We start from the raw sequence: 229851 nt of genomic DNA, 5'->3' as shown, positions 1-229851 counted from the left end.
TGGGGGAGTGGTTCATAAACGCACACAAAGTCATTTGAAATAAAATTGTTAATCAAGGTGTGGCGGTAACTGTGACAAAAGTCTGATATGAAGGTCAATATATTTTGAGTTAGTTTACAGGCAGTTTGCGGAGTGGCGGTGAATTTTGCTACACTTATGGACAGTCTTGAGTTTGCGGCATTTGAAGACAGTGTCCAGTTTGAGATAGTAAAAGCAGGTAGTGGGTCAAACCCGATCTAAAATTCCAATCGAATAACCATAAACTACATCCAGTAATGAAGCCCCAAATTGAGAGCTGGGGTGGGTTGTGTGGTGTCAGACTCTTTCTTCAGTTGCTATTTCTTCCCAAGTGCATTCTGACCTGAAGTGGTAGTTACATCTCTATAGATTAAATACAATCTATTGCTTGCAAACTGTTTATTTACAAAGTATACGTTTATAAATTGAATTAATCTATAAATATTGGAAGAGATTAAGAGATTAAAGCATGAAAAGTTTCACGAAAAGATTGAATTCAGCATTAAATGTCCCAAAGGAGGTTGATATTAGTGATGGGACGATTCCAATATTTTCCTCCCGGTTCCGATACAATTACAGACGCTTTTCAAATATTATGATTCTGTTAAACTATTTAAGTATATAACAACAGAGATTTTGGGGGGTTACTGTAAAAAAAAAAAATTTTTAAACGTAATCTGTGCATTTGCTTTCATAAACATAATAATGGGCATAAAAAAAAAATCGATATATTTAGAGTTAGTTTGAGGAGTAGGAGTGAGATTTGCCACAGTTACGAAAAGTTTTGAGTTTGCAACAGTTGCAGACAGTTTCCCATTTGAAAAAATAGAAAGGAAGGTTGTAGCTCAAAGCGGATCGAGATGAGCTAACGTCAATCGGCGACAAATTAACCTTCACAGATTACGTAGATGTGGACCTTAGCAGTCAGAGTTGTTTTGCGCAATGGTGTCCCACACACAGCCAGAGCATAGCCAGTATCCAGGAAATGTGTCAGAGTTTGTGTTTCCTGTATTTTCATTGACGTTGTTTTATGTTTTTATACTTGTGAGCCACTGTGTCTGCGCACCCCTTCATTTCCAATTTGAGAGATAACGACACGGCCAGAATAGTAGATAAAAGAGAAGACAGCCATAGAAACAACGTTGGTTCCGGCGATGGTTGTCAGGATGTAGATGACGTGGTCACACAAATTATCCAATTCTCCGACTGAGTTGCATCAATTCCAAAGTTCCGTGGATCTTTTAAACGCAGAAGGTAACTCAGTTGAAACGCACTTGGATTTTGTAGAATGAGACCACAGACCCCTCAAAGTCGACCGTCTTCTCCCCCCACCCGCTTTACAAAGAGCCACAAAATGTTTTACTCCCGTGGACACGGGTGCACTTTTTGATGCACTTGTGTTCACAATGCCTTAATGGTATTTATTTGCCATCAGAAAAATGCCGAACGTGAGAAAATGTCGGTTTTAATGCAGCTTCTGCAGGTGTACGAACAAATAAAAGATCTGCCACGAATTTATTTTTGGTGTTTTACGTCTTTTAATCTCATTGGAGGATGAGGATGGTCTGCTTCACAACTTGCATCTTTATGGCACAATTCATGTGTGCCATGTGTTGCTTAATTACAAAAAAATAAAAAAAAGGCTTATCTCCCGTTCTGGCATTCAAACCCACATGTAATATATATGTATATATATGTGTGTGTGTGTGTGTGTGTGTGTGTGTGTGTGTGTGTGTGTGTGTGTGTGTGCGCGCGCGTGTATGTGTAAAAAAATGGAATAAATATAGTCTGCATAATTCAAATATGGATATGTAATTGAAATGAAATGAGTGTATCTTTGTTTTGCTATTTATTGACTGATCTTATATATTTTTCATCTTTCCATCTCGTCGGAATATTATTTTCATTTCTCATCATATATATATATATATATATATATATATATATATATATATAGTCATCCACATACAGTACTGTTTCGTTGTATCACAACTCATCAGTGCGGTTAGACTAGCACCTCTCCCAAGCCGACGATGTAACCTAAAACTATCACCTTGACAGTCGGCTGTTCTACCCATCGACCCACGGAAGTGACGCTCGTAAATAACCTCAATAAATGTCCATTTTAAACAAACATTCTTTCACCACTTTTTTAGTGCTCAAACCGCTTGTTTACAAACAAATAGCGAGCCTCGCATTTTTTAGCCAATTAGGATGCGGGTGAGATTATTTACGACAGTGCTCTACCTAAAGGGGGGGGCTGAAAATATATTTGCAGTTATCCACATACAGTTCTGTTTCGTTGTATCACAATTCATCAATGCAGCTGGACCAGCACCTCTCCCAAGCCGAGGGTTGAACCTAGAACCATCGCGTTGACAGTCGGCAGTTCTACCCATCGACCCACATCCCTATCCACTCATCAACACATGCGTACGAACCAATCTCTGGCAACTTTCTATTTAGAAAGCCATTATTAACATGGGAAAAGCGAGGATTATCATGTTGACATAATTTTGTTGTTCCCTTAAATATTAGTTTTGCCAATCAAGAATGAGATTTGAGAATCAAGCAACAAACTAATAACCTGGGTAACAATATTCGGTACTTATCCAGTTTACGACCCAATCGTCAGCAATTTCACGTTGGCATCTTACGGCAACTTAGGTAAGCAGTCGAAAGATGCTGACGTGATTAGCCAATCAACCAATCAGAAGACGACAATTTTCAACGGAAACATGAAATTGATTAATTAAAGAAAAAATGTTTGAACCGAAAATGACTTTTAACAAATTATATCAACGAGAAAATTCCCTTCTATCTACAAACTGCCCAGTCGATTACTGTATTATAGCCTTCAAGTCCAATGTAAACAAGTTCTTGTTGAGCCATCCTCTTAGTCATTTTCTACTAAATTTCTACCACTATTGATCAATTACGGCGTTGTCACTTACATTAAAGTTTGTACTAGAGTGGCCTTCTGGCCTTGATAAGTGGTAAATCCCATGTAAATACAAAAATAAATTTAGAACAGGTGTTTTTGTGTGAAATGATGGAGTACTGTTGCTACTGTCTGTATTTTTGAGATGAGGTGTTTTCATTTATTGAGATTGTCGCACTGACTTCCTCATTTTGGTTGTTATAGTCACAATGTTTCGACCGTTTTGCCCTCCGGCCTTCATCAGGTGTTTTGTATCGTGTATTGTTAGGAGTCTCGAACCCAACCCTTTATTATTATTACGGGGGTACCGTGTTCGGACTCCAGCTAGGCTCTGGGACATAGTTGCTAATTCTCTATGTCCCAGTTCGATACAAAACACCTGATGAAGGCCGGAGGGCAAAATGGCTGAAACGTTGTGACTATAACAACCAAGATGAGGAAGTCAGTCCGACAATCTCAATAAATACTGTTGCTACATTTAGGGAAAAGCTGCTCAGAACACTCTTTCCTGCCTTGAGAAGGTTCAAAACTGGCTTCAAAACATAGTAGGCGATGTCATCTTTTTTTCCTGTTGCAACTTTTTTCTCGCAGAAGAGACGTTACGAGTCTATCTTTGCTTTGTCATTATTTCCATGGCAAGTGCTCCACGAAGCTTCAATCTATGCCTCCTCCTTGCAAAATATCCACATCAAACACTTGTCTAGCTACAACCACTGTCAACAATTTCCCCTGCTCTCTATGTGTGCCTAAAGCTAAACGTAAATTCCATGAACAACGTTTCTTCCTTAAAACTGCCTACCTGTGGAACTCTGTACCGTGGGGATGCTTTCCTGCCAACTACAACCTGGTCGTTTTCAAGTCCAATGTAAACAAGTTCTTTGTTGGGCCATCCTCTTAAATCATCAAATTCTACCCGATCTCCATCACTACAGTGTTGTTTCACTGACCACCTTGCATTCATTAACCCTTATCCTTGAGTAGCATTGGGCCTTGATAAGTGGTGAACCCCTTATAAAATAATGTACATATATTTTCATATTTTATTTGTTTATTTTTATTTCTTATCTTTTTAGGTTTTCAACGTCAGCAAGATCTGGTGTTATCGAATTACGTCAGCGATGTTGGCTCTGCCGTTGGCCGTGCTGTGCGGCATTAATTTCGCTTGCATGAGTTTCTGCAACATCTGGTTGGCCAATCCGCTCGTCCGTTGCTTAGCAATGGAGTGTCACGTGGTACGCCAACTGTGGGAATTACTCTTGGACGTCCTTCTGAAACCCTTCTGCATCTCCGTCGGCCAATGCCTGGCTTCCATTAAAATGACAGTGATGGGCGATTGACCCGTAGTGGGTGCGCTTTCGCAGCGTACCCACAAGAAGGAGTCCGAAGGGAAAAACAAGATCAGCAAGGCAGGCCAGAAGAAAAGCCCCAAACCGGATATTGAAGACGCCGAGGAAGACTACTTCCTGAATTGAAACGAATTGAGAAAAAAAAAAAAAGAAAGAGAAAAATAAAAAAGAAACAAAGAAAGAGAGAAATATTAAGATTAAAGTTAAAATTTATTCGGAGAACATTGACACACATACAGACACACATATAGACACATACATAGCTATATGCATACATGCACACACGCACGATGAATGTCAACTCCATAAAAGGGCATAACCATCGCTGATAGGTTTAATCTAACTTATTCGCGCTAAGATTATAGTTGAATGCGGGGTGTATAAATCTGCAGCGGCTTTCGACGACACTAAGATATGCAAATGCGAAACACACACACGCGCACACACACACGTATGCGTATACATATTTACACAAACACGGACATACATACACGCGATGGCTTAAACGAATATAACCATCGCTGACAAGTTCAATTCATAATGTCACTCCAAAGATGTACTTAGGTTATAATCCTACACATAGAGCTTGCAGAAGACTGCAGCGATACGCACTACAAATAAATCACACACACACACACACACACACACACACACACACACACACACACACACACACACACACACAGATACATAAACAGTAAACACATTCACGGACACAAACCGACACATACCCACAATTAAACACGACGGCTGTCACCTCGCTAAACGGGCATGACCACTGCTGACGAGTTCGATTCGCAGTTCATTCATAAAACGCTACCAGCTTCCGTGCTAAGAGTATTCCTCGAGCACATACATCCCACATGACGTAACTCTCATCGACAATTCTAAAAACACACACACACGCACAAAAAAAACACAAAGAAAAACACACATATTCAGATGTACACATACACACTCGTGGACACACATACATAGACACATACACGCGAACTTACACACGGAGACACACACATGCGTACACACATACACAGAGAAACGAACACACATGCGGACACACGCACATACATGCATACATACACTCGACGACTATTAACTAGCTACACGAGCATAACAATGGCTGAAATGTTCAATCTATGATTTCAATCATAAGTAGGGCTATGACAACAGCATATTCTTTTCATTGTTTTTACTCTCGAGTATATATCCGACACAGTTAGACACAATTAATCAACCAAAGATCACATCACTCTACATAAAAACATATAAGATATCAATGGATATATATCTGAGAATCAAAACTAGGAAAAGAATATGCTGTTGTCATGGCCATAGTCATAAGACACCAGCAATCCCCATGCTTGTAATACAGTCGCATACAGCTAGCACAACGGTGCAGCGACTTATATCGACAGAGTTGGCCAAATGCGAGACACACGAACACACACTCGTGTACACATACATACATACATACATACATACATACATACATAGACACGCGCGCGCATACAGATATAAAAAAGAAAGTAAATCTTGTTATATTTTGTTGAAATCAGTACACGTGTACCCAGCAACATTTCGTGCGTTAATGTTGTCTTCATTAATAAAAAAAAAAATTGTTGTTGCTCTTCGTTGAATATTTTTGATGGAAAAAAAAACTTTTCTGTGATTTGTTGTTGAAAAGTTTCTTCGTACTTTGCCCACCATCGAATAATTACGATGACCTTTTGACCTTTTTGACGTTTACCCACCAAAGATGTTTCCAAAATTGACCCCCCCCTCCTTTCATTATCGATTCAATTTTTGCATTTATTATTTTTTGTTAATAAAAATTGTCATTGTTTGTTTCATGGACTCATTTGTTTGTTTTTCATTACAAAAAAAAAAAAATATTTAAACGTTGTTCAAGATTCCACAAAATCGTTTGAACTTTAGTTTAAACTTGTTATTGACTTCAAATCCGCTGAATCTCGAACTGTTGAAGTAAATTGCTAGAGCATTAGAAAATCTACAAAATCGATTTTTGATTCTACTTAGGCAGTGATTTACGGTATTTTTAATCTGTGTTCTTTACATTAAAAAGAAATTTCAATCGATTTCAACAATTACACATTCTATCTAACGCGGGAATTATTGAAATAATTCCTGTGTTAGATAACACTTCGCGAGATTCACCAGCTATTTTTATTGGACAAACAACAGCGATAAAATCGCTGTGAATTTACTGATAGAAAATTCAACAGGACGTCCAGAATTGTTGTGCACCTATTTATTCATTTCTTTTTAATTTTGTTTACATTGCGATTACGTTTTGAGAATTAAATTAAAAGAAAAACTTAAATATAAGTTTACTTATTTACGATTTCCTGATTATTCTCTCCTACAAAGAGTAAAAACGTAAAAACTACGTCAATAATGCCGGTGGATTGTGAACAGATTATATTTATTTCAATATGTTCGTGCCCCCCCATATATATATATATATATATATATATATATATATATATATATATATATATATATATATAAGGTCCTGGATATGACCTTAAACTATATCCGAAACTACAAACTAACCCAATAACATTAACTAACCACGCGGGGTCGCAGAAATACCTGGATTAGAACCCAGGCGCGGAGCAAACCCTCTCAGTGGTGACGGACCCAGTAGATCTTTCCAGATCATCCGTCTAGGAGAAGGAAAACTCTGAAACCAAACCAGAGAGGAGGGAGGCCTCTTCAGTCTTGGATGACAACCTTCCTAGAGCTGGTGACTCAATCAAATTACCGGTTTGCAAACCTAAAATGCTTAAGGAGTAGATAGGTCCTGCCTATCGCCCGGCTTCCATACTCCTTCTTTGCCTATTAGTCAGGCGCAGAGATACTATCACAGTGATTCGACAGAAACACCCAGTGGTAGATCTTGTTTCTTGTCTAGGGCAATGAACGCCGTTTCCCCACTCCCGACACACCCCACCCCTAAAGCTGGGCACTTGAGAATGCTTGAGTACCACATATGCCTGAGCAATTAGATTGGGTTGACCTTCCTCCGATGGGTTGAGGGTACCGGATTGACAGTTACTGGCTGCTGTTTCCGACTGGTAGTACAGGAGCCCTAACTCTTTGGTAGCGCTTAGAGCGGCTGCTCCATCAACAGTTGAATAATATCGGGATGTTTGCAGTGCCATGGCGCGCATGGAAAGGGACCCTGCACTCATCCCCGGTGGGCTTTCCTGAGGCCACAGTCCTAGTTGATGGAGGGTCAGCTGATGGTCTACTTGTGATGCATGTGTGATATTCTGCATAACCTCCTGTTCGGCTTCCCCTAACCCAACTGAAACTCGTTAAAAAAAACATGATGACAGTACAATCTAAAAATAAGCTTAAACCAGGCTTAGGGTCAAACAAATCCAACTTGCCTCCTCCCTTGAGGCTTGCATTCACAAATATCCGTGGGCTTAGAACTAATTTAGCTGATGTTGAAGCATTTCTCCTAACAAATACCCCGGATATCTTAGCACTAAGTGAGACTAACCTACACTCCTCCATCCCCTCTAACTACTTTAACATGCCTGGATATCTCCCACTCTGCCGTAAGGATTCTGACAGACATATGCACGGACTTGGAGTTTACATTCGTAATACCCTTCCTTTGACTAGAGAAACAAACCTAGAAACGGATGATCAAGCCTTTATGTGCTTTAGACTAATCATGCAACACAACATTAGCTACTTTTACTTTCTCTACCGCTCTCCCTCGACCCAAGACTGCACCATAATAAACAAAGTATCTGACAGCATAGACACAACACTCTCCTTCGACACTAGCGCCCAAGTACATGTATTTGGCGACTTTAATGTCCATCACAAAAACTGGCTTGGATTCTCTACTTACACAGATGCAGCAGGCAGCACAACTCATAGCTTCTCTGTATCTCACTCCCTAGCGCAAATTGTTACTTTTCCAACCCGCTTCCCTGATCAGGAAGAACAACACGCATCACTATTAGATCTGTTTTTGACCACAGTTCCTGATGATTGTGTAACGAAAGCCGACAGCCCACTTGGGAACGCTGATCATGCGGTGATAATGGTTGAAATCGCCCTAAACTCTAGACCCAAAACTGAAGAGCCAGTGCTCAAAACAACGAGATATTATAAAAAGGCTGACTGGGAAGCTATCAGAGATCTTATCAGAGACGCCCCATGGGGAAATATTTTTTCTCTTCCTGCTGAACAGTGTGCAACCGAGACCACCGAATGGTTCAAAACTGCAATCGAAGCGCATGTTCCCATGCGGAAATTCTATAGCAAGCCCCACTCTCCCCAATGGTTTACTTCGACTTGCGCAACTGCCATTGCTCAAAGGCAGCATGCATTCCGCAGGTTTAATCGACATAAGTCCAGTTCAAACAGACAGAAGTACATAGAAGCTAGAAGTAACGTTAAGAAAGAAATAGCGACAGCTAAGAGGGAATTTACGGAAACCACGAAAAAACGCATCGAAGCACAAAAATTAGGAACTCGTGACTTCTGGAAAATCTACAACAGTGTAGTAAATAATGGGCAATCAACAATTCCCCCACTAACCAACAATCACGAGGTTCTTTGCTCAGCAACCGAGAAGGCTAACATGCTTGCCAGTCGGTTTGCCTCAAACTCCACACTGGACCCTCTAAACCACCCCCTACCTCAATTTCCTATGCGGACAGACGCCACGCTAGACGACCTGAAAATCACCCCTGCTCAGGTGCATGCTATCATAAAAAACCTTGACACTTCCAAAGCATGTGGACCCGACCTCATCCCAGCTGTGCTATTAAAAAAGTGCTCAGCCGAAGTAGCTCCAGTTCTCTCCAAACTCTACAACAAATGCCTTAATGAATCTTGCTTTCCGAGCTGTTGGAAAACTGCTTCTGTTGTACCAGTATTCAAGAATTCTGGCGAAAGAACTGACCCATTAAATTATCGCCCTATTAGCCTCCTCCCACTTTTTGCCAAAATATTTGAGACCTTAATTAACCATGCTCTAGTCCAGCACCTTACAGATGCTAAACTTCTGACCGACCGTCAATATGGATTTAGACAAGCCCGTTCCACGGCAGACATCCTCACTGTAATCTCTGAACGCATATACCATTCACTGGACAAAGCGGGAGAGGGAAGAGCGGTAGCTCTAGATATATCTAAGGCTTTTTACAGGGTATGGCATGAGGGTCTCCTCAGGAAGATTAGATCTTACGGTATCACTGGTAGAATAATTAACGTAATTAAATCCTTCTTAGATAAGAGAAAAATCCAGGTTGTCCTCGACGGTCGTACATCTAAACAATATGATATAAATGCGGGAGTGCCCCAAGGATCTATCCTGGGACCTCTGCTGTTCCTGATATTCATAAATGACCTCCCCGACAAGATTGCCTCTGAGATGGGGATATATGCTGATGACACCACACTCTATAGCAGGCACGACAGGAAAACAAACGAACATATATCTAAAGTAATGGCAGAAACACTAGAGGATGACCTCCAATCAGTAGTGGAATGGGGACAAAAATGGATGGTCACGTTCAATGCCACCAAGACAAAACTGGTTTCATTCAATAATTACAAGAAACCCTCTCTACCACCTATAGCAATGGCCAACGACTCTTTATCTGAGAGTACGTCTCTCAAGCTCCTTGGCCTAACGTTCACTGGAAACATGAGTTGGAACAGTTACATCGAGGGCATTGCCCTAATCCCTACATAAGGAAGGTGGGCTCTCTCTACCGTGCTAGAAAACTTTTAACACCCGAAAGTATCCTGTACCTCTACAAGGCCACTATTCGCCCATGTATGGAGTATTGCTGTCATATTTGGGCCGGTGCATCGGCTACTAGTCTCTCGCTCCTTGACAGGGTTCAAAAGAGAGTCGCAAATCTGATAGGCCCTAAACTGGCATCAAAACTTCAGCCTCTGTCCCATCGTCGAAACGTTGCATCCCTCTGCCTGTTCTACAAGTATTATAATGGTGAATGCTCTGAAGAACTGCAAGCACTTGTGCCCCCACGACGTGAACACCCTCGACAGACCCGACAAGCTGCAAAATCCCACCCCCACACTGTAGAGATCCCTAGATGTAAAAGATCCTTCTACTCCAGTAGTTTCTTCCCCAGAACTGCTAGACTTTGGAATTCCATTCCGGGTCACTGCTTCCCCAACTGTACTGACATGCATAAGTTCAAGTGCAACGTGAACCAACATCTCGCTGCCCTAATCCCTACATAGTACCCCAGTAGATGTTTCCCCTGATAGTAGCCCCCTACACCAAAGTGGCAATGTGCCTTGTTTGGGGTGAAAATGTAATAAAAAAAAAATTTAAAAAAAAAAAAAATGAGGCCCCGGCTTGTGGGCTTTGGAGAGTGTGGAGCCACCCTTTAATTGCCATTGCTCCCAGGTCCACTCTGACTGTTAGGGTCCCAACTATGGATTAATTAGAAACCGACTTTAAAAAAAATATATATTCTATTAAAAAACTTTTTCTTCAAAATCACTGGATTCGGCATAAATAACCTGAAAAGTGTTGATATGCCGTAAAACAAAAACAACCGACCAACCAACCACATATATATATATATATATATATATATATATATATATATATATATATATACCCATTCGCATACACCTTTCACGATAAAGCTAGAACCCAGAATTAGATAGAATCGAGCAATTGCATCGACAACGGACAACACCAGACCCAAAGTGGGTTTCGATGTACTGCATCTCATCAGTGGCGTGCTCCGACATAGGCGCGAACCCAGGTCGTCGCACTCATGAAGTGTGCAATACTGACGACCTAACCATATGGGCCACTGCGCAATCTATTCGGCCGATGTAATCTCCGGTCTTCTTCAGGTGTTTCTTGTCGAACTCGGAAATCTTTCTGCCGAATCCGAAAATCTGCTCTGAATATGGAATGGAATCCGGGGAGGGGGGTAACATGTTCTCGTCCCGTCAGCCATAACTGTGTAGAAGTCTTGAGTAATTATTTTGAGTGTCGCCTGCACTGAGGATTGAACCATCAACCTCCAGAAGATTGTAACTTCACGATCGAGTTTTATCAATACTTTATCTATTACGCCACGGATCATTGCGGGAAGGGAAAAAACGTTGTAGTAAAACTAAGAAAGCTCTTTAACCAATTTACGAAATTCAAAATGTATCAACTGATCATTTTAAACCTTTGATCACATGAAAAAATGTAAGAAAAAAATTCAGCATATATCCAAATATGAACACTGTTACCACAGTGAAACGAGCCATTGAGACATTTTGAATTTCTCAAATTGGATAACGCAAGAAACTTCTATAAACAAAGTAAACACGAATACGAAAACCTAATTAACCAGAACCTAACAAAGAATTATTAAAAATAATAATAACACAAACCTAAATAATTTACACATGAAGTAAAATAATTACCAATTAATTACACGCGAGGGGTTAGGTAAATTTAAAAAAAAAAATAAGCGTATGAAAAGAAAACCCAATTGTGTATTTTCATATGCGTTACAACTGTTTCATAACCATTCGGCCAATTTCACATAAGATGTTTTCATTTTATATTTTGTTGTCTTCATTTTTGCGAAAATATTATATGCTTGCTCGATTATGAAAACTGATAATTAGGTAAGGGCAATTATAATGGCTGCTTAGATATAGAACCTGGTTTTGAACGCCGACTAATCGTAACATTTTTTTTAATTTTCGGTTACTTTTTTATTATGTTTAAAAGATTACAGCTTAAAGTTAATTTCTCAAAGAAAAAATAGCGTGTAAAATAAAAAAATACATGGAATAATTTTATCTCAAACCTGAAAAACCGTATATTTCACGTAAAAATTTATTATGACAAATATCGTGTTTACATTTTTCTGGCAAGAGAAATATAAGTTTTCTGGAATTATTTCCAAGTGAAGTATTAAGTTATAGTCTTAAAATAATTAATTAATACAATAAATGTACTTAACTTTTACTAAAAAGGGTAATAATTATCCCAAAATGTGGGCATGGTAGCAACAAGATTAGTTTCGTGTCCAAAAAAAAAAAAAAAAAAAAAAAAGACTGGCGGCGAAATTCAAAGAAGTACGGAAGCACATTAATGACATAATGTCATTATTATTTTATAATGTTCCGGAATATCGAGCATTTTTTTTCCTTTTCTATTCAAGAATATGCATCCGTACTTACCAACATGAAACGTTTGTATAATTCTTTCGATTTTTTAATTTAATTATTTTTGTATGTTCCTGTTTTTCAATTTAATTTTTTTAATTTCCTTTCCGAGATTATATGACAATTATCTTACATTGATGATTATACGTTCTTGCGTGCAATATGAATATCAGAATCTTACATGTAAAGATTACGTTAAAAATGTAACCGTAAAAAAAATAAAAATAATTTTTGCAATTAAATTTTTTGTTTGCGAGAAAATATTAAATAAGCGATGCTTAATTCAATGATAATATCGGTAGTTCGAGAAATTAATTTTTCTCCGAGTTATATAGATTTCGTTAATACGAACTTTAGGTGCTTTTTTCCTTATGTTCCTGTAAAAATTAATTTATTTTTTTTTAATTTTTATAATTTACGATGCTTTATTTTCATAAAAAAAAAAGCCGACATAAATTCTTGCATTTTTTTTTTTTACTACAGAAGACCATAACTTTAGTAAAGGTGTTTTTTGTTGTAAAAAATAATTCATTTTCCCTGAGATTCAAATAAAAATAATTAGTTCATTATATTCCGCGATCATTAGTTGATAAATACTGAAAATTTCATTAAAATTAGTTAATTTCCTGATTTTTTGTGGATTTTTAAGTAAAAGGAGGGGTCAAAATGTTTATACATTTTGAGCATCGGCATTCATTTTGCACGTATCTACTGATAATCATGAAGCTTAACTAATCAAGTCAATTAATTTTGAATTTGATTTTATTGGTATATGAATATTACCGGAATTTTAATATATTAAAATTTTGGTTAAAAAATATTAATAATAATAATAATAATAATAATGATAATAATAATAATAATAATAATAATAATATATGTATATATATATATATATATATATATATATATATATATATATATATATATATATATAGAGAGAGAGAGAGAGAGAGAGAGAGAGAGAGAGAGAGGAGAGATGTAATTCTTGGTTCGTTCAAAGTGAATAAAACCATATTTCTACGTTACCAATTTAATTGAAATTTTCAGAAAATTTATCTGTAAAGTCAAGGAATGTTTGCATGTTATTAAAATAAATTAAGATCGCAAATTATAAAAAATATATTAAATAAAATAAAAATATTTTTCGTAACTGCGAGACTGTCCGCTATTTCAATGAGCCTTTCACGTGCACCACACGTTGACGACTTTCGAATTACAACATTTAACTATCTATTTAATAGATGGGTAAAAAAAAAATTCCCTATTTTTTAAATTATATATATATATATTGTACTTTAACCTTACAATTGAATAAAATATATCATAAAACTTTAATTAAACTTTGAAATACGATTTAAAAAATAGTGCCGATCGGTAAGTGCACTAGCACCATTTTTTTATCTTAATTTTTTATTTTTAAAAGCTTTCCTGGCGAAGCCTACCTAAAATAAATTTGTCTTATTCTTAATTTCTTATGTTATTGGAAAAAAAAAAGAAGGTAAATATGAAAAAAAAAAAAAAAATATAGCATCCCGGAATTTTGATAAAATTTTCCATTTTCTCACGTTCGTATATAACAAAATACTTTTTTGGGTGTCGGTTGAGTTCCATGGCGACCAGCAGACTTATCCGCTCATGTAAATTAAAAATGTTTGTAAGTGAGAAATTATCAATAATCGGTTTAGTTACTATTTTTTTTTTATATAATTCATGAAAAGAGTTAAGCCAACGTAAATAAATAAATGAATAAATGTTTGTACACGTGACAAATTATCAATAAATGGTTTAGTTACTTTATTTTATTATTTATGAAAAGAGTTACGCCAACGTAAGTAATGTTTGTAAAAGTGCCAAAGGCAACGTAAGTAAATAAATAACGAAAATATTACGTGCATGCGTTAGCCTTGACTGAGGGAGGGAATAAGGAACCACCATTAAATAAGTCGCCATGGAACTCAACGCCCAAGGAGTACCGAAAATAGTTTTCATGATATGAAGAAATTTCTTTTCCGAAAAGTGGGTGATCACTTTTCCATGTAAATTTAGCTAAAAATGGGCACCCACTTTCTGGCCACCTGAGGAAGGGGAGCATTTATTTTCGTGTTCATTGGCTTAAAGGTTTTTTGACAAAGCAGTTTGGTATGCGAGTGCATATTTAACAGCCTTCGTTTATGCTCGCATGTAGCGTAAACAAAGGCTACGCTTGTGAAATGGAAAATAGTCCCAGAATTACCATGCAAAAGAAATCAAACAAAAAACTTTTTAGCCAAGAAACACACAGAAAAATGCCCCTCTCTCAGGTGGCCAGAAAGTGGGTGCTCATTCTAAGTTAAATTTACATTGAAAAGTGATCACCCACTTTTCGAAAATGTAATTTCTTCATATCATGAAAACTTTCTTTTTGCGACGGAAACGGTTTGCAGATTCGTTTTTAGTACACTGAAATCTACAATAAAATATTTCGTTATATACGAATATGAGACGGGCCTTAAAGTAAAATAATACCGGATTTTTGGGGCAGATTTGTCGTTTAGTTGTATAATATCCTCAAACCAGGTAATCACTAAAAGGGACTCTTAAAAGTCGTCACCTGTATCGAGCAAAAGTTTAAAACCACTGATTATATGTCAGTCTACGTCACAGTAACATATATTGAGTGAATTCCTAACAGTATTTTGTATAGTTTTTTTAGTTTAAACTCATTTTCCCAAAATTTCCCCAAACTTAACGTGTTCAATACAGTCTGCCGCCATTAGTATTTTTCAAATATACTGATAAACACTGCATGTTTTTGAACCGAGTAAACATTATACATTACATAAAAACACTACAATCTTATCCAGTTAGGTAGAACATTTACTTTTCTTGCCTTTGATAACATTTATTTGTTATATATTTATTTTTTGACAACTTCTTTGTATCTGTGCTTAGTAATATAAACCCTTTTCATTTAATGTAACGTTTAGTCGGCTCGAAAAACAGTGTTAATCGGTGTATTTGAAAGATACAAATGGTGGCGGACACTGTTGATTATGTTAAGTTTGAGAAAGTGAGTTAAAACTAAAAATCTATACAAAATACTGTGACAAACCCACCGATTATGTCAGCCTATGTCATGGTAACATATATTCGGTGGGTTTTTGACACTGTATTGTATAGTTTTAGTTTTCAACTTACTTTCCCAAACTTAACGTATTCAACAGAGTCTGCAACCATTTCTGTTTTTCCAGCCGATTAAACATTTTACATTACATAAAAACACTAAACAATTATCCAGTTAGGTAGAAACATAACTTATCTTACCTTTGCTTTCATTTATTTGTTTTTGGACAACTTTTTTGAATCTGTGTATAGTAATCCCCCCCCCCATCACTCAAATATTAATTACTAACCCACATTTTTGTATACAGAAAAAAAAACAAAAAAAAAACATTTAGCGTTTCAACATTTTTGTTACGTTCAGCTTTATCCACTGATTGTTAGTTGAGCCCAATATATATATATATGACTATTTCATTTAATCACATAAATTAGTATACGAAAATATAATTTTACTAGCAAAAGTACCCCTCGTTGACTGGGTTCAAAAACAGCCTACAGAAAATGGACTCTGATTTATGAAATTATGATAGGTTATGAAAAGGAAGGGTTGTAAAGAGATAGCTTCGAATTTGGGCGTATCAAAACCAAAGCAAAATATGATGAAAGTAAAAATAAAATAGATAAACCCCATAATTTATTATACCATACCTGTTCATACTGAAACACTTATCACAATATTCTGTGGATCTATATTAAAAAACCTTGTTAAACTTTGTGACATATTTCCATTCTATGGAGGTCAGGCGCGAACGAACACCATATTTCTTCAAACTGAAACATAATTATCAAAGTATACTTACGCAGATAGATATGAAAAGTCTTTATTAAAGTTTGTGCCTATTTCCATTCTATGGAGGCCAGGCGCGAACACAGACCCCACAATTTTATTATACTATCCCTATTTAAGTTAAAACATACTTTTTTTTTCTTTTTTTTTACACAGCGGTCACCACTTATCAAGGCCCGGAAGCCACTCAGGGATAAGGGTTATTGCAAGTACATTACGTTAGTGTGGAGATTTGATGAAGTGTTTACTTAAGGGGGCGGTTCATTAGGAATTTGTTAATGTTGGACTTGAAGACATCCAAGTTGTAGTCCGGTGGGAAGCAGGCAGACGGAACAGAGTTTCACAGGCATGCACTTCTAAGAAAGAAGCTTTGTTCATGGAATCCACGTTTTGATTTAGGCACAGATAAAGAGTGGGGAAAATTTTTCACAGTGGATTCAGCTAGACGGGTGTTTTTCATGAAAGATTGGTGAGGGGGTACCAGAGATTGGAGTTCAGACGAACACCTGCCATAGAAATAACGATAAAACAAGGATAGGCTCGCAACGTCTCTTCTGTGGGAGAGAGGTTGCAGAGAAGAGAAAAGGGCATCCCCAACTAAGCCACAAAGTCTATTTTGTACTCTGTCAAGGCAGGATAGGCTGTTTTTAGCAGCTCCTGCCCAGATATGGCAGCAGTATTCCATCCTTGGACATACTTGGCTTTTATATAGATAGAGAATTACATCAGTAGTGAGATATTTTCTGGAGCGGTAGAAGGATCCCACCATCTTTCCAGTGACCTTGGCAACAGACTTGATGTACATGTTCCATTTCAGATCAGGAGTAAAGGTCAAACCCAGAAGCTTGTCAAAACACAGGGCCTCACCCAGACGAGAGCCATCCATCCCAATTGATGCCAGATGGGGATCAGAGTGTTGAAAGTATTATTATATACATCTATATCAAAAACACTTGTAAACGTTTTTTTTTTAATTTTTTATTTCCATACTTTGTGGACCAGGCGTGTACGCAGACCCCACAATTTGAATGAATTATCATTATGCCAGATCAAAAATACCTATTCCTGTGTCTCGATACATCTTCTATCATTATATGTGATCAGTTTTCTATAATAGTCAACCATATAGGAGCCTATTCGTAACCAGACACACACACACACAGACGTTCAGCTTTATATTATAGATGTGTAAGTTTTCAGTATTTACTTCAACAGTGTTCAATACATAAGTAGAGCTAGGTACAAAGGTATGGAAATATATATATATATATATATATATATATATATATATATATATATATATATATATATATATATATATATAAGCATGACGAATTCTCACGAGAATGAAATGCGGAATATTATTTGTAGCTTAATCGCCATATATATTTTCATAACTTACTATATATATATATATATATATATATACACCAATCCTTATTTAAGAAGCTCAATGAAATTACAGAGCAATATAGTGAATAAATGACAAAAGACTATATTCCAAAGTCTATGATGTTGACCATCTTATAATTTAGTTGACGTTTACAATTCTTGACAGTATCTGTTTCGTAGTGCAAAATCAATCACTTAATTATTATATCAATCAGTAAATCTATTATGCCCTTAACTCATCTGAAGAAATAGCAACAATCAATGTGTCAAAAGGAAATAAAGTGCGTTTTGACATGATTAAAATCCGACAAATTGGAAGAGAAGTTGTAAATACCTTTTAATATGTTTACATTACGCCATTTTGAATTTCGCTGATTGATATGATAATTAAGTGATTGATTTTGTGCTACGAAACAGATACTGTCATCTCCAATCAAGAAAGAAACCAAAACCAAGGTCTTTAAAGCCTGCATAGATTCAATCCTTCTGTACGGCTCAGAGTCATGGACGCCAAGCATATCACACCGAAACATCTTGATAGTAAATATACAATAATGCTTTGACTAGCCTACAACATAACCTGGAAAAATCACCCAACAAACAAGTCATTGTATGGTTCACTATCTCGTGTATCTAATATTGTGAGACAGAGACGTCTAACACTCACCGGTCATAGTAGTCGCCATGATGAACTGGCATACAAGTTCCTACTTTAGACTCCAGATGCTAAAAGGAGAGTTAGACGTCCATATGTAACACTGAAATCCATTATTGAAGAGGAAACTGGTCTGGCAGGAACTGAGCTGGTTGCTGCAATGGCTGATCGAGAAATCTAGCAGTCGGAATTTGTTTACGTTTCACCTGTGCCTACTGGCATTGGATGAAACAACAACGACAACAACATTTGATCCCTAGAATCTTTGTATACCACTTGGAATCAAACGCATCTAATCTATTCTCTTGGATGATTTTGAGATGCCAAGTTTCACTTCCATATAGCAGTGTGAACAAAAGGTTGCCGTTATAAAATCTCTATTCAGATTTGAAGGTGAATTTTTTGTTTTGCCAGATTTTGCAAAACTGATTTCAAATGCTGCTGAGGCCTTTCCCACATTGTTTACCGAGCTTCTTAAGTAGGTGGACTTATCAACTATATCTGTTTCTTTTTGGTTGATAAAAACGTTTGTAGACCAGAGGCGACTCAGTACTTTAATATTCCCTAGAGACTTCCTTCTTCAGGGAAAGCTGGTTCAACCCACTTATTCTGCATGATATCAGGTATCCCAGACAAAAAAATAAATAAATAAATAAATGGCATTGTTAAAAAAAAAGAAAAAAAAAAGAAAAAAAAGAAAAAGAAAAAATTCTGGCAAGCGGAATTTGTTCACGTTTCACCTGCACCTACTGGCATTGGGTGAAACAACAACAACAACAATTCTAGATGCAATATTCTACCGATATATGAGACAAATATGCCTCAAGATGAAGTATTTGTTGTCACGTCTGGAAAAGTGCCACTCAGAGAATTCTTCATTGATTTTTCAAAATTCAGAATCGACTTTGAAATCTAGTGAGGAATGATCTCTTTCTCACAGAAGACATTGCTAGTCATTCTTTATGCTATCCTCTATCGTTATTTCCGTAGAAAAGTGCTCAACTGAACTCAAATATGCGGTTTCCTCTTATAAAACATTACCTCCAAAAACTCGTCTTTCTACCACAAAAAAGACAAAATTTTTTTCTACCTCAGTGTGCCCAACATCAATCTAAACTTCTACAACCAGAGTTTTTTCACAAAGACTTCCTACCTGCTTCCTTCTGAATTACAACTTGGTTGTCTTCAAAGCCAATGTCGACAGATTTCTATCTAGAACCAAACTGCCACCCAAAAATATTCGGACTTGTTTCTGAAAAACACTTCATCTCATTATCTCTTATCCTCGAGTCGCATCTGGCCTTGATAAGTTGTTACTTCTTTTTTAGTAGAAAAGAAAACAAAAATTTTATTTGATAATTATTTTAATTTTAATATAAATATATACTTCAATTTACAAATATATTTTAAAGTGTGGATATATGCTTCGCATTATAGATGAAAAAAAGGTATTTCCTGTCTTTTCCAGTCTTTTCCAGGCAATTTACTTCTAGGGGTTGCGATTATAGGTTTCCGTAATTTTCCCAGGCAACGCTGAGATACTGGTTTTCTAGTAAAAAAAAATAAAATAAATGTGCGCATTTCATCAAGTAACTTATTCTAGAGGAAAGTTAGACACAAGGACAGGTGTGGTTTTGAGAAACGAGCACATTAGGATAAGAACACTCTGGTTCCTCCTTGTAAGACATTTATAGCAAGAACTCGTTTTCTACTACAACACTTTACCATAGGACTGCTTCCCTGCGGGTTACAACATGGTTGTCTTCAAAGCCAATGTCAACAGTTTTCTGTCTAGAACCTGTTAGGACTTAATTCTAAAAAAAACACTCCATCTCATTATCCCTTATCCGCGAGTGAGATTTGGCCTTGATAATTGTTTTAATCTGTTATACAAAGGGCAAATGTCGGTTTGTATGTCCAGCTAAAACTTGAAAATTACACAACAAACAGTCACAAAGTTGGTAGTATTTTTTAATCAGCTCAAATTTGGATTGGATTCTCACAATCATTTCATCTCATTAGCCCTTATCCTCGATTGGCATCTAACCTTGATAATTGATGACTTCTTTTTTAGTAGAAAAAAAAAGTAAAGAGACTAAAATATGTAAGTGAACACTAATCAAAAGAGGGGAAAAAATCCTACAGTTTACAGAGTGTTCCAAAAATAATCATCTATTTTGATGCAAATTTCTACTATGGGTGTTCCAAAAGTAATGCCTCCTATTTTTTATTCCGCCCGAATGGATCAGAGGGGATTGCAAATTGCATTACTATGATGACTGAATTTCTGCATTCATGACCTTTTTTTTACATAGAAGTCACAGAGGCCACTCGAGGATAAGGGTTAAAGAGTGTATAGTAGTCAAAGGGACAATATAGTAATCGTTAGTGTAAATTTGGTAAATTGGATTACTTAAGGGGAACGGACATTGGACTTACATTGGACTTGAAGACGACCATATTGTAGTCAGCTGGAAAGCAGGCAAACGGAAGACAGTTCCACATGTGTGCAGTTCTAAGAACTAAGAAGATGTTGATGGTGTGAGACTCTAAGAAAGCAACCCCTGTCATAGACGTGCATCAGAAGCAGAGATGCATCATTGAATTACTAGCAAAAGTGCATGGATAATGGTGGTGACTATGTAGAAAAATAACTTCCTGGAGCACAAAGTGTCACTCGTTTTAATGATACTTAGCTTCCATAGTTCTTAAACTTAAAAAAAAAAAACAGTTTTTGAAAAAAAATAGAAGGCTTTACTGTTGAAACGACCCTTGTATTTCCAAATAAATGGTTAATTTTGGGACATATGAAAGTATTACTTATGCAAATATTAGAAAATAGCGTCCAAAATTAAAGCTTCATCTAGTTGGATGCACAAATTTAGGAGGCTGAAAAATCTTGGAATCCACTTTGGGTCCGGACGTCCACCAACAGACAAGATTTTACTTATAATTTGAGGATATATAATTACACAAAGTAAAAAATAATACTATGGGTTTCAGAGGTGGAAAATAGTTTTTTGAGTTCTTAATTTTCTCGTGCAACCTCGGGATATGGGTCTCACTACTTATTTATAAAATAAAGCTGGCTTTAGGTTTGATCATCCGGGATAATGCTTGGTCAGGAGAGTTAATAAGATATATATATACAGGGTGGCCACAAAGTCTGGCTACATAATCTACATTTGACCAACCAACTCTGGTGTTCTGACTTCCTTACTTCTCCCATATCTCTCACCATCCCTCAAAGACTCTCTGCCTTCCTTGAATCTCTTATGCCACTCAAAAACTGATGCTTGATTCATGTAAGATAATCCAAATCCTGTAGATAACTTTTTCATGATGATGATGATGCTCATCATCATCATCATCAGTTTAACTCTGTTGGACGCTCTTAGGAAGTTGATTTTCAGACTAATCTATCTCTTTTTTTTTTTTACAAAGGAGTTACCATTTATCATGGGCCAAAGGCCACTCAAGGATAAGGGTTAATGAGTGTTAGGTGGTCACTAAGACAACAGCTTAGTGATCATTAGTGGAGGAAGTTAGGCTGAATATGATTATTTAAGGGGCCGAGATATTAAAAACTTGTTTATATTGGACTTGAAGACGACCATGTTGTAGTCAGCTGGAAAGCATGTCAGCAGAACCGAGTTCAACAGGTGGACAGTTCTAGGAAAGAAGCTTTGTTCATGAAATCTACGTTCAGATATAGAGTCGGGGGAAATGTAGGTAGTGGTTGTAGCTAGGTGAGTGCTTTTTTTGAAAGTTTGGTGTGGAGAAGGGACCATCGATTAAAACTCAGATAAGCACTTGCCATGAAAATAACAATAGAGAATAGACAGGCTCACAACGTGTGTAGGAAAAAGGTTTCAGAAAAGGGAAAAGGGCATCACTCATCAGGCTTAAAAGCCGGTTCTGAACTCTGTCAAGACAGGATAGGGTGCTCTGAACAGCTCCTGCCTAAATGTGGCGACTGTACTCTATTTTAGGGTGGATTTAGCTCTTATACTGGTAGAAGATTGCGTCAGGAATAAGATACCTTCTGAAGCGGTTCCTCTCTTTTTCAACTTCATTTTTATCGCTTCCTCTGATATTTTCCTGACCCCCACCTCCTATGAACTGGACCTGCTGCCTCAACTGTTCTATATCTACTAACTCAAGAACTCTCATTCATTCTTTCAATGTTCCTATACAATCGAAATCTCCTGTACTTCCTTTCCATTTGTTTTTGCAATCTCTCCCTCTTCCTGTCCCTCTTGTCTCTTGCTCTCGCTTCGCCCCTCTCTCTCTCTCTCTCTCTTTCTCTCTCTCTCTCTCTCTCTCTCTCTCTCTCTCTCTCTCATTCATATAAAATGAAATCTGTCCATTTTGTTACCAACTTTTGGAATGTATGGTTAATGTAATTCTTATTTCTCTTGCCATAATTAATTCAGTGTCTGGCTAACTCAAAATTCTCTTGGCAATTTGGACTGCACTTTCCAATTCTCTGTTGACGACTTTGACATTATGTGCTCAAATCAACAACAGTCTGCAAATTCTTGAAAAACTTTGCTTCCATTATTGTTAACAATTCCCTGCCTTGAATGTTATATTCCTTGTGGAATCAATTCAATCAATAAAATCAGATAGACAATAAAATGGAGGAAAGCAAAAATGTAAAACATTTTATTAATGCACAACTAAATAATATACCCGCCACCCGACGGATATTAATGTAACTCTTGATATTCTTTTTACTTAACATATCTTTATTATAAATTTATTGTAAAATTTAAAAAAATAAAAGCATATTTCATTTGAATTACCTCCCCTGAAAATTAATGAAAATAATATTTTAAAAAAGACTTTAGTAATTTATTTTCTTTCTTTGAATAAATTACCTTAATTAATTTCTGCTAATAGCAACGAAATTATTGTATATATATATATATATATATATATATATATGATGAGCCTGGTTAATACCAGATGGGTGACCATTTGACAATTCTAGGAGTTGTATGTGCTCTCCGCTTATCTCAACATTTGTTTCCAGTCTTCTTGTATATACACTTCACTTGCCACTGGTATTTAACTATGTCGACTCAAGAGAGGTGTGGTTGGAGATTGCGCACCTCCTGTGACAAAAATTTCACACACAGGAACCACTTCATGGGTATCCATAGTCTGTCAGACTGAAGAAGGAGCCCATTTATATATATATATATATATATATATATATATATATATATATATATATATATATATATATATATATATATTTCTTTCAAAAAACTTTTTCTTGACTGTTTTTAAAAATTGAGCTAACCTACAAAAAATAGATACTTACGTTTTGCTCACGTTTTTCCCTCTGAGGAAAAGGGCTTTTCTTTGAAACTCCATGGAATAAGGAACCTTTCACCTTTATTTCGTAATCCTTGTTTTGAATAAAATATTGTGAATTCAATTCTACAATACGTTGATGCTTTATATATATATATATATATATATATATATATATATATATATATATATATATATATATATATATGTATATATATATATATATATATATATATATATGTTGTTTTTGTTTTGGTTTTAGCGATATGTTTTGAATGAATTCAATTATTTACGAAAGTGCATTTTTACCTAAATGCGAGTTGGGAATAATTTTCCCTTTTAACCAATTTGGTACTCCCACATGGGGAGCGGTATACATATATTATTTTTAAAATGTAATTATCTACTGACACATGTTTCGTCGTCTACGACTCACCAGAGTGGGTGTATCTAGCCACTCTGATGAGTCGTAGACGACGAAACATGTGTCAGTAGATAATTACATTTTAAAAATAATATATATATATATATATATATATATATATATATATATATATATATATATTCAATAAGGATGGAGTACTGTTGCCACATCTGGGCAGTAGCTGCAAGAAGCAGCTTATCCTGCCTCGACAGAGTTCAAGATAGACTTTGTAGCCTAATAGGGAGAGGGTGCTCTTTTCTCTTCCCTGCAACCTCTTTCCCACAGAAGAGCCATTGCGAACCTGTCTATACTTTATCCTTATTTTCATGGCAAGTGTTCGTCTGAGCTTCAATCTACGGTCACTCCTAAGCGAACTTTCACAAAAAACACTCGTCTAGCTGAAACCACTATCAATAATATAAATTCCATGAGCAAAGCTTCTTTCTTAGAACTGCATGCCTGTGAAATTCTGTTCCATTTTCCTGCTTGCCAATTGACTATAATATGGTCGTCTTCAAGACTACTGTGAACAAGTTATTGATGAGCTATCTCCTTAAATAATCCAATTTACCAAATTTCCACTACTAACGATTATTATGATATTGTCCGATTGACCACTGTACACTCATTAACCCTTATCCTTGACTGGCCTCCGGGCCTTGATAAGTGGTAACTCTTTTGCAAAAAAAAAAAATTTTTTTTTTTATCTGCAACTTTCCCTAATTGATGAGTAAGATAAATAATAGACATGTGTGAAAAACACATCCAAGGCAAAAATCCTAGAAAACGACCTTCAATCAGTAGTGGAATGGTAACATTTAATGCTACTAAGACGAAGCTGCTTTCTTTTAACAACTGCAAAAAAAAATATTCTCAACCACCAGTTGCTATGACAAAAAAACTCTACCTGAGAGCTCATCCTTCAGACTCCTCCGAGGTGAGCGTATTTGTTGATGACACTGTGTTCTATAACAGACTCGAGGGGAAAGCAAATGAACACATATCTAAGAAAATGGCTAGAACCTTAGAGGAAGATTTTCAGTCTGTAGTGGAATGGGGCCGTAAATCGATGGGAACGTTGAATACTACTAAGACTAAGCTTCTTTCTTTTAATAACTACAGGAAACCTTCCCAAACACCAACTGCTATGACTAATCAAAGTACTTCATTCAAACTCCTAGGCTTAACATTCATAGGCAACATAAACAGGAACAAATACATTGAGGACGTTGCGAATGCTGCTGCAAATAAGGTAGCCTCCCTCTACCATGCTAGAAAATTACTCACACCAGAGAGCATCCTATATCTTTACAAAGTCATAATTCACCTATGCATGGAATATTGTTGCCACATCTGGGATGGAGAATCTGACACTAGTCTTTTACTCTTAGACATGGTCCAAAAAAGAATCTCAAATCTAATAGGTTCCACACTATCGTCCAAGTTCCAGCCCCTGTCCTATAACTTCATTGTTACATCTCTGTGCATGCTTTATAAGTACTTTAATGGAATGTGCTCTGATGAACTCTCAGCACTTGTGCCCCCTGGACATATATACTCCCGATTAACCCAACAAGCAGCAAAAGCCCATCTCTTCACTGTTGAGGTCACTAGATGCCAGAAAGTTTCTTCCCTTGGAATTCCCTCCTTGTTTCCTACTTCCCAGACTGTACTAACCTGCAAAAGTTTAAATGTAATGTGAATAAGCATCTTACTGCTCAACTCCCGTCAGTCCCCTGCTTGACACAATCCCAAATAGTAGCCTCCTATGTTTTAAGTGGCAATTTGATTTGTGTGGAGTGAAAATGAGTAAAAAAAATAAATAAATAAAAGACAAAATAATTTTTGTAATTTGGAAGGAAAACTGATGTGTGGGAAGGGGTACAGGCGTCGTTGTTTATGTATTTTTAATAACGGTCACTCCCCACCCCCCAAGGGAAAATCCGTATGCAATGTCTATTGGAGATAGGTGAATACCAACGACAAACAGAAGGAAAGAGAAAGCGATTGATCCATTTCAATGGCTTGATGAGTATCCCTACCCTACTGATATTTTTATCTTTACATTTGTTTTCCATCCACTTCCACTGTGTGTGTTGAAATAGGTTTTTTGAATATGAAATTTGACACTTAAAGTTAGATTTGTGGTGTGGTCCATGGCTTTAATCCCCCCCCATGCTTCAGTTCAGTCTTGAAAGACAAAGGATACCCCTTAGGGGCAGTAGCGCATGTAATTGTGAGGCAAGGATCGCGCAATCTCCAACTACACATCTCCTGAATTGGCACTGTTTAGGTCCATTGGCAAGGAGAAGACCAGGACGACTGGAAACTATGCCGAGATAAGCGGAGAGCACATACAGCACCTGAAAGTCCTAAATGGTCACTCATTTAGTACTGACCAGGTTCAACGTTGCTTAACTTTGGTGATCCAGCGGGAACCGGTGTGTCAACGTGATTATACAGTATCTGGCTTTATTAGTGGTAATCTGAGAGTGTATTTGTGTATAGTCAAGAACCACACCGACACTTAATATAATTTGCACATAAAAAGTTATATTCCTTGGCAACATTCACTCTCAGACATTTTTACTTTCCATAGAATTCCTCAAAGTCTTGAACCTAACATGTAGAACTTCTGTTATGCTTTTTATTAACATACTAGCAAAATATACCTGCATTCTGGGCTGGACTTTGCTGTACGCTCGGGTCCCTGCTTTGTGGGCAGTAAGTGGATGTTGTAAGAGCGGCACCAAATCTGACCTTAACCTTGAAAAATAGTGCGCATCATCTCTAGGTCAGAGACCATCAACATGTTAGGTTTGGTCATGATCGTTCCAGTGGTGTGTGCTCTAGGATAGTTGTAAACCCAGACACACACACGAACGCTACTACTTTATATATATATATATACTCGCGAGTTTTTATGGTCCTTGTCTGACAATGCTACTTTTCTTCATCATTGCAGTTTCGTCAAGTAGTTGCCATGTAAATAAAGCTTCTTTTTGTGCCGATAAAGACAAAATGAGGCGTTCACGGGGAGTTTGTAGAGAATTGACTCACAAAGACGAGAAAGAGACTAATGTTCTCTCAGCTAATTACTTAATTAATTTCTTAATTTAACTGAAATGAGTAACAGTTCGTAGCGATTAGCAAAGTTTTTTTACATGTACTTACTTCTACACACAGACTTATATGAAAATCAACAAACGTGACGTCATTCATTATCTCGCCTCATACCTGTTTTGTCTCATGCCCCCCTCGTTTTCTTTTAACCCCAGATGTTAGTTATCCTTGATTTTGTTTTGTAGATTTGGGTCATAATGACATGCACTCAATATGACTCCTGCCAAACTTCATACTAGATGATTTAATCGCCATTGATACAGACTCCCTCGTAGGCGACACTTCTATTGTTTCATGGGTAAATACCAGTGATAGGGCGATTCCAATATTTTTACCGATTCTGATACAATTACCGAATCTACTCTAAACTTGTGCTTATTCTCCAATGCCAAAAATGATTTTTTTTTAAATTTCTTTCCCACTTTTCAATAGCTGGTATTGATGATACAATGATAAATATTTAGTGATTTTTTACTTGTAGTGGAAAAAAAATCACTAAATATTTATCATTGTACTGAAATCGCTATCTTAACCTCTATAAGTGTAATTTTACGTTTGTGAAAATATGTATTACACCGGTTGTATGGTAATCAAAATTATATAGAAATTTTATAATAATCAGAATGAGGAATTTCTCTGCTGTCCATTTGGTTAGATAATTAAACATGGTTAAGTGGACAAGATAGCCATTCTTAACAAGTTGAAAGTTGGGTAGGGCGTTCACATTGTCTGAGAGGACTATAATCATTAAGCAAAAGGGACTATATCTTGATTTTCACTGTGATCCCATCTATGATGCAGAGTTCCTTAGTCAAAAAGAGTACAGAATCTTACCTATAATCAAGTTACTAATTCCATTAGATATTAAGTTAGAAATTTTGTACAGGAATTTTGTTGTTTTAAACGAAACTTCTTCAATAAATGTTTCTAAGACACAAATGACAAGAAACAAATTCAAAGATCACCAGACAACATCTCTTGGCACTCTTGTGAAAAGCTTTCTCCAAATACATAAAAGCAAAATACATATTCTTATTATAAGTAAGATACTTTTCTTGTATTTGTCTTAGGAAAAATACAGTATTGAGTCGAGAGCCATTCTTGTAATAAAAAAATGGTTCAAAAGAAATAAGTCTATCGTAGAAAAAAGAAAATTATGTAATTGCGAGTAAAATAGTCGCATTTGCGAGTGATTTTTCAAAATGGCGACTAGAAATATTGAAACGTTTATGTTTTGGCGATTGTATTTCTTTCACCGACAATCTTTCAAAGCTAAATGAAAAATATCTTTTCAACCTTTTTTTTTTTGTTGTTGTTATAAAACGAACAAAGTTAAATTATTTAAACAATAAATGTTTAATAGAACAATATAACCTTTTTTTTTTAAAAAAGGATGTTTAAAAAAATATCTGAAGAAATTAGAATGTTTATACCTACAAGTATCAACATAAAGTTTGTTGTATATTTAGAATCACACTTATTAAAAAAAACACAGAAAAATCTTTATGATGTACATACTCGTCACAGAACTAAGATGTCATATTCTGAAAATCATGTGGGTTTTGCTAGTAACTTTTCTATTTGGCTAGTAAACGAAAATATTTAGTTGTCAAAGGTCAATTAAAGATAAGTTTGTCCGTAGAGTCCTGAATTATGAATATTAAATGTAGTTGCTCCAAGCAAAGATTACCAGTATCAATCCAGTCTTTAAATTATAAATTATAAAGAATTAGCAGGGTGACCTGACATTGCCGGGTTTGAATGTTGATCAATGAATGTGGCACACTCCCATATTTTTATTGCCATCAAAAGCCCAATTTTCAATCAAATCGATTGCTCTAATTAGGGACCAATCACGATGCATCTGGAGGAAGCTTCACATACCTCTCGCAGTGACTTAGTTCACAATACATTGTAGTCTATATTGCACTGTAGAGAATCTACTGTTGATTTAATGAAACAATTTTTTTTTTTTTATTAAAGTTTAAAATGCAAAATTCAAGTATTATGTTTCAATTGTGCTCTAAACAGAAACATTCATTTCAAACGCGTCCTTGTCATACCAAACGACCAACTGTTGATTTTTATATGACTGGTTTTGCGGGTGTAATGGCTTGCATTTAAGTTTAAAATGAAAAGGACAAGTTTTTTTTTTTTGTTTTCGGTTTTAACTCACGTTCACCCCTAACAAGGCATATCACTACTTAGATGTAAGGGGTTACTAATTGGGACTATGCCTAGGAAAGATTAACAAGATGTCGGTTTACATTACATTTGAACTTCTGCATATCAGTACAGTCAGGGAAGTAGGTAGCAGGAAGGGAATTCCAAAGTCCAGCTGTTCGAGGGAAGAATTTAGGGACCTTAACAATGAAGGAGTGTGATTTTGCTGCTAAGCGGATTTCTCGGAGATATGTACATCGAGGAAGCCCGAGTATCATTGTGAAATTTTGCCTTAAACAGGAACATTCATTTCGAATGCGCCCATCATATCAAAGAACCTAATATTGATCTTATATGTTTGGTTTGTGTAGCAATAAAACTTCTCAAATGCACTTGTGATGTTGTGTAAGATGTTAAATTTGGTCAAAATCGCCTGTTCCTTCTTTCATCGCATTATTTCGATTATCAATTATCGCTACTTACAAAGCCTATCTAAAAACACTGCCAGACTCATAAAGTAACTTCATCTGAAATTTCATAAAAATCGATCTGGCCGTTTTGGAGTTCATAAGAAACGAACAAAATTCCTTTTATACAGAGAGATTCCAGGTAAAAAAAAATGGGTGCATTAATCCAGTCAGAATCAGCAGTGGTTCTCTTGTGTCAAGATGAAAAGTTCTGACTGAAAAGTTCAGAGATTCAATAGGTTTTATACAGTGATTCTGGTTGCTGATTGGTTCGTTATCACCCCTGGCTATAAATATAACGGTTCAAAACGATGTCCCGATCCGGCACCATTTATAATGTTACCGATGTGGAAGGTGTCCTTTGATCGTACCTTGTCTCGTTACAAGTTGGCCTGTTGATCGTCCTTACCCACAGTGTTTTCATGGAGGGGCGCTTTTCCTCTCGATCGAATCGTCTTTCTTTCCATGTGTAGGTAGTCTCTAGGTACATCAACCACTCCGCTGGTCCTTGCGGCTTGCTGCAAAATCAAGAGTCCTCACCACAAACAAACAGAACTCCGGTTTATAACAGTAACAAACTATTTATTGTTTCCATTACTTCATAACAACTACTGTCTAATCTGAGGTGACTGACTATAGCAGTGAACGATGTAAGACCAGACCAGTAAAGTCACAGAGTTCCCATTAACACAGGCTACTTCCCATCATAACATCAGGCCCTGAAGGGCTCCCAAATTGGGAGCGCTTGACTAGCCCAGCCGTTCGGTTTACTGGCTACGATTCTTCTTTTTTTAGAATTCCTTTTTCTAAATCCAACCCCCTTTTTCCCCCACCTCTCCTTAAGAGAGTGGTTACAAACACCTTTCTTTCTTCCTCTTAGAGCTTATCTCTACCAAACCTCAACCCCCATTTCCACTGACGTGTTTCTACTAATCAAATTAGGAGTGATTAGTCATTCCAAGTCGAACAATGCCTGGCGCCGACTCCTACTCTTGACCCCCATTCTTCATCTCGCTCAACAGAGATTTTAAAAACAACCTTTCCGTTGTTAACGGATATACAATAGCATTAAGATAAGAACAATTATCATTTGTTTTTCTCTTTCTGACAAAATCCCATAGACATTTCTCTTTAAACAACATCAAACCATCATCATCATCATCATTAGAATTCAGCCGTGCGAATTCCTCTGAATTCGTGTCGATTAGCAAGGTCAATCTGCATCGCCCGGTTCCCATCAGGTCACATCTCGCCCCCTACCTGTTTTGTCCTTTACTTTGTAAATGACACCCGAGCCCCAACCAGACATCAACACCCCCCACTCTTCTGCCATTCCTCTATTTGAAAAACAAGACCATCTCTTTTTTTTTTTTTCATTTTCAATTTTTTTTTTTATTTCGGTCCTTCTCTACGACTTGGTCTATATGCATGCAAAACAATCTCTCTTTTTTTTTTTCTTAGATTTTCGTTTTCAGTCCTAGTTCAACCATAATTTTGTTCAGTAACTTGGAAGGCTCAGCCCATCTCCAATCGCCATTTGCTATCCCAAAATACTGTGTCACCTGAGATCTCAATTGGTTCTAGGCCTTTCTGCCTATTTAATTCTACTCTAAAATTGTTTGCTGGGGGATTATTTTTACACACATCCAATTTTTCAACCTATTTTTGTATTTTATTTTATTTATTTATTATTATCTTTTTTTTTCACTCGATTCTTTACACGAAGAGAAAGAACTCACTTTCTCAGTTCATGCACACCTCTTGGCATAGAGGCACATTTCCCAATATTTCATACTTTTACAATTTCAAAGCCTTCTCAACGACTGCATATTTAATTTTTTCAAAACAGAATACTATCAGCACCATCAGTTTCTTTAAGTCATTCTACTTGACAGTTTAAATGCTTCAAAGCTATTTACCAGGCGATTGATTTAATTTTTTATGTAATTTCCCAGGCTAAATGATTTTTTTCTTTGACAACCTAAATGTTTTAATGCCACTTCCAACCAATTTCCCACCTCACACCCTGTAAAAACTCTCAGACCAAATGACTTACTATTCGGCAGTTTAAATGCCTTAAAATCACTTCCAACAATCTATTATTCACCTTTCATGAAAGTTTTCACACTAACTGATTTTCTATTCAAAGCAGGTGAGAATGCGACACAACAATTACACACGTTATCAGTCCGCATCTAAAAAAAATTTTTTTTTTTTTTTTCAAAAAAAAAATTAGTACATTTCAATACAAATATTAAAATAGACGAAACAGTTCCCTTTATTTATTTATTTTTTCTTCAATCAAATCACGGTTCTATCAATTTTCATTTGTTCTCTTTAATTTTAATAAAATTCTCCAACCAAACGTCCCTTTATTTGACAGTCTAAATGTCTCACAGCTAATCTCAGGCAAATCATTACTTCATCTTTAATTTATTCTTATGAGAGCTTCTATTCGTTACAAAATCAGAACGGCATCGATACCGCCGGTTTCTATTTCTCTAAGGATCGGTATACTTCTCTCAATCCCTGTTTGGTTTCCCTTTTCACAACCATTCTTCAGATTATCTCGGCATGAGCGTCTCTCTCTCTCTCTCTCTCTCTCTCTCTCTCTCTCTCTCTCTCTCTCTCTCACTTATTAACCATTCTATCCCATGGTGCGTTATCCTCAAGAGTTTTCCCGTTCATCAGTGGTGCACAGTGTCTGTCACTGCGGACCGGGCGGAGAGATCACATATCCATGATATTCGTATTCTCATATGCCTCTTCCATGGCATCTCACGCAGACACACCAAGTGCCTCGTTAAATCTACCGTCAAACTCCATGTATTACACACCGTGCAAATCAACACTTTTTCATACACCCTCTGCGGTGTATGCATCACATTTGGGACAATTCTCTTCGGCTGCCTCGCCGCATTTTCCCATTACGTTTCCTCATGCCTTTTTCCTCTGCCACCTCATGCAGACATACCCTGTGTCTCATTAAACCTTTGGCCACTCACTTCTTCATGCCTTTAAGACTAGTGCACATTGCACAATTCTCAACCTCAATTTTCTAGCACTCCGCACTTCTTCACATCCCTCCCACGGGGATCACATCGTATTTAATTAATTCTTTCTGGCTTCCTCGACGCATTTTTCCATTACATCTCAATCCACCGCCCACACGACACCACCGACTATGCATTTTCCCAATCAACTGGTAACTTCGTGAAATTCCTTATTTCTCACTATCTCCTTACAGTCCATGCCTATAAACTATGGTTTAAGATATACAAACAAAATCACACATTTCGTTTGTTTTTTTTTTCACAAAACCAATTCAATTTCAGAAATTACAAAAACGATCGCATTTTTTTTTCTTCTAAAACTATCAACTGTCGCAGTCTTATTTCTTTTCTTCACTCATCTCTACTTCGTCTTTTCTTTTCTTTTTCTCATTTCTCTATCTCTCTGCCCACTCTCTCTCTCTCTCTCTCTCTCTCTCGCTCGCTCGCTTGTACAATGACAACATATGCGCGTACGTGCGGCGACATATCAACCCGTTTCCTGTCTATATCCCCATATCTATTCCTATGGATACAACTATTTTTAGACTCATGATTCAGACAAATACACATTTCCTTCGAAGGGTGGGGAAGAAAATCAACAATACATTACATATTACAAATATGTCTCAACCAATACAACAACTTAACCTATCCAGGTGACACTGAGACAGACAAAAGGAGAAAATGAACTGTCCTTACCTTCCGCCATCTTTCTTCGTCTTCGTTTCATGTTCGAGATTTTTGTTGTTATTCTTTTTGAGTTCGTTTCTTTCCTTTGCAAAGTCTATCATTCTTTGTGTCTAGTTTTCAGCATTTTCTTTTGTTTTTGTTTTATTTTGTTGAAACAGCCCATATCTTCTCAGGGGTTTACTCTGGCTTAATGGCACCATTTATATATGCGTTCGTGGTAACTCGCCCGTGGACATCTCATAGAGATGTGATATCTTGGCTCACGGCACCATTTATAACGATGTCCCGATCCGGCACCATTTATAATGTTACCGATGATCGTACCTTGTCTCGTTACAAGTTGGCCTGTTGATCGTCCTTACCCACTGTGTTTTCATGGAGGGGCGCTTTTCCTCTCGATCGAATCGTCTTTCTTTCCACTCCACTTGCTGCAAAATCAAGAGTCCTCACCACAAACAAACAGAACTCCGGTTTATAACAGTAGCAAACTATTTATTGTTTCCATTACTTCATAACAACTACTGTCTAATCTGAGGTGACTGACTATAGCAGTGAACGATGTAAGACCAGACCAGTAAAGTCACAGAGTTCCCATTAACACAGGCTACTTCCCATCATAACATCAGGCCCTGAAGGGCTCCCAAATTGGGAGCGCTTGACTAGCCCAGCCGTTCGGTTTACTGGCTACGATTCTTCATTTTTTAGAATTCCTTTTTCTAAATCCAACCCTTTTTTCCCCCACCTCTCCTTAAGAGAGTGGTTACAAACACCTTTCTTTCTTTCTCTTAGAGCTTATCTCTACCAAACCTCAACCCCATTTCCACTGACGTGTTTCTACTAATCAAAGGAGTGATTAGTCATTCCAAGTCGAACAATGCCTGGCGCCGACTCCTACTCTTGACCCCCATTCTTCATCTCGCTCAACAGAGATTTTAAAAACAACCTTTCCGTTGTTAACAGATATATAACAGCAATAAGATAAGAACAATTATCATTTGTTTTTTCTCTTTCTGACAAAATCCCATAGACATTTCTCTTTAAACAACATCCCATCATCATCATTAGAATTCAGCCGTGCGAATTCCTCTGAATTCGTGTCGACTAGCAAGGTCAATCGGCATCGCCCGGTTCCCATCGGGTCACAGTACTGTTATGCCAAAAATATTGCAATATTATAGCATCAGTGATCATTTTGCAAACATAGAATTTTACATTAAGGGTTAAGTTAGAGTAACTGACATGCACAGGAATTTTGCAGTTCTTGGGGCCGAGATCACAGTGTAGTATCTGTTCTTCAGATGCAGCACTTCAATTTCTTGTTCTCTCAGTGGAGGAGAAGTCCTTCACGACTGAGACAATTTTTAATTTTTGTTCCTTTTCTCCATGTTAAAAAAAAAAAAGGCCCTAGTGTCTGTCCCGTGGGAAGGCATTGTAAATAGGAGCACTCAAACATTGACAACAGATAAAATGTAGATCTTGATATTTTCATTAAGCCTCTCTACCTTATTACTGGGACAACAGCATATTCTTTTCATTGTTTTGACTCTAGTGTGTATCCACTGATATCTTATATGCTTTTATATAGTGATGTGGTTCTCGGTTGATTAACTGTGTCAGATATGTACTCGAGAGTCAAAACAATGAAAAGAATATGCTGTTGTCATAGCCCTACTTATTAGTAATGATCAAATAGCTAGTTATCTGGTTGCAAGCAACAAAACATAAAACGTACACAGACAGAAATAAATACTGAATAAACGATAAAATATGTTGATTTAAGATTTTTATTTTATTACAAAAAATAATTCAATCCATATTGTCTGATTTATATATAGAAAATCAGAATAAAAATAAAATGGTTTTGTATTTGATATTTTTTCTGTCTTTGACACACAAAGAAATTTTCTCATCTCTACAAAAAAAAAAAAAAAAAAAAAAATCGGAGGCAGTTTATATAGAAAACAAAAATAGCATGAGAAACATTAAAAATATGTTGAGAATTTCGTTTTCTTTTAAAATATTTTATTGTGTGTTTGGATCATTTATGGCATTATCCAGCATCAAATTATTATAATGGACAATTCAAACTATTCCACAACTCAGTGGAAATTGTATTGTCTAAAAATCTACAGCAGTAAAATTAGAGGTAAAAAAATTATATAGTAGATGCATTAATTCTCAAAAATAAGAAAGAAAAGAAAAAAAGAAAACAGTAAATAAAATGAGAAAAAAAAAGAAAAAGTAAAAAATGAAAAATGGAAAAAAAAAATGGAAAAATTAATAAAAAGGAAAGAAAAATGAAATAAAAAATAAGTCACAAAATTTTGAATGGAGAAAATTTTAGAACAAAAATTTATTTGAAACCGAAATATATTGCACAAGCAGGAACTTTTTAAAAAAATTTTGGCTAGTTCTACTGGTTTCCTTTTGCTCAACACTGACGAAAAACCCATTGTTTATTTATACAATGTGCCCCCACTCAAAAAAAAAAAAAAAAAAAAAAAACACTTGCCCTGTGCATATTTTTTGTCATATGTACTTCAATAATTTACGAGTCATCCTTATTTTTTCGAACAAAACCTGCAATCACAACTAAATTTTAACAAAGAGTATACCATGTCAAACATTACTACACGACAGGCTCATTCAAGAAAGTGCAGGACTCGTTCACGTGTCAGTTCAAATGCAAAAAAGACGAGCATTTAAGTCTGAATGGATCACGCCAAGGACAGTACGACCAATGACAAATGTCCAAGTCATTCTGGATGCCCATAAATAGTATTATAAGCGAATCAGTTCAGTGATCCGAAACTGTGTGTAACTGACTCTATAGTTACTCACATAGAGATTAATGCAGATTTCTTATAAAAAGAAATACCATAAGTATTAAACGTATGTAAAATTCCTTTAAAAAAAAAAAGTAAAAAACTGAGACATGTGCAATTAGTATTGTTTTTTTAAAAAAACAGTTCATTATTCGTAAGTAAAAAAAAAAACAGTTCATTATTCGTAAGTAAAAAAAAACAAAAAAAAAAACAACAAAAAATACTCCAGCTGATATCAAAACCAAAACCTAAATACAGTGAGTCAAGTACGATAGCTATTAGGCCAGCATGACACGTTCTTTAAAATGTGTTTTCAAACCTACTCATCATTAACATAACCAATCTGTCACATGAACGATTCACACATGTGCATTTATGAAACAGTTGACAAACAGATAAAAATCTGATGTCCCCCATGTACCAATTTTTCAATTCATTTAGCAGCCATTTTTCTAGATAAAAAACAAATTAAAAAGTTTTTCACATGTCTGAATACCCTATATACCAAATTTCAAATCTGTAGATAAAAAATTTGTAAAGTATAAAGGTTGAAAAGTGTCTTCACACACACATTCTCACTTTTGTAGATATATAGTTTATAATAAAGTCCTATTCGTGTCTGTTTGTTCACAATCATTATGTACAAAAAGCACACTGTTTCAATACTGAAAACAGAATTCTATACACATTTTTATTCCAGCATGATTTCTCTATATATATATACTATGTATTCAAAGGAAATCTACATTCAAGGAATAACCTCATTTGCATATTACATTAAAAAAAGTCTATTTCAATAATTATCTCAATGTTATCAATTGTTAGTAATGGAATTGTTTTAATTGTTCTATTTAGAAATATTATTTAATATTGATTTATTTATTTAAAATTTATTTGTAATCATTATTAGTTGCATTTAAAAACGGAAGTAAGCTTTAATTATTAAAGCATAGAGAGTTATTTCCCCCCCCCTTGATTTTCATAGATCATGATGGATGCGTTTTATGCTTCCATAAATCCAACGTGGTCCACTTTCAGAAAAATCGTAACAAGTTAGGATATTCAGTGTATTTTAAATATTATGTGATTCAGTCCTCCCGGCAAACCAAGTATATACAGCTAGTATATATATATTATATAATTAACTGAACTTTCGAAATATTTTCAGATTACAGCTTGTATAATAGTGTAAAATTTAAGTCCCTATAAATATTAGTATCAATATTTATAAGGCAATCCCAATCAGACAAAGGTGTTCAATATACAAGATAGTGCAATATTATATTTTACCTTATCACATTTTATGGATTGCCTCATGCATACATTTGAACATTAAAAACTCTTCATTGCCTTGGAATTTACGATTGTACATTTGTATTTCTGCATCTAACCTAAACACAGCATGGAATATCCTTTTTTAATCTTGGGTTCTTTTGGGCCTTACAGAAAAACTTTTTAGTTTTTCAACCTATATGTTAAATAGCAAAACTTCTGACTCCTTATAAACATTATTTTGCTAAAAACATCTGATAAAATGAGCCATTTATTGAAAATCCATGGATTAAGAAAAAAAAAAAAACCTTTAAATTTTCTGTCTTCCTTGTTGAATAATAAATTTGTCATAATTTTTTTAATTTACTGAATTTAATTCATTCATTCATATATATATATATATATATATATTGCGTGGTTTGCACAGTATCTAAGATGGCTAACTTGTAACAACATTGGGATGGAATTTCCTTTCCTCAAACGAAAACACCAGGTTTATCATGAACAAAATTAGCTTTTTGTTGGTTATATTGAATGGAAATAACATGACGAACTGATGAGAATTGGAAACTTTTATGAAAACATAAAATCATAAAATTGCCATCCCATTAACGAAACGGCTGTAATGAAGAAATCCAAGATGAAAGAAACAAAAGTTACAAAAAAGAAAAAATGTAAGTTTTTGAATTTCAACAAAGTTTTGTACTATATATATATATATATATATATATATATATATATATATATATATAAAATGTGTGTGTGTTGAAATAGAGGCATATGATTGATTCTAATTATACCTGATGTGCCAACTTTAACAGCTGTAAAATAGCTATAAAACAATCTACCATGAGCGAGTCAGTTAAGTGATCCGAAATTGTGTGTAAATTGAACTACAGATCCTATGCCCATCATTTATTGGTTCGAACCTTAATTGCTGAATTTGATTTCCAAAAAGGAAATTTGCTGCTCCATTAAACATCATATTATATTTTTGAAAATTTAACATTCAACTAAACTCTCATTTGATCAATCATTGACAATTTTTAAACGCAATCAAAGATGTTGATGTATTTAATCAACACTGCAAAAATTCTATGAGTTGATGAAATTATTGAAGTAGTCATGCCAAAAATGGTTAAGAAAATGTTAAATTAGGGTTACAGAGTCAGAATGTATAAAGCCCAACTGACACCTACAATTTAAAAAAATCCATACGTCTCAGATTCCAAAATATCCAACTTTGACTCCTAGGATTCCACGATAAAGTCCAATATTCAGATGTTTATTTTTCAGAGATTAAAAAATCCTACCCCAACTTTTCGCATTCTTATAAGTTGTGCTGACTCTTTCCCAAACCTCTAGGCTTACCAGATCAGGCTGTCTGAAAATACTGTCTTCCTGACCAAAACTGCACAAACATTGAGGTCATTGTTTTTTCTTCCCCTTTGCAAAAAAAATCATGTTATACAAAGTGAAAAACAAAAACAATTTTCTCCTACAAAACAACCAAACCAAACACTATGAATAAATATTTAAGGATATAAAGAATTTGAAGCATAAAAACTTTTTCCAAAATTACTTGATTTGGCATTAAATGACCTAAAAAGTGTTGATCTTAAAACAACCAAATCAATCATATCCTTTCCAAACCTCTGACTCTGCAACCCTGTATACTATAACTAATTTTTTAAACAGGATAACTGACAAAATGTCACACAAAAGTCTATAAAATCTAATATATAAAAGGCTATAGGTCTGTCTGTCCCCATATTTTCAAACTATCTCCTCCAAAGCTAAAACTTGCAGAGCAATGCTATTGGCCTCAAATGATTGAATTTTTTATGGATTATTCTTTTATGGGTCTTTAGCCAGTTAAAATATTTTTTTAAAGGGTCAAAATTGAAAAAATCGTTATACATTTTGTACATTCATCTTAGTTTATTTTTTATTTTTAATCAGGTCATATGGGTGTCACGTTAGTACAGTGGTAACGTCACCAGCTTTGAATGCTAGAGTTTTGATTCTAGCTGATAGCACCCAAATACGTTTTTTTTTTCTTTTTTTTTTTTCCTTTTGAAATCACGACTATAATAACATATACGAAATCTGGACAAATTAAAATATCAATATTAAGTATTTTATGTGCCGTCTCCTCCTTGAACAATTGTTTTAATTTTTTCGGTTTATGAAGAACAATTAAAATAGTTCAAGATTATTCAGATAACTGCTTTTATCTTGGATGTTATTCTCACACGTTTTGGATGATGGAATCTCCAATCTTCTTCAAATGTATCTTGTGAAAACTTAGTAATCTTTCTTGTGGAACTTGGCAATCTCTATGCAATTTTTATTTAGTGCTCAGGGTTAGCCCAGCTTAGTAGAAGTTTTAAGTAAGGTACTGTCTGTAAATAAAACAATTTGAACAATTGCTTTAATATTTCTGTCAAACTCCACAATCTCTACAGAATTAATGCGTTAATATTTCAGATTACTGGACGAGAATCATTATAAGAAAATAGTTTCAAAAATGTCTGCGACTGTCCAAGAAAAGGCAAAATGGCGATTTAAATGTTAATGTGTCAGAGTTAAGGCCAAAAAGTTCACGCTGCTTCCTTTTCCATTTGTAACAATGGGGCTTTGTGAAACGACTACACAATCTGAATGTTATTTCACTTGCGTACTCAGCGACTTGTATTTTTATTTATATAGTGTATAATATTTCTAAGGTTAATCCGATATTGTTTTAATATTTGTGCTCACCAGTCAGGTATAAAGCTGTTGTCTCTGTGATGCACTATTTCAAGTCAGCAAAATGACTTTCAGTTTCAAGATAAAAAATGCATCAGAATTATTTGCATATATTGCATATCCAGGTGTGCTTGCCATGCAGAACCGCACATTAAACAGCAATAAAAATTAAATTCGTATTAGTTGAATTATTGTGATTACGATTCCTAATCTAGTTGTTATTTTTACATCTCGGTCGATGAAACCCCTGACCTTTTGCATGTGTATCTTTCCAAATTTGTGAACTTCAGGAACCTATATAGAATTTTGAACTGAGCCCATTATTTTGAGGAGTAGATTGTTTTCATTCCATCAGCCATGGTAAAGTAGAAGTGTTAATTCTTATGTTATTCTTAGTTATTATCAGCTGCAGTAAGGATTGAACCTTCAACCTCCAGACTACTATCATTTAGAACTGATTGTTAATTAACGACTTTATCCATTGTTCTACGGGTCTGATCCATCCGCTTTCTTTCCATTTCATAAAAAAAAAAAAATGAAATAGAAAATTGCCAGGATCCTAGTTATGCTAAATTATTTTTGTAAACAGATTTTTCATCAAATTTGGAGATTTATTTCTGAAGAATTAAAAAAGAATTCAGTAATAAAAGAAATTTTAATTTACAGAAAATAATACAATGCATAGGTGAAACGAATTGACATAACCTTAAGATATAACGGTAGAATAAGCTATGCTGATTCACATTTATTAATACAATATTATTTCTTTAATATTTTACCTGCATCAACACAATTACATAGGGGATCCGTATTGTAATATTTCAGGAAATTTCCCTTCATCAAACATATATTTGACTTTCAAATGTGCATATTATGGCTATTGTAAAAAGGAGCAAGTTCCATAGAAATTGGAAATTAATTTTTTTTAAATCTATCATTTATTTTATTTTTAATAAAATATATTATTTATTTTTCTTGTATTTATAAGTAATTTTCGTTTGTCCAAGGTTTTATTTATTTTCTGCAATCTTATTAAAACAGTTGATGTTTAAATTTAACTATTAAAAGGGAGACAATTATTATAATTAATTACACATTAATACAAATATGCATGCTGCGCACCCACACACTGTAATTAAAATTTTGTTTTAAAATTGCAAAAATGAATAAATAAAATAGATAAGTTTTCAAGTTTATTGGAAGTTCATTTTTTCAAAATTCTAAATAAAAAATGGTCAAAATATTTCAGCATAATTATTTGATAGAAAAAGTTCAAACCTAAAATGGGTAAAAATAGAGAACCGAGTAAAAAACAGAATTTTTTCACACTGTTACCGGCAAAGAAATAAATTCAAACTTCAAAATCATCCCAGAATTTGACGACAGAATAATTTAAATAAATTTAAGATTAGAATTATGTTTTGTTTTTTTTATCGGATAAATATTTTCATAAAATTTGTTTTTAAGGATTTAATTTTTTTTGTCATTAAAAATTCTCAACATTGGAAAAAAAAAAATTTGAATAAAATATAATCAAAAGAAAATTGCATAATTAAAATTTTTTTTTTAGTTTTTTTTTTTTCTAATTTGCATAAAAAATGCAAAAGAATTATTACCTGAAAGTTTGAAAATGGTTTGTGGACAAGACAAATCAAAGCTATCTCGTTTTTTTTTTCTTTTTTGTTTTGTTTTGTTTTTTAATTTATGGCCATGATGGATTAATCATAAGGTCACATGGGTGTATAAAACAATGCACAGAATATGTTAGTGAATTAATTGCAGAAGGGGGGGGGGAGAAGAAAAAGGAAGAGGAGAAGAAAAGAAGCAAGGAGTAAAAAAGAAGAAAAGCAAGGAGTAAAAGGAGAAAATGAAATAAAAAGGAGAAAATGGAATAAAGGAAGGAAGAGGACGAATGGAAAAACACAAATGAAAGAATCAAGGCGCTGAAAAAGGAGTAAGACAAAAGGAATGGAGAGAAGGAAGAAGAAAAGAAGGAAGAGGAGTCCAAAAAAAGAAGTACAAAAGAGTAAAAGTAAAAGAAAGAAGGAGGAAGAAGAAAAAAGGAAGAGGATGATGACAAAAAAGGAAAGGAAGGAGGAAGATGAAGAAAGGAAAAAAGAAAAAATGGAGTTAAGAAAAAGAAGCAGAAAAGAGAAAAAAAGAGAGAAAACTAAGGAGGAGGGAGATAAAAAGGAAGAAGGTAGAAAAGAATGGAGGGTGAAGACAGGAAAAGGAAAAAAGGAGGAAAAGGAAAAAAGGAGTTAAAGAAAAGAAGTAGAAAGGAGAAAGAGAGGGAAAAGGAAGAAAATTAAGAAACAGAAGAAGAAGAAGAAAAATACAAAAAGGGGGAGGATAAGGAGGAGGAGGCGGAATCATTTGGTGCTGAGGAAAGTGGAGGACATGTTGTAATTCTTTCTGAACCAGAAATCAAAGTTCACCCGAAATGCGAGTGCTGTGCGTGTGTATATGCATGCCAAGCATAAGAGTCAGTGAAGAACTCCTTTTAGGGACACAGAGGGGTTCGAGGCTACTCCAAAAGAGCCGCAGATAAACAGGCTTAGTTGTGTTATATATAAAGACGTAGCCAATGCAATGCATTTGGCGTGTCAGGTGCATACACAGATAAAAACGACCAGGTTCTTAAAATGACAGCAAAAAGTCAAGGGTTATGTTTGTTTGTTTTTTTTTTATCACAGACAGAAATTACAAAATGCATTGATTTTTTTTTGCTTGTAATTCACAAAATCAAAGTTTGAAAAAACAAAATGACAATTTTTCAAGATTCAGACACCATTTGTTGTTTTATGAGGATTTAACAAATATATGGAAAAAAAACTCAGGGTGTAAAAATTAGGGATGTAACAAATATTTTGACAAATTTTTTTCACAGAAAAACAAAGTTAGTAAATGAAAAAACATATTTGATATTAAACTTTGAAGTTTCTACAAAAAACAAAAAATCAAATCTTCAATAAAAAGTTGTAAATGATGTAGTGGTTGATGTAAAATTTTATATGAGAACATGGAAAAGGAGGGATGTCTGCATTTATACATGTAAATGGCATCTGGACATGTAAGAGGGGAAGAAACCTTGGCGTCTGAACATGTAAGAGGGGAAGACACCTTGGCGTCTGGACATTTAAGAGATGAGGACACTTTTGCATATGGACATGTGAGAGGGGAGGACACCTTTGCATATGGATATGCTAAGGTGGACGGAGCAGAAAAGTAACTGAAAGCCATCTGGAAAAATAGAGTAAAAAAAAAGAAAGAAAAAGAAAAAAGTTGTGGACAAAAAGAAAGGATAACACCAAACAGAAAGCATCTATGAGACGGATGAATGAAGGAGCAAGAAAAGTTTTTATTGTTCCGATGCAGGCAAGGACGTGATGGAAGAAATAGTCTGTTGTCTTAAAAGGGGCGGCTTCGGCTGGACATTGTGCTTCCTCATGTAAGACAAGAATTGCTCTGGAATTTCTTCAAGAACTTCTTTTGCCAAACGGGCTTGAAGTGTCAAAGAACTGTCACCTTGGTTACCAAGCATAAAATTTCGCATTGGCACAAACTGAAATAAATAAAAATCGATAAAAGATGAGAATAAATACAAATGAGAAAAAAATTAACAACTGAGGCAATTTGCTCAGAATTGTTTGAAGCATGGAACATGTTTTGACAAGCTTTGGGTTTGACCTTTACTTCTGATCTGAAATGGAACACGTACATCAAATCTGTTGCCAGGGACGCTGGGAAAATGGTGGGATCCTTCTACCGCTCCAGAAGATATCTCACTACTGATGCAATTCTCTATCTGTATAAAAGCCAAGTACGTCCCAGGATGGAGTACTGCTGCCACATCTGGGCAGGAGCTGCTAAAAACAGCCTATCATGCCTTGACAGAATACAAAATAGACTTCGTGGTTTAGTGGGGAATGCCCTTTTTTTCTTCCCTGCAACAGAAGAGACGTTGTGAGCCTGTCTTTGTTTTATCGTTATTTCCATGGCAAGTGCTCGTTTGAGCTCCAATCTCTGGTCCCCCCTCGCTAATCTTTCACGAGAAACACCCGTCTGGCTGAAACCACTGTCGATAATTTTCCCCACTCTTTATCTGTGCCTAAATCAAAACGTAGATTCCATGAGCAGAGCTTCTTTCTCAGAAGTGCACGATTGTGGAACTCTCTTCCATTCGCCTGTTTCCCACCTGACTACAACTTGAATGTCTTCAAATCCAACATAAACAAATTCCTGACAAACCGCCCCCTTAAGTAAGACACTATCAAATCTCCAATACTAATGATTACTACAATACTATCTCATTGATTACTGTACACGCAATAACCCTTATCCCTGAGTGGCCTGCAGGCCTTGATAAGTAGCGACCCCCATGTAAAAAAAAAAAAAAATATTGTGTATTAGTCGTTGGCTGTTGAAACACTGCGTCCTTTAAAACATTATCCTATGCTTTTATTTTATTCATTTGCAAACTATCATCCTCATCTTTATAATTGTTGTTTTACGACGTTTCAGCCAACTATTCCTCTGGCTCTCGTCAGGTAGTTAACTGCGAATGCTGAATCTCTTAACTGTATCTTCAGCAATTACTGCCTTTCATAGTTGTTGTAGTTTCACCATGTTTTGGCCAACTAATCCTTTGGTCAACTTTGGGTAGTAATGAACCCACTATCTTCAGACAATGCTCACCTGGAACTATAGAGATTCAACGTCCATCCACTGTGATCAAGGTTGCATTTTTTGGTCTTATAAATCCAAGTTTTATTTTTATGTTATCTAATCTTCCATTGTCAGGTCTGTAATGAATTATTTATTGGAATTCTTTAGAGATGAGTAATTTGCATATTTTATTTATTTATTTGTAAACTATTATCCTCATCTTTATAGTTGTTGTATCACGACGTTCCGGCCAACTATTCCTATGCATTACACATGCACTTTGGAGGACTTGTAGAGCATCTGAGCACTCTACACAATGATTTCATTAATACTATGATTGGCAGCTTAGTTAATCATGAATATCTTCTTGGAGGCCATATGTTCCGGGGGGGGGGGTCACAAAATTAAAATGCACCATCTCTTCTTTTTGCATCCGCTTCAAAAATAGACTTCTATTAAAATAACAGTATTTTTTTTTTTTTTTTTTACAAGAGTACCCAGCATAGTATGAACACCTCCAATCTCCCCAGGTTAAGAACAGCTTTCGAAGTTGGGGGTGTTTATTCCGAAAGCTGTTTTTAACATGGGGAGGTTGGGGGTGTTTATACTACGCTGGGTAAGGTCATAAAAAATACCAAAATAACTAACTGACTCTAACTTCATACTACATAAAATGAACAGAAATACTAGATCAGTTATCTTCTTTGGAAATATATTTGGTTTTAGTATGAGAGAGAGTTTCTTGCACAAGAGTTTGTCATCTTATTTTATCCGTATATTAGGAAATTTAAAACAAGATTATCACTTATTTGGCGTGACATGCATATTGGTCAAATGTGTCAGGATCAGCTCTGATATTTGAGCAAATTTTTAAAATCCTAACAGCTTTACAATTTTTTTAATGGTTTTGGTTTGGTTGTTTTATAACATATCAATCCTCTTCGGATTATTTAATGCCGAATCCAGTAATTTTGGAAAAGGCTGTTAATGCTTCAAGTTCGTTATATCTTTAAATATTTAAAAGTATTTTTTTAAATATTTAAAATATTTATTCATCCTGTGGTTTAATTTGTACAGAAAAATTGTTGTTTTTAATTTTGCAGAACATGATTGAGTTTTGTAAAGGGAAAGGAAAAAAAAACCATAAAATTTATGTTTAATGCAGTTTAAGTCAGAAAGTCAGTATCTTCAGACAGTCTGATCTGGTAGCACAGATTTTCTGATACTTCCAGGCTATGATCAAAGAACCAAATTATGCCATCTTATATTCTCTGCATGGCGTCACCATCACTGAAATTTTCATGCAAGTAAAATTTATATATTCCTCACATTCAGTATTGCACTAATTTTGGCCTATGCAACACATTTTTTTTTTCATGGGAATAATTATACTCCTTGTTTAAAACTCATTTTCATTGTGTACTCTTTGTTTTATTACATATATTTTAATATTTATCCTAGACAAACTGTTAATGAATGTCATTTTTATTCTGCGGTTTCTAAATTATTTTTTATTTTCTGATGCATATATTGTATATTTGTCGATGAAACTGTATCCTCCACATTTGTGCAGCTAAGAATGACGCATATCAGAGATTCTGCCTTCATCAATTGTTCGTTGTTGAGAAACAGCATCCTTTAAAAGTTTTGTGCCTCAAAAATTCACCTAAACTATACGTGATATTCCGCCTTTATATACACGTGTATCAATGATTATTTCATGATCATAGAACTACAGATGCGAGATCTCATGGTCTCCCGCTTGACAACAAATGCTGACCCCAATATTGTTTTGGTGATATTCTACTCCTTTGTCTTCCCTTTTGGTCGTGTCATCTATCACATTGACAGCTGCCGAGGAGGGCACACATGGGTTTGTAAGTATGAAAAATAAAACAAACTCGAACACGTTTTGCAAATATCAGACCTAACAGCAGTTGTCTGCTGAGGCCATGTTCGTCAACTGATGTTAGCTCATTTTGATCTGCTCCAAGTCACAACCTGCATTGTACAGTCTCAAACTGGAAACTGCCCTCATCTCAAAACTGTCCTCAACCATTGTGAATCCAAGATTGTCGTAAACTCACCACCACTCCCAAAACAGTTTGTAAACTAACTCTAAATATGTTGACCATCATTGTTCTGTCCTTTGTTCTCATCCCTAACATTATTTTAACCCAATCCCCCCCTTCTAAATATTTCCACTCTGGTAAGGTTCACAAGATTTGCATACGCAACAAGAAAAAAAGAACTTCAAGTTTGTAAAACTTATTACCTGGACAATATCACGTTCAGCATAACGGCCTCTTGATGACACTCGGACGTCATCTCCATCGAGTATTTCCATTGCTATGGGGAAAAAAAAAGCAAAAAAAAATATTCAAGGTTTGAAAGTAATGTCAGACATAATTACAGTAAACAAATTATATAATTTATGCAACAAAAAAGCTCTATGACAGTTTGCATCCAATTTTTTTTTAATGGAAATCACGAGAGATGAGATATGAAGCCACTGATGTAAGAAGCTAATGAGAACGAAAGATGATTCTATTGGCCTTAAGTCTTGAAAAGTCTGCAGGTAGGAGGAAAACTGGGCAGGACGAGAGTTCCACAATCTTGCAGTTCTTGGAAAGACACTATTAGATTAAGAAAGAAGAGATGTTACGAGTTTGTCTCTGCTTTATCATTATTTTCATGGCAAGTGCTCGATTGAGCTCCAATCTATGGCCCCCCCCCTCGCCAAACTTTCACAAGAAACACTTGTCTAGCTGAAAACACTATCAATAATTCCCCCCCACTCTTTACCTGTGCCTAAACCTAAACGTAGATTCCATGAAAAAAAGTTTCTTTCTTAAAACTGCACGCCTGTGGAACTGTCTTTTGTTTTCCTGCTTTCCAGTTGACTACAATATGGTTGTCTTCAAGTCCAACGTAAACAAGTTTTTAATGAGCTGTTCCACTTAAGTTAACAAATTTACCAAATTTCCATTACTAACGATTAATGTATTGTCCAATTGACTACTGTACACTCTTTAACCCTTATCCTCGAGTGGCCTCTGGGCCTTGATAAGTGGTGATGCCTATGTAAAAAAAAAAAAAAAAAAGAAATTGTATTTCAATGAGGTATCAAAACAGCGAATTAATGAGGATTTCTAGACCAACGAGTGAAAGGAGCTGGAACAAAGGAAGTGGAAAATAAATCAGACAATTCCGAATAACACATGCCGTAATAATATTTATAAAAAAGACTGAGACTAGCAACATCACGCCTGTAAGAGGTTGCAATGAAAAATAAAGGTACAGACTCACAGTAGACACCGCTTTTTCAAATACTATTTTTCACGCTGCAGTTTCTCATTCAACTTCATTAATAATCATTTTTTGCTGCATCGTCACTTGTTAGTCTTACATCGTAATCGTATTCAGGTTAACGTGCATCTTACATGCTAACATGTATTTGATGACTTTAAGAAACTGCCTTTTTTTTTTTTTAATTACATTTTCACCCCAAATAAGGTACATTGCCACTTTGGTGTAGGGGGCTACTATCAGGGGCAGCAACTACTGGGGTACTATGTAAGGATTTGGGCAGCAAGATGTCGGTTCACGTTACACTTGAACTTCTGCATGTCAGTACAGTTAGGGAAGCAGGGACCTGGAATGGAATTCCAGAGTCTAGCGGTTCTGGGGAAGAAACTACTGGAGTAGAAAGATCTTTTACATCTAGGAATCTCTACTGTGTGGGGGTGGGATTTAGCTGCCTGTCGGGTTTGTCAAGAGTGTCTATGTCGTGGGAGCACAAGTGTCTGCAGTTCGTCAGAGCATTCACCATTAAAATATTTGTAGAATAGGCAGAGGGATGCAACGTTTCGTCGATGGGACAGAGGCTGAAGCTTAGATGCCAGTTCAGGGCCTATCAGATTAGCAACTCTCTTTTGAACCTTGTCTAGGAGCGAGAGACTAGCAGCAGATACACCAGCCCAAATGTGACAACAATAATCCATACATGGGCGAATAGTGGCCTTATAGTACAGGATACTTTCAGGTGTCAGTAGTTTTCTAGTATGGTAGAGAGAGCCTACCTTCTTCGCAGCGGCCCTGGCAATGTTTTCAATGTAATTGTTCCAACTCGTGTTTCCTGTGAACGTTAGGCCAAGCAGTTTGAAAGATGTACTCTTAGATAGAGAGTCACTGGCCATTGCTATTAGTGGCAGAGAAGGTTTCTTGTAATTATTGAAGAAAAACCTATCTTTGGCCATGTCTTTAACTCTCTTTCTCCCATTTTTTGCCAGACCTGTTTCAGTAATCTGAACCTGTTATCTCAACTGTTTCACATCCACTAACCCAAGAACTCATCCATCCTTTCAACGTGGCCATACCATCAAAGTCTCCTGTTTTATACATATCTCCAGATACAACCAATTAATGCAATCGTATGCATGAAAAATTGTTTAAACTCAAATTTGTCCAAATAAATAATAAAACACTTTATAGAACTTGATGAACATAAAATTAGAATTTTATGTTGAAATAGATCCAATGAATTTCAATGTAAATTACATTCAATTATTTCCTTTCCATGACTTGACTTTTTGTTTTGATTGTTAATGTATCCTTTTTTTTTTTATCTCTATAATAGAGTAAAGCAACTATGATTTTTAAATGTTTGTGATTTTTTATTCTGATTCGTTAGTTTCTTTTGTTGATCCTTAGTCTATGTTCTTAAAAATGAAAAAAATTATTTTGATTTCATTTCTTTCAAAATAGATTTTATCTGCCTACGAATAGTTTTCAAATGGATCCCATATAATTAAATAGAAACAGAAGCAGACAAGTCAGGGATGCCAGATCATATTCACATAGTGCCTTAGCCACTGTGGCATTGTTATATTCACCTAGTGCCTTAGCCACTGTGGCATTGTTATATTCATCTAGTGCCTTAGCCACTGTGGCATTGTTAGCAATGAGTTAGCAGACACTGAAGTCAAAGAAGGGACCTCCTCCAACCAATCAGAGGTTGACCACTACTACAATAAAGTAAAGGCAGCTATCTGGAGAACAACCAGCAGCATGACGAATTTATGGCAACAGAGGCGAGAAGCTGAACCAGCAGAAGAAAATACTGACTTACAGAAACGATCAAATATTACGGAGTCAATTGTACAACCCTGACCTTAAGTACTGGCTCATCAAAATCAACAGGGCACCCAATGTGGCACAATAAGCTTCCTTTTGGGGAGCTGGGGCTTCCTCATTAATAAACCTTGTATGAGACTTGTCTTGTACTCATAGGGAGATATCTGTGCCAACCTGTCACCGCATATTTCAAAATGTCAGTGCATATCAACTGGGTCCAGACTGACAGGTGATGACTGTCGAGCCAATTTGTTTATGTAACTGGGTGTACAGTGGTAAAGGTCAAACTTGCTTGCTGACATCAGAGTATTTTTTAAAACAATGGCAATATTTCACTGGCTTTGTTTTTAACATGTATGCATGTCTATTTCTCTCTCTCTCTCTTCCTTTCTTCTCTCTTTCTTATGACCTTTACTCTCTCTTCCAAAAAGAAAAGAATTGTATTGAATATTTGCAGGTAGTGCAGCTTCGGTAAAAAAAGTGCAGAGCACGTAGTCTATGACTGCACACGCATCCACTGCCCCCCAGCAAATAGCCTCGCCTACAATCCCGTATTTACTCTATCCATCATGGAGAAATGAAAAGTAATGCAAGATCTTCCGGACGTCTTCCTCCCATCGCAAATATAACTCATCCCTAATCCCCTTTTCTATTTTCTTGCTCAACAACAACAACAGCAGCTGCCTTAATCCAGTACAAGAATAAAAATCTGAGGGTTTAAGGTGAGTGTGGAGTTCATCCAAGATTACATCTCTTACTGATGAAACAATCACCAAAGTGTGCCCAATTATCATTGAACAATGAAAAAACAAAAACAGTCGAACATTCACAACTGAAACTTTGTAGGCAAGTCAATCACAGACTCAAGTTTATTTATAAGCAAATATGGTTGGATTTCAGACAAGATTTTCAATTTTTATCAATAGTTGAATTAGTGGCATTTACTTTTCTTTACCCAAACACGTGTTCGTATTATAAACATTTACTAACATGAAAGTAACTTTTTATATTCTTGTATCTTGTATAAAAATGTTTTGTTATAAATTTCATTCTTCTCAATTTCTCTTTCACAAAAAATTGTTTATGCTTTAGGTAGCACTTACTAACTGGTGACCCGTCTATTATTTCAATGTTTCCCTTATTGTCCACTTTATTAAGCATATTCCAGATAAATATCCTCCATTTTCTTCCTTCAGTAAAACAATAACTTTTATACACAATTTATATTAAATATCAACGTGGTTCTTGGCTATACAACACAAAAGATGCTATTGTCACCCAAAATGACTACTACCAAGACCAGGTACCATACCACACAATCAAGGAATGATCTAAACTTCCCATACTATTACTAATTGGTATGTAAAATTATATTACTATTGCTACTACTGCTACAATTTTTGTAGGAACGGCCAATAAAAATTAAAGCAATTAACCAAAAACAATGAAATCCTCTGATTAAAAAAGATCCACTAAAATCGGTGAATTATCTGATTTTAATAAAATTTTGAATCTATATATATATATATATATATATATATATATATATAGAGAGAGAGAGAGAGAGATAATTCTCTGATTTTAGTGCATTTTTGTAATCAGAGAATTTCATTGTTTTGTTGTTAATTGCTTTAATTTTCATTGGCTGTTCCTACAGAAATTGTAATAGTAGCAATAGTAGTTTAAAGTTAATATAAAAGGTATTCGGACCTGTGGAATAAATTCAATTTGATTTTTTAATGGATAAAAATAGCTGCTAAAGGGTCAAAATTGACACAAAATTGGAACTTGGCAGGCATAAGTCAACGAAATGTGTACCTTTTATGCATGCAAAAATATTCATTCATACAGTAAATTTGATTAATTTTTAAACTTCTGATATCTCTTTGTTGTTTCTCAGCAATAAATAAGGCTGGAGAGTGTCAGGTTTTAGTTTCGATTCTAGCTGATGACACCTAAGTCATTTTTTTTTTTAACTTTTGAAATCGCTATTATATATTGGGTACAATATAATAATCAATAGATTATTGGCTTTATAATAATGAATACAAAATCTGCACAAATAAAAATATCATATTTAAGCATATTTTACAACCAGGCAATACCGGGGGAGGGGTACTACTATATATTAGGTACAATATAATATTCAATAGAGAATTGACTATAATAATGAATATGAAATCTGCTTGAATTAAAATATAATTAAACATATTTTACAAATGGGTAACATCGAGAAGCCTGCGAGTTAATAGATATTAACAAAGTACATATTTCGTAATTGAATGCCTACTAGACACTATCCTCGAGTGTCTAAGGTTTCTCTGTACAAGAGTTTATCAGAAGAACCTGGCACGAGGATACTTTTCCCTGCAAGTAAATCCTGACCAAATATTCAAAATCACATTTTGTATTCACTGACCAAATAAGATATCCACACTATGGCTAACTTACACGAGCTTTTACGAGGAATGGTGCACCTCGTCCAAGTAATGTTACCTCAAGTAACACGAAGCTGAATGCTCCACAAGCCTAGATGAATTCTTGTCCTCGAATCCACTAAGACCAAGAGACTAAAACGAAAGATAAACTACAACATATAAAAATGGTTAATTTGGGAGAAGGAAAATTATGTTCTCAATTTCTTTACTAACTCAGTGTCTGAGAGATAAAGAATTTTAATGGGACATTTGAATATCTACGTATCTCATATAGACTTCAACTGTTAGCCCCAGGTAGTGAGCCCCTTGATTTCTGAGAACTTTGACTAAAGTAAAATAAATATATATATATATATATATATATATATATATATATTTGGTAATTTTAATTACTTTACTCCTGTCACCTTCATTTCAAGGACAACAAAATATATGTATGTATCTTTATTATATGGATAGTTAAAACTTGTTGACCACATTCACAAAAGAGATAAAAAAATATGGGTGTTTATTTTAAATTAATTATAAAATTTGAGAAAAATTCTTTCATTCCGAATAGAATCAGCATTTATAATTTATGGAATATGTTATGGAGGTCGTTTTCTAAGGATTCTGTCATTGTCTTTGATTATGTGTACATCCGTTTTTTTTTTTCTTCGTGCATGTTATAGAGCAATGTTATTATCAGAAAATATACCCATCTCGAATACAATGTTATCATGGAGTTCGTTTATGAACATCAGGAATAATGTGGTCCGAAGATCGACCTGAGGCACTCCCACATTAATATTATGCTGTTTGGATGTATGTTCATCAAAGACAACTTGGATGGTCCTCCTGTCTAAGAAGGATCTATAATTGATATCATTGTCTAATATGATTCTATAGAATGATTATTTTAGAATAAACTCCTCTCAGAATATATTGGATTACTTACAGAACATATTACTCCTAGAAGGAAATGTTTACAGCAAGTGTGCCACCATTTCTCTCAAAATAAAAAGCAAACAAGCAAAAACATTAAATGTCTTGAGAATTTTAAATAGAAAATCTAAATATAATTGTTTGAATTTTTCCAGCAGCAAAAGTACAATTACGTGAGGGAAGTAAATTTTGAAAAAAGGCTTTCACTCCCACTGCTTATTTGCACAATGGGAAGACCTTTTATAAAGCTGAGCTCCAATCTATTGTCCCCCCTCGCCAATCTTTCACGGAAAACACCAGTCTATCTGAAACCACTGTCAATCATTTTCCCCACTCCTTATCTGTGCCTAAATCAAAACGTAGATTCCATGAACAAAGCTTCTTTCTTAGAACTGCACGTCTGTGGAACTCTCCGCAACTTTCCTGTTTCCCTCTTGACTTGAACTTGGGTGTCTTCAAGTCCAACATAAACAAATTCCTGATGAACCGCCCCCTTAAGTAATGACACTTTATCAAATCTCCAATACTAATGAATAATACAACACTACCTCATTGATTACTATACACAGAATAACCCTTATCCCCGAGTGGCTTCTGGGCCTTGATAAGTTGTGATCTCCATTTAAAAAAAAAAAAAAAAATTAAAAAAAGGAATATATACCTTTTATTTAAGAATGACGTGAATGACGTGACATGACGCAAAAAAAAAAAAAAAAAAAAAAAAAATCAGGAACAGGACGAAAACAAAAAAAAATTCTAGGATATGATGGAAATAAAATAAAAAATATCTAGGACATGATGGAAATAAAATAAAAAAAATCTAGGACATGATGGAAATAAAATTAAAAAAAATCTAGAACATGATGGAAATAAAATAAAAAAAAAATCTAGGACATGATGGAAATAAAATAAAAAAATATCTAGGACATGATGGAAATAAAATTAAAAAAATCTAGGACATGATGGAAATAAAATTAAAAAAATCTAGGACATGATGGAAATAAAATTAAAAAAATCTAGGACATGATGGAAATAAAATTTAAAAAATCTAGGACATGATGGAAATAACAATAAAAAAATATCTAGGACATGATGGAAATAACAATAAAAAAATATCTAGGACATGATGGAAATAAAATAAAAAAATATCTAGGACATGATGGAAATAACAAAAAAAAAAATCTAGGACATGATGGAAATAAAATTAAAAAAATCTAGGACATGATGGAAATAAAATTAAAAAAATCTAGGACATGATGGAAATAAAATTAAAAAAATCTAGAACATGATGGAAATAAAATTAAAAAAATCTAGGACATGATGGAAATAAAATTAAAAAAATCTAGGACATGATGGAAATAAAATTAAAAAAATCTAGGACATGATGGAAATAAAATTAAAAAAATCTAGGACATGATGGAAATAAAATTAAAAAAATCTAGGACATGATGGAAATAACAATAAAAAATATCTAGGACATGATGGAAATAAAATAAAAAAAATCTAGGACATGATGGAAATAACAATAAAAAATATCTAGGACATGATGGAAATAAAATTAAAAAAATCTAGGACATGATGGAAATAAAATTAAAAAAATCTAGGACATGATGGAAATAACAAAAAAAATATCTAGGACATGATGGAAATAAAATAAAAAAAATCTAGGACATGATGGAAATAAAATTAAAAAAATCTAGGACATGATGGAAATAAAATTAAAAAAATCTAGGACATGATGGAAATAAAATTAAAAAAATCTAGGACATGATGGAAATAAAAATAAAAAATATCTAGGACATGATGGAAATAAAATAAAAAAATCTAGGACATGATGGAAATAAAAAAAAAATCTAGGACATGATGGAAATAAAAAAAAAATCTAGGACATGATGGAAATAAAAAAAAAAATCTGGGACATGATGGAAATAAAAAATTTGTAAAAAGGAAAATTTCGAAAAAAATGTTTTTACAAGATCCCTTGAACTTTGATTTTCACAGAGAAAATAAAGAAAAAAGTAATCATCAACAGCAACATTCATCAACAAAAAGTATGAAATCCAAAATTAATGGAGAAACGTTTATTACTAAATTTTACTTTAATTTCCATCACAAGGCAGGCGTGAAATGTTGGCTGGTGTTGCCCATCCCAGAGTCAGAGACTCTTGTGGCATCCTAAATGCCAAAAAATGGATGAAGAAAAATAATGCTGGTTTCTGAAATGCAATTCAGTCGAAAGTGAAAGAAATCCAGTGTATTAGGTGCAAAAATAATGGCTTTTTTTGATGTTCAACTTCAAGTCAAAAGCGACATTATTTTTGCACCAACCTAATATTTTGAAATGGCTAAAAAGCAAGCATTAATGGGGGGGGGGTAATTATATCTACTATTTACTCTATGTCAAAAGTTTGACTATTTCATGCAGAACACGGCAAAGTGGTGTGGAGGTGTGTGCTACTGACGGTCAGTTTAAGTGAGTACAACAGAATACGTTTACCATTATTCAAAAAGATTTAATGCCAGCAAATCCAGGAGGTTCTTTCCTAAAATTATTCAAATAAGTTTCCATTAAACGAAAAGAATAGACGAATTGAAAAGAGAAAATAAGACTTTCTTCAAATCACAATATTCGGAACAGGACCAAGTTTACTAAAATTCATTGTTTTTTTTTTAATAAAAGTCCAGTATTTCATCATAATAGTCTTGTCATGAAAAAAAAAATGCCTAATTTTTAAAATAATTCAATTTTTAGTGTGTGTATTCAACTAGAACATTTGTAACATGTATTTAAAAAAAAGATAGTAATTTATTTTCCTCTCTTTCCCTGGGGACCTGATTGAATTCAGGTGTCTTTTTTGAAGCTCTACCCCCCTCCCTGAGGAGAAAGAAGTGACTTATAATATTAGAGTTCATTTTTAACTTGAAGGGGCAAGTTAAAAATAAGACCGGTTTTAATGTGTGGGAAAATACAGCTCATCAGAAAGTAGTCCTTTGGATTAGAAAATGAAAGATATATATATATAGACCTAAAGATGTATTTAGATAATTCCTATTTCAGTCATGTAAATTATTTTGGGTTGAAAAGAGAACACACATTCGAGACTGATTATTTTGTATTCTTTTTCCTACCATGAAGACATTGGCTACTCAGATAACCAGTAACAGTCCTTTACTTCTTTTTTTTCTCTAACTAATAACAAAATCACATGCGATCGAGCTGGCATTCAAAAAACCAAAAGTCCACTGTCAAGTAAAAAATCCATCCTTTATTCTGCCATCTCGGACTCCCAACAGTGCCTAAATCTGCAAGTTGTATTATTCTTATATCTGAAGGCTTTCAGGTTCAAGTCTGACTACTTCCTTACAGCAGGCACATGCCAATCATGGCCATTTATTTCTATGCTTCTCCACACTTACTACAGAACGAAAATAAAAATTATCTCAGTCTAAAAAGATTTTTCCTTCAATAACTGATGATAGAAAAGATGAAATGTAATATCAAAACAGATACTACACTTTGTCCATAGTAAAAAGGCCATTCTTTTTACCATTATAAATAGCTGGCCAGCATTGTGTTGTTAACAGAAACAGCTGTAGCGTCGTTGACACATTTTTTGTAGTCTGCTCAATGGATAGTAATATTTTATCTTATTCATCGTTTTTCACAGTTGCCATCGTTGCCATATTAAAGATATAGCAGCAAAAGCTTCTCTTCCCTTGGATTTTGTCATTAAAATTAAAATATTAGGCTGAGAAGAAAGTTCTTGTAGAATTTTTAATTTTGATTTCAAATGATGTATTTTTAAATAAGTTTTCGTTATAATAACTTTACTTTATATATCATTTTAAAGAGCGTTTTCGCTCTATCTAATCGTTTAAATTACGATTGTTTTAAAACAAGTATGTCTGCTTTTCAGAATGTCGAATACAAAATGGAAAAAAAAGCAAATTTGCATAGTTTTCTTATTTTAATTTAAGCTAAGCTGAAAAGCTGCTGAAACAGCTTGTGATATCAACGAACCACTACCAAATGCACAGCATAATGGTGGTTTAAGAAATTTCATGGTGGTGACAAGATTCTTGAAGATGATGAGTGTAGTAGTTGGCCATCGGATGTTGACAACGATCAATTATGAGTTTTAGTTGGAGGCAATCCACACACAAGTGTTCGGGAACTTGCTTCTGAATTAGACGTAACATATACAATGATTTCCAACTACTTGAGAGACTGGGAAGACAAAAAACTTGATAAATTCGTGCCTCACAAATTGAACAACCACCAAAAGAAATGCCGTTATGAAGTGTCATCTTCCCTTCATTTATGCAACAAGAAGGACCCATTTCTCGACCGGGTTGTGACTTGCAATGAAAAGTGGGTTATCTGGCAGCACTCAGCTCAGTGGTTAGATGCCGACGAAGCTCCACAACACTTCCTGAAGCCAGAGTTGCACCCAAAAGAAGGTCATGCTGATTGTTTGGTGGTCTGCAACCGGTTTCATCCATTAGTTTTTTTTAATGCAGGCAAAACGATTACAGCAGAGAAGTACTGTCAACAAATGGATGAAATGCATCAGAAACTTCGATAACAACACCCAACATTAGTCAAGAGAAAAGGCTGAATTCTTCATGACAATGCTTGACCACACATTGCTAAACCGACCCTGCAGAAGTTGAATGAATTGGGTTATGAAACTGCCTCATCCGTCATAATCTCCAGACTTCTTACCTACCGACTACCACTTTTTCAAGCATTTCAAAAACTTCCTGCATGAGAAATGCTTCAAAAACCTAAGCGATATCACCACCAGAACACAAGATTTTTACATTACACACGTTTTACGTTAGCAAATGTGTGTTGATTCTGATGACGCTTATTTCGATCAAGAAATTTTTGTTTGAGCCGAGATATGTTCATCTGAATTAAACGTTAAAAACCGCAAGAACTTTCTTGTCAACCTGATAATACGAACAACATGCTCATGTTCTTTCTTTTGCTTTAGTCTATTTGATGTTGATCTATTGGAACAACGAGGACTATCTAATCATCCTGGAGGGATGATGGATAACACTCACTGAATTGTGAAGCAAGGGTTGCATAATCTCTAACCACTCCTTTCCTAAGTTGGCTCTGTCTGATTCCAGTGGCAAGCAGAAGTCTATGGCAACTAGAAACAATGCTGAAATAAGTGGAAAACACATACAACACCTGACATTCCCAAATGGTTACTCATTTTAGTATTGACCAGGCTCAATTAAGCTTATTGACCAGGCTCAATTAAGCTTAACTTTGGTGATTTAAAAGAAACCAGTGTGCCAACATGACCATGCTGTCTTTACATCATCAATGCTCTGATCCCCATCTGGCATCAATTGAAATGGATGGCTCTCGTCTTGGGGAGGCTCCATGTTTTGACAAGCTTCTAGGATTGACCTTTACTCCCGATCTGAAATGGAACACATCAAATCCGTTGACAAGGTCGCTGGAAAAATGGTGGGATCCTTCTATCGATCCATAAAATATCTCACTGCTGATGCAATTCTCTATTTATATAAAAGCCAAGTACGTCCAAGGATGGAGTACTGTTACCACATCTGGGCAGGAGCTGCTAAAAACAGCCTATCCTGCCTTGACGGAGTACAAAATAGACTTCATAGCTTAGTGGGGGATGCCCTTTTCTCTTCCCTGCAACCTCTCCCACAGAAGAGACGTTGCGAGCCTGTCTTTGTTTAATGGTTATTTCCATGGCAGGTGCTCGTCTGAGCTCCAATCTCTGGTCCCCCCCTCGCCAATCTTTCACAAAAAACACCCGTCTGGCTGAAACCACTGTCAATAATTTTCCCTATTCTTTATCTGTGCCTAAATCAAAACAGATTCCATGAACAAAGCTTCTTTCTTAGAAGTGTATGCCTGTGGAACTGTTCCGTCTGCCTGTTTCCCACCTGACCACAACAATCCAACATAAACAAGTTCCTGATAAATCGCCCCCTTAAGTAAGACACTTTATCAAATCTCCATTACTAGCGGTTACTACGATATTATCCCATTGATTACTGTACACGCAATAACCCTTATCCCTGAGTAGCCTCCGGGCCGTGATAAATATTGACTACGCCGTAAAAAAAAAAAAAAAAAAAAAGATTTGTCTATTGCAGCATTGGAAAATTACAATTCTTGAGTTGAAGTACAATGATACTCTGCTCTTTCTTTTCTTTTCCTTTTAAACTCTTTCCTTTCTTTCTTTTTTTTCCTGGGATTTTTACTGTCTGCTCGCTCGTGTCTCTTTGCTCACTCAGTATAATCTGGCAGTTTCCGTCGGTCGCCAGACGTTGCCGAGCAAGACTCATGGATAAATGGGCTTTATAAACTGCAGAAGTACTAAACATGTTGATCTTACCTCGATTCCACCCAGCTTAATAGTAAGAGGTTTAAAAGAAATAAAAATTCTCAAAAATTTAAAGCTAGATGAAAATACTACAAAAATAAAAAAAATCAAGGGAGATAAATTATGTAGAGAAAGTTTTATTAATTACCTCCTTTGAATATTTTGATCTGATATTTTGTTATACTTTTTATAACTTATAGTAAACTACATAGCCCAAGAAATAAATGAAAAAAAAACATTCTGATAAGTAGCTTGAATGAATTGTCACTGCTTTACATAAAAAAACATCTAATCTCTTTGAGAGGAATTTGGAAATCTTTAAACTGTTGAATAGACAATCTAGCTCAAGTATCAAAAGATTGAAAGCTGATTTACATCCAATAATTTTTATAAATAGACGCTAAAACATTACCTTAACAATAATACAAGTTTTATAACAATTTTTTCCAATTAATAATTTAATGATCAAATGATACCATAATTAAATCGCCCTTTTAAAAGTGTGTGTGTATATATATATATATACTAGCAAAAGTACCCGCCGTTGACTGGGTTCAAAAACAGCCAACAGAAAATGGACTCTGATTTATGAAATTATGATAGGTTATGAAAAGGAAGGGTTGTAAAGAGATAGCTTCGAATTTGGGGGTATCAAAACCAAAGCAAAATATGATGAAAGTAAAAATAAAATAGATAAACCCCATAATTTATTATACCATACAGGTTCACACTGAAACACTTATCACAATATTCTGTGGATCTATATTAAAAAACCTTGTTAAACTTTGTGACATATTTCCATTCTATGCAGGTTAAGCATGAACGAACACCCCATAATTTTATTATACTATATTTCTTCAAACTGAAACATAATTATCAAAGTATACATACACAGATAGATAGGAAAAGTCTTTATTAAAGTTTGTGCCTATTTCCATTCTATGGAGGCCAGGCGCGAACACAGACTCTACAATTTTATTATATCATCCCTATTTAAGTTAAAACATACTTATCAAAGTATTATGTACATCTATATCAAAAACACTTGTAAACGTTTTTTCTTTAATTTTTTATTTCCATACTTTGGGGGCCAGGCGCAAACGCAGACCCCACAATTTTAATGAACCACCGTTCTGCCAGATAAAACATACCCATTCGTGTGTCTCGATACATCTTCTATCATTATATGTAATCAGTTTTCTATAATAGTCAACCATATAGGAACCTATTCGTGACCAGACACACACACACAATATATATATATATATATATACACACATACATACACACACACACACACGCACTATAAGCATAAATAAAAACTGTAAATCGAAAATTTACATGTAAAGATTTATTTTTCGAAAGAATATCTCCAATAGAGAAAGACAATAAAATATCCTTATTCTGTGGAGTTTCATAAAAATGAAGAATCCTTTTCTTGCGAGGAAAGAAATTAGTTAGCAAATCATAAATAGCGGGGTTAAAAGATTTGCTAGTTTTAGCATTTTCTGAAACTAATATTTTATGATGGTGGTCATAGAATGTAAAAGTAATGTTTGCATAAAATAATGTTTGGATAGGGTCTGTCCCGGGGATTAAACCAAAACAAACAAAAACCGTCCTCTCATGACGACGACCAGTTCTACGCATGCGCCAGAGGACATCATGACCTGATTTAGTTTAAATAGTTGAAGAACTGACTAAATTTCATGTACGTCGTGTTAGGTCAGTTGGTTAGTGCGTTGGTTCATTATCTAAACGTTTTGGGTTCGAATCGTGGTGTGAGATTTTTTTTTTTCTCGATTTTTTAAATTTAAATATTGAAGCAGGGTTATTTAAGCTATTTTTCATGTAACGTTCGTTTTTCTGTTTTTTTGTTTTTATTTTTACTTCACTTATTCTTAGGTTTTCATTAACACCCCTGACTGACCACACACACCCAAAAACACCCGGGTACCCACCGATTTTTTAAATTTTAATATTGAAACAGGCTTATTTAAGCCATTTTTCACATGTTTTTTGGGGGGATTTTAACGTTCGTTTTTCTGTTTTCTTTTTTCGATTTTTACATTTAACATCGTTCGTTTGCCTTACGTTAGTTTTTTTTTTTTTTTTTTCGATGTTATGATTACTCCCCCCCCCTCCGGGTACCCCTCCACCCACACACTTTCTGTTTTCTTTTTTTACTTTGATTATTCTTAGGTTTTCATTAACACCCCCACCCGCTCCAAACACTCAGCCAATGCCGGGTAACTAAGCAGGGTTTTTTTTTTTCTTATTCTTAGGTTTTCATTAACACCCCCACCCTGCCCGACCACACCTACCGAAAAACACCCGGGCAACGCCGGGTACCCCTTGCTAGTCTATTTATAAAAATGTAAATTTGCTTTCAATCTTTTTGATACTCTGATCTATATAATTTTGTTCCCGGTTAAAAGTATCAAAAAAACAATGAATTTAATACGGTTATTGATAGTGCTCAATGGAAAAAGCGAAACATGCTTTATTTACTGTTAGGTAAATAAGTTTTATGGTCACGACAAAAACAAAAGCTACTGTTTCGGTCCAATAATGACCACCATCAAGTGACCTAAACTTCCAATTTCATAGAAATTGGATCTTACTCATAGAAATTAAAATTGACAACTTTATTTAGCAACTATCGGTTATTTGAGTTCAGCTTGGTTTGACAATTCATCATGAAGAAACTGACATCTGAGCAGCGTTCGCAAATGATACAATCAATTTACTGAGAAAAACATTTGATGAACGAATAATTTAACAAAATGGGCCTGTCAACTGGACACTTCATTCGTGTGATTTAACCCCATTAGATTGCTTTCTTTGGGGGATATGTCTATACTGATACACCAGACACAATAGACCACTTGAAAGACAAAATTCATTATTACTGAAATACAGCCTAATTTAATGCATAAAGTTTGTGAAAATTGGACTTCTAGATTACACATAAACATGCCAGTCACGGGGCTATATGCCTAAAATTGTATTTAAATTATAAATGCAAAAATAATTAATCTTTGAAATAAACCAAATATTTGTATAATAAAAATATTTTTCTGTGATTTATTTTAATTTAAAGTTCAACTCTAAAATAAAAAACACCCTATATCTATATAATTATAAAACTGAACCTTGCTTGTTTGCTTGCATCTTGTCTTCAACAATTGGCCGATTCCATTTAAGAAAAATAAAACAGAAAAAAAATGACACATGAATTGCGAGATAAGATTTATTTTTCTTTTCAAAAAAGCCAAATTGCATTTGTTTTAATTAATCAATGCTATTTGACATTTTCATAAACGATTAAAAAGAATTGATTGTTGTTATGCAAAATAAGAAAACAGTGTAGGAACAGAATAGTTAACAAATCCTGTTTCCATGTCAAGAATGAGTTTCTACATAATAATGTTACTATTTTTTAAAAAAATTCTTAACATTGGGAGGGATCTCTATCAACTTTTTTCTACCTTGCCGCTATGAAAAAAAGATCATATTTTGTCTTGCAATTATAAAGATTTGGTTGGTTATTAAATTGACTTGCGTGAGTGTAAAAAGAAAAAAAAGATACATCTAATAATAATTGTAATAACAATGGGAAATAGATTAACACCTTCAGCTAAATCACTCCCGTAAAATGAGATTATTTTTTTAGCTGATTATGTGATGGAAAGAAAATAAAAACAATTATTTTAGAATTTCAAGTAGAAGAGCAGTTTCAAACATTAAAGTAAAATGATAATCATTTCAAGCTCATTTTAAGTTTTTGTCTAATCACTCAAAAATTGAAAATAAAACAAAACTATTTTCATTCAACAGATTGAACAACAAGTTTGCTTTGAACTAAAAACATGCTTTAAAATAAGTTTAAACACAAACTTATTCAGGTAAGTAAAAGAGTCTTGCCTTTGGTAACATTAATTCATCACATATTTGTAACAAATGCTCAAATCTCATTCTTCTTTTGTTTGGGGGGGTGTATATAAGTTTGTGTTGTATATAAGTTTGTGTTGTATATAAGTTTGTGTTGTATATAAGTTTGTGTTGTATATAAGTTTGTGTTTAGATTTAGATATAATTTCCTTCATAATTTGGAAAATTTCTAAATGTTTCTTCTTTATGTATTTTTATCTAAGATTTCGATAAACTTGATGTGAGATTTTCATCTATTTTTTCAGTTGTGTCCAGAGCAAAAGAATTGTTCTTAATTTTTGTTTATTCTGGACAAGAACCGATAAAATTTGTCACCAAAACAGGAGTAAATGTAATAAAATATAAGAAATTTAGCACTAGTTTTTTTTTGTTTTGGATCATTTTGGAAACTAGAAATATTTTCAATGTTTCTCTATAAAAACAATTTTTTTTCTTTCAAATTTCTTAAGTTTCCAAGTATTTATTTGTTGTATAATTGTTTTTATACAATGCGACTTACCTTACTTTCATCATCCACTTTTGGCACTGATTTTGGCTATGATAATCCTCCTTAGTTCAGGAATAATAAAGGGACTTTTTGATAGGTGTATTGTCTTTGAGAAAACCCTACTGATAAACACAGGCAGAGGAGGTTAAGGTCTGGTGAGTTGGAAGCTGATTCAGAATCAGAATTCCTACAAATGAGACGATCACTAAAGTATCCTCATGAAACAAAAATGTAGTAGGCAAAAAAAAATAAATGTTCTGTCAGCAACAGTACAACTTCAAAATAGTCAATATCGCCCACCTCCAGAAGAGAGGGAATTCCTGTCCGTGATAACCGTGGTAAAAGAAGACACATTCCAATCGCCAGAAACACCCACACACACAATCTGCAGGACACTGCTGACTCGTCTCTAGCCTCCTGCTTTTATAGTGGCCGGGAATTATCCATTTGCATAATCACATGAGAAAGAAACGTGATTTTCCGAGAGTTGCATGGGGTAAACGCTAATAAAAACCCCCGGACGCCATCTTGGAATTCTCTTTTCCCCCCAACCAGTGACACAACAGACGTACCCGAGGTAAGCTCTTTTTCCCCTCATTTTAGTTATTGCTACTTCTGCTACACCTCACAGCCAAGATATCATATAAAGTGTGAGGAGTTACCCCATCTATTATATAAAGGACAAACATCTGTGTGCGTGTTCGTATGTCCACTAAAAACTTTTGACGGGTACCAAAGTAGCATTGTTAGAAAGAGCAATCGCTCAGATGAAAAAAATATCGAAGAAATGGAAAAAATCGTTCATTATTTTGTGGAAAAATATCGTTTTGTTAGAAGGGGGTCAGATAAAAATCTTGCTTTCGACACGATTTGTAAATCGTGCATGCGCAAATCGTTGATATGTTCTTTTGTTTTAAATAGCTCAATTTGTGACATTATAGCCTCTGTGTTCTCGTAGGCCCATCGATAAAAGCGTTCAGTTATTAACTTCAGTTATGTGAGTTCGTGACTGTCAGAGTCATTTTTTTCTATTTGTTTTGCTTACAAAATTTTGCTTTCGGTTCTGGCTGATGGTACCAGAGTCCCTTTTTTATTATTTTTTTACGACCAGGAAATATAGCTCATCCCCCCCACCCATTGTCACAATTTTATTTTCCCTCACAAAAATTTTTTTTTATATTTTTACAGTAACAAATTGTTTCTCCCTTTGAAATACAATTTTTAATCATTTTATTCGATACAACTGACACAATAATAGGTTTGCTTGTTTAGTTTTACAGCATATCAACCCTTTTCCGAATTTGAATCTAGTAATTTAGAAAAAAAGATGCTATGTTTTAAGTTGTTTATATCTTCACGGTATTTTGTTGTTTTGTAGAGAAAAAAATATTTGTTTTTGATTTTGTAGAACATGATTGAATTTTGCAAAGGGAAAGGAAAAAAACATCAATGTCTGGTGCATTTAAGTCAGGAAGCTAAGATCTTCAGACAGCCTAATCTAGTAGCACCAGATGCAAAATAGGATTACGAGATTTAAATTGATCATTAAAATTTTCTGAAGCTGAAATAAATTTTGAAGAAAAAAAATTGTGAGAAATGGATGTACCTACCTTCAAAATCAGCATCACCAATACCAACGATGATTATTGACATTGGAAGTTTGGATGCCTATTTAAAAAAAAAAAAAAAAAAAAAAAAAAAACAGAAAAAAAATGGGATTTTAGTTGTAGGAGTAAACTCAAAATTAAAGTATTTAACAATCAATTATCTTTGTTTGAAAACCGTCTGCAAAATAATTCTTCCAGTGGAAATAATTGTTAATAAATTTTTTTTTTTTTTTTGTTGATCTCCCTAGAATAGTTTTCATCCAATTTCTTTTTCATATTTATGTCTTACCATTCATAAGCTACCTCACAACAACCCCACCATTTTTTTCTTTATTCATTATAAAAAAAAATGTAATATTATAGTTAAGGGTTGCATCCTCACCGTTTCCAGGCAGCCAATATTTTTTATCACTGATTAAGATCATTGTTAAGAATATAAACAACAAAAATAATGAACTAATTATCAAAACGATTTAAGCATTAAATAATTAGATATTGTTTAGCAGGTTCTTAATTGTGTTCTGGACAACACATATTTAAATGTAGAAAGCCTATTGATGATTATGTCAATCATACACAGCCATAAAAGTTTCTAGTCTCTAATGCGGCAAGTATTTAGTAAAGGGAGGTAATTAAAAGAGTCTGTAATAAGACAAGCATTTAATAGTAATTGTACAAGGGAGGTAATTAGGCCAGTCTCTAATAAGATAAGTATTGAAGAATATCACATAACGAGTAAAAAAAGCTGAGTGGAAAAGTTTAAAGGTCAAGGGGCAGAGATGACATCAGATGAACGTCACAAAACCATGTAATTTTTTAGTTGTTGAAATTTCAAGAGGAATGACATGTCCAACTACTGTCCTCGATGGAAACAACACAGATAGCATGGCCGGGTGTAGTGAAATGGACTGTCTATGTCTGTCCTGCTCTCATCCTCTCATGCATATACAAGTTGTCTGTTTTTCTGTGGCTTATATACACCAACAGTTAAGCTAAACACATGGGGTCTATAAATGCCTTGAAGAAAGCTATTAAACATTTAAGGCCAAAACTTGAAATTTAAGCAGTGATTTTCCCATTGCACAAAAGTAGGAGTAGCAGATTTATTGCTTGTTGCCTGAGGAACCCTCACTTGTAAATGTTTACCATACCTTTTGTGCAGATATGGCATTAACTGGTAATAAACTAAACCTTGTCCCATATCTTTCTAAAAATAAAAAACTATTCGTCTGTCTCTCTCACACACACACACACACACACACGTGTATACACCTTAATAGAAATGCTGGATAAATTCATGCTATGTTAATATGTATGTTTATTTGCTGTGTTTAGTTCTGATACAATAGAAGTATTTTATGGGCATTAAAACTAGTCTGTCTACAACAGGGATCTTCAAAATAGTAAATACCAAGTAGCATGATATCATAGGGCTATCCACATCTTACATAAGAAGGGCCCTGTTCAAGAGTGACACTTCTAAAGGTCGAGGGTTATCAGAGGAGAACTCAACAAAACCACTTGAATTCTCTCTCTTACTGGTGAGATTCCAAGAAGGAAGGACATGCTTGACTGCCGTTCCCAATGAGCAATGTGAATAATGTGGTTGGGTGTAGAGAGACAGGCTATTCATCCCTTTCTTTCTCTCATGCATATACAAGTTGTCTCTTAATGTTTTCCTGTAATTGTTCTTTTAAATATATTATAAAAACATTGAGAAAAATAAAATAAAATAAATAAGTGATTGCATCCCACAGACGATCAACAACCTGGGTTCACAACAATGATGATAACTCATGATCTATATGTGAAAATACAACAAAAGTACCTATTTACAATGCCTCCCCACGGGACAGAGTTAGACACCAGGGTCGTTTTTTAACGTGGAGAAAAGGTACAAAAATAAAAAATTGTCTCAGTCGTGAAGGACTGATCCTCCACTGAAAGAGAACAAGAAATGGAAGTGCAGCATCTGAAGAACAGATGCTACACTTTGATCTTAGCCAAAAGGCCAAGGAAAGAATCTTATGGGTAACAACAATGGAAAGAAGAGCGGATAATTAGGTACTTATGCAGAATAAGGACTGTACTATCATCGGAATTTTCAGGGCAGTTTATGTAAAATGCTGGAAGATGCTGAACGAAAATTTAATTTTTTTGTGTGTAAACGCGGGGCAATTTTTTCCATTGAAAAATTCATTATTTCTGTTTATTACAAAGATAATTCAATGAAAAATTTCTTGAAAATATGAAAACAATATTTTTGTTGTTACGAAAAAAATACAATGAATAATTATTGGAAAATTTTTACGAAATTTTAAGAAAATTAAAATAACATTAAAATGGCACTCCTTCATTATAATACTGAAATTCAAAAATTTAAATATTGAATCCCAAGTAAAATCGATGGTAATTATGTCGTAGTAACGAACATATCCAAAAATTACAAAAATCGACAAGATAGAAAATTAATTATTAATGAAAATAATTTTCCAAGACAATTAGCGAAAATTGAGTTTTAGAAATACAAAGTGGAGAGTTTGAATCTTAACAAGGGAGGTAATTTTCTGAAAATTGAGAATATTTGGCCAATTTAGCAAAACTTAATTTTCACTAATTGTCTTCAGAAACTGTTTTCATTAATAATTTTCTACCTTATTGTTTTTCATAATTTTTTTATATGTTCATTACTGCGACATGACAAAAAAGTAAATACCATTGATCTTATTTGAAATTCAATAATCGAATTTTGCTATTATAATGAAAAGCACCTAAAAAATGTTTTTTTTTATGACTTTATTTTGTTCAAATCAAAATAAATATTTTTATTAAAAAGCAATGATAACAAATAAATGTTTTCATATGTTGGCTGTTATGATTTCATTGGCTCAACATTTTGGCACCTACACAAACCTCCTGGTAAACTCAATGATAGCATGTTGAAATTGTCCGTGGCTCTTTACAAACACTTTTCTTTCTCCAACATTACAAGAAAGAAAAAGGATAAAAAAAGAAAGAAAACATACTGAGGATGGAGTTTAGCTCCGAAATATATTTATGTGATAAATTTCAAACAAGTAAAATATTTGTTTATTTTCCTAAGATTATGTTGTGATTTGGCTTTCAAGCGCACTTGATGCGTATTTTATTTTATTCAAATTAAATCAACGTTTCTATATGGAACTCACCCCATTGATTTCAAATATTGTTTTTATTCATCCTCTTTTACCATTCTTTATATTCATTTTTATATTCTTTGATTGTCTTTCACCATTCCAGTGCCTTCATAATTACACTTTTTTTTTGTTTTATTTTACTTCAGCCGAAGTTTTCAGAAATCAAGGGGCCCATTTCCTGGGACTTACACTTGATCATTATACGAAATACGCATATTAAAATATCCCATTAAAGTTCTCCTTTATCTCTTAAATACGAAGTTGAGAATATAAGTTTTTTCCTCTCCCTAATTGACCATTTTAATATCTTTCTTGTGGTCCCTTCATCTTACTGAATTCCAGGATAAGAATTTATCTAGTCTGAGGGAGTATCCAGTTTTGTGTTGAAACATGAGGTAACATCACTCGGAGAAGGTGCACCATTCCTCGTAAAAGCCAGAGTGGATTATCCATACGAAGGAGATCTTAATACTATGCGATTTTGAACATTTAATCAGTTTACTTGTCTAGAAAAAAGTATCGTTACGCCAGGTTATCCTGACAAACCCCTACACAAAAGAGACCTTAGACACTTGAGGATAGTATCTACTAGGTATTCAAGTTCTCTCCAGTAAGCATTCAAGTTCTATCATATACATAAACTAGCCTGGGTGCCTGGCGTTGCCCAGGTGTTTAGAGGTGTGTGTTAAGCAAAAAAAATAGTGGTAGGAGGCAGGCAGGCTAGAACCCATACCGCGAAGGAGGGAAAAAACATGAAATAAAAAAAACATGGCACCTTTGCCGTTGCATTCATCGCCAAACCAGATGTGGCAAAGGTATAAATTAAGGCTAGTGAATCGAAAAGAGGAGAGGACTTTCAAAAATATTGGTGAAAAAAGTGACCCCTCCCTGTAGAAAAGTGCCCAGTTGAGGGTGAAGGAATTAATGTTTTTAACCAATTTTTCGATATGTCGTCCGAAGGGTCGAGCTTCAAAACGATACCAATCTCATGAAAATCCGTCGCCTCCGTTGAAAGTTTTAGGCAGACATACAAACAGACAGGTGAGATTTATATTATAGATGTCTTTGTGCTGTGTGTGTGTGTGTGGAGACACACATTCCTAGGCAACATTACAAGATGACGGCTGGTGGCGATGTTGCAAAGTAAAATGCCAAGTCACTGACTGATATGATTTGCACATGCATGACGGCAAGAGAGACTAAAATGTTAATGGCAGATCAAGGAATGCATTTGTGTCAAAAGGGAATCAACATATTGCAACTATTTTTGAGACAGCAAAAAAACAGAAGTGAGAAAGAAAACATTTACTATTTATGAGTTGCATTATTTTTTAGACTGTGACAACAACAACCATGCCAAATTATCTTTTTCATTTCTTTTTTTTTTTTTTAATCATTTCATCTTGTGTTGGATGTAATCAAGTTAAAATAATAAGTATTTAAACCACTTACATTCACAATAGCCTCCATAGTCTGTGGCATATCCGTTATGATTCCGTCTGTTAGGATGAGTAAGATGAAGTAATCATTCCCATCTCGCTTTAAGGCAGCAAATCTTTTTTAAAAAAATAAAAAACAATGCTTAAATTATTTATATGCAAAATAAAATTCGATAAAATTTAGAATTTGTAAAAGCTTTAAAATGATTGATTTTAACATTATTTCAACTTTGATGGCCATTTCATGCCGAAAACTGTTCAAAGTGATAAGTATTATATATATATATATATATATATATATAGTGCCGCTAAAAAGAAAGTCCACACTTATTTTTTTCAAAAACTTCAAATTTAAGCTAAATTGAATGTAACTGTTTAAACATTTACCGCATTTGATTCACCTTTTATTTTTCTATAATTTTACATGTTCATATTTAACTTTTAATTGAAGTATCCTAGTGTTCACGTTTATTTAAAAAATTAATATCCAATCGAGAAGGCAAAAAGAAACTCAGCATAGAAAATTGTTATTTAAATGTAACTTCAATGCAACGCAAATACAACAAGAACACAATGAAGTAGTTATTATTTAATAGCATAGTCCTTCTGCAATTTGACAGCCTGCAAATTTTGGACCATTCTCTTGAATTAGTCTGCAGCAATACTCCAGTGAAAGGGCATCCCACTTCTCTCTAATTTTTGTCGAAAGTTCTTCCAGATTAAAAATTTTATCACTGTGTCGCTGTTGCTTAATGTAATGCCATATGTTTTCGATAGGATTGAGGTCTGGAAACTGTGTAGACCAATCCAAACACAGAATATCATACTCTTCAAGAAACCTCTTGACATTGACAGCTATGTGAATGAAAGCATTATCCTGCAGGAAGATGGGATTATCATCCAAATTCTGGCCAAAGTAGGGTAGAAAATGCTCAGTCAACATATTAATGTGCTTGGTCGAATTAATTAGACCTTGCAAGCAACCTATAGACCCTGGACCATTGGCACTAATAACGTCCCACACAAAAACTGAACCTCCACCACCTTACAGCATTGAAACTGCACCTAGGATTTAATTCTCCGTCCTCCTTTGATGGATGTAGTGCCTACCATAACTGCCTAGCCTATTGAAGTTTCGACCAATATGAAGAGTCATGATCTTCATTGCATCTGATGAAGTTCAGACAGCGCTTTCTGTTTTTTACATAAATCATTGGCTTGTGTCTTGCAACACAGCCTCACAAATTAAATTCCTTCAATCTGTTCTTAACTGTAGAAAGAAAGCACTTTTTAACAAGATTACACTGCTGTTAAATTTAGGGAGTTGTTTTAAATCTGTTTCTGAGGCTGCAGATATTGATAGCATTGTCTTCCCGATAAGAAGTAACTTTAGGAAGACCAGATATAAAGGCCTCATGAACACTGCTGGTGTTTTGATGCTTTTGTGCAGTCATTCCTACTATTTTCTCATCACATTTCTATCTGTGGCTGATTTCTCGATTGGATAAACTAGAAAGGTAGAGATTAATGAGCTGCTGACGATCACTAAAAGAGACTCGAGGTATATGGACTAAATGTGACGTTATATAACCTGGAACAACAACAATTATAAGGGAAACCCAGCGGACCTGCAGGAATGGATTTCCGCTATCCAAAAGAAGCAAGTGATCTATGACTTGAAAGATCAAGAAATGGTACTCTTCGCTTACGATGCTGCGGCAGGGAAAGGGTCTAAGTTCATAGGAACATGGTATAAAGAAAATCCAACCTCAACGTGGACAGAGCTAAAATCTGCTATGGTACGGATTTGTACATGGCCCAAGCATTGGCGCCCATGAGGTTCTCCATAAACGAGACAACAAATTTCTCTCCTTATTACTTAGTATATGGCAGAGATGTAGTCTAACCTAGAGACAATGCAACCTAGAAGGAAGTAGGAGAGAACCATCACCGAATGGTTCTAGATCAACACAAAATGTTTGTACAAGTAAGAAGGATTTGAAGAGTTCAAAAGAGAAGAAACGATAGAATAAACAATAAACAAGGGCAAAGAGGAAGTCTCCTTCCAGATCGGGGACTCAGTATTAAATTATAAAGTGCATGTAGGAGAGGGTAGGAGTCGCTACTATAGGAGAGTAGAACAGACGTGTCCAGTTTCCTTTGTGATATGGGATCAATTGACCAGAAGAGTAAAGAGAGTGCACACGTATGACATAAAACTTACAGAAATGGGGGAGTGGGATAAAGCCAAAGCAAGAACTAAACAGAAGGGTGCGAGGAGAACCACGTTAGTAGAGCTAGAAGAGTTAGAAACGGAAAGTGAAAGCAAAGGGAGGGAAGGTATTGGGACTAGCCCACTTACTCTTTGAAGGCTGGGGCAGACAAAATGAACTCCAGCGGGATGCACAGAGGGAGACAAAATTCAACCTAGCCTTAGGAACAAAGAACTGACTGAATGGGAGGAAGAGGATGAGATCCCGTTAGCACAGTTACATGGTAAACTGCGGGCTGACAAGGCGCTAGGCGTTGAGAATGAATTACCACTAAAATTGCAATTAAGGGGAGCAGTGCAGCCAAGCCAGGTAAGCAAGTGAAACTAGTGTAGTAGTGGTGCCGAATGAGTGATCATCTGCGGCTGGCTGGGTATTATCCTCGGTGTTGTGACCTGTATGGAAAGGTCCCCATGCTTGCGTAGCACTGTTGGTGGTGAGAGTCAGTGCGTGATGTGTTACTCTAGGGTATACCCAATTAACTGAAACCAAGGTGGAATGATAGAGAAAAACAAAACAACAAAAGAATTCTCCCCATATCATTGCAGACATAGACAAGAGGAGCGTCACCGTGCTGATAATGCTGATCATGGTAACTTATACCTGGAAACATAGCAGGAATACGATATTCAAGACAAGCAAAGTAGTTATAACCAGATCAGAGTAGTTAGTAATTTTGGTGATACACCTACGACCGTATGAGCAGTTGTTGGGGCAATTAAAGGTTGAGGTAAGAAAACAATATAAACCCAGGACACAAGATGCCAGAATACCATTGAATATTGCACCCTTTTGTTCAGGAATCCGAGATACTTAAGAGACAATGGAGGGATATGAGTTACTATCTGCAGGAAATAAGGTTGTTACGGACCAGACAGAGGGGGGCAGTACTACCTATAATGGGAAAGGTATTAAACGTGTTGTTTGGTACGGTCTCCGAAGATGAAACGAAAGTGATTAGAAAGAACAAAGTGATAAAGTAGAAAAAATAAATCATATCTCAGTTGGTTGAAGAAAGTATCGATACTCGAGGTAACTAGGTTAGAATTGGTTAAAAATAGAGGGAGTATAAATTGGTTGATTACGCATCTGCAAGAATTTTGAGAAGAAATGTTAAATGTCACTGCATCTATAATTACCAAATTCCAAGAGTTAGAGGGTTTTTTGCAAAGGTACTTCCAATTATGAACTATCAGGAGTCCGGTATGCCAGACAAGTCATTCCTTAATAGTACTGTTGAAAAGTAAGGGCACAATTGGATATGCTGTTACTAGGACACCTGTTTCTGAGTATAATAATTCCAGAACGATTAAAACGGGTACTGCTAGAAATACAAGCCAAGCTACCACATCACATTCGACTACCGGTAGATCCCACCCAACAGTTATGGAGATATTATAATGCTTTGGGGTGTACCACCTTGTTGGAGGACAGGAAATTATTAATACTTGTGTCAGTGCCATTACTAGATAGAAATAGTACCTTTGAAATTTACCAGGTAATAAATCTCTCCTTTCCCTATCCGAAGCTAGAACCTAAGATAAGAGCAGTCGTTTACAAAATAGATGATATTTGTCGCTTTAAATCTGGCCAGAACAAAGTTTATGCTATTAACTCGAGGAGAGGTGGAAAAATGCAAGAATGACGCCTTAAGCACCTGCGGGTCTGTAAGTCTAATTTATGTGACAGGTAGGGACGATCTGTGTGTATTGGATTTGTTTAGAGGAAGTAAGAAAGGAATTAAGACAAATTGTCAGGTAGAAGTGTTGACCAGAGTGCTGCTGTCTATGGCTATCAATGTCTATCGAAATTTGGGTAGTGGTCACGCAAGAAGAGATTGAATTATCTAAAGTTTGTGAGGGGAAGCCCACGAATACAATAAGAGTTACTCCACCTTTGTTTTTTATGGAGTTACCCATCAGTTATAGAGCTCATGGCCCCTCTATTTCCTTACCTCCCTATCATCGAGAAGAGATACCTGAAGAAAATGAAAATTTATTGGGGTTAGTGAAAATGAATGTCAGTGAATGGACGGGATTATGGGAGCCCATTGTAAGAGAGATTCCTCAGATGTCCCTAGAAAGGATACCCGCGCTGTTGAAGCCAACTGATAAAATTGATTTTGGCCGATTGAAGTCACAGTTAAGATAAATATACCGAGTTCTGGCTGGGGAGAGAACTTGGTTGAGACAATAACCTGGCCGACCGTTGTGATGATGGTACTAATACTGGCCGTGGCCTTGCTAGTTTGGTGGTGGACAAAAGATGTGCGATATTGTCGATTGGGCAGAGTAAACTGGCAGGAGAGTGCAGAAATGAGGGGATTCTAATTAGTGCACTTCACCAAGGTGAGTCCGACCAGAGTCCTCAGGACCCCAAACATGTGTTGAAGAGGAATCCACAATTGTCGCAAAACCTGAACTCTCAGAAGCTCTGGCAAAACCTATTATGAAGGTGAGACAGAATCGGAAGGAACGGTCCTTGAACTAAAATCGATTTTTTTTTTTAATTTTGATCTTATTTTTGTTTTTGTGCTTATCGGTCATTTAGCAAATGAGTAGGACTGAGAGAAACTGAAAACATTGAAAAACTTTTTTGTGGTTATATTTTGGAAAAAAAGAGAAAAAAGCTGTGAGTCTGATTATCTCATGAGTATTGTTGAAAAATATTTTGTGATTAATTTGTGAGAACAATTAAAAAAACAAAACAAAACAGGACTCTGATTATCTCCTGAGTGTCAAGTAAAAAAAAATAAAAAATGGGACTAACAATGTCATTGGTCCATGAACTTTTGCATGAAGGGGCCTGCAGAGCCCTATGGAGAATTGAGAACTCTATTTTAACATACTTATTTCTTTTTTCTTTTGTTTTGTTTTGTTATGCTTGAATTTATTATTCTTTACATTATTCATTCTTTCACTTGATGGAAACCCATCTGTCATTTACTAGTAAATGACAGATGGGTGGGGTAGGAATGTGAAAGACAGAGGTTGAGGCACCCCTCCCTCACCCCCGAAACGGGAGAAAAAAAGGATCAGAACTAAATGCCATTTGTTATAGACCCAAAATATTACTGAAGAGATTTGCTAAATTATATTTTTGTTTCCATTAAGTTGGAAAATAGGGTTGAGGAAATTTGTAAACAGAAACTCATTGCTAAAAATAGGATGGAGGATACGATGAAGGTAGTTGACCAGGTCGGTAACTGATGGGTGTGAATTAAGTATCAATATCTAACCAACATGTGGCGGCCACCTGAAAATCAAAGGCTATATTGCGACACGCTTGTTAAGTGTATATAAACATGGCAAGTTGCAAAGTTAGGCAGCCCCTTTTGTTGAAGTCGAAGCGCCAAGTTGACAGACCACGGGTCGCAAGACGACTGACATGAGAGAAACAGAATTGTGTGTCATGCTGTTTATTTCAACCATTCCCCAGGTATTTGTTTTGTTTAACTCAAACGCTGAACAACATTTGTCTGTCAGATGTTTGACGAACACTTTGTTTTTGTTTTCCGTTTGGATGATATAAACGTATAAAAACGTCTTCATCCAACTTTTTTTTTTTTAAGCTACTGTTTGTCATCTCTTTATTTTTATTTATGCTGTGCACGACAGTTATGGCATATTTATTTATGCCAGCGATGACTTGGTAATGGTATAACCAGAACTCATTGATGCCAGAGATCAGCAGCACAAGCGCATCAACAACAGCAATACAAACTGTGGACTTTTGGTGCCACTAGTGTTCCAGATCTTGTGCCTTCAGCTTGGGGTTACACGGCCACCTCCAAAAACACAGATGAGTTGCCAAAATGAAGCGTCTTCTTTTAACACGATTGACTACCAACATGTGGAATGCCATCAACACTTCCCTACAAAAATTATCTCTTCTGAATGGAATATACATATAAACAGGAATGGCTTGGAAATTAATATTCCTTGTTTTTATTCCATTTTCATCCCAAACAAGGCACAGTGCCACTTTAATGTAGGGGGCTACTATCAGGAATATAAGTTGTAGGGATACTATATAGGGAGTTGAGCAGCAAGATGTTTGTTCACATTACACTTGAACTTCTGCATGTCAGTACAGTTGGGAAAGCAGGAACCTGGAAGGGAGTTCCAAAGTCTAGCAGTTCTAGGGAAGAAACTATTAAAAGTAAAAGGCTTTCTTACATCTAGGGATCGCTACTGTGGAAGGGTGGGATTTTGCTGCTTGTCGGGTTTGTCGGGAGTATTTACGTCGAGGGGGTAAGAGGGCTTGTAGTTAATCAGAGCATCCACCATTAAAATACTTGTAGAATATGCAACATTTCATCGATGGGACAGCGGTTAAAGCTTAGATGACAGTTCAGGACCTATCAGGTTGGTGACTCTTTTGAACCCCGTCCAGGAGTGAGAGACTAGTAGTAGATGCATCAGCCGAAATGTGACAACAATACTCCATACATGGGCGAATGGTGGACTTGTAGAGATACAGGATACTTTCAGGTGTAAATAACTTTCTAGCATGGTAGAGAAAGCCCACCTACCCCGCAGCGGCTCTAGCAATGTTCTCAATCTGTTCCAACTTATGTTCCTTGTGAATGTTAAACAGAGGAGTTTGAAAGAAGTACGTTTAGGTAATGTATCTTTAGCCATGGCTATTGGTGGTTGAGCTTTGGAGGAAACCGACAAAACTCGCACAGGATAAATGCCACACCAGGTACCAGGAGTCCTACTATTCAATCATGAATGAGAACAATCTACCTCCATGGATTAATAAGGAATTCAGTTCAAAATTCCGTACAAGTTTTTGAGTTTTAGAACATTCCCAAGTTCAAAAAGATGTATCTAAACATCTGAAATTAAATCAGCCGAAACGAGATGAGAATAAAACGTTTCTCGATTTTTGAGATGAGGATTGGTTATATGTATTATTTGGATTCTTTGGACTACTGTTCTCATCTTGAGTGTCATTTTTCACAACGTTTCAGTTGATGTATCCACACGAACCCATGGCACAATGGTTGGAGTACTTGGAAAAAATCAATTGTAAAAGTAATATTCTCCTGAAGGCTGAAGGTTCAATTCTCAGTGTGGGCGACCGAAAAACAACTGCAAATTACTTAAGACCTTTATCCAGTCATGGCTGATAGAATGAGATCATGCTACCCCCCCCCATGAAGTAATTAAAGGGTTTCTTTTGAAATTCCCTTCAAATTTCCGAATTTCACAGAAACATTCCCGAGTCTGACAAGATACACCTCAAAGTCGGAGGTTACATCGACTGAAATGTTATGAAAATTTCACTCAAGATGAAAACCGTAATCTGAAGAATCCAAATAATACGAATAAGAAAAAAAGTCAAAATAATTAAAAAACAAATTAAGAAAAATTTGAGTCTAAAAAATTTACCTGGCAACATGGTTGATACACGGTGAAAAATTGGTTGGTCCATAAAGTTGTACCGAATGAAGAGTTTTATGATAGGCCGCAACAACTCCTTGGACACCATGACAGTATGGATTCTCAGGATTACCATTCTGTTGAAGGGGAGTGAGGTTTAAGACAAGAGGAGAAGAAAGAAAAAAAAAGGCCAATTAGAAAATCGATTTACAATGTATCAATAGTTTCTTTCAATACTCATAAAAATAAAAAGGTGCTTGTACATTATAATTTGAATTTAAATAAATGCATTTCAGGTAAAAATACTATCATGCCCTTACGTATCGTGGCAAAATTATTAAAACTTCCAAAAATTACAAAAAAAATAAATAATTACAAGAATAAATAAAATTTATAGAATTATATTGTTTTATCATATTTATTAATGTTTAAGAATTTACAAAATCTAGAGGCGGTAACTGTAGTCTATAAAATAATTGACATTCTTGAAAATTCGATATTTCAAAATAGGAAATAGTGGATCTTTTATATCCATGTTTTGTCTTTTTTTTTTGTAAAAAATAGTTCTAGCAGATCTTGTATACTATCATTTTTCATAATTTTTGGAATTTTTACTAATTTCAACAACATTAGAACAAATAAAAAGACCAAATGCAATTTTGTTTCAAACTTCCAATAGTAATTCACCACAGGCTTTGAGTTTGTGCCAGAGTCAAATGGTATGAGGTGCCTTCAATAAGTTTCTAGACTTTTTTCATATGGGTACTTTTATTGTTAGTATACACATGAAACTATAATCCCCTTTGAAGTAATCTTCTCCAGTTGCAATGCACTTGTTTGTACCATTCCAACAACTTCTGGAAGGCTCCATAAAAGTCCTCGTGTGAGCATGTCAATAACCCTCATCACAACTTTTAAGGTTTTCCTTGAACTTAGGGAATAACCAAAAGTCACAGGGAGCAAGGTTTGGACTATAGGGAGGGTGAGGAACTGTCTTGATGCCCACCTTGGTCAAATAGTCTGTGACTGCACTCTTGAGAAAAGATTTGCATAAATCTTCTGCATCTTCAGTTCCTTGTGAATAATTGTGTGTACAGTTCCCACACAGACATCAAACCACACACTTATTATCTCTATGGACACACGACATACCTTTTCCATGAAAATCTTTATTTGGCCAATCACCTCTGGTGTTCCGACTTCATTACTCCTTCCACACCTCTCATTATCCTTCACAGACTCCCTGCCTTTCTTGAATCCCCTATGCCACTCAAAAACTGATGCTCAATTCATGCAAGATGGTCCAAAAGCAGTCTGAAGCATTCCATACGTTTCTGTGGGATTTTTCCAAATTTAAAATAGAATTTTATCACATTTTCTTTTAAAGTGTCGTCACATCCAGATTGCATTTTTAAAATTCATCAGCTGTAACAATTAGGCTTTAGTAGGGTATATTCCAATTCCTGCTGTAGCTGTTCATTTGAACCTGAGATCATAAAAACCGGCCAGTCATCTCCTAAGATGTATAGCAATAATATACTGAAATTTCAAGAGTCTATGGAAATTTTAAATGCACATACAAAAAATGTTGAGAAACTTATTGAAGGCACCTCGTATTATGTTTTGTCAAAGTTTGAAGAAAAATTATTCTCAAGTGGTTAAATTTTAGTTCAGGTCCCATCCAGAGTAACACTTTTGGTAGCTGGATATGCTCTTAGACTGATCTTGTATCACACCCAGCCCCTGAGAAGAGGCAATAAATAGGATGCTATAAAAATTGTCATTTGAAACATCTGCCCACCATTTTGTTCACTCCATAACTGATGTGGTAAAAATATTCAACTGAAAAGATATTAACTCTTACGTTTCTGAATTTTTCAGATAAGCATTGATTATTGATATTACTTGCATTCTTTGGACTATTGTTCTCATTTTAATTGTTATTTTCACAAAATCTTAGATGTAACCTCTGACCTTTTTCAGGTGCAGCTGCAAGGACCTGTGGCATAGTGGATAGAGTACTTGGTAAAATTCAGTTGTAAAGTTACTCTTCTAAAGGTTGAAGGTTTAATCCTCAGTGCAGGCGACACTTAAAATACAACTGCAAATTAATTAGGATTTCTACCCAGTCATGGCTGATAGAACGAAAGCATGCTACCCTTGTGGATTAAATAAGGGTTCCATTCGAAATTCCATGCAGATTACCGAGTTCAACAGAAAGATTCCTGAACTTGACAAGATTCACCTAAAAAAGGTTAGATGTTACATCAATTGAACCATGTTGTGAAAATAACACTTAAGATGAGTACAATATTCATTTTACACTGGAATTGATACCATCCCCCATTTATGACTCTTCCCCATAACATTGTCCGTGTCCATTCCAAGCGAGATGCTCTTATCACTTAATTGTGTTTTCTTTTGTTGTTGACTACTGTTACAAGTCAGAATTAACAATATGAAGAAGAAACCAAATATAATAATTCAAAATTTATGCATTGATTAAAGATGTTTCGATATTGATTTAAAGAAAAAAGGTTTGTGTGGGAGAACGTACCAAGGCAAATTCATGGGAAACAACACCATTTGGAGGGAGGCGAGCACCAAATCCAAGGGCTGGAAAAAGCTGGTCTCTGAAACAATCAAATATTAAAAACAAAACTTAAAATCCTTATAACATATAATATTCAAATACTTCAATGACTTGACACTATAAATATGGGAGTGGCATGACACTGAATGGTGGAGTGGCATGACACTGTGAATGGTAGAGTGACGTGACACTGTGAATGGTAGAGTGGCGTGACACTGTGAATGGTAGAGTGGCGTGACACTGTGAATGGTAGAGTGGCGTGACACTGTGAATGGTAGAGTGGCGTGACACTGTGAATGGTAGAGTGGCGTGACACTGTGAATGGTAGAGTGGCATGACACTGTGAATGGTAGAGTGGCATGACACTGTGAATGGTGGAGTTTGTGTTAGACATAACAGTGTGAATATTTGAGTAACAGTGAAAACGCGTGCTCAATGTTACAGCGTGAATGTGTGCATGAGGTGAAGATGTAATTATGTCAGTAACATGTGACAGTGTAAATGGTGTGACAGCATGAAAACATGTTACAGTGTAAATACATAAGTGTAAATACATAAGTGACACCATAGCATTAAAAAAGTGAATGATGTAACAGTTTAACTCCGTGAGTGATGTGACAGAGGGAATACACAAATAACATGACACTAAATATGTGACTGAGAGTATGTATAATGATGTGCCATGTCATTAATGTGATTAATAAAAATGATATTTAAGATGAAAGATATTTCTACTAAAATAAATTTGAAAATTTTAATTTTGAACACACAAGAAAAATGTTCAGAAAGTGATTTGTTTTTTCAGTCTCTTTTCTTCATTTCTAGAAAGATAAAACCTACAAAAACATCTTGCACCTCTTGCTTTAACCTCAAAAATGTGTGTCAAACTTGAATATTTGTTTTTTGTAAAAATTTGTACAAAATTTTTGTAGAAAGTTCATGTTAACATAATTATTAAAAGAACCACTTTTTTTTTTTACAATTCTTTTTTAAGATTATTCTCTATCGTTAAAAATTTACTATTAGGCCAAGTATGGAATACTGTCATATTTGGGGCAATAGATCTGTCCTTTTTGAGATTTCTTGATAAGGTACAGAAACGTCTCTAATTTGATTGGTCTACTCTATCTTCTTCTGCACACCCTTTCTCTCACAGATATGATCTTGCCAGTTTCAACCATTTTTATGAATAATATTATGGTATGCATTCCTCAGAATTGTCTGATTTATTCCCTGCTTCTTTTCTTCCAGCTTATTTAATAGTCTTCATCAATTTCTACTCCAGTAGTTTCTTCCCCAGAACTGCTAGACTTTGGAATTCCATTCCAGGTCCCTGCTTCCCCAACTGTACTGACGTGCAGAAGTTCAAGTGCAACATGAACCGACATCTTGCTGCCCAAATCCCTACATAGTACCCCAGTAGATGTTGCCCCTGATAGTAGCCCTCTACACCAAAGTGGCAATGTGCCTTGTTTGGGGTGAAAATGTAATAAATAAATAAATAAAAAAAATAAAAAAATTTGCTGTTCAGATGTTTCATTCTAATAATAAATAAATTCCAATAGTTTCATACTGATTGTTTTCCTCTTGTTTATAGCCTTGTTTTTTTTTGTTTTTTTTTCAAGGCTAAGGTCAAGCGTCTTCGCATTAATTATCTTTTATTACTTTTAGATTAATCTGTTTGGAGTCCAAGGAATTTCATGCTGGTGGTGGTGTTTCTTTCATGCTTAGTTTTTCTTCAAGTGATTCTACTTTCCTCTCCCATTTTATTATCATGATTAGCTCCTTACATCAAGTGGCTTGATACTTTGTCTGGGCGACTTGTACATAAAAAATTTTTTTTCAAGTGTTGTGAATGTCTAAGACTTACGTGTCATAATCTTGAATAATGTGTCCAACTGCATTTAGAGCCGTTGCGTATGGATTGAGATTATATGGACTAATATAGTGGAGTGAGCTCGGACTGGTCGGATTGCCGTTGGAGGCAGTGAAATCAATTGCAAACGTACAATGGATCTGCGTTCTGAAATACAAAACAAAACGGACAAAGCATTAATACAAGAAAAGGTTTAAAAATCATATTTTACTAGGTATACCTGTGACCCAACAGGTTACAACTATTTATTCTACTTTCCTACTCATGTTGAGTGGGTGACTATTTGGGACCATAACTAGGAAAGATTAACAAGATGTTGGTTTAGGTTACATTTAAACTTCTGCATATCAGTACAGTCAGGGAAGCAGATAGCAGAAAGGGAATTCCAGAGTCTAGCTTTCCGAGGGAAGAAACTATTAGAGTAGAAAGCTTTCTGGCATTTAGGGACCTCAACAGTGAAGGAGTAAGATTTTGCTGCTAAGTGGGTTTGTCAGCGATATATGTCGAAGGGGCACAAGTGCAACGAGTTCATCAGAACACATTCCATTAAAATATTTGTAAAACAGGCACAGAGATACAACATTGCGGCGATGGGATAGGGTTCGGAGTTTAGTTGACAGAGTGGGCCCTATTAGATTGAAAACTATTTTTGGACCCTATCCAAGACGGATAGGTTAGTTGCAGATGCACCAGACCAGATGTAGCAACAATACTCCATGTGTATGTATACTTTGATTTCATTTGAGTATTCATAAACTATTAAATATTTCAATGCCATTTGAGTATTCATAAATTATTAAATATTTCAATGCCATTTGAGTATTCATAAACTATTAAATATTTCAATCCTCGAGTGTCTAAGGTCTTTCTCTACAGGGGTTTGTCAGGACAACCTGGCACAAGATACTTTTCCCTACAAGTAAACACTGACTAAATATTCAAAATCAAATAGTATTGGCAACACAAATAAAATTTCCTTGGTATGACTAACCCTAACACTGGCTTTTAGGAGGAATGGTGCACTTTCTCTAAATGATAAATACTGTCTGGTGAAATATCCAGCATGAAGCTGGATACTCCACCAGAATAGATGAATTTTTGTCCTGGAATCTGATAAGACCAAGAGACCACAAGAAAGATATACTATAAGATATTTAAATGGTCGATTAATAATAGAAATAATGTTCTCAAAATGTTCTGTAAAAGAGAACTTCAGTTGAATATTCGAATATCTATGTATCTCATACTGAGATTTAGCCTCAGTAGGGGGCCCTTTGATTTATGAGAACTTCAACATTCCTGGAATTGTAAACATCAAGATATAACATTCTTTTCTATTTTACATTGCGTAATTCATAACTTCTGACCTTGGAATGTAAACAGTTCCTTGTTTTCGTTTTCATTACAATTCCAGTCATTTTTATGGGACAAAAAAATGTTGATCAACTCCATCTGGAATGTACATTTGTGCACACCTCTGCTTTCAAATATACATTGCCATGTATGTTGGATACATTGCCATACATTGCCATGTATCCAACAGAAGTGGCTAATTAGAACCAAATATTGATTTTTCAGATGTGTTGCTATTTAGGTCTCTGAAGATCTGATCTATTTTATAATATATATTAAAATATTTAATTGTATTTTGATGTTTGTACAACATTTGTTGATGTCTTAATTTCATCAGTGAACAATAAAAATGAAAATTGGGCATTTATCTGCTATGCCAATAAGAGAAATGAAGAAACACTAAATACTTACCCTCCACGAATATAATCCAAAAATGTAAAGACTTTGTCTACAGAGCAACTTAACAATTCTACCTGGAAATAAAATAGAATATTAAAGATTTTATTCACAATTTTGAAGAAAGAAAAAATATTGAATAGATTTTTTTTTTGCTCTCTGATGTTAAATCGTAAACAAGTTATGGTTTTGTCACCATCCATTATTCTGCTTTCCTGTTAGTCTTTGACTTTTCTGAAAATTTTGCATAAAGTTATGGAAACTGACTGAGCCAGATTTTATGAAAATTTTGGTTTGTTTTCCAAAATGTTAAAATGGCCCAAAATTGGAATATTTTGTAAAGATGTACATTTTCAGTTCAATAAATTTTGCTCCAAATCTTTAAAAATTTTTTTGTTTTTTTTTGTTTTTTTTAAGATTCATTAATCCATCCATCCATGCAATTATGTAAGGAGCTTAAAAAAAAAAAAAAAAAAGGTACCATTTAAAAAAAAAACAAAAAAACTACCATTTAAAAAAAAAACAAAAAAACTACCATTTAAAAAAAAAACAAAAAAACTACCATTTAAAAAAAAAAACAAAAAAACTAGCAAACGATAAATGTTATATTGATAGAGTCCGACCCAGATGGAATGTAAGGACTAACTGACAAAGTAAGGGAGGCAAGAGTTACCAAGGTCCACTTTCCATTCTCCTTTTGTTTAGGAAGAAAAAATATCTTTTTTGATGCTACACTTTGTCAATTCTGCCCTTTTTTGGTGAAGAAGTCCTAACTGGAGACAATTTTTATTTTTGTTCCACTCCAAAGTTTTCCTGCTGGATTTTCTATACATTAAAAACTGACATTGTGTCTAACTTTGCCTTCATGTAGAGCCAAGTAAATAGGAACAGTTGACTCCTTAAATAATTGATTAATTGAATTACAAATTAGTAAACTCCTGCTATTACTAACCCTAACCGTCGACTAAAGGAAGAGTCTCTCAGGCATATGCATGCTGTTTAACATCTGTTTTATATGTTGGCATGTGTTGGACGGTTTTTAGAAATTTACTTCAAAATGAACTTATTTCTGGCTAGGTCTTTATCTCACTTTTTATCAAGTTCATTCTTATCAATTCCTCCCAGATATTCCTTAGCCTTCCCCTGTCAAATGAACCAGTCACCTCAACTATTCTATATCTATTAATTCAAGACTCCATTCTTGTGACTATACTACTGAAGTCTCCTGCTTTGCACATACTACTTTAAGGTTACAAAACTGCCAATGATAAATGTTATATAGACAGATTCCGACCCAGAAAACAGTAATTCTTTCCCCTTTGTCAGAAATATTTACAAAACAGGAACACAAACTCCGATACATCATGCATAAAGTAGTTGTATTCTGAATGTGTGTGTGATACCAGCATAGAAAAAGGATTAACTGTTAAGGTATCTAGGTTGATCAGTGGATCAGCTCAGCTCATCTGTTAAAACTCTACTCGATCTGCTCAGCATATTGTATGACCAGGCAATGCCAGGTATCCATGCTAGTTATAAAATAAAGTTTTCAGATTTTGTCAACTTACCATTCCTTATTAATTGGTCACATGACAGACTGACTTATCTCCCCCTACTTTACAGGTATTTAATAACGGATGGCAAAATATGATAAAACTAGTTTTATTTTTAATTAATATTTTACTAGATAATTTTTCTAAATTTTAGGTGCAAATACCTATCTTTAACCGATACATAATTACATCAATTCCTGTTAACTTATTTGGAATTGTAATTTTTTTTTATTTGTGCCCCATACTGTATAAATACAAAAAAGAAAAAGGAAAAAAACATGGTTCATGAAAGATGTTGTTGCTTTTTTTAAATTGTAAGATCAAGAAATAAAATGTCATTGTTATTAGATTAATAAAATTTTGTTCTAAAAAAAAAAAAAAAAATCATCTCTATAACTTAACTAGCTGGCCGCCCAAAGCTGCCCGGTCATACAATATGCTTAGACATATTTTAATTTATGCAGATTGCATAGGTATTATTATAAAATCAATCCTCTATTGATATATTATAAGGAATAATTTACCCATTGGACTAATTCACAAAAAAAATAAATAAATAAATAAAATAAAAATAATGATAGTTTCAGTCATCAAATTCCGTCTGTTTGTTTACAATATCAAGTCAGCTGATATTTGGGTTTGACGATGAATGCCCTGGAAAAGTCACTTCTGATTAATGTTTAGTTTTAAAATATGCAAACAAAAAATGATTTGCAGCGATTTTAAATGGTACCTTTTCTTTTATCATAAATTGAATTCATTAATAAGAAAAAACTAAAATAAAATGGTGAGGTACACCTAGGCTTGAACAAGAAATCATTCGATCTGTAGTCGAATGCTCTACCATTAGGCTATATCTCTAGATCGTAATAAATCTGCTTTTGCTTTTTTTAAGAAATGACGTGTTGAAATTGTATTATTTCCCTTGGCTGATGTAACTTAAAATATTCTCCTGTAAAAATTATTTTTTATCTACAAAAAAGGACTATTTTAAGATCGGATTTTTTGGATTTTCAATACTTATCGCGTGAATTTCTGTACAAAACATATCTAAGAACACTGCCAGACATATAAATTAGCTTTGTGTGAAATTTGTAAAAGATAGGCTCAGCTGTTTTGTAATCTATGAGGAAGGAATTCACACACACACACACACACACACACACAGTGACTTTTAGATGATAGTAAAGATAATTACAAGGCAATTTTATTGCCGTTAATTTAGGCAACTATATTAAGTGGAAGTCATTTTATTATTCATACAATTTTCATTTATAGAGTGCAGTTAGGCAGGCACACCTAAATAGTAAGGTTTACAAAAAGTGATGCGTCCACTAAAATATATATTCTATAAGTTATAATATTTGATTCATAAATTTAGGAGTGAATTATATATTAGTACATAAACGCTAGAAAAATACTCTATTGAAAAAATGCATATTTAAAAAAAAAAAAAAAAAATTAAAAAGTTTAGTTTTAAAAAGTATTGATTAAAAAAAAAAAAAAAAATGAAATGAAATAAACTTACTGTTCCTGAATTTCGATATTTTTTCTTCTTGGCTTTTTTCTTTGGGTTGATACACTTCAAAAGAAAAAATAAAGAAAAATTGTTATAAATTTTATATTTGTACATTTTAAATAAGGTACTTTTATAATTTTCAGACCGATTTCTCTATCCCAGTTGTTAACATTTGGATTATTTTATTCTCCAGCCTTCTTTAGTATAGAAAAAAAAAATGGGATTTCTTAAAGAAAAAAAAGTAAATTTTTTACTTTACCTGCAACTCAACACTCACCTTTAAATTGACGACTTTTATAAGTTTTTGAGTATGCTGAAAACAAATATCATATTCGTTTGGGGCAGACAAGTAGTTTTCTGGATATTAAGACAATTTTTTCCAATGTATTAATAAATCTCAGTGGCCATCGCCATTCTTAATATGGGGATCAGGGGGGAGGGTTGTAACACGCTTGCGCATTAGTACATATTTAGTTGGGAAAAATATGGCCACCAGTTAAACTATATCGGATTACATCTATATAATTATAAAACTCAAATGACCTTGTAACGAGTGATGTAACTCACTTTCTGGTTTACGACATCAGGTTACGCATGCACGCATAAACATTAACCCATAACAACGTAAACAAATAAACACAAATCGCTTCTTTTGCAGATTTTGACCTGTGCATTGAAATATTAATGTTATTATTTTGAAATTATTATTTAACATGGGAAGAGTGGAGGTGTTTTACAACTATTTTTTATTACAACTATACTGTCACTATTTTCTTACAACTAAACAACTTTAACCTGTTGACAAACATAAGAACAATTGTAGTAAAGTCAAGACTACTACTCTCTATCCGTCCCTTTTCCTTCCTTTCTTCTTTTTTATTTTTTGTTTACATTTCTAGATACAAAATAGTTGTGTGAGAACGGTGAATTTGTTGACACATTTACTAATCTGTTTCCATATTAGTTTTATTTTATTTTATTTATTTAGGTTTTATTTTTTTGCTTCAGGTTTTATTAATTATTTTTTTTAGATTTCAAGTTTCTATAACTTGGTTGAAGGATTCCAATATGAGTTTTTCATTCTTATATTTCTCATCGGTAGGTTCATGTGCATTTTTGCTGCTAAATGACTTTCATCTGCGTTTGATTCATAAGAAAATCATGTTTAATTTTCGATTTTTGAGCGATTATTTGGAAAAATAGGTAACTTTACACGAATAGGGAGATTTTTCTTCATGTTTGAGTGATCTGTCCGTGATTTTTCATTTTAATATACTTTCATAGAAATGTTTCTGTTATGTCAAAAAAAAACTATTTTCTTTACGTCACAAGTGTTACGCTCATACATGAATTCCATAGCTAATATAACATACTGACCCAACGGGTCACGGGTAGTCTAGTTGAACAATAAAGGTCTTAATATCCAGAAAACTTCAAATCATTAATTTAAGAGTGAATGTTGAATTGCAGTTTAAGAAAAAAAAATACTGAAAAAAAAAAAAAAAAAAAAAAAAAAAAATTTAGTCCATGTCCAGATTTCTCCTGCATTAAAAAAAAAAAAAATAAAAATAAAATAAAGGTAAAAACAAAAATATCATTTTCCAAAACTCGCGTAAATTGATTGAATAATTTTATTTTTATAAAGAAAATTATTTTTAATTGATTAATGGGAATTTGTGGACATTACTACATAAATCTTGCAAGTTTAAATTATTGTCGAGTTATCTCCCTTTGTTTGACTTTTTTTTCTTTTTTTTTTAAAATAGGTGAAACAGTTATTTTTCAAAAAATAAAACTACATGATCAATTTCTGTGATTGTTGGAATATGATATTTCCTTTTATCACAGCAGATTTTTTTATCACATGCAGATTTTTTTTAATTTTTGTTTTTTTCTAATATAGAGGAAATTCTGGACAAGAACCAAAACACTAAGGTTAAAAATTTCACTAAGGAAGTTTGTTCATGAAGTACGAGGGGCAAAGTAATGCCTCTATTTTTTTTATTCTGTCAGAATGAATTAGAGGGGATTGCAAATTGCATTGTTATGATGATTGAATGCCTGCATTCATAACCTGAAGGTTTCATCTCTATTGCAGATATTGACGGTGAGACTAAGAAATCAACCCGTTATGGATGTGCATCAGAAACAGAGGACTCATTGAATTCCTGGCAAAAGTGCATCGAGAATGGTGGTGACTATGTAGGATGATAAATTCTAGAGCACAAAAGGTCACTTGTTTTAATGGTACCACTCCTGCCTTCATCGCTCTTCAACTTTGAGTTTAAAAAATAGGAGGCCTTACTTATTTTACTTTCCTTTGCTCAAAATTGAACTCAGAACCCCAAGAAAACGTGGACATTTTAATTAAAGTCTTCATGATTTTGATACCGGTCAATAAAATAGAGGAAAAATCTGACTTTATATGATTGTTTTAAAAACATCTCAAATGTTTTGCTTTCTGATATCTTGTAGTGTCGTTTCTGGCTACATGTAGTGTATTTTGCTGAAGTCTTTAGAAAGTGCTAAGAACAGCAATAACAATTCAATAAATATGCAGTTTAATTGGCAAATAAAAAGATGAATAAAAACTTGAATGGATCACCATGTAGCAACTCAACAATGAAAGCTTAGAAATGAGATGAGAAAGTATGAATTAACAAACAAAATATATTTATATGTCAATTTTACAGAAATGTAAAATATACTTTGAAAGACCAAATCCTTCATCTCAAAAATTCAGAAACATAAAATAAGTCTTGACTCAAGGTGAATCATCTTACCTCGTAAACATTTGAAATTTCTCGTCCCTTTGATAATTCGCGAAGTGTTGTTTGAAAAATACCAATCAAATCATGGCTTGACAAAATAGAAAAAATGCATTTCATTAGAACATTAGTTACAAAAGTCAGATCAAGAATGAATAATAATTTTTTTTTTTAAACATATTTGTAGATTAGAATTATTTACAATATTAATTTAACTATTGTAGTAAATTTTACGTAAAATAGATCCCATGTAGCAATTTTAACGCAAATATGTTCCATGTAGTGAATTCAGTGCAAACAACCTCCCATGTAGCAAATTTGGTGCAGCCCCCACATGTAGCAAATTTGGCAACCCCCCTCCATGTAGCAAATCCCCCTCCATGTAGCAAATCCCCCCATGTAGCAAATTTGGCGCAACTCTCCATGTAGCAAATTTGGCACAGCCTCCTCATGCAGCAAAATCGGCAAATAGCTCCCATGTAATAAATTATATGCAAATAAATATCATATAGCTGTGCAATACTATAGATGTCAAAACCATCGCTCATCCCCAAGTGTTGAGAAGTAAAAGAAAAAAGTGGAAAGAATATAACAAAAGAAATACGATTTATCAGTAGACAATGGAAGTAGAAGAAAAAAAAAGGAATTTATTTACAAATGAATGCTCAAGTGATATTGTTAAGTAAGGTATTGTAGTTATTTTAGTACAAAGGAATGAACAGAGGATCGATCAATATATTTTAGAGTTAATATGTGGGAGATTTTTTTTAGGTGCAGTTTTAATTAGAGTGTGATAAAGGACTAAATAATACAATCTATTTAGTTTTATGATGGTGGGAGTCATTTGCAAGGTCTAGTGTTTTGCAACTTTTTACAACAATTAGGAGTCAAGTGAATGACAGGGCCCAGTTGAAGGCAACTGGCCGCTCAGAGATCCCCCACCCTAAACCCGAGAGAAGTTGAAGCTGAAGCTGAGCAAGAGTACATCAAGCCAAGAAGAAAATCATTGAGGACTGATGCAACCAGACAGTTATCAACTGACAATATCAGGTTCCTATTGCTATGTTATATGACAGTATTACACATACACAGAGCTTAACAGATTTACATCAAGTACTCGTCTTGTGTTGGTTATTGCAACATGATCGTGACAGTGATTGGACTGCAGTAAACTTAACGTAACCATACCCCATGTGTAATAAATTTAATGCAAATAAGTTCTATGTTGTAAATAAAACTTGATCAGGATACCGTTTGTTCCCATGGAACAGTGAATAAAACCTACAGAAATTCAAAGTTTAACCAGTCTTTAACAGATTTAAATGTTGATGGATGAACAGACAAAGGACTACAAGTTTTCAGTGAAGACCAATTTCAACAAAACCTTTTTCAACAAACAGCAGTTATCACAATGATGAGTGAGCTTACAATGGAAACTAACTAAAACGGAGTGACAGCTTAATCACTGAACCGACTTAATGTGTACAATCACATGCTCAACAACAATTGTCGCCTCAGACACTGTTTTTGTAATCTTCTCTTTCATATTCTCTTCTTTCAGTTCTGGCCATGTCATTCTCTCAGACATTGGTGAATGTCAAGGAGGTGAGCACGGGTTTCACAAGTATAAACAAAAAAAGCAACTCAAAACACAAACTTGAGAAAAACAAAATACTGCTATGATATGACTAGATAGAGAGAAAAAGGCCTGAAGACAAACTGAAGCATAGCTACTCGATGGGGGCCCATGTATGTTGATCATTCCCTCTCTTGTTCTTACGGTCAACAACATTTAGTTGGACAAGATGGCAACCAAGAAAGAAAGATAAAAATTTAGTTTAACTTATATTCACTTTCCTAAGAGTTGTTTCTAGCTATCTGTTGAAGGTCCTACTTATTCAGATCTTAACTACATTAGTCTGTTCTCTCCAGCAACAACTCAAAATATAACCATGTGACCTTGAATACACTATTTAGTCACATGACCAAAATTGTCCAATCATACGAAGCAATATGTCACTTGCCCTCCTCCAAAGAAAAACTTCCAACAATCCAATGCCTTACACAGCTTAAAAAACAGAAAATAAAATGTTAAAATAAAACCATGACTCACCCGCCATCTGCATCCCAGTCATAACATTCCACTTTTATTGGTCTGAAAAAAAAGTTTTTATTCACAAAATTAATTTAAAAACAAAGTTGTTTTTTTAATGTGACATTAAAAAAAACAATGAAAAAAATTGTTGATCTGAGTTGTTTCTAACCAACATTGCCTGGGAATCATTTTACTTCCATTTTGGTTTCACTGACTGTTCCCCCCACCCGTATATTTTTTTTTTTTATTTCATGTAAGAAAATAGTTACACTTTTGAAGAAATAGATAATTCCATGAACAAGCATTATTGTTGTTTGTCAGTAATGTGACTAACGCGGTACTGATTTGAATCACACTTATTGTGTCGGGTAGGTGCAGAAAGGTAAAGGGGTTACCAGTGATACATATACTCAGTGACTTTTATTGACAGAACATGCACATGCGTGCTACAAAGTGGGTCTGTGCGTTTGGGTGTAATCTGGTTTAACGGAGGTACCACCCTCACACATACACCCTGATATAAATAGAAATGTACATGGGGATTTTGAGAGTAGACAGTTGGACTTGAGTTAGTTTCAAGATGAGGAGGGTCAGAGGAAACGTGTTGATGGAAATGAAAGAAAGCTTGAGTAAGCAATGTAAGTGGTTCCCCGGGTTTACTCGTAGATGAAATAAAGAGATCCTTGCCAGAAAATTGGCATTGTGTTTTCGTCTTGAATGCTCTTTACAGATCATCGACCAGTGACGAGAAGAACCGCATCCCCGATAACAAAGATAAAAAAAAAAGGTATCGTGAACTCTTAACACGTATATATGCACGCACACACACACACAGAGTTAGCTACAGTAAGTAGATACACAATTTTAAGGTTCTTAAAGAAGCTCAACCGCATATATGCACACCCGACAGTTTAAAAACTGTATATAAGACTTGTATATAATGAAATGGGGAAGATGTATGCGGACAAGCCTGAGAAACGATATATACAAGAGGCGATCACATAAAGGCCATTAGAACACCCACACATTCGTTAGAGGAAGACGACATAGACACAATTATATAAGAAGGACCAATGCATAACATATCATTGTTATGTTTAATGTAGTATGTAACCTGAGAATCTTTCAAGAGCTCGTGGCATATCAGATAAGATATGAAGTAAAATCCAATTGTGATAAAAAAACAAAAAAACTTGCTTTTGTATGTGACGAAGAGAACGAATCCCAATGAAGCAGAAAAAGAAAAGGTTAAATTCAAACCTTTTTCAGCATTCATCCAAATCGCATCTCAATGTAAAAATCTGGTGCTAGCCTATCATAAGTGAACAGGAAAGAAGAGAAAAGAGTAAGCCAAAGAAAAAGGAGTAGCTTATATTAGCTCTTCGTTTCGCACATCAATTTCGAATCGATTCTCATGTAGCTGACGTCTCTCTGATTCTATTTTTGCTTTTTCTTGCTCCCATCCCCCTATTCCGAATTCACAGCAGTGGGCTGACATCAGTAAACTTTTGTGTACCAAAACAGTCATTAACAATTTTTTTTTTTTTAGGTTTAACCTATTCTATACTGATATAAATTTTTACACAGTAAAAATTTAAAAAAAAAAAAAAAAAAAAAAAAAAAAAACTCATTTTTTTTTATTCCGAATTATTTAATAACTAAAAATTCCATTTTTTACTCGATTACTAAATTAACATTTTTTTTTTTTTCCATAGTAATTTCAAGCTAAATTCAGTTGTTATATTTTTGTATATTAAATTGTTAGGTAATTTGCTAGTGTAACAACTTTTTAAATTTTGTAATCAAGTAAAAAAAAAAAAAAAATAGAATTTTTAGTTGATTAAATAATTTGAAATAAGAAAAATGATTTTTGTTTTAATTTAATCATTTTTATGCAATAATTTATATCAGTTTGAAATATGTTAAACTTTAAAAAAAAAACAAAAAAAAACACTGCTACGAATTCGGACTAGAGGTATATGAGCGAGAAAAAGCAAAAAGTAGAATCAGGGAGACAACAGCTACAGGAGAACCTTCTACTCTATCACCGGTTCAAATGTGGGTGATACTAAGTATACAATTGCGAATTACTTAAGATTTCTACTCGATCATGGTTGACAGAACGAGAACATGCTACCCCCGTGGATTAAATAAAGGATTCTGGTTGAAATTCTGTGCAAATTCCTGAGTTTGATAAAATACACCTGAAGAGGATCAGCAGTTACATCAGCTTCATTGATGATGAGAACACTCAAGATGAGAACAGGATTTTGAATATTTTCTTTATAAGAATTAAGAAAAACTGGTGTTTGTTCGGAATAATGATGAAAAATTGAATTTCAACTAAAAGCAACGTTATTTACTTAATTGTTATGTCGCAATTATTACTACATAAAACATTTACTTTCACGATTCAGCATTCTGACATCATTTTTAAATCCCATAATTTCATACAGTTACCTCCTTGCTATCATAAAACTTCTTCTGGTTATTATTAAATAAAACTTGCAATTTTTTTTTTTTGAAGCAATTTCCATTAATAATTCATTTTCTATTTCATAAATTTTTAGTATTTTTTTTGGGATATGTTACTAACTCAACATGACAATTAAGTAGATGACATTGCTTTTATTTGAAATTCAATTTTTTGATTTTCATTATCCCGAAAAAGCACTGGAATATTAATACAAATTATGACAAGATTTTCTCAATGGAATTTATTCAGTTTTTTTTGTACTTCGTCATAAATGAGAACAAAAAATTTACTAACCTATCATAGTCTCCGTTGCATAACAAGCGGATGTTGATAGTAAATGTTCGCCAGGTTGGGTTCAACGTGCGCTTTATAACTTCTGTTCGGTGCACCACAGTAAAACTAAAAATTTGAAGAAAACAGTCTTAAAACATTGGAAAAAAAAAATAGATGTCAATCACAAGTAAAGTTTGCTTTTTTTTTAATAATCCTATCTTTTTAAAAGAGACCATCTTTTTAATCCTATCTTTTTACAAAGACCATTTTTAGTAATATCTTTTTACAAAGACCATTTTTAGTCATATCTTTTTAAAAAGACCATTTTTAATCATATCTTTTTAAAAAGACCATTTTTAATCATATCTTTTTAAAAAGACCATTTTTAATCATATCTTTTTAAAAAGACCATTTTTAATCATATCTTTTTAAAAAGACCATTTTTAATCATATCTTTTTAAAAAGACCATTTTTAATCATATCTTTTTAAAAAGACCATTTTTAATCATATCTTTTTAAAAAGACCATTTTTAATCATATCTTTTTAAAAAGACCATTTTTAATCATATCTTTTTAAAAAGACCATTTTTAATCATATCTTTTTAAAAAGACCATTTTTTAATCATATTTTTTAATTATATCTTTAAAAGAAAATTTTAAAAATCTTTTTTAAAGACTTTTAAAACAAATCATTATGTCTTTTAAAAGAGTCATCTCAAGTCAAATTCGATTGGAGCTAAGATAGGAATATGTCAGAATCATTGACAATTTTGCATATCATATCAAGTTGTGCTTATTGATAGATGATTAAACAAAGACTGTTGGGCATCCATGACTGAAACTTGGACATGTCACAGACAAATATCAAATATGTTAAACATCGACTGAAATTTATTTATGCAAAATATGATTTGATTACAGAAAGGATTGTGAATGCTATCAACAATTCCATGATGAGTAAGTTTTGGGGAGGCAACCCTATAGAACGGATGAAAAATAAACAGAAAAAAAGCTGCGATGCACTATTTCCTACCATACACCCAAACTCAATCAGAAAAGGTACAAAATCTATATGCTGTGTATGTTACTGAAATCAGGCTGGATAGAATATGTAATCGATGTAATAGATTAGAATTTCTTTTTTATACAAGTCATTACGGTTTGAGCTATAATAGTTTGGTAGAGACCTTTTCTTACACAAACAAGGTCACTTTTATATATATAAAACAATGGTCCACAAAAAATACAATCATTTGACCAGTCTTGCACTACTCTGTGGCTTTATGTCTTAGAGGAGATGCAGTTTGTGAAAATGTAAACAAATAGACAAACACATGGGACAGTGAGGTTTATATATTAGATTTCATGAGCAGTATTTTGAGGCATGTCCCTCTGTATTTTGTACCAATCAACATGTTTTAATAAAGAGAAATCTATTCAATGCAAATGTGTATCAATCGGTATGGTATGACTGTTGATCCTTGTTGCCAACATCCATAAGTGAAAGTAGCGCTATGGAATCAATAGTATTTGAATTTGCGATGCTTAGGTCATCAGTCCTCGTTGGTATCCACTTGATCCCTTCCACATCTCCGAAATGAAAGAAAAAAAAAAATCATTGTAAAATACCTGCCATCTTCGTTGCAGCGATAAAATGTTAGAAAAGGATCTGATTTTCCGAAAAAATCCTTTTTGTCCAACTGATGTGCACTAAACTGCATGGTGGCCACTTCCTGCAAAAGAAAATGTTTCATTTAATACATTTTGCATCTATTATAAACTAGCAAGGCTAGATGACATTGCCCATGCCTTGTGTAAAAATAATACCCGTAACCAATAAAAGAATAAAAATGACTTAATTAGTAACATTAGAATGAAATTGTTAAGTGAAAAAAAGTACCTGCTCGTGTTTAAATCTGCAGAAGCAAATAAAACCTATTTAATAATTGCGATCACAGAGTACATCCACATTAGCAAAAGCATTTGACGACTCCATCAATCATAGATGCATCCCTTTCCTTCCTGTGATTCTCATGTTGGTTTTTCTTTCTCCAATTTTTCTTGAAGTTCATAGATTCATTCACGTTAAACATTTTCTCACACCAAAGGTTATTCTCTATCGCTACCAATCTACTATCAGACCATATATGGAATGATGTTATATTTCGGCTTGTGAATCTCTGTTCCATTTGAAAGTTCTTGATAAATTGCAGAAACGTATCTGTAATTTGATTGGCTCAACTCTTTCTTCTCTGCGACCTCTTTCTCTCTCACAAATGTGATGTTGCTAATCTCAGCCTTTTCTATAAATATTATTATGGCAAGTGTTCTATTACCTGCTTCTTTTATTCCAACTTGTTTGATTCGTTGGTCTAGTAGGCTTGTGGAACTCTTGTCAATTGTTTTCCTCCTACTGATAGCCTTGGTCTTTACAAGCCAAATATCAATAGAGGCCTGTTGTCATTGCAATGATCATCTTTTGGGGAAAATAAAAAATCTCGGAGAAGAAAAAAATGCAAAAGAAAAATGCAGGTGCATTTAAATTAGTTGGTACAACATGGTCATGGAATATCTGAGGAAGAAAATCACTTTCCAGACCTCGACTTAAAAGCCACAGAAAATACTAAAATTTGGAGGAAGCTTATTGCCACCCAAATTCCTGAGAAAACCATCATCTGTTATCAGCAAGAACTCATTGGTAAATTCTTAGTGTGAAGACACAAAGTTATTTTGACATCAAAAGAAATGGAGAGTATTGGAAATCTTGAGAGACTTGTAAATCATATTTCAGGGAACACCACCTATTTTTACCAGTGAGTGATAGTAATAGTAGTAGTTAGTAATTAAAAATATTAAAAAATTAATAAAACTATTTTTAAAAGTAATATAATCAATATGTGAATGTGATTGGCTGGTTGAGCCATAAATACTGAGTGGTAGAGCTGCTTGGGAGAAACACCGAAAGGCACATCGAAAGCCTCACACTAAGGAATACCAGCTCCGACCAGGAACACGTGCTCAATTGGGTGACTTATTAGATTATTTGAACACTGTAGCCAAGACCACTCAGCTACTTTAAACGAATATATCCTTTTCATAGGACATATCAAAAGCTATAAAATTTTATAGGATATATCAAAAACTGTAAAATAAAAACACACGCACTTTGAAAATGTCTACTAGCTGAAAAGTAGACGCCAGGGCTATTTTTTTAAAGTTATTATTAAGACCACTTACCTTGCATGACGATAATTCTTCAGCATTAACTATAAAACAAAATTTAAAAAAAAAAACAGAATTAAGTATATTTTTAATTAAACTTAAGGATATATGTTTACAAATGTGTGTGTGTGTGTGTGTGTGTATATATATATATTATATATGTGTGTGTGTGTGTGTGTATATATATATATATATATATATATATATATATATATATATAGGGTGTCCAACAAGTCACTGAAGGGTTGAAGATCTTTGTCATTACCATTAATGATTTTTTTTTTTTTCTCTATTTCAAATATTTTACAGATAATATTTTGGAAATTAATTATGGATAAGTATGGTTCCAACAGGATGGAGCAACAGCACATATGGCAAGAGTCACAATGGAGCTTCTCAGGCAACGCTTTGGCGACAACATTATCTCTTGCTATGGCAATATCAAATGGTCACCACGTTCCCCAGACTTGACTAGCCCAGACTTTTTCTTGTGGGGATATCTTAAAGAAAGAGTCTATGTTAACAAATCCTGCAAGAATTGATGGAAAACATCAGGAACGAAATAAGGGAGTTAAATCGCAATCCAGAGATTCTGCAATCTGCCATGAATAATGTTTTGGAAAGAGCACAAATATACAACGCTGAAAATGGGCAACATTTAAAAGACTATTTTTCATAAATAAAGATTATTTGAATTTTGCATTTTTTTTTTTTTTTTTTACCAATGTGTGAGATTGTTAAAATTACAGAAAGATATCATCAAAAATGAAAAATCTATTTAAGTTCAAAATCCTTCAGTAACTTTTCGGATACCCTGTATATATAAGAAAAAAATCCAACAGTCCACTCTCATTATTTCGATCTGGCATGGGCCTCAGACAAGACAAACTAGTCAGGTCTGTAGTCGACTTAGAAGTGATTAACATACCGTGCTATGTCTTGTTTGGGGAGGGGAGGATGCAAGTGGAATAATAGGGGTAAAGAACCATTAGATAGAATACTCAAGTAGAAGAGGGAAGTCATTCAGTTGCTTGAATCGAACTGATGAGCTGTTACAATATTTTTGCACAATAATGGAGTATGATCCCGCACAGTTGAGTGATTCTATTTATAAACAATGCTACTAGGACCTAACAAATTGAATTAATTCACGTTCTGCTACCAACCAATCAGAAACCAGAATTGCTCCATAAATATTCAACCTTTCCGTAGCAATTTCGTATATGTTTTCTTCATGTCAACACGGGAAGAACCTTTTGCTCTGTGGATTCCAACTCGAGAACTGTCTACTGCGAACCAGTCACCTCCTAGGACTTGTGTAGAACAAGGAACCATCGGAAACTGTTCTGAAACTAAACATGGCTTAAACTTCTAGAGGTTATGGGCCCAGGACTTTTTTAATTTTTTTTATTTCAGTAAAAGTATTAGTTACACATTAGTATGTTAAAGTGTTAATACAAACAAAATGGATGCAGTTTAACATCTTGGTAGCAGAGCGTAGTTCCGATCTATGGACCTCTGGGTTATTATATTCAGGCCCACAAAACAACTATATGATTATAGTTATATTCACAAGCGATGAATGAACATCAAGGATGATATAATAAAGCGATCACCTTTGCCGAATACAAAAAGAATTTTTTTTTATTTTATCTTTTATGATTGTGTTGGAAACATGAACAATAATCGCCATTTTGTTTTAAACCAACAAAAAAGTGGTTGCTATTTTAAATATTCGTAATGAGACAAAATATTTGAGAAACAAATTAGAAAACTACTGATTACTCACTGATAATGACGCCACTATCTCGTTTTGGACCACTGAAACAAAATAAAATTTAAATCAATAATAAATTTAGACAAAATTATACAAATCGGTCAAATTATATTTATAAATCTAAATTTGTGAGTAATAATCTGGACAAGATGAGAAAACAATTCCACCCAAAAACAGAAGGAAGAAAAAGATTACAATAAAAAAAAAATTTTTAAATAAGGATAAAAAAAGATTGAGAAAAAAAATAAATAAAATAAAAGTAATAAAAATGGGCAAGTTTTCATTAAAAGTGAAATTTATTAACTGAATACAAATAGAATAAGATTTGTTCTTGAGTGACATTGTAAAAAAAAGTATATTATTTTTTAAACCTCTTTGAGGGATCTCATTTCTTAATCATCTTTAGAACAGAAATATATATATATATATATATATATATATATATATATATAACTTGCATCTTGTCTTAAATGATTGGGCGAAAAAAAAAGGGATGATAAGTGAATATATATATATATATATATATATATATATATATATATATATATATATATATATATTCAAATTTATGTTAATCAGCGATACATTTTATTTTTTACTAATGTTTATCCTCTGATGAAAAGAATAGCTTTGAAAATCCATGGATTAAGAGATTTTTCCTCATTATAATTTCTTCTTTTGGATTTGACGGATCAGTACATATTGTAATTTATTCAATTTTATTTTCAATGTCCATTTTTCCTATTTCTTTAATTGCTCTATCTACTATATTGAGCTTTTGATTATCTTGATGCATCCAGATTTTAAAGATAGTATTCATATTTATCTTTGTAGTTCTATATTTTATCCGTCTGTCAATCATAGTTTTTTTTTAAATGTAATAAATATATTGTGTAATTTATATCATTTAAAAATATCAGAGATTTTAACTAAATTTAGAAATGGAGACAATTGCATTAAGGGATTATTCTTAATGGTATATATTCCTAAATATTTTCTTATGAGAAATTAAGAGAGCGGACAAAAAAGCGAAAGAAGTGAAACAAACATGAAGGTTAAAAGATTGCCAGGCAATGCCAGGTTGGGATAGCCAGTAGAATAATATATTTTTGGAACAAGTTGCTGGATTCGATTAAAAACATACATTTTAAAACTAAATTGAATGAATTCAGAAAAACTGAAAAAAAATAAGAGTGAATATATATATATATATATATATATATATATATATATATATATATATATATATATGCATAGATTATCATATAACGATTAGATCACTGTGTGACTGACGTAAAGAACATTTAAAATTAAAATGTTTAAATTCAACATTATTTCACGCAGTTAATAGTAGCAGATTGGATACGGTCTTTGCTAATCGAGCCAGAGACGGCTCGTGTTGCTGAGTTCGAATCTGTCGACTGGTGTCAATCGTGACACCTTGCACTGAAGATTTCCAAAAGGATGAAACACTAGTGTCTTTAGGTATTTAATTATAATAGTAAAAAAAATTTATATATATATATATATATATATATATATATATATAATTATTTTGTTACTGTAATAATTAAATTCCATCCTTTAAAAAAAGCGATGTGTATGTGTGTGTGTATGGGTGCAGCTCAGAGGTTAAGTAATAAGGGTGGAAAGTTGTATGTTTTGGTTTCGATTCTAACTGATGGCAACCGAATCATAAGTTTTGATCTCACTACTATATATTAGGCTTAATATAATAATCGATAGAGAGTTGTCTCAAATAATAAATATGTAATCTGCAGGAATTAAAATACAATAGAACTCTGGCATATGGCATTAATCCGTTCCGGGGTTGGCATTGCAAGGTGAAATCGCCATATGGCAGGGCCTAAGCAAAATTTTAAACAGTACATATTAAAAATTAGTAACAAAACACAGTACAGTATATAATATGCACATGTATATAATCAAACAACATTATAAATAATACTATAAGGCAGGGCAAATGGCATAACCAGGGGCCAGAAGAACATTGTATTCCACATCATAACCTGGAAAAAAAAAAAAAAAAAAAAACTGTATCCCGGGGTTGGTTCTACTGTATCATATTTAAGTATATCTTACAATCAAGCAATGACATGCAGCTTGCTAGTATATATAAAATTATTAATAGTATTATTATTATTCATGTGTATACACAAAATGTTATGAGGAAATATATTTTATGTATCGATTTTCAGTATTTACTTCAACAGTGTTCTATACGAGAGTAGCAGTAGGTAGTAACAGATGCAAATATATGACAAGTAACACAGAATATATTATTCTACTAGCTGTTCCGATCCAGTATTCCCGGCAATCTTAATTTTTGGAAAAGTTTTGGCGCCGCAAGAAAAATGTTTGAAAAGTTTCGATTTTTTCATTTTTTTTAATTTTTTGCCCTGGGTCTAAAAATAGAAACCGCCATAAATCCCGAACCACTCAAAATCACGCAAAATCCTTTTGGAAATTCTCTTTCAAGGTTATTACCCACAATATATGTGATTTGGGGCAAAATCGGAGGTCACTTCTCAAAGTTCTAAAAATTATCTGCTTCATACAAAAGTTTTAACTTTTGTGTTTCACTCATTTTTCTCTATCTTTTTATCCTTTCACTTAATTTCTTCTAAGAAAATATTTACATTTAGGGAAAGATAATTCATAAAAAAATGTGTTTGTTAAAAAAAAAAGTTTAAAATGAGTGGAACATCTTATGAATTGCTGACATTTTTTCAGAATTAAATTTTTAAACAATATTTTTTAAAAAATCATTTAAACTTTCCTTGTTTATTTCTTATTTCAATAAATATTCGATTCATAGCAAATACAAAAAAATATAAAATATGTCTTTATTAAAGTCATATCCGGCACAACAATGTGCCCATGGAAAAATCAACTGATTTTTAAACCTTTAAAATGCCATTGCAAATGTTTTCAATGTTTTTTTTGTTTTTTTTAATATTTGCTTTGGTTTTCATATTATTTCATTCTTCGAACTACTGTTCTCATCACATTTAAGTTGATGTAAACTGACTTTCTTCAGATGTATCTTGTTAAACTCAAGAATTTGCACAGAATTTAGAAAGGAACCCTCGATTTAATGCACAGGAATAGCATGCTCTCAGTCTGTTAACCATTACTGTGTAGAAGTAATTCGCAATTGTATTTTTTTGTGTCACCCACACTGAGGATAGAAACTTCAAAAGATTGTAAGATAAAGTACTTGTTAACATTCACTTGTAATTTACACTCTTCTGGAGGTTGAAGGTTCAATCCTCAGTGCAGGTAACACTCAAAAATACAATTACACATTATTTAAGATTTCTATCTAGTCATGTCTGATAGAACAAGACTATTCTACCCCTGTGGATTAAATAAAGGGTTTCGTTCAAAATTTTATGCAGATTCCCAAATTTGACAGAAAGATTCCAAAGTCTGGTAAGATACACCTGAAGCAGGTTGGAAGTTACATTGACTAAAATGCTGTGAGAATAATATTCAGGATGAGAACAGTAGTCCAAATAATCCAAATAATCCGAATAATCAATCCTCATCTCAAAAATTGCCTTGTTTTGTCTAAAAGTTTGGGTTCAACTCTGCCAATGTTGACCAGAACCTGAAATCAGGATCAGTATTGTTAACTTTTGTACATTTTTTATTTTTTTTTGCAAGGAAGTTATTAATTATCAAGACCCAGAGGCCACTTGAGGATAAGGGTTAATTAATGATCATTATAAAAAGTAATAGTGAAGAATGGGTAGAGATTAATTATTTATGAGAACTGCTCAACAAGAATTTGTATATGTTGGACTTGAAAATGACCACATTATAGCCATCCTGTTGTATTGTGTATCACTGATGGGCAGCTTTAGAAAAGAAGCTTTGCTCATAGAATTTTTGTTTTAAGTAGAGATAGATAGTAAGGAAAATTGCTGGAGTGGTTGTAGCTAAGCAGTTATTTTAAGAAGGTTAAATGGGTTTAATATGCAATAAGAAGACCTTATTTTTATTTTATTAAAATTAATATTGTTAGAAAATTGGGTTTCGCAATATGAAGCAGCATAAAAAAATATTAAAAATTCCTATTTTTTAAAGTCTCAGATAACTGTAACATGATTCATGCCAAACAAAAAATGGATGAACTGTTAAAAGCGATTATTTTAGGCATTGTGTTATATTTTCATCGACATGTGATCGCACACGATACGTTTTCATCCAATAGCAATCAAGTAACCAAATAAAATAAAGCCCTTTTTTATACAAGGGACGTTCCAAAAGTAATGCCTCCTATTTTTTTATTCTGCCCGAATGGATCAGAAAGGATTGCGAATTGCATTGTTATGATGACTGAACCTGCATTCATGACCTGAAAGTTTCATCTTTCTCTTGCACATATTGACAGTGTAAAACTAAGAAAGCAACCCGTCATGGACGCATGTCAGAAACAGAGATGCGTTACTGAATTCCTTTATACAGAAAAAAATTGAACCGATCAACATTCACTGGCGTCTGTTGCATGTTTATGAAGCCAATGCAATTGATATCAGCACAGTTAAGAGATGGGTCCGTTGATTTCAGAGTAGTGACAGATGCAAGTGACAAAGCGAATTCTGGGCTTTTATGACAGAAGCGTCTAATTTGATTCTGAAGGTTGGAAGTTCAATCCTCAGTACGACTGATACTAAGAATACAACTGTGAATTACTTGAAACTTGTACACATTCATAGCTGGCAGAACAAGAGCATGCTACTCTTAAGAATTAAATAAATTGTTTGAAATCCTATGCAGATTCTTGAGTTCAACAAGATACACCTGAAGGTCGGTGGTTACCTCGATTGAAACATTGAGAATAAAAAGAATTTTTTTTCTTTACATTAGTCTGAAAGCGCAGCAGATAGGTGTAATTCTACATCGGGTTAGGGTTATGAAGACAATGGCGCTAATAATAAGGGAAAACACTGAACTAATAAGCAAAGAGAAAAACTTGAAAAGCTTTAGCAAGCCATGAGAAAAAAAAAACAGTGTTTGTGCAGAATAGATTCTGAAACAAACTCATTTCAGGTGAAAACATTACATATTCAGGTGTCATGTCAAAATGAGTATAAATTACAAAAATTACGAAAAAATGACCCAGTAGAAAAATAATTCCAAGTAAAAATAAAATTTATCAAGTTTATCGATTTATACAGTTTTATTGTATGTTTTAATGTTGAAGAGTTCTCAAAATCCCGGGGAGGTAACTTCAGTCGATCATTTTGACAAAACTGACTTATCTCTCTTGCTTTCAATTAAAATCGCATTTCAAAATACCAAATGTTGGACCGTTATTGTTAATGACGTTTTGTAATAACTAGATGTAACACATCTACTTGATCATTTTTCTTAATATTTGGAATTTATACTAATTTCGACATAACACCTAAGTGCATAAGGTCTTCACTTGATATGTGTTTTAAAATCAACTATTCTGTATAAACACACACAAAAACAAAACAATAAAATGATTATAAGTCGAAAATTATGAAGCCGAAAATCATTTCCTGGTTCAACAATTTGTTCGTGATAAGCAATAAATATGGACAAAATCGTTAAGGAATTGATTACAGCAGCTGACTTTTGTTTTATTTGCATATTTTTTAAAGACTTAATTACCGAAATGGATATCAGTTTGAAACCATTAATATGGTATTTATAAGTTTACAATCCCCTCACACACACAGCACCCTACGTTAAGAATGGCTTTCTAAATTTGCACATGGATGTTTCATTATTAAATATGTATGTAAAACACATTTGATTATTTATAAACAAAAACTAAATTTTTTTAATAAAACAATTTGTTATGAAGATAATTCTATAAAAAATCATTAAAAAAAAAAAATAAAATAAAAATATTCTTTTGTTGTTCTGAAGGAAATACAATGACTAACTACTGGACGATTTCTATGAAACTAAGAATTAAATTTCAAATCAAAATAATAATAAAAACATTCATTGTAAGGTAAGTTTCATGAATAAAATCTTTATTTTTTGAAAAATAAACAACTTATAGCGAACAAAAAAAAATTTTCCTGATTTTTTTTTTTTTGTTCAAATGAAGGTAAATATTTACTTATGTTTTTTTTTTTTTAATAAATCAATGATAAAAAAAATGTTTTCTTAAATGACATTGGCTGCTGTGATTTCATTAGCTCAACATTTTGGGCACCTTTGGCTTAGTTTTGTTTAAAAATAGTAATGGCTTGATTTGTTTAGAAAATATTAGTTTAAAATAAAGATAAGGATTTAATTTTAATATTCGTTTAAATTTTATTATGAGAAGCCTAATTTGATATAATAAATTAATCTAAGAGAGAATGTCAACAATTTACTATCAGCCTGCCAGACTTGTTTGTTTAATCGTAAAATTGATTACGAATATTGTTAGATTATGATAATACATACTAAGGTGCATATTATTACGTTTTTTTTATTATTATTATTAAATACAAGGTGAAATGATAAAATTGTTGCCCTAGAAAAGACAACATGATTCCATTTCCTTTTTATGAAAAGTTTTTTTTTTTTTGCTGCATACCATCTACCAGTTGGCTAGTTGTGTACAAATCACATGTCTGAAAGTGGCACAATGTTCAACGAGCAAGATCGGAGATGTGCCACTGTACAACTCATGCTCTCTACTGATCCAAGTTATGATAACAAGACCATTGCCAACACCCTCAAAATGCAAATCCAGACGGTTCAGCACTTGAGAGAACAGCTCAAAGTTTCCAGCCACGGTTATGGTCTTTGGCATGGTTTTAAGTGAAGACTACATCATGCCACTTCACATCTTTGAAGTCCACTTGAAAGTCAACACTAAAGTGTGCCTGGATGTGCTGAAAGGTGTGGTGATCTCCTGGTGCAATCAGATGACCGCTGGCAAACCCTGAGTGTAGCAGCAGAACTTGGTGCCGGCCCACAAGTCCAAAAGCCTCACGTTTGACTTTAGAAGTGCTAGAAATTTGTACCCTTCTTTCACTGGGTGCCCTCCGCCCCCGACCTGAACTGGCTGGACTTCATTTGGTCATCCATTGAGAACATTACCAACATGACCTCCCACAACATCAAAGTCAGCCTGATCACCACCATTCGCCGAACTCCCACTGGCACTTCTGGAAAAGGCATGCTCCCAGTTCCGGACCCGTATCAAGTCGGTGATTGAGGCTGAAGGCAGCTACATTGAATAGATGTTAGCTCTACTACATAATCAAGTTACTTGAATTGATTTTTTTAATAAAAGTTTTAAAATAAAGTTGTAGTGTTGTTTTCTTTATTACGACAATTTTATTGTTCCATCGTGTAAGTATTAGTTGTGCAAACTAACAATATTATGTTGAGTGAAATTTACATTTCTTGTCAATGAAAGATTGGTTGGATTAATGCACAACTTTTTAAACCATTGGTAAATTATAAATGTTCTGATATTTTGTGATTTTAGAATAAAGATGATTTAAAAAAAGAACTGCCTTAAAGATTTACAGGCTTGTGTGTATCCATTTCAGAACGGTGCGATTAGTTTAGTGGATCAGGTTAGTAATAAGAATGAAAAACAGAAAAGAAAGAGAAAAGACTGAAAACAAAAAAAGAGAGAAGAAAGTTGTGGGCAAAGAGGAGATAAAAGCAATTGCAGCAATCTAACTATAAAGAGAGAGAAAAAAAAAAAAGAAAGAAAAGAGCAGTGGTTACTGTAGCGCACTTATTTGTCTTACCCTTCCTGTCTTTGACCAAATTCACCAAACTCTCCATCAACGGCTCTGCGAGGAAATGACAGGATATCGAGTTCATGAGATTTTCAAACTTGTTAAATGCACAAATTAACTAGCGAGATTTTATTAAAGCAATTTGGCCATTCAAAATGTTAGTGTTCTACAGCATCCAATATTAAATTTATTATTAGTTTCGGAATTTTTTTATTTTTTTTAGATGTGGATTGATTATTTGTATTAATCAGACTACTATTCTCATCTTCACTGTTATATTTACAATATTTCAGCTGATGTAACCTCCGACCTTCTTCAGATGCCTCTTTCCAACTTTGGGAATTTAATTAAACTTGGAAATCTTTATATCTAACTCTTAAACCGTTTATTTAATTTACTGGGGTTATGGTTAGCGTACATCCAGGTAGATGAATTAACTTATGTTATTCTTAGATATTTTCTTTAACTCCTTTCTGGGAGGTTAGACACAAGGTCAAGTGTGGATTTGATCAAAGTGTTTCTGTGGAGCAAACTGGATTTGAACTTGGAAAATCCAGGTTTTCTTAATCATTATCAACTCTGATAAAGATTGAACCTGCAACGTCCAGAATTTTTATGTGAACCCTTTATTTAATCTATGAGATTAGATTGAACCTTCAACCTCCAGAAACTTGTCTATGTCGATATATTGCCTAATAGTTAAGTGTTAGTTAACAATCGGTCCTAAATGATACTCTTCTGAAAGTTGATGTTAGAATAACATAAATTAACACTTCTACCGGATGAAAACTTTTGAATTGAAAGCCATGTTTAACTTCGGAAGAGTTTTCAATGGGTAGCTAATTTGTACAAGTCTTGAACTATAAAAGTTTTGCAGACAAAGAACAAGATTTCTTCTCGTGTGGACACAAATAATTATGTGGAGAATTCTAAAATATCCAGTATGTTTTTATTGAGGGATTCCAGTTTTTGATCAGTTGTCACCAGAGTGTGGTTCCATTTGATTGGTCAATTTCTATCACCAGTGTCTATAAATAGAAACTTCTAATTTTCTTTCATCATACTCTCCCATTATTTTTTTATGTTGGAGAAGGAGTCTCCTTGCTGCTTCAGTTACTTGAAGACTTGGTTAAAAAGAATCCATTCTTGACAATCAGTTCGACAAGTGCGGGTTCATGAACTAGCCCATTACTTGTCGGACTGAGATATGCCACCTGGGTATTACCAAGGAGGTTCACCCTTCCAGCCTTGCGACCTGGATTTTGAGTGGGGTAAGTATATCACTTGCTGTCCGAGGCGCCTTGACTGGGGAATGCAGCCAAGGATGCTCAGGCAATTTTTGCTAGGCAAGAGTGCCCCTTCTTTAGGGGAGCTTGCTTGACATCCCCACTTTCCCGATCTTGTGTCACATCATGCTGAGGTGGGTAGCATGTAAATATCTACCCTCTCTTTATATCAAAAATATTGCAACAAACTGGTAGAATGTGAATAATTTGTAAAGAAATGCCGACTCATTTTTCAATACAGAAAATGAGTCAACAATTTTTTCAAATTTAAATATAGCAGACACTAAATGTGTATTTTATTTATTAGTAATGCTTGATCAGTATGATGAAGCAAGTGTTACCTAATCCCTAACCACACTCCCTTTTCAAATGGCAATGCTTGACAACTATAGTGAGGCAAGGGTTGCTTAATCTCCAACCACACCTTCACATCTGGTCAAGATAATGCCTACCAAAATAATCCGTAGACTATAATCTGAAGAGCATCATCACAGCCCAAATCAGGGCAATGTGTATAATTAATTACAATTTTGCAAGTTGTGTCCAGGTGGGCTTATAATTGAACGATAATATAACAGACTGTTGAATATGCGTGACTGAAACTTGATGGACAAGTTAGATGTAGACTGAAGTTTTTATGAACTAACAAGTCACCACTTATCAAGGTCCAGAAGCCATTTGAGAATTAAGTAATGAGTTCAGAGAGAAGTTCTGTGCAAGTTTGACAAAGATTCGCATGTTTGAATACAAAGTTCTCAAGTTCAAAAAGATGCGCCTGAAGTGGGGGTTATATTGATCAAATCATGAATTTGATGAGAATATCAGTCCAAATAATCAGAAAAAAAAAAAAAAAAAAAATCAAATAAATGTATCGGTTAATAATACGAGGATCATAAGGAGAGGAACAAAATTAAATTCAATTCAGAATAATACGAGAGACGTTCCAAAAGTAATGCCTCCTATTTTTCATTCTGCCCAAATAGATCAGAGATGATTGCAAATTGCATTGTTATGACTAAACTTATGCATTCAGGACTTGAAAGTTTCATCTCTGTTGCATATATTGATGGTGTGAGACTAAGTAACCCTTGTCATAAATGCGTGTCAGAAGCAAAGATGCATCGTTGAATTCCTGGCAAAGATGTGTTGAGAATGATGACTATGTAGAAAAATAAATTCTGGAGAACAATTGCACGTTTTAATGGTACCACTCTCACCTTTGTAGCTCTTCAACTTTTTGAGTTAAAAAAAAAAATAAATAAAATAGGAGGCTTAACTTTTGGAATAACCCTTGTATGACAAAGCATGCTCTGGATGCCCATACACAGCCATCATTTATCGTTGACAAAAATGAATTGAGAATGGCAGTAACTATGTAGAAAAATAAATTTTTGAGCACAAAATGTCACTCGTTTTAAGGGTACCTTTCCTCCTCCCTTCTTTATAACTGTTCAACTTTTTGAGTAAAGAAAATAAATAAAAGCTTTACATTTGGAACAACCCTCTTATTATGGAGAAGAATTTAATATGATAAATAGACACCAAGTATTTACGTTATTTATGTTCTAAATTTTATTTAATGGAAATTTACAAGCATTAATGATCAAATTAATCTTAGGATCAGCTTTAAATATTTCTTTTCAATCATAAAGAGAAGCACCACATTACAGAGTCACTCCCAAAAATGCCACATATTTAATAGTTCATAAAATTCACAATCCTTTCTGCAATTCAACTATTGCATTGAGTTTACATTAAGATTTTCAGGTGTCAAATGATAGGATAGGGGTTGAAAGCGCCAACTCTCAGCTTGATGATAGTTTCAATCCTGGCTTGAAGCACTTGCTTGTCTAGTTGCACTGAAGAGCTGTGATACAACAAAACAGTTTCTATGGATGACTATATTTCTTGGATAGGGGGTCCTGTAAGGAAACCACCAACTGCCATTGGCAGTTAAAGCATTGCTCATTGGATAAAATAAATTTCAGCTCTCTGGTAATTGATAATGTTTACATTGAAATTTCGCTTATATTCAGCAAGTGTTGGATGATACCAGTTATGTTGCAAGCAGTTAAGTCACTTCGTACATTCTCAAACTTTCATCTCCCATGCACCATTGTATCTGGGGTATCCATGCATGTTACGGAGTTGATGCAGGAGGTGGTACACTATACATGGCTAAATCATCTGAGACGTCGAGTGCATATGACATCCAAAATCCCATGACTGAAGGGATTTTCTCCTTTACTTTTGCTGTCGAATATCCACTTGATCATGGCAAAGGCATTACACTGAAGCAAGGAACTAATTATGATAATAAAAAGGTAGAATCACTTTAAGACAGATCAAGCATGAAAGAGACACCAACACCCGCATTCAATTCCCTGGACTCCAAAAACGATTAGCCAAAAAGTAAGCCCATCAAGAGCCCAATCAGAGAGGAAAGTTACAAAAAAAGCTGACTGACAAACAGGTCTCCTTAAACTGGTTAAGTGACTGAGCAGAAACCATAACCAGAATGCAAGGTTAATTTTTTTTTTTTAATTCTTGAAGTAGTGGGAGCAAGATATGATTTCTCTTCTGTTTAGTTTTAATCCTTGAAGAAATGAAGAGGAAGTAATAGCAACATTCAATAGTAATGAAAGGTTGAAAATATTCCAAAAATACTTGAAAAAGCAGTAGGAGCAAGAAATAGTTTTTCTGTAGTAATTGAATGGTTAAAAAAATATTTAATACTTGAAGAAATGAAGACATAGGCAGATCAAAACTTTTTCTCATGGTGCTCAGGTGTAACGCTATTCTAATGCTGGACAATACCGGATTGTCCTGCTGGGGAGTCAGATGGCTATTGCTGATGTACAGAGAGACAATAAGATTTTCTTGTTTGGAGATAACAGAAAAAGTAACTTTAAATATTAAATGAAGACGACAATTATGGATGGACTTGGTGGATATTGGCGCAGTTAAATCAGCCACTTGTTTTATGCTAAAAAAAATAATTTAAAACCAACTTTGTTTTTCATTGTTGATAATGAAAATTCAAGAATGGCGAACATATCGAATGAAAGACCACTCTAGGTTTGATAACCAAATTCTTTTGGAGCAAAAGAGAGAGAAAAGGAAAAAGATTTAAGAGGGAGAGAGAATGAGGATTTCAGAAGCAAAAAAGAAAAAGATAGGAAAAAGAGTAATCTTGGATAGCTGGCAGGAGACAGGGTTTTTTTTTTCATAAAATTAGAAGCAGGTGAAGGCAGTTTTTTGCCACTTGTTTGACAGTGAAGAGAGAGAGTGTCTGCTCTCATCGCCAGCTGAAGTTTTCCTCCTCCAACTGACCCAAGACACAGATCCCTGCTCCATGAATTCTAAGAATCCGAAAATTAGTTTTGAAGTCCCAAGTGCAATAAAGCTATTCAGTAAAAAATCTTGCATCTAGAAAATAATCCGTTTAGAGTAAGGCTCCGAATCAATTAACTTTTCTTGCACAAACTATATATGGAATTGTTTTGTGCAAATAATTATTTTTGTTTAAAAGAAAATTATTTCTAATGTTTTCATTAATTGCTGATTGCCTGTGGATTTTGAAAGCGACTCAGTTGTTTCCAGAGCTACCCTAATACTACAAGGATGGAATACTGTTGCCATATCTGGGCAGGAGCTGCTAAAAACAGCCTATCCTGCCTTGACAGAGTGCAAAATAGACTTCGCGGCTTGGTGGGGGATGCCCTTTTCTCTACCCTGCAACCTCTCTCCCACAGAAGAGACGTTGCAAGCTTATCCTTGTTTTATCGTTATTTTCATGGCAGGTGCTCGTCTGAACTCCAATCTCTGGTCCCCCCTCGCCAATCTTTCACGAAAAACACCCGTCTAGCTGAATCCACTGTGAAAAATTTCCCCCACTCTATATCTGTGCCTAAATCAAAACGCGGATTCCATGAACAAAGCTTCTTTCTTAGAACTGCACGCCTGTGGAACTCTGTTCCGTCTGCCTGCTTCCCGTCGGACTACAACTTGGATGTCTTCAAGTCCAACGTTAACAAATTCCTAATGAACCGCCCCTTTAAGTAAACACTTCATCAAATCTCCACACTAACGTAATGTACTTGCAATAACCCTTATCCCTGAGTGGCTTCCGGGCCTTGATAAGTGGTGATCACTGTGTAAAAAAAAAAAAAAAAAAAAAAAAATACTCAACGCTTGTGCTGCAGAAGAGAGAAGTGGCATATCAACCAATATCAGAGCCCCCACCAAGGAAGAACTCAACATCTGACAACAAATAGTCAGCGAAGATGTTAAAAGGTATTGCCATACAAACTTAGAGTCATGTGCATTTTGTGCGAAGTAGGTATCAGAGAAGGAATTTTCAGTGACCAGTAAGTGACTGATTGGTTACAATTTGAAGGATTTATCACTAAATGAAGTTAAAAGTGTAACCACTGGGACATAGTAATGGAGATTTGCAAGATCAACATGCCGATTGATACAAATAAACATTATTGTGTGTCTGCAATCCAACCATATTTGGTACAAATAAACTTTAGTCTATGTCTGACTTGTCCACCAAGTTTCATTCATGAATTCCAACAGTGTTTTATTACTGTTCAGTAATATGGGGGATACTTTGGTGATGGTTTCTATTTTTTTTTTACGAGGTGATCACGACTTATCTAGGTGCGGAAGCCACTCAGGGATAAGGGTTATTGCATGTACAGTACGTTAATGTGGGGATTTAATAAAAGTGTCTACTTAAGGGGGCGGTTCATCAGGAATTTGTTTACGTTGGACTTGAAGACATCCAGGTTGTAGTCAGGTGGGAAGCAGGTGGACGGAACAGAGTTCCACAGGCGTTCAGTTCTAAGAAAGAAGCTTTGTTCATGGAATCTACGTTTTGATTTAGGCACAGATAAAGAGTGGGGAAAATTTTTGACAGTAGTTTTAATTAGACGGGTGTTTTTCATGAAAGATTGGCGAGGGGGGACTAGAGATTGGAGTTCAGACGAGCACTTGCCATGGAAATAACGATTAAACAAAGATAGGCTCGCAACGTCTCTTCTGTGCGAGAGAGGTTGCAGGGAAGAGAAAAGGGCATCTCCCACTAAGCCATGAAGTCTATTTTGTATTCTGTCAAGGCAGGATAGGCTGTTTTTAGCAGCTCCTGCCCAGATATGGCAGCAGTATTCCATCCTTGGGCATACTTGGCTTTTATATAGATAGAGAATTGCATCAGTAGTGAGATATTTTCTGGAGCGGTAGAAGGATCCCACCATCTTTCCAGCGACCTTGGCAACAGACTTGATGTACGTGTTCCATTTCAGATCAGGAGTAAAGATCAAACCCAGAAGCTTGTCAAAACATGGAGCCTCCCCAAAACGAGAGCCATCCATTTCAATTGATGCCAGATGGGGATCAAAGCGTTGATGATGTAAGGATAGGAGCTTTGTTTTAGATGCATTAAAGCGTAACCAGCCACGTCTTCCCCCAATGAACCACGCGCTCGAGATCAAAGGAGAGAGAATCAGAGAGAGCTTTGTCATTTACAGCCTTTGATGTGTTGCCGTAGATGGTCGTGTCATCAGCATAGATGTCAACGAATGATTTAAGTGTGTATTTAGGGAGATCATTGATGTAGATCAGGAAGAGAGTTGGGCTCAGGATGGACCCTTGAGGGACTCCAGCATTAATACTGCAGGCCTCTGATTTTTGTCCACTGACCACTACTCTTATGAGCCTATCAGAGAAAAATGATTTAATGATAGAGAAAACATTTCCAGTTATACCGTAGCTGGAAATCTTGTGAAGTAAGCCTTTATGCCATACCTTGTCGAAAGCCTTTGATATGTCAAGAGCAATTGCCCTAGAAAGGAAACCTTTGTCAAGAGATTCACTAATCCTATGATATGACCGTTAGCACATCTGCAGTAGATCTTGCAGAATGGAAACCATATTGCATGTCACTAAGAAGGTTATTTCTGCTGAGGTGGTTTACTATTTCTCTATTTAATATGGATTCCAGCAACTTACTCATGACACACAAGAGACTTATTGGTCTATAGTGAGAGGGAGATGATTTATCACCTGAATTCTTAAATACAGGGCATACTGAGGAGGTTTTCCAGGGTGTGGAAAAGCACTTCTCCTTAAGGCAACGCTTAAACAGTTTTGTAAGTATGGGAGCAAGTTCTGGTTGAAGCTTTTTTAACACTATAATTGGGATGCCGTCAGGGCCAGTTGCTTTACTGGAATAAAGGTTTTTGATTAGCTTGGCGACCTCATGCACGGATATTTGTATGTTACCTAGCATATTCTGTGTTATAGGAGGAAATATGGGGAGTTGATGGCCTTCGTCACATAGGGTAGAATTAGCTGCAAAGTTCTTGGCAAATAGTTTGGCCTTGTCTGATGCTGACAAGATGACTTCAGGTCCATTGATAATGGTTGGGATAGAACGCACACTTCTGTTCAGGATCCTATTTGTAAATTGCCAAAACTGGTGGGAACCAAGCCGCTGATCAGCTACTTTGGATTTAACGGACTGAGCATATAGTTCTCTTGCATCTTTTATTACTCTTTTACAGTGGTTGCTGGCGTTCCTGAAAGCAGCTTTAGTCTCAGTGCATCTATTACGTTGGTAGATATGGAAAAACTGATTTCTGTGCGCGATGGCAGCAGCACATTCTGGGGAGAACCATGGCTGGCTGTTAGGTTTTTGTTGGAATTTTTTAGATGGTATGAATCGGTCTATGCCTACAATTAGCCATTCGGTCAGGTCTGATACTATAGAGGACACATCCTTTTTAAACATGGAATGGAGAGGTAGATCAGATATGAATGTACGGAAGTTAGCCATGGAGTATCGATATACAGTATGGTGGAGGGGTACGTCTGGGGACTTATTACATTTCATTTTTATCTTAACTGATACGACAGCGTGGTCGGAGGATCCTAGAGGAGAAAGAACGGAACATGAACATAGCTCAGGGGAAGTGGAAAGAAAAAGGTCTAGGAGGCTTGCACACTGACCTGTAGTATCGGTCATATGGGTGGGCTCGCGAACAATCTGAGTGAGGTCATAAGCAATGGCAAAATCATGACAGAACCTCTCCTCATCGTCTGTCTTATTTGAGTGGGTCAGCCATTCCACGTTATGGACTTGAAGTCACCACAGATGTGAATGTTAGCCGAAGGATGTGCAAACAGGATGTGGTCTATTTTCTCAGATATACTCTAAAAGATAGTAACTCCGCTGTTATGGGGCTGATAGAGGGCAAATATAAATGCAGTGGTGTAAGCAAGTGCAACCCAGAAGCACATATAAGGTAAATTAGGATCTTCTCTAGAGATATCCCTGCCACATGGGAAGCCATCTTTAATGTAGGCACATATTCCATACCCATGGCGGTCTTGGGGGTCAGATTTAGATGTTAAGTTAGAGTATCCGTTTATTATGAACTCATCTAGGGAAGTATTCCAGTTTTGCTTAGAAAGAATATGTTCGGTTTCATCTCCTGTAATTGGGTTTCAACCTCTGGAAGGTTGGAACGTAGACCCCTGATGTTGGAGAAGGAGACATGATAGTAGGGGTCTACGTTGGAAGATGGGGTTCTAGGTTTTAGGATCTGTGACCTCTAATAGGGGCTCCCTTAACATCCATATTATTTACCCTATCATGATTATATAGCCCTGAATAGCTTCTTATCCCTATTTACATGCCTACCCACAAGGGAAACGTTAAAACTAGATCAGATTTTATCTGGGGAACACCTGCTCTCCAAACAAGGGACACACTCGATTGGGAACGAAAATGAAAATGGCCTCACTCTAAGAGGATTTCTCCAGTGATTTTCTTGAACAGATGCTATATTTTAATCCTAGTCTGGGGACTCGGTAATTGTGTATTAACCTATTTCCTAATTATCCACAGGATCAGCATTATGAACATTTTTTACGATCCCAAGTATTTACGCTCTATTGAAAAACAATTCCCAGATTTTTCCAAAACTGAAGAAGGGGGAGAGGAGTCATCAGAGTCCAAATCCGGACAGGGCCAATAGAGGTCAGTCAGAATTATTGAAAATTTTGAATGTCATATTCAAGCATGCTTACCATTGAATCCCAATAACACAAAGACTATTGGGCATTCATAATTGAATCTTGGACAGAATTTCGGCTGCGGGAATCAATGTAAGAATTTATTTTTTAATTTTGACTTACATTATTTAATCTATGCCAGCACAAAACATTAACTATTTTTATGTTTGAGTGCTTCTTAAACCTTATTTTTCATAAATTTTGCACCTAAACCTCAAATATACTATATTTTGTGCTGTCATAGTTTTAACAGAAACAAAATGGCAACACCTGTAAGACTATCATGCAGCAAATAACATTTTTAAATTAAAATAATATATAATCCACGAATTCTTGGTTGTTTCATTTTAATATTGTCTTTAAATATTATAAAAATATTCATAAACTTTTTTTCAAATATATGTTTTACTTTTATGAATGTATAACATTTTTTTTTTACAAATAAATGTTTAAATATTTTAATATTTATGTTCAAAAATGGAAATAAACATTTGCTAAAAAGTTTACAAATATTCTTATATTTTTAAAAAATTGTGAACATTTTTTATTTAAATTTTTTTAAATTTTGTTTTTACATTTTTTTTATTTAAATTTAAAATTTTTATTTAAATAAAACAACAGTTTACAAATATTTTTAGAACTGTTAACATTTGTTTCTGTTAAAATGTCTGTAAATAAATATATTTTTAAAAAATATCTAAAACCTTTACTTAAAAAAATAAATAAATAAAAAGAAAAAAAGAAAAATAAAAAGAAACAAACGATAACTTGTGGATCTTTTTTTCAGCAGGGATGCTAAATCGGCTGCCAATATTTATTTGCTATTAAGTGTCAAGGAGCAAGGGCTCGAACAAGTTAATATACGCCATTGCCTTTTAAACTACTTGTTTGAAATATACAGACGTTCTACAAAGTTTGGAGTAAAAAATTTTATATCCCCTCCAAAAAAATACATTTTTTCATAGAATATCGTAAGGAATCATGAACTCTTATCAGAGATTAAGAAATATAATATAATTAATTATAATTATGGAATTCCTTCCCTGTTTCTTGTTTCCTTGACTATATTAACCTGCAGAAGTTTTTATGTAATGTGAACAGACATCTCACTACTCAAGTCCCCACAGTCCTCTGTTAGACATAATCCCAAATAGTAGTCTATTACGTCCAGGTGGAATCATGCATTGTTTAGAGTGAAAAAATGTTGTTTGTATCCTGTTGATGTAGGAAGTATCACATGCCAGCCGACATGTGCATGGCACCAGAGTTATCTTCAATAATAAAACACTATTTGTAGTATTTGTAATATCAAGTGGTCCTCCCCTCACTTCTCTATGGATGTGAGAGTTGGACACTGCTGTAAACACAAAAAATTGGAGAAATTCCACATGTGTGCTCTACGTTCCATCCTTGGAATCTTGTTGGCAGAACCGCATTAGCAATCTTGAGGTCCTAGACCAAGCCAAATCATCAAACAGAATGTATGCTTATCAGGGCCCAATTACAGTAGGTAGGTCATGACATCCACATGGAAGAATATCGCATGCCAAAGCACTTGTTATATGGAGAACTTCAAAAAATAAAATAAAAACCATGGTCAGCCAAAAAAAAAAAAAAAAAAAAAAAAATATGTTACAAGGACACAGTGAAGACCAATCTACAATTGTGTGAATTTGGACCAAAGGTATTAGAAGACTGCCAGTGACCAATCAAATTGGCGATCCACCATCCACAAAGCTACTGTTATCTTTGAAGAGGTTTGTCGCCAGAAGTTTATTGCTGCTAGAGATAAGTATCACGGTGCTACAAACTACAGACTTTTGGTGTCTCTACTGTGCCAGATCCTGTGCTTCCAGCCTGGAGTTGAGCAGCCGCCTCCAAAAACACAGAGGAGTTGAGCGAAGTGTCTTCTTCGAACATGATGGACTACCAACAACATCAAGAAGTTTGTCTTTACGTATATAAGATGGACGACAAGATTATTCGGTTTCGTTGGTTGGATGTTAGGTTTTATAGCATATCAACACTTTTTGTAGTTATGTATTTTGTAAATAAATAGTCAGTAATTGATAGGATCTATTTAATCCATAGACAGAACCCTGATTATCACAGCACTGTAAGGTAAAAAAAAGGAAAGAAAGAAACGGAAAATTATGAAAGATTTGACAAGGATAAAAAAATAAAATAACCAAGTCAAATTTTATTAAAACTAAAAGAAATTATAGAGGTTACCCTTCCCTCTTGTTTCCTGCAAGTTTTTTTAAATCATAAATTTCATCTGCGATATGTCAAAATGAGACCAGGGGAGGGAGTAGCTGGTCAGATATAGAAATATTAAGTAGAGATAAAATTTTAAAATTTGGTTATCTGAGGATTTTTGTGGGCATCTTTTGTTTTTTAGTTTGTCTCAAATAACTTCTTTATCTGAAGAAACAAGATTTTCATCTGATTTATTAAACAATAAAGAAATATTAATTGCTAATATTAGTATTATCTCAATTACTCGGATTACAATTCTCATCTTGATTTTTATATCACATTTCAGCCAATGTAACTTCCGACCCTCGGGTGCATGTTTTTGACTATGGGGAATCTTCTAGTCGAACTTTGAAACCTGTAAATAATTTCAAGCCTGTAGTAAGGATTGAACCTTCAACCACCAGGAAACTATCACTTTTAACTGTTACAGAGTAAGGAGAGAGTGTCCTAAAAAAGAGGATGGAGCCTAAAAGTGAAAGTCAAGAAACCATGTCATTTCCATCAGCCAGCTGAATCAGACAAGAACAGACACATGATCCAGCAGTTCCTGCCAGCCCAGCAGAGAGGCGGGGATGGTGTGTCAAGTGGCCAAAAGTTATCCTCTGAGTATACATATAAATGGTTTCTCCCCCTCCCCCAAATTCATCCCTTCTTAAATCTCTCTTGCACACATGAATAAATAAACTTTTTTAAAACCAAACTGGTGTCCATATTGCCCTCAATCAACAAATGATGAACAGCATCGAAAAAACCTGGGTTATAACGAAGATGCACAGGTTCATGTTATGCACCTGCTACAATAAGAGGATACAATAGAACTGATTGTTAACCAATGAGTTTAAGCATTAGGTCATGAGTTCTAGTGCACCTTTTCTAGGTGGAACAGACAAAACAGTTTGATATTTTTTTTTTTTTTTAAACACGAATGCATTTTAAGGTTTTCAATATTCCTGCCAGTTCTTGAATAATTTGAGAACGTCTCAAATATTTGGTAACCTTAATCCTTTTAAATTTTTCCAGAAAAAAAAAAATGTCAAATTATCATTGATTTTCTGAACACTGTTTCTGTTGTGCATGAAAAACATTCCTCAAATATTTTCATTTGTTTCTATCTTTTCTGTTCTCAGGTGATGCTAGGTGAAACAACGGCAAAAATGAAAAAGTTGGTTGGACAAAAATCTCAAATTAGGAAGAATTGACTTATGAGGTTGGTTGGGAGAATCCCCAAGAATTTGCGAATAGATGAAATTATAAGAAAAGTTAGATAAAGAAAACTAGATGTGGAAGGAAGATTAAAAGAGAAATAACTAATTCCCAAACTGGGGAAAATCCCACACTCATCTCCATAAAAGCATACAAATTTTGCATCTCAGCAGATAATTTTTCAATGTGACTGGAGTCAACATCGCATCTGAACTTAGACCCTAAACCAAAATTACTTCTAAAGTGACAGAAAATTTGAGTTGAGATTTTCAGTGCCAAGTAAACAGTATCCGCCAAAGGTTTAGCAACAATTATGTTTATACTATGTTGATATTTTGTTCCCTTGATGGTTGACAACTTGCAGCCTTCTCTATTCAAAGAAGGCAACATGAGACAGAAAGATGGAAACTGAATCAGCAACCAAAAAGCAATTGGAAGCAAACCAAAAGACAATGCTGCCATTCTATGCCAGGAAAAAACTGATATTAATATAAATTAAGGATTGCGTTCATGTTCCAAAACTCTAAAAATCTGACCTCACCACTGGACATTATTTTTATCATATTCAGATTTTATTTAAGTACTAGCTGAAAATAGCAGGTAATACCATGACCTCCATAAGGCAGGCCTGTCCAAGAAGTTTTGTTTATCTGCTGACATCAGAGTTGTTGGTAATAAGTCATGCCTAAGCAGATAAACAAGATGCTTTGAAAAGAACAGTTACACACTATGCAGCTATATGAGGATGATACTTTCTTTTAAATTATTTAACCTTTCATGTAGTAATTGTTTGGTGGTAAAAAAAAGGATACTGCTAGTTTTGCTGTTATTTTAGCATTGCTCGACTTTGTATGGAAATATGTATTGAAAAAAAAAAAAAAAAAAAAGTCTTTAAAATTCACAAGCCAACACAATGTTTATTTACTTTTAATGCAGAAACACACTTTTTAAATTAATTCTTTTTTCTTCTTTTTTTGATATTGAATTAAGTTTAGCTTTAGTATAAATAGTTTTTATTTTTTTAGATACATCTTTTAAAGCTCTCATTAGTCATTATCGACAATCTGTTCAACAGATCTTGCTTGCTTACCATGAGGTCATTTTATTCAGTCGACAGGCCTGCTTTATGAAGATCATGGAACTACCACCTTGAGTCAGAGTGGACCTGAGAGTACTGGCAATTAATGGTTGACTCCACATTCCCCAATTGGAATCTCACCACCACATCATACCTAGGACAGATTCTATTCAACCCAGAGATGAGACTTCATGGAATAATGACAACACTGGCAACTTAATGTTTCAAAGCTTTCAGTTTGCGGCATCATCCAGGACTGAATGTCATGAATGGAGTGAGAAAAAAAATGGGATGGAAGCGATAAAAAGTTTGGGAACTACTATATTCAATGGAAGCAATGATAGAAAAATGGCAATACTTACCTCAACGGTTTGACTAATCGGTTAGCAATTACAATCTCTGCAAGGGTACATTCCAGTTTTCCAAGAAAATCCTGCAAAGAGAAAGAAAATGAAACATCAAAACAGACAACAAAATGTACGATTAACAATTTAAATTATTCTAGTTGTTTTTTTTTCTTCATGGTTTGCTATCTCTGGTTAAACCAGATTGTGCACTGGTATGAGCATTCTCATGACAGTTTTCTGATCCTTACTACTACTTCCATAATAATCTCATGACAAATTTGAAGCATTTTTTTTTGTTTTTTTTTGGGGGGGGACTGTGTGTGTGTGTGTAACTATCACTAGAAAATCAATGTACAGGACTAACAGACTTTTATCCAGATTTTGTTTTTTCATCAGCGTTTCCTTCTCCTACATGGATTGCCTTAATCACAGATAAGGAGCACCAACTACCACCTGTGTGGTAACCCTCTAGAATATCAGAAAGAGGCTAACAGGTGATATATCTTGTTAAAGAATAACCTGAAACTGTGCAAAACAGTTGTTCATCTTCTTTGGGTACTATACACACTCAAATACATACAGCATTTAGTATTCCCAAATCTACTACCAGGCTCAACATTGCTTAACTTTGATGATCTAACAAGAACCGGTCTGCCTTATACTCAACTTAGTACAAGAAATAAAAGGTACTTACGCAGAGAAAGTACCATGCTATTGTTTTGGTAGCATTTTCAAGTTAAATTAAAGTTTTATAGTATCATTTGTTTATTAAATTGTTAGCTGAAAGTACAGAACAGTTTCAAAACACCCTCCACCCCCATGTTAAGAATGGGTTTCTAAACAATAATGCTATTATTTCAGAACAGTACCTTCTCTAAAAAAGAAAAAGAAAACTTGGCGAACATGTTGCAGACTTTTGAAAATTCAGTATCTCATTGCCATACATACGAGATGAGTGACTAATTTTTATGACTTCGGGTTCAAATGAACAGCTACAGAAGGAATTGGAATACACTCTACTAAAGCTTGATTGTCACAGCTGGTGAATTTCAAAGATGCGATCTGGATGTGAGGACACTTTAGAACAATATGCCACAGAAATGTATGGAATGTTTCAGACTGCTTTTGAACCATCTTGCATGAATAGACCATCAGTTTTTGAGTGGCATAAGATATTTGAGGAAGGTAGGGAGTTTGTGAGGGATGATGAGGGGTGTGGGAGGAGTAAAAAGTCAGAACACCAGATTTTATTGGCCAAATAAAGAATTTCATGGATATAGGTGCACAGTTTGATATCAGTGTGGAAACGGTACACACAATTATTCTTGAGGAACTGAAGATGCAAAAGATTTGTGTAAAGTTTATCCCAAGAATGTAGTCCACAACTCCATCCTTGTCACAGACTATTTGACCAAGATGGGCATCAAGACAGTTCCTTATCCTCCCTATAGTTAAAAATTTAGAAATAATTCACCATCAAGGACTGAGATTTAGCATGTCACTAATAGCAAGTCTATTTATAGAACTTCTGGTGTTTATGTAGTATAATGGGATTTTTTTTTTTTTAAGTACATTTTAAGTAAAAACACTAATATGTACTTACCCGTGATGTCAAAATTAGTAAAAATGCCAAAAATTACAAAAACTAATCAAGTAGAAAAATAATTACAAGTAAAAACAAATTTTATCGAATTTGTTAATATGGAAAACTTCTTAAGAGCCAGAGGAGGTAACTGCAATTTATGATTTTGACATCCACTATTTCAAAATAGAAAATGGTGAACTAATAATGTTTATGTTTTTGTAAACAAATAATTCTAACAGATCTACTTAGAGCATTTTTTCCTGAATTTATAAAAGTTTTACCAATTCCAACATGATACATAAGTACATAATAGTGTTTTTATCTAAATTGCATTTTTTTTTAAATCCCATTATACTTCACAAGTACTATATAATGAAGTCCATCTAAGACTGAGAAAACAATGACTAGTTTTGTAAATTACAAAATTATGCCCATAACTTTACTTAGCAAAATCCCACTCCTTCACTATGGAGGTCCCTAGATGCCAGAAAGCCTGCTACTTTAAAAGTTTCTTCCTCAGACTGCTAAACTTTGGAATTCCCTCCTCAATTCTCTGACTATACTGACATGCAGAAAATTAAATATAATGTGAATAGACGTCTATACTTAATTCCTCATAATTTCCTATTAAGCTCCTTAAGTCTAATTGGCAACAGGCCTTGTTTGGGGGGTGAAAAAGAAAAAGCAAAGTATGTCTGATTACAGTGAAATAATTTTTTTTCTTTTAATAAATCAATCTTAATGATAATGTTTTATGATTTCTGAACGAAAAAGATTTGTATTAAAAAAAAAAAAAAATATTTAACCAGTTTTCACATACTATGAGATGCCTTCAATAAGTTTCCAAACTTTTTTTTTTGTAGGCATTTAAAATTGTTGCGATCTGGACATGGGGATACTTTTGAAGAAAGATATGCAATAAAATTCTGTTTTAAACTTAGAAAAAAAAATGCCACAGAAATGTATGGAATGCTTCAGACTGCTTTTGGACCATCTTGCATGAATCAAGTATAAATTTTTGAGTGGCATAAAAGATTCAAGGAAAGCAGGGAGTCTGTAAGGGATGATGAGAGGTGTGGGAGGAATAAGGAAGTCAGAACACCAGATTTTATTGGCCAAATAAAGAATTTCATGGATAAGTACTGTCATGTGTCTATAGAGACAATAAGTTTGATGTCAGTGTGGGAATCCTACATACAATTATTCACACGGAACTGAAGATGCAGAAAATTTGTGCAAAATTTGTCCCAAGGGTGCTCATAGAAGATCAGATTATTTGACCAAAATGGACATCAGGACAGTTCCTCACCCTCCCTATAGTCCATACCTTTCTCCTTGGGACTTTTTGTTATTCCCTAAGCCCAAGGAAAACCTTAAAGGCTGTCGTTATGAGACGATTGAGAAAGGTAAAGAGGATGTGACGAGGATCATTGACGTGATCACCCGAGAAGATTTCCATGGGGCCTTTAAGAAGTTGTTGGAACAGTTTGTTTTTTTTTTTTCGTCCAAATGGATTAGAGGGAATTGCAAATTACATTGTTATGAGGACTGAACTTATGCATTCATGACCTGAAAATTGTATTTCTCTGTTGCAAGATATTGACAGTGTGAGACTAAGAAAGCAAGTCCTGTCATGGACGTGCGTCAGAAGCAGAGATGTGTCATTGAATTCTTCCATGCAGAAAAGAAATTGAACTGATCAACATTCAACAGCACCTGTTGAATTTTTATGAAGCTGATACAGTTGATGTCAGAATAGTTAGATGGGTTTGTCGATTTCAAGGACAAAGCATGGTCCGGACTTTTATGACTGAGGCATCAAAAGTTGGCAAAAGTGCATTGAGAATAGTGTTAACCATGTAGAAAAATAATTTCTGGAGCACAAAAGGTTACTAATTTTAATGGTACCACTCCCGTTTTCCTAGCTTTTCAACTTTTTGAGTTTAAAAAGAAAAAAAAAAAAAAAAAAAAGAGGCTTTACTTTTTGTTTATATATTTGTATGTAAAAAAAAGAGGCTTTACTTTTTGTTTATATATTTGTATGTATAAGATTCATTCCTAAACTAATTAACCAATCATTATTAATTCTGGAACACAGTTGCTAGGTGTAAGGTGTCGTAGTGCGAGCTATATTTAGTTTCATTTAGTTTTATGCAAAGGAGGTTAGATTCAGGAATACAAAAGGTCACTCATTTTTAATGGTACCACTCCCATCTTCATAGTTCTTCAACGTTTGAGTTTTTGAGTTGAAAAAAAAGAAAAAAAATATAGGAGGCCTTATTTTTGTAAAAAAAACCTTCATACATTAATTATGCGAATATCAACAGCAATTGGCTAACAAAGAGGTTCATATGTTTCGTTGACGGCACCGATTATTTGCCTGTCCTAATTATTTGCATTCAAGTATTTCTGGGTTTGTGCCAGCCTCGATTGTTTTGGAAAGCCACCCCGCTTTCGCCTCAGACACAGCACATCGGACAGTGATGCTTTGCCCAACAATGATGGACATCGCCATTGAAAGCAGTGAACCATTCATTTTGCATATCGACTCACGATAGGAATGTCGTATTTCAGTGCCAATATCAATGAAGCCTTTCATGCAAAAGCAGAGAAGAAATACATATTGTTCTATTAGTAATTTATAATGGGAATATGTCCAAAATATTTTTTATGCCTAATATCATTTTTCCAATCTGCGGAAACATTTTAAATCATGCTTTTTATAAACTACTAGCAGAGACAGATAACGTTGCCCGGGATTGAATTATGATCAATGAAGGTTTCATGCTCCCATATTTTTAATGTCATCAGAATCCGTGAAATCGCACATTTTTCAATCAAATCGATTGATTGCCTGCTCTAATTGGGGACCCATCATGGTGCATCAGGAGGAAACTTCACATGTCTCCCTGCAATGACTTAGTCTACAATATATTGTAGTCTACATTGCACTGTAGAGAATGTAGTGCTGATTTTATAAAATTATTTTTATATATAACAGCTTCAATTAAAGTTTAGAATGCGAAAGTCAAGTATCATGGTTCAATTGTGCTCTAAACAGAAACATTCATTTCAAATGTGCCCCTTTTTATAATCAAAATACCTCCAGTCGATTTTATATGGCGAGCCTTTCTGCTTGTGTGGTAATAAAACTTTTCAAATGCATTTGTGATGTTAGGCTGTATAACGCTTGTTCCTTATTTCATTGGATTTTTTTTTATTATTGATACTTATCAAAGATAATCCGATACAAAACCTAAGAACACTGCCAGATACATAAAGTACATTTGTATGAAATTCATAAAAATCGGCCTAGACATTTCGGAATCCATAGGGAATAGAATCACACAGACAACGTTCCTTTTATATAATAGTAGAGATAAAGATAATGCATATACTAAAGGACAGAACCAGCTTGGAAATCTAGCGGGTAATGTTCTTTCCACCTCCCTATCGTTTTCTCACAGAAGAGACGTTGCAAGTCTATCTTTGTTTTATCACTGTTTCCATGACAGATGCTTGATTGAACTTTAATCTTACCCCTGTAAAAGCACTCGTCTAGTTACAACCAGTATCAGCAGTTTGCTTTGCTCTCTATCCATACCTAAAACGGATTTCATCAGAAAACTTTCTTATTTGTGGAATACAATACCGCGGGGCTGCTTCCCAGCTGAATATAACATGGTTAATATATAATACTTACATGCTTATCTAGCTTGGCACTTTTGGAGTCAACGTCGTAACTAGAAAGAAAAAGAGAATAAAGAAAAGTTAATGACAAGCTTAATTTTATTTGACAGCTTTATTTTATTCAACCGGTAATAAAAATTCTTTTTTCGTTTTTATGCATATGTAACTAGCTGCCCTCCCGAGTTTTTATGTTCACATGAACAATCCAATAGTTCTTTTTTAATCTTTCCAAACAGACACAAGCAATGTTTTAAAGGCAACCTCACACCTTAGACAATTTCGAAAGATACCTGTAAAAACACCTAAATTTGTGTGGAATTATCCTATTGAGATAGATTAGCAGGCCACCTGGCATCGCCCGGTCATAAAATACGCTTAAATATGATATTTTAATTCATGTGGATTTCATATTTATTATTATAGAGCCAATACTCTATTGATCATTATATTGTACCCAATATATATCGTAGTGATTTCAAAGGCTTAAAAAAAATTAAAAATATGACCTGAATGCCATCAGCAAAACCAAAACAAGCTTTCTAGCATTATTTGTTACCATTTTAATAAAGTTCATATGCATATAACAACTTAAAAATAACGTTTTTAAAGTATAAATGTATATTTGTGCATACATAGAAGAAAATCTAAGTTGATTTACAAGTTCCAATATTTTTTAACTTTAACCCATTAATAGCTACTTTTACCAGTTAAAAGCCAAATTGAATTTGTTGCACAGGTCCAAATCCCCTATATACCAAGTTTGAATTTTGTAGATCAGAAATCGACAGAGTAGTTTAACAGTGCAAAGCAGAGGAAAATGAGGGGACAACACAGATGGTAAGAGGCTGCAACAGAGTTCTCGCAACCACCTACATCTCCAGACCCCACCTATATCTGTTGTATCTGCAACATAGCCTGGCGATCCAGGATAGGCTTGCTCAATCACAGAAGATTGTGTAATTCATCAACAGAAAAATCTGAGATGCAGAATTCCACTGTCTCCAGAGACAGAATAAGCTAACAAATTATAAATGAATAAATGTGAGGGGAGGGGTAAAATTATTTATTTCAATTTAAAAAACAATTAGTTAGGCTAGTTCGGAAGTCCATTTCTTAAAGCCGTCAAGTACAATGAACATTAAATAGAATAAGATGATAACTGGTGAATTGATGCTGTCAGAATCCAGACCATAGAGTCAATAGCTGAAATGCTTGACTGACTCCAGTCCTGGTGCAACATTACTTTCGACCAATTCTTTTCACTGCGATGAATTGTGTCATTCACGTTGCAGTATCAGTGAACATAGTTGCATCTGGATCTTGATTGATGTTACGTCCAGCATCTTTTTTTTTTTTTTTTTTTTTTTTTTTTTTTTTTTACAAAGGCATCACCACATTATCAAGGCCCAGAGGCCACTCAAGGATAAGGGTTAAAGAGTGTACAGTAGAAGTTGGTCAATATAGTAATCATTAGTAATGAAAATTTGGTAAATTTAATAACTTATATGGAACGGCTCATCAAGAACTTATTTACCTTAGACTTGAACACAACCATATTGTAGTCAGCCGGAAAGCAGGAAAACGGAAGACAATTCCACAGGCGTGCAGTTCTAAGAAAGAAGCTTTGTTCATGGAATCTATGTTTAGGTTTAGGCACAGATAAAGAGTGGGGGAAATTATTGATAGTGTTTACAGCTAGACGAGTGTTTCTTGTGAAAGTTTGGCGAGGGGGGACCATAGATTGAAGCTCAGTTGAACACTTTCCATGAAAATAACGATACATCAGAGACAAACTCGCAACATCTCTTCTGTGAGATAGAGGTTGTAAGGAGGAGAAAAGGACATCTCCTACGAGGCTACGAAGCATCTGTTGTAGAAGGAGCAAACAATTCATCGTAGCCGCCCGTGTTCCTCTTCAGTTACGAACACGTTAACTGTGAAACACATGAAAAATCCTCTGTCTGTAGTAATTAAGTTAACTAGTATTAATTTTGGCAAGGGTCACATTGAGTGCATAATGATAATCCAGGTCAATAAAATAGAATCATTCCCAGTGTTGAATGAAATATGGGTGATAACGCCATAGACAAAACAAGTTAAACGATGATGAATGACGTCAGGTTTTTGAGAGATAAACTAAGGTTTTCAGATCAGTTCTTTCCAAGAAGCCATTCAGACGGCACACGGCCCATAATAATCTCAGCAAATATTACTTCGATGTCAGTTCGTCTGCAACACTCGCTTCTTGGGCATCTATGTTACCGTATTAAAATATTATTTAGAAACCCATTCTTAACATAGGAAGCCTGTTTTGTAACTATTCTGTACTTTCACCTAGCAATTTAATAAACAAATATCATAAAAATTGAATTTAACTTTAAAATATTTTGAAAAATAGTGCAGTAACATAAGTAAATAATTATTAAGATAACGGGTATCTTTCTTTCCAAAATCAATTCTCTTCAAATAAAACCTTGAAAGAAACTCAGCGGACATGTCTTTGTGTCTTTCCTGCATGAAAGAAGTTTTAATCGTACAGCAACATTGATAACTAATCATGGCCAGAAGAAAAGAGGAAAATGAAGCAAACGGCTACTAGATGAAATGAGGACAATAAGAAGCGGATAAAAGACATGTATGTATAAACACTCCGCAGATGTATAAAAGATGTTTAATTGGTTGATTGATTACTTATTAATGAAAACATTGCATGTGTAGCAGTCTACATATTAAAACCATAAAAATAAAATGAGCATTTTAGATTTAGAGGTTGATTTATTTATTTTTTACATTTTTCTGTGGAAAAGGTCGTATTTGTATCAGATGTCCAAATCCTCCCCACTCCGATTCCCCTTCAGAGAGAGGAGAGGGCACATGCGAGCCTTTGTAAATATTTGTCAGTCAAACTAGTGTTGGGACGATTAATCGGAATCAGGGAATCGGAAAAATTGGAACTTTTGGGGATACCAAAATCAATATCAGATAAATTTATGTCTATTTTCCGATGTTCAAAACTTAAATTTTCCATTGATAAATATTTATTCATTTTAAACTAAAATCTACAGAACATGTCTCATAAGCACACTTTTAGGCTTACATATATTACAAGAGTTTTTATCGTAATCCGAATATAAAAAATAAAATACAACAACTATATATTTAAATATTTAGAGATTATAAAAGAATTGGAATTGTATCGAAATCAGGAATTTAAAACAGAATCTGTAATTGTATCGGAATTGGACAAAATAATGGTATCGTCCCATTACTAGTCTAAACCCATGCCATAAACCAAAGACCAAAGAGAAAGAGTGACTAAACTTTTCTTTTCTCTCCATTTTCATGGAGAACTACTTCCTGTTTTCTGATATCAATTCATGGGAAGTCAATTATTATTATTATTACTGACAAAATATTTTGTTAATCCACTTAATGTGAAAATTTCAGAAAATGAAACATCTTACTTACATTTCAAATTTCAATTTTTGACATTCTTCAAAAAAATAGTGAATGATGAATTTTTTTACAAACTCTGGGTTCAGGTTATTCCAAATAATTTCTGTTCGTCCAAACTAAAAGAAAAAAAAAAATGAAACAAAAATTTGTGAGAGATAAAAATTTGGAATCAAAAATATAGGCAAGATTTTAGGGATAACTTAGGTGAAGAGTTTAGCAGCAAGATACAGGTTCACATTACATTTAAATTTCTGCATGTTAGTACTGTTGTAGAAACAGGGAGGAATTCAAAAAATCTCAGAAAAGAAGCTACCAGTGTAATAATAAACAAAAAAAATTTTTTAGATATACATCTGGTATTACGCTAATTGAAAAAATACCAACTTTGTGGGTGTTTGTTGTGTATTTTTCAATTTTTAGCTGCACATACAATGAAATCCCTCAAAGAATATCTTTGTTTAGGTTCTTTAATCTCAGACTCCAGTTCACTTGTGGACCTTATCAAATCAATAGTCGAAAATGTTACGAGTAGCAACTGAACGGCCTCTTCCGCTTTTAAAATAGAAAATGGTTGTAATCAGGCTGTTTCCATCAATACAATTGCGTTTTATGGGAGTTTGATTCGAGCAATGAGTCCAGTAGTATCCAGACATCTTTTGAGGATTTTGTTTATTATTAGGTCTCAAAAGCGACTGGAACTATGACAATTTTGAAAAGAATTCTCAAATAGAAAGAAAAGACATTCAAAATTACCTCAGTCCATTTCTTGCTTCCAGGATCCTGTGTAAATAACACGCACACTGAAATACAATAAGAAACAATTAGAAATTTAGACATCATCATAGATAAGGCAAAACAGTTATTTTGTGCAATTGAAAAACAAATTACTAAAATTTTACATGAATTATTTAAATACTAGTAGGAAGACCCAACATTGTTCTTCTCAATAAATTTTACATAAGAATAGATTCTTAGATTTTATCTAGATTCTCTAACCTTCCTTTCTGTAGGAAACACACAAACATCTCATCCACAGATATCGAGTTACATACACACTAGAAGGCTGCCCGGCATTGCCCGGTCATAAAATACACTTAAATATAATATTTTAATTTACGCAGATTTCATATTTATTGTTATAGAACCAATTCTCTATTGATTAGCTCCTCGGTGTAATTCATTACCCTCTACATTAAGTCCATATCCATATTAAAATGGTAGTTAAACTGTTTTTAAATGTAGTTAAATATAAATGTATATTTGCACATACATAGAAGATACATGTTTAATTGACTTAAAACTTGATACATCTATTTGATTTTTAGCCAGTAAAAATAGCTGCTAAAGGATCAAATTTAAAAAAACTGGAAGTTGGCAGACGTAAGTCCACTAAACCTGTATCTTCTATGCATACACAAATATACATTTATACATTTAAGTCAGTTTATTTGATAAGCTTCAATATGCACATCGTCTTAGCTCAGATGATATTGAATAATACTGAAAAGCTAAAAAAATTTTTTTTTTTTTTTTAATTACATTTTCACCCCAAACAAGGCAAATTGCCACTTTGGTGTAGGGGGCTACTATCAGGGGTAACATCTACTGGGGTACTATGTGGGGATTTGGGCAACAAGATGTCTGTTCACGTTACACTTGAACTTCTGCACGTCAGTACAGTTGGGGAAGCAGGGACCTGGAATGGAATTCCAAAGTCTAGCGGTTCTGGGGAAGAAACTACTGGAGTAGAAAGATCTTTTACATCTAGGGATCTCTACTGTGTGGGGGTGAGATTTAGCTGTCTGTCGGGTTTGTCGAGGGTGTTTATGTCATGGGGGCACAAGTGTCTGCAGTTCACCAGAGCATTCACCATTAAAATACTTGTAGAACAGGCAGAGGGATGTAACATTTCGTCGATGGGACAGAGGCTGAAGCTTAGATGCCAGTTCAGGGCCTATCAGATTGGCGACTCTCTTTTGAACCTTGTCCAGGAACGAGAGACTAGTAGCAGATGCAATACTCCATACATGGGCGAATGGTGGCCTTATAAAGGTACAGGATACTTTCGGGTGTTATTAATTTTCTAGCACAGTAGAGAAAGCCTACCTTCTTTGCAGCGGCTCTGGTTTCAAATCTAGCTGATGGCACACAAGTCATTTTGTTCTTTTAAACTTTTGAAATCACTAGTGTGCACAATATGATAATCAATATATATATATAATAAATAATCAATATAATAATCAATAGAGAATTGGTTCTATAATAATAGATAAGAAATCTGCATGAATTAAATTATCGTATTTAAACCTATTTTTACGACTGGGTGGTCTGCTAATACACACACACATATCTACAATTATATAAATGCAACTTTGTGTGTGTGTGAGTTCGTTTCTTATAGACTCCAAAATGGCTAAATAGATTTTATTTAAAATTTACAGAACTTTAGTGTACAAGTCTGGGAGTGATATTAGTTAAGTTTTGTCTCAGAATACCTCCGATAATTACCAATAATCGAAACCATTATTTTTATTTGTCTATCATCAATAAAGTCATTTTTTCCATATCATCGCTTAGCAACAATGATAGAACAACGGGCCATGCAAATTTTACTGTGGTTAAGTTGCAGCGTGTTTTTCTTGTTGTTTTTTGCATGACGTAGTCTGTAGGTTCAAATCCTGCACATAAATTTCTTAATGTTTTTTTTTCATTAACTGGAAAGAAGTTTATATAAAATAATTTTATAAAAGAAACGGTAAGTTCTCTAGAGTGCAATGTAGAATAACATATATTTTGGACTAAGTTACTGCATAGAGGCATGTGAAGCTTCCTCCCGGGCGATTTCACAGATTTTGATGACAATTAAAATATAGGAGTGTGAAATATTCGTTGATCATCATTCAATCCTGAGTAACGTTGGGTTTCCCTGCTAGTATATATTATAATACACATACACACAATATTTACTTTCAAATTGAGTTTGTTTGCTTTGTTTTTACTTGTTTTTTTTTAATTAATATCATTAACTTTGATGTCGCTGGAGCTTGTCCAAGAAATCAATCTAGGAAGAGGTGGAGTGATAACATCAAACAGATCCCAAAACATCATAGGCTATCAACAGAAGCATTGGCAATGGTTCGAATCAAGTTGAGAAGCCAATGGACCAAGTCGACGCCCGAAACATTCAACCCTCAAACTCAGGGAACAAGCAACAATAAACGTAGTAATAGTAGTAGTAGTAGTTCACCTGTGGCATGTTTGGTCAGTATTTATTATACAGTATACCCTCACCTGTTTGCGGTTCCTCATTCACAGCCCCGCATATTCGCAGGGTAGGCTCTTAACCCTATCACTTCATATGCTGGTATACCGGCCTAGCATCATAACATGAAAATGAATGCTTCACTTTCTGTCAATTCTAATGCATATGCGATATGCATAGAAAATATCTTTCTGGTACAGTAATACAGTATAGGTAACCATGCTATGCCGTAATACTGTCCTCATGTACTTGCATTTCTTTTGGAAAAAAAATATTGCAATACAAAATTAAAATGTGTTTACATTATCATTACTACATTAGTGAAATACACAACTGCATTGAATATTATTACATTATTACTGTATTGATGAGAAAAAGTGTCTTTAGAAAATGTTTGGGAAACATTTAGAACTATATATAATCTCATACATAGACGTTTTAAAACTGCATCCAATATTTACATTTTACTAACCTACCCCATTAGTATTTTGTTTGGTTCTTTATTTTTCATTCTTTTTTTGGGTGTTTGTAGATCTTCTCCATCACAACTCTTGTACATATATTTTTTCGTAAATAATAAAAACTTTATTGAATTTAATTGTGAATCTTTTAAGCAGGTTTAAAGCTATGCGGTATTTTGATAAAAGACTATAGTTAAGACTAATTCAAAGTTTTTGGTGTTCAAAAGAATGACACTTAACATCCACCCACCCAATCAAACAGGGTGTAATGCCTAGGTTGAATGAAAATTGTGTAATTTTTTTTATTTGACTAAATAAATTGGCAGGCTGAATTAAAGCCTAAGATTTAAAATCTAAAGGACACCCGGACAAGATGTTTGGGTACTTGTGTATTTTGGACAATTTTTTTGTTTTTATTTTCCAAGAACTCTTTCGAAACAGGGGAAGACAAATCAAGAATATCTTATCTGAAAATGTCAAGTTTTGCATAACCGTAAAAACAAAACAAAAATCTACTAAAGTAATACAATAACACAAAATAAACCATTAATTATCTTAACATTTATTGAATTTAACAAATTATTAAGAAAATTCTAATAACACAATTTTTTTTTTGTTTACAAAATATAAATTTTCGTAATAAAATAAAAAGTTGGACTTTACTAACATGCCCCATTAGTATTTTGTTTGGTTCTTAATTTTTCATTCTTTTCTTTTTTTTTTTTTAGGTTTTTTTTTTTTACGCGGTGGTCACCACTTATCAAGGCCCGGAAGCCACTCAGGGATAAGGGTTATTGTAAGTACAGTACGTTAGTGTGGGGATTTAATAAAGTGTCTACTTAAGAGGGCGGTTTATCAAAAATTTGTTTACGTTGGACTTGAAGACATCCAAGTTGTAGTCAGGTGGGAAGCAGGCAGACGGAACAGAGTTCCACAGGCGTTCAGTTCTAAGAAAGAAGCTTTGTTCATGGAATCTACGTTTTGATTTAGGCACAGATAAAGAGTGGGGGAAATTTTGACAGTGGATTCAGCTAGACGGGTGTTTTTCGTAAAAGATTGGCGAGGGGGGACTAGAGATTGGAGTTCAGATGAGCACCCGCCATGGAAATAACGATAAAACAAAGATAGGCTCGCAACTTCTCTTCTGTGGGAGAGAGGTTGCAGGGAAGAGAAAAGGGCATCCCCCACTAGGCCATGAAGTCTATTTTGTACTCTGTCAAGGCAGCATAGGCTGTTTTTAGCAGCCTGCCTAGATATGGCAGCAGTATTTCATCCTTGGACGTACTTGGCTTTTATATAGATAGAGAATTGCATAAGTAGTGAGATATCTTCTGGAGCGGTAGTAGGATCCCATAATCCTTCCAGCGACCTTGATGTACGTGTTCCATTTCAAATCAGGAGTAAAGGTCAAACCCAGAAGCTTGTCAAAACATGGGGCTTCTCCTAGACGAGAGCCATCCATTTCAATTGATGCCAGATGGGGATCAGAGCGTTGATGATGTAAAGATAGGTGTTTGGTTTTAGATGCATTAAAGGTAACTAGCCATGTCTTCCCCCACTGAACCACGCGCTCGAGATCAGAGAAGAGAGAATCAGAGAGAACTTTGTCATTGACAGCCTTTGATGTGTTGCCGTAGATGGTCGTGTCATCAGCATAGATATCAACGAATGATTTAAGTATGTGTTTAGGGAGATCATTGATGTAGATCAGGAAGAGAGTTGGGCCCAGGATGGACCCTTGAGGGACTTCAGCATTAATACTGCAGGCCTCTGATTTTTGTCCATCGACCACTACTCATGAGCCTATCAGAGAGAAATAATTTAATGATAGAGAAAACATTTCCAGTTATACCGTAGCTGGAAATCTTGTGAAGCAGGCCTTATGTCATATCTTGTCGAAGGCCTTTGATATGTCAAGAGCAATTGCCCTAGAAAGGTTGCCTCTGTCGAGAGATTCGCTAATCCTATGAGATATAACTGTAAGCACATCTGCTGTAGATCTAGCAGAATGGAAACCATATTGTGTGTCACTAAGAAGGTTATTTTTGCTGAGATGGTTGATTACTTCTCTATTTAACACAGATTCCAGTAACTTACTCATGACACACAGGAGACTTATTGGCCTGTACTGAGAGGGTGATGAGCGATCACCTGAATTCTTAAATACAGGGCATACTGATGAGGTTTTCCATGGTGTTGGAAAGCACTTCTTAAGGCAACGCTTAAACAGTTTCATAAGTATGGGAGCAAGTTCTGGTTGAAGCTTTTTTAACACTATAATTGAGATGCCGTCAGGGCCAGTTGCTTTACTGGAATAAAGGTTCTTGATTAACTTGGCGATCTCATGCACAGATATTTGCAGGTTACCTAGCGTTTTCTGTGTTATAGGAGGAAATATGAGGAATTGATGACCTTCGTCGCATAGGGTATAATTAGCTGCGAAGTTCTTGGCAAATAGTTTGGCCTTGTCTGATGCTGACGAGATCACCTCTGGTCCATTGATAATGGTTGGGATAGAACACACACTTCTGTTCAGGATCCTATTTATTATTTGCCAAAACCAAGCCGTTGATCAGCTACTTTGGATTTAACAGACTGAGCATATAATTCTCTTGCATTTTTTATTACTCTTTTACAGTGGTTGCTGGCGTTCCTGAAAGCAGCTTTAGTCTCAGTGCATCTATTACGTTGGTAGTTATGGAAGAAGTGACTTCTGTGCGCAATAGCAGCAGTGCATTCTGGGGAGAACCATGGCTGGCTGTTAGGTTTTTGTTGGAATTTTTTAGATGGTATGAATCGGTCTATGCCTACAATTAGCCATTCGGTCAGGTCTGATACTATAGAGGACACATCGTTTTTAAACATGGAATGCAGAGGTAGATCAGATATGAATGTACGGAAGCTATCCCAGTCAGCCACGGTATACAGTACAGTGAAGGGGTACATCTCAGGACTTATTACATTTCATTTTTATCTTAACTGATACGACGGAGTGGTCGGAGGATCCTAGAGAAGAATGAATGGAACATGAACATAGCTCAGGGAAAGAGAGAAAAAGATCTAGGAGGCTTGCATATTGACCTGTAGTATTGGGCACACGGGTGGGCTCGCGAACAATCTGAGTGAGGTCATAAACAATGGCAAAATCATGAAAAACCTCCCCTCATCGTCTATGTTATTCGAGTGGGTCAGCCATTCCACATTATGGACGTTGAAGTCACCACAGATGTGGATGTTAGCCAAGGGTGTTTGTAGATATTCCCCATCATCATTTGTGTACATATACTTTTTTGTAAATAAAAAGAAAACTTCAAAATAATTGCAGATCTTTTAATTAGGTTTAAAGTCATGGAGTTAAAAGTGATATTTTGGTAGAAGACTAATCCCAAGTTTTATTATCAAAAAGAATCCCCATTCAATTTTTTCCTCATCCCCACCCTCAAATTAAACAGTGTGTAGTGCCCAAGTTGAATAGAAATAATAATTTTTATTTATTTAATTAAATACATTGGTCTTGTATTTTCTGGCATCTCCCAAAATGGGAAAAATTCTTAAGAGGAAATATATTTTTTAAATGACTGAGCATCAAAATAGACTTGATTCCCCACATTAAACCAACCATGTGTTAATCCTGGTGGTGGGATATCAATATAGAGAGAGTGGGGGGGGGAGGAGTATACAAAAGTAAAAGAGCTTGCAACTGAAAAAAATAAATTACAGAGTTTAATTATGCTAATTAGGTAATAGAATGAGATTAATTTATACTGAACTAGCTGTCCCTCCCTGGAAGTGTATTTATTTGCATTTTGTTTTTGATATAATGGACTGATCCAACACCCCTCAAATGAATGGACTGTTACGTCTATAAAAAGACAAGCAAACTCTCCTCACGTGGGAGACAGAATTAAGTACTAAGCTGTCAATGGACGCTTAGAAATGTGTGTACCTTTTTACCTAAATAAACCCTTTCTGTACAACCCCAGTAATGACTTGTTATTCATAATAATCTACGATATAACAACTGGCGATGAAGAATTCGAACGAAACTCACTAAAAAACAAAGCGAAGGAATAAGCACACAAGAAGATTAATGAGCATAAAACAAAAGAAATCCAAAGAAGGAAGAAGAAAAAAGAAAAACTTCGACAGAGCCAACATTTAAAAAGTAAGTGTTTCAGTCGGTTACGTTCCTAAAAAAAAAAAAAGAAATTGACATTTTGAAACGAACATTTTTTTTGAAAAGAATATTTAAAAAAAAAAAAAAAAAAAGGAGTGTCCATTTCAAGTTTTATTCGGCTGGAAGTGTTTGTTTTTTTTTTTTTCTTCTCTTCGGAAGGACATTGTGCTTTTAATTCATTGAATTTATAGGACATATGAGTTAATCTTTTGTTTAATTGTGTGGTTTTGTGGAAAAAAAAAAAAAAAAAGTTTTTTTTTTAACATGGAGCAATTAGCGGAATTCACTAGAACTATGCAATCAGCATTGTTTGCTCAACAAAAACAAATGGAATTACTTCAGAAGCAGCAGTTAAAGCAAAGCGAAATACTACAGAGTATTTTAACGCAACAGAAAGACTGTCGTTTCACTCCTGAAGGAATAGCAAATTCTTTATCCGAATTCGTATACGAGCCGACAAATGGGTTAACTTTTCCGGCATATTTTCAGAGATACGAAAATATTTTTGCTAAGAGATGTCAGTCTTGGACAGACGAAGAGAAGATTATCCTTCTTCTTCAAAAACTTGGATCTCAGGAAAATACAAAGTATACGAATTTTATCCTGCCAAAGAAACCTGAAGAGATTTCTTTTAGTGAAACAATAAAAATATTGTCAAACATTTTCAGTAAACGAGATAGTCTATTCTATACACGTTATAAATGTTTAAATATCACGAAGCAGGAGGACGAAGATTTTATTACTTATGCAGGGAAAGTGAATGCTCATTGTGAATCCTTTAAATTAAAAGACCTCAAAGAGGATATGTTTAAAAGTCTAATCTTTGTGCAAGGTTTAACAGCCTCTAAAGATAAGGATATTCGTTCAAGGATATTATCCATTATGAACCAAGACACATAAATAACGTTACAAAAAGTTACGGAAGAGTGTCAGAAACTGTTAAATTTAAAGCAGGACAATACAAGCATCGAAGGAAAAAATTTTGAAGAAAAAAAAATGGAAAGGGTGATGAAATGTGCACACGAAAAATCCTGTAAGATTGTTACTTTAAATACAAAATATGTAACAAATGTAATAAAAAAGGCCATAAATCAACGGTATGCAGGAAAGGAAAATACCGAAAAGCAGAAATAAAGACCATTGGTTCTAAAAATGAGTCTAGGTGTGATAAAAGAAAATATATTAAAATTAAAATTAATGGCTGTAATGTGAACTGTCTTCTAGATACGGGAAGCGACATAAGTATAATTGACGAAGTAACTTGGAAGAAAATTGGGTTTCCAAAGTTACAAAATACAAAAAAAATTGCCAGAAGTGTGTCTGGAAATAAACTAAAATTTAAGGGTGAATTTTTTACCAATGTGTCTCTAAAGGAGAATGCTGTGAAAACCAAGTTATATGTCGTACCGGGGAAAAATTCTAATTTGTTCGGTATAGACTTAATGATTCTTTTTAATTTATGGGGAAAACCCATAAGCTCATTTTGCAATAAAGTAAGTCTGGCGGGTTTAGAAAAGTCTAAACTACCAGGAAAGTTTATTGACGAATTAAAAAAAGACTTTAAAGAGGTATTCTCTGAAGGTTTGGGTTGCTGCACGAAAACGGAGGTGAAATTTGAACTAAAGGACGAAGCTAAACCAGTTTTCAAACCCAAAAGAAAGGTTCCATATTCAACATTAGAAACTATAGAGAAAGAATTAAAGAGACTTCAAGATATTGGAGTAATAGAAAAAGTGGACTACTCTGAATGGGCTTCACCCACGGTTTACGTTAAGAAGAAAAATAATAAAATCAGGGTATGCGCGGACTTTTCGGCAGGTCTAAATGATTGTCTCAAGGAGCATAACTAGCCGCTTCCTACCCCAGAGGAAATTTTTTCGAAGTTAAGCGGAGGAAAAATTTTTACAAAAATTGATTTGTCTGAAGCGTATTGGCAAGTAAAAGTCCAGGAAGATTGTGCTAAGTACCTGACATTAAATACCCATAAAGGACTATTTTCACTAAAACGTTTGCCTTTTGGTTTAAAAGTAGCCCCAAATTTGTTCCAGCAAATTATGGATACAATGCTAGCAGGTTTGGATTTTGCTATGGCTTATCTAGATGACATCCTTATAAGAAGTAAAAATGTGGAAGAGCATAAGATCCACATTGGCAAAGTATTCGAGAGAATATCAAACTATGGATTGAAAGTGGCTCTCGAAAAATGTAATTTTGGGATGGACAAAATTGAATATTTGGGACAAGTGATTGATCGAAATGGTAGAAAACCTAATCCTAATAGGACTGAATGTAAGAAAAAAAATGTAAGGAAAAATTCAAGATGGCGCCGACTCTCTCTTTAACACGGTAAGATATCCTCAACACGGCACAAGAAGCAACAGCCACACGATTCCCCAGCCAACTCAATCGTCACTCCCCCCACGTCTTTCCCCTCACCCGCTTTTATCGTCATTCTAGGCCGGCTAAATTTGCATATTCCGAGAATTCGTGTGACTTTGCGAGACATCATACTTTACAAAAGACGGCGGTCGCCATCTTGGTCCTCTTTTCTATTTTTGGTCGGTAACGCTGAGCTGGTCTCGAGGTAAGTCTTTTTCCCCTCATCCGTCTCTCCCACGTACCCACACAACACGCAAACACGCGGGCGCTTATCTCCTGGATGCACGTTACACTCCCCCCTGATCTGATGATCACATAGAGAGCACTGGGGGGGTGGCCTTTTAGTGCGTGTGCTTCTGCGAAGAGGTACATTCACTGTTTCAGATTCGGGCTCTGGATCTGGTTCCGCCTCATCAGATGAAGTATCGCTATCAGTCTCTGGAAGGGGCTCACTGAATCCGTGCATCGGCAGCTCATCGCTAGACGCTTCACTGCTTTCTTCTGTAGTTGTATGACGCACCTCGGTAGCTGGGCGAAGATCTCGCACATGTCGTGGGGTTCCATCGACCAAAACAGACTGCTGGCTAATCACTCCAGATATGTGTCCTCGCTTAAACTTGTCGGTGCACCGATTTCCTGGAGGCCGCACCCACACTGGATCTCCCACTTCATATCTGTTATATGTTCCCTTGTCGGTTGGCTGCGTAGTGTTGATTCCCTTCACTCCGACTCGGTACGTGTAAATAGCATTCGCAGGTGCGGTTGAAGGGGACGTCCCGTCCTTTGGCGTAATGTTGTACCAATATGTTGCTTCCGCAATAGTACATCGCTTCCTGGCAGCAATTCTCTTGATGCTGCGATGGCTTCTTTCAGCAATGCCATTTCCTGATGGCACATGCGCACATCGCAACCGTAGACGGACGCCCCACTCATCTAACAACTGCCGGACTTGCTGGCTACAAAACGCTGCATCATTGTCAGTCAGGAGCTCTTCCGGCGCACCTCGCTCAAAAAAAATGGATGATAGGTGGCGAACAACATTTGCTGAATCCTGTCTGGTCATCTGCCGCCACACCGCAAATCTCGTAGGCCCGCAATCAATGAGAGTTAGAAAGGGCTTGCCACTGTAATGGGTAATATCCATGGCCAGCCGCTGCCACACACTCTCAACTTCCAAGCGACCCTTCTGCCATCGCTCTGGTGCAGGATCAATAGACTGGCAAGCCTCACAATTTCTGACGATCTGTCTGACATCCATCTTGGTCACTGCTGGGTATGCACGCCTCACAAAATAAAGGGTCCTCTTGATACCCGGATGTCCGCTCTGTGCATGAATTTTTTGTATTTTACATGGGTCGATTGCAACTGCACAAGATCGAGCAGTAATCTCCATTCCCATATTCGCGGCTTCATACCATTTGTGAGGTACATGGGTCAGTTGGTCAGCACGATTACAATGTGATGGCACCAGAGTGACGCTCAGTGATAGCCCATATTCAGATACCAGGTTTTTTAGCGTGTCTAGCCTTCTCCGTATTAACATTTCGCTTGCTGCCTTGGTACGGATTCGTGTCCGTCCTGAAAGTGTGTCAGACACCCAGTGGTAGACACAGAGAGAATCTGTGTACAAGGTCAACTTCTTAGACTGCCACTGCAGGGCCAGATTTACCCCCTTTACAACAGCGTCCAGCTCTGCCAGGTTGATATGCTGAGAATCTGTTACGGGCCGCAGCCAACACGCATCCTCGAACACGTTTCCTCCTTGCTCCAACGATACTCCCAACGCCAAAGAACTGGCATCAACCCACACACCTACGTTGTCTCCGTTAACACACCACCGCCCACAGGCAGGGTCCTTCTTGTTCACTCTCTCCAGTGTCTCTTTAATCATCAGAGTTAGTAGGACATCATCGGATATGTCATCCCAACCCGTGGTTGTTAAATTTGCTCTGCGTTTAATCACACCAACAGCTGCGCGGAGCCAGCCACAGACCGGTAAGTGACCAACAAGTTTTCCACACCAAGAAAAAACGGTCCGCCTTGTAACGAGGTTGGGGATGCTTGGAATTTCACTGCCACGCCTCCATTGTAGGGTGCCATCCTCTTCATAAACATCCAATCCCAATACACGTGCTCCTTCCCTTAAACGTTCGGGATTCTTGCATTCCAGACCAAACTGAGCCAACTTTTCTTTGACACACGACGCAGACTGTACATCTTCATTGACGTATACGTCATCAATGTAAGCTGACGTTGAGTCCCTCATGGGCTTTTCTTGGGACAATACTGTGTTGACAATAGTCTTCATGATCTGTGGTGCCACATTTAGGCCGAAGCCAAGGCGTGTAAGGCAGTACCTCTGCCCCTGGAACCAAACTGTCTGGAACGGCCACAACGTCTCATCAACTCGCACCTGTAAATAGGCTTTTCGTAAATCCAATATTGAGACATTAGTGCCTTTCTGACGCCATTCCCTCAACTTACTGGCGCATACGTCAGCATCGGCAGTGTAGGCTTCAATATGCTTGTTAAGCTCCCTATAGTCCAGCACGGGCCGTACTTTTGACTTGTTATGCTGGACTACTGCCATCAAGGGTATTAGACCCTTCAGAGGCCCAAGCTTGTCCTCAGAGTAGGGGATTAACCAGCCATCTTGGATCCACGCCTTTAGTTCCCTTTCGTATTCTGCTCGGGCCTCACTGGGTATAGGGTACTCTGCAACCCCATTCTTGAGTTTAGTCGGTGCCATTCCCTCGGTCCACTTCCAAGATGCAATCCAGGCCCTCTTGCGCGAGTCGTAGTCCACTGTAAAATCCGGCCGATCGATATGGAGCGCTGCACACACTGGGGCCTCTAAGAATCGCACCTTTCCATCCCGATGAATTGCGACTCCCCCCAGCACCTTGATGGCATCGTATCCGAGCAACAGGTCAAACCCCAGGAGATTTCCTTGGGTCACGAGCACATTGATCTTAGTGGCTGCACCGGTGTCCGTGTAGATCTTGACAGTTCCAGCTCCACAGCATGTCTGGGTCTCGCCTCCTATCGTGGTGACTTTGATCTTCCTCTTAGTCCAACTTGGACACAGCCTGGTGCTCACTATAGTATGCGAACAGCCTGAGTCGAGAAGTGCTGAGCAGGGTATCCTGTTTACGTAGACGGTTATTACTGGTTGCGCCTTGTTCAAATTTTGCTCGGGGAGCAGGGCGGCGCTGACGTCCTCTCCCCTGATACGTTTCCCGCACAGTTTTGGGCTAGATGCCCCAAACCGCCACACTTAAAACAGCGCACACGCCCCCTGTTGGTGCAATTCCTTGCAAAATGTCCGCGTCGGCCGCAGCGAAAACATTTCCCATTGCTTGCAGGGTTCTGATTCGGAATCTCCCGAGCGCCAATCTGGCCTGTCTGTGTCGCCATCACAACTGGTTCCCCCAGGTCCTCCTCATCTTTGATGATGGCTCGAGCACGTTCCATCAAGTGTTCCATGGTCGTTGTTGAAACGCTGGTTGAGGCTCTCAGTAGCTGCTTCACCCGAGTGGGAAGGCCCGCCACAAACGCGTACGCAAGCGTCCGCTCCGACACCCCTCCACCGAACAGAATTGCGAGTTTCTTTAACTCAGCGAAGAAAACGTCCACGCTTTCCTCCGGTAGAAGTTTTCGGGAAGCAAATTTTTCATAGGCCGTACAAGGATCCATGGCAAATGCCTTGTACAGCGCAGCTTTAATTGCGGTGACATCTCCCTTTTCGGCAGCACTGAGTTGCTGATATACACTCAAGGCACCCCCAGCCAATCTCAGGGGAATTACAGTGTGTACCCTTTTCACCTCACAAAGGTCGCACGTCAGCTCGACCCTTTCAACCCAGTCGACGATGGACGTGGTCCCGTCAAACTCGGGTATGAGCTTTAAGTCAAATTTCGACTCGGTCATAGTCCTAGAGGCCAAATGGCCGAAATAGCTTGTAAGAAAAAAAATGTAAGGAAAAATTCAAGATGGCGCCGACTCTCTCTTTAACACGGTAAGATATCCTCAACACGGCACAAGAAGCAACAGCCACACGATTCCCCAGCCAACTCAATCGTCACTCCCCCCACGTCTTTCCCCTCACCCGCTTTTATCGTCATTCTAGGCCGGCTAAATTTGCATATTCCGAGAATTCGTGTGACTTTGCGAGACATCATACTTTACAAAAGACGGCGGTCGCCATCTTGGTCCTCTTTTCTATTTTTGGTCGGTAACGCTGAGCTGGTCTCGAGGTAAGTCTTTTTCCCCTCATCCGTCTCTCCCACGTACCCACACAACACGCAAACACGCGGGCGCTTATCTCCTGGATGCACGTTACACTGAAGCAATCAAAAACATGCCTAGACCAGAAAATATAGTGCAGCTACAGTCATTTTTGGGACTAGCAAATTATTATAATTCTTATATCCCAAAGATGCATGAACTAAGAGCACCTTTAAACGAATTATTGAAAAAGAATAAAAAATGGCTCTGGACAAAAGAATGTGATGAAGCATTCCTAAAGATTAAAAAATGTCTGTTATCGGATTTAGCACTAGCTCACTACGATCCGAAAAAAGAATTAATTGTAGCAGCAGATGCGAGCGAATACGGTTTAGGTGCTGTGCTACTACACAGACTCAAAGATGGATCGACTAAACCAATTATTCATGCCTCAAGGGTTTTGCTACCCGCAGAAAAAAATTATAGTCAGATAGAAAAAGAAGGTCTGGCAATTGTATACGCCATGAGGAAATTTCATAGGTTCATCCATGGAAGATTTTTTATATTGGAAACGGACCACAAACCTTTGTTATCTATTTTTGGTTCCAAAAAAGGAGTTCCTACTCATACAGCTAATAGGTTACAAAGATGGAGCATGATTCTGTTAAACTACAATTTTAAAATGAAACACCTAGCATCCAGCAAAATTGCACATGCAGATGGTTTGTCCAGGTTGATCCCAAATAAAACTGAATTACTTGAAGAAACTGTTATAGCTGCACTAAAAGAAAATGAACTAACAGATATATTAATAAATACTGTTAGGGAACTTCCAGTAACACTTGAGGAAATAAAGAAAGCAGCAAGAACAGATGAATACATTAACAAGATAAAAAAAACAAGTGGGACAAAAAGAAAAGAGGAAAGGATTAACCGTTTTTCCATTTTCAAAGTGCGATGAAACTCTAATGTACGCAGATAGAGTGGTAATACCTCAAGTATTACAGAAGAGAATTTTAAAAGAATTCCACATGGGACATCCTGGAATCTCCAGAATGAAAGCACTAATGAGAGCATATACGTACTGGCCTGGAATGGATCAGGACATAGAAAAAATGATAAAATTATGTAAGGGTTGCCAACTAGCAGCAAAAGCGCCGCCCATTAAGACGCAACCTTGGCCTAAAACAGATATACCATGGACGCGGATCCATATAGATTACGCAGGACCTCTAAAAGGATATTATTACCTGGTAATAGTAGATAGCATGTCGAAATGGCCAGAAATTTTTAAATTCAAACATCCTACAGCGGCAAACACAATAAAGGCGTTGGACGAGGTATTTGGGCGTTTTGGCGTACCAAAAACAATTGTTAGTGATAATGGCACCATGTTCAAAGGTCAAGAATTTAAGATCTACTGTGAGTCAATGGCCATAGAGCATGTCACAACACCAACTTATAGCCCTCGATCTAACGGACAAGCTGAAAGATTTGTCGATACTTTTAAACGAGCGTTAAAAAAGAACGATAACATCGACACGGAAGAAAAAAGTCTTCAGAAATTTTTAGCAGTATACAGGATAACGCCTAATCCGAATACAAATGCAAATTTATCCCCAGCGGAAATAATGTTTGCCAGAAAAGTGCGCTCTGTGTTCGACCGGTTAATTCCGAGTAAAAAAGTAAAAAAAAGTGTAAAAGATAATGGACGATACAAGATATACAAGGACGGGGATAAAGTTTTTTTCAACAATTATCGGGCAGGGAAGAGTTTTTGGGAAGAAGGCATAATCTCAAAAAGAATTGGAAGAATGGTCTACATTATAAAAGGTCAGACATTTTCCCACAAAAAAACATATAAACCAACTCAGACCCCGATATATTGAAATAGTTAAAAACAATGAAGTACCGATGGAAGTACTGTATGACATTTTTCACATAGAGCCTCCAAAAAAGGAAGCACCAGTAACTGAAAATACAAGTCACTCTCCAAAATCCAAAAATTCGCAAACGCAAATTTTAAGGAGAAGTGAAAGAAAAAGAAAAAGAACTGAATTTTTTGGACAAAGTCAAAAAAGAAAAAAATGATGAAGCGAAATTCTAGGGAAGAATTTAGCTTGGGAGGAAGGTGATATAATGGACTGATCCAACACCCCTCAAATGAATGGACTGTTACGTCTATAAAAAGACAAGCAAACTCTCCTCACGTGGGAGACAGAATTAAGTACTAAGCTGTCAATGGACGCTTAGAAATGTGTGTACCTTTTTACCTAAATAAACCCTTTCTGTACAACCTCAGTAATGACTTGTTATTCATATAATCTACGATATAACAGTTTTATTTTAATTATTTTTTCAGAGTGTGCCATTTTGTATTTCCTAAATTTTATATTTTTAGAATTAAGTCTGTTGAATGAATACAAAGTAACATTCCATTTTTTTTTTTTTTTCAAAATGTTATTTTTCTGTTTCAAACAATTTTTTTTTTATAATTGTTATTAACATTATGCTGAAATGATGCAAAGAAAAATATTGGCTAGTCAGAACTAAATATTTGTTAAAATGATAACTATCAACAGTAAAAATTGATAAGCTGACAGTCTTTATTATGCATAAGAAAAGATTAGAGGGACTGTTTAAGAGAGAATGAAAAAGCAATGAATATTTTGTACCATCCTATTTCTAAGAATATTTACTTTATTTTATTAATTTTTTGGAAGAAATTACATTTGGTACTTGCTGATTAATTGAAGAATTACTCATTTAACAGAATTGTGAGGATTTGATGTCGACCAAGTCTACCTTCAGATTAACAAACATCTAATATGGCTGTGTAATAATCCAAACAGCCATGCAAGATGTGTTACTTATCGCTAAGTAAAAAAAACCTTTAATGATTCGAAATAATCTTTAATCCTCGACCGTTTTTAAACAGATTTTTATACAAACCTGGATTACACACATTTTGGATTTTTAATTTGAATCTATTTGTCAAGAATATAAATCAAACTTTTTCTTATGGGAACATGGGCTATCATTTTGTCTTTAAAATACTTGAACTCTCCATATCCCTTCATCTGGATTTTTAATCTTTGATTGTTAATTCACTTTTTTTTATTATTCATTTTATCCTCCCCCATTAAATGAACGCGTTGCACTACAAAAAAAATTTTTTGTATTTGTAACTAGTTTTCATATAATTTCAATGTTTCAATTTATGCCAGTACCAAAAGATTCATAACTTCACTATAATATTCATTTGCGAATACCTTTCCTCTGATAAGAAGAGTGCATTTCCTTAAAAGTCCACAAATTAAGGAAATTTTAATATATCTCATTTGAGTACCCTGTCGAACAATAAATTCATGTAAAATATAATTTACAGTCTTAAATTTGCATTCTATGACAAGCTCTAATTCCTATCTTGGTTGTATTGAGCTTATTTATTTGGTTGGGTTTACTATATACATATTAATATTCACTTTAAGTTTACAGAAGCTTTTGGCTTGTAAATTGAATTTTTACTTCTTGAGATATATATATCTATATATATATATATATATATTTATTCATGTTTTTTTACATAGGTGGTGCTCGATAAAATCTGCTGGGGAACCACGAGATAAAAATTTATGAAGGCACTTTGAAAATAAATATCAGTTCAAAGTGTAGTATCTGTGCACGTAGTCCTGTATTTCTGGCATCTCTGAAAACGAGAGAAATTCTAAAGAGAAAGTAAGGAATATGTTTTTAAAATGATTAAAATGATCTTGACCATTAAAAGATGCTTGAATCCCCACATTAAACCAACCATGTGTCAAATCCTGGTAGGGTGGGAGATGCCAATAAAGTGTAAGTGAAAAAATAAAAAAACAAAAAGAAAATAAAACAGCTTGTAACTGAAATTGCAGCATTTAGTTATGCTAATTAGTTAATAGAATGAAATTAAATTGTCATTGAACTAGCTGTCCCCACCCAGCATTGCCCAGAAGTGTATTTACTTGCAAATTCTTATTGCTTTGATTTTTTGAAACTATACGCTTTATTTTGTTTGTTTGTTTGTTTTTTGGGGGATTTTTTTCAGAGAAGGGAAGCAAGTCTGTAACGGATAAACAAAGAGTTATATTTTAAAAAAAATTTTTTTCCAAAATATTACTTTTATCATCCAAATAAAAGAAAAGAATTTTGTAGTAAAAGAATACATAGTTACCTCTCAATTTTTTTATGGCAGTTATGCAAAGATAAATCTCACCGAATACAACTCAAATTACATTATATATATATAATGAACTCATTTTTTCCCCTATGATTTTGACCTTAATAGGATTAAAAATCAAGACATTTCATGCAAATGTAATATGCACAAACTGCAGCACAATATATGAGGTGTGTTATAGACATATTACCTCTCCATTTCCTCGATAATCATAGATTCCTATATTTTTTTTGGTGAGAGTTCACTGCCATAATCAGTTAAAATCAATGGAGGTAGTAAAATCTTTTCTCTCTAATTAATTCCTCCTTCCCCTGTCACCAATTACAGTTTCTGGAATCGTTCACAAGGGACATTTACGAAGGAACGCCGGTTTCGGTTTCTTTTACTTTGTAGTTGCTTAAAAAAACTGGAATGGAGTTTTACCGTGCATTTCCATTCTATGCTCCCTACTGGGTGAAACGCACCACAGAATTAACCGATACCGCTCAACATTTCGTTTGGTAGTTGCTTGAAAAAACTGGAATGGAATTTTAACATTCCTTTTCGTTCTATGCTTTTCACTGGGTGAAACGCACCATGGACTTAACCAAATCAAAGGATTATTTCTGCCATTTTTTTTTTCGCTTTTCGCTGTTTTTTTGTTTTTGTTTTTCCGAACATGTTCATTTTTTTTCCTTATTTTTGCTTTTCCGATTTTTTTTTAAAGAAGTTTTATGTTTGTTCGCCGTTTTTTTTTTTTTTTTAGTTTTTCTGATCTTTTTAAGAAGTTTCACATCGTTTTCTTTTTAGAAAATTTAAACAGGGTTATTACTTCGCTTATTCTTTTCTTTACCCCCCCCCTTACACACACACACCTCCAAACACCCAGGCAACACCGGGTACCCTCGCTAGTTCTTAATAACATGGACCAGCATTCAACAGATAAAACGGCTTTTCTGTTTATCTTTTTCTAAGGAAGAATAGATTGATAACTAAAATATAGAATCTGACCGACATTTACATTATTATATGCTGTTCGGCATTGCCCGGTTGTAAAATATGCTTAAATATATTTTAATTCATGCAGATTTTGTATTTATTATAATGAAGAAAATTCTTTATTGATTATTATATTGTACCCAGTATATACAGTAATTATTTCAAAAGTTAGAAAAAGAAAATATCCTAGGTGCCATATGCTGGAATCGAAACTAAAACATTTTTAGTGCTCCAGCTTTAGTGGTTATTTAGCACTTTGGTCATTATTGTCCGAGCTATCACCAAATGGATAAAAAATGCTAAAAATTCAGTGGCTTCAAGCTAAAAATGTATATGTAATACATGTTCAGAAGTTAATCAATCTACTCCTGCCAAGGTCATTTTTTTTTTCAATTAAAAATCTTTGAAAACCAAGAAATGTTAAGAAAATATTTATTAAATGATAGACTCATTTTTTTTTATATATATGATGTCTGAATTTTCAGTATAGAAACATACCTTTATCAAGAGTAGAAGACTGCCCACGTTAAAATATTTTTTTTTTTTTTTTTTCTCTTCATATTCTGGTGGTATTAACCTCAGGAGAGCTGGAGCCCTTGTGGAGAGAGAGGAGTGACACCTAGTTTTGCTGGCGATTGTAGTAGTCTTTCAACTTTGTGTATACACCGGGTCAAGCGGGAATTTCAAATTAGTTGGGTTTTTTTTTTCAATTCTGGCCGCTTTAGCAGTTATTTTACAGGTTAAAATCCAAAGTGTTCCCGTGATCCAAATACCCTATATATCAAATTCCAAGTCTGTAGACCAAATATTTAGAGAGGAATTTGGTAGAGACATTTCGCACACACACTATATATATATATATATATATATTATATATATATACACACACACACACACACTTGCAGGGAGACCCGGTGTCCGGGACTGAATGAAGATCAACAAATGTTCCACCCTCCCATACTTTTATTGTCATCGAAATCCGTGAAATTAACCATCTTTTAATGAAATCAAATGATTACTTGCTCTAGTTACCTGCCCCGCAGTGTACTGGGAAAGAAATTCATATGTCTTCCTGCAGTGACTTTGTCCACGATACATTACAGTGCAATGTAGACTACAATGTAAAGAATCTACTGTTGATTTTATAAAATTATTTGTAAATAATGGCTCCACTTAAAGTATAAATGCAAAAGTATCATGGTTCAATTATGCTGTAAAAAGGAAACATTCATTTTGAACACACCTCTGTCTTATGAACGAATCTACAGTTGATTTCATAGCTTTTATTTCTACTTGTGTGGCGATAAAAGTCTTAATTTTGGTCAAAATCAGACTTCTTTCTTTAATCAGATTTTTTTTATTAGCGATTTTCAATACTGATCAAACGCATTCTGATACAAAACTTGTATAAACACTACCACACACATCAAGTAACTTCATGTGAAAAAAAAAAAAAAATCCAAGCATTTCCGAATCCATAGGAAACGAACTCAGAGAGTTTCTTTTATATAATAGTAGAGATATAGATTATATAACATGTCTGTGTGCTAGAATGTTTTCATCCAAAGTTCTACACAATTATGCAGAATGTAGAAACTATGCATGAATAGAATTCAGCATAATAATAACCAATCATCTAATAGACTCCGTGACTTAGTGGGGGATGCCCTTTTGCCTTCCCCTCTCTCCTACAGAAGAGACATTGCAAGCCTGTCTTTGTTTTATCGTTATTTCCATGGCAAGTGCTTGTCTGAGCTCCAATCTCTGCCCCCCCCTCGCCAATCTTTCACGATAAACACCCGTCTAGCTGAATCCACTGTCATTAATTTTCCCCACTCTTTATCTGTGTCTAAATCAAAACGTAGATTCCATGAGCAAAGCTTCTTTCTTAGAAGTGCACGACTGTGGAACTCTCTTTTGTTTGCCTGTTTTCCACCTGACTACAACTTGGATGTCTTCAAGTTCAACATAAACAAATTCCTGATGAACCGCCCCCTTAAGTAAGACACCTTATCAAATCTCCAATATTAACGATTCCTACAATACTATCCCATTGATTACTATACATGCAATAATTCTTATCCCCAAGTGGCTTTCGGGCCTTGATAAGTGATAATCTCCATGTAAAAAAATAAAAATAAGAAACTACAAAACAGGAACAACATTCGTTTTTCAAAGAGTATGCAAATTAGTTAACATTCATGTACTTGCTTGTATATCCATGACTGAGTATATTAAGTTTGTTTAATAGTTTTCAAATAGAAAAGTAGGCTTCGTAGGAGCAAGAGAAAACTCAACTTTATAGGTGAATATCAAGTGTGTGTATGTGTGTGTAGATTATTTTCCTTATTAAATTGAATTTAAAATTCAAATTCAGATGATTGCACACTTACTTGGATCGGATTTAGAAAAGACATCTGCATCAATTAGTTTTCTGAAAAAGACAAAATGAAACAAAATGAGATTTTTTAATAAATATCAATTAAAAATTTGCTTTTATTTAAAGATCACCATTTGTAAAGCATGAGGGTTGTTGTTACAATGGAGATAGGGATGAGAAGAGAGAGAAATAGTAGGCAAGATAGAGAGAGAGAGAGAGAGAGAGAGAGAGAGAGAACAAGAGAAATAGTAAGCAAGAGAACAAGAGTGAGAGATCAAAAAAGAGAGAGTGTAACCAAGAAAGGGGAGCACCAGAAAAAAGGAGCGAGCGCCAGAAAAAAGGGAGAAAGGAAGAAAGTGGTAGAAAAAAAGGAAGAGAGAAAGTAACAGAAAAAAAAGGAAGAGAGAGAAAGTAACAGAAAAAAAAGGAAGAGAGAGAAAGTAACAGAAAAAAGGAAGAGAGAGAAAGTAACAGAAAAAAAAGGAAGAGAGAAAGTAACAGAAAAAAAGGAAGAGAGAGAAAGTAACGGAAAAAAGAAAGAGAGAGAAAGTAACGGAAAAAAGAAAGAGAGAGAAAGTAACGGAAAAAAGAAAGAGAGAGAAAGTAACGGAAAAAAGAAAGAGAGAGAAAGTAACAGAAAAAAAGAAAGAGAGAGAAAGTAACAGAAAAAAAAGAAAGAGAGAAAGTAACAGAAAAAAAAGAAAGAGAGAGAAAGTAACAGAAAAAAAAGAAAGAGAGAGAAAGTAACAGAAAAAAGGAAGAGAGAGAAAGTAACAGAAAAAAAGGAAGAGAGAGAAAGTAACAGAAAAAAAGGAAGAGAGAGAAAGTAACAGAAAAAAAGGAAGAGAGAGAAAGTAACAGAAAAAAAAGGAAGAGAGAGAAAGTAACAGAAAAAAGGAAGAGAAAGAAAGTAACATAAAAAGAAGGGAAAGAAAGTAACATAAAAAAGGAAGAGAAAGAAAGTAACATAAAAAAAGAGAAAGAAAGTAACATAAAAAAGGAAGAGAAAGAAAGTAACATAAAAAAGGAAGAGAAAGAAAGTAACAGAAAAAAGGAAGAGAAAGAAGGTAACAGAAAAAAGGAAGAGAAAGAAGGTAACAGAAAAAAGGAAGAGAAAGAAGGTAACAGAAAAAGAGGAAGAGACAGAAAGTAACAGAAAAAAAGGAAGAGACAGAAAGTAACAGAAAAAGAGGAAGAGACAGAAAGTAACAGAAAAAGAGGAAGAGACAGAATGTAACAGAAAAAAAGGAAGAGACAGAATGTAACAGAAAAAAAGGAAGAGACAGAATGTAACAGAAAAAAAGGAAGAGAGAAAGTAACAGAAAAAAAGGAAGAGAGAAAGTAATAGAAAAAAGGGAGAGAAAGTAATAGAAAAAAGGGAGAGAAAAGAGGGAAAAAAAGAGCACACGCAATCATATCAAAATATTCCCAAATTTTAAATATTTATTTTCCTCAAAAATTCTTAATTTGATATGATCCATAAATATCAGGTTATCAATTTTCTTATTTAAATTCAAACACTTTATGAACAAAACAAGCAAATAAAATTTATTGACAAACGTTGTAGTTTAACATGGTAAAATAGTCAGTTTTTCTTAAATTAGGTTAATTAAATCTGAAAACAATTTCTGTCGATCCGTGGATTATGCTGCACTTATAAACTATGCCATGTCGATAACTTTCACAATTACTTCAAATGCCCAGATCAAAATAGTGAATGCAATATTCGTGCTGAAACTGGACAAACATGCTGGTCCAGATGAGACTAAAAACTCACGGCTGTCATAAAAAAAATGTTAAAGAATAAAAGTTCTCGTTAAGAACTACCACAGAACAGCTTTGCAATGCAATGATAGTGTTTTTATTGTTACAAGAGCATGCAAAGTCGCCTTCTTTGAGTATTTTTATGATTTCTGTTAAAGGGAGCTAATTATGGAAGTTTATCATATGTCACCTTTTAATTTTTCCTGAATTTCTTGTAAAATACAGCATCTTATCCGTTGTGCTATGGATTTGTGGCGCAACGGATAAAATGTTGCATTTTAAAAGAATCAACTTTGGAAAAGAAGTCAAAATAGTTTAGGCTAAGATTTTTCCATGTATTATTTGTAGCCATGGCGCAACAGATAAAGTGCTAAGTAATAATCAGTCCTAAGTGATGATCTTCTGAAGATTGAAAGTTCAATCCGCAGTACGTGCAATAATAAGAATACAATTACAAATTACTTAAGACTTCTACTCGGTTTGATGGAACAAAAGCAATCTACAGAATATATAAAGGGTTTAGTTTTAAATTTTGTACCGATTCCCGAGTTCAAAAAGAAACACTTGAAGAAGGTCAGAGGTTACATCAACCGAAACAGTGTGACAATAACTTGCAAAATGAGAACAGTAGTCTAAAGAAACAAAATAATCCCAATTGTAATCCCTTTTGATCTCTGTTCATTATTGTAGTATTATCATTCCACAACAGTTTTCCTTCTCCTAAATTAGTTACCCACACAAGTTGGTAAGGTTGGCTAATAGATTACTCGAACTGAATCAGCACAAAAAAAAAAAATATATATATATATATATATATATATATATATATATAGTTTGTCTCAAAGTTCATTTTTCAGTTCAGCATTTTCGCTTTTTAAATCAACTTTGAGACAAACTATTTTCATGGTGATTCAGTTCAAGTAATCTATTAGTCAACCTTACCCACAAGTTTTAAGAGTTTAGTTTACACTACCATCTACCAGTTTGTCCAGAAAATTTGTGCTGAGTTCTCTAGAAAATAACATTTAAAATATATACCATTAAATAATTTTATTAAATGCACAGGAATGGTGGACTTTTAGTATGCTAAACATTTCTGCTAGTCATAGTGTTGTGCAACACGAGTTAATCTCGATGTCTTGATTTGATTGTCATCTGTAGAGGCCTTAAGATCTTCACCATACACAACAAATATCTTGTTTTTTGAGAGGGATTTTTGCCTTTATGGAAATAGAAAAGCACCAAGTGCCAAAAATGGGTTTTACAATCTGCCATAAAATAAACACATTAATTTTTAACTTTCTTTCTCAAAAGATTAGACAGAGTATACTTTGATCTATCAAAGGATTTTCATTGGTACATCAAACTAACCAAAATAATAGCCCACCCGTTCAAAAAGAAAAAAAAAAAAAAAATGCCAATGAAATTGTTAAAATTCCACTTTTTTTTTTTCAATTATATTTGGTAAAAATAAACTTGACTTGTCCAAAGTTTTAGTCATTAATATCCAAATCTTTTTTTTATCACTATTCAGTAATATGAAGGCACTTTGGTGATTAGAAGTGTGATCTTGAATGAAATTCACATTGTGGAGTTAACTCAAAATAATTTCTATAAAAACAATCCTTTTTTGGACTCCGTTGATTATTGTAATGAGGGGATGTTATCACTCCACAACAGTTTTCCTTCTCCTAGATTAGTTACAAGCACAAGTTGGTAAGGCTGATTAATAGATTACTCTGACCAAATCTGAAATTAGACATCAGGGCAGTGCTTAGAATGCTTTTTTTTTGTTTTTTTTTTACAATAGTCACCATTTGTTAAGGCTCGAAGGTCAGTAAAGAATGAGGTGTTAGAGGTATTGACAATTTTAAATATCATTTCCAAGTCCAAGTGTACAAAATGTTAGCCTTGTGTTTGAAAAAAAAAAGAAAAGAAAAACAAATGAAATGTTTATTATCTCAAATTATTTAAAGTAATGTAAGTACAAAAGATTATAAAATACTGTAAATTATAAAATACTGTAAATTATAAAGTACTGTAAATTATAAAATACTAAAAGAAATGATAATATTAGCTGGTCTTCGCAAGCTAGTATTTATAATTTTTTTTTTTTTTTGTATTCTATAAATTATAGTATTTTATAAATTTTTCTGTCAGTAGTTTATAATTTATACAGGGTGGAATGAGAAAAGTGTCACCCTAAAGAAAACACTACAGCTTTATTTTAAAAATTATTTTAAAAAAAATCAATTCAGGTAATTTGATTATGTAGCAGAGCTGACATCTATTCAATGTAGCCGCCTTCAGCCTCAATCACTGACTCGAAAGAGGTTCAGAACTGGGAGTATGCCTTTTCCACAAGCACCGGCAGGATTTGGGCAAATACTTGGTGGGTGGCAGCGATCAGGCTGCCTTGTTGGTAATGTTCTCGATGTATGACCAAACGAAGTAGTCCAGCGGGTTCAGGTCAGAGGAGGTAGTGGGGGCCAGTGAAAGAAGGGTACAAAAATCACTCCTGAAACGAAGCCTGGGTATCTTTGGACTTGCGCGCTGGTGCAGAGTCCTGCTGCCACACACAGGGTCTGCCAAAGGCTACCTGACTACACCAGAGGATCACCACACATCAAGGTACATTTTGGTGTTGACTTTCAAGCTGACTTCAAAGATGTGAGGTGGTATGATGTGGCCCTCACTTGAAACCACACCAAAAACCATAACCATGGCCAGAAACTTTTTCATCACCCTGGGCATGTTCCTGTTATTCATGGCAATCCAGTGATGTGTTTTGAGGGTGGGGTGCTGGCAATGTTCCTGTTGTTATAACTTGGATCGGTAGAGAGCATGAGTTGTACAGTGGCGCATCTCTGAACTCCCTCGTTGAACATTGTGTCACTTTCAGACATGATAAAAGGCTCCTATCGCTCGTAGGATTTGTACACAACTGGCAAACTAGTAGATGGTCTGCAACAAAAGAAAACCGGTTTTCATCAAATGGAAATGGAATCACGTCGTCTTTTCTAGGGTGAAAAATTTATCGTTCCACCTTGTATTTTATATTTTTGTAGCATTTTATAATTTATAGCATACATACATATGCACACACACACACATACATACATACATACATATTATTTTGCATTTTATTATAATTCTTATATAAATTTGTTTCTGCCAAGAAAATAAGCCGAAAAAACAAATTCAATAAATGGTGAAATTGTTTTATAAGAAATTTTCAGTCTCCATCTTGTTTTGCAATGCTAAAAAATTCACAATGATGACGCAAATACAATGACGTCAAGTTTTCGCTTTCTTTTTCTCTCATTTTCATTTATTTGTCATAACTAGCAGCACTGTTGTTTAGCGGGAAATCCTCAAAAGAGATATCGATCTGGCCTCTAAATAAAGACGATAATTGGAAGTAGTGGTGTTTCCCAGACACATATCAAGCGGATAAAAGACCAGGCGGTTCAACGAATGATAGCACTTTGTCACAAAGCCATTCTGGGATTGGCAGCGGCAGCAGTCTATAATAGTGGCTGCAATAGTTTTGAATGGAAGTCGAACCAAATAGAAACTAAATAGAGCTAATTTCATTCTAATAATAATGAGAATTGATTTTCCATTTTGTCAAAATTTAATGAATGGATGAAAACAAAAACACACGATTGTAGAGGGGGGGGTGCGAAATGGAGAGGAAAAGAAAAAAGGCGGGAATAGAAAGAAATAGAGTGGGAGATAAAACAAACAGAGAGACAGAGAGAGAGAGATAGGAAAATCAAACAAATTTAAAAATCTTATTTATTATTGAAAGATTTCCTTTTAATAGAATTTAATGTTAAGTTGCATGCTTTATTTTTCACAAACAAGTAAACTGCTTATCAAAAATTTAATGAACAAAAGAAAACAAAAGCCACACATGATTGAGGGGAGAGAAAGAGAGAAAGAGATCAAACTAATTGAGGAAACTTATTAAAAGATTTCCTTTTAATAGAATTTAATCTTTGGTCATGCACTTTTCTTTTATCCTTTCTTATAAATGAATCACCGCTTATCACGGCCCACGGGCCACTCGAGGATAACGGTTATCGAGTTGGGAAAGTATATAGTGAAACACCGAGGAGGATGAGTGACCGATGACTGTAATTAGTCAGAAATTGAATATTTAAGAGGACGGCTAAACAAGAATTTGTTTACATTGGACATGAAAATGGACTAGGTATCATTCGGAGGAAGCACCTTGCTTTGATAAACTCGCATGACTGACCTTCATTTCAGATCTGAAATGAAAAACTTAGATCGCTGGAGATGGGGGGGGGGTAAATAATTCTAATTCTCCAAAAAATATCATACTCTTGTCACAAGAAACAAATACATCCTAAGATAGAGTTCTGTTGCCACATCTGGGGAAGTGCCGCTCAGAACACACTTCCTATTTTGCTATGCCAACAGCATTAATCTGAGGCAGGTTGAACTGGCTCCCTCCGTATGAAGAAGTTTCATGGGAAACTTAAGTTCACAAGCGGTCCCCAGTCACATATATATCCTGGTTAAGGGTGGTGCCAACATTAGGTTTTTGCAGTTCTTGTAAGGAAGTCTCAACGTCCTACATACAGCGCCTGGAATTCCAACATGGTAACCCATCTGGTACTGATCAGGCTAAACGCTGCTTAACTTTGTCAATTTAATGAGCGTCAGTGTATCAATATGATTATGCTGTATATGACAGGATACAAAATCGACTTTGAAATTTAGTGGTAAATGTACTCTTCTCTTCCCTACAGCCTCTTTCTCACAGAAGAGACTTTGCTAGTTTTTCTCTATCGTTAATTTTATGCTGGGCGCTCGACTGAGCTCTAATCTATTGTCTCCCTTGTAAAACATTCACAATTTTCCTTTCTTTGGCTAGGTACCTAAACTTCCATGAGCAAAGTTTCTTTTCAAGATCTACCCATTTGTGGTGCACAATACCACAGGGCTGCTTCCCAGCTGATTATAACATGGTTGTTTTCAAGTCTAATGTTAACGAATCCTTGTGAAATTATTCTTTTAAATAATCAAATTCTGCGGAGTTTCACCCATTGTCTTCAATCCTAAACGTGTTTGTTTCACCATCTATCCAACAAATTCATTAACTCAATCCTTGTGGCTTCCCCCCACCTTTTTTTTTTAATCACTTTCACCCCAAACAAGGCATATTGCCACTTGGACATAAAGGGCTACTATTTGAGACCATGTTTAGGGGAGATGAACAATATGTTGGTTTACATTACATTTAAACTTCTGTATGTCAGTACAGTAAGGGAAGCAGGTAACAAGTAGGGAATTACAAAGTCTAGCAGTCCAATAGAAGAAACTATTAGAGTAGAAGGCTTTCTGGCATCTAGGGATCTCTATAGTGAAGGGGTGGGATTTTGTTGATGTATGTACGTATGTCAAGGAGATACAAGTGCGATGAATTCATCAGTACATTCCATTGAAATACTTGTAAAATAGGCACAGGGATGCAATATTATGGCGATGGGACAGGGGTTGGAGCTTAGTTGACAGTGCAGAACCTATTAGATTAGAGACCCTGTCCAAATAAGAGGGAAATACTAGTGCAGATATGGCAACAAACCTCCATGCATGGGTAAACAGCGTTTTTGTAGATCTACAGGATACTTTCAGGTGTGAGTCATCTAGCACAATAGAGAGAACCCACTTTCTTTGCAGCAACCTTCGCAATGTCTTCAATATATTTGTTCCAGTTCATGTTTTAGCCCTTGATACAAAAATACCGAAGAGACAAGTTGGGAAATTAAAGTTTTATTTGATCACTAGTCGTATTCACCCATCGTTACCAGTGTGGAGACATATTGCTGGTCAGAAATAATTTCAAATATCTGTTTAATGTTTAAGAAATGTTACATTGAAAGAAAAGTTTTAAAAAAATAACATTTGTAATATGAGATCAAGTAATAAAACTGTTATGTTGTGATTGCATGATGCAAAGAGACATTTTGGTGATCATCTCATCAGTAGGAAGCATGATCCTGAGTGGGCTTCACACTCGCCAGACTATAACTGCCCAGATTGTTTTATTTATAGAGTTATCTCAAATATATTTACCAGAACAATTACCAGACTGTTTCTAATCTGAATAGCTGTGATAAAACAAAGACTGTTGAATATTCATGAATTAAACTTGGTGGACAAGTCAGACAGACAGTATGTTGCTCTTGCACTATTACACTAACTATTAAACAACATAAGAAAGCACGTCTAGCTGAAAACACTATCAATAATTCCCCCCACTATTTATCTGTGCCTAAACCTAAACATAGATTCCATGAACAAAGCTTCTTTCTTAGAACTGCACGCCTGTGGAACTGTCTTCCGTTTTCCTGCTTTCCAGCTGACTACAATATGGTTGTTTTCAAGTCCAATGTAAACAAGTTCTTGATAAGCTGTTCCCCTTAAGTTAACAAATTTACTGAATTTCCATTAATTGACTACTGTACACTCTTCAACCCTTATCCTCGAGTGACAAGTGGTGATGCCTACGTAAAAAAAAAAAGATGCTTCTTTAAGGATTTAAAATAAAAACCGTTTAACCGGAAACAACATGGGAAAAAGTTATTTTGCTGTTGCTTCTTAATTATTTCTCCAAGGATTAAATATATTTTTTTAACCATTCAATTACTACTGAAAAACGGTTTCTTGCTCCTACTGCTTCTTCGAGGATGTTTTGGAATGTTTTCAACCTTTTCTTTACTACTGAATGTTGCTCTTACTTAATCTTTATTTCTTCAAGGATTAAAAATAAATATAGTAAGAAAATCGTATCTTGCTCCTACTGATTTTTCAATAATTAAAAAAAAAAATTCCACAGATAAAAATCTGGGAGTGGAGATGATGTTTAAACGAGTGTGAAGCCTATTTAGATCACACCTGCCGATGCAGTGGTGAGTACTAAGAAATCCCTCCTACCACCATCACCGCAGTTCATTGAACTGCAATAAAACAGACTATTAGCCATTCATAACTGAAACTTGGTGGACAATTCCATGGGTGGTATTATTATTTTGGTAGGAGTGAGGAGTGATCAAAGTGTAAAAGGGCGCCTATTCAATCCACACATTTATTGATGAGAATTCAGACAAAGCTTTTCTCAGAGATGCGAGGACACATCTAAAAAAAAAAAAAAAAAAAAAAAACGTCAATAATATGCTGATATACGGCATAATCACACTGACACACTGATCCTCGTTAGATCACCAAAGTTAAGCAACATTAAGCCTGGTTTGTACCAGACGGGTGACCATTTAAGAATACCAGGTGCTGTATGTAGGAGGACATTGACACCTCTGCAAGAGCTACATAAACCTAATGTTATCTTCCCTGACAGGTATATACATGCAACTAGGGAACGCTTGTGAATTTCATATTCCCATGAAACTTCCTCCTTCAAAAGAAGCTGGTTCAACCCACCTAGGGCAAGTGCTGTTTCGGTGCCTTAGATAATAAGATACTGGTGAACTTTAGTGTTGCTCTGAGTGAAGTAATCTATATATATATATATAAAACAGTGTGTGTGTGTGTAAATATTTAACTGATAAACTCTTAAACTACTAATCACATAACACTGAAATAACAGGAAATTGTAATCATACGCCAAGGATGGTTTATAATGAGTAAAATCTTTGTTTGGATGAATGAATAACGTATACAGAAATATGTCAGCAAGTCAAAATGCAAAATCTTCATTTCAACTTGCCGACATATTTCTATTACTTTTGCACATGCACAAATTAATTCATAGCTTGAAGTAGTTTAATTTTAAATCATTCTTATCTATCTATTGATAACTCAAACGGTAGGGAATTCGATTGGAGCACTAGATATTTTGATTTCAATTCTAGTTGATGGCATCCAAGTTTTTTTAATTTTTGAAATCAGTACAATATAATATTCAATAGAGAATTAATAATAAATATGAAACCTGCATGAATTAAAATATCCATAAACATATTTTATGACCAGGCAAGGCTGAGCAACTTCTGTTTGTAATAATTATATAGTTGAATCCTTTGTGAATTTTCCAACAGTTAAAGTCAGGTTATACAAGTTTTAAGTCGAATCTTCAGATTTAGTTTAGTGTTCTTAGAATTTAAACCTCTTTAAGGCCATATATTGGTGTTAGGATAGCACTGTTATTATTAGGAACCCAGAAAAGGGAATACCTTTGTATTGTTAGCAGTTGGGGATGCTTTGTGTACAGCCTACATTATTTTTTTTATTTGCTTGTATTATTAATGTTGAGGTTGTGACCTTGCAAGTCGGTTATAATCAAGACAAACACACGAGTATAATTAACAAAAAGTGGATTAACAAAAGTATGTTACACAAGTACATGTCATTGTTCTGGGGCCATAACTGCCACAAATTGCTGATTGATAACGTGTTAAATGTAATTATATTTATAGTCCATTATTCCTATAATAGATACAAGGGTTGTTCTAAAGATAAGGCCTATTTATTTTTTTTACTTCAAAAGTTGAAGAGCTTCGAAGCCAGGAGTGGTACGATTAAAATGTGCAACCTTTTGTGCATCAAAATTTATTTTTCTACATAGTCACCACCATTCTCAATGCACTTTTGCCAGAAATTCAAGGATGCCTCTCTGCTTCTGACACATGTTAATGACAGGATTTGTTTTCTTAGAGTCTCCCACCATCAATATGTGCAACAGATTGATGAAACTTTCAGGTCATGAATGCATAAGTTCAGTAATACAATGTGCAATCTAGTCTGATCCATTCAGGCGGAATAAAAAAAAACAGAAGGCATTACTTTTGGAATGCCCATCGTATATCAGCTAACTCTATAACCCCCCCACACACATTTTTTAAGCTTAAACTTATGAACTCTTTCTTTCTCCCTTACTAACGGGATATTTACTGAACACCACGTGAACATTCAAATTTGGTTTTCATCCATGTCAGCATAGCATACGGCATAATCATAGACACACCAGTTCTCACAAGATCACCAAAGTTAAGCAATGTTGAACCTGGTCAGTACCAGATGGCGACCAATTTGGAAATACTAAGCACTGTATGTAGGAGAACGTTGACACCTCTCTGCAAGAGCTGCAAAAACCTAGCGCTGTCATCTTCACTAACGGGGATATACATGCGACTGAGGATCGCTTGTGAATTTCATACTCCCATGGAACTTCCTCCCTTGGAGGAAGCTGGTTAAACTTGCCTTGAGTTAGTGCCATAGTCTCATTTAAAAAAATGTTTTGTTTTTGATATGTCAGCATCAAAACTAGACTGTTCATCCAGTGCTATAGCCTTGCATGCCGGTAATAATCAAGACAAACACAATGGTATAATTAGCAAAAAGTATTAGCAAAAATGTTTTACAACAGTACACATCATGATTCTGGTGCCATAACTGCCACAAATTGCTACCTCGATGCTTAGTAATTATATTTATAGTTTCAAGGTAAGTTCCTTATTCTTGATCAGCTTATTCCAAGAGTTGAATATATAAATATGTTTTTATCTTTTATGTGTAAATAACTAAAAGCTTTTTTTCTTTTTTTTTTTTTTTTTTTAATATACAAGGTCAGACGTCAAATTAACCAAAAAATTTTGCAACAAAGGTGAGAATGACATTTCTGAATTTTTTAGATGAGGATTGGTTATTCGTATTTGGATTCATCGGACTACTGTTCACACTCAAGATGAGAACAGTAGTTCAATGAATCCAAATACGAAAGGCAAGAATAGTAGTCAAAATCAGCAAAATTATCAATCTCTATCTAAAAAATTCCGAAACTTGATTGAGACTTATTTTCTCGACAAGTGAACGAAGCCAACGGAAAGCTGTTTGCAACTTGAAATAGCAGAAGGCATCGGGTTTCCAATTCTTTATCACAACAAATCAACAAATATAATCCGTCTTAAAGCAATCAAGATGTTTTCAATAGAAACAAAACCGATGTGGCTTCTCGTAAAACATCTTCATACATGACTTAATTCAACAGTTCAGCATCAATTCATATGGGAAATGGTTTTGGAAAAAGAAATAATCGATATTTTTCTTAAACAGTGTTTCCTGAAACCATCTACCAATTAAAGATTATAAAATACTAAGTCTTTTTACTTTTATGAAAAAGCTTTGTTCAGTTTGTTCATCGTGTTTATGTCTAAAATAGAGTTTTCATTGCATAGATTGAATGAATGCATGTTATTTTAAATGCATATATACTTGGTTGGGATGTCAAGCTTAAGTTTAAAAATATTCAATACCTAGTATAAGTCACATAGATTATTCGACTTCAGGTTATATATGCAGTGTTGTAATTTACATTTTGAAGATCTATATGATGCCTCCTGCTATTTGCAAAACTAGCCGCCTATGCCATTATATTAAAACTTTATCGTTATTTTCATGGCAAGAGCTTGTCTGAGCTCCAATCTATGGTCTCCTTGGCCTGACTTTCACAAAAAACACTAGTCTAGCTGAAACTACTATCAATAATTTCCCCCACACTTTATTTGTGCCTAAACCTAAATGTAGATTCCATAAACAAAGCTTCTTTTTTAAAACTGCACGCCTGCGGAACTCTTCCGTTTCCCTGCTTTGCAACTGACTACAATATGGTTGCTTTCAAGTCCAACGTAAACAAGTCCTTGATGAACAGTTCCCTTAAGTAATCAAATTTACTAAATTTCCACTACTAATAATTACTATGATATTGTCCCATTGACTACCGTACACTCATTAACCCTTATCCTCGAGTGGCCTCCAAGCCTTGGTAGGTGGTAACTCCTTTGTAAAAACACACACACACACATTTTAAATAGTTGGCTGTACTTGTTCACTCGATGGACGTTTATGCTTAGAAAAAGACATGTTACTCTGTATATCATCGGTTGAAATATTTGGTTATTTTGATGGAGAAAAAAAATCATTGAAAGTATGTTTTAAATAAAAACAAGATTATGTTTGGAAATTTTTTTTAGGTGAGAATTAATATTCTGCCTATAATTCTCATCTTGGTTGTTATTTTCACAACGTTTCGGCTGGTGTACCCTCCACCCTTCTACACGTTCATCTTTTTGAAATTGAAACTCTTGAAATAAATAATTTTTAAAGTTTTAGCTGGGCATAAAACATTTGCCTTTTATATAATAACACTAAAAAAAAAAAAAAGAAAAAAAAGAAAAAGAGTATTGAAAGTTGAAACTAAAGAGAATTTCAACAGATTTACTTATTTTCGCACTTTAAACACAAGTCGGTGGTGTGTGGCACCTACTTTATGTTGCATTGATGTCCCTATTTATTACCTACTCATGAGGGCAAAGTTAGACACAAGGTCATTTATTTATGTGAATCATATCCAGTTCCCTCGAAAACGGACATTCTGGATTGCAAAAAAATAAAAATTGTCCCAATCAATAAAGGATCTCTTTTTTGATCAAGGAAAGCTTTTACTCTAGCCCAAAGGCCAGATGTTATATAAATGAATCTAAAACATATCACTAAAAAAAAAAATATTCAAGTCCGTCTGTGGAATGCAATACTGTGGGTTTGCTTCCCAGCTAACTATAACGTGGTAGTCTTCAAATCTAATGTGAAGTAATTCTGATTGAGCCGTCCTCTTAGATAATCGAGCCCTACTCAAATTCCACTGTAACTGATCTTGCTGTCTCACCATTTACCTAAAACTTAAGCCTTATCCTAGAGTGGCCTCTGGGCCTTGATAAGTGGTGACCTTTCAAGTAAAAATTTTAAAAAAATAAAAAATAAATAAAAAAGTAATGTTAGAAGGTGACTATTCTCTTAAGGGAGGAAAAGGAAAGGGAGGTAATTTCATTAGCCCAGAAGCTCCGAAAGGTCAGAATACAGCTGAACTTATTAAGTTTTACTTTTACTCTCCCTTCTCGACGCTACACAAGGGCAATTTAGGCATTCTCGACCAGTTATGTGTTCTCTGCTCGGATGAATCAGATTATTACACAGCCACAATTGCATTGAAATGTCATGTTCATTATTCACCAGATTGACATCAAACACACATTAACCTGACATGAGGCGGGGGGAGGGAGGTCTCATCTCTTGGAGGTAATCATATAGATTGACGTCAGATAACAATGTGATTAAAAAAAAAAAATTGTGTATCTTCTACTTATAAATAAAAAGGCACTTTGTGTGTATTTTCTATGGATTCCAAAACGGCTGGGCAGATTTATTTTTTAATTCCACACAAATGTATTCCATGTGTCTGAGAGTGTTCTTAGATAGGTTTTATATCAGAATACCTCTGATAAGTATCAAAAAACGATAATCGAAAATCCCATTAGAGAAAGAACAGTCAGATTTTGAACAAAACACTTTTACACAAGCTTACCATAGCAAGAGCATTTGAGAAGTTTTATAACAGCATAAGCAGAAGGGCCCAGTGCATAAAATCAACACTAGGTTCTTTGATATGATTGGGGTGCATTCAAAATGAATATTTCTGCTTAATTGAACCATGATTATTGACTTTTGCATTTTAAACTTCAATTCAAGCAAATAATAAAAATAATTTCATAAACACAGTAGATTCTCTACAGTGCAACGTAGACTAAAATATATCGTGGACTAAGTTACTGCAGAGGCATGTGAACTTCCTCCCGGTGCACTATGGTGGGTCTCCGACTAGAGCAGGCAATCAATCGATTTGATTGACAAATGGGCAATTTCACAGATTTCAATGACAATAAGTATTGGAAGTGTGGAACATTCGTTGATCCTACTTCAATCCCGGGCAACATCGGGTCTTCCTGCTAGTAAACCATGAAAAATAGTATTATGTTTGTTCTTGTTTGTTTTTGTTTTTTTTTGTTTTTGTTTTTTAAATATTATTAAGTGAGGAACGTTTTGGAGTTAAAAACTCAATCTATTATTATGTATTAGGGGGCGTTCTAAACTTAATCATTTCTACTTTTTTATATTCTGCTCAACTGGATCAGAGGAGATTGCAAATTGCATTATTACAATGACAACTTATGCATTCATGACTTGAAAGTTTCATCTATCTGTTGCACATATTGACAGTGTGAGACTCTAAGAAAGTAACCCCTGTCATGGACGTGCGTCAGAAGCAGCTAGATGTATCATTGAATTCCTCCAAGCAGAAAAAAATTGAATCGATCAACATTCACTGGCGCCTGTTGAATGTTTACAAAGTCGATGCAGTTCATGTCAGCAGTTAGGAGATCAGTTCGATCTCAGAGATGCAAGTCACAAAATGCACTCCAGACTTTTACGACTGAGGCATTAAAATAGGTTAGCACAAGTGCATTGAGAATGGTGACGATGTAGAAAAATAAATTCTCTAGCATAAAAGGTTGCGCATTTCAATGGTACCACTCTTGTTTTCATAGCGCTTCAGCGTTTTCATTTTTTAGTTAAAAAAAAAACGGGTTTGTATTACTGTACACATAGATTCGAAAAAGTTGTCAAAAAACAAATATATGACAAATAAATGCTATCAAAGGCAAGATAAGTTACTTTTCTACCTAACTGGATATATTTTTTGTGTTTTTATTCAGTGTAACATGTTTATTTAGCTCGAAAAACATGCAGTGTTTACCGATGTATTGGAAAATTCAAAATGGCGGCCGACTCTCTCTCGGAGAGGGTAAGTTTGGGAAAAGGTATTATAAATAATAAACTAGACAAAATACTGTTAGAAATTCGCTCAATATGTTACTGTGACATAAGTTGACATATATTCGGTTGTTTTTTAATAGTATTTTGTCTAGTTTATTATTTATAACATCTTTTCCCAAACTTACCGTGTTAAAGAGACAGTCGGCCGCCATTTTGAATTTTCCAATACATCGGTAAACACTGCATGTTTTTCGAGCTGAATAAACATGTTACATTGAATAAAAACACAAAAAATATATCCAGTTAGGTAGAAAAGTAACTTATCCTTGCCTTTGATAACATTTATTTGTTATATATTTGTTTTTTGACAACTTTTTCGAATCTATGTGTACAGTAATACAAACCCAAAAAAACATAGGCCTTATTTTTTATATAACCCTTGTATAACAGCAAAAAAAAAAAAAAAAAAAAAATGGCTGCATTAGGCATATAAAAATCTGGATAGAAATGAAATAAAGTCTTGCACTAAATGATAAAAATAATTTATATATAAAAATTTATTGATTTCAATGTTTTATCTCGATAAAAAAAAAAAAAGCTACTTTACTTGTTTTTTTATAAAATATATGACTCCACTGTTTTGTGGAGGTCTTAGTAAACTGGCAAAAAAATCCAGTTTCGAGTTCCGATAGATGGATGGTGAAGCACTGCAATACCTTTCTGGCAACTTCTGCAGCTGCACTGGCTCCAACCGTATTGGCTTGCGTTTCTGTTGAACTTTGTCTGCAACGCTGAGAGGGAGACTTTAGTAATTCGACACCAGGTTTCCTTATCACCCAACCAGTCCTTTTTTTTTTTTTTTTTACACAGTGGTCACCACTTATCAAGGCCTGGAAGCCACTCAGGGATAAGGGTTATTGCAAGTACATTACGTTAGTGTGAAGATTTGATGAAGTGTTTACTTAAGGGGGCGGTTCATTAGGAATTTGTTAACGTTGGACTTGAACACATCCAAGTTGTAGTCAGGTGGGAAGCAGGCAGACGGAACAGAGTTCCACAGGCGTTCAGTTCTAAGAAAGAAGCTTTGTTAATGGAATCCACGTTTTGATTTAGGCACAGATATAGAGTGGGGGAAATTTTTCACAGTGGATTCAGCTAGACGGGTGTTTTTCGTAAAAGATTGGCGAGGGGGAACCAGAGATTGGAGTTCAGACGAGCACCTGCCATGGAAATAACGATAAAACAAGGATAGGCTCGCAACGTCTCTTCTGTAGGAGAGAGGTTGCAGGGTAGAGAAAAGGGCATCCTCCACTAAGCCACAAAGTCTATTTTGTACTCTGTCAAGGCAGGATAGGCTGTTTTTAGCAGCTCCTGCCCAGATATGGCAGCAGTATTCCATCCTTGGACATACTTGGCTTTTATATAGATAGAGAATTGCATCAGTAGTGAGATATCTTCTGGAGCGGTAGAAGGATCCCACCACCTTTCCAGCGACCTTGGCAACAGACTTGATATACGTGTTCCATTTCAGATCAGGAGTAAAGGTCAAACCCAGAAGCTTGTCAAAACATGGGGCTTCTCCCAGACGAGAGCCATCCATCACAATTGATGCCAGATGGGGATCAGAGCGTTGATGATGTAAGGATAGGAGTTTGGTTTTAGATGCATTAAAGGTAACCAGCCACATCTTCCCCCACTGAACCACGCGTTCGAGATCAGAGGAGAGAGAATCAGAGAGAACTTTGTCATTTACAGCCTTTGATGTGTTGCCGTAGATGGTCATGTCATCAGCATAGATATCAACGAATGATTTAGGGAGGTCATTGATGTAGATCAGGAAGACAGTTGGGTCCAGGATTGACCCCTGAGGGACTCCAGCATTAATACTGCAGGCCTCTGATTTTTGTCCATCGACCACTACTCTTATGAGCCTATCAGAGAGAAATGATTTAATGATTGAGAAAACATTTCCAGTTATACTGTAGCTGGAAATCTTGTGAAGTAGACCCTTATGCCATACCTTGTCGAAGGCCTTTGATATGTCAAGAGCAATTGCCCTAGAAAGGAAGCGTTTGTCAAGAGATTCACTAATCCTGTGAGATATAACCGTCAGCACATCTGCGGTAGATCTTGCAGAACGGAAACCATATTGTGTGTCACTAAGAAAGTTGTTTCTGCTGAGGTAGTTGACTATTTCTCTATTTAATATGGATTCCAGCAACTTACTCATGACACACAGGAGACTTATTGGTCTGTACTGAGAGGGAGATGACTTATCACCTGAATTCTTAAATACAGGGCAAACTGATGAGGTCTTCCAGGGAGTCGGAAAGCACTTCTCAAGGCAGCGCTTAAACAGTTTCGTAAGTATGGGAGCAAGTTCTGGTTGAAGCTTTTTTAACACTATAATTGGGATGCCGTCAGGGCCAGTTGCTTTACTGGAATCAAGGTTCTTGATTAGCTTGGAGACCTCATGCACAGATATTTGTATGTTACCTAGCATGTTCTGTGTTATAGGAGGAAATATGGGAGTTGATGGCCTTCGTCACATAGGGTAGAATTAGCTGCAAAGTTCTTGGCAAATAGTTTGGCGTTGTCTGACGCTGACGAGATGACCTCTGGTCCATTGATAATGGTTAGGATAGAACGCACACTTCTGTTCAGGATCCTATTTGTTATTTGCCAAAACTGGTGGGAACCAAGCCGCTGATCAGCTACCTTGGATTTAACAGACTGGGCATATAGCTCTTTTGCATTTTTTATTACTCTTTTACAATGGTTGCTGGCAGTCCTGAAAGCAGCTTTAGTATCAGTGCATCTATTACGTTTGTAGCTATGGAAAAAGTGATTTCTGTGCGCGATAGCAGCAGCACATTCTGGAGAGAACCATGGCTGGCTGTTAGGTTTTTGTTGAAATTTTTTAGATGGTATGAATTGGTCTATGCCTATAATTAACCATTCGGTCAGATCTGATACTATAGAGGACACTTCCTTTTTAAACATGGAGTACAGAGGTAAATCAGATATGAATGTACAGAAGCTATCCCAGTCAGCCATAGAGTATCGGTATACAGTACGGTGGAGGGGTACGTCTGGGGACTTATTACATTTCGTTTTTATCTTAACTGATACGACGGTGTGGTCGGAGGATCCTAGAGGAGAATGAACGGAACATGAACATAGCTCAGGGGAAGTTGAGAGAAAACGGTCTAGGAGGCTTGCATATTGACCGGGTGTATCGGGCACACGGGTAGGTTCGCGAACAATCTGAGTGAGATCATAGGCAATGGCAAAATCATGACAAAACCTCCCCTCATCGTCTGTCCTGCATCCAGAGAGACCACTCCAGCTTCGACTTTATAGTCACAGCAAATGCTGCAGTGCACCAGTATCTCATTAATCAGAAGGCTACCATCATCATATTAAAATATTTCTTTCAGAAGATTTTTGGTCCACCGACTTTGTCAGATTTTTTTTTTTCTAGGATAATGAAAATGCGTGCTTCGTTTTAGTTTAACTTTGCTCAGTTTTTACTTAGAACAGTACTTCTGATCTGTTAGACTCGATTTTGTAAACATTCAAATCAATTCTTGTAGCATATTAACACATTTCAAACGCGTTTTTCTTCATTATAAAGACAGATTTTTGTAATGTTATGATCCTTTAGGCTGTGATCATAGCGTAGTACCTGTTAACTGTAGCAAGCAGGGTCAAGGGTCAAAACATTAGTGTTATTGTTATTGTATTATTATTAATTGATTTGAGCGAGGGATGGTCGCTGGATCAGTTATTATGATTAGAAGAATAAACAATTAAATTGGGGAAGAAATGATTGACCTGTCAATCGCAAAAGGAATGCAAAAATAGAAAATAGATGTAAACATTCTTTTGGATTTGGATAAACAAATAACTAGATGGAAACATTAGGTTGGTCTAAGACACGTAATTAGGGGACGTAAGAGAACACATGATGTAGTTAGTTTTGGAGAGATTCAGAGAGTTGAGTTTTGACCACCAAAGCGGACAGACGTCTAGACAGAGGTGGACAGACAGCTAGGAGCGGGCTGTAAGAATAGAACATGTAGACGAACTGCAGATCCTGTGAAAACCATTTGAGACAACTGTAATAAATTTATATTATAAAAATATAAAGAGTTGTTTTAATGGTTTCACAAATAAGAACAGATGTCTCAATTGGATGGTGCTGATCGTTTCATGGTTCGTCATGGAGCAGCGGGAAGATACAGAAGACTCTTCAAGAAAAAAAAGGTATGAAGCATATATTATTCTTCTTACATATGAACTGTAAAAATATCCCGTGTGATAAGTCTGATACAACACGATTCAGTTTACACGTCAATATCATGTCCCCTGGCTAAACATACGATTTATATGTTTATTATCTGTCTGTTAAAAGAACAATATCTCACATCCACTAGATAACACATGACATGTTTTAATATGTCATCTCCTCAAATATAATCACAATATACAACATTTTTACAAAATGGTTTCTCATTTGATGCTATTTAAAAGAACATGAAACCATTTTTTGTGCCGATAGACAATTTTATTTTTATCACGTTATGATCTGACGTCGATCTATATAACTGTTCTTGTAGATTTAAGTATGGTTAGCTCCAGTCTGAGGAGACTATTTTCCTGCATATTACCTTTTTCGTTTGAGAGGTGACAGTGATTCAGTGGTTAATAACACAATTGATAACCTGGATGCACCAAGTTCGAATTCAGTTCATTCAACAAAAATTACTTTCACTTAAGATGTTGGCAACCTTCATGTGGTCTCATGTAGTGCTCGATGTCTTTCTAGAAATAATTCCAACTACAAAAATATCGGGGAAACCAATGCCAACAATAGAATTTTCAGATTCATACTATATAATGATGACTTTCTCTTTTTGGAAAGAGGATTCGCTTATTGTTGATCACCTGAGGTGTCCCTAGCGGAGAATGTTTACAGATCCAATCACAGCAAATGTTTTACTCAGCAATTGTGTCCTAGAAGATTATCTCCCTTCTAAAATAAAGATGACACACTGGTTTGCCATTTGCAGTTTTTAAACCTCAAATAGTAACTGATTTTTTTTTTTTTTTTTTTTTTTTTTAATTCTACTGCTACATAAAAGTGTGTTGCATGTGTAAATTTGCTCCCTAAGGGTTGGGCTGATTTTTACAAAATTTCACACAAATATATTTTATGCATCTGGCAGTGTTCTTAGGTTTTGTTTCGGAACACCTGAGAAGTATCAAAACTCAATAATCGAAAAAATCCGATTAAAGAAGGAACAGTCCGATTTTGATCAAAGTTAACACCTTTATACAGCCTAACATCACAAGTGCAATTAAGAAGTTTTATTCCCGCGCAAGCAGAGGGGCTCAGCATATGAAAATCAACAGTATAATAAGACAGAGCGTGTTCAAAATTAATGTTTTTGTTTAGAGCACAATTAAACCAAGATACTTAACTTTTGCATTTGAAACTAATTCAAGCCATCATATAAAAATAATTTTATAAAATCAACTGCATTGTGGACTAAATCACTGTGGGGGACCTATATGAAGCTTCCTCCTGGTGCACCATGGTTGTCTCTGATTAGAATAGGCAATCTATCGATTTGATTATAACAATAAATAAATAAAAAATAAAATGGACAATTTCGAAAACATAAGAGTATTTGAAGTGTGGAATATTTGTTGATCCCAAATTAATCCCAGGCAATGTTGGGTTTCCCTGCTAGTACACACATTTTTCACTGATAATAAGTATATCCATAAGTTCTGGTATTTTACTATGAAATGCCATATTTCACTTGAGCGTCAATAAAAATAAGCATCATATCTCCCCTTTTGGAGGAGCTGGACGCCACACTATAAAGAAACCTCCTGTTTAACTTTGTTGCAGTGGGTAGAAGGTAAATATAAAATACAGAACAGAAATCATTAAAAAAAAAAAAAAAACTATTTACTTGCCTCCCCACGAGGGCAAAGTAAGACAAGATCTGTTTTTAATGTGGGGAAAGGTGGTAACCAACTGCCCCCAAAAAGGACATTAAGTGGAATAAAAATAAAAAATTTCTCACTTTTTTTTTTTTTTAATTCAATTTTCACCCCAAACAAGGCACATTGCCACTTTGAAGTAGAGGGCTACTATCGGGGACATAAGTTGCAGGGGTATTATGAAGAGATGAGTAGCAAGATGTCGGTTCACATTACACTTGAATTTCTGCATGTCAGTACAGTTGGGAAAGCAGAATCCTGGAAGGGAGTTCCAAAGTCTAGCAGTTCTGGGGAAGAAACTATTGGAGTAGAAGGCCTTCTTACACCTAGGGATCTCTACTGTGAAGGTGTGGGAGTTAGCTGCTTGTCGGGGGGGGGGGTATTCATATTCACGTCGAGGGGGTACAAGTGCTTGTAGTTCGTCAGAGCATTCACCAGTAAAATACTTGTAGAACAGGCAGAGGGATGCAACATTTCGTCGATGAGACAGAGGCTGAAGCCTAGATGACAGTTCAGGATCTATCAGGTTGGTGACTCTCTTTTGAACCCTGTCCAGGAGTGAGAGACAAGTACAAGATGCACCAGCCCAAATGTGACAACAGTACTCTATATGCGGGCGAATGGTGGCCTTATATAGGTACAAGATACTTTTAGGCGTAAGTAGTTTTCTAGCACGGTAGAGAGAGACCACCTTTCTCGTAGCAGCCTTGGCAATGTTCTCAATGTATCTACTCCAGTTCATGTTTCCTGTAAACGTTAGGCTGAGGAGTTTAACGGAAGTACTTTTGGGTAATGTGTTCTTGGCCATTGCTATTGGTGGTAGAGAAAGTTTCTTGTAGTTTGAAGGAGACAAGCTTAGTCTTGGCAGCATTGAATGTGACCATGCATTTATGTCCCCATTTCACTACAGATTGGAGGTTATCCTCTAGTGTTTTTGCCATTTCCTTGAATATGTGTTCATTTGTTTTCCCCTTGTGCCTGTTATAGAGAGTGGTGTCATCAGCAAATATACCCATCTCCAAAACAATTTTATCAGGGAGGTCATTTATGAATATCAGGAATAATAAAAGGTCTAAGGATAGACCCCTGAGACACTCCCGCATTTATATCATATTGTTTAGATGTACAGCCATCGAATACAACCTGAATTTTTCTCTTAAGAAGAATTTAATTACATTATGTATTCTTCCAGTGATACCATATGATCTAATTTTCCTTAGAAGACCATCGTACCACACCCTGTCAAAAGCCTTAGAGATATTGAGGGCTACCACTATACCCTCCCCTGTTTTGTATAGTGAACAGTATATATGTTCAGAGATTACAGTTAGGATGTCTGCTGTGGAACGTGCTTGCTTACATCCATATTGTTCGTTGGTAAGGAGTTTAGCAGCTGTAAGGTGATGAACTAGAGCTCGATTAATTAAGGACTCAAACATTTTGGCAAAAAGCGGGAGAAGGCTAATGGGGGGGATAATTTAATAGGTCAGTTCTTTCGCCAGAATTCTTGAAAATTGGTACCACAGAAACGGTTTTCCAGCAGTCAGGAACGCAAGAGTCGTTTAGGCATTTATTGGAAAGTTTGGTGAGAACAGGAGCAACCTCAGTGGAGCATTTTTTTTTAATAGCACAGCCCGGATGAGATCGGGTCCACATGCTTTTGTGGTGTCTAGGTTTTTTATCATACCATGTACCTGAGAAGGAGTGATTTTCAAATCATCTAGTGTGGCAACTGTCGCAAAGGAAAGGCAGGGAGAGTGGTGTACCGGGTCCAATGTGGAGTTAGAGGCAAACCGACTGGCAAGTAGGTTAGCCTTCTCGATTGCCGTGCAAACCACCTTACAATTGTTTGATAGTGGGGGAATCGTTGACTGTCTATTATTTACTACACTGTTGTAGATTTCCCAGTCAGGAAAGATTTCTCTTTTGATATGATACTACACTTTGAATTATTTATTCAAATAAAAAAATATATTTTATTTACGAATCAAGCACAAGGCCATTAAAAGTGTGAGATGGGGTCTGTGGTCATCCTGTGTCTATCCTACTTTTGACACATTTTGACCCAAGCACTGTTTCTTTAATTCTTTCACCAGTTGTCAATACTTCAACAATCACCATAATACCACATTTAATCTATAGACTGCCTTGAAAAAAAAAAAAAAAAAAAAAAAAAAAAAAAAAAATCCAAATATATACCCTCCAATGGTTTCTGATTGATTTTATTTACAGAAAGTATAGTTTCTTCTTACTCTCGGTGGCCGTGGTTGCCCCAGACATTACTAGCCGTCTGCACATCATTGCTTCAGAGAAGTCTAAACAAGTTAATTTGGGGAAGGGGAAGGGTGGGGAGGTGACGCCAGAGTTGATCACTTAAATCTTAGGATTTGGTGATTACTCATTTGGATTAGATTCTACAGCCCTATTTTTTTACCATTTATCTCTAGAAAAAAAAATAAATAATAAAATAAATCGAATTCTTTGGATTTTATTGATTAAAAGCTGCCGTGTATGCAGAGGGCTTTGAAAAACATGCCAATTCACTTTAGATCTATTCATGAGTAGGTAAACCTAAATAAAAGGACTAATTTTCCATTTAGATCTAAAATCTTCCATGTCACCAAATGGTTATGCTTGCTAAATAATTTTGTAGACTGCCACTAGTCTCTCACTCCTAGATAGGGTAAAAAAAAAAAAAAAAAAAAAAAAAAAAAAAAAAGAGTCGCCAACCTAATAGGTCTTAAACTATCAAATAAACTCCAATTTTTGTCACATCGCCGAAACATGGCATCCTTGTGCCTGTTTTACAAGTATTTCAATGGCAAGTGCTCTGACAAACTCAAAGCACTAATACCCCCCTCAATGACAATACCCTCGACAAACCTGACAAGCAGCAAAATCCTACCCCTACACTGTAGAGATTCCTAGATGACATAAAGCATTCTACTCTAATAGTTTTCCCCCTTGGACTGCTGCACTTTGGAATTCCCTCCTGGGTCCCTGCTTCCCTGATTGTACTGACATGCAGAAATTCAAGTGTAATGTGAACAGACATCTTGCTGTTCAATTCTATAAATAGTATCCCAGCAAATCTAGTCCCAAATAGTAGCCCCTCATGACTAAGTGGCTCTGTACCTTGTTTGGGGTGAAATGACAAAAAAAAAATAAATAAATAAAAAAGACAATCACAGGTGAAGTCACATGATCAGTAATTTAATGAAACAGCATGACTGAAAAATAGCCAAAGAGTATTATTCTTGTGGTAAATTTATATGGCAAACGTTTTCATCTTATCACAAATATTTTCTTTCAATTTATTTTTTTTTTTTTCATATAAACTTAAAAATGTTTTCATATGGATTAGTAACATAAAAAAAAAAAAAAAAAAAAAAAAAAACTTGAACAACAGAAATTAGATTAGAACAGTATTCCGAATAATCCAATCTAAGAAATTAATGTGTTTCTGAATTTTTGAGATGAGAACTGATAATTCGTATTATTTGGATTCTTTATACTACTGTTCTCATTTTGGGTGTTATTGTCACAATGTTTCGGTCAATATAACCTCAGACCATCTGGAGGTATATTTTGCAGAAGTAGGGAATCTTTCTGTCAAATTCAGGACAATTAAAATTAATTCCTCAAACAAAAAAATTTTGCAATATTTTTCTGCCCACTTAGAATTTAAATCAAGATAAACCTTATACCTAGAATATATATTCCAATTTTGATCAAATACGTTACATGATTTTGAGTCGAGAAAATGACTAAAATGTCAGTTTAAGAAGTGTTAAGAAATTGAAATTCAGAAAATGTCGCTCAATTGATTTCTAATGGATCAAATTCAAAGCAAAGTTGAAATATTTTAATTTCCAAATAGAAGATTCCTGCATATAATTATGCTCTCCTCCCTACCTAAAACACACTTTAAAATACTCTACAGAAATTGAAATTTTTGAAAAATTTATTAATTACCTGCTAAAATTTCAAACATTTGAAGGGATTCCACCCTATTTTTACCTCGTTTGCATAATACTAAACTAAAAAAATATAACCCACATTTGGACCCTTACCTCTAGCAGGCGTGTTCGAAAATTTATAATGATCAGTTAATTAGTTTAGGAATAAATCCTGTACATACAATACAAATATATAAGCATACAACAGATACTGTTACCAATTTTTGCATGACTTCATGCGTTTCCTACCTTTACATGACGTGTTGTCTTTACTATTTAATAGATTAGATAACAATTTTTAATCAATTATTTATCGATTATAAATCGATTAGTCATTGAAACTGTAACAGCGTAAAATGCTAAAACAGATCTTTCAAAAATGCTATATAAATAATAATTTAATTACGAAATTAAATTTACCAGAATGTATTTAAATTTTTTCGTAAGCATGTCTAACGATTTAAAATTTAAAAAAAAAAAAAAAAAAAAAAAAAAAAGAATGCCTTTAAAATTTGATAGGAAACATTTAAACTGTCAAATAGGAAGTCATTTCTAGCTTTAAAATTCTTTAATACTCACCACCTTAAAAAGGTTGAAAGTCTTGGAAGTTATTTTCATCCAATGATTTTATAAACACGGATTTAAAAAAATGAATTATAGTTTTATACCAATTTGGTTCAATTAATAATTCAATGACCAAACTATACCGTAATAATAGAATTTAATTAAAAAAAATAAAAATAAAAAATAAAAATAAACTTTTTAAAAAAATGGTAAAAAAAAACATGGTATAGTTAAAATAAATAAAATAAAAACGTGAAACAAAAATAAAAGTTAAAAGATCCCTGGGCAATGCCGGATAGGTGTACACTTTCATTTTTCAAATTTCTACAGATGTCACTAACGGAATTTCCACATCTTCATAAGTAACTATAGAGAAGTTGAAATTCCATTACTGACGTCAGCAGAAATTTGAAAAGTGAAATTTTTTTTATAAGTATTTCCATCTTGGACGTGACAAGCAACAAAGAATTTATGTAGTTCAATTACACTATGGAGCAGTTCCATCAAAAATAACATTTCTCCTCCCATCATTTTTTTTTTTTTTAATTTGAGAAATCATCTTAATTATTGTTGAAATGTTCAGCAAATGAATGTTTGATTGCAATTTCCTCCTTCTCTAAGATCTGCATTTTAAAATGATTTTTTTATTTTATTGAAATTACTCCAGACAAAGCATGAAGTCACTTGATGTAAAGAACTAAATATAAATAAATACTATTGTAACATGATTGTTACTTTTTTTTTATTGTGTTGTTACAGTTTAAATCTCAGACCAACACATTATTCCTGATTTGTTTCCTAGACAAACAAATAAAACAAATAGGAAAGAAACAAAAATCTGACTTTGCAATTTTTTTTAAAGTGCAAATGAAATGCATTTATTCGTGGTTCCTCAAAAACAATGCACTTCATTATATTTCCAAAGTCCTTTTGTACACGTTTTTTAAAAGTGTCTCCCCATCACCTGACACTGGCACCAGCCAGTGCTTTTTCACCTCCATGTTTACACGTCTATCTTCCCAAGCACACACTTTGCATCTCCTTTGACCATGTAGAGTATTTTTCTTTCCTTTTGTGACTCGAGCTTGTGTCACTTGCTAATTTGCATACATGTTATAAACGGCTGCTGCTGCTGATATTTTTGTTAGCCAGCAATCCTTTGGTTCCCGCTGATATTTTCACACGCGTCCATACGTGGTCTGTTACACTACATTAAGGTAAAAACCAGTTAATTATAAATACGAGTTGAATAGATTTCAACCTAGAAAGTAGCAATTTTTTCTCTTTTGTCAAAAACATTACTCATCGAATGTGAGGATTAAAATGCAAAAAGGAAGTGAGAGTTACAAGGCTATTGAAAGTAAATCCAAGGTCCAGTTCAATTTCTTTTTATATTTAAAATATTATGCACAAAACTAAAGATTAGAAAGCGAAACTAACTGTTCCGACCAGACGTTTCCCGGGACTTTTTACTTTCATTGTTGTATTAATTTGGGTTATTCAGGAAACAATTATTTTTAACAATATTTCCATCAACATAACCTTCAACCTTCTTCAGCTGTATTTTGTCGAACTCTAGAATCTGTACAGAATTTCTTTTTCCTACAGGCAATATCTCTCAAAGTTATCCCGGCATGTTGTATCTCTAACTAATTACTTTCAGTAGCTCTCTGCAGTTTTAGACAAAGTGCAAACTATTAACTACTAAACACATTTTTTCTATCTAAGGTTATCTCTCAACCTGCTTGTAAATGATCTCAAAAAGTTTGGCTTTACAACAAATCTGCCGGAACCATTAGAATGGGGAGCAGCATTGGGTATTCAGCTTCACAAGGATAGGGCTGGTGACTTAGTACTTACAAGAGGAAATAAAATTGCCAGAATATGTGAAAATGCGAGCCACTATGAGCTGTTCAGTTTGTGGTAAACTGATCGGCCACTACCATGGTCAACATAAATAGAAGGCGGTTCCAGTAAAGTCATATGACCTGTTGATGTCGCAGGATAAATTACAATGGCCACGATTAGATAATAAGATGACTATTACAGGGATAGCCATTTTCTGTTTCAATTCTCCAAGAAATTATTGATGGATTTATAAAAATGGTCCAAAAGTGGCTGTATTTGGTGATCATGCATATTAACCTACTCAAGGCATTGCTTGTTGCCTCATGGGAAATAGACGGTGTCAGCTGTATTATTAAAAAAAGATCGTAAAGAATCTCATTTAAAAAATATTTGAAAACTGATGCATTTTAAAATTATTAAATACAATTTAAAAAAATAAAAAATAAAAAATTTTCCAGAAAAAAATAAAAAAATACTCCCTTTTAATACATGTGTACAAATGTAAAATAATTATTTTTCAAACAAGAAAGTACGGTCATTTTTGGACCAATTTTATAAATCTCTCTGCAATTAAAAATGTCCTTTTTCAAAACTAATATGCAAATTAGATAACCTTGTAACTGACGTGGTATATACATAAGCAGTACAGTAGAACGCCAAGATACGGTGGCCCTTGGATATGTTTTTTTTCAGATTACAATGTGAAATACAATGTTTTTCCGGACCCTGGTTACAATATTTGTCTCGCCTTACGGTGTTATTTATAATGTTAATTGATTACATACATGTGTAATGCTGTATCCCGGAGTTCTACTGTATATGTAAAAAAAAAAAAAAAAAAAATGTGTTTATTGTATAAAGTTGAATTCACTTGTAATAGAGCATTTTGATTTTACTGTTATTGCGAGAAATGATCCCAACTTTTGCATATTTATTTAGAAATTTTTAAAAGCATAAACATGCCCTTCATTTACCCTAACACTAACCCTAAATGTGCTGGCAGCTAAGAAAAGACACTCTTCATCAGCACCAAAATGGAGTCAAATTGTATGGCAATACAAAATTAAAAATGTTATCGTTATAATGTAAATTTACGTTTATTTCCATAAAATTAAGTTCAAATTATTTCTATATTTTACTAATGATGCATCACTTATCAAGGCCAAATGTAAATGTGAAAGTCAGAATACAAGTTTGATGTGTCAACTTAGATGCTATTTAGGTGCAATTCTTAAAACCTTACTTTATATTTATACTAGAAAATGTTTTCCACGTGTCTGAATACCCTATTTACCAAATTTCAAGTCTGTAAATCAAAAATTTGTTGAGTATATAGGTTTAGAAGTAGGTTATTCAGACTACTGTTCTCATCTCGGCTATTATTCGCACAATGTTTCGGTCGATGTAACTTCCAACTTTCTTCAGGTATATCTTGTCAAACTCAGAAATCTGTCAAACTCGGGAATCTGCAATCAAAATCATTTATTTAATTCTACATAGTATTCAACTACGATTGGGTCGAAGTCCTACATAATTCACAATTGTATTTTTAGTGCTGTTTGCACTGAAGATTGAACTTTCAACCTGCAGAAAAGAGTGTAATTTCCAACTAAATTTTACCAAGTATTTTATCAACCACACCACGGGTTCTTATAGATTGAAGGTTACATCAACTAAAACGTTGTAAGTTGAATATTCAAGATGAGAACAGTAATCTGAAGAATCTAAAAAAAATACGAATTATCAATCCTCATCTAAAAAATTTGAAAACTCACTTTATGTTTGAATGAAAAACGTCTCCAACAGAAGATAAGTCATGATCATAACAAAAAAAAAAAAAACACTTGATAATGGGACACACATTTTAATATTGTTTAGAGCATGATGTTTGTTTGAACTTACTCAGGCTAAAAAGCCAATAGAGGATAAAAATTAATGAGATGGATAGATTCTCGGTTGAATTATGAAGAATATTCTGCAAATAATGAATGGAATGAAAGAAAAATTGATGACTTATGAGGACAGTTTATGAAAAGTATTTGTTGGAATTAGATTTGAAAATGGTCATGTTGTAGTCTGCTGGGATACAGTATTATGGCAATGTGTTCCACAAATGTGAAGTCTTTGAAAAATATATATAATCATGGAAATTCTGTTTAAGCACATTGAAGAAGAAAGGAAAATTCTTTGCAATGGTGGTAGTAGCAAGACAAGTTCTTGTTGCAAATATTTTACAGAGAGAAACTGGAGATTGGAGTTCAGTCAAGCACTTTCAATGGAAATAAATTTTGGAAAGTTTTGTATGGCAGCCAGTTTATGGTAAATATTGTAAATAGAAAACACAATGTAACAATTTTTTTTCAGATTTATGTAATCATGCCAATTTTTTTTTTTTTACTTTTTAAAGTTGATGAGTTCTTATTCTTCTGAGGAGTCAGAGTGAAAATTATTCAAAAACTAGCTGTACCCTGCCACACGTTGCTGTGGCTCAAATTGATGCAATGGAAAAAGTTCCAAAATGAGAAAAAGCATGTTTCTTATAGGTTTAATTTTCCATTTTTCATGGGTACACAGTTTTTGTTATTCCATTTTCTTAGCTGATATAGAGATTTTCCGGTTTGGTGACTCTTGAATACGTAACATAAATTGTGCATGTGAAAAAACAGTCAGTGTGTAACAGTAAGCCCCACAATTGTAAAGATTGTTCCCTGTGCTTTGTTGATGGTTATTGCAAATGACAATAAAATTGGAAAGTGCAATTTCCTAAAGTGTAATGATGTATCCGGTGGAATCATAGGAATACATGGAATGAAGATATATTCATCTGTGAAAGGTCCTGATGCGGTGGCATCCCTGGCAAATATAGCTGTTGGATAATTAACCACTTTATCTGCTTTCACAACAGTGTCGATGGATTTGTATTTGACTACCTCACTTGGAATTTTACATTGAATAATAGCGTTAAGTTCATGGGCATCTTTGTATTGACCTGCAAGAATAGTTCATTCACTCAGTCAAATGGAATTCTTATAATTTGAATATCTGCAAAAACCTTTTAAACTAACTATTCTTTTGATGAAATAAAATTACAGAAATTACAGAAGTTAAAAGTCAAAGAATTTTGCCCTTAACTCTGATCAGCTGGCACTTTTTCGTACCCAATTTCCCACAAGTGATGCAACAGTTTTTGTACGGATCGAACAGTCTGCAACTGGACATGCATATTTTGAGTTAAGTTTAAGGTCTTCACATGGAACAAAAAAGTAGAGTATTTGAGGCAAGCATTTATTTCATCTGCTGGTGTTGATTGAAGAATAATAACAGGTAACATTTGTCTGAAATCTCCTGCAAGCAATATTACTGCATTCCCAAATGGTCTGACATTGCCACGCAAATCTTGCAAGGATCGACCAAGAGCCTCAAGTGATTTTTTGCGTACCATTGCGCATTCATCCTAAACAATAAGTTTGCATTTCTGCAATATTTTTCCCCATATTGGATGTTTTGGAGATGTCGAACATGAGATTTTTGAAAAATTGAATGTTTTAAAGTAGAATAAATAATTTTTCTACTTGGCAGCAAGGTCGCAGGTATTCCTCATGCAGCAAGGGCTAAGGCTATGTCATTTTGTTACCAAATGGCTGCCAAAATCAATTTAATTAGAAAGGTTTTACCAGTTACTTCTGGTGCTGTTCAAGGTAGCAGTAATTTCCAAATAACTTCTATTTTCACAGTCAGTAAATTAGGTGACTAAAATAGGATTTATCCATGTTTTGACAATGCCTTATTCACTGTAATTAATTTAGGAGACTAAAATAGGATGAGGGATTAGAGATGGACAGATAGAGAGGAAGATATATAGATAGAAAAGAGAAAGCGAGAGGAAAATAGAGAAAGAGAAGGAGATAGAGAGATAAAGGGATTGATAGATAAACAGAGAGAGGGGGAGAGTTAGAAACAGAGAGGGATGAGACAGTAAAGGAGAGAGATAGAGGGAGTTAGAGAGAGAAAGGGGCTCAAAGAGAGATGAAGAGGGTGATATAGAGAGAAAGATAGATTGAGAGAGGGAAAGGGAGAGATGGATAGAGAGAGATATTAAGAGAGGAAGAGAGAGGGAGAGAGAAACAGAAGGTGGACTACACTTCACCGTTTGTTTCCTCGTTCAGTAGAGAAGAAATCTTTCGAGACTGAGGCAATTTTAATGTTTTGTTATTATCCAGAGTACCCCTTTTTTTTGGGGGGGTGGGGGGGCTAGATTTTCCTCACATTACAAACCGACCGGGTTATCTGTACTTTCACTTAACAAATTAATAAAAGAAAAACATATTGTAAAATTTGAATTTAACATGAAAATACTATTTTTAAAAATAGCACGATAACGTAAGTGCCACTTTAGGTACTCCTTGGGCGTTGAGTTTCATGGCGACCAGCATAATTATTTAATGGTCGCTCCCTTAGCCCTCCCCCCCTAGTCAAGGCTAATGCATGCGCACGTAACATTTTTTTTATTTACTGACGTTGGCTTTAGTAACTAAACGATTTATTGATACTTTCGCGCGCCCCAACATCACATTCCCCCCCCCCAAACAAATTAGAGTGGTCGGTGTTCTGTAGTAGCGTATCTGGATATTTACCAAAAAAAAATATTTAGGTTTGGCTATAAATTCCTAAACTCATTTCACCCTAAATAATTTAGGTGACTGAAATAGGAATCTAATTGAATTTTTAATTTCCTGAATAGTATGCGATAATTCATTTTTCTTCGAGTTATATCGAATACATTAATACGGACTTTAGAGGCTTTTTTTTCGTAATGTTACTGTAAAAATTATTTTTTATTGTTACAAATTACGATGCTTTAAAAAAAAGCAAAAATAAATTCTTGCGTTTTTTATTTACTACTGAAAACCATAACTTTAGTAAAGGTATTTTTTGTTTAAACAAAATAAAACATTTTCACTAAGAGTTAAGTAAAAATAATTAGTTCATTATATTCTGCGATCATTATTTGAAAAATACTGCAATTTTCATTAAAATTGGTTAATTTCCTGATTTTTGGTGAATTTTTAAGTAAAGTGAGGAGTCAAAATGTGTATACACTTTGAGCATTGGAATTCATTTTGCGACCACGTGTGGTTAATTTAAATTAAAGTTCAATCACATGGTTACATTATCAATAATCATGTAATTAAACCCATTGAAAATTTACCGATATTGTAAACACATTCTGTTTACATTAAGCCTGTGGTGTTTTTTTAATGATACAATGTTGTCAACTGAGATTTAAAAAAAACCCGCGAGATCAGGAGAAAGAAATGTCCAGAAAATCGCTAGATTTTTAACTTATCGTCTGAAATTTTCAAAAATCGCTAATCCCCCCCCCAAAAAAACACCATAATGTTCCGTGTTTTCTCTCTATGGGTTTGTATTACTGTACATATAGATTCGAAAAAGTTGTCAAAAAACAAATATATAACAAATAAATGTTATCAAAGGCAAGATAAGTTACTTTTCTGCCAAACTGGATATATTTTTCGTGTTTTTATTCAATGTAACATGTTTATTCAGCTCAAAAACCATACAGTGTTTACCGATGTATTGGAACATTCAAGATGGAGTCCGATTCTCTCTTTAACACGGTAAGTTTGGGAAAAGATGTTATAAATAAAAAACCGGATAAAATACTGTTAAAAACTCGCTCAATACATGTTACTGTGACATAGGTTGACTTATATTCGGCAGGTTTTTAATAGTATTTTGTATAGTTTTTTATTTATAACACCTTTTTCCAAACTTACCGTGTTAAAGAGGGTGTGAGACGCCATCTTGAATTTTCGAACACATCGGTAAACACTGTATGTTTTTCGAGCTGAATAAATATGTTACATTGAATAAAAACACGAAAAATATATCCAGTTTGGCAGAAAAGTAACTTATCTTGCCTTTGATAACATTTATTTGTTATATATTTGTTTTTTGACAACTTTTTCGAATCTATGTGTACAGTAATACAAACCCCCTTCGGAGGTTCGAATGCCCCCCCCCCACCTAAAATGTACTTGGAAAAATCGATTTTATAGTGAGATTTAAGAATGGTTAGTCGAAAAAAAAGGTGAAAAACAAAACAAATAATCAATAAATAATTGTTACCAAAGGCAATAAATGCTACTTTTTTTTACTTACATGAATGAGTTTATTTTATGTTTTCAAGCGCTTTTCTTTATTTTTTAATAATCTAATGCGGGTGTGTGGGTGCCAAATATCTCCAGATTTTCTGGAATTCCCCGCTAGATTGCAAATGAAATCTCCAGATCTAGCAGGAAAACCGCTAAATTGTAACACTGGTCACGTGACAGGAAGCGGTAATAAATAATTGGCCCTAAATAAAAAAAATGGCCTCTCGGTACAAAGAAAAACACCTATTTATCATAGAAAAATTAAGTATAATGTTATAATTAAAAAGAAATATATAAAAACACACATGGATATAGTAAACATATTATACCAAAACGTGAAAGCCATTCGTCCAGTGGTTTTTTAGACAATTAATTCCGAACGAACCAACAGTTACATTTTTATATATATAGATAGATTGATATAATGATTATATGAATGTTTTTGCACTACGAAACAATTGCTGTCAAGAATTGAATATGTTAACAAGCTGAAAAATAAACGGTAAGATAAACGTCTTGGAATATAGACTTCTGTCGTCTATTTGTATATGCTCTGTAGTTATAGTTAATATAGATCAAGCTTCATAAATAAAAGGATTAGTATAAATAAAAGGACAAATATAACTGAATAGCCTATTTTTTCCCATAAACCAACACACACACACACACATATATATATATAATTATTTCCACAGCCAGACAACGTCATGGCTCTTGTGAGCTGCGATGTTGTCTGGCTGTGGAAATATATATTCTCTCACATTCTGAATATATATGTATATATATATATATATATATAGGCAGGTTGAACCAACTTCCTTTTAAGGAGGAAGTGTCAAGAGAATATTAAATTAACAAATTGATGTATATTTCCGGTCAGGGGAAATTTTAGATTTTTGCAGTTCTTGCAGGGAGGTTTCAATGTCCTCTTTAACATGCCCGGATATCTCCCACTCTGCCGTAAGGACTCTGACAGACATATGCATGGGCTTGGAGTCTATATTCGAAACATCCTCCCCTTGACTAGAGAAACAAAACTAGAATCTGACGGTTAAGCCTTTATATGCTTCAGACTTAACATGCAACGTAACATTAGTTACTTTTATTTTCTCTACCGCTCTCCCTCGAACCAGGACTGTACCATAATAAACAAAGTCTCTGACAGCATAGATACAGCACTTTCCTTCAACACTAGGGCACAAGTGCATGTATTTGGTGACTTCAATGTCCACCACAACAACTGGCTCGGATTTTCACTTACACAGACGCAGCTGGTAGCACAACACATAGCTTCTCTATATCTCATTCCCTATCACAGACAGTTATATTTCCAATCTGTTTCTCTGACCAGCAAGAACAACACGCATCACTTTTAGATCTGTTTCTGACCACAGTTCCTGATGATTGTGTTACAAACGCCCACAGCCCACTCGGGAATGCTGATCATGTAGTGATAATAGTTGAAATTGACCTAAATTCTAGAGCCAAAATGGAAGAGCCATTGCTCAAAACAACGAGATATTATAAAAAGGCCGACTGGGAAGCCATCAGGGATCTCATCAGAGACACCCCATAGTGAAATATCTTTTCACTTCCTGCTGAACAGTGCGCACATGAGACCACGGAGTGGTTCAAAACAGCAATTGAAGCACATGTTCCCACACGGAAATTTTATAGCAAGCCCCACTCTCCCCAATGGTTTACTTCTAGTTCTGCAACTGCCATCGCGCAAAGGCAGCATGTGTACCGCAGATTTAACTGACATAAGTCCAGTTCAAACAGACATAAATATATAGAAGCTAGAAATAACTGTAAGAAAGAAATAGTGACATCTAAGAGAGAATTTACTGAAACCACCAAAAACGCATCGAAGCACAGAAATTAGGAATCTGTGACTTCTGAAATATCTACAACAGTGCAGTAAATAATCGGCAATCAACAATTCCCCCACTATCCAACAATCATGAGGTTGTTTGCTCAGCAACCGAGAAAGCTAACATACTTGCCAGCCGGTTTGCCTCCAACTCCACCCTGAACCCTGCTAACCACCCCCTCCCTGACTTTCCTTTGTGGACAGACGCCACACTAGATGATCTAAAAATCAACACACACACTTCTCAGGTGCATGCTATCATAAAAAATCTTGACACTTCAAAAGCATGTGGACCTGATCTCATCCCGGCTGTGCTATTAAAAAAGTGCTCCGCCAAAGTAGCTCCGGTTGTCTCCAAACTTTACAACAAATGCCTTAATGAATCTTGCTTTCCTGCCTGCTGGAAAACTGCTTCTGTAGTACCAGTTTTCAAGAATTCTGGCGAAAGAACTGATCCAGTAAATTACCGCCCCATTAGCCTCCTCCCACTTTTCGCTAAAATATTGGAGTCCATAATTAACCAAGCTCTAGTCCATCACCTTAAAGATGCTGAACTTCTGACCGACTAACAATATGGATTTAGGCAAGCACGTTCCACGGCAGACATCCGAACTGTAATCTGAGCGTATATACCATGCACTTGACCAAGCAGGGGAGCGTAGAGCGGTAGCTCTAGATATATTTAAGGCTTTTGACAGAGTATGGCATGGAGGTCTCCTCAGGAAAATCAGATCATACGGTATCACTGGAAGAATACTTAACACAATTAAATCCTTCTTAAATAAGGTTGTCCTCGATGGTCGTACATCTAAACAGTATGATATAAATGTGGGAGTGCCCCAGGGGTCTATCCTTGGACCTCTACTATTCCTGATATTCATAAATGACCTCCCTGACAAAATTTTTTGTGAGATGGGTATATATGCTGATGACACCACGCTCTATAACAGACACGACAGGAAAACAAATGAACACATATCTAGAGAAATGGCAGAAACACTAGAGGACGACTTTCAATCTGTAGTGGAATGGGGACAAAAATGGATGGTCACATTCGATGCTGCCAAGACTAAACTTGTTTCCTTCAATAACTACAAGAAACCTTTTCTACCATCAATAGCAATGGCCAAAGACTATCTGAAAGTACATCTTTTAAACTCGTCGGCACAACGTTTACAGAAAACAGGAGTTGGAAAAATTACATTGAGAGCATTGCCAGGACCGCTGCAAAAAAGGTAGGTTCTCTCTACCGTGCTAGAAAGCTACTAATTCCCGAAAGTATCCTGTACCTCTATAAAGGCCACCATTCGCTCATGTATGGAGTATTGCTGTCATATTTGGGCTGGTGCATCTGCTACTAGTCTCTCACTCCTAGACAAGGTTCAAAAGAGAGTTGCCAACCTAATAGGTCCTGAACTGTCATCTAAGCTTCAGCCTCTGTCCCATCGATGAAATGTAGCATTCCTCTGCCTGTTCTACAAGTACTTTAACGGTGAATGCTCTGACAAACTGCAAGCATTTATACCCCCTTGATGTAAAGACCCCTGACAAACCCGACAAGCAGCAAAATCCCACCCCTTCAAAGTTGAGATCCCTAGATGTAAGAGAGTAAAAACTACTCCAGTAGTTTCTTCCCCAGAACCGCTGGACTTTAGAATTCCCTTCAGAGTGCCTGCTTTCTCAACTGTACTGACATGCAGAAGTTTAAGTGTAACGTGAACCGACATCTTGCTGCCCAACTCCCCATATAGTACCCCTGTAGCTTATGTCCCTGATACTAGTCCCCATACATCAAAGTGGCAATGTGCCTTGTCTGAGGTGAAAATGTAATTAAAACAAAAAAAACATACAGCGGCTGGTATTCTCAAATGGTCAATAATGTGCTACTAATCAGACTCAACATTGCTTAACTTCAGAGATCCAACGAGAACTGGTGTCACCGTGATTATGCCATATATTGGGTACTTTAAAATGAATTGTTGACAATATTTTCCAGGCTTTTTATACATAATTGTCTTTCAAAAAAAACAAACTTTTTTTTTTTAATGGGAGAAGAGCTCGTTTTAAAGATTCAAATTTATCCAAATAAAAAAAATAAAAAAACTTTTGAAAAGGAGCTAATATTCTACAAAAGAACCGATGATTCTTGCCATTTGTCAAAACTATGCCAGCAAACATGGGACAATCTCATGTTCCAGAAAATGTATTCTCAGCCTCCAGCTGTTCTACAATTTGTGGGCGATTAATAATAACGAGGTCAAACGATAAACAATGTCGGCTATATAACAAACTTGACTGCACTTTATTCAAAAGTGTAAAAACTGTCTGACAAAATTGAACAAAACAAAGTAATGATATTAACCAACAAACAAAAAAATATTTTTTATGGAAATCGCTCCAGACAAGGCATGAAGCCACTTAATGTAAAAATAAAAAATAAAAATATTTCATGAAGGTCAAAATTTAGCTAACGATGTGTTAGATGGATAGGTTCTGACCCAGAAAACAGCAATTCTTTCATCTTTGTCAGAAACATCGCTCAGAGAATGGGGACCAGCTTAGCAGAGCATTTCTTTTTTATTTCTACAGCAGAGATAAGATTAGATCCACATGCTTTTGAGTATCAAGTTTGGTATGATGTCCATAGGACATGGAAAGAGGTAATGATCAGATCATCAAAGGTGTAAGGGTGGGATTTTGCTGGCTGTCATGTTAGTCAGTGGTATTTATGTCAAGGTGATAAAAGTGCTAGGAGTTTATCAGAGCACATTCCATTAAAGTACTTGTAGCATAGAAAGCATAGAAATTATTTTTTTTACTTGGGAAATTAAATCCAGCAGAATACATTTTGGTTTCCTTGTAAACAAGCCTTTATTTACCTCCCCCCCCCTACACATACAAGGACAGTCCAAGACAAATAGCTGTTTTTTTTTGTTTTGTTTTTTTTGGAGGAGGGGGTTATCCAGTTCACCTAGAAAGGGGAACTCTGGATAGGACAAGAATTAAAATCGCCCTAACCAAAAGGATATCTCATCTGACCGAACAGATACTACACTTTGCATTATTTGCAGAAAACAAAAATTTATATTTAAAACAAATTAAGCATAAGGCTATCAAAAGTGTGGAGGAAAAAAAAGGAGTCGTTTATCATTTTTGGTTTAAAGTAATAAAAATCTATCATACTCATAACTAGAATCATCTCAGTCACCACAATACCACATTTACACTGGAGGGGGGTTACTTAAGATAATGCAAACTTTGTTGGAAATTTTATTTCTTCATAAATATATTTATATACAAAGATTTCATCATTTACTACACTTTGATCCTAGCCAAATGGCCCATAGTCAATGATTGTATACATCAAATCAATGGTTACCTATTAGGAGATCGACACGATTATCCTTATTACTTGTCTGAAATTTTTAGATGAGGAATGATAATTTGTATTATTCATTCTCATCTTGAGTGTTATTTCCAACGTTTCAGTCAATGTAACCTCCAACCTTCTTCAGGTGTACCTTGTCGAACTCTGCATGGAACCCTTTATTTAATCCACGGGTGTACCATGCTCTTCTTCAATTAGCCATGACCGGGTCTTAAGTAATTCGCATGTATTTTGAGTGCAATCACGACTACAGAGATACAGAAGGCCTGTTAACTGAAAAATGCCTGCAGGCAATGTAGGTATGATTTGTCAAACTATCACTGTCGATACAGTGATATTTTTAACATGTTTTAAATCTTTTTAAAAATGCCCTCATATGAGGGTATTTTTAAAAAGATTTTTTAAAAAGATGTTAAAAAAAGGTAAAGAAAAGAAACCCAATTCGATTAATAATGAAACTGAACTTTATTCAATATAAAATATAAATATTATGTAAAATTACGTAATTTTAAAAGCAATAATAATGATGAAACTGAATTATGAATTTAGGGAACAAACAATTAAAGAAACATTAAACACAAACATTTCTTGGCTTTCGGGACAAGATCACAGTATAGTATCTGTTTTGATGCTACACTTCACCTTTTCTGTCCTTGGTCGGTGGAGGAGAAATCTTTCATGACTGATATTATTTTTGTTCCTATCCAGAGTGCCCCTTATTGGGAGCAAGATTATATGTTGAAATATTTAAATAACTATTACTTTAAAGTAATAGTTATTTAAATATTTCAACATATAATCTTGTTAAATACAGAAATAACATTTAAAGTTTTGGTTTTCTGTTCTATGTTCATTTTTCCCCCAGATTTTTTTTTTTATCTGTGTAGCGTATTTTCATTAGTTACATGGTTAGGAATGCTATATATAATGAAAAATGTTTATTCGGTTCGAAAATCAGTGTTTATCGATATATTTGAAAAAGACAAATGGCGGCGAGCTCACTGTTGAATACGTTAATTTTGGGAAAATGTGTTCAAACTAAAAAAACGATACAAAATGATGTTAGAAACACACTCAATATATACCAGCCTATGTCACGGTAACATATATTGAGCGAGTTTCTAACAGTATTTTGTATAGTTTTTAGTTTCCCCAAACTTAACATATTGAACAGTGAGCTCGTCACCATGTCTTTTTCAAATATATCGATAAACACTATGATTTTCGAACCGAATAAACATTTTACATTCAATAAAAACACTAAAAACGTATCCAGTTAGATAGAAAAGTAATTTATCTTACCTTTGAAAACATTTATTTGTTATATATTTGTTTTTTTTGACAACTTTTTCGAATCTATGTGTATAGTAAAACAACCCCCCCCTTTTTTTTTTTGATTAAATTGTTAGGTGAAAGTGCAGAATAGTTATAAAGCCTCTGCCTCCCCGTTAAAAATAGCTTTCTAAATAATATTTCAACACGGTGTAAACAACATTTATTTATAAGATAATATTTATAAGATAAAACAAGAAAATATGTTAACTAAAATTTAATGTACTCTTTATTTTTAGTTCATATCAAAACTAATTAAAACTGATTAGTTAATGAATTTTTAAGATGAATTTGTGTTGTTCGTATATCTCGGGAGAGAATAAAATATTTCCTATTTCATTTCCCGTTTCAATCATGTAAATTATTTACAGTTAAAATGTTATAAAAAACAAAACCTTGAAGTTTTAAATATATTTCAAAGAAATAAATTACGCTAAATTATTTAATTCATCAATCGTAAAAAAAAAAAACTGTCGGAAAAAATGTAACTTTAAAATATTTGGAAATACTCAAAAGTTTTATTTATTATTAAAAGAACGGACTGAAAAATATTCTTATATAAAAATTGTTTTGCAGTAAAAAAAAAAAAATAAATAAAATAAATGAAATATTTGTCAAAAATATGCGCGCTTGCACATACAAAAATGGCCACCCATGATAAAATATAAAATTACATGGCTTAATATTTGGAAAACTACTTGTTTTTCGTCTAATTTTAAATTTTCGCCAATACTACACTGTGACAAGGCAGTTTGGTACGCGAGTGCACATTTAACAGCCTTCCTTTATGCTCGCGCATAGCATAAATGAAAGCTAGGCTGTGAAATGAAAATAGTCCCAGAGTTCAGGGGTTAATACCATGCAAAAGAAATCAAACAAAAAAACGTTTTAGCCAATAAACACAAAAAATGCCCCCTCTCTCAGGTGGCCAGAAAGTGGGTGCTCATCTTAAGTTAAATTTACATCGAAAAGTGATCATCCACTTTTCGAAAAAGTAATTTCTTCATATCATGAATACTATTATTTTTTTTTTTTTTTTTTTTGCGACGGAAACGGTTTGCAGATTCGTTTTTACCACACCGAAATCTACAAAAAAAAAACATTTTGTTCTATACGAACGTGAGACGGGCCTTACAGTAAAATAATACCCCAAAAAATCCACTGATGTCGCCCCACTGCTACGAATTCGAAATATGGGGTAGAAAAAGCGAACGTAATATTAGGGAGACATCAACTACATGAGAACCAGTTCTCCATCATTGACCGACGTATATGATAGAAAAGAGGAACAGATACAACACTTTCCTAGCTAACTTACCTCGACGCCTAAAATGAATTCAGAATACTACATTCTACAACAATAATAAAATCAACTGTGGGTGTTTTTTTTGTTGTTGTTTTTCTTCTTTTATGCTATCAGAAACAATAATTTATATATGAAAATTTAGATTACTGACGTAATTCAGTAATTTTGGTGCTTGTTAATGTGATAGAGTTCACAACTTCACAGCTGTAGTTTTTAGTGCTAGTGCACTTATTTATCCACGCTATTTTTTAAATAGTATTTTCAAGTTTAATTCAAGTTCTACGATATCTGTTTTTATTAAATTGTAAGGTTAAAGTATAGAATAGGTACAAAGCACTCTCCCATCCCGTGTTAAGAATGGCTTTCTAAATAATAACGTTAGTTTAGCAAAGATCAATAAAAGTGCAATGCACTAGTACCGCGATTTTAAAATATGTCGTTTTAAGCAAAAACAATATTACGTACTTAATTGCCATGTCGAAAATAGTAATGTATCCAAAAATTACGAAAATTCATCGAGAACTATTGTTTTTCGTAAAAAAATTTTAAAAAATAAAAACGGTCTCTCGCCATAGACAACAAATATTGCACACCATTAACAAGATATTTGCTCAGAGTTATATCCCCCTGTGTGTCTTTACCGTCTATTTTATAACAATAAGAAAAATGCAATTTTACCCAATTTTCAGTAAAAATTACTTTTAAGATTAATTTATACTCGATAAATTTTCGTAATTTTTGGATATATTACTATTTTCAACATGACAAGTATGTAATATTGTTTTTGCTTAAACAAGCACAGAATATTTCAGTAATAAATAGCGAGTGCGAACACTGCCGAAGCTGAATTTTTCTCAGTCATTTTGGAAGGAGAGTATAGTATTGAATAATTCGCTCCATTTACTTGACTCCTCACGAGGGCAGAGTTACTAGGTCGGTTTTTAATGTGGAAAAAAAATAATAATAAAAATAAAAAACAGCTCCATAGAAGCGGACACTTTGGATTGGGGCAAAAATTAAAATCGCCTCAGTCTAGGAGGATCGCTCCTCGGTGATCGAGAACGGGAAAGATGAAGTGTAGTACCAGAACAGATACTACATTTTGCTCGTAGCCAAAAAAGGCCAACATACGATGTTTGCGTTGTAAAATTCAGCCCTCGTAAGCGATTTTGAAGTCTTTAAACTGATAGTTGCTTAATAATTCGGGCATTTTGTACTGTAATATTTATTGTGTTTGTTTTTACCAGTATTTTGTATAATTTTCTATTTTTAGCTATTATCGAGACTTCGAGGAGGTAACGGTTTCATGTCGGCCATTTTTCTTGATCTTACGTACACTCGACACTAGTTTTTCGAACCGAATAAACGCTTTAATAAGCTAAAACACTAAAAACTTATCCAGCTAAATAGAAGAGTAACTTATCTCGCCTTTGATAGTAGAACTAATCTGAAAATTAACATTTGATAATGGACCTAATCTGAAAATTTACCCACTTATTTCGATACTTATGCACTAGATGTTGCTGAAATAATATTTAGAAAGCCATTCTTAACATAGGAAGGGTGTTTTCACTGTAACCATTCTTAACTTTCACCTAGATATTGTAAAACTTGAATTTAACTTGAAAATACTATTTTTTTTTAAATGGCACGGTAACATAAGTGCATAAAGCACCGTTAGTTCTTATATACTTGTTTGACTACTTTTTCGTTTTGTTGTCTATATAGTAAAAAATGCCCAGTAATTCTCGGAAAAAAAAAGTTTATATAGGCCAAGAAGCGTACTAATAGCTATGTCTTTTATTTATTTATTTCCCCCCCCCCCCATCAACCAAATGCAAAGCAGTCGACCGACCGCGCCCCTATTATAACAATTAGCGAGATTACATGAACAAGAATTTTGCGACGTGCTTTATTGGGGAGGGGGGATGTCTATCAACAGGTTTTAAAAAAGAACAAAATCGCGTATAAATGTCAACAAGATTTATTTAGTGTTTCTCGTCTATACGTAACTTTGAATTATTTTAACTACTTTTCAGTTTGCGGACCGCGCTGAAATAATAACATTTAAACTATTCTTAACATGGGGGAGCGGGACTTTAACTATTATTCTGTACTTTCACCTAACAATTAAAAAAAAAAAGATACAAGTAGGTAAAAATGAAATCTAACTTGAAAATCCTACATAAAAATTAGTACGGCCCATAAAGTACCTATTTTTATTTTAGGTACTTGTATAGTTTATGGAACGTGTTGAAATAATAACGTTATAATTTAGAAAGCCAATCTTAAAACATTGGAAGCTTTGTTAACTATTCTGTACTTTCATGTAACAATTTAAACTGTAAATTTGAATTGGTATTTAATCGAATATTTAACGAAATTTTTTTTATAAAAACTAAAGAAAATCGAATAATCGCCTTAACTTAAATTAGTAAGCAAAGTTATGCCGAGACAAGAAATGCAGACACGAGAAATGGTTAGATCATTTTAATAATATATAAAGGTTTTTGAAAAAAAAAAAAAAAAAAAAAAAATGGTTGCCACGGCGATTTCTTCGCGGTTGTACGAATTTCTAAAGTGATTTACTGATTTTGAAGTCTTTAAATTGGCGAATAGAAAATGATTTTGGTGCTTATGCACTAATGTTACCGTGCTATTTTATTTTTTAAAATAGTACTTAAGTTTGATTAAAGTTTTACGAGATCTCTTTTTTTATTAAGTTGTTTGGTACTAAAAGTATAGAATAAGTACAAAACACCCTCTCTCCTCATGTTAAGAATGGCTTTCTAAATATTATTTCAGCACGGTAACATAAATGCATAAGCACATTAATTTTTACTTACCATTAAGGTGCTTATGCACTTATGTTATCGTGTTGAAATAACAGGTATTTTTTTAAGAGTACCCAGCGTAGTATAAACACCCCAACCTTCTCCTGTTAAGAATGGCTTTCGGAATAAACATCTCCAACCTCGAAAGCCGTTCTTAACATGAGGAGGTTAGGAGAGTAACTATACTGGGTACTCTCGTAAAAAAAAAAAAAAAAAAAATACCTAATAACGTTATTTAGAAAGCCATTCTTAACATGAGGGGGTGTTTTGTACTTATTCTGTACTTTCACCTAACAATTTAATAATAAAAAAGAAGATATTGTAAAACTTGAATTAACTTGAAAATACTATTTAAAAAATAGTGTGTAAGCACCTGAATTAAGATTTGTGGACAGACGTCAAGTATTACGGTTTATGTGTGCTTCTAAACGAACAAAGTAGTAGTCCAAGTGAAGTCCATTTCGACCACGCCACTGTTGTGTCTAAGAAACCCAATAATCATAATAATAACAAGAGTTTTCCGCGTGTTCACAAGTTCTTGCGAGAGAAGCGAAAAAGAGAAACACGATTAAATATCTCGATTCTCAAATTACAAATTATTGGAATGAACGGATCAAATTCGCGTTTTGTTCCGTTTTTGTCTTTGCTTACCTGCAAGAAACGGAGAGTTCCACGAGTGTAGCTGGGATAACGCTACTACTCCCAGGTTGAAACATGTCAGTAGCCATTTTTGTTTGTCAGAAAAACGCCGCCCGCCGTCGCCGTCGCCGTTAGAAACGCAAAAAAAAAAAACCAAACGGAGCGTGGGGCGTCCCCCGCGCACCCATACCGCGACTCTCGAGCGCGCGCGGGCACCACCTACATACCAAAACTGAATCCTCTCCCACCGCCTTCTCCCTTTGGTCACCGATTACGATGAGTTATTCCTTAAATCTTTCCACGTGATGATAAAAAGTGAATATATTAAATATATTTTCTCCACACCCATAAATTGACATTTTTTCTCTTCTTACTTTAAGAATTTTGACTTACTTACTTCGCATATTTTCTACGATCAAAAGTCGCAGAGAGCAGTAAAGCTTTGCTTGTTAATTTATTTGAAAAAAAGAAAAAAATAATAAATAAATAAATAAATAAATAAATAATAATAATAATAATAATAATAATAATAATAATAATAGACCGTTTTCTAGATTCTCTTTGCTTTGAATGGACCCAGGATTGGGGAGGGAAAGTGGGAGATATATACTTATACTTCACTTACGTAATGACTATCTTTCTTCTTTTCGTTTTTTTTTTTTTTAATTTCTTTTCTAATTAAAAAAAAACTTTATTATAAACTTGAGTTATCCTTCTTCCTTGGCTAACCTCTTTCTCGACTTGTTTATAAATATGGTGACTATAATTTCCAGGCGAGTCAGTGTTTGCTTTTCTAGTGTTATTTTTATATTAAAACAAATATAGTTTAGTTGAACATAAATTGGGGGGGGGGCAATGTCGAAGTCAGTTTTAGTCTAAATAGTTTAAATAGTAGCCTTCGAGTAATGTAGTGTCTGCTTGTTTTGTTTTGACTTTTACTAATGAAGCACGGTTTATCAAGACCCAATAGCTACTCGAGGATAATGGTTATAGAATTTGTCTGGTGGACGAAGAGACGACGCCTCGAGAAGATTCTATATAATATTTCTCTTGGTCTGTCTGTCTATCTGTTTGTCTGTCAGTTCGTTCCACTTTTGCTCGGAAACTGCTGGACTGAACCGATCTGGCTGAAATTTTGTATAGACCTTTGTTATGGTAAAGTGCAGCGAACTAAGTATTATGGTATCCGTTCACCACAGTGTTAGGGATTAATAGGAATTAGTATTTAATGCAAAAATGAGCACAAATTTAATCATATTCAACCATCAATTTAACGGCTGTAACTTTTGCCCGTTTTAACGGGATAAAAAAAAGTCTAGTATACATATAATCTTATTAAATTGTGCCATTCAAAACCACTCCCCAATTTATTATCAGACATTATACATAAAATTTTATCGCATGTGTGTCTTTTTTTAGGAACTATGTGTGCCTTTCTTTATCAGCTATGATCGAGAAAAAATTTTTGTTTTGTTGTTTTTGTTTTTGTTGTTGTTTTTTTTATATTTTTACTAATGAGTCAGCACTCATCAAAATTAAGACTCGGGTGGCTAGATTGTCAGTTGAATGATGAAGAATATCATGAGAGGAATGAAGAAGATGAAACGGACACATCGTATTTGTCGACATCGGACGTGAAGACGAGCATGTTGTAGTTTGTAGAAGAGCAGTTCCATAACAGTGTGTTCCATAGATCTGATTTAGTACCATTTATTTTTCCTTAATTCACAGTATTATTTTTTTACTCCCAAACAAGGCATATTACCACTTGGAACATAAGGGACTACTATTTGGGATCATGTCTGACGACAACTTGGATGTCTTTAAGTCCAACGTTAACAATTTCCTAATGAACCGCCCCCTTAAGTAAACAGTTCATCAAGCCTCCACACTAACGTACTGTACTTGTAATAACCCTTATCCCTGAGTGGCTTCCGGGCCTTGATAAGTGGTGACCACCGTGTAAAAAAAAAACAACAAAACAAAAAAAAAAACATTAGATGTGTCTGCAATGGAAAATCTGACAAAAAATGCGCCAGCATAATGATTATCCTAAAGACAAATCACCTCTGATGGTCATGTGAAACATGGATGTCTTATGAAACATGGATGTGTTATGAAACATGGATATCCCGTAAAGCATGAATATCATGTGAAACATGAATGTCTTGTGAAGCACATGTATCTTGTGAATCGTGAATATCATGTAAAGCATGAATTTAATGTGAAACACAGATATCATGTGAAGCATGGATGTTTTGTGAAACACAGATATCATGGGAAGCATGGATGTCTTGTGAAACATTAATGTCTTGTGAACAATGAATGTTTTATAAAGCATGGATATCATGTGTAACATGGATATCATGTTAAACATGGATGTCTTGTTAAGCACGGATGTCTTGCGAAACATGGGTGTTTTGTGTAGCATGGATGTCTTATGGAACATAGATATCATGTAAAACATGAGTATCATGTGAACATGGATGTCTTGTAAAGCATAGATGTTATGTGAAGCATACATATCATGTAAAACATGGATATCATGTGCAACATCGAGGTCTTGCGAAACATAGATGTTATGTAATACATGAATATCTTGTGAAACATCAATATCACGTGAAGTATGGATATCTTTTGAAACATGGATATAATATGAAGCATTGATATCATATAAAGCATGGATATCATGTTAAACATAGGTATCTTGTGAAGCATTGATATCATGCTAACCATATATATATTGTGAAACATGGATATCATGAGAAACATAGATATCTTGTAAAACATTGATATCTTGTGTAATATAGATATTATGTAAAGCATGGATACCATGCGCAGCATCAATGTCTTGTAAAACATGGATATCTTGTGAAACATCATGTGAAAAATGGATGTATTGTAAAACATGGATGTCTTGTAAAACATCGATATCATGTGAAACATTGATATAATGTGAAGCATGTATGTCTTGTAAGCATGGATATCTTCTGAAACATAGATGTTATGTCAAACATGAATGTCATGTGAATCATGGCTGTCTTGTGAAGTATAGACGTCTTGTAAAAGATGGATATCATGTGAAACATTTATATAATGTGAAACATTGTTGTCTTGTGAAACATGGATATCATGTAAAGCATGGATATCATGTGAAACATGGACATCTTGTGAAGCATGGATATCTTGTGAAGTATGAACATCTTGTGAAACATAAATATGATGTAAAACATAGAAGCTTGTGAAGCATAGATATAATGGATACCTTTGAAATATTGATACCATGTGATAAATTAATATCATGTGAAGCAAGTGTGTCTTGTGAAACATGGATGTCATGTGAATCATAGACGTCTTGTGGAACAACAATATTATGTGAAACAGATGTCTTGTGAAGCATAGGTATCTTGTGAAGCATGGATATCATGTGAAACATGGATTTCTTGTTAAACATGGATATCATATTGTTATACCGGCCTTTCTTGAACAGAGGAATTTACACCGATTAGCACTATAAATAGCACTAGTAATTCCAACACCGGTGAGAGAGATGAGACTGCACTTCAACTGCTGTCTGAGTTCCCAGCTACACGCTTTCCTATCTTTGTACATTATTGTTAATACACTTGTTCCTTAACCGAACCTCGACTTGATTGTTCTTATTTTCACTGTTGTTTTCTTTTCTTGTTTTTTTTTTTTACATGGAGGTCACCACTTATCAAGGCCCAGAAGCCACTCGGGGATAAGGGTTATTGTGTGTACAGTAATCAATGAGGTAGTGTTGTATTATTCGTCAGTATTGGAGATTTGATAAAGTGTCATTACTTAAGGGGGCGGTTCATCAGGAATTTGTTTATGTTGGATTTGAAGACATCCAAGCTGAAGTCGGGAGGAAAAGAGACAAGCGGAACAGAGTTCCACAAGCGTGCAGTTCTAAGAAAGAAGCTTTGTTCATGGAATCTATGTTTTGATTTAGGCACAGATAAGGAGGGGGGAAAATTGTTGACCCATGACACAACACATATGAAACATCAATGCCATGTGAGGCATGGATGTCTTAAGCAACATAGATGTCTTGTGAAGCATAGATATTATGTGAAGTATCGATATATGAAGCATGGGTGTCTTTTGAAACATTGGTGTCTTGTGAAGCATGGATGTCTTATGAAGCATGGATATCATGTGAAACATGGATATCTTGTTAAACATTGATATCTTGTGAAGCATGGATATCTTGTGAAACAGATATTTTTGAAGCAACGATATCTTGAGAAACATCGATATCTTGTAAAGCATAGATGTATTAAGGAAACATGACTATCTTGTAAAACAAGAAAATAATGTGAAGCATGGATATCATGTGAAAAATGGTTATTATGTGAAACATGGATGTTTTGTAAAGCATGGATATCATGTAAAGCATGGATGTCTTGTAAAACATGGATGTCTTGCGAAACATGAATATTATGTAAAACGAATATCATGTAAGCATAGGTACCTGTGAAAAATGGATATATGGTATGCATGGATGTCTTTTGGAACATGGATGCCTTGTGAAGCATATATCATGTAAAGCATGGATATCATGTGAAACATGGATGTTTAGTATAGACGTTTTGTATCATGTGAAACATAAATATAATGTGGCGCATGGACATCTTATGAAGCATTGATATCACCTGAGGCATGCATATTCATGTGAAACATGAATATCATGTGAAACATTGATATTCTGCTAAGCATAGATATCATGTAAAACATGGATATTATGTGTAACATGGATATCTTGTGAAGCATGGATGTCATGTGAAACACTGATATCTTCTGAAACATGGATATCATGTGAATCATGGATGTCTTGTGAAGTATAGACGTCTTGTAAAAGATGGATATCATGTGAAACATTTATATAATGTGAAACATGTCTTGTGAAGTATGGAAGTCATGTGAAACATGAATATCATGTGGAGCATAAATGTTTTATGAAGCATTAATATCATGTGAAGCATGAATATCATGTAAAATGGATATCATGTGAAACATGGATGTCTTGTGATGCATTGATATCATGTGAAACATTGATGTCTTGTGAGGCATAGATATATTGTCAAACTTGGATAATTTGTCAATCATGATTGTCATATGAAGCATGGATAACATGTGAAGCATGGATATCATGTAAAACAGATATTATGTAAAACATGGACATCTTGTTAAACATGGATATCATGTGAAACATGGATGTATTACGAAATGCTAGAAAACTTTTGACCTAAGATAAGGAAAAAGTGACGTTGAATGAATAGATTAAGAAAAAAAATGGATTTACTAATTTTTTTTGTTGTTTGAATCAGAATTTGTCGTTTTTCTGTTATAATCTGTGTTAGAATTATGTAACCACTACAAAGTCCGGTAAAAAATCCTAAAACCTTCAATGAAATTTTAACCATTTTTCTATGTTTTTAGCAAAAGTACTTACAAACTATATGGATTAAATATTGAAGAAAATAAAGAAAATATTTTCATTTAATAGAAACAATGGTCAATAGACGTTTTGCAAGGATAAAAAAAGAAAAGTTAATTAATGTTTAGAGCATGAAGTATGGTCTTCCAGTGGCTCTTTATTGGTGGCAATCTCATTAGTGATTGCATAAAAGCAACCATTTTGCTTTGAAACACAAAAATGCCGATTCAACCTTCAGATCTAGCTATCAGGGCTGCAAATTATTACCTCTATTGTTTATTATAGCAATAATAAATCGATCCCTTCCATTATCTAGAGCCTCTTTCTCTCAGATGAGACAGTGCTAGCAGAATTACAAAGTCAGAGAGTTGATTGTTTTGTTGTTGAAGTGAAAGTCAACCTTACACATTCTAACTCAGTAAAGCTGGTTGCTAGTTTTTCTGTAACGTGTCCGTTGCATTTTAAACCTCTCAGACCCGCACATTGTCTGATATCACCACAAAGAAACAAACAAAAATGAAAAGAACTAAAAATCCGACTCAGCATTAATTAAGTGCAAATGAAATTGCATTTATTCATGTTTTCTTTTTTCAATAAAAAAGCATTTCATTACTTATTTTTTAAAGTCTTTTCGTACAGTATGTTTTACAACGCTCTGCCATATCACATGCGTTTTTTAAAAGTCTCTCTGCCTATTACCTCACACTGGTTGTTAGTCAGCGCATTCTTGCCCTCAACTTCCCACGTCCATCTTGCTCAAGAAGCAAATTGTATTTTTCTAATTCTTTTTCTCTCCTTCTTCCCGTGATTTCAGCACGTGCACACTTGACAATTTGCATACGTACTTTAACAGCTGCTGCTGCTAATATTTTTCTCTGGCCAGCTATCCTATGGCTGCTGCTGATTTTCTCACACATGCTCATATGCGCTATGTTACTATGAAAGATCATCGCTTTGTTACATTTCTCTATCATTGTCTCTATGGCGGGTGCCTTAAGCTTTTGTTGCTGTATGTAAAACACAGAGAACGTAACTTTCTGTTAAAAGAACTTTTACTCCTGTGTGTACACTCTTTCTCACCCCCCCCTCTCTCTCTCTTTCTTTCTTCTGTCACTTATTTTTCTACTATTTTCTTCACCCTCTCTTTACACACACATACACACGCTCTCTCTCTTTATGTTCTTTTTATTTTGTATCTCTCTCTCTCTCTCTCCTCTCTTCACCTCTTTTATTTTCTCTTTCTCTCTCTCTCCCTCATCTCTTTCACTTTCTCTCTTTTTTCTTTCTCTCACTCTGCCTCCTTTCTCTCTCTCTTCCTCATCTCTTTCACTTTCTCTCTTTTTTCTTTCTCTCCCACCCCTCTCTCTCTTTCTCTCTCTCCTAATCTCTCTCTCATTCTTTCTCTCTCTCCCTCCTCTCTCTCTCTTTCTTTGCTCTCCCTTTTTCTTTCTCTCTTTCTTTCTCTCTGTCTCTTTCTTTTTCTCTCTCTCTCTTTCTTTCTCTCTCTCACTCTCTTTTTTCTTTCTCTCTTTCTTTCCTTTTAGTTTAACACCTTTATAGCATCTGGCCTATTAACAATATGAAATCAATAAATATTATTATCTGAAATCAATAAATATTATTGATTTCCTTTTCCCCTCAATTTATAGACAAACTATATCACAATTACGATTCTACAATTCAATAAAAAAAATAATGATCTTGTAAATCTATTTTGAACCCTAAAAATAACAGAGTTCTTGGAATAACAATCCTAAAAATAACAGAGTTCTTGGAATAACAACCCTAAAAATAACAGAGTTCTTGGAATAACAACCCTAAAAATAACAGAGTTCTTGGAATAACAACCCTAAAAATAACAGAGTTCTTGGAATAACAATCCTCAGTAACTAAAGTCGCTGGAAAAATTGTTGGATTATTCTACCGTTCCAGAAAGTATCTGACCCCTGATACAATCTTAGATTGCACCTGCACCATAAAAAAGCGGTAGTAACCCAAAGCAGGTTGAACAAACTTCCTCGTAAGGAGGAATTTCATGGGAATATCAAAGTAACATGAATCCCTCAGTTGCTTGTATATCCTCGTCAGGGGAGATGCAGATGTTAAGTTCTTACAGGGAGGAGTTGATGTCCTCCTGCATACAGCCAACCAGTCTCAACGTTGCTTAACTTTGGTGATCTAAAGAGAACCAATGTATTAACGGGATTATTCCATATGTACGTAATTCTAGACATATGTAAGGTTCAAATACATCCTAATATGGAGTACTTCTGCAAAATTTGGTCAGGTGCCTTTCATCATCATCATTAATATGATGATCATCATTATCATCAATATCATCACCATTATCAACATTATCATGATCATCATCATCATCCCTATTATAATCATCACTATCATTATCATCATTATCATAATGATCGTCATCGTCATCGTCATCATTATTTATCATCACTATCATCATCATCATCATCATCGTCATTATTATCATTATCATCATTATCATTGTCATTATTATCATTATCATCATTTTCCTCATCATCAACATTGTCATCATTATCATTATCATCATCACTATTAGAATAATCATCATCATCATCATTATCATTATCAGCATCATTATCTTCATTATCATCATCATCATTATCATCATCATTATCATTATCATCATCATTATCATCATCATCATCATTATTAAAATCATCATTATCATTATTATCATTATCATTATCATTATCATCATTATTATAATAATCATTATCATCCTTATCATCATTATTATCATTATCATTATCATCCTCATCATTATTATAGTCATCATTTTCATCATCATCATCATTGTCATTATCATCATCATTATTATAATAATCATTATCATTATCATCATTATCATCATTATTATTATTAACATCATCATTATCATTATCATCATTATCATCATTATTATTATTAACATCATCATTATCATTATCATCATTGTAATCAACATTATGATTATCATCATCATTATTATCATTATTATTATCATTATTGTCATCATCATTATCAGTATTGTCATCATCATCACCATTATCATTTTCATTATCATCATTGACATCATCATTATCAATATCTCCATTATTATTATCATTATTATCAGCAATATCATTATCATTATCATCATTATTATTATCATTTTCATTTTCATTATCATCATATCATTATCTTTATCATCATCATCATTATTATCATTATCAACATGATTATCATTATCATGATGATGATCATTATCATTATTATAAAACTTAAAAGAAGTCCTCTTATGTGAACGTGTCAATGACTCTAGTCATAACCTCTTTCATCTCCTCGATTGTCTTATAACAACAGCCTTACGTTTACCTTGAGTTTACGGAATAACGAAAAGTCACAGAGAGCAAGGTCTGAACTATAGAGAAGATGAGAAACTGTCTTGATGGTCATCTTGGTCAAATAGTCTGTGACAAGGATGATGGAGTTGTGGACTGGTGCATTGTCCTGGTGGAAATGCCACTGACCTGATTTGAAGAGTGCTGGTCTCTTCTAACAAAATCTCTTCCTGAACTCCCTTTAAAACGTCAACATATTATTCCTTGTTAACTGTCTGTCCAGTGGCAACCCAGTACATGTAGATCATGGCTATGTTGTCAAAAAAAGGATCATCATAAGTTTCTGGGTGGATTTGCTCTATCTGGCCTTCTTTGGTCTGGGAGAACCAGCATGCTTTCATTGGGAACTCTGTCTCTTGGTCTCAGGTTCATAGCAGTAGATCCAGCTTTCATCGCAGGTCACAAGAGCATCAAGAACTACAGGATCTAAATTGATCAGCTTGACTATCTTCCTGCTGTCATGACAACATCTTTCTTTCTGATCTTCTCTGAGCACCCTTGAGACAAAACTTTGTGCAAATCTTCCGCATCTTCAGTTTCTCACAAATAATTGTATGTACAGTTCCCACACTGATATCAAATTGTGCACATTGTCTCTATAGACACACGAGGGCTCTTGTTCATGAAATTCTTTATTTGGCCAATCAACTCTGGTGTTCTGACTTCCTTATTCCTCCAACACCTTTCATCGTCCCTCGCAGGCTTCCTGCCTTCCTTGACTCTCTTATGCCACACAAAAACTGATACTGATTCATACAAGATGGTCCAAAAGCAGTCTGAAGCATTCCATACGTTTCTATGGCATTTTTATTTTTAAGTTTAAAACAAAATTTTATTGCACATTGCTTTTCTAAGGTATCCTCACGTCCGGATAGCATTTTTGAAATTCACTAGCTGTGACAATCAAACTTTAGTAGGGTGTATTCCAATTCCTGCTGTAGCTGTTCATTTAAACCTGAAATCATAAAAATTGGCCAGTCATCTCATAAGATGTATAGCAATAACATACTGAATTTTCAAGAGTCTACGATAATTTTAAATGCCTGTACAAAAAAAGTCTGGAAATTTATTGGAGGCACCATCTATCTTCAGACTTGTAATCATCAATCATATCAATCAGTCATATACACGTTGACACACTGGTTCTCTTAGATCACCAAAGTTAAGCAACATTGAGCCTGGTTAGTACTAGATGAATGACCAATTTGGGAATACCAGGCGCTGTATGTAGGATGACATCGACACCTCTCTGCAAGAGTTGCAAAACCCTAACGTCTTCATCTCCCCTAAAGGGGAAATACATGCGACTGAGGACCACTTGTGAATTTCATACTCGCTTAGATTTAGTGCCACAGTTTCATTTCATATCTATGTGCAGTGTGTCTAATACTAAAACGTTTGACTTCGTATCTGTGTAGGAAGAGGGGAAGGATGATGGTGTCGTGAAAAAGAAAGCTAAGGGGTGGCAGATAGCACATGTCGGAAAAATCACTGATATGATTAAGCTGGAATTAAAAGCCTTCAATTATTAATAAATAAAAAATAAATAAAAAGAACAAAAAAAAATGGTTGGTCAATACTTGACTCGGCACACGTGCACGCAATCTCCTTCTTCATTTTCTCAGTTATATTTTTTTCTACCTTTACTGCATCTGGCCTATAAAGATTATGAAATCAATAAATATTATTGATTTCTTTTTTCCCCAATTTGTAGACAAACTATATCACAATTATACTTCTATGATTCAATCGAACCGATAATGATCTTGTAATCTTTCCGAACCTTAAAAATAACAAAGTTTCTTGGTATAACAATTTTCAGTAAAAAAAAACAAAAAAAACAAAAAAAAAAAACAACAATAACAAAATATATATATATATGCATATATATATATGCATATGTATATATATGCATATATATATGCATATATATATATATATAAATGTTTAGAGGTACAGAATTTGTATATAGTTTTAAAAAAAGTAATAGGCAGAAGTTTCTCGAGAGCTCTTTCGGCTATCATCTCGTCAGGAGTAAATCGATAGCAACCTAAATAATATTGTAACGAAAATAAAGAGTTCCATTGGGGAACTTATTAAATGTGCCAAACGTACGGGGACACTAATTAAATTTATTTACGTTTAAAAACGATTAAAATATTGGCACAACGAGGGAGAAAAAAAAAAAAAAAGCGGGAGGAAAAAAAAAAAAATTCAAAGTTCCCCAAAGAGAAACAATGCGTTTGATGTTTCTTTTTGCCGGCACAAAGAAGGTTGACGCACCGCGATAGAGACGGCTTCCAAAATCTTTAAATGGTTTTTGGAGTCCACTCTATGTAGCACCTCGAACCAATCTATTTTATATCTATCGGCACAGCACGGGTTGTCAACCAAATGCTGGCCAATAGCAGAGTCCAAGGCTGCAGAAGGAGGGAGACCACCAGACCCCATCCTCCCTTGTCTGATCTTCGATGGAACATGCTGGTTTATACGAGTCAAAAGGTGCAAGGATGTTCGCCCAACATAACCAGCATCGCACTGGCATCTAAACTGATATACAATATTACTATTTTGGATGTAAGGCAAACTATCCTTGCAGAAAGACGGAAAAGCAGGTCTCGTAGTATGTACCAAACGCAAGGACACCGAATTGAAGCAGTCGTAAATACTTCTTCGAACCTGTTTGGAAATTCTATTACTCCCCTCCCCAATTCACGGTAATTTCAAATAAACCGGGCATTTCAAGGGTCCAAACTTTTTAGGGGATTTAAAATCCGCAACCTTTTTGAAAATACAGTCATCAATAAGGTCAACAGGATAACCATTATTGATGAATATTTCCCTGATCTTATCGAGTTCAACATCCAATCTGTTAGGCGAACAAATCATGAGGGCTTTATGTATCAAAGTATTAATCAAGCCGACCTTACGTGATTTAGGTACAAAAGACAACCAGTTCACATATAGGCCAGTAAATGTCGGCTTTCTATAAATTGTAGTGAGAAAGCCCCCCACCATTGAGCGTTCGACAAGAACATCCAAGAAAGGAAGCGAATTGTCCTTCTCACTTTCCATAGTGAACTTAAGAGCCCCATGTAAAGAATTCAACCTATTAAAAAATATCGACGCTTCACTTTGTGAAGGAAAAATAGCAAAAGTGTCGTCAACATATCTGAAATATGCAGTGGGTTTAGTTGTAGAATTAAACATAACAGATTCATTGTACCCGACGAAAATATCCGCTAAAGTTGGGGCCAACGGACTCCCCATTGAAACCCCGTCAACCTGACAGTACATAATATCACAAAAACTAAATTCCACGGATTTCGTACACATTAAAATGAGTTCAATAAGAATCTCTTTAGAAAACCATGGAGCAGAGGCGACCACCATATAAAGCGTCGGCACATATGCGTATAGTCTCATCCAACGGTATGTTGGTAAAAAGACTAGAGACATCAACTGAGCACATGAAAGACGTCTCTGCATTTGAATCCAACCCACGTACACAATCAACGAACCGAAAAGAATCTGGGATACAATGCGTGGTGTATAACTCACGCACAGGTTGCAGAATTTCCACAAGCCACTGAGCCAAAGAATGTTGTGCTGAACCAACCATTGATAAAATAGGTCTCAGTGGAACACCTTGCTTATGGATTTCTACGGTTTTCTAAAGAGATTCTTATTGAACTCATTTTCTTATATGTGAACTGGTTGTCTTTTGTACCTAAATCACGTAAGGTCGGCTTGATTAATACTTTGATACATAAAGCCCTCATGATTTGTTCGCCTAACAGATTAGATGTTGAACTCGATAAGATCAGGGAAATATTCATCAATAATGGTTATCCTGTTGACCTTATTGATGACTGTATTTTCAAAAAGGTTGCGGATTTTAAATCCCCTAAAAAGTTTGGACCCTTGAAATGCCCGGTTTATTTGAAATTACCGTGGATTGGGGAGGGGAGTAATAGAATTTCCAAACAGATTCGAAGAAGTATTTACGACTGCTTCAATTCGGTGTCCTTGCGTTTGGTACATACTACGAGACCTGCTTTTCCGTCTTTCTGCAAGGATAGTTTGCCTTACATCCAAAATAGTAATATTGTATATCAGTTTAGATGCCAGTGCGATGCTGGTTATGTTGGGCGAACATCCTTGCACCTTTTGACTCGTATAAACCAGCATGTTCCATCGAAGATCAGACAAGGGAGGATGGGGTCTGGTGGTCTCCCTCCTTCTGCAGCCTTGGACTCTGCTATTGGCCAGCATTTGGTTGACAACCCGTGCTGTGCCGATAGATATAAAATAGATTGGTTCGAGGTGCTACATAGAGCGGACTCCAAAAACCACTTAAAGATTTTGGAAGCCGTCTCTATCGCGGTGCGTCAACCTTCTTTGTGCCGGCAAAAAGAAACATCAAACGCATTGTTTCTCTTTGGGGAACTTTGAATTCTTTTTTTTTTCCTCCCGCTTTTTTTTTTTTTTCTCCCTCGTTGTGCCAATATTTTAATCGTTTTTAAACGTAAATAAATTTAATTAGTGCCCCCGTACGTTTGGCACATTTAATAAGTTCCCCAATAGAACTCTTTATTTTCGTTACAATATTATTTAGGTTGCTATCGATTTACTCCTGACGAGATGATAGCCGAAAGAGCTCTCGAGAAACTTCTGCCTATTACTTTTTTTAAAACTGTATATATATATATATATATATATATATATATATATATATATATATATGCATATGTATATATATGCATATGTATATATATGCATATATATATGCATATATATGCATATATATATATATATATATGTGTGTGTGTGTATCGCCTTCGTTCAGTCTCAAAAGACAATGGATATCCCTGTAAGACTAGCTGCACATGTAATTGTGAGGCAAGTGTTGCATAATTCCCAACCAAACCTTTCCTGAATTGGCACTGCTTGAGTTAAGTAGCAAGGAGAAGTCCAGGATGACTGGAAACAATGCCGAGATAAGCAGAGAGCACATACAGCACCTGGAATTCCCCCAAATGGGAATCAATTTTACTACTTACCAGACTCAATGTTGCTTAACTTCTGTGATCTAACAGGTACAAGTGTGCCAATGTGATTATGCCGTGTGCTTATATATATATAATTATGTTATTTAATTTAGGTAAACAAAATTATCATTCGTCACTACAATAAACTTACTGTTTCAATCTAAAAAGATTTCATCAAGTGACGTGCTCCTCTATGCATTCTCAAATATACATTTACTACATTAAGTTTTAAAGTTTTGATAAGCTTAGGTCATATGGTAGTGAATACGTCTGGAGAATTAAATGGTTTGGATTCGACTCTAGCTGATGACACCCAAGTAACATTTTTTTTAACTTTTGAAATCACTACAATATATTGAGTACAATATGATAATCAATAGAGAATAGGCTCTATAATAATAAATATGAAATCTGTATGACCGAGCAATGGTGGGCAGTATACTAATATATATATATATATATATATATATATATATATATATATATATATACTCGGGGGTTTTTTTATATTCAAAAGTAATGGACTAATGAATTCAACGAGGTTGTTAGATAGTGCTCAATAAAAAGAGCTGATAATACTTGTTTATTGTTATATAAACATGCTCACATCCCGCTGCTACAAATAGCCACTTGTTTCAATCAAACAACAGATATCATCAGGCAGCGACTTGACTATTCAAAAGTTTTCCTGTGTTTATATAAATATATATAAATAAATATATATATAAAATATATTTTAAGATATATATATACACCACACACACACACACAAGAGAGAAAAGAATAATACTATATGGTATATACTGATGCATATAGACTTATTAATCAATTTGAAAACAAAGGAATACAATACAGTGTGTAGGGGTTTGTTACCTAGTACATCCCCTTTTCTTCTGATGAGAAGCGTTAAGCTTCGAAATCCTTGGGATAAAAAGCTTTCATGACCCCCAACACACTGTATTGTATTCCCTTGTTTAAAATTGATGAATAAATCTATATGCATCAGAATATATTTTTCTATAATTAATATCTCTTCCTCTTTTGTCTAAACCCACCTCCATATTGAGCTTTTTATTATATCGAAAAGAGTCTCCATTAAAAGAATCTGTATAGACTTCTTTGTGATCTCTTTACATATATACACTTGCAATTTAATATTTATTAATATACTAGCGAGGGGTACCCGGCGTTGCCCGGGTGTTTGTAGGGGTGTGTGGTGTTAAATAAAAAAGAAGCCGGGGATGGGGGGGGGGTAAGATCGAAGCCGAACCCCTGAGGCGAAGTTTGAAAATAAAATCGGCCAGCCAGAAGTGAAAGATGTTTGAAAGTCGTCGAGCGTTACGACGACGACAATGACGATGTAAGCATTGTTATAAGCGAAGTAAGAAAATAAAACAACTTTTAATTAAGCGGGGGGGGGGGGATAAAACACCAAAAAAAATAACGTAAGGCAAACGAATGATTAAAACAGAAAAACGAACGAACGTTACGTGAAAAATGGCTTAAATAATACAGGGTTCAATATTTAAATTTAAAAAATCAGAAAAAAAAAAAACATCTCACACCACGATTCGAACCCAAAACGTTTAGATAATGAACCAAGGCCTTAACTACATGCGCTAAAGCGGTGTATATAAAGTTTGTTCGGTTTATCAACTATTTAAAGTAAATCAGGTCACGACGTCATGACGTCATCTGACGCATGCGTTTTGACCCTCCCCCTGTCGAATCTGTCTAGACATCTCTCTCTCTCTCTCTCTCTCTCTCTCTCTCTCTCTCTCTCTCTCTCTCTCTCTCTCACATCGTCTGCCTTACTCTAAAGACTGGAAAATGGCGTCTGGCTATTTTTATTTAAAAAAAAAACTTCGATCGTTAATATTTTTTGTAAGCGTATTTTTTTTTTAACTTCACATGTTTAGCTTGGCTTTATTTTTCGTTTAACTATCGTATCTACCTATTTTGAATGTGGTAATAACTTTGGTAATGTTGCCATAGCATAGAAGTTCATAGTTGAGCTTTAATTAATTTTTTTTTTACCGATAACAACATTTTTAAATTGTAAATTCAGACCGCCATTAGAGGTTGCTGACGTCAAGATCACGTGACATGACTCAGCGGGTTTTAAATACAAGTTGACCCAAAATAAACGGCCGCGTGTATACTTTATGTAGAAGAGTTGGCGGTCGTATTTTTGGGGGCAGTTATAAATCGATTTAAAAATATGTAATGTTTAACATTAAAATGTCACTTTCTTGGGCCCCCCCCCCTGCAGAAAATCGATCAGTTGACGCACTTCTGATGGTCACTTTGGGCCAATTTTTCGATATTTTGTCGTGCGGAAGGTGGGGCTTTCATATGAGACCAAGTTTGTGAATTTTTGCTGTGTCTGTCGAAAGTTTTTAGCAGACACACAAACATACATACATACACACAAACATACATACACACATTTTCGTTTTTATAGATTATACTAATTTTATATAGATTATACTAGCAATTCAACCTGGCTTTGCTCGGGCCCTATGTACTGTTCATAACTTGCCCTATGTGTGGATATACTTTATGTAAGATTTCAAATGTTTAGACCAAAATTTGTCTGAGTAATTTCATAGAGACCACAGAGGTCAAATTTTTTTAACTCTGACCCCAATTTTGACCCCTTAACATTGGGTGGGGGTGGGGTCAAATCAAGTTTAAAAGTTTGATCACTGTCCACGTAACCTACACTTAAAATTTCAAGTGCTTAGACCCAAAATTGGCAGAGGAGTTTGGTAGAGTTTTCAAAGGTCAAATAGGATTAGTGAATCTCTTGACAAAGGCTTCCTTTCTAGGGCAATTGCTCTTGACATATCACAGACCTTTGATAAGGTATGGCACAAGGGCCTACTTCACAAGATTTCCAGTTACGGTATAACTGGAGATGTTTTCTCGATTATTAAATCATTTCTTTCTGATAGGCTCATAAGAGTAGTGGTTGATGGGCAGAAATCAGAGGCAAACTGTATTAATGCTGGAGTCCCTCAGGGGTCTATCCTGGGCCCAACTCTCTTCCTGGCTGGCCTTTTGGCCAAGATCACAGTGTAGTATCTGTTCCGGCAGATGCTGCACTTAAGATGATTTGTGCCAGTCAGTGGAGGGGAGGCCCTCTATACTGGGACAATTGTTGTTTTTGGTAGCCAGAGTGCCCCCTTTTTGCCTACTTTTGGGGGAGCTGGTTTTTGCCTCACATTAAAAGCGGCCTTGTGCCTGGTTTGCTCAGTGGGGGAGCAAATAAATACCATCTGTTCTTCAAGCAAAGACTATATGTGGGGGCAACCCCACATATAAGACCTTGGTCAATGTAGGGGCAACCCTTCATACCAATTGTCACTATCCAGCTCCCCTACTCCCCGGGGAGTTGGTCCCCATTTCCCCTTCACTCCTCACATTAAAAATCGGCCTTGTGCCTAATTTGCTCGGTGGGGGAGCAAATAAATACTATCTGTTCTTCAGATGCTGCACTTCCATTTCTTGTTCTCTTTCGGTGGAGGATCAGTCCTTCACGACTGAGACAATTTTTTATTTTTGTACCTTTTTTCCACGTTAAAAAACGACCCTGGTGTCTAACTCTGTCCCGTGGGGAGGCATAGTAAATAGGTACATTAATGATCTCCCAAAACACATACTTAAATCATTCGTTGACATCTATGCTGATGACACGACCATCTATGGCAACACATCAAAGGCTGTAAATGACAAAGTTCTCTGATTCTCTCTCCTCTGATCTTGAGCGCATGGTACAGTGGGAGAAGAGATGAATGGTTACTTTTAATGCATCTAAAACCAAGCTCCTATCTTTACATCATCAATGCTCTGATCTCCATCTGGCATCAATTGAAATGGATGGCTCTTGTCTTGGGCAGGCTCCATGTTTTGACAAGCTTTTGAGATTGACTTTTACTCCTGATCTGAAATGGAACATATACATCAAGTCTGTTGCCAAGGTCGCTGGAAAAATGGTGGGATATCTCACCACTGATGCAATTCTCTATCTATATAAAAGTCAAGTACGTCCAAGGATGGAGTACTGCTACCACATCTGGGCAGGAGCTGCTAAAAACAGCCTATCCTGCCTTGACAGAGTACAAAATAGACCTTGTGTCTTTTCTCTTCCCTGCAACCTCTCTCTCCCACAGAAGAGACGTTGCGAGCCTGTTTTTGTTTTATTGTTATTTCCATGGCAAGTGCTCGTCTGAGCTCCAATCTCTGGTCCCCCTTCACCAATCTTTCATGAAATACACCCATCTAGCTGAAACCACTGTCAATAATTTTCCCCACTCGTTATCTGTGCCTGAATCAAAACAAAGATTCCGTGAACAAAGCTTCTTTCTTAGAAGTGCACGCCTTTGGAACTCTCTTCCGTTTGCTTGTTTCCCGCCTGACTACAACTTGGATGTCTTCAAGTCCAACATAAACAAATTCCTGATAAACCGCCCCCTTAAGTAAGACACTTTATTAAATCTCCATTACTAACGATTACCGTGATATTATCCCATTCATTACTGTACACGCAATAACCCTTATCTCCGTATGGCTTCCGGGCCTTGATAAGTGGTGACTACCATGTAAAAAAAAAAAATAGTATAAATCATGTAGAATATCTGCATGAATACAATTACATGTAATAGTTAACTAAAGATGATCAGCTCATAAGAAAACTGAAAAAACTAATAGGGAATTAATTAAATTGAATGTTTAAAAGAATATGCAAATTAGCTAGATCTTTTGCAGATTTAAAAAAAAATTTTTTATTCAATTTTCGCTCAAAACAAAGCACCATTTTGAAGCAGGGGGCTACTATCAGGGACTTAATTTGCAGGGACACTATGATGGGCGGTGAGTAGAAAGATGTTTGTTCACATTGCACTTGAACTTCTGCATATCAGTACAGTTGAGAAAGCAGAATCCCGGAAGGGAGTTCCAAAGACTTGCAGTTCTGGGGAAGAAACTATTGGAGTAAAAGGCTTTCTTGCACCTAGGGATCTCTACTGCAAAGGGGTGAGACTTAGTGACTTGTCGGGTGTGTCGGGGGTAGTTACGTCGAGGAGGTACCAGTGTTTGCAGTTCGTCAGAGCATTCACCATTAAAGTATTTGTAAAACAGACAGAGGGATGCAATAACTCATCGATGGGACAGAGGCTGAAGCCTAGATGACAGTTCAGGACCTATCAGGTTGGCGACTCTCTTTTGAACCCTGTCCAGGAGTGAGAGACAAGCAGCAGATGCACCAGCCCAAATGTGACAACAGTACTCCATACATGGACGAATGGTGGCCTTATAGAGGTACAGGATACTTTCAGGCATAAGTAGCTTTCTAGCACGGTAGAGAGAGCCAACTTTCTTTGCAGCAGCCTTGGCAATGCTCTCAATGTATCTATTCCAGTTCATATTCCCTGTAAACGTTAGGCCAAGGAGTTTAAAAGAAGTACTTTCAGGCAACGTGCTCTTCGCCATTGCTATTGGTGGTAGAGAAGGTTTCTTGTAGTTATTGAAGGAAACAAGCTTAGTCTTAGCAGCATTGAATGTGACCATCCATTTTTGTCCCCATTCCACTACAGATTGGAGGTCATCCTCTAGTGTTTCTGCCATTTCCTTGGATATGTGTTCATTTGTTTTCCCCTCATATCTGTTATAGAGAATGGTGTCATCGGCAAATATACCCATCTCCAAAACAATTTTATCAGGGAGGTCATTTATGAATATCAGGAAGAATAGAGATCCAAGGATAGACCCCTGAGGTACTCCCGCATTTATGTCATATTGTTTAGATGTACGACCGTTGAGAACAACTTGGATTTTTCTCTTACTTAAGAAGTATTTAATTACATTATGTATTCTTCCAGTGATTCCATATGATCTAATTTTCCTTAGAAGACCATCGTGCCATACCCTGTCAAAAGCCTTAGATATATCCAGGGCTACCGCTTTACCCTCCCCTGTCTTGTCCAGTGAACGGTATATACGTTCAAAGATATCTGCTGTTGAACGGATGAATGCAATTCCACGATCCATATATAACAAAGTTGTATTTTTATTTTAAAATAAATAGAAAAAAGGGTTTTTTATATGAATATCAATACACAATATATATATATATATATATATATATATATATATATATATATATATATATATATATATATAAACTAGCAAAAGTACCCGTTGTTGACTGGGTTCAAAAACAGCCTACAGAAAATGGACTCTGATTTATGAAAGTATGATAGGTTATGAAAAGGGAGGGTTGTAAAAAGATAGCTTCGAATTTGGGGGTATCAAAACCAAAGCAAAATATGATGAAAGTAAAAATAAAATAGATAAACCCCATAATTTATTATACCATAAAGGTTCACACTGAAACACTTATCACAATATTCTGTGGATCTATATTAAAAAACCTTGTTAAACTTTGTAACATATTTCCATTCTATGGAGGTCAGGTGCGAACGAACACTCCATAATTTTATTATACCATATTTCTTCAAACTGAAACATAATTATCAAAGTATACTTACGCAGTTAGATATGAAAAGTCTTTATTAAAGCTTGTGACTATTTCCATTCTATGGGGGCCAGATGCGAACGCAGACCCCACAATTTTATTTTACCATCCCTATTTAAGTTAAAACATACTTATCAAAGTATTATTATGTACATCTATATCAAAAACACTTGTAAACGTTTTTTTTTTAATTTTTAAATTTTTTATTTCCATACTTTGTGGACCAGGCGCGTACATAGACCCCACAATTTTAATGAATCATCATTATGCCAGATCAAACATACCCATTTCTGTGTCTCGACACATCTTCTATCATTATATGTGATCAGTTTTCTATAATAGGAGCCTATTCGTGACCAGACACACACACAGACGTTCAGCTTTATATTATAGAAGATATATATATATATATATATATATATATATATATATATATATATATATATATATATACGAGCAAACAGTTAATAAAACGTGTTAAAAAAACACTTTGAAATGAGTTAAAAACATATTTAATCTGAAAAGGAAACACTAGATAAGTGGATAGTCCTTAATCCGCGGAGTTTCAAAGAAATACTTTCCTTCTCATCATACTTTTGCATGCAAAATCCGATCCCGCATTTTGCTAATTCCTGATACTGATGAGAAGGAAAGTATTTCTTCGGAACTCCGCGGATTAAGGACTATCCACTTATCTAGTGTTTCCTTTTCAAATTGAATATGTTTTTAACTCATTTCAAAGTGTTTTTTGCTCGTATTATATAAAAACAGTCTACAGTCATGATTTTTATTACTTTTTTATATGGATGAATGTCCATATTTTATTTTTGCCATAAATTTCTTACACATGTTCTTTGTGAAGCTGAACATTCAACATTACGATGAGAGAATGTTTAAACATGTACAAATACAATAGACAAGTACACTAAACATGTACAAATACAATAGACAAGTACACTAAACATGTACAAATACAATAGACAAGTACACTAAACAGTTCGTTTCACTCATGCTAGTCTTTTAACGGACTACTAACTCCAGTCTTAATAGCAATAAAACTTCAGGCATGCATAACGCACACATAAATGGACATATTTTTAGTTTGTTTCTTTTGTTGTTGCTTATTATCGTGGTTCACACCTCGGTTATAGAATTCATATCTTTCCGAAATCAGATAGCATGCGAATGGATAAGACGATAAAATTGTCGCCCTAGAAAAGACTACATGATTCCATTTCCGCTTGATAGAAAATCAGTTTTCTTTTTTGTTTTGTTGCAGACCATCTACTAGTTGGCCAGTTGTGTACAAATCCCAAAAGCTCATGAATTAAAATGAGGTCATTAAGAGTTTTCAATAAAAAGAGCAAAATATAATATCTTTATTTGTATAGACAAGTACTACATGTTTACTGCACTAAACATGCAAACGTTTCAGAGCGAATTGGTTTGCAGGAAATTTTGATTTCTTGCAAACCAATTGTCCGAAACATTAGCATGTTTAGTGTAGCGAGTATGTAACACTTGTCTATATAAATAAAAAATATTATATATATATATATATATATATATATATTAGCCGGCGGGGGGGGGGGCGGCTTTGCCTGGGCATAAAATACGCTTAAATATGATATTTTAATTTGTCCAGCTTGCGTATATATTATTTCAAAAGTAAAAAAAAAAGTATTTGGTGCCATCTGTTAGAATCAAAACTGTAGCTGGTGACGTTACCACTGCACCAACGTGATACACATATGAACTGATTAAAAATAAAAATTAAAATAAACTAAGATGAATATACAAAATGTATAACGATTTTTTGCAATTTTGACCCTTTTTTGACCCCCTTAAAAACTATTCTAACCGGCTAAAGACCCATAAAAGAACGGTATATAATAAATCCAATCATTTGAGACCCCTAGCGCCACTCTGGGATGTTTAGTTTCGGAGGTGATAGAGTTTGAAAATATAGAGACAGACAGACATATATATATATATATATATATATATATATATATATATATATATATATATAAAATAAAATTATATATATATATATATATATATATATATATATAATATGAGCAAATAGATAATAAAATATGTTTAAAAACACTTTGAAATGAGTTAACAACATATTTAATCTGAAAAGGAAACACTAGATAAATGGATAGTCCTTAATCCGCGGAGTTTCGAAGAAATACTTTCCTTCTCATCAGAGGGTAGGAATTAGCAAAATGCAGGATCGGATTTTGCATGCAGAAGTATTTGATGAAACAACAAGTCAAAGATCTTACTTGAAAACAAAAAAAGTGAAGCAGAGGGAATATGGTGAAGAAAAAGGTGATTACACATGAATGGATAGTCTGGTGGAAAATAAAAAATCCAGTGATGGTAAAATCCAAATGTAAATCTTCAAGAAAGTTAAAAGAATTTCTATTTGTACAAGTAAAATCCCAGGAAATCCCATATTTGGAAGAAGATGGTCCATAATAATCCAAAGGCAGAAATCCATGGAATAATTCACAAAAATGTGTACAAGGAATAAAAAAAAAGATTCCAATAATATTAATAAAAGAAAAATAAGATATGCTTTTCACTCTACTTCCGATCCCGCATTTTGCTAATTCCTACCCTCTGATGAGAAGGAAAGTATTTCTTCGAAACTCTGCGGATTAAGGACTATCCATTTATCTAGTGTTTCCTTTTCAGATTAAGTATGTTTTTAACTCATTTCAAAGTGTTTTTTAACATATTTTATTAACTATTTGCTCATATTATAAGCTCTATTTCCTATTTGTTTTATCGAGCTTTTACATCTGGCTGAGATAATTTTATAAATATTAATTCTTTAATATTTATAATATACTTTAATTTTACTATCTTGGATCATTTTGGTAAATTTAATTGTAATTTTTATTTTATTTTATTTATATATATATATATATATATATATATATATATATATATATATATATATATATATATAAAAATGAAATTATATATATAAAATGTATATATATATAAAAATTATATATATATACATATATATATATATATATATATATATAAAATAAAATTATATATATAAAATGTATACATATAAAAATTATATATATATATATATATATATATATATATATATATATATATATATGGAACAGACTATGCATGCTGTGTTCGATTTTTTGTATCTATATATACTTGTGTTTGTATTTTTAATTATTGTACTGATATTTTATTTCTTCAAATCAATCATCTTGAGGAAGTTTTGAAATAAAGACAAAACGTGGATGAACATATAATTTGGTTTCATCCTTTCTCATCTCTTCATCGGGTTGGAATATTATTTCCATAATTTTCATCATATATATATATATATATATATATATATATATATATATATATATATATATATATATATATATATATATATATATATATAGTGTATCAGAAAGCAATAAAAAGGAATCAAATAAAGTGCTCGATCGCGAATATGAGAGCTGAAAATATAAATATTTATCTAAAAACTATACATAAATATTCCAAAGATGAACCAGCGGTTTCATTTTATTGAACCAGCCATCTGTGGCTGATATGGACTCAAAGGCAAAACACCATTTGTTTTGCCTTTGCATCGACACTAATGAATTGCATAGAGTCCATATCAGTCACAGATGGCTGGTTCAATACAATGAAACCGCTGGTTCATCTTTGGATATGTATGAATAGTTTTTAAATAAATATTTGTATATTTATATATGCAGGCTCCTTCAGTCTCCAACAGACTATAGATACCCACGAAGGAGTGCCTGTGCATGAATTTTTTGTGGCAGGAGGTGCGCAATCTCCAACCACACCTCTTCTGAGTCAACATTGTAAAATACCAGTGGCAAGTGAAGTGTATGTACAAGACGACTGGAAACAAATGCCGAGATAAGCGGAGAGCACATACAGCGACTAGAATTCCCAAATGGTCACCCATTTGCTACTAACCTGGCTCAACGCTGCTTAATTTCGGTTATCTGACAAGAACCGGTGTGTCAACGCGATTATGCCGTATTTTTATATATATATATATTGAGGACATTGTGAAGGCTACTGCAAAGAAGGTATTCCCTCTATCGTGCTAGAACACTACTCACACCTGATTATATCCTGTACATCTAAAAAGCCACCATTCGCTCATGCATGGAGTATTGTTGCCACATCTGGACTGATGCATCTACCACAGTACCTGAAGATGACCCATGTGGGTTGTAAACGTTAGTAGGTTTAGCAAATTTTTCTACTCTTTCGTGGAAAATGCGAGAAAGTTAGCCCACTATATAGAAAAAAATGGAGAAAAAGAATATGCAGAGGTTAGAACTGGTATTCAACCAGATATATATGCATATATATATATATATATATATATATATATATATATATATATATATATATATAGAGAGAGAGAGAGAGAGAGAGAGAGAGAGAGAGAGATTTTTATATAGCATATCAGGAAGCAATGAAAAGAAATCAAATAAAGTACTCGATCATGAATGTGAGAGCTGAAAATACAAATATTTATTTAAAAAAATATACATACATATTCCAAAGACGAACCAGGGTGTCTTTTTCTGTTTGTCTATCTTCCGTTTGTTTTGCTTTTCCATCAACGCTGATGAATTGTATTGAGTCCATATCAGTCACAGATGGCTGGTTCAATACAATGAAACCGTTGGTTCGTTTTTGGAATATGCATGTATAGTTTTTAAATAAATATTTGTAATATATATATATATATATATATATATATATATATATATATATATATATATATATATATATAAAATATAGACTTATATGTAATGTACTGAGTTTGTGTAATCCAGTAAATTTTCATATACCAATAAGTTTTAAGCCAAAAAGAGATGACTTTAAAAGTAAGTTACAAAATTATCATATTTCATAATTGAGCATAAATATACTGTATAAGCAAAATCAAGACTTCAAAAAAGGTGTTGATGGCAACAAAAAGTGTATTTCATTTTGCATTACAATTGTATGTTTGAAATTGTCGTTCTGGCATAGAAACAATTGTAACGTAAAATGAAATACACTTTTTGTTCCTATCAACACCTTTTTTGAAGTCTTGATTTTGCTTATACAGTATATATATATATATATATATATATATATATATATATATATATATATACATATATAAAGCTGAATGTGTGTGTGTGTGTGTGTGTGTGTGTGTGTGTGTGTGTGTGTGTGTGTGTGTGTGTGTGTGGTCACGAATAGGCTCCTATATCGTTGACTATTTTAAAAAACTGATTACATATAATGATAGAAGATGTATTGAGACACAGGAATGGGGGAATGGGTATGTTTGATCCTGCAGAACGGTGGTTCATTAAAATTGTGGGGTCTGCGTTCATGCCTGGTCCACAATGTATGGAAATAAAAAAATTAAAATGAAAAAAAAAACGTTTACAAGTGTTTTTGATATAGATGTACATAAGAATACTTTTATAAGTATGTTTTAACTTAAATAGGGATGGTATAATAAAATTGTGGGGTCTGCGTTTGCGCCTGGCATCCATAGAATGGAAATAGGCACAAACTTTAATAAAGACTTTTCATATCTATCTGCGTAAGTATACTTTGATAATTATGTTTCCGTTTGAAGAAATATGGTATAATAAAATTATGGAGTGTTCGTTCGCACCTGACCTCCATAGAATGGAAATATGTTACAAAGTTTAACAAGGATTTTTAATATAGATCCACAGAATATTGTGATAAGTGTTTCAGTGTGAACCTGTATGGTATAATAAATGATGGGGTTTATCTATTTTATTTTTACTTTCATCATATTTTGCTTTGGTTTTGATACCCCCAAATTCGAAACTATCTCTTTACAACCCTTCCTTTTCATAACCTATCATACTTTAATAAATCAGAGTCCATTTTCTGTAGGCTGTTTTTGAACCCAGTCAACGACGGGTACTTTTGCTAGTATATATATATATATATATATATATATATATATATATATATATATATATATATATATATATATATATATATATATGATTGTTGACCTGGATTAAATCCGACGATATGAAATAAAATGGAGGTGGAAGGACCTGGATACTCAACATTTCACCCGATTTATGCGGGCTTCTTCAAAAGATTAAAAAATAATTTGGGTGCCATCAGCTGGAATTAAAAGATTAAAAAATGACTTGTATGCAATCAGCGTGAATTGAAACTGAAACATTAATGCCCCAGTTGTATTCCCTACTGTTTGAACAATCGGCAGATAGCTAAGAAAGATTCAAAATTAAACCACTTCAAGCCATGAATGAATTTGTGCATGTGTAAAAGTAATAGAAATATACACACACACACACACACACACACACACACATTTCTTTTTAGTTCAGTTTAAGAGATTATCCCTATATAGACATCTCCTATTTTAATCAATAATCCAATTTCAATAATAACAGCATCAATTATCTTACAACGTTTTTCCTTTCAAGATCAGTCACGAGTGTTATTGTTGGATTGGAGCCAAACATCAATTGTTTATTATGTTTTACAGCTACAAAACTCACTTAATGTCATTTAATACAATCAATTTGTTACATACTAGAAGGGCAGGCATAAACTTTAAGTATTTACTTCAACAGTGCTCAACACGTAGGTAGAGCTAGGTAGTAAGTTATAAAATATATATGGCAATTAAGCAACACAGAATACTCTGCGTTTCATCCACGCTAGGATTTAGGTTGTAAAATATGCTTAAATGCAGATTTCATATTTATTATTGCAGATCCAATTCTACTGAATATTATATTGTACGGAAACTATGGTACTTTCAAAAGATTAAAAAATGATTTAGGTGCCATCAGCTGGAATTAAAAGATTAAAAAATGACTTGTATGCAATCAGCGTGAATTGAAACTGAAACATTAATGCCCCAGTTGTATTCCCTACTGTTTGAGCTATCGGCAGATAGCTAAGAAAGATTCAAAATTAAACCACTTCAAGCCATGAATGAATTTGTGCATGTGTAAAAGTAATAGAAATATGTTGGCAAGTTGAAATGAACAGTTTGCATTATAAATTGCTGACATATTTCTGTTTGCATTATTCATCCAGCCAAACAAAGATTTCACTCATTATAAACCATCCTTAGTGTATGATTATTTTTTCCTGTTAATGGTGGATGCTCCGATGAACTACAAGCCCTTGTACCCCCTCGACATAAATATCCCTGTCAAACCTGACAACCAGCAAAGTTCCACCCCTACACAGTAGAGATCCCTAGATGTAAGAAAGCCTTCTATTCTAATAGTTTCTTCCCCAGAATTCCCTTCCAGGTTCCTGCTTCCCCAATTTTACTGACATACAGAAGTTCAAGTGTAATGTGAACAAACATCTTGCTGCTCAACTCCCTACGTAATATCCCTGCAGCTTATGTCCCTGATAGTAGCTCTCGACATCAAAGTGGCACTGTGCCTTGTTTGTGGTGAAACCGTAATTAAAAAAAAAAAGATTTGGATGTTATGTGATCAGTACTTAAAGTGCTTATCGGTTAAATATTTTCATACATACATACATCTATTGTTTTATTTATATAGATTAGTGTTTATAGCTTATCACGTTATCATCAGTTTATAGAAAGAGAGTCTGATACAGCTCAATTTTTTCTTGTACTTGTAAGCATAGGGTATACAATTACAGTGGAATTCCAAGTAGGTTGAGTTATGACATATTTGCGTGTAAGAAAACGGAGATGGATTGGAATTTAGATGTAGAAAAAGTATATTTGGATGATGATGTTTAGAAGTGTTCTTTCCATTCGATTACAAGAAGCTGGTGCTGATGAGTTAAGACTGGAACTTCAGGCAAGTTCTGTCATTATTAAGCAGTAGTTTAGTTTATTGGTTAAATATTTTAACACATACACAGAAACATACATATATCTACTTACTGTTTTAGTTATATAATCATAAAACTATGTGGACCTTGCTTGCTTGCATCTTGTCTTCAATCATCGGGCAATTCCATCTTTTAAAAAAAGGGATGATAGGTGAATATATATATTATTTTAATTGGAATTCATTGAGATGAGTATTATTTATTAATTTTTATTTATTGTGGACTATTATCCTCATCTTTGCTTACGTCATGAAACAACTAAGAAAAGATGAGGATAATAGTCCGCAATAAATAAAAATTAGGTGAATATATATATATATATATATATATATATATATATATATATATATATTACTCTAGAAGTGTAAGCCATGTTTAATTTCATAAAAGTTTCAGATGGTTCGTTGTTTTAAACAAGTCTTGAGAGGTGACTGGTTTGCAGTAGACAGAACAGTTTCCGATGGTTCGTTGTTCTAAACAAGTTTTGAGAGGTGACTGGTTTGCAGTAGACAGTTCCACAGAGCAAAATATTCTTACCGTGTCGAGACGGGGGGGAAAAAAAAACATGTGAAATTGCTCCAGAAAAGGTTTAATATTTATGAAGCAATTCTGGTTTCTGATTGGTTGGTAGCAGAACGTGAATTAATTCGATTCGTCAGTTCCTAGCAGCATCGATTACAAATAGAATCGTCCGACTGTGTGGGATTATACCCCATTACAAATCCCCCCACCACTTCGTCTGATGAGGAAGGTCTCCTAGCGGCTTCGGCTGCATGGAGACAGGGTAGTACAAGTCAAGGATTTGTCACTTGACACTCAGCCCAACAGGTGAGGGGCCGGGAACTGGCCCAGCACCTGTTGGCTGAGGTACGCCGCCTGGGTAATACCTAGGAGGTCCACCCTCCCAGGCCTTGCCACCGGGCTTTCCGGTGGGGCAAGTTTATTGCTTGCTGCCTGAGGCGCCCCGACCGGGGAATGCCGACGTGGTTACTCAGGCAATTTTTAAAATTGCAGGAGTGCCCCTCCTTTAGGGGAGCCTGCGGGGTTCCCACTTACCGGCCTTGTGCCAAATAATGCTGATGTGGGCAGCATTTAAATATATACCCCATTACAAATCTAAAATATTGCAACAATATATATATAATTATTTCACAAAAATCATTATAATAAAATATAAAATGAAAACATCATATCATGTATTTTTGTATGCGCCAAAATTGTTTCATAACCATTTGAACAATTTTAAATATTATATCATTCAAAAATATTCCAAAACAGCTCCTTGATTGAGGGACATGTAGTTGGAACATCTAAGTTGAAACTAGAATTTGAAGGTGTAGTTTGGTATTTAGGAAATAAATCAATTAAATAATTTGGGGAAGAAAAATAATTACTATAATACAAAAAATATACAAAGGATTAATTAACATTAAAATAGGTAATTAGTTAAAATATCATTCAAAAAGTAAAAATACGAAAATGGAGCGATTAACAAATTCTAAGGCTATTGGAAAATAAAAAAAACAAAAAGAAAATATGAGAGTGGAGTGGTGGTAGGTTCAACTGCTTGTTCTCCTAAAAATAGAGATTATGAATATATTCATATATGTATAAATAGTGTATTTTAACGTCTGAAGAGTAGCTGTTTTTGAATATTTTTGAATGATATAATATTTAAAATTGTCTAAATGGTTACGAAACAATTGTAACACATATGAAAATACACGTTAAGATGTTCTCATTTTATATTTTGTTGTTTTGATTTTTGTGAAAATATATGCATGCTCGATTATAAAAACTGATTTGTCAATTAATTTTAACTTTGATTTTATTTGTATTATGAACATTCCCAAAATATTAATATATTAAAATTTTGGTTAAATAATTATTAATAACGTAAAGTGTGTGTGTGTGTGTGTGTGTGTGTGTGTGTGTGTGTGTGTGTGTGTGTGTGTGTGTGTGTGTGTGTGCTTTTAATCGACCTATATTTTTGTCAACTTTTTATCGACTCTACATATTTTAACTTACCGTTGCCTAACGCTATTTACTGTATATTTTAGTTTTCACTTTTAATTCTCATTTTCGCTCCTCCGCACTTTTACTTCAACACCGGAAGATGATTCGTGGATGAATCGAAAGCGCTCGTGACAGCAACAATTATGGAACTTTTATTAATATTTTTTATTTTGATATAAAAAAAAGATTATATGGAAAATCGAAAAATTAAAAAAGAGAATCATAAAGCAAAGTGTCTCCGTTGCATTTATGTTACGTGGTGGATGTTATTATTAAGATGGCGTGTATATTTGTATTGTTGTTCATGTTAGTATTAGAAAGTCTTAGTGTTTTATCTAGAGACAGTCTTAGGAGTGTTCATGTGTTGAGTGTTCATATGTCTTAAGATGTTCATGCTGTAAGAGATGGAGACATTAACAGGTATATATAAAGAGAGAGACAGTTCTGTATGAACGGGAGTGTTTCTATAAATATTGATACATATATTTCTTACCTATTTTTGAGATGATGATTTTCACAAAGTTCTTATAATATAAATGGACAATACCTTTTCTGTTGAATAACAACACGGAGATGCAGATACAAAACACATCTTGCTGCCCAACTCCCTACATTGTACCCCTGTAGCTTATGTCTCCAATAGTAGCCCCCTACATCAAAATGGCAATGTGCCTTGTTTGGGTTGAAAATATATAAAAAAAAACAAAAAAACAAATTTTTATATTATTCTTTATCGATGTCACTACTAGTGAGTATTGAACATTCAACCTCTAGAAGACTGTCACTTAGAACTGATTACCCTGGACAAACCATTGTGAGAATAACCATGCATTGTTCGTTCCAATACGCACTTTACCATCGCCACTTTCCTGCTACTAAATAATTAGAAATACCAATTATTCATGTTTCCTTAAATATTAA

At 34.6% G+C, this 229851-nt stretch overlaps 2 protein-coding genes and 1 pseudogene across 3 annotated transcripts in view; 1 reads left to right on the top strand and 2 right to left on the bottom strand.

Moving 5' to 3' along the window:
* Nucleotides 1-6159, top strand: part of LOC145252505 (caveolin-3-like) — a 73885-nt gene extending 67726 nt beyond the window's left edge. Inside the window, exon 3 of the mRNA XM_080112011.1 lies at nt 4033-6159. Within this exon, the coding sequence (XP_079968137.1) occupies nt 4033-4296 (264 nt within the window). The 3' untranslated portion in view covers nt 4297-6159. The remainder of the gene's footprint in view (nt 1-4032) is intronic.
* Nucleotides 6160-41734: 35575 nt separating this feature from the next.
* On the bottom strand, nt 41735-198936 carry LOC145252504 (copine-8-like). 2 transcript variants are annotated; one of them, XM_080112009.1, is made up of 23 exons: nt 198532-198817; nt 153173-153213; nt 131830-131876; nt 131089-131192; nt 127634-127673; nt 122361-122431; nt 108097-108141; nt 100340-100371; nt 98566-98594; nt 96958-97061; nt 95350-95454; nt 92598-92639; nt 90500-90575; nt 87726-87779; nt 84660-84721; nt 82890-83042; nt 80984-81059; nt 78436-78563; nt 70780-70882; nt 66155-66212; nt 47498-47571; nt 43744-44119; nt 41735-43677 (listed from the first exon to the last, which is right to left on the bottom strand). In XM_080112009.1, exons 1-22 carry the CDS (start codon nt 198606-198608, stop codon nt 43916-43918), a joined length of 1725 nt encoding a protein of 574 aa, XP_079968135.1. In that variant the 5' UTR covers nt 198609-198817; the 3' UTR covers nt 41735-43677; nt 43744-43915. The 2 variants fall into 2 exon arrangements, with proteins under 2 accessions (XP_079968135.1, XP_079968136.1); XM_080112010.1 differs by lacking the exon at nt 108097-108141 and having other exon boundaries at nt 198532-198936.
* LOC145253046 (U2 spliceosomal RNA) lies at nt 68041-68175 on the bottom strand (annotated as a pseudogene).
* Nucleotides 198937-229851: the final 30915 nt, after the last annotated feature.

This window comes from Euprymna scolopes, chromosome 29, assembly GCF_053919585.1.
Source record: "Euprymna scolopes isolate OS-2025 chromosome 29, ASM5391958v1, whole genome shotgun sequence".
NCBI classification, from domain to species: domain Eukaryota; kingdom Metazoa; phylum Mollusca; class Cephalopoda; order Sepiida; family Sepiolidae; genus Euprymna; species Euprymna scolopes.
The sequence above is the reverse complement of the archived record's forward strand: the minus strand, read 5'-3'. Positions and strand labels throughout refer to the sequence as shown.

Coding starts and splice junctions, on each gene's coding strand:
- LOC145252504 (XM_080112009.1), bottom strand. CDS start 198,608: ATGGCTACTGACATGTTTCAACCTGGGAGTAGTAGCGTTATCCCAGCT. Junction 131,877..153,172: donor CTTTTCTAAATCCGATCCAA/GTAAGTGTGCAA, acceptor ATTGTATTTCAG/TGTGCGTGTTATTTACACAG. Junction 47,572..66,154: donor TGGTGATGCTGATTTTGAAG/GTAGGTACATCC, acceptor TTTTCCCCATAG/CAATGGAAATACTCGATGGA.